The following is a 288,358-nucleotide window of genomic DNA, read 5'->3' as shown; positions in this document are numbered from 1 at the left end:
TTACTATAAACTAAATTATAAATTTAATTAATCTAATTGGAGTTGAAATTAATGGCATCAATTAAATCCTCATATCTTATTCCCCTTGTTCATGTGATTGCCATTCTAGGCATGTATAAAACCTTGATGTGGCATAATTATGTAATTTCTTAAGCAACCCAGCCACAGCGCATTAATAATACCCTGGTTAGGAGAGGCAGGAGCCTAAAACCTTACTGGAAACAAAATCCTGAGCATTGTGAGAGCCTGAACTGTATCTTTTTCCTTCTTGTCTCTCCATATCATATAGCCCAGGCTGAAGCACCCAGAAGGAGTTTAATGAGTGGTTCCTATGGAGACACAATCCTAAAACTGCCTTGTTGCCTCCATGTTCAGTTGTCCAGCCACTACTGTATGATATTACAACTTGGCAGGCAGGTTCAAGTTCATATTCAAGCTTAAAATGCATTGAAGTCATAAAGTATTGTGCAGGAATGAGAGTTCTAAGGTGTATTAGATTAAAAAATTAGCCCTAGCTGTCACGGAGATAAAAATCTTGAAATATCAGGGATTTCACGCAGTAAATGGTTATTTCTTGCTTATTTCCCATTGTATCTTGCAGCTATAGAATCTGGAATGTGCATCCTCTGCAATGATCATGGTACGGGAAGTAAGAGATGGCAGAGGTGCACTGGTTCTCACTCACCTTAGCCTAGAAGTGACACATGTCATTTCCACTCAGAGTCCTTTGACTAGAAGAAGTCATGTGACCTCCAACGTACCTGCAAAAGAGGCTGTGAAATATAGAGAAGTCCACGGAATTTGATGAGCACTGTCTTTGACATGTTAGGATTTCTGCGGCACCTGGGGATTCCACTGCAGCTCTAGGTACTAGGCTATGAATGCCAAATAATATAAACATACAGATGAAACAGCCAGATAGTTCTTTGGGAGATTCTTTTATTAAAAGAAGTTAAACATAGAAGGCAACTTTTTCTCTTTTCTTTCTTACTGGCTTGGAGAGCTAGCTTCTTGGATGTTGCATGGGGTCCCATTTCTGTACAGAATTCCATTTAGTTTGGATTACACTTGTGCATCTTTCAGCCCAGGATCCCAAAAAGGGTCTCATGTATTTCTCTAGTCAGTTTCGGAGTTGTGCCCCTGAGATAACCATGTTGTCATGCCAATAATGGTTACTTGGAAATCTTTATGGGAAGTGTTCAAATATTAGAGAAATTAATAGAGAAATGCTATGTTATTTAACTATTAGAGCAATTTACACTAAAACAATAGAGGAACTTAGCCACAATTCCATATAAAAGCTGAAACAGAACCAGGGAAATATTTGGCCATCTGAAGCACTTCCTTAGGTGGCAGAAGGCTGGATGGCCTTAAGTATTATTAGCTTAGTTTTTTATCCAGTGTCAGGCCGAATAGTTTGCTGAGATTTCAGCCTTTCCTTACATCATATACCACACTATCATAACTGATGGAAGCCTTATTTATTTATTTATTTATTTATTTATTTATTTATTTATTGTGACTAAATCTCACTCTGTCATCCAGGCTGGAGTGTAGTGGTGCAATCATAGCTCATTGCAGTCTCAAACCCCTGGGAAAGCCACATTTTAAAATAGCAGGCTGGATGCGGTGGCTCATGCCTGTAATCCCAGCACTTTAGGAAGCCGAGGTGGGCAGATTGCCTGAGCTCAGGAATTTGAGACCAGCCAGAGAAACATGGCGAGACCCCATCTCTACTAAAAATACAAAAAATTAGCTGGGAGTGGTGGCACATGCCTGTAATCCCAGCTACTCCAGAGGGTGAGGCATGAGAATCACTTGAACCCATGAGGTGGAGGTTGCAGTGAGCTGAGATTGCGCCACTGCACACCAGCCTGGGCGACAGAGCGAGACTCTGTCTCAAAAACAAAAACAAAAAAAGGAAATTGTATGGCCGGGAGAAGGTTTTATCAAAACAATTGTTGTGAACAGCGTGACCAGTAGATGAAAAGATTTCCACAAATTCCCAGCTGTTGTTTTCACTTTACTTTCTGCTCCATCCCCATTGTGCTCAGGAGGCTCCTCTCCACAGGGTGAGAGTCAGGCCCACCCTGTGCTATCAGGCAAGGGTCAGAATTGCTTTACCTTAAGTAAGACACTCTTGCTTCCACAAGTTAAAGGATATTTACTATGACCATATCTTACAACACCAATTAGTTAATACTTGTAAGTTTCTTTGAGAAGGAAGACTACTCACTGTACGAATTTAAAGGGTGATTATCTTTTTGTTATTTATGAAAAACATCACTAAGTACAATTATCATTGTTTTAAAAATATTTTATTTGAATTCAACAGGATGTGGTTATTATCTGCTGAGTTAGTGAGGCTTCTGAGAGCTATAATTAGACTTGAATAACTGAAGGAGGGTGGGATAGACCAGAGTCTTGGCTAAGGGCCAGGGTTTGAGAAAAGGAACATGCAGAAGATGGACTGGATTGGTGACATTGCCTTTTTTCTGTCACTGGCTCTAAATGGCAAGAATATGGCATGGCAAAGAAAAAAGAATTTTCCTCATAAATCAGGTAATTCTATAACTTTGCGAGAGGTACAGAGCTTGCTTGGCCTTAAGTATCATAAGCACAGTGTAGAGGGATTTCTGGCTTTGGCTTCACACAGCTCTGGTTGGCATCTTGACTTTGTTTCTTAGGGGCTACGTGTACTTGGGTGAATCACCTAAATTCATCGGATCTCAGTTTCTTAATCCGTGAAATGGGAGAATAGTATGTTGTAATGTGATATCAGTACTAGAAATAATGTGTGGCAAGTACTAATTACTGGGCCCAATTCATTAACGGTGCTCAGCAAATTGTACAGATAATCATGATCATTTGCATTAATAGTAACATGAGAAAAAGATCAGGAAAGTAAGCACAATCAGCAGTGATCATTATTTGGAGTCAAGCCTTGTATAGTAATGGCTTAATCAGGTAAAACTGTTGATTCTAACCGGTGAATTGGTTATTTTTCTAAGAAAACCACTATTTGTATTTTTTTTTTTTTTTGAGACAGAATCTTGCTCTGCCACCCAGGCTTGAGTGCAATGGCGCGATCTCGGCTTACTGCAACCTCTGCCTTCTGGGTTCAAGTGATTCTTCTGCCTCAGCCTCCTGAGTAGCTGGGATTACAGGCATCCACAACCATTCCTGGGTAATTTTTGTATTTTTAGTAGAGACAGGGCTTCACCATGTTGGCCAGGCTGGTCTCGAACTCCTGACCTCAAGTGATCTGCCTGCCTTCCCCTCCTAAAGTGCTGGGATTACAAGCGTGAGGCACCGTGCCCGGCCCACTATTTGTATTTAAAGGAGGTCTCCTGTAAGCATTATAACTTAACCTAAAGAATGGCTTTGGCAGGAATTTCAAGCACAGACAGACTTTAGGTTAAGTTGGTAAAAAAGAGATGGTTAAAAAGAGGCTGGTAAAAAAGAGATTTAGGGTGCAAAACTAACTTTTGACTTTTAGATCACATTATGTGGCAGACAGTTTACATTATAATCAAGACACTGGCATTTTACATTATTCAGATTTTAAGAGTTTGGTGTTTGATGTAGAGATTTATGCAGTGTTATAGGAAAGGGCATGATGTATTTATAGTGCATTTATAAGTCAATTGTCGTTACATTAAGATAAAGTACAATATTAGTCCTTTGCGTCATGATGTGTGTAACAGCCCTTTCTGTCTTCATTAGGATGCCTTTAGTTTTCTGACTTATGCTATGACTGTTCCACAAATAATGAAAAATATATTAATATGAATATTTTATGTACAATTTAATTTCTCTGCTGATCATATGTTTAAAAAAATACTAAAATAATGCATATTTATTCTTAAAAAGCCCAACATTTCAGAAGTATATAGACTAAAAATGGAATATCCTTTACCCAAAAGAAATTTGATATGGTTTGGCTGTGCCCCTACGCAAATCTCAACTTGAATTTTATCTGCCAGAATTCCCACATGTTGCGGGAGGGACCCAGTGAGAGGTAATTGAATCATGGCGGCTGGTCTTTCCTGTGCTATTCTCATGACAGCAAATGAGTCTCACGAGATCTGATGGGTTTTTCAGGGGTTTCCGCTTTTGCTTCCTCCTCATTGTCTCTTGCCACCGTCATGTAAGAAGTGCCTCTCACCCTCCTGCCATGATTCTGAGGCCTCCCGGCCATGTGGAACTGTAAGTCCAATTAGACCTCTTTTTCTTCCCAGTCTCAGGTACATCTTTATCAGTAGCATGAAAATGGACTAATACAAAATTCATACTATTTTAACTTTGCAAATTTTATGAAAAAAATTAAATCAACATTTCTCTTTTCCATGACCTATGAAAAAAGGTCATATGTCATGGAAAGGGGTCATGGATGAGGGGTCTAATGGAGTTCTGATGATGGTTTGCAAACTCTAAGCTTCCGAAACACTGTCATATCTGTTATCCATGGATTCTTTCAGGATGACCTTTCAGCTTAGGGAGGCCAGACAAGACTATAAGCTTCTGGCCTAGGAATGTCTATGCAGGTGTCAGGGATTTGTCACACATGAATGCATGGCAGAGGAATTAAAAATTTCCTTTTACAAATAACCAACCTCCCAGCCAATTAATACAAATACACTCCTGCCTGTTGCCAAGTTATAATTCATTGTGTTGTTGTGAAAAGAACATTGGGAGAGGTTTATGGTTTCAATGCTCTTTAAAGTCAAAAGCGTGACATGAAAAATGGAGGCTTTAAAAGTGGAGTTTCTCTCTGAGGATCCATTTCTAGACTTCTCAATGTGGAAAAGTAGTAAGACTTATAGGAAATATTGCTGATCATTGCTGAAGGCTTTGACTGAAATTATTTCTAAAAAGCCTTTATAAAATACTTATTGGAGTTTCTGGATCCTAGCCAGCAGGAGCTTACAATTTATGACTTCGTGGATGGCAACAGATATTAAGGACACGCATGCAGCTGAGAAAGTATTGAATGAGTTTTATTGATGTGCCATTGTAAAAGTAAGTGTGTGCTGGATGGTGAAATGACTATAATAATTAGAAACTTTAATTTAAAAATTATTTTATTTGTTATTAATACCTTCTTTATTCAAAGAAAGGAATAGGTCAGCTTTTAGGGATGTGCTGCAGTTATCTATTGCAGAGTAACAAACCATTCTGAAAGGTAGTAGCTTGATAATAACAACTGTCTATGGGCAGAGCTCAGGTGGGTGATTCTTCTGTTGGCCTTGTCTGACTTATTCATGTGGCTGCACTTATCTGGAAGTTTTATAGGGCTGGGGATCCAAAATGGCTTTATCCATATGTTTGGCACCTCAGCTAAGATGCCTGAAACAACAGGAGGCTGGACAGAAATCTTTCTCTCCCTCCTGTTACAGGTCTTTGCAGCAGAGTAATGGAATATCTTTACTTTATGTATTGGCTAAGGCTTCAAAGAGGCTGAAAGCAGAAGCTTCCATGCCTATGAAGGCCTAGGCCAGAGCTGGCAAGGTGTCACTTTCACTACCTTCTATTGATTAATAAATTCATAAGGCCAGCTTGATTCCACATTGGAGATAAAATAGACTAACTTTCTGATGGGAGGAAGAGCAAAGAATTTGAGTCATCTTTAATTCACTGAAGGACATAGAATAGACAAGAAAACGTAATAATAACCTCTAAAAATTGCCATTAAATTTTTGATTGAAGGTCAACTAGCAGATGTGACATGTTTACACCCAGTAGCAACAACACAAATGGTCTAATTTCAAGGACCCCAAAAGGTCAACTTACCAATTAGCTTACTCCAAGCTTTAATTTTTTTTTCTGATTGGAGTTACTCATATAATTTTACAATGTTAGTGTTGGGAGAGAATTTGAAGGTCACCTAGTCCAGTCAAATATCTTTTGATGAAAATAAGCATTTAAAAAAGATTACAGACATATTTTTCTAGATGAGAGGTGTAGCGCATGGGCTAACTAATTTGTTTATATGATTAATTCAGTGTGACTTTGGTTGAGGACAGAATCTAGGGAAATGGAACATAGGACAAGTATATTTTACATAGAAGGGAAAGGTAGGAAAATATGCAAGATATGCAGTGTGTTCACAGCCTAGGGAGGTCCTAGGGATGGAGATGTGCACTTCAGTTAAAGAAAAATCAAAGTGCCTAGATCTGAGGAAGGGGGGAGGCCTGAGGGAAGAATTTCAAAAGTGATTTGCTACAGGCTTCTTCCCATTAGTGAGAGAGAAGACTTCTCGGAAAAACTGTTTCAACAGCATTGGAAATGAGAAGTAGATTTCTCATGAACTGCCCAGTTAGTTTGCAGGAATGTTTAACTTTTTCTCTAGAGATTAGCTTTTTCATATCTTTGTATAAGCTCAAAGTTTATCAAAATATATACAGTTGGCTGATTTTCACCTTTGTCTTTCTGTAGTTCCTCTTCCCTGTCTTCCTAGAAGAAGAGGGTGTTTATTGACTGATCTGAGATTGTGTTGCTCACTGGCCTCCTCTGTTGTTTTCAGAATGTATGTTTTTGGTGTGGATTAGCATTCAGGTGTGTGTTTATAATAATAGAGCTCTTTGAAGCCCAGTGTGCTGGACTTTGGCCCCCTGGCTGGTTGAAACATATTTCCCACTTCGTTTTGCAGTTGTTATTTTTGCAAGCTGGGTTTAACAGCTTTGGTCTTTTCATTTTCTGAAAATTATGGGAATGCTTTGAGGTGCCAACATGTCTCAACATGTTTTAATGGAAGAGGAGCTGAGGTCATTGTGAAGCCAATAAATTTCAGCTGGAGAAGGAAAACTGTAAAAGGGAAAGTGACAGGTATGCCATTTCACCCCTTTTCCCTAACTGGCTGGTGGCATTGCTGTTACTTCTTCCCATGGTTTTTGGCCCACGGTTTCCTTGTTGAACAGCCCAATGTCCACAATAGATACTGTTTCCATCTGCAGTTTCTGAGTGGGATATAACTCCTATTTGTAAAATATGCTACGTTCTTTTTGGACCTGAGTCATTTTTTTTTCTCATATAAATAGATTGACACTGCAATCCCTTCACTTAATAAGAGAGACTTTTGGGAATATAGGGAGTATTTAACACCTGTGATTCAATGAAACATGCATTTTTCTTAGATCTGCAATAATCCTAACTGATCCCAGAGTATTTTAAAAAGTCTTAGTATTTTGGTGTAAAAAAAGCAGGTTCTACCCTATTTCTCAATGTAAAAGATTTATGGGTCTTAGGGCTAGTTCACAACTCTAGGTTCTGCTTCAGTGGGTGCACTTGTTACTGAATTAGCTAAGGTATTAAGTATTTGATGATTTGAAAAGACAAATTTCCTGGTCTCACATGTTACATTTGCAAAGACTCTAGATTTCTATTTCAATAAAGCTTAAATGGAAACACCCCTGCTTTCAATGGTAGGCAATTTATTTGTGGGACTCTTGAGTGACCTTCCCAGAAAGGCTGGCTGCTGTGGATGTGTGCCTCTGCTCAGGTATCATTTTTCTTTTGAAACATCATTAAAGCACAACAGGGGTAAATCAATATCTATTGACTCGCAGTTGTGGTTTCTCATTTGTTCCACTGATCTTGATGAGATGGCTTTTTAACCCATTTAGCACTATCAGAAAGGACACCTCTGGCCAGAAATGTTCCTGGCTGTTTGTGGTATCTGTAAATTGATTTTTGTTTTTTTTTCCTCATTCACCCTCTCTTTTCCTATCTGGTCCCCAAAGGACAGATTTTCTCAGACATGTTCTAATCTGATCAATACCAGAAAATCTAGGCAGTCATCAGAAAAAGCATCAACTTAAGGTTCCGAGCCTGAGAGACATGTCAGTAACTCTAAAACACTGTAGCTGAATGGCCTGAACACATCGAGCAAGGTGAGCCTTTCAGATTCCCTGGGAACCTGAGCTAGCACGTGCCTGCAATGGGTAATTTTGCTGCCTGCTTCACTGACATAGACCTAAGTAGGCTAGGAAGGGAGAGGAGAGAACAGCTGTTGAAAATTCAGAGACCTCCCCACACTTTTTGCTTTGGGAAACTGAGAGAAGTGTTAACTTCTTCCATCTCCAGCTTGGCTTCCAGACCTGGAGTCCCTGCCCCTGGTTACCTTGTTATTGGAGATTGAACTTCAGTGACAGCTGTGGAGACTGGAGGAACAGGCTAGGACAAGAGGCATGAGTTGTCAACCAACTTTGCTTCAACTAGACCTGGTTCAGATGTCCTGGGGAAGGAAAGACAGCAATTTTGCCTGGAGGTATTTCTGGGACTCCCTCCAGGTTGAGGGCAGAAGAGGAACAATTAGCTCTTGACCTAGAATAGCTTGATAGGTTGCTGCTGGTGGTTTGCAGAGGTGTGGGGGTGATGAGGAGATATGTAATCAACCATGTAATCAGAGGGCTTAAACAAAACAAAACAAAACAAAACAAAACAAGAGAGGTGAGGGGAGGTGAGGGAAGAAAGAGAAATAAATTTGGGTATAGAGATTTTTTAAGAGAGTAAAAGTGGAAAAAAGGATTAGGAGACTAAACACAGAGCCCTAAGAAGCTTATCTCTTGATGGCTAATGGACCCAATGTTTGTGTCCCCCCAAATTCATATGTTGAAGCCCTAGTCCTCAGTGTGATAGTATTTGGAGGTGGAGCTTTGAAAGGTAATCAGGTTCAGATGAAACCATGAGGGCAGATGCACCAGGTGAGGACATAATCAGGAAGAGGGGGCCCTCACCATAACCTGACCATGCTGCCACTATTCTTGGACTTCCAGCTTCCAGAACCAGGAGGAATACATGTTTGTTGTTGAAGCTACTCAGCCTCTGGTAGTTTGCTGTAGCAGCTCAAACTGACTAAGACACTATCAATCTGTCTTCCATAGTAAGGTGTCATCTGCATATAGAGCTATCTTGTCTTCTCTCAAAGTATGAGGAACACATGCAGGTTTCTGGCATGCAGAATTGATCTTTGTTAGTATTTTCATTGTAATTGAGATTACTTGAGGAAATTAGGTAACAAGAAGTGTACTTAGAGAAAGTGGAATGAGAAATGAGAGGAAGAAGTTTGATTAGGCTTTTTGGTTAGATACAGTAGTTGAGGCTAGTTTTTGGAGGTGAGTTATGTTTTCGGGCATTGCTTTTTCTATTGAGATTTAGTCTACCAATGATTTGCTGTATTTTGACTTGTGTTTAGGTTTAAGTATGGTGTTAGGTGGTGAATTGTAATTGGGAAGAATTCTAACAGGTTGGACAATTTATGTGCGTGTGAGGAGAATTTTCTTTCCTTCTCCTCTGAAATATATTTTAAAAATAAACTCCTCAAGAGAATGGGCTGTACTGCTGTCTCAGTCCGCTTGCTTTCCAGTCTCTCTTGAACCCGCTCCAGTTAGACTGCTCTCCCCTCCACATTGCTGAAATGCTTCTTATCAAGGTCTCTGTTGTGCTCCATGTGGATAAATGTCACGATCAGTTAGTTCTCATTTCTCCTGACCTCTTCAAAGTATTCCACATCGATTTACTGCCTTCTTGAAACACTTTCCTCACCAGGCTCCTGGACAACCCCCATTTCTGATTTTCCATCTCTCCTGTTCTGAGCCTCTTCAGTCTCAGTACTGGATCTCCCTTTCTTCTCATGACTTCTGCCCAGAGCACCCCAGGGCTTGTTCTCATAGCTCTGCTCCCTTTCTTCTCTCTCCCTCAGATGACCTCATGCACTTCCGTAACTTTAGATACCCTCTCTCTAGTTCCAGTGCTGACTATTCCCCAGAATTCCAGACTGAAACTCAGCTGTCTACGCATCTCCACTTAGAAGTTTAGTAGATTTCCACATTTAATATTTCCAACACACTCCTGATTCCACATTGCCCTTCCCCCAAAAAGAAACTTGTTCTTTCCTTGTACAAGAAAGAACTCAGAAGATGATACCACTGTCTACCCAGCTGGTTATGCAAAACACCGTGGGGACATTCCTGATCCTTTCTTTATCTCATACCTCATATTTACTCCATCAGCAAATCCTGCTGACTTCACCTTCACTGACTGCTCTTCACCATCTCCATCATCACTGACTGAGTCCTCACCACTCCCCCTGTCCTGGACCACTGCAGCAGTTTCATGGCTTGTCTCCCTGCTTCCACTCTTGTGACCCTGGTAGCACATTCTCTGCTCAGCATCCAGAAATTAAACTTTAAAAATGTAAGTCAGATTGTTTCCTGCCATTGCTTCTCCTTACAACTAGAATAAAAGCAAAATCCTTCTCAAGCCCTACAGGGCTCTATATGAACAGGTCCTCGGCTAGCACCCAAACTCATCCCCTACCAGCCTGCAACCCTTCATGGCCTTAACTTTTCCTGCAATAAATGAGGCAATTTCCCACCTCACAGCTTTGTCCATGCTCTTTTCTCCTCTGCAATGCTTCTACCCTGGATATGACTGAGTTCTCCTTTACATCCTACTCTCCATCAAACGAGCCCTTCTCAGAGAGGCTTCTCGGATGACTCTCTTTTTCCTATTGCCATGTCCTGCATTATTTTTCTTCATATCAATGGTCATGATAGGAGGATAACTGCAATATTAGAGTGTAAACTCCATGCAGACAGACACCTTGCTGTTTACTGCTTTATCCTCAGAATCCAGAATGGAGCCCAGCAGATAATTCATGCTGATTTATGGGTGGTAAATGTGGCTCATATCATCATGTGACATTCAAATGGATCTCGGGATGTTGGATGTGTGGCAGTACACTCATATTCATCATTTATTCAGCATGTTGTTTTTGACTAGTCCTATTTATACGGAATTAAGTAGTCTGTTCTGTCCCAGTAGATTGCAAACTTCTAGAAAAAAGGCACTAATGTCTGATAATGTTTCAACTCAACAAGTTTGTGACAATGACTCCCAACATTATCTTGAAGATCATATTTTTTACATTTTAGAGGTAAAAAACTGATAGCCTGTGGCCTATATCCCCTTTAAGTGTGTTTGGTTTAACTTATACAGTCCTGGCTTGCATGATGTTTTATTTTACTTTATATTATTTTTTTGAGACAGGGTCCCGTTCTCTCACCCAGGCTGGATTAGAGTGCCATGATCTCAGCTCACTGCAACCTCTTCCTCCCGGGCTCAAGTGATCCTCCCACCTCAACCTCCTGAATAAGCTGGAACTATAGGCATGCACCACCATGCTCACCTAATTTTTGGTAGAGACGGGGTTTTGCCATGTTTCCCAGGCTGGTCTCGAACTCCTGGGATGAAGCAATCCACCCACCTTGGCCTCCCAAAGTGCTAGGATTACAGGGGTGAGCCACTGCATCTGGCCCTTGAATGATGTTTAAATTTGAATTAGTTGCCAGCATTTAAAAATTTGAGTGATTTTATACAATAATCTAAATTTCTGGCTAAAAAAAGTAAATAACTTGACAATACTAGTTTGCAGTCCTTCAAAAACTAGCTGGAGATGAGTTACTGCTCCTATTTCAGTTGGGGCCTACACTCTCCCTTTTATGCAATTCTTCACTGTTCCTTATTGAGAGCTGTAAAACGGGGCCTGCACTAATTGCCAGCTTATAGCTTGCACTTGGCCTACTTCACTCATCTCTATATTTGCCTGGTCTCTATAGACATTTGAGTTTGTGACCCCTATTCTCATCAAATGAGAGATTTGTCTCTTTTACTGTAGCTACTAAGACTTGAAATTTGTCCATCACCTCTTTCAGGTCACTAAGAGAATCATATAGTTATCATCTTGGCAATTAACGTTGGAGAAGTGCTGCAGGACAGTTGTTTAATTTTGGAAAATGTTCTACTCTTTTCCTTGTGTCGTCCTTATAGAAAATGGCTTTCCCCAATTGTTTGATTCTACAGGGAAATCTACTAATAAAATGGAAAGAATACAGGCATTGGGATCAGACAGAAGAGGTAAAATATTGGATATAGCACTTGCTAGCTGTGTAACATTGGACAAGTTATTAACTTCTGTGAATCACAGTTTACTCGTCTGTAAAATGGCAATACTAAGTGCTAATCTCACAGTGTGCCTTTTCTTAATCAGTATATCTGGTTATCCAGTTATTATCATTTACACTTTGGTTTGAACAATGGTACAACTCTTCCAGGGTTCATTTGCATTTTAAAAGAGGAGCTTGCTAACTACAGAGAATCTGTCAGTGGTAAGATAAAAGTGAGACATTTTAAAATGGAGGCTTTCTAAGGACCATTGCCATTTTTTGCCAGCAGGACAGGGGTTAATAACTTGATGTGAACCTCCTTCATTATGGATTTATGATGTAAGCTAGGACAAAATTTAAGAAGTTAATGATTTTTTTTTAAAGCATTCACTTTAGGCTGGTCATGGTCCCTCATGCCTGTAATCCCAGCACTTTGGGAGGCCAAGGTGAGCAGATCACTTGAGGTCAGGAGTTTGAGACCAGCCTGGCCAAAATGGTGAAACCCCATCTCTACTAAAAATACAAAAATTAGCCGGGCGTGGTAGCATGCACCTGTAGTCCCAGTAACTTGGGAGGCTGAGGCACCAGAATTGCTTGAACCTGGAAAGTGGAGGTTTTAGTGAGCCGAGATCATGCTCCAGCCTGGGTGACAGAGCAAGACTCTGTCTGGGAAAAAAAAAAAAAAAAAGCATTCCCTTTATATGAATAGATAATTCGTCAGTTACACAGACCTGAAAATTAAGATTCATATTTGATTCTTTGTACTCTTTCATTGTCCTATTTTATTAAGCATCAAATCTTAGTAACCATATTTTTCTCTGCAATGTCTCTTATGCTCATCCCTTCCTCTCCATTCCAAGGCTTTGATTCCAGTTTAATTCCTCACTTTCTCCCACTTGGGCTATTGTGGCATCACACCTAGTCTCCTTGCCTCTGGCTTTCTTTCCATAACACATCCTACACGTTGTTACCAAGTTAACTGCCCCAAAACACAGTTCTGATCACACTACTCCCATACTCAGAGAACTTACTGCTTGCCAGCTGGGTTAGATCCAAATATTCCATAGTGTTACTCAAAGCTCTCTGTGCTTTGACCCTAGCCTACTTTCCTAGTCTTTCTCTTCACCTCTTAATCTAGCTAAACTGGGTCATTCTCTCAACACCTCCCAGGGTTTCCTCTTCTTCTACCTGTGCTCCTGCTCATCTCTCTGGCTGACATACATTACCTCCCTCTCCATTGACATGAAGACATTCAGCCATTCCATTTTATTTTGTTGTGTTTCAAATCTTTTCCAACCAACTGCTCCCCATTCAAGCAATGGGGTCCCTCAGTTTGTCCTTTGATTCATTATGAGCACTTGGTGGCTCATGGATCACTGAGAACAGCTTCGTGCCTGAGAAAAGCACAGTGATTGGGAAGCTGTAAGACTTGCTTTTTAGTTTTGACTGCCATTTATTACCTGTGTCTGGCAAATCTGTTACCCTCAATTTTTCCTCACATAAAATACAGCTACTGATGTTTGTTCTGTTTCCTCAAGATTTGCTAAGGAAGATAGAAAATACTAATGATTTTGTATACTGTAAAACAAGCAACAAATGTTAATTATTTTAATAGAGGGTTTTTTTGGTGAGTTCACTCAATGTATGACCAATGGATATTTATTTATTTTTCATTTTTTGAGACGGAGTCTTGCTCTGTTGCCCAGACCAGAGTGCAGTGGCGCGATCTTGGCTCACTGCAACCTCTGCCTCCCAGGTTCAAGCAATTCTCCCTACTTCAGCCTCCTGAATAGCTGGGATTATAGGCACCCACCACCACACCCGGCTAGTTTTTGTATTTTTTAGTAGAAACGGGGGTTTGCCATGTTGGCCAGGCTGGTCTTGAACTCCTGACCTCAGGTGATCCGCCCGCCTTAGCCTCCCAAAGTGCTGGGATTACAGGCATGAGCTACCACGCCTGGCCAACTAATCGATATTTCTAGTAGGGGGTGGCAGATATGTTTTTAAGGTGTTAGTAGGAAGGATTCTGGGTGTTTTTAAAGTCCCTTTAATTGGAGCGATGGTGCATGTTTTGTTTCAAGTTAATTAAAACTAATTTATAATTGTGCAGAGCTCTGGGAGAAGGGATTCAGCTTTGTTTTAGCTTCAGCTGCATTACTCTGCTACATGCAGAAGAAGAGAAACATCCATGCAACCTCCCCTTAGTAGTTAGCATTAGGATTGTCAGAATAACTCACCAGTACATCATCTTCTCATATTCAGAGACAACAGTTGCCTAGAACCCATGAGGGGTATTAGACTCCGGGCAGTTCCAATTGGAAGCTTACAAAGTCTCAGCAAATATACACTGAACTTCCATGTGAATTAGAAAAACTTGTTCTTTCTAGGCAAATAAGTTACAAGAAAGTGCCCCTCCAGATATACCAATTAGGAAAAGCTACAGTGTGGATCCAGCACCTCTTTGGCCCCCATGGGTGCCTTGTGTAGAGTGCATACTCAAAACTGTGCAGGGTGACCTGGGGTACTTCATCACAGGCCAACATTCTGCTGCAGGGCTTTTATCAAGAACCCTAAAGGAAGAAAAGGGGATGAATTCTCCTGTGTCTCCAGTTGCTCTCTGACTGTTTCTGCTGGGATATAGTCTTGTGGAAGTGATATGCCTCCAAGACAACAGTTGCCTACTAAAAAATGCCAGGACGGTATTTGCATTCTCCTGCATGGCACCTCACTCGTAGGGTCAGTAGTAAGCATGACTGCAAGAATAACTAATGGTTATTTATTATTATTATTATTATTATTTTTTGAGACAGAGTCTCCCTCTGTTGCCCAGGCTGGAGTGCAGTGGTGTGATCTCGGCTTACTGCAACCTCTGCCTCCTGGGTTCAAGCCATTCTTGTGCCTTAGCCTCCTGAGTAGCTGGGATTAGAGACATGCACCACCATGCCCGGCTAATTTTTGTATTTTTGGTAGTGACGGTGTTTTGCCGTGTTGACCAGGCTGGTCTCAAACTCCTGGCCTCATGTGATCCTCCCTACTCAGCCTCCCAAAGTGCTGGGATTACAGGTGTGCACCACTGAGCCCAGCTAGTGGTTATATTTTGAACAGTATGATCCATTATAGATCTTCAAAAAACACATACTCATCTATTTTCCAAGTGTTTTATAAACAAGGAGATACCACATCAAAGTAGTATGTGTCAGCAATGGGCTTGGCACATACTAAGTATTCAACAAATATTAGGTCTTCGTGAAAATAAAACTGCTTTCAGATAAATGTCTTATTTAGAGTTATAATTGTTAGTATTCAAGTAACATTCTTCTTGAAAAAATGACATTTTTATTATGTAAGAAAATTGAAATTGAAAATAAAATATGATATTATATAAAATGTATTATTCTGTTAATAATGGTCCTTCCATACTGGGAATGGTGTTCATCATGATTTTGACATTAGCATAACAAACTTCTGTTTTTTCACTGCTTGAATTTTTATATGGAGTGTTGCGAAGTCGTTAAATATTATTCTCTTATATTCTTATCTTGTATTCTTTTTCTTATATCTTATATTCTTCATCTTAAAAACAGTTTTAGGCCAGGCCAGGTGGCTCATGCCTGTAATCCCAGCACTCTAGGAGGCCGAGGTGGGTGGATCACCTGAGGTCAGGAGTTCAAGACCAGCCTGACCAACATGGTGAAACCCCGCCTCTACTAAAAACACAAAAATTAGCTGGGTGCAGTGGTGTGCACCTGTAATCCCAGCTACTCTGGAGGCTGAGGCAGGAGAATCACTTGAACTCAGGAGGCAGAGGTTGCGGTGAGCCGATATCAGGCCACTACACTCCAGCCTGGGCGACAGAGCAAGACTCCGTCTCAAAAAAAAAAAAAAATAGTTTTAATTTGGAGAAAGAACATTCTGCTGAATATGTAGTAAATAGGATCGAGATGAAAAGGAACACATTTAAGAAAAACTTGGCAAGAGAAAGACATAAAATGCATCCAAATAGAAAGAGAGGAAGTGAAACTATCTCTGTTTGCAGATGATATGATACTATACCAAGAAAGCCCCATAGTCTCTGCCCAAAGGGTTCTAAATCTGATAAACAACTTCAGTTGTTTCAGGATGTAAAATCAATGTATAAAAATCCGTAGCATTTCTACATAGCAACAATGTACATACTGACAGCCAAATCAAGAATGCAATTCCATTCACAATAGCCATAAAAAGAATATAATACCTAGGAATACAGCTAACCAGGGAGGTGAAAGGTCTCTACAAAGAGAATTACAAAGCACTGCTGAAAGAAATCAGAGATGACACAAACAAATGGAAAAATATTCCCTTCTCATGGATAGGAAGAATCAATGAAACCATTAAAATGGCCATACTGCCCGAAGTTATTTACAAATTCAATGCTATTCCCATCAAATCAGCAACATTTTTTTTCACATAATTAAAAAAAATTTCTAAATTCATTTGGAACTAAAAAAGAGCCCAAATAACCAAAGAAATCCTAAGCAAAAAGAACAAAGCTGGAGGCATCACACTATCTGACTTCAAACTATACTATAGAGGCTACAGTAACTAAAATAGCATGGTACTGGTAGAAAAATAGACACATAGACCAGTGGAACAATAAGTACCATTCTGAACATTGGCCCAGGCAAAGACTTCATGATGAAGACTCCAAAACAATTGCAACAAAAACAAAACTTGACAAACGGAACCTAATTGAACTAAAGAGCTTCTGCACAGCAAAAGAATCTACCAACAGAGCAAACAGACAATCTACAGAATGGGAGAAGATATTTTCAAACTATACATCTGACAAAGGTCTCATATCCAGAATCTGTAAGAAACTTAAATTAACAAGAGAAAAACAAACAGCCTCATTAAAAAGTGAGCAAAGGACGTAAACAGACACTTCTCAAAAGAAGACATGCACACAGCCAACAAGCTTATGAAAAAATGCTCAATATCACCAATCATTAGGAAATGAAAATCAAAACCACAATGAGATACCATCTCACACTAGTCAGAATGGCCATTATTAAAAGTCAAAGGACCGGTGCGGTGGCTCATGCCTGTAATCCCAGCACTTCGGGAGGCTGAGGCGGGCGGATCACCTGAGGTCAAGAGTTCGAGACCAGCCTGGCTAACATGGTAAAACCCTGTCTCTACTAAAAATACAAAAATTAGCCAAGCATGGTGGCGGGCACCTGTAATCCCAGCTACTTGGGTGGCTGAGGCAGGAGAATCACTTGAACCCGGGAGGCAACAAGAACGAAACTCAATCTCAAAATAAACAAACAAACAAACAAACAATTAAATAACAGATGTTGGTGAGATTGTAGAGAAAAGGGAAGGCTTATACACTGCTGGAGGGAATGTAAATTAGTTCAGCCACTCTGGAAAGCAGTCTGGAGATTTCCCAAAGATCTTAAAATAGAACTACCATTCAACCCAGCAATCCCATTACTGGGTATATACTCAAAGGAATATAAATCATTCTACCATAAAGAAACGTGCACAGGTATGTTTATTGCAGCACTCTTCACAATGGCAAAGATATAGAATCAACCTGGATGCCCATCAACGGGAGACTGTAAAGAAGATATGGTACATATACACCCTGGAATACTATGCAGCTATAAAAAATGAAAGCATGTCCTTTGTAGCAATATGGATGGAGCTGGAGGCAATTATCCTGAGTGAATTAATACAGGAACAGAAAAACCAAATACTGCATGTTCTTTTATAAGTGGGAGCTAAATATTGAGTGCACGTGGACACAAAGAGGGTGAACAATAAACAATGGGGCCTATTTGAGGGTGGAGGTTTGAAGGAGGGTGAGGATTAAAAACCTGTCTATTGGGTATTATGCTGATTACCTGGGTGACGAAATTATCTGTACACAGCCCCCATGACATGCAATTTACCCATGTAACAAACCTGCACATGTACCCCTTGAATCTAAAATAAAAATTGGAAAGGAAAAAAAAAGAAAAACTTGTACTTGATGTTTTCATGTAACAATTATCTCAGCAAATTCCAAAATACTTTATTTACTTTCATGTGGTAATGCTTTTATTCAAAGCAGGAATTTTGTTGCTTACACTTCTGATTGGGCATACACAATGTCTTTTATTCCTTCTTGGTGATTTTTACAGCTGATTTTTTTCCTAAAAATTAATTGGGTTCCAGCAAGAAATTCATAATTGTAACAAAAAGATCTTGAAATATTTTATTTAGTTTGGTAATTACTGTGTCATTTGCAACATAAAAATGATAAATAATATTCTTTTCACTCAAAAAAACTGTGGAAAGTCAAAGAACTATCCAACTACACTTGGCTTAGGCTAGAGCATAAAATGTAAAAAAAAATCCTTAAGATAGTATTAAAAAACAATTTGATACAGATGTTTTGATGCAAGAAGCAAGATAACAGCAATAGTTTTCGTCTAGAATTAACACAATTGGGTTGCCTACTATATGTATATAAATACATATGATTTAAAGTTTATTTTATTTTTCTTCTTGATTTGTTTTGATTTTTTTCTTCAAGTGCGCAGAATGGAGAAAACTTAATGCATGTCTCATGATACAACCTCACCATTGTTTTACGTATGGCCTGCTTTTATCTACTCATCCATCATGATTAATATAATCATTCATAAACTCATCATCAAAAATAAAAGCTAAATTCTTTTTTTTTTTTTTTTCTAGACAGAGTCTCATTCTGTCACCCAGGCTGGAGTGCAGTGGTGTGATCTTGGCTCACTGCAACTTCTGCCTTCCAGGTTTAAGCGGTTCTCTGCCTCAGCCTTCTGAGTAGCTGGAACTACAGGTGGGCGCCACCATGCCTGGCTAATTTTTTGTATTTTCTTTTTAGCAGAGATGGGGGTTTCACCATGTTGGCCAGGCTGGTTCCAAACTCCTGACCTCAAGTGATCTGCCTGTCTCAGCCTCCAAAAGTGTTAGGATTACAGGTGTGAGCCACCACACCTGGCCAAAGACGGGAGCTAAATTCTTGATAATGACTTACATCGAGTTATATGGTTTCCTTCTTCTGTACCACCCCATTCCTAGCTTTCTCTTCCCAGGGAAGCATCACTCTCTTCCCTTGCTTTCTCTTGCTTTTCTTTTAATATAACTTATTGCATCTGTATCTATTCCTAAATAAGATATCCTACTGTGTGTGTAATCTTTTGAGACTTATGTTGAACTTAATAACATACTGCTAAGATTCTTCTATATTGTTGTGTATTGCTATTGTTAATTTATGAGATTTTTGAATAGGACTTTGTTGTATGAATATGTCATTTTTTTTCCATCCTGTTGATGGGCATTTGGGTTATTTCTAGGTTTTGCTTTTGTGTACAGTGCTGCTACAGACATTCTTGAGCATGTTTCTTAGAGTACTGGCACAAGGATTTCTATTGGGTATACCCCTGGGAGTGAAAGAGGGCATGTGAATGTTTAACTCCTTGAGATGAGAAAAATTATTTTCCAAAGTGATCGAGCCAACTTAATCTACTTCCAGCAAGACATAGAAGATTCTGTGGCTCCACATTCTTGAAAATGCCAATTATTGTCAGACTTAGTATTATTTTTTGCCAAATGAATGAGTTTAAAATGATATCACATTGATTAATTCTCTGATTAATAATAATGTTGAACAGCTCCTTATATGTTTATTGACTATATATATTTTTTTTTGTGTAAAATGTCTGCTTAGGTCTTTTGTTTCTTTTTCTATTATGTATTTTAATAGTTTTTCTTTTTGTAAAATAAGACTCATTCAATTTACAAATGTCAATAATTTTAGAAAAGGATCAGTAAAAAGCAAAAGACTCTGTTGTGAACCAACTTTCGTCATGTTAGTCATGCAAAAACTTTTAGGTTCTTTCTTTTTTGTCTTGATAACAATAGCCACAAAAGATTTTTGAAGTAGCAGTGGTTAGCTTCTTCTCCACAACCTTGCTACCAGGCTAAAATGAATATATGTCTCAGACTGAAGTCTGCTATATAGTCAAATACATATTCAACAAATATTCACTAGCAAGCAGGGACAAAACTATTCACAAACTTGATCTGCAGGCTCCTTGAAATCTCAGCCATCTGCTCTTTTAGGTGTCAGAGTAAAGGTTGGCTTATTTCTATGTCATCTAGTCAGTCTAATTTGATTGAAACAATGGTTGGATATAGAATGTATCAGAGATTAGTTTCCATCCCTAAGGAGACATGTTACTCAGTTTGCTTGTACACACACGAGTGAACAGATCTTTAACAACTCTAGACAATTCCTTGAATACCACATTCCTTGAATACCTGTAATTGCACAAATGGAAAATTTCTAGCATGCATCAAGCAAATAAATAGTCATTAGTACCACATAATTAACTGGACTAATTTGACATCTTATGCATCAGCAAAATGTCTATTGACAATCAAGATACAGACAGCAGAAGGGCTTAACAGCAGCCACTCTGAAGAGAGGCCCTTTCTAGTATAATACTAGCCCACACCTTGGTACTGCATTCTTGAAAGAATGTTGCTGAATATCTCTAGAATCAAAGCTTGAGTGAATCAGCACTTTATAATAATTGTAATTACTATTACAATAATGATACTGAAGTATTTTTTAGGAAAACAACAGTCACCGTGACAGATTCTCACAGTTCTAGTTCTTTCCGGTAGACATAAGTACCGTTAGTTTGATATATACTTCTCTAATAAATGTCTTATTTTTTGCATAAAACAAATTTAGTTTAATGATTTATAAAACAAACACCTGTATAAAAAACACACCCTAGTATATAAAAAACAAGCATCAGTATAGATCAACATTAAAGCTGAGAAACATGACATTGCTTACACCTTCCTGAATGACTCCACCTAATTTATCCCTTTTCCTTCCCCCTGTAGGTAAGTATCCTAACAAGGACAGTAAGATGTTTATATTCTTGCTTTCCACTGTAGTTTTATCACCTATTTATGTATTCTTAAACTATATAGTTTTAGTTTACTTTAAGTTTTAATGGTCTAAAAAGGAAGCATTTTAAAAAAGTGATTTGTGAGAGGAGTTTAAATGGGTTATTTTCTTCTAACCCATCAAAGTAACCCTCCAAGTTAGCTTAGACTGTATATGCCTCCATAAATCAGAAATGGTTCCATTTCTCAAGTTTGCAATGTCCCATTATACCATCTATTACTCAAGGAAGGAACTCTGTATTTACTGGCTGTTAATAAGTGACTTTATTTTTATTTTTTATTTTTTCAACAAATCAATTAGTGCAGATTATTAGCACTTTTATACAGGACTTCTCACCTCCCAATACAGACGCTACTCAGAATGTGTTTGCTCACCCACTCAGCAAGCTCCCCAGTCTTTGACAGTCATGTTGGGTCTCTAGATGTTGTTGTGTCATCTTCTAAATCTAAGGCCTCTTATGCTAAGTTAGTGCTATTTTCTTGATGAGTGTTGCTGGCAATTTAGTTTGTAGAAGGCAATTTTTGATTCCCAGTAGAGAGGAAATACTTTTAGGTGAAAAAGGAGTACCTGTCTTCAATGAGGGCCTCTGGTGCTCAGTACCAGGGGCCACCAAGGATGTGTGAGCTGGTTATTTTCTTGTGTCATGGGAACATGTTTTGTGGCCAGCCCCACCTAGCCTCTTCTAATTCATCTGCAAAGAATATAGTTAGAAATGGAGGCAGAAGTAAGGCTATAGCCTTCTAATATAGCTCCACTTCTGTGTCAGTTTTTGACTTTCCAGTATGTAACTTTGCTTTCATTTATCCCAATGACCCTTATATTCTAGGACCTGGAGGTGTTTTAAGATCCTTATAGTTAAGGGTTAAGAGCAAATTCTCATAGGCCTGAGGATAGGTTAACTTCACCCCCTTCCACTCCAACACACATACCTTTTTCCTTTAGTCGGGACTGTGGACACAACAATTGGTTTCTACCCTAGCTGGACAGCCAAGGGATTGCAGAGATTGTGTTGGACTTGACTTCTCCATTAATAAGAATGCTCACTGAGTGCTTACTAAGTATCAAGGGGGTGTTAATTGCTTCACATACAACATCTCATCTAATTCTCATGGTAACTCTGGAAGACAGATATTAAAATATCATCAGCGTATTTTACAGATGGGAAACTAACCTAGAGAGGTTAGGTAATTTCCCCAAAATTACATATTTAGTGGCGGACCCAGAATCTAGGTTTGCCTCAAAGATGTGTACTCTTAATAACCACAAAACTATATTTTCATGTTCCTTGAAGTGGCAGAAATACAGCTCTAAGAAGCTAGTTGTTCTTTTCAGTGGCTCAGAAAATGGGTAACGGTTCCAATGTGAAAATGTAGAAATGTCCTCTCTGGTTTGGAGTCCATTATGATGAACAAACATGTAGTTGAGTCCTTTTCTCTCATTTTGGATAGTTCACCACATGTTTTGTTTAGGTACCATAGAACCCTTAGACCAATATTTTAGATTCATAGAGCAAATGCGTTGGCTATGTTAGTCGCTGGCTTGATGTAAGTCACTTACAAGTTCCTGGAATATCATCTAGTTTTATGTTCAAAATATGTACAAAATATCCCTCCCATGTGCTAAATGTATTACTAAAAAAACCCAACAGGCAAAACCCCCTCAACCCCTCACCCCTAATATTAGTAATTTCAAGTTGTGTCTCTATTCAAAACTCTCAAGGTCTAATGGTATGAAGGAAAGAATGTGGATCAAATAGTCCTCGGTTTGAATCCCTTCTCTGCCTTTTACTGACTCTGTAATCTTGGGCAAGTTTCTTAATCTATTGGGGCCTCAGTTTTGTTTTCTATTAAATGGGAATATATATTAACAATTTCCTTATAGGGTTGTTGTGAGAATTAAATGAGGTCTAGCATAGCGTTTGACATGCTAAAGATTCTCCTCTGAGCCCTGGTAAGTGTTCATAAGTGAACTACTCCTTTAAAAAAGTTATTGTGAATTTTGTTAATAGAATTATAGAATCTAAAGGTTGAAAAGATCTTTGCAGATCACTGAATGCAGGTTTCCAAACATATCTGTGTATCAACATCAATTGAAGAGCTTTAAAGTATGCAAAATTCCAAACTCCAGTGGCTAGAGATACTGATTTAGTAGGTTTGGGTTGGGAAGCAGGAGGCCTGGTCTTTAAAAAGTTTCATTTATAGTGGTGAATACTTTTCGTTATGCATTTGTCAAACCCCATAGAATGTATAACACTAAGAGTGAAGCCCAATGTAAACTACAGACTTTAGGCGATAATGATGTGTCATGTAGATTCACTAGTTGTAACAAATGTACCACTCTGGTGTGGACACTGATGGCTGAGGGAGGCTCATATGTGTCTATAGGGGAGCGAGGAGTATATGATAACTCTTTATACTTTTTTTCTCAGTTTTGCGTGTACCTAAAACTGTTTGAAGAAATAAAGTCTATTAAAATTTTCATTGAGAATTCAGATTAATATTCAAGTTTGGGATCTCTTTAATTCACCCTCTAGAACAGAAGCACCCACAGCTGCAGCACTCTTAGAATTATTGCTCCCTTCCTGTGCTGGTACTGGAAATTCACTACCCTCACGAAGTCAGTCCCATTGTTGGGCGGCACCAGGATTCAAAAGTTCTTCCTTATATAGAATTGACGTCAGCCTTATTGTAACTTCCAATCATTGTGCACAAACATCAGCCTTATTGTAACTTCCAATCATTGTGCACAATTCCTCCCCCTGGAGCCATGTGGTATAAATCTAATTTGTTTCCCATATGGAGCCCGTTCATGTATTTGAAGGCAGTGCTCATAGTCCCCCTGCCTCTTCCCCATCCCAAGTCTTCTCCTTTGAAATCTAAAGATCACTTGAACCTTCAGTGGTCCTTCCTCTGACATAATTTCCAGGCAATTCCCATTCCTGGTTAGTAGTTTTTCTTGGTATTTCATTTTTGACAATATTAACGATACAATCCATCTGGCACAGATAGCAACTGTATCAGAATGGAGACCCTTGCTGTGCCTGGTATTAACCTTTTGGTCGCTAGGCTGGCCATACTGATAGATACTTGCTGAGTATCAGGCTAGTCCACCTCTCTCCTAGAACACAATGCCAGTATTGAACATGATTCCCTAATGGTGGTATGAAGTACGGAGTTGAGTAGGCCTGTGTCAGCTCACAGATATCTGCATCACACAGTAGGCTCTCTCTGGTGATAAAACAAATCTAGGAAATATTTTCAACTGAAGAGCTGTGAAATCATTTTTATTGTACCTTTTTACTGAAATTTGTTATTTGATTTTTGAACCTGAATGCAGGTTCACCTTTATTATTTTAAAATTTTTTTCCTTTTCAATTGAGAAATGAAAATTATGTATTTATCATGTACAATGTGTTTTGAAATATATGTACATTGCGGAAGGGCTAAATTCAGATAATTAACATATGTATTAGCTCACATACCTATTTTTTTGTGGTGAGAACATGTAAAATCTACTGTTAGTAATTTTTAGAATACAAATTCATTGTTATTAACTGTAGTCACCATGTTTTACAATAGAGCTCTTCAACTTATTCCTCCTGTCTAACTGAAATTTTATATCCTTTGACCAATTGCCATTCCCACCTTCCCCATTCTACTCTTTACTTCTGTGAGATCAACTATTTTAGATTCCACATATAAGTGAGATAATGTGGTATTTGTCTTTCTGTGCCTGTCTTATTTTACTTAATGTCCTTCAGATTCATCCATGTTGTTGCAAATGACAGTCTTTTTTTCTTTTTGTAAAGACCAGATAGTATTCCATTGTGTATATATGCCACATTTTCTTTATCCATTCATCCATTGATGAACACTTAGGTTGATTCCATATCTTGGCTATTGTGAATCGTGCTGCAATGAACATGAGAGTGCAAATATCTCTTTGACATACTGTTTTCACTTCCATTGGATATATACCCAGCAGTGGGATTGCTAGATCATGTGGTAATTTTATTTTTAATTTTCTGAGGAATCTCCATACTGTTTTCCATAATGGTTTTACTAATGAACATTTCTACCTACAGTGTTCAATGGTTCCCCTTTCTCCACATCCTTGCCAATACTTGTCATCTTTTGTCTTTTAGCCATTCTAACCGGTGTGAGGTGATTTCTCATTGTGGTTTTGATTTGTATTTCCCTGGTGATTAGTGATTTTGAAGATTTTTAAATATACATGTTGCCCATTTGTATGTCTTCTTTCAAGACATTTCTATTAATATCCTCTGTTCATTTTTAATGGGGTTAATTTGTTTTCCCATTATTGAGTTGTTTGAATTCTTTATATATTTTGGATATTAATGGCTTATCAGATGTTAACATTTGCAAATATTTTCTCTCTTTGCGTATGTTGGTTTTTACTCTGTTGGTTTCTTTGGCTGTGCAGAAGCTTTTTAGTTTGATAAGTCTTGTTTATTATTAATCATGAGATTTATGATTCATTTTTTTGCTGCCTATCTTGGACTCTTGGTTTGATTAGGTAGCAGGTGTCCTATCTCATGACTTCAGGAAGTCCACAGTTGATGGCTTTTGATATTGTTCCTAATAATAAAGTTAAAGGAGATGGGGTGAAGAGGCCTATAGAAATATTCAATAGAGATAATTAACTTATCTTTTTTTATAGTGAGAATCTTAAAAATCTACTTTAGCAATTTTGAAATGTAAAATAAATTATTACTAACTGTAGTCATGATGTAGTGCAGTAAGCCACTAAAACTTATTTCTCCAGTCTAACTAAAACTTTGTACCCTTCGATCAACATCTTCCCTTACCCATCCCTCTCCCTCCTGTCCAGCCTCTGGTAATCACCTTTCTACTCTGTTTCTATGAGATTGACTTTTAAAGATTCTTCATGTAAGTGAGATACAGTATTTATCTTTCTGGACCTGGCCTAATTCATTTAATATAATGTTCCATCCATGTTGTTACAAATGACAAAATTTTTGTATATTCTAAGGGTATATATTATTCAGTTGATGGAAACTTACGTTGATTCCATATATGGCTATTTTCAATAGTACTGAAACGAACATGGGAGTGCAGATATCTCTTTGTCATACTGATGACAATTTCTTTGGATATGTACCTAGTATGAAATTGCTGGGTCATACGGTAATTCTACTTTTAGTTTTTTGTGAAACCTTCATACTATTATCCAAAATAGCTATACTAATTTACATTCCCACCAACAGTGAGCAAGGATTCCATTTTCTCCCATCCTTACCAACACTTCTTATCATTCATTTATTGATAATAGCCATTCTGACAGGTGTGAGGTAATATCACACTGTGATTTCCGTTTGCATTTCCCTGATGATTAGAGATGTTGAGCATTTAAAAAATGTATCTGTTGCCCATTTGTATTTCTTCTTTTGAGAAATGTCTATTCAGATCTTTTTGCTCATTTTAAATGGGGTTATTTGCCTTCTTGCTATTGAGTTGTTAACCAAGGGGATAAAATATTTGTACACTGAAAACTACAGAACATTGATGAAAAAAGTTGAACAAGACCCAAATAAATAAAAAGTTATCCCAGGTTTATAGATTGAAAGAATTAATATTGTTAAAATATTCATGCTACCCAAAGTGATCTACAGATTCAGCGCAGTTTCCATGAAAATTCTAATATCATTATAAACAGAAATAAAAAACTAAATCCTAAAATTAACATAAAACTAGAAAATACCCTAAATGATAAACCAATCTTGAGCAAAAAGAACAAAGCTAGAGGCATAACAGTCTCTTATTTCAAAAGGTAAAGCTATTGTAATCAAGGCAGCATGGTACTGGTATAAAAACAGACAATGGAACAGGATCAACCAATGGAACAGGATAGAAAGCCCAGAAATAATGCAAATGTTTAAGATGAGTTGATTTTCAATAAAGGTGCCAGGAACACACAATTGGGAAAGAACAGTCTGCTCAATAAATGGCATTGAGAAAGCTGGATATCCACATACACAAGAATAAAATTGGACCCTTATCTTACACCAGATACAAAAATCAACTCAAAACTGATAAAAACTTGAACATAAGACCTGAAACTGTAAAGCTACTAAAAGAAAACATAAGGGGCAAAACTCCATGACATTGATCTGGACAATGATTTATTAGATAGGACTCCAAAAAGCACAGGCAAGAAAAGCAAAAACAGACAAATGAGATTACACCAAACTAAAAAGCTTCTGCACAGCAAAGAAACAACTAACAAAATGAAGAGACAACCCACGGATTGGGAGAAAATATTTGCAAAACACATATCTATCTCATAAGGGGCTAATATTCAGAATATGTAAGCAAGTCAAAGGATCCTTTAAGTTTTCTTTCTGTACTTTAAGTTATTTGTAGGATGGTGAAATTATTTAGTCTTAAAGCTATTTTTATCTTTCAGTTTCTGTCTCTTGCTTTTATTGACTCATTCATTTTCTCTTTATTCTGGATTATGTTGAGGGTATGTGTGCCTCTGCACTATGCCTGGTCAGGATACAAATGTGAGACTTTACAACAATCCTTATCATATATTTGGTTCAGCAGCACCAACAAGTATCATGGCACAATACTGTCTTACTCCCTGATGTCAGAGGCTATGGCGTCTGACAAAGCAATTTTTCTTTTTACTTTAAAATTCATTATAGAAATATCATAAAGTGGCTTATGTAAACATTTTGAAAACAATGTCTATTTTTTATCTTATGCTGTTTCAGGTGTGTAACATTTGCAAATCTTTCCAAAGACAACTATATTCTAAATATGCCTTTTTTGAGCTTCATGTTTTAATTATAGTTTTTGGGTATTAAGTGATGAGATTCATATTCATCCTATTCAGGGTTTTATAAATTAGAATAGTGGTTCTCAAAGCTAGTTTGGGCAGATATGGGATGGTGGTTGGTAGTGGTTGCAAAGGAATTGCAATTTCATATGAGTATCCAAACATTTTCTTTGGTGGAATAAAATATAATGACTTATATTCATAAATACACACATACAAAAATATGTAGATGCTATTGAGATTAATAAAATGAAAATTAATTAAAAAGAATTATCTAACTTATGAATGCTTCTTATCCTATTGTATTTTCCCAATCAATAATGACTAAATGCTTAATTACCACATGTTCTCAAATATTTTTGATATTAAAAAAGATTTTCTTAGAAAGACTAGAAGCCACTAACTTAAATCATGTCTTTTAATAGGTTTTGTTATTTCTTCATGAAAATTCCAAATCTGATTTTTCTCTGCTGCTGGAACGTGCTTCCCATTTGCTTGAACATTTTAGTTTCTGTCTTCTATACTTTTTTCAATAATGTTTTTCTTTAGGAGTTGTTATACAAAGTCACAGAATATTTTTTGTTGTTATGCAGGAGTGAGATAGTAATGTGCTGTTCTGTTTCTACCACATTTTGCTGATTATACTAAGTACTTTCTAGGTTGTTCTGGTCATAGCTACTTGCTGGTCCTACCTTATAGGAAATTGAAGTTATGATTCTTTCTATGAATTGGCTTTTTGTAGTTTTTTGAAGCAAGAGGTGATTTCCTGCAATGTTGCCTGGCCTAATTGCTTACACTTTCACTCCTGTCTGGATCTCCCCTTCTGTCCCAAAATAGAAACATTAAGCTATCATCATGTCTGCCCATTCCTTTCTTGTCCTCCTCCTCCTCTTCCTCCTCCTTCTTCTTTTAAATCAACCTCTCCCCCTATATTGGTTCTTTCCCCTATTAGCATCTTTCAGTTCTCCCCACTTCAAAGTGAAACCTTCTCACAACTCTAGTTACCCCTCTCCCTTTTCGCTATTTATCGGCACTTCTTGAATTCCTGTTTACTTTCTTTATTTTTTATTTTACTTTAAGTTCTGGGATACGTGTGCAGAATGTGCAGGTGTGTTACATAGGTATATATGTGCCATAGTGGTTTGCTGCACCCATTAACCCGCCATCTAGATTTTAAGCCCCGCGTGCATTAGGTATTTGTCCTAATGCTCTCGCTCTCCTTGCCCCGCATCCCCTGACAGGCCTCTGTGTGTGATGTTCCCCTCCCTGTGTTTACTTTCATCAACACTTTCTCACCTCCCATTCATTCCTTAGCGTGTGACCATCTGGCTTTTCCCTTTGTTATTTGTCAGAAATGACTCAAGCCTAGGTAAAAACGGAATTTACTAAAAATCTCACAGCACTTTTAGTTCTGATATTAGTTTGCTCTCTGTAGCATGTGAACTACTCACACTGCTTGGATGGGGCTGTGCTGTGCAGGCCTCCACGGCTTTGCATAGGCTGTTTCCTCATCCTGGTGTGCTCATTTCCTTGTCTATCACGGGCTAACTGCTATGTTTCCTTGATGATTCAGTTTAAATAAGTGTCACTAATTTGAGAAGCCATCCCCACACTCCCTCTTAGCTTCAGGCTGTTAAGGGATCCTAGAGAACCCTATATGTATGCTCTCATGTAACACATTCTATTAAAAATGTTCAATGTTAATTTTGACTTTGAATAAACATTCTGTGTTCATTATATATAAATCAGAAAATTCCATGAACATTAAAAAAAAGGCTCCAATAACCTTATAACCCAGAGAAAACCACTACTAGTATTTTGGATTTTATCCATCCAATGCATGCGCATACACACATGTTGATGTAGCCCGTTTTAAAAAAAATCTTAATAATGTATCCCAAATATTATTCCCTCATCTGCATCACCATTTTCAAGGCTTTGGTCTATTCACTTTCGATGCCTTCTAATTTATTTAAACCATTCTCTTTTCATGGATATTTACTTTGCTCCCTCTCTCTTGCTTTATTTAACAAACTACAATAAATGTCTTGTACCACCATCTTTGTACCTTGTCCCATTACATCCTAATAATAAATTTTAAGCAGGGGATTTGTCTGTGCAAGAGATATTTACAGTTTTAGGACTTCTGACATATTTACCCATATTAACTTTTAGAAAAAATGTTACCTTAGTTTACGAGGGTGACTGACCACATATGTTGTAATTGCTGGCTTGTTTGCTTACCCTTCTCCCTAAATTTTTGGTACTTGAGTGTGTTTTCATGGAGATTTCCCCGGAATGTCTGCTATATTAAAGGTACTCAGTAATTATTTGTTAAAGGGATCAATCTATATTTTTTGTGAAGAATTTCTTTCTGTGTTTTTCAAAGATGAGTATTCACACTGGCTTCGAAAAAACTTTTCCAAAAATAAATAGATTAGGATACATCTATGAGTGGATCACATCACAGCCATTGCAAATGTTCATGTAGAAGTATGACAGTTGTTTACAATATGGTGTTGCCCCAAAAGAATAGGCTATAAAACAATATGTATAGTATGATTCCATTTTATGCATAAATTATATGCATAAAATTATATGCTTATAAATTATACCTATATGCATAAATTACATTTACAAAATGGAAATTGGGATGTACCATGTTTTATTATGTGTATTAAAGGAATTCCAAGTAATCACATAGGCTCAAAATAAAAGGATGGAGGAAGATCCACCAAGCAAATGGAAAACAAAAAAAGGCAGGGGTTGCAATCCTAGTCTCTGATAAAACAGACTTTAAACCAACAAAGATCAAAAGAGACAAAGAAGGCCATTACATAATGGTAAAGGGATTAATTCAACAAGAAGAGCTAACTATCCTAAATATATATGCACCCAATACAGGAGCACTCAGATTCATAAAGCAAGTCCTGAGTGACCTACAAGGAGACTTAGACTCCCACACATTAATAATGGGAGACTTTAACACCCCACTGTCAACATTAGACAGATCAACGAGACAGAAAGTCAACAAGGATACCCAGGAATTGAACTTAGCTCTGCACCAAGCGGACCTAATAGACATCCACAGAACTCTCCACCCCAAATCAGCAGAATATACATTTTTTTCAGCACCACACCACACCTATTCCAAAATTGACCACATAATTGGAAGTAAAGCTCTCCTCAATAAATGTAAAAGAACAGAAATTATAACAAACTATCTCTCAGATCACAATGCAATCAAGCTAGAACTCAGGATTAAGAATCTCACTCAAAAACGCTCAACTACGTGGAAACTGAACAACCTGCTCCTGAATGACTACTGGGTACATAATGAAATGAAGGCAGAAATAAAGATGTTCTTTGTAACCAATGAGAACCAAGACACAACATACCAGAATCTCTGGGATGCATTCAAAGCAGTGTGTAGAGGGAAATTTATAGCACTAAATGCCCACAAGAGAAAGCAGGAAAGATCCAAAACTGACACCCTAACATCACAATTAAAAGAACTAGAAAAGCAAGAGCAAACACATTCAAAAGCTAGCAGAAGGCAAGAAATAACTAAAATCAGAGCAGAACTGAAGGAAATAGAGACACAAAAAACCCTTCAAAAAATTAATGAATCCAGGAGCTGGTTTTTTGAAAGGATCAACAAAATTGATAGACTGCTAGCAAGATTAATAAAGAAAAAAAGAGAGAAGAATCAAATAGATGCAATAAAAAATGATAAAGGGGATATCACCACCGATCCCACAGAAATACAAACTACCATCAGAGAATACTACAAACACCTCTACGCAAATAAACTAGAAAATCTAGAAGAAATGGATACATTCCTTGACATATACACCCTCCCAAGACTAAACCAGGAAGAAGTTGAATCTTTGAATAGACCAATAACAGGAGCTGAAATTGTGGCAATAATCAATAGCTTACCAACCAAAAAAAGTCCAGGACCAGATGGGTTCACAGCCAAATTCTACCAGAGGTACAAGGAGGAGCTGGTACCATTCCTTCTGAAACTATTCAAATCAATAGAAAAAGAGGGAATCCTCCCTAACTCATTTTATGAGGCCAGCATCATCCTGATACCAAAGCCTGGCAAAGACACAACCAAAAAAGAGAATTTTAGACCAATATCCTTGATGAACATTGATGCAAAAATCCTCAATAAAATACTGGCAAACAGAATCCAGCAGCACATCAAAAAGCTTATCCACCATGATCAAGTGGGCTTCATCCCTGGGATGCAAGGCTGGTTCAATATATGCAAATCAATAAATGTAATCCAGCATATAAACAGAACCAAAGACAAAAACCACATGATTATCTCAATAGATGCAGAAAAGGCCTTTGACAAAATTCAACAGCCCTTCATGCTAAAAACTCTCAATAAATTAGGTATTGATGGGATGTATCTCAAAACAATAAGAGCTATCTATGACAAACCCACAGCCAATATCATACTGAATGGGCAAAAACTGGAAGCATTCCCTTTGAAAACTGGCACAAGACAGGGATGCCCTCTCTCACCACTTCTATTCAACATAGTGTTGGAAGTTCTGGCCAGGGCAATTAGGCAGGAGAAGGAAATCAAGTGTATTCAATTAGGAAAAGAGGAAGTCAAATTGTCCCTGTTTGCAGGTGACATGATTGTATATCTAGAAAACCCCATTGTCTCAGCCCAAGTAATCATTTATAACACATACACAAACAATTTAAATTGTTGTTTAAATTAGTATTAGATAACAATTAAACTGTTATTTAAATTGGTTATAAAATTGATATTTTCCCCATCGTCTCTTCTTTTCTCTTCACGAAGAGATACAAGAAAGACAAGGGTTATAAACCTAGTTCAGCTAATATGATATAGAATAATTTGTCCAGTTTCCTTGCATAGGTTCTTTAACCATATAATAGGAGTAATAATGCCCATCTGTATCCTCTTGCGAAAGATGTGATGAAATAATAGCGATTACTTGGTGTTCTTGTGGAGAAAATTGGAGTAGAGATCCTGGGAGTTTTTATTTATTATTAATATCACCCCACACCTCCTGCCATGTTTTGAAATGACTCAGGATCTTAATGGTGTGACAAGGGAGTACTTGGGAGAAAGGGAAGGAATCTGATGAAATATAACTCAATATCATAGGTAAAATAGTTATTTTTTTTTATCACTTTGCAAGCCTACAGCATTTTGTTCCTTATCATCCATCATGATGTAATGATACTCCTGTGTCTTCTGTACTTTCCTGTCTTCCTTTTGGGTAATTTTGGCTGTTTAAAATTTTAAAAAACAATCTTCCTTTAGACTGTGTTAAGAGAGAAATTTTGCAAGGTTAAGTCTGTGTATTTTGTTTACCGCCCCTTTATCATCATTAAATCAAAAGGAAAAACTGCCTGAATATTCAAGGTAAAACTTATTTCTGTTTTTCATTTTGTCCATAATAACGTTTTTGCCTTTCCTTAAAAAAGCATCAGAATTGAAAAGATGGAAAATTCTATCATAATTATTAGATATATCACTTTTCAGGCAGGATTCCTAATAATTGTTTCAGATTGCTGGCATAAGGGAATATTTTCTATTTATTAAATGTTAAAGTGATAAATTATAATTTTTATTTTACTGTATACCTTTTAACTTTTAAGGAACAGTCTCATCCATAGCCACAGAAGGGATGAGATAATCCTATTATGCTATATAATGATAATAGTAACAATTAATTATTGAGAGCTTACAGTGTTCCCCAAACTGTTCAATGTCCTTTATATATGTTACCTTGTTTATTATTATTGTTATTGTTTCCTGTCTGGTAGTGTTATTTTATAATTTCATGGGTTTTCTAGCTTTCTCATATAGTCCACGCTTCTTGAAATTGGGAGTCATTTATAGGTCCTCTGCCAAATACTCTATATGGTGACAAAGAGTGAAACAGCAGCAGAAGTTGAAGTGGAAGCTGGCAGTGGCAGATCTAGCCTTGTGAGTAAGGTGACATATACTTTATTGCTCAAATCAGGATAGTTTCAACAATAAAGGGAGCTAACTGTGCAGTATGCTGGGACCAAGTGCATACACTGGGACTTCCTGGTCTGAACTATGACATGTGATCACTTTACTTAAAAAGGGGCAGAGTAGGCAGCTGCAGGCACCATGACTTGAGCATAGGAAGGTCTGCCCTGGAATACGACTATCTCCAATTATAAGTTCGTCCCTAGAGAGATTTATGGTCTAGGTCTCCCAACCCATATGTTAAAACCTTGTATTCATTGGTGTTTTTAGTTGCACGATACTTTGTAATCTCACCACCTTAAGGAAAAAGAGGAATTTTTGAGTCACTGGTAGAACCCAAGGAACATTGCCTTGCTTCAGGAACAGAGCCTTAGATGTTGTCACAGCCTTCTTTCTCCAGGTTCTGTTCTCCTCTATGCTCTTGAGGATGCTGGCTCTTGCTGATTTGTAGATTGCTGCCTCTTCTTCTCCAGTTCAAAGGCGGGAAATAGCTGCTGACAGTTCATGAATCTTACATTTAACAGTTACAGCAGCCAAAGGGAAATGGCCTCAATTCCTGCTGCTTCATGTCCAGAAGTCCTCAAATTGATGAGCTTGGTTAAGTGTACATCCTACATTGCTCAGCTGTGACCAGGGGTAAACTTATGGAAGGACATGGTGTCTTCCTTGGTAACCATATCATTGAATTTGAGGGAAGGGGAAGTTCTGATATTTTGTATTGTGCCCAGAGGCAGAAGTATACTGTGGAGACAAAATAATAATAGATGTCCACTACATAGCCTCTCACCTGTAGCTGAGAAGTGCCACAGCTAAAAAGACGCTATGTGCTAAAGTTTTGACAGAGAATGTCCCACGGGCAGACTGGATAATCTCTGAGGTGATTTCCTACAATATATTCTAAAGTGAATATTTTATTTCTCCATAACAGGTAGAATATGATTCTGAAAAAAAGGATTATAGGAGAGACTTGGTCTGGCAGGAGAGCATGGGATTATTTGGTTTGGCAGGATATGGGGATACACAAGTCAAACTCTATCCATGTCATTAACCAGCCATGGTAACTAGGATACTCCTATGTCTTAGCTCCCTTTTCTGATATTAAAGCAGCTATCTTTCGTTGAACTCTTAAATGTCTCTCCCTCATGATACCTTAATAGACTTCTTTTTAAAAGGAGGAATAGTCTTCTTGGGTATGCTATGTGATCGCTTCTTTATTTTTGGATCAACTAAAAATAATTATTACAACTGTCATTTATGGAACACTTATCAGTTGCTATCCATGACACATTATTTCATATAATCCTCAAATAAGCCTTTTCCCTGTTCCTTATTTCCCTGTTTCATTCTTTTCGGATGAGGAAACGATGAAGGTTAAAATTTCGCTCAAAGTCCCATAGATAGTACACGTGAGAGCTGGGATTAGAACCCAGGTCAGAGTGAGTCCAATAGAGAAAGTCCTCTTTACATTCTGCTACATAGCGACAAGCAGAACATGATCTATGAGTTATGAGGGAAATTAAGAAATAGGAACTAAGTGAGACCTAAGTGGGTATTAATAACAGGAGGCAAAAATCATACAATAAAATTTAGAGGTACCCTAATTTTAAACATTGGTTTGTAATTTTGTTCTATTCCTATTTGCTGAAAAATCAGTAATCTAGGACCTAGAATAATTGCTCTTCTGAAAGTTTTATTAGAACATTGAGCAAACAGGTACTAGTTGAAATTCAATTTACTCAACATTATGAAGCACCTGCTGTGTGCTGTGCAGGTATATGAAGCTAGGTAATCAGTGTCAATTTTTATAAACATCTCCCAGGCATATAGAAGTGAAGGCTGTTATAGGAGGGAGGGGCCTTAGAAACTGCCTGGCTTGTTGGTGGTCACTCTGTGTGCTGTAGAACCTTTGGGTTCTGCCAAGGTGGCCATTTTGGGTACAAGGAAGAAGTGGAGGAAACCAAAGGGGAGACTGAATACCAGAATACTGTTTCTATCTTGCCCTCTTCAACCAAGATGGCTCCAAAGTTTTATTTATTAGCCATGCCGAGATGTCATTATTTTACAGAGGAAGACACTCAGGGGCAGTGTGTGTCTGGGGTCAATGACATGGTGAGCTAAGTAGTCACAAAAATTGTATACTTTCATTTGCCATACTAACGAGACACAGTATTTTTCATGCTCCTCCTACTCTTCTTAGGAGTGAGTTTAGCTTTTATTGTATTTTGGAGATCCTCAGCCATATGAGTCACATTGTCCTCAGATGTCCATGTTACAGATATAAACTAATGGCAAATGTGGTGACTTTGGGACTATTAAAAAAATTGCCATCATCGGGGGTGGTGCAAATTGCTTTCATCTTTATTGATTTTGTTGCCAGGTCTTAACAAACTCCTTTGGGTTTGTATTAACTCAAAGTTTTAACTTTACAGTAAAGAAATTTCATGGTTACACTCTTAGCAATAGGTTAAGAATTATCATGCTCTCTCAACTCTGTGTCCTTTCATCAAACATTCTGACAAAGAGGAAAAGATTCTGGGTTAGGGAAAATCACTCTATTAATTCTAGCTATTTATACTCTAATACTGTAATTTTGTAATCTTTCTTGGACACAAGATCTTTCTTGTATTTAAAGAAAAGATAAATTTCATTCTGTCTTTTTAGCATTCCAACTCATTCTGCTCTTGTCTGTTAAGATGATCGGAAGACATGGAGACTCAAGTAATTCCTAGCAAGTCAAAGACTAGAACTAGTTAGCCATTAATTATAAAAACTATTTTAGATTATTGACTGGAATGACTGAAATTTAATCTAGTTGAACTTTAGAGCCCAAAATATGGACTTTTCTGCCCTTGGACACAGGGACAGAGGCAGAATGGGACTTTAAGATTGGGAGGCCTCTGCTGATGTGGAGGAGAGAAGGGAAGCGACTAAATTCAATTAGGGACTAGTAGGAGCGAATCAAATCTGCAGCTGGAAGAGATCATCCAGCAGCTGCAGCTAGATCATCATAGTGACTGTAACCCAGACAAGAAAAACAGAACGTGGGAGGCCATCTGCTTGCAATTTCCTTATGCCAGTATTAAAACAATGTTGAGGCTTACTGACTTTTTTTTAATGAAGAGAAAAAAGTTAACCAAAGATGAATGATGAATTTTTTTTTGTGAAAACAAAAAAAGTAAAAATGACTTCCATTGATAAAAATCCCAATTTCTAGATATTTAGATCATTTCTTTTTGTAAGAAAGTTTGCTATGAAAAACAATACTGTGACAAGAATTCCTTTTCCTTATTTCTTATTGGGCACATCCCAAATTTTCCCTTAAGATAAAACCCTAGGATTTAAATTTCTAGAGTGAAGGGTGCATGTATAATTAAGGTTTTAAAATATGTAATCAACATATTTTAAAAGCTGTTGCATTTTTCTATGAATTTCCTACCATTTGTTTAGAATTTACAGAAATAAAGGATACACTGTTGTTCCAGAGACTCGTGAAGTTAGACGGAGCTCTCAGGGGCCAAATGGATAACTTCTACTGTGTTAGATTTTCTGAACATTGTCTCTTTGCCAGTTCCATAACCTCTTCTAACGTCAATACTCAGCCTTCGGTTTGCCGCTGTTTCTGCTTTGTTAATACCGGAGGCCACAGCTAAATGAACCATCGGGACAATCACATTCTCTCTTTTAAGAATTTAAACTAAGAAGCATTAAGTCTAAGACACTTAGAGTATGATGCTAGACACACTTCCAGATATGGGAACTCTAATATCTTATAGAGTTGGGGCCAAGAAGGGTCATGTGGCAAACTATAGATAAGTTGAAGTAGAAAACCCTTCTATGGGGGGAGCCGTAAAGAAAGAAGCAGACACTGAAAATCAGGGACTATGTAGCCCTAGGGAAAATGTAAATGGTGCAGTCCCTGTGAGTGCCATCGCTAGATTCTGTAGTTTGTCCTATGGGATCTTCTTGTGCCTTCTGAAGATCTGTGTTGATCTCCATCCAAGACTCTTGACTCCAGGTTAAATTACAAAGCTTTTACTTCAGGAATATCAGTCATTTGTATGGTAGATCTTAGGAAACACAGGGGTCCATAGGCCTTCAAACATAGAGAACCATATTTTCTGAAATATAAATTAGGTCATGTCTGACAAAAGATTACTTTCCATATTGGTGCATTTACATGAAACATTACCACACCAGAATCATTGCCCTCAGGACTGCTTTTAACTGGTTGGACATATGGGCTTTCATTCCCCTCGAGTTTGCTTTGATTTATCTAGTATAACTGTTCTCCAACTTTAGCGTGCATTAGAATTACCTGGGGGCTTGTTACAACAGAGTGCTGGGCCCCATCCTAACAGTTTCTGATTCAGTAGTTCTGGGATATGGTTAGACCATTTCTGTTTTTAACAAGTTCTCAGGTGATGCTGATACTTCTAGCCTTGGGACCACACTTTGAGAACCACCGAACTAGTGAGTATGTGAGAATGTCCCTTAGAGAAGAAAATGATGTAATTTCTAATATTTTTACTATTCATTCTTGGGAAGACTTTTTCAGCATTAACTTTTTCTTGTATCCTCTTCTCCCTTCTGCTTCTCTGCATCCCCCAGCCTCCACCCTTTGTAAATCTTTTCTCTCAGCTGCCATGTTCCACCATGGCACTTCCCACACAGCTTGGCAATTGTTGCCTGCCCAATTAACTGTTAGCATCCTGAAGGCAGGGACTTGTATGTTTTATCTGTGTATCCTCACTGACTAGCACCATACCTGGACATGGCAGGAATAAGATACAAATGTGCTGAGTAAAAGAAGGAATGAATGAAAATTCCTTTCTTTTCTTACTGATTCTTAAGGTCCCTGAAAAAGTCCATCTCGGGTGGACTTGATTCTTTCCGTTCTCCCTTGTAAAACTGGGATGCTGTTGCATATCTTTCTTGACCTTTGTTCTTAGGATATAGGTGGCTCATCGGATGGAATACAGTAGGGTAAGGGAGAGGAGGTGTGTGCATGCACATGCAGATGTGTGTGCCTTGTTTTCCTTTCCTTATATTATCTCCTTGGTGTTCATCATGTGTTACAACAGCTGTGCAAGTAGGTGGAGATGTCAGGAATCTCTGGCACATCACATATCTCCTGAAGAATGTCAAGTTCAGAGTTTTATTTTACTCTGTGGCTTACAGCTCTTGGCTCCGCTTGAGTAGCAATGCATAACCCACAAAAGTAGATTGTCATTCATTTATGTAATTTCTCATGACTTAAAGGCCTCTTGATATAGCACAAATAAGCATTAGACTAGGAATTAGCAATCTAGGATTCTAGTCTTAGCTTAAGCTCTAATTAGCTGTGTGCCCTTAGCCAAGTCTTTTAATTTGATTGTATGAAGAAGGCTTTAATTCAAATGACTTATGTACTGTCCTCAAATCTTAACACTCTCAGCATCTGTGAAGCTAAGAGGAATATGTTCTCAAGAGCGTGACATGGTTTAGGTGTATGTTTGTTTTCATGCTAAGGTCTGACTCATGTCCTTCTAGGAGGTAATGAGGTCATTTGCTGAAGACATTCAAAGGACTGCAAATAATGATGTGTAGCAGCAGCCTGTCCTGTGCCTTTGGATGCTTTAGAAATAAATGAAAAAGAAGATTTAAAGAGAAGGGGCCAGTCAGAAGAGATCTTTTGCATCTATTCCCATGAAGAAGGGAGAGCCCTTGTCCCTGTCTGAGTCCTTAAAAGAGACTTTTTTTTTTTTTTGAGTCAGAGGAACCAGACACATCAAAACATTCTCTTCTTTGAGTATTTATTTGTGGGTTGTTCTATATCTTGTCCTATGGAACTTCCTGAGGAAAGTGATTGTATGGTTGACTCCTGAAGAAGACAACGTGATCTTAGAAACATGCTCTCTAGAATCCAAAGAAAGTCCAGATTTAAAGTATCTGCATGGTCACTTGCTAACATCTTCCAAGTGTCCAGCTGTTATTATTACATTATGTTTGTGTTTGAATCTTGGGAAATATAGTTTACAACAATGTCACAATGGCAGAAGAGTTGATAAAAATGTTTTTTTCTACATATTTGACTTGTTAAAGAAAAACAATTTAGGGGAAGTGGTGGGGAGGGTGGAGAAACATATTTTCATGGTGATGAAGCCACAGCAAATTTCCAGAGGAAGACAAGCTGTCGTGTTCTTGACCTTTTGAAATTCTCCATGAAGTTTAATTCTCCATCAGTTTCTAATTCATAAATATTAGTTCTGATAAAAAAATTGGAGTGGTATATCCTAAGTGCTTCATGTGAGCTGTTTTGAAGTCGATTCTTAAGCAAACTACTTGATGCAGAGTGTAGTCTGAGATACTTACTAACTGTCATTCCCAGTTTTCTGATAGTCTTTACTTGTAAATACCCAACAGAAACAAAAACCAAAATCCTCAACTCAGCTGGATTGAATGTTTGGATGATTTATGTCTTGTTTGAATAATATTTCAATCTGGCACTCACTGGGATACTCAGGGAACCTTAACATTTTTTTTTTGAGACAGGGTCTCACTCTGTCTTTGTCACCCAGGCTGGAACTCTTGGACTCCTGCTATAGCCTCCCAAGTAGCTTGGAAGCTGGGATTAACAAGCATGTGCTACCACACCTGGCTGATATTGTATATATATATATACTTTTTTTTTAATGGAGACAGGGTCTCTCTATATTTCCCAAGCTTGTCTTGAACTCCTGGGCTCAAGTCATCCTCTTGCCTCGGCATCTCAAAACATTGGAATTACAAGCATGAGACACCATGCTCAGTCCTTAACATCTTTCAAGGGATATGATTCTTTGTGGCAGTAGAAAGGTGCTTTTGAATTCCTGGATCCTCTTTTAAACACTTTATCAAATTAGAATACACTTTCAGAAAAGTACAAATACCATCAGTAAAAATCAATAAACTTTTAGCTACTGAACACATCTGTGTCACCAGCGCTTAGATCAAGAAGCAGAACATCACCGGCACCACATAAGCCCCCTCACAATCTATTCTAGCTCCTAATTCCTCTCTCCACTGAGGGTAATCATGACATTGACTTCTAACAGCATAGACTGCTTTGGTACTTTGGCTCATGTTTTGGTCATATAACTTACATCATACATTATGTACTCTTTTGTTTCTAGCTTATTTCACTCAACATTATGTTAATGAGAGCCATCATATTGCACGTGGTTGCTGGTAACATTCATTCTCCTTTGTGTATAATGTGTAAATATACATTATTTATTTATCAATTTTACTCTTGATGGAATTTGGGTATTTCTGGCTATTAGAAATCATGCTTCTATGAGCATGCTAGGACATGTCTAGGTGAATAGATGTATTTATCTGAGTCAAGTGTGCAGATAATAGTGGAATTGTTGGGTCATAAAATATGTATAAGCTCAGTATCAGTAGACACTGCCAGCTTTCCCAAGTGGTTGTACTCATTTTACTGTCTCATCCATGAGTTCTTTTGATTGGTACACAAAAAGTGCAAAGGAGAAAGAATGCTGAACAAAGGGCCCTGACATTGAAGCCAGATTGCTACAAAGGGTTGAATCCTGATGAATGCATCTTTTATCCTCAACACTGATCTTTTCCTAACTCTTTTTTAATGAAATCCTAAATTGCTATGTCTCTCTTATACAACTAAAGGTGACTTAGATTTGCCATTCTGAAATTCCCTTATAAGATCTGAGATGGTTTAAAGTAATTTTTTAAACTTTCTATATTAAAAAAGAATTTCAAAAATTTCTGTCTAAATGAGAATATTCTTCTCTGACTAGTGTCAAGAAAATGTTAAGTGAGTGAAACTCATTTTTTCTTAATGGTCTTTATTTAATTTGTTACAAGCTTTAACTAAACCAAGAAAGACAAAGATGGGAAAATGTTGGAATAGTCCTTATTTATTTATTTATTTTTTACTGGTTTTTTTTTTAAATTTTATTATTATTATACTTTAACTTTTAGCGTACATGTGCACAATGTGCAGGTTAGTTACATATGTATACATGTGCCATGCTGGTGTGCTGCACTCATTAACTCGTCATTTAGCATTAGGTATATCTCCTAATGCTATCCCTCTCCCCTCCCCCTCCCCCCACCCCACAACAGTCCCCAGAGTGTGATGTTCCCCTTCCTGTGTCCATGTATTCTCATTGTTCAATTCCCACCTATGAGTGAGAACATGCGGTGTTTGGTTTTTTGTCCTTGTGGTAGTTTACTGAGAATGATGATTTCCAATTTCCTCCATGTCCCTACAAAGGATATGAACTCATCATTTTTTATGGCTACATAGTATTCCATGGTGTATATGTGCCACATTTTCTTAATTCAGTCTATCATTGTGGGACATTTGGGTTGGTTCCAAGTCTTTGCTATTGTGAATAGTGCCACAATAAACATACGTGTGCATGTGTCTTTATAGCAGCATGATTTATAGTCCTTTGGGTATATACCCAGTAATGAGATGGCTGAGTCAAATGGTATTTCTAGTTCTAGATCCTCGAGGAATCGCCACACTGACTTCCACAATGGTTGAACTAGTTTACAGTCCCACCAACAGTGTAAAAGTGTTCCTATTTCTCCACAGCCTCTCCAGCACCTGCTGTTTCCTGACTTTTTAATGATTGCCATTCTAACTGGTGTGAGATGGTATCTCATTGTGGTTTTGATTTGCATTTCTCTGATGGCCAATCATGATGAGCATTTTTTCATGTGTGTGTTGGCTGCATAAATGTCTTCTTTTGAGAAGTGTCTGTTCATATCCTTCGCCCACTTTTTGATGGGGTTGTTTGTTTTTTTTGTGAACTTGTTTAAGTTCTTTGTAGAATCTGCATATTAGCCCTTTGTCAGATGGGTAGATTGCAAAAATTTTCTCCTATTCTGTAGGTTGCCTGTTCACTCTGATGGTAGTTTCTTTTGCTGTGCAGAAGCTCTTGAGTTTAATTAGATCCCATTTGTCAATTTTGGCTTTTGTTGCCATTGCTTTTGGTGTTTTAGACATGAAGTCCTTGCCCATGCCTATGTCCTGAATGGTAATGCCTAGGTTTTCTTCTAGGGCTTTTATGGCTTTAGGTCTAACATTTAAGTCTTTAATCCATCTTGAATTAATTTTTGTACAAGGTGTAAGGAAGGGATCCAGTTTCAGCTTTCTACATATGGCTAGCCAGTTTTTCCCAGCACCATTTATTAAATAGGGAATCCTTTCCCCATTGCTTGTTTTTCTCAGGTTTGTCAAAGATCAGATAGTTGTAGACAGGCGGCGTTATTTCTGATGGCTCTGTTCTGTTCCATTGATCTATATCTCTGTTTTGGTACCAGTACCACGCTGTTTTGGTTACTGTAGCCTTGTAGTACAGTTTGAAGTCAGGTAGCGTGATGCCTTCAGCTTTGTTCTTTTGGCTTAGGACTGACTTGGTGATGTGGGCTCTTTTTTGGTTCCATATGAACTTTAAAGTAGTTTTTTCCAATTCTGTGAAGAAAGTCATTGGTAGCTTGATGGGGATGGCATTGAATCTATAAATTACCTTGGGCAGTATGGCCATTTTCACGATATTGATTCTTCCTACCCATGAGCATGGAATGTTCTTCCATTTGTTTGTATCCTCTTTTATTTCCTTGAGCAGTGGTTTGTAGTTCTCCTTGAAGAGGTCCTTCACATCCCTTGTAAGTTGGATTCCTAGGTATTTTATTCTCTTTGAAGCAATTGTGAATGGGAGTTCACTCATGATTTGGCTCTCTGTTTGTCTGTTATTGGTGTATAAGAATGCTTGTGATTTTTGTACATTGATTTTGTACCCTGAGACTTTGCTGAAGTTGCTTATCAGCTTGAGGAGATTTTGGGTTGAGACGATGGGGTTTTCTAGATATACAATCATGTCATCTGCAAACAGGGACAATTTCATTTCCTCTTTTCCTAATTGAATACCCTTTATTTCCTTCTGCCTGATTGCCCTGGCCAGAACTTCCAACACTATGTTGAATAGGAGTGGTGAGAGAGGGCATCCCTGTCTTGTGCCAGTTTTCAAAGGGAATGCTTCCAATTTTTGCCCATTCAGTATGATATTGGCTGTGGGTTTGTCATAAATAGCTCTTATTATTTTCAGATACATCCCATCAATACCTAATTTATTGAGAGTTTTTAGCATGAAGGGTTGTTGAATTTTGTCAAAGGCCTTTTCTGCATCTATTGAGATAATCATGTGGTTTTTGTCTTTGGTTCTGTTTATATGCTGGATAACATTTACTGATTTGTGTATATTGAACCAGCCTTGCATCCCAGGGATGAAGCACACTTGATCATGGTGGATAAGCTTTTTGATATGCTGCTGGATTCAGTTTGCCAGTATTTTATTGAGGATTTTTGCATCAATGTTCATCAAGGATATTGGTCTAAAATTCTCTTTTCTGGTTGTGTCTCTGCCCAGCTTTGGTATCAGGATGATGCTGGCCTCATAAAATGAGTTAGGGAGGATTCCCTCTTTTTCTATTGATTGGAATAGTTTCAGAAGGAATGGTACCAGCTCCTCTGTGTACCTCTGGTAGAATTCGGCTGTGAATCCATCTGGTCCTGGACTCTTTTTGGTTGGTAAGCTATTGATTATTGCCAGAATTTCAGAGCCTGTTATTGGTCTATTCAAAGATTCAACTTCTTCCTGGTTTAGTCTTGGGAGGGTGTATGTGTCAAGGAATTTATCCATTTCTTCTAGATTTTCTAGTTTATTTGCGTAGAGGTGTTTGTAGTATTCTCTGATGGTAGTTTGTATTTCTGTGGGATCGGTGGTGATATCCCCTTTATTATTTTTTATTGCATCTATTTGAGTCTTCTCTCTTTTCTTTTTTATTAGTTTTGCTAGCGGTCTATCAATTTTGTTGATCCTTTCAAAAAACCAGCTCCTGGATTCACTAATTTTTTGAAGGTTTTTTTTGTGTCTCTATTTCCTTCAGTTCTGCTCTGATTTTAGTTATTTCTTGCCTTCTGCTAGCTTTTGAATGTGTTTGCTCTTGCTTTTCTAGTTCTTTTAATTGTGATGTTAGGGTGTCAATTTTGGATCTTTCCTGCTTTCTCTTGTGGGCATTTAGTGCTATAAATTTCCATCTACACACTGCTTTGAACCTGTCCCAGAGATTCTGGTATGTTGTGTCTTTGTTCTCGTTGGTTTCAAAGAACATCTTTATTTCTGCCTTCATTTCGTTATGTACCCAGTAGTCATTCAGGAGCAGGTTGTTCAGTTTCCGTGTAGTTGAGCGGTTTTGAGTGAGTTTCTTAATCCTGAGTTCTAGTTTGATTGCACTGTGGTCTGAGAGACAGTTTGTTATAATTTCTGATCTTTTACATTTGCTGAGGAGAGCTTCGCTTCCAAGTATGTGGTCAATTTTGGAATAGGTGTGGTGTGGTGCTGAAAAAAATGTATATTCTGTTGATTTGGGGTGGAGAGTTATGTAGATGTCCATTAGGTCCGCTTGGTGCAGAGCTGAGTTCAATTCCTGGGTATCCTTGTTAACTTTCTGTCTCGTTGATCTGTCTAATGTTGACAGTGGGGTGTTAAAGTCTCCCATTATTATTGTTTGGGAGTCTAAGTCTCTTTGTAGGTCACTCAGGGGAATAGTCCTTATTTTTAAAAAAGTATTTTTCAATGGGTAACAATTATAAAAACATATTGATGTACCTGCCTGAGAATATCCTGAGAAAATATAATGAATTTGAATACTTTCTCACTACAAGTAAATTGATTACAAGAAAAGACACCTATTCGATTTTCTTTGGACAGCTTTCTTTGAAAGACCTAAGCATTCCAAATTACCCAAATAAATATTTCTAAATCCCTAGGATATAAATATGATTGTTGTTAATGAGCAATTTACTGTTGGTTATAGCCTGCATATTAATTTTAGGTAAAATATCATAGTGTAGTCTTATGTGCTATATATGCTTCAGTCCCTTAGGTAGCTACAATTGCAGTATTTGATATTTCTTATTTGTCTTGAAGGATAATTTTATGATATCTAGGAATCCTAGGGTATATATCTACAACTTTATTTTTTCACCTGTTACTGTGGGCATGCCTGTAATTTATTTTGTACAAGTTTCTTACTTAAGAATACAATATGTAATTAAACATGTCTTCTTTGGAAAAATAAATCACATAGATTGCAGAAATGTATTATGAGTGAAAATGGTCTCTGTCTGAGTATGTGTTGTGTAATAGAACTCTGCACACACACACACACACACACACACACAAATGTCAAGCCTTACTGTGTGAAGTAGGTAAAGGTTTTGAAGAAAAATTGCATGTTGATGGTTGCTTCCAAGATGGCCGAATAGGAACAGCTCCAGTCTGCAGCTCCCAGTGAGACTGATGCAAAAGATGGGTGATTTCTGCATTTCCAACTGAGCTACCTGGTTCATCTCATTGGGCTGGTTGGACAGTGGGTGCAGCCCATGGAGGGTGAGCTAAAGCAGGGTGGGGTGTTGCCTCACCTGGGGAATGCAAGGGGTCAGGGGAGTTCCCTTTCCTAGCCAAGGGAAGCCATGACAGACTGTATCTGGGGAAACAGTACACTCCTGACCAAATACTGTGCTATTCCCACAGACTTAGCAAGCGGCAGACTAGGAGATACCCTCCCGTGCCTGGCTCAGTGGGTCCCATGCCCACGGAGCCTTGTTCACCACTAGCACAGCAGTCTGAGATGGACCTGCGATGCTGCAGCTAGTTGCGTGAAGGGGTGTCCATCATTGCTGAGGCTTGAGTAGCTCACAGTGTAAATAAAGAGGCTTGGAAGCATGAACTGGGCAGAGCCTACCGTAGATCAGCCTCTATAGATTCCACCTCTGGGGGCAAGGCATAGTAGAACAAAAGGCAACAGACAGCTTCTCTACACTCTTAAATGTCCGTGTCTGACAGCTCTGAAGAGAGCAGTGTTTCTCTCAGCATAGTGTTCAAGCTCCAAGAACAGACAGTCTGCCTCTTCAAGCAGTTCCCTGATGCCTGTGTAGCCTGACTGGGAAACACCTCCCAGTAGGGGCTGACAGACATCTTACACAGGCGGGTGCCCCTCTGGGATGAAGCTTCCGGAGGAAGGATCAGGCAGCAATATTTGCTGTTCTGCAGCCTCCCCTGGTGATACCCAGGCAAACAGGGTCTGGAGTGGACCTCCAGCAAACTCCAAAAGCCCTGCAGCTGAGGAGTCTGACTGTTAGAAGGAAAACTAACAAACAGGAAAGAATAGCATCAACATCAACAAAAAGGACATCCACACCAAAACTCCATATGTAGGTCACCAACATCAAAGACCAAAGGTAGATAAAACCACAAAGATGGGGAGAAACCAGATCAGAAAAGCTGAGAATTCCAAAAAGCAAATTGGCTCTTCTCCAAGGGATCACTGCTCCTTGCCAGCAAGGGAACAAAACTGGATGGGGAACGACTTTGACGAGTTGACAGAAGTAAGCTTCAGAAGGTCGCTAATAACAAACTTCTCCGAGCTAAAGGAGCATGTTCAAACCCATCACAAGGAAGTTAAAAAACTCAAAAAGGTTAGACGAATGGCTAACTAGAATAAACAGTGTAGAGAACACCTTAAATGACTTGAGGGAGCTGAAAACCATGGCATGAGATCTTTGTGACACGTGCAAAAGCTTCAATAGCCGATTCAATCAAGTGGAAGAAAGGATATCAGTGATTGAAGATCATATTAATGAAATAAAGTGAGAAGACAAGATTAGAGAAAAAAGAGTGAAAATAAATGAACAAAGCCTCCAAGAAATATGAGACTATGTGAAAAGACCAAGTATACATTTGATTGGTGTACTGGAAAGTGATGGGGAGAATGGAACCAAGTTAGAAACACTCTTCAGGATATTATCCAGGAAAACTTCCCTAACCAGCAAGGCACACCAACATTCAAATTCAGGAAATACAGAGAACACCACAAAGAAACTCCTAGAGAAGAGCAACCCCAAGACACATAATTGTCACATTTACCAAGGTTGAAATAAAGGAAAAAATGTTAAGGGCAGCCAGAGAGAAAGGTCGGGTTACCCACAAAGGGAAGCCCATCAGACTAACAGCGGATCTTTCAGCAGAAACCCTACAACCCAGAAGAGAGCAGGGGCCAATATTCAACATTCTTAAAGAAAAGAATTTTTCAACCCAGAATCTCATATCCAGCCAAACTAAGCTTCATAAGTGAAGGAGAAATAAAATCCTTTACAGACAAACAAATGCTGAGAGATTTTGTCACCGCCAGGCCTGCTTTACAAGAGCTCCTGCAGGAAGCACTAAACGTGGAAAGGAATAACTGGTATCAGCCACTGCAAAAACATGCCAAATGGTAAAGACCATCGATGCTATGAAGAAACTGCATCAATTAATGGACAAAATAACCTGCTAGCACCATAATGACAGGATCAAATTCAAACTTAACAATATTAACCTTAAATGTAAATGGGCTAAATGCCCCAATTAAAAGACACAGACTGGCAAATTGGATAAAGAGTCAAGACCCATCAGTGTGCTGTATTCAGGAGACCCATCTCATGTGCAAAGACACACATAGGCTCAAAATAAAGGGATGAAGGAAGAAATCAAGCAAATGAAAAGCAAAAAAAAGCAGGGATTGCAATCCCAGTCTCTGATAAAACAGACTTTAAACCAACAAAGATCAAAAGAGACAAAAAAGGCCACTACATAATGGTAAAGGGATCAATTAAACAAGAAGAACTAACTATCCTAAAAATATATACACCCAATACTGGAGCACCCAGATTCATAAAGCAAGTCCTTAGAGACCTACAAAGAGACTTAGACTCTTTGTACTTAGTACTATTTCCACTACAAAGTTTATTTGAACTTCAACTTTATATTTTGTTTTATGTCCTCTCATTACATATGGACTACAAGTCTGGAAAGCTTCCTTGATCTGCCAGATTGCCATATTTATGCTCTAAAGCAGTTTTGAATGAATTTGCAATACATGTGTACTTAATATGGACCAATGCTTAACAGAGAAGTATGATCTCTTGCTCCCTATTTTGAAAGAGACATTGTGTCCAAAAGATGATTTGACAGAGGTGAGGGGGTGTACGTATTGTCCCCGAGCTCTTTGATCTTGGGATTGGAGCAGTGTTCTGACCTTTTTATTCCAGAGGTCTTATACTTTTCCCAACACAATCTTTGTGGGATGTGAAGTAGATTGCAGAAACTGTTTGGCCAGCGTTTGCTAAAAGTGAGAGCTGGATAGGGCTGATAGGCAATTAATAGAAGAAAATGATATTTGGGGTTCTCTGTGAAACCTCTAGACCTGCTCCTTCACGGTTTTGCAGTTCTCAACAGAGAAGAAAGTTGTTTTCCTCTCTTTGTCCTCTTGCTTTCCCACTCATCTTTGTCAAATCCCAGCTGAGGACAATGAATAGTGGCATTTGTTTCTTTCTATTGACATTAAAGGTGGTGCCTCTCTATGCAGGAAAGGACCTGTTAGTTTGCAGATAAATCCATGGGGACACTCAAGTGCCAGAGCCTGTAATCATATTTTTTCATCAGCTTCAATTGTAGTTTGCAAGACTGAAAGTATGAAAATGAAAGCTTACAGCCGCACATACATTTGTGGACAAGGCACTTGAACTGCAGGGAGGCAATAGTCTTAGGATTGCCTTGGAACTCACATCTTTTGGCATTATCTGGCTTTCTGGCCTCATGGCTCATTAGTCCAGGGGTGGGTGTGTGTGTGTGTGTGTGTGTGTGTGTGTGTTTGTGTGTATGTGTGTGTTACAGAAACTGACAGAAAGACAGAAAGGAAGAGACTAAGAGAGGAATACAAAATGGGGAGAGATATTTAGTTACCACCATTTAGTTGTATAGTAGGATTGCTATTACATGCTTGGCTTTGGAAGGGGCCACACATACCTGTGGTAGACTCTGTTGGTTGCTTATGTTCCATTCCAATGCACTCAGCCCCTGGATATAAGTCACTTTTGGTGTAAAGCAATTATGACAATCTTGTTGCTCCTTGCCAGTGACTTACCTGGGATGGCTATGTGATCCTGTTATGGAAAAGAAAGTGTGAGGAATATGCTGGGGAAGTCCTACTGTTGTGTGAAGACAGGCTCTTTGGAGCATTGTTGTTAGCCATCTTTTTTTTTTTTTTTTGAGATAGAGTCTCACTCTTGTGGCCCAGGCTGGAGTGCAGTGGCGTGATCTTGGCTCACTGCAACCTCCACCTCCTGGGTTCGAGCAATTCTCCTGCCTCAGCCTCCCAAGTAGCTGAAATTACAGGCATGTGACACCATGCCCAGCTAATTTTTTTGTATTTTTTTGTAGAGACAGGGTTTCACCATGTTGGCCAGGCTGGTCTCGAACTCCTGACCTCAGGTGATCTGCCCACCTTGGCCTCCCAAAGTGCTGGAATTACAGGTGTAAGCCACCTTGCCTGGCCATTGTTAGCTATTTTTAACCTTGAGGGAAAACACTGAATACATACCAAAGCTGGTCGAGCAGAAAATTTGAAGGACCTTGTGTCTTTGATGACATAATTGAACCGTTGACTCAATCCGGGGCTGGCTTTTCTCTGGTCTCTTTGTTAGGCAATGTGCATGTGGCTTAAGCCTATCAGTCAAGTTTTCTATTACTTGCAAAAACTATTCCTAATTGATACAATATCATAACAAGAATTATATATTATAATTTGCTTTTTAAATTTCACACTACAGAGCTCTTACACTATAATTAATAGGACAAGTTAGTCACACAGAAAATGACATAAACTAATAACACGAAATCAACAGAGAAGACACTTGAATATTATAAATAACTAAATGAGATATTAATTTAGCAAATATATAACGCATAAATGTGCCTTATTAGTTTGATGCCAATTATCTTTATAAAATTATCCAAGCTTAATTATCATCCTTCTATATCATATTAATATCAGTATCTGTATCAAATTTTGACACATTGGTATTTGCAAGTGAGTTGATGTTGTTGTTGATGCCTCTATAAAGCAAGAACATATTTCAATACATTTAAAACAACATAGCACTGGTGCAGGTCATATATGAGGGTGAATTCTGGAAAAGTAGGCTCTAAAATAACAGATTACCTACAGTATTCAAGATATCTGTGGCCAAAGTGTTGATGACCTAGGGTGTTTGTCCTTTCTCTGCCCTACTTTGCTCTCTGGTGAACAGCAAGAGAATATCCAGAGGCGCTGGAATAATTACCAGGAGGAAAAAATGTGGTAGGTTTGAACATGCTATTAACTAGAACACTGGTATCTTGGTATTTGAACCCCCACTCTATGTGTATTTTCTCAAGCACTGCTTGCACATTACGCAGGAATGCCTGGCATTGGCACAGTAAATAGAACATCTAGCTCCTTGATGCTCAAGTGTTGAGACAACAGTTGTTTTTAGGCCAGCAGATTTTCATCCTGAGTGAAAGCAACCTAAAGTCTTTAAGGGATTATTAGGGAAATAATATTAATTTCTCAGTGGATTCAAAGCCAGCTGTGGAGGCCTTTAGTACAGTTTATGCTTCTTCAGTTCCCCTCTCTTCCACCTTTGGCATGCCTACAATTGGATGAAGTGCTTTTCCTGAAATAGCAATCACTCTTAAATCCATTAGCTGGAAACTGAAATATTTCCCTAATTGTTTAAAGTCTCATTGTGAAAAGGAAGTTACTATTGATTGGAATATGAGAGGAAACAATCTGAAGTTTATGATTCTTTTCCTTTCTATAAACACAGTCAAATGAGACTGACACACTCAGTGTCATCAGATTTACTTCTCAGAAGTTCCATATTCATTACTAGAGGTTTCTTGTCTGTGTTTCTTTGTGCCTGTATTAGTCAGGGTTCTCTAAAGGGACAGAACAATAGGATATATGTATATATGAAAGGGAGTTTATTAGGAGAATTGACTCACCTGATCATAAGGTAAAGTCCCACAATAGGCCGTCTGCAAGGTGAGGAGTGGGGAAACCATTCCGAGTCTCAGAACCTCAAAAGAAGGGAAGCTGACAGTGCAGCTTTCAGTCTGTGGCCCAAGGTCTGAGAGCCCCTGGCAAATCACTGGTGTAAGTCCAAGAGTCCAAAAGCTGAAGAACTTGGAGTCTGATATCCAACGACAGGAAGCATCCAGCATGGGAGAAAGATGAGGGCCGGAAGACTCAGCAAGTGTGCTCTTTCCAACTTCTTCTGCCTGCTTTATTCTAGCAGAACTGGCAGCTGATTAGATGGTACCCAGTCAGATTGAGGGTGGGTCTGCCTCTCCCAGTCCACTGACACAAATGTTAATCTCCTTTGGCCACACTCTCACAGGCACACCCAGGAACAATACTTTGCATCCTTCAATTCAATCAAATTGACGCTCAACAATAACCATCACAGCGCCCAATCATTTCTTGTGTGTGTGTGCGGGGGTGGGTGAGTGTGCGTGTGTTTGGGTTTGTCGACACTTTCTCTCCCTTAGTTTTATTCTTGGGCCTCTCTTATGTGATTTGGATCTTTGTTTTATTTTCAAAATTTTTATTCAGTTTTAATAATTTTTATCACGTTTTAATAATTTTATCACATCTTCAAGCCGTCACTCTGTCTTTTAAAAGTTAGTTGGCTCAGAATATCATACTGAATGGGCAAAAATTGGAAGCATTCCCTTTGAAAACTGGCACAAGAGAGGGATGCCCTCTCTCACCACTTCTATTCAACATAGTGTTGGAAGTTCTGGCCAGGGCAATTAGGCAAGAGAAGGAAATCAAGGGTATTCAATTAGGAAAAGAGGAAGTCAAATTGTCCCTGTTTGCAGATGACATGATAGTATATCTAGAAAACCCCATTGTCTCAGCCCAAAATCTCCTTAAGCTGATAAGCAACTTCAGCAAAGTCTCAGGATACAAAATCAATGTACAAAAATCACAAGCATTCTTATACACCAATAACAGACAGAGAGCCAAATCATGAGTGAAATCCCATTCACAATTGCTTCAAAGAGAATAAAATACCTAGGAATCCAACTTACAAGGGATGTGAAGGACCTCTTCAAGGAGAACTACAAACCACTGCTCAAGGAAATAAAAGAGGATACAAACAAATGGAAGAACATTCCATGCTCATGGGTAGGAAGAATCAATATCGTGAAAATGGCCATCCTTCCCAAGGTAATTTACAGATTCAATGCCATCCCCATCAAGTTACCAATGACTTTCTTCACAGAATTGGAAAAAACTACTTTAAAGTTCATATGGAACCAAAAAAGAGCCCGCATCGCCAAGTCAATCCTAAGCCAAAAGAACAAAGCTGGAGGCATCACACTACCTGACTTCAAACTATACTACAAGGCTACAGTAACCAAAACAGCATGGTACTGGTACCAAAACAGAGATATAGATCAATGGAACAGAACAGAGCCATCAGAAATAATGCCACATATCTACAACTATCTGATCTTTGACAAACCTGACTAAAACAAGAAATGGGGAAAGGATTCCCTATTTAATAAATGGTGCTGGGAAAACTGGCTAGCCATATGTAGAAAGCTGAAACTGGATCCCTTCCTTACACCTTATACAAAAATCAATTCAAGATGGATTAAAGACTTAAATGTTAGACCTAAAACCATAAAAACCCTAGAAGAAAACCTAGGCATTACCATTCAGGACATAGGCATGGGCAAGGACTTCATGTCTAAAACACCAAAAGCAATGGCAACAAAAGCCAAAATTGACAAATGGGATCTCATTAAACTAAAGAGCTTCTGCACAGCAAAGGAAACTACCATCAGAGTGAACAGGCAACCTACAAAATGGGAGAAAATTTTCGCAACCTACTCATCTGACAAAGGGCTAATATCCAGAATCTACAATGAACTCCAACAAATTTACAAGAAAAAAACAAACAACCCCATCAAAAAGTGGGCGAAGGACATGAACAGACACTTCTCAAAAGAAGACATTTATGCAGCCAAAAAACACATGAAAAAATGCTCACCATCACTGGCCATCAGAGAAATGCAAATCAAAACCACAATGAGATACCATGTCACACCAGTTAGAATGGCAATCATTAAAAAGTCAGGAAACAACAGGTGCTGGAGAGGATGTGGAGAAATAGGAACACTTTTACACTGTTGGTGGGACTGTAAACTAGTTCAACCCTTGTGGAAGTCAGTGTGGCGATTCCTCAGGGATCTAGAACTAGAAATTCCATTTGACCCAGCCATCCCATTACTGGGTATATACCCAAAGGACTATAAATCATGCTGCTATAAAGACACATGCACACGTATGTTTATTGCAGCATTATTCACAATAGCAAAGACTTGGAACCAACCCAAATGTCCAACAATGATAGACTGGATTAAGAAAATGTGGCACATATACACCATGGAATACTATGCAGCCATAAAAAATGATGAGTTCATGTCCTTTGTAGGGACATGGATGAAATTGGAAATAATCATTCTCAGTAAACTATCGCAAGAACAAAAAACCAAACACCGCATATTCTCACTCATAGGTGGGAATTGAACAATGAGAACACATGGACACAGGAAGGGGAACATCACACTTCGGGGACTGTTGTGGGTTGGGGGGAGGGGGAGGGATAGCATTGGGAGATATACCTAATGCTATATGACGAGTTGGTGGGTGCAGCGCACCAGCATGGCACATGTATACATATGTAACTTACCTGCACTTTGCGCACATGTACCATAGAGCCTAAAGTATAATAATAATAATAATAATAATAATAATAATAATAAAAAGAAAAAAAAAGTTAGTTGGCTCAGATGCAGAAAATTGAAACTGGATCCCTTCCTTATACAAAAATTAACTCAAGGTGGATTAAAAACTTAAATGTAAGACCCAAGACTATAAAAACCCTAGAAGAAAATCTAGGAAGTACCATTCAGGACGTAAGCATGGGTAAATATTTCATGATGAAAACACCAAAAGCAATTGCAACAAAAGCAAAATTGATAAATGGGATCTAATTAAACTAAAGTTCTGTAGAGCAAAAGAAACTATCATCAGAATGGCTAGACAACTTACAGAATGGGAAAAAATTTTTGCAATCTATCCCACTGACAAAGGTCTAATATCCAGAGTCTACAAGAAACTTAAACAAATTTACAAGAAAAAACAAGCAACCCCATTAAAAAGTGGGCAAATGATATGAACAGACACTTCTCAAAAGGAGACATTCATGTGGCCAACAAACATATGAAAAAACCTCAACATCACTGATTATTAGAGAAAAGCAAATCAAAACTACAATGAGATATCATCTCATGCCAGTCAGAAAAAAAAAAAGTCCAGAAACAGCAGATGCTGGTGAGGTTGCAGAGAAAGAGTAACTCTTTTACACTGCTGGTGGGAGTATAAATTTGTTCAAGCATTGTGGAAGACAGTGTGGCAATTCCTCAAAGATCTAAAGGCAGAAAACCATTTGACCCAGCAATTCCATCACTTGGTATATACCCAAAGGAACATAAATCATTCTGTTATAAAGAAACATGCACATATATGTTCATTGCAGCACTATTCGCAATAGCAAAGACATGGAATCAACCCAAATGCCCATGAATAGCAGACTGGATAAAGAAAATGTGGTACATATACACCATGGAATACAATGCAGCCATAAAAAGGAATGATATTATGTCTTTTGCCGGGAAATGGATAGAGCTGGGAGCTGTTATCCTCAGCAAACTAACGCAGAAGCAGAAAACCAAACACGTTCATGTTCTCACTTATAAGTAGGAGATGAACAATGGGAGCACATAGGCACATGTGGGGGAGCAACACACACTGGGGCCTGTCAGGGGTGGGGGGGGGGTGGGGGAAGACCATCAGGAAGAATAGCTAAGGGATGCTGGGCTTAATACCTAGGTGGTGGATTGATCTGTGCAGCAAACTATGGCCTATGTTTACCTATGTAACAAACCTGAACTTAAAATAAATGTTGAATAAAAAAAAAAAGAAAAAAAGTTAGTTGGTTGAACCCTACTGCTGGAATATGGCACTTCTTTTCCTCTCTTCTCCAACAGCCATTTCAGCTACTCTCAAGCACTAACTTTTAGCCATTGCTCCATATTTGTAATCCCAATGACTCATTTTTTTGGCCGTGGCCTTTAGCTATGTATCTCTAGTACCTAGAACAGTGCCTGGCACTTAGTGGGTGGTGATTAATATTTTTAAACAATTGAAACATTTAGGTGGTTTTTTTTTTTTTTTTGTATTTTATCAAAACTTCTCTGTAACCAAATCTATTGACCCAAATGAAAGCCATTCAAATTGAGGAGTTTTTTGCTTCACTCTTGACTGGACCAGGAGTGTGGGACAATTTTCTGAGCAAAGAGGAAAAAAACATTTTTCACTAAAGAGTGCTTATAATCTGATAAAACATAAATCCTAATAAATATGACAGTAGCCAATGAATGTGCTTCATAACTTTGGTACTTCTAAATGGGAGCTATAGGTAAATACTATTCAACCTTTTGTTTCATAGAGTCTGGCTATATTATTTATACTAAAATAAACTGTATTCTTTCATAAAACACTTAAAGTAGGAGACTGCTAATCCAGGACATTTTCACAGGGGTAATGAAATTTTGGGATTACTGAAGACTGAATTTAATTGTGTTGTAAGAGTATACTTGAGGCTGGGTGCGGTGGCTCACGCCTGTAATCCCAGCACTTTGGGGGGCCAAGGCGGGTGGATCACGAGGTCAGGAGATCGAGACCATCCTGGGTAACACGGTGAAACCCCATCTCTACTAAAAATATAAAACATTAGCCAGGTGTGGTGGCGGGCGCCTGTAGTCCCAGCTACTCAGAAGGCTGAGGCAGGAGAATGGCGTAAGCCTGGGAAGCAGAATTTGTAGTGAGCAGAGATAGAGCCATTGCACTTCAGCCTGGGCGACAGAGCGAGATTCCATCTCAAAAAAAAAAAAAGTATACTTGAATGGCAATATTTAATTGTTTCTTAGTTCATTAATTATACAGCTTACTACATTGAGAGAAATTGCTGTATTTGATAACATAAAATTTAATTTTACTTGATAATCACAATAAAGTACAGAATATCAAGTCTGCACTCCTCTTCCATGGTGTTGACATTCAGGTATTGTCAGTTTTCTAAGTGCTTTGAATTGTATGTCAGAATGGCTGGCAAAATACTTGAAAGCAGAATAAATAGAGATAGATTTACTAATTTCAATTTGGCAGTAATTTCACGGGAAAGAAGTAGCCCTTTACCGATTTAAAATAGTAAAAATCAGAAGGATTTTTTATGTAATTTTCATGTTTTAAGTAATGCTTAGTTGTGGAACTATGTGTGCTCCTGTGATAGTCTTTGAGCTTTGTGCATTGGATAATCCTTTAGCATAATGAATCCAGAGAGATAAATTAGTCATATTTTTAGCTTTTTCCTAGAAACAATCCTAGATGCTAGAGGAAAGATTTACCCAAAGATTAATGAAGTATAGTTTGCTCCAACTGTATGATTACAGTTGTAGAGGAGGTGCCTTGAATGAAGCTTTTGTGTCCAGCTTTTTTGATGTTAGCAATGAGAATTGTTCCTTACAACTTCAAGATTCAGTCCCCTGGGGGCAAACAGGCCAAAATGGGGAGTTGCTCCCTTTGCATTTTAGATCAAAGCTATCTGAGGCTCTGGACATAAATCTTTTTGTTAAATTTGTTTACTTATGTTCCATCTTTGTTTGTTCTGTCTGCTCATTATGTGGCAACTTTCTTGAGGGCAGAGATTACCTTGCCCAATCCATGTAATTCATAGCAGAAAGCCAGTAGGGTTTCCAGGTTCCCAGTATTGAACCAGACATCCTGATATTTAATTTCAGTCTGGTAAAATGGAAAGAAAAAACCCCAGATATACCAAGGTGGATTAAAAAAATGATCTGTTACTATTTTCTCCTAGTGTATCTGAGAACAAAAACTGGATTTTAGTTTCGGGCTGATCATTCCTGCCCTGGGAGAGATTCTTCCGTGAGCTCTTGCTCAGGCAGATATGAATGAAGTCAAACTAAGCAGCATGTATCGAATACTTGTTATGTCTTGGTGCTGTTCTAAGTGCTTAGTAACTCATTTAAGCCTCACAACAACCCTGTGACACAGGTACTACTAACACTGTCTTCATTTTGCGAATGAGGAAACTAAGGTGTAAGTCACACAGTGTAAGTGGTGGAGCTGGCATTTGGAACCAGTGAGTCAGGCTATAGAATATATATTAATAGACTGTCTAAAGTACGTCTTCATATGTCTTGGAATAGCACCTGACAATGCCATAGTAATCCAAAAGCATCAATTTCATATGAGGATTAGGAATATTATGCTTTATAAAATAAAAAATGATTTCATGAGAGAGGCTGCAGCTCTACAGAAACTCTATGTATGTATGTATGTATGTATGTATGTGTGGTCTATCCATCTAATAGATCTTTTACTGCAGTAGACAGAATAATGCCCCAGCCACTCCCACCTCCAAATGTTCATGTCCTAATCCCTAGAGCCTGGGGCTAGATGTCACATGGCAAAGGGAAATTAGGTTGCAGATGGAATGAAAATTTCTAATCAACTGACTTTGAAATTGGGAGAGTTCCAGATATCCTTGATTATCCAGGTGGGCCCAACATGATCACAAGGGTTCTTAAAAGTGGAATCAGAAGTCAGAAGGAGAATTGGCATCAGAATCATGAAATCCAGAAAGGACTCAACCAGCCATTGCAGGCTCTAACAACTGAAGGGCCATAAGCCTAGGGCTTCAGGAAGCTTCTAGAAGATGGAAAAGGTGAGAAAACAATTTTTTTTCCCTAGATCTTCCAGAAAGGAATGCAACCGTGTTGAAATCTTGATTTTAGAAAAGTGGGACTTGTGTCAGACTTCTGACCTAAAGAGTTGTAAGATAATAAATTTGTGTTCTTTTAAGCCACTAAATTTGTGGTAATTTGTTACAGTGGCAATGTGAAACAGATACATTTACTTACTTATTTACTTGAAGCGAGAAGCTGGTAGTTTCTCTGGTGGCCTGGAAGACAGGGCTTGGAAGGTTTTGGTATTGATAAGAGACAAAAAAGAAAAAAAAAATAAAAGAGTATCTGTGTCAAGGAAGAATTGACTCCAGAATTTTTGAATTCAAAATTAATTCCAAATGTATTGAGGTTATTTCAGCATTGTGCAATATTTCTTTATAACTTTTTTGAATGCCTAGCGTAGGAACATGTTTTAAAATTGAAAACACCTAGAAGGACATACAATGAAAAGCACATACATGTTTTGCCAGAGTTGCTTCTTGAGGCTTCAGGAAATAGAATTTTACTTTTGTTTTTGCCTTATCAGCTAGGATTGTACCTTATCACCTAACTACCTTGGCATCATTACCACATTGTGTATGTCCTTCCAGAGGTATTTCACATCTATATGAGCATATGCCTATGTACAGTCTTTTCTTTTGTTCAAACAGTAACACTAGAAATGCTGCACCTTTGCGCTGCACATACTTCACCTTTTCATTGATTTCTACCTTAATTTAGAAAGATTTTCACCAGAATAAAAAATAAGCTAAGCAGGCTATTAATGGAATTGGTGGAAATGGAACTCTGCATGATTTTCTGCATTTAGTCATGTAGACACTCCCTGAATGGGGAACATAAACATTTTCTGCATTTAGTCATGTAGACACTCCCTGAATGGGGAAGGAATAATGAAGGGTGTATGGTTCACACAAAACAGGTACTCAAAATATTTATTTTAAGAACTAATGACAGCTGGGCATGGTGGCTTACACCTGTAATCTGAGCAGAACTAAATGAAATTGAAACAAACAAACAAATACAAAAGATAAATAAAAAAAAATCTGGTTCTTTGGAAAGATAAATAAAATTGATAGACTATTAAGGAAATTAACCAAGAAAAGAAGAGAGAAGATCCAAATAAGCTCAATTAGAAATGAAATGGGAAATACTATAGCTGATACCACAGAAATACAAAAGAATATTCAAGGCTACTATGAACACATTTACATGCACAAACTAGAAAACCTAGAAGAGATGGATAAATTTCTGGAGTTATACAATCCTCCTAGATTAAGCCAGGAAGACATCGAATCTCTAAACAGACTAATAACAAGCAGCAAGATTGAAATGTTAATTTAAAAATTGCCAACAACAAAAAAAGTTCAGGACAAGATGGATTCACAGCTGAATTCTATCAGACATTCAAAGAATTGGTACTAATCCTATTGACACTATTCCAAAAGATAGAGAAAGAGGGAATTCTCCCTAAATCATTCTATGAAGCCAGTATCACCCTAATACCCAAACCAGGGAAGCACATAACAAAAAAAGAAAACTACAGACAAATATCCCTCATGAACATAGATGCAAAAATCCTAAAGAAAATACTAGTGAAACAAATTCAACAGCATATCAAAAAGATAATCCACCATGATCAAGTAGGTTTCATATCAGGGATGCTGGGATGGTTTAACATATGTATCTCAATAAATGTGATACCCATATAAACAGAATGAAAAACAAAAATTACATGATCATCTCAATAGATACAGAAAAAGCATTTGACAAAATCCAGCATCTCTTTATGATTAAAACCCTCAGCAAAATCAGCATAGAAGGGACACACTTTACGGTAATAAAAGCCATCTACGACAAACCTACAGTCAACATTTTACTGGATGGGGAAAAGTTGAAAGCATTCCCCCTGAGTACTGGAACAAAACAAAGATGCTCACTTTCACCACTTTTATTTAGCATAGCATTGGAAGTCCTAGCCAGAGCAATCAGACAAGAGAAAGAAATAAAGGGCATCCAAATTGATAAACAGGAAGTAAAACTGTCATTGCTTGCTGATGATACGATCGTACACCTAGAAAACCCTAAAGACTCATCTGAAAAGCTCCTAGAACTGGTAAATGAATTCAGCAGCATTTCAGGATACAAAATTAATGTACACAAATCAGTAGCTCTCCTATACACCAACAGTGGCCAAGCTGATAATCAAATCAAGAAGTCAACCCCTTTCACAATAGCTGCAAAAACAAACAAACAATCAAACCCAAAAAACAAAAAATCTTAGGAATACACTTAACCAAGGAAGTGAAAGACCTCTATAAGGAAAACTGCAAAACACTGTTGAAAGAAATCATAGATGGCACAAATAAATGAAAACACATCCCATGGTCTTGGATGGGTAGAATCAATATTGTGAAAATGACCATACTTCCAAAAGCAATCTACTAATTCAATGAAATTCTCATCAAAATACCACGCTCATTCTTCACAGAACTAGAAAAACAATCCTAAAATTCATGTGGAACTATAAAAGAATCCACATAGCCAAAGCAAGACTAAGCAAAAAGAACAAACCTGGAGGCATCACATTACCCAACTTCCAACTGTACTATAAGGTCATAGTCACCAGAACAACATGGTACTAGTATACAAATAGGCACATAGACCAATTTAACAGAATAGAGAACCCAGAAGTAAAGCCAAATACTTATAGCCAACTGATCTTTGACAAAGCAAACAAAAAACATAAAGTGGGGAAAGGACACCCTATTCAACAAATGGTGCTGGGATAATTGATAATTGGCAAGCCACATGTAGAAAAATGAAACTGGATTCTCATCTCTCATCTTATACAAAAATCAACTCAAGATGGATCAAAGACTTAAGTCTAAGACCTAAAACCATAAAGATTCTAGAAGATAACATCAGAAAAACACTTCTAGACATTGGCTTAGGCAAAGACTTCATGACCAAGAATCCAGAAGAAAATGCAACAAAAACAAAGATGAATAGATGAGACTTAACTAAATTAAAAGCTTCTGCACAGCAAAAGAAATAATCATCAGAGTTAATAGACAATCCACAGAGTGGGAAAAAATCTTCACAATCTATACATCCAACAAAGGACTAATCCAGAATCTACAAGGAACTCTTAAGAAATCAGCAAGAAAAAAACAATCTCATCAAAGAGTGGGCTAAGGACATGAATAGATAATTCTCAAAAGAAGATACAAATGGCCAAAAAGCATATGGAAAATGCTCAACATCAGTAATTATCAGGGAAATGCAAATCAAAACCACAATGTAATACCACCTTACTCCTGCAAGAATGGCCATAATCATAACAACAAAAAAAAGACGTTGGTGTGGATCTGGTGAAAAGGGAAAACTTCTATACTATTGGTGGGAATGTAAACTAGTACAACCACTATGGAAAACAGTGTGTAGATTCCCTAAAGAAGTAAAAGTAGATCTATCATTTGATCCAGCGATCCCACTACTAGGTATCTATCCAGGGGAAAAGAAGTCATTATATGAAAAAGATACTTGCACACACATGTTTATAGCAGCACAATTTGCAATTGCAAAAATATGGAACCAGCCCAAATGCCCATCAATCAATGAGTGAATAAAGAATGAGTGTGAGATATGTGTGTGTGTGTGTATATATATGTATACATAAATTGTACATAAATTGTGTATATATATGTGTGTATATATACATATATATACACACACACACACACCATGGACTACTACTCAGCCATAAAAAGGAATGAAATAATGGCATTTGTAGCAACCTGGATGGAATTAGAGACTATTATTCTAAGTGAAGTAACTCAGGAATGGAAAAGCAAACATTGTTATGTTCTCACTCATATGTGGGAGCTAAGCTATGAGGATGCAAAGGCATAAGAATAATAAATTGGACTTTGGAGACTTGGGGGAAAAGGTGGGGGTTGGCAAGGGAAAAAGACTACACATTGGGTACAGTGTACACTGCGCGGGTGATGGGTGCACCAAAATCTCAGAAATCACCACTAAAGAACTTATTCATGTAATGAAACATCACCTGTTCCCCAAAAACCTATTGAAATAAAAAAATTAAAAATAGAAAAAAAACTAATGAATAAATTTTAGGTGGCTGGATAGCCAAGCAAAGATCCCAGTGCTAGTCTGTGAGCTTCTTACAGAAATTCCTGGGGAAGAGAACACAAATACCTGTGATCTGAGTTCTGACTAAAACTTGGCTCTTAGATCTTAGATTTTTAGATATTTGAAATCTGCATGGGAATAGCAGAAGGTGGGGATAAAACCCACCTGTTATTTCAAAGTGGCAAGTCTATCTGCACGAGCTGGAGACGTGAATATACCTTTTGGTGAGCCCCATCTGCAGCACTCTGCAATGTCTCTCGACAGAGAATAACTTACCTTTTAGCAGAAAGTGTTCTTTTGTTGGAGACACCACAAGAATGGGCTAGTTGGTTTTGTAATTGTAGATAGAAAAGTGTACATTTAAGAGCTGTGACTCTCAGTAACTAAACTGCTCTATATGACAATGTTGAAAGGTGTTCATGTTCTAGCGAGAGCTGTATCCCTGTAGACACTATGCCCTTTAGATAATTTCCTTTCCCAAATGAGAATTTATTATGCTTGATACAGAAATAGTTGTGCATTCTTGTGGAAATATTTTGTGTTTGCTGTTCTCCCAAAGCAAGGGTAAGTACTGTAGATGATTAATAGCTGAGCCTTGGAGAGGTAGAAGATGGGGAAGATGACTGCCTGTCCAGAGTCTTGGATTGGCTTACATGATGGATTTTATGGAACTTTGGATATAGCAATACTCCTTCAAGGTGCAGGTGACAAAGTATAGAATAAGAGGGTAGAGGCTTTTCATCTCGCCGTGGCACCAGGCCTAGCAGCATCCTGGCATCAGAGGATAGGGGATAGCATCTCTGATGTGGACATTTGAGTTTTCACAATCAACATCATCTGCTGTGGCAGTTGGAGACTCCTTCAAGCAGCTTTGTAAGCATGGTCACACATACATACTTACACAAATCATCATATATCTATATTTATCATTTTTATACAAACTGAGGTGTTCTAGACATACTTTTTTGCTCCTTGTATGTTATTTTATATCTTAAAAGAAGGAATTGTTAGTAAAATAAAAAGGGTTTGAGAGTTGATAATGATAAAAATGTCAATAACTAATATTTATTGAGCAATTACTGTGTGGCAGGTACTATGCCATGTACTTGATATGGTTTGGCTGTGTCTCTACCCAAATCTCATCTTGAACTACCATGTGTTGTGGGAGGGACCCGATGGGAGGTAATGATGGAGGCAAGTCTTTCCAGTGCTGTTCTTATGATAGTGAATAAGTCTCACGAGATCTGATGGTTTTATAAAGAGTTGTTCCCCTGCACAAGCTCTCTCTCTCTTTGCCTGCCACCATCCTCATAAGATGTGACTTGCTCCTCCTTGCCTTCCATGATTGTGAGGCCTCCCCAGCCCTGTGGAACTGTAAGTCCATTAAACCTCTTTCTTTTGTAAGTTGCCCAGTCTTGGGAATGTCTTCATCAGCAGCATGAAAATGGATTAATACAGTACTTTACATGCATTTGAAGTTGATAGATAGATAGACAACTCATAGAGTAAGGAGTGTTTTATCTGTAGACATTCTCAAGTGGAGATAAGTGAGTATCTTCCCCACATATTGTAAAGAACATTCTTATTTTGGGAATAAGTCAGACAGTTTATTGCAAGATCCTTTCCAAGCATAAGCATCAAGGAGTCCACCATTTCAGGACTGAGTGCAGAATTGGGCATTTGGAGTGTTCAAAAATGTTTGAGATTTCATTTCTCTTGCTCTTGTGTAGTAGTTGATACAGGTTAGAGATGATGAAATTTGCTGCTTGCTGTTCTTCCTTAACTGAATCAAGTTCAGAGTGACCTTGCTATGTCTTCTAGACAGAGAGTGTGGCCATGACTCAATCAAATTATAGAGCAAATTGGAGATATGCAGAGGAGAAGCTCTGTCTTATTTTTTTCTAAGAACTCTCAGACTTCCTTGAGTTACAAATTTGCATCCAATCTTTTAACTGTTTCTTCAGTGTCATCTCTGAGCTATAATTATGGCTTAAAATGATAAGTTTAGATCATCCAGATTTATTGTAATGCAGCTGGTTTATCAGCACTAAGCTGATGCTTGCTGAAAACCAGTTTTATTGGAGAAATAGGCTGTTACTTTCTTTACTAATTCATCACTGATTTTTTTTTTTTTTTTTTTTTTTTGGCCAGGAACCATTCTAAGTGCTTGAAAAATAACCATTGATTTTTGGAGAGGTAGTCACATAAGGAAGCAACCCAATTGAATGTGCTATCAATGCTATGATGGAGGTAAGAGTGGCAACGTGGAAGAATGACTTTTAGGGATGGAAGTGTTATAGTGGTAGTCATAGCTCAATGGGAAGGACAAATAGAAATTCACTAAGCAAAGTAGAGAAAAAAGGTGTTCTATTCAGGGCAACGATATGCTCTCTGGCTTGAAGCTGTGAACAAGAATGGCACACTGCGGACCTGAGAGATGTTCACAGCTGCAGCAGCATGGTGTTGGTGTGTGTGTGTGTTTGTGCTGGAGTAGTGTGTAAGTGTGCAAGAAGGTAGAATGGTGAGAGGTGAAGTTGTATAACTAAGCAGATGGTAATTGAGAAAGAGATAATACTACATAGAAGCTAGACTGATAATTTTTTTTTCACTTTTGAGTAAACCTTAATCAGTCATTTCAAATGATGGGTATTAATTTTAGGGGTTATCCAGGAGTAAATGAGGATGGCCTACAGCACTTGGTCAGAAAGTTGACTTTTTTTTAGAACAAAACTAAGGAGGACAACTGGGAGCACCCTCACACCCAGAACAGCAAGCACTTTCTGCAGCTCTAAACCAGAGTCAGTGCTCATATTCAGGCAAAGAAGAGGGGAAGAGAAGTTTTTTTTTTTTTTCCTCCAGAATGGCAGCCACATCTGCATAGATAAGATAGTGATCACCATCTATGTTGTCGTCTTTAAGTCTTTAAATGTAAATGGAGTTTCCTGCTGAGGTCCCAGAGGTGCTCTTTTGGTGAGCCCCATCTGCAGCACTCTGTAACATCTCTTCATAGATAATAGCCCACGCTGTATTAGTGTCCATGAATGGCCTAGCACATCACTTTTTTTTTTTGAGACGGAGTTTCGCTCTTGTTGCCCAGGCTGGTGTAAAGTGGTGTGATCTTGGCTCACTGCAACCTCCGCCTCCCAGGTTCACGCCATTCTTCTGTCTCAGCCTCCCGAATAGCTGGGACTATGGGCTCCCGCCACCACGCCCCGCTAATTTTTTGTATTTTTAGTAGAGATGGAGTTTCACCATGTTAGCCAGGCTGGTCTCGATCTCCTGACCTCGTGATCCACCCGCCTTGGCCTCCCAAAGTGCTGGGATTACAGGCGTGAGCCACTGCGCCTGGCTGGCCTAGCACATCATTTCTACCCAAGGCTGTGAGCAATTTCAGGGCAAGTATCACACCTTAGGATTGTCTATAGCATAAACAGGTTCATCTTAAATGCTGACTGAATGAATTCCCGCTATGACAACTGAGTAAACCTTAATCACAGTGGTAGTCACAGCCCCTGGAAAACCTGTGAATAGTTTCTCTGACTTTGAGTCTCTTTTGGGTTTTGCCACAGACTACAATCGCCCTCATTGTACAGGCTGACATAGATGGGCCCTGATAATGCCTCAGTGACCTGTTAGAAAACACATTCAGCTAAAGACTAATACTCTGAGTTTCCTAATTTCAAGCAGTGGAACAGCAGTCTTTTGATTAAAAAGCTAGTGGTTAATTAAGATGCTGAAGACTGTCTTGGGAAGGGCTCCCCACCTTTGCAGACTTTTCATGGCCCCTCCTGTGCTTCTTGCTCTCCTAAACTGAAAGGAGTCCCTCACCTCACACTTTTCCAGACCAGTCTCCAACCTCTGCGTCCCATCTACTTTACAGGAACTTCGTGGAAACAGGAAATTGACTCAAAGGAGAGAGACCATCATAAGACTTTTGGCCCTTCTCATATCAGGTTCCCAATGGACCTGGATTCAGAATTCCATTAGCAGAGGTAGCACAGAGTGGCTCAGTCACTATTTCTTAACACCTTACATTTTATGTGCTCTTCGAGAGAGAGAGAGGCAGCCAAGTGATGAGCAATTCCCCAGAACCAGATAGATATTGAGGATAGTAAAATGATTCTTTCTCTTCCCACTATTGGCTGGGCTTTTATTTAAAAATATATATACAGCAGGACACTAATTGTGAATGAAATAAAAGACATCAAAAGAATCTTTCTAATTAGCTTAAATTCTGATCATTACTGTCAGAAAATGAGTCAGCCTAAAAACACATGTAATTGCACTCTTCCTGTGTTGTGGGAAACCTAGGGATTGAAAAGCTTCGTTATGAGAGAGCGAGAGGACATGGTGAGATCCATCAGAAAGAAGAAATGGTTTTTGCCACTACTGATTGTTGCAGAGGACATTTGCTTGAGTGAGTGTGAAGCATTTGATACCCAGGAGGCTGGCAGTCTTCACTATACAGCCAATACCTGGGTGAAAAGCGCCATGTTATTATTTGCTGTTTGACAAATGGGAAATCCAGAAATTGGAAGTTGTGATACTAGAATTAAGTGGATCATTGAGATTTAGGGGTGACTCTAAGCAAGAGTGTGAGAGAGACTAGTTTCTCTTGCTGTGTGCTTTCCCCTCCCTCCTTGATACTTCTTTCTAATTGCACTGTCCTCCTGTCAAAACTTTCCTTCAGGAAATGGGCTGTTGTCAGATATTTATACTTCTGTGAATGTAAGTAACTGCTCTTTCTAGGGTGTACTTGAATCTATTAATTCTTATCCCTAATTAAAATGCAAAAACTTTTGAAGGTTTGGTTTCTTAAGGAAGTTACAGGCATCAGTAATTAATATGAAACTAGTAGAGGAGGAAGGAAGATGGGAACAGAATATTTCCTGGTGCCACTAAAATTCTACTTAGGACTTGAACTGCATAGGGTGAAGAAGAAACTTGAGTTTCTTCTGATGATGCATGTATGAAAGGCTGGTCTACAAAGTTAGCTAAAAGAGATCACCTCATGGAGAATATATTGCAAAAAATTTTTTTGAGAAATATGTGATGTCCAGTATGTGGATTATTGATTAGTAGAATTGATATTCTAGTTCAATCAAAATGCAATTCACAAAGTGAATTTGTATCTCACCACATATTAAAAAATTCCTAATTCTTTGTTTGTACCACATACTTTTGGCAGTCTTATGAAGCCTATGGGTCCCTTTGCAAAATAATGTTTTTAATGCATAAAATAAAAAAATGAATACTATTGAAAGATGTTTACAGAAATGTTTTGAAAATTTTGTGCTATATGCTTTATTAAGGCATCAAAAGCAAGGTCTAGTGCACAGGCTAAATGACTATCTCAGTAGTGGGGAACATGAATCTACAAAATTATCCCAGTAGTGAGGAACATAAATAATACTTCAAGATATCTGCAAAAAATAACTGATGATATTAAAATATCTGACATTTCTAATGGAGATAAAGTTACAGGTATCCAAACATCACTGCTACTACTAGTGCATATAATAGAAGAAAATGCTATATTTAATTAGAAGTTAGTGACAGGTTTGCAGCTGACATCCTGGGTTGACAATTTCTACACCTTAAGCTATCCTTGGTATGGTATTTCTTCAATGAGAAACTTTCTCGAATCTTAGCTTCTTAAGCTATCAAGAGGTTGTTGAATTTTTGGATTTTTTTTTTTTTAGTATTAAGCCTTCCAGATGTGTAAACACTAATTGGCAGATATAGAACTCACTAGCACTTATTTGAATTTCTATTTAACATCTTAACTTTAAAATTGTACATAACACACAGCTCAGTGCATAAGGCACAAATATTCAACTTAATAAAACTTGTTTGAATTTCTGTTTTCAGATTTTGGAAGCTACTATCAAGTTTACTTAAGAAGTAGGACCCAGTGTATTTCCATATGAAATTCATAGGCACGGGAGATGCCAGATAACGACAATGCTCTATTTTACTAAGAAGCACGTTTTACTGGATAGAGTAAGCAATCTTTCCAAGGGAGAAATTCATCTGAGATACTTCACAGTTATTAAGAAAAATACCTGCTCAATCATGTGGTATATTTTCCATGGTTTTTGCTTTATTAATTTCAGGTGTATTTTGATTATAAAGACATTTTATGCATTTTATGATCTCTTATGTTTTCCAATAAATACAAACCTAGAGTGCTTTTTTATCTCTTTGCATTCTTTTAGACGTGTGATGAGTATCAAATAAGGCAATAATTTTGAAACGCTTAATAGAAGATGTCACCATTGATTGTTATTATTGTATTATAAACAGGTATTCTTTCTTGAAAAGACGGTTTAATTTATTACATCATGATCTGACTAATACATTCAAATTGACTTTGTCTGAAATGATTTTATAAAATCCTCTACTTTTGAAAAAATAGGTTTTTTTTTAGAGTAATTTTAGACTTACAAAAAAATTGAGGTGATTACATAGAGAATACCTACATACCCCACACCAGTTTCCCCTGTGATTATCATCTTATATTAATATGGTACATTTATTACAATTAATAGACAGTATTAATTGATTCATTATTATTAACTGAAGTCCATAGTTCAGTCAAATTTCCTTGGATTTTACCTGATGTCCTTCTGTTCCAACATCTCATCTAGTTACCACATTACATTTAGTTGCCATGCCTTCTTAAGCTTCTCTCAGTTGTCACGGTCTCAGACGTTTTTTGTTCTCTGACCACCTTGACATTTTCAGGAGTACTGGTCAGGTATTTTGTGGAATGCCCACTGTTAAATTTGTCTGTTTTTTTCATGATTGGATTGAGGTTTTGGAGAGGAAACTTACAAAGATAAAATGATGTTGTTGTCATATGTCAAAGGTGCATACTGCACTGTTGATGTTGATTGTGATCACCTGGTCAAGGTAATGTTTGTTAGGCCTCTCCTCTCTAAAGTTATTCTCCTCTGGCCTCTTTTCTTGCTGTGCTTTTGGTAAGGAAGTCACTATGTGTGGCCCACACTTAGGGAGTGAGGAGTTATGCCCCCACTCCTTGCCGGTAGATTTTCTACATAAATTATTTGGAATTCTTCCTGGCAGATTTGCCTCTTCTCCCTCATATACGTATTTATGCAATCATTTATTTATATCAGTATGAACTCATGAATATTTATTTTATACTTTGTGTTGTAATTGAATTCTACCTTATTTGTTACTTAAATCGTTCCAGCATTGGCCATTGGGAGCTCTTTCTGTGGCTCCTATGTCCCTTTGACATATACTAATCAAAGTGAAGCTTTTTCTGTTTTTTGTTTTTAGCACTTTCTTACTTCTGGCACTATAAGATGTTCTAGGCTTATCATGTATATTTCTTGCCCTCCTCCTAGAATCAGTCATTTTTTCCAAGGAGCCCTGGTTTCTTTTATCAGAAAGTAGGGGTAGAAACCAAAATTCAGGTGCTAAGCGTACTCATCATTACTAGGGCATTATTGCTTTTAGGTATTCTCAGCTGACAGAGCAAGGAAATATATGTGTGCATACTAACCCATGTATATGCTTATATTCAGAAGTATTTCTATATGTAAGCATAGGCATGTATATTAAGCTAAACATGAAATTACACTGATTGCTCCAACTCTAGTCAATTTTCAAAAAGCCTCACTGCGCTAAAAGAGCTTCACTGGCCTAAAAATGCCTACGTGCATCATCTTCTCTCCCCGAGCTCCTGAAGGCCAGTTATCTTTTTACTGTTTACTGTTCAGAATGTCATATAATTAGAATCATACAGTATGACTCTCTCTACTTTTTAAAAAGTAGTAAATAATGACCCTTAAGCTCATACTTTTCTAAATATATTTCCAACTACAATTTTCTGAAGTACATCTTGTCATTTACATGCATTCAGTGTGAAGAAATTTAAAAGGTCTAAAGCACACTTCACTGTAAGTTCTTTTTATTTCAAATATTGCATTTTAACTTTTTTTTATTTTTGTGAATACATAATAGGTGTATATGTTTGTGGAGTATATGAGATAATTGCATCAGGGTAAATGGGGTATCCATTACCTCAAGCATTTATCATTTCTTTGTATTACAAACAATCTAGTTACACTCTTTAAGTTATTCTAAAATGTACTATTTATTTTCATTGACTGTAATCACCTTGTTGTGCTATCAAATGAATAAGATCTTTTGATCTTATATATATATATCTAACTATATTTTTGTACCCATTAATTATCCTCACATCCCCCACCTTTCCCAACTACCTTTCCCAGCCTCTGGTAACCATCATTCTGTTCTTTATCTCCATTAGTTCAATCATTTTCATTTTTAGCTCTTGCAAATGAATGAGAATATGCAAAGTTTGTTTTTCTGTGCTTGGTTTATTCCATTTAGCATAACGACCTCCAGTTTCACCCATGGTGTTGCAAATGATGTAATCTCCTTCTTTTGTTAAGTCTAAATAGTACTCCATTGTGTATAACCATTCATTTTATCCATTTCCTTTATCTATTTATTTGTCCATTCGTCTATTGATGGACACTTAGGTTGCTTCCAAATCTTGGCTATTGTGAATAGTGCTGCAATAAATATGACAGTGCAGATATCTCTTTGATATACTGATTTCTTTTTCTTTTGGGAATATACCTAGCAGTGGGATTATTGGATCATATGGTAGTTCTATTTTTAGTTTTTTTTGAGGAATCCCTATACTGTTCTTTATAGTGGCTGTACTAATTTACATCCTCACCTGCTGTGTATGACAGTTTTCTTTTCTCCACATCCTTGCCAGCATTTGTTATTGCCTGTGTTTTGGAGAAAAGCCATTTTAACTGGGGTTAGATGATAACTCATTGTAGTTTTGATTTGCATTTCCCTGATGATCAGTGATGTAGTGCACCTTTTTATATTCCTGTTGGCCATTTACATTTCTTCTTCTGAGAAATGTCTATTCAGAATTTTTGCCCATTTAAAAATCAGATTATTTGGTTTTCTTCTAAGTTGTTTGAGCTCCTTATGTATTCTGGTTATTAATCCCTTGTCAGATGGAAAGTTTGCAAATATTTTCTCCCATTCTGTCAGTTGTCTCTTCACTTTGTTTATTGTTTGTTATGAAGAAGCTTTTAAACTTGATGTAATTCCATTTGTCCATTTTTGCTTTGGTTGCTGTGCTTTTGGGATATTACTCAATGACTCTTTGCCCAGACCAATGTCCTAGAGATTTTCCTCAATGTTTTCTTGTAGTAGTTTCATAGTTTGAGGTCTTAGATTTAAGTCTTCATTCCATTTTGATTTGATTTTTGTATATGGTGAGAGATAGGGGTCTAGTTTCATTCTTCTGCATGTGGATATTCAGTTTTCCCAGCACCATTTATTGAAGAGACTGTCTTTTCCCAATGTATGTTCTTTGCAGCTTTAACAAAAATGTATGAATTTATTTTGGGGTTCTGTATTCTGTTACATTGGTCTGTGTGTTTGTTTTCATCCCAGCACCATGCTGTTTTGGTTACTATAGTGCTGTAGTATAATTTGAAGTCAGGTAATATGATTCTTCCAGTTTTGTTGTTTTTGCTCAGAAAGGCTTTGGCTTTTCAGCATCTTTTGTGGTTCCATATAAATTTTTGGATTACTTTTTCTATTTCTGTGAAGAATGTCATTGGTATTTTGATAGGAATTGCATTGAATCTGTAGACTGCTTTGGGTAGTACGGACATTTTAATAATATTGATTCTTCCAATCCATGAACATGGAATAGCTTTCTATTTTTTGCATCCTCTTCAATTTCTTTCATCAGTGTTTTATAATTTTCGTTGTATAGATCTTTCACTTCTCTGTTCAAGTTAATTCCTAGGTATTTAATTTTACCTGTAGCTATTGTACAATCAATAGGATTGATTTCCTGATTTCTTTTTCAGATTGTTCACTGTTGGCATGTAGAAATCCTACTGGTTTTTGTATGTTGATTTTGTCTCTTGCAACTTTACTGAATTTGTTTATCAGTTTTAACAGTTTTTTGTGGAGCCTTTAGGTTTTTCTAAATATAAAATCATATCATCTGCAAACCAGGATAATTTGACTTCTTCTTTTCCAAATTGGATGCTCTTTATTTCTTTCTCTTGTCTGATTGCTTTAGCTACAACTTTTGGTACTATGTTGAATAACAGTGGTGACAATGAGCATCCTTGCTGTGTTCCAGATCTTAGAGGAAAGGCTTTCAGGTTTTCCCCATCTAGTATGATACTAGTGGTGAGTCTATTGTATATGACTTTTATTGAGTTGAGATGTTGAATTTCAACATCGCTTCAATGATAAATTTCAGCACCAATTGAAATGATCATATGGTTTTTGTCCCTCATTCTGTTGATATAATGTATCACATTGGTTGATTTGCATATGTTGACCCATCCTTGCATCCCTGGGGTAAATCCCACTTGGCACGATGAATGATATTTTTAATGCATTGTTGAATTTGGTTTGCATGTATTTTGTTGAAGATTTTTGCATTAATATTTATCAGATATTGGCCTGTAGTTTTCTTTTCTTTTTTTTTTTTTCTTGATGTGTCTTTGTCTGGTTTCGGTATTAGGGCAGTATTGGCATCGTAGAGTGAGTTTGGAAGTATTCTCTCCTCCTCTATTTTTTGGAATAGTTTGAGTAAAACTGGTATTAGTTCTTCTTTAAATGTTTGGTAAAATTTAGCAGTGAAGCCATTGGGTCCCAGACTTTTCTTCTCTGGGAAACCAGTGTAAGTTTTTGAGTTAAGAGAGATAACTAGAAATATACTGGTGATATATTTTTCAACATAGGTAAGATAAATGTTAAATATACATATTTCTCTTCTCTAGTTCAGCTTTTCTGATTCTAATTGTGCCCCCAACCCTCTCCAAATAACTGAAGTTTAGCTCTTCTAAAAGGAACTTTAAAATTGTAGGTGTAAAAGTCATCTAAGTTAGGATTTCCAACTTATTTAGCCATCAGACACAGTAGGAGTTATAATTTCTTGGCAGAACACAAATGAGGTATAATAATACATGTACAATACAGTAGACAGCAAAGTGTCACTGGTTACTGTTGACATCCATATTGCCAAATGCAATAGATGGTCCTCTGTCTTCATCCTTCTTGATTTCTCAACAGTGTCTGAACAGATGTTTCCCACATTTGGAAATCTTGGACTCTGTTAACTTCAAGTCCTTATGTCATCCTGTTTTCCTTCTACCTTCTTGCCACTCCTTCTTAAGAGTCTCTTAAGTACTTAAGTTTCAATCTTAGGCACACTTCTCTTTTGTTACTATCCTTTCTAAGTGATGCCCTCAATTTCCAATCTTGAAATGATCTCTATATGCTTGTTATAAGACTCCAGCGTGACCTCTCTCTTGATCTTATTCCTTACATTTCTCAAGGTTTTAGATACCAAATTATTCTGAAAAGCAACGAGGACTTATTGCAAAGTGAAAGTGCAAATTTTAAGCTTTGTTTATTATTATTTTTTTTTTGCAGTGGTCTTTTAAGTGAATTCTTATGCCTCAATTAACTTTGATATTTCCTACAGGAAATATCTATGCAATTATAAGTTTTTATTAGGAAGTTATATCCACTTATCATTGTTTTTCAGCCTCCTTTCTGGGCTATGAATTAGCTGTAAACATGCTGAAAAGAATCATCTGTTGATATGCTTCTGCCAAAAATATTTGTTTTGGCTGTTACAGGAACTCTGTCAATAGAGTCTATGGAAATATCGGTTACTTTGTGTCCTGGACAGGTGGCCTTTTCACTGCTCCCTAATTCACACCATTTCGGTAGCCTTCTGTTAGTTCAGTGTTTTCTACCTTGGCTACACATCATAACTGTATAAAGGGCTTTCTAAAAGTACGGATGTTTGACTCCCTTACAGATTCGAGTTCAATTGATCCTGAGTGGTGCCCAGGCAGAGGTACTTCTTCAGAGATCCCTAGGTGATAGTAACATGAGCTAGGTTTGAGAATCATCTGTAGTAGAACAATCTTTGCATCAGTTGAGCTTGGTGTTTAATTCTGCCTCACTACTCCCAGCTGAGTGATCTTGGGCATGTTGCTTAAACTTTCCGAGCCCAATACCTCCTATCTGTAAAATAGAATAAATGGTATCTACACCACAAAAGCTTGGTTTGAAGAGTAAATATTTAGCCTAATGTGTTCAGCATTTTATAGGACCTAATAGGGATTTAACTTCAAGTCCAGCCCTTTGTTATGACTTTCTCTCTCATTTTTCTTCTGTGTGACTTTTTTTAAACCATCAGTGTCATGTTTTTTTGTTCTCCTTAAATGTAAATATCTTCCCACACTTTTAGCACTTTGTATCCTGTTATTGTTGATAAAAGCCATGAAAAAGCAGTGGTTCAAAAGTCAAGAAACAGGACCATGACCTAGTGTCAGTGCGTCTGTCATTTAACTCTTATTATATCTAACTGGACTCTGGGAACTAACCTCAGCTTTGATCCACTGACAGTTCCTTCCTTCTAGTTTTAAAACTATGTTTGATATTTACACTCTCTTTCTTTAAAATTAACCCCTTGAAAATGCTAAGATTTAATGTCTCTATGCTACCTTGCGGTTGGGTACACAATAGCGGTAAGGGTGATGATAACCATGAGGATGATAATAATGATGTTTTGAGGACCTTTGACTACAATCACATTATGTAAAAGAGTCTGTTCACATGGCCTAAGTGGGAGAACATGAGTTAAGTAAGTACCTTTCTCTATAGGCTAAGTTTTATGAATATTTTCAAGTTCTTTATTTAAATTGTATCAAGACCTAATGCTGCAAGTCAGCCTAAACTCTATTTTCTCAGCTATATGTGTTCATAAGATGAATATTTTTCCAATAAGATTTTTCTGAGTTCATGAAAAAACCACTGTTAAGCCATTGACATCATACAAATTATTTTGAAATGTTACTTTATATTTTGTTTTCAGCCCACTTTTCCTGAAACAAAAAACTTTTTACTTCAAAATTTTAATTGAAAACATTTCTAGGCTATAATCAATGTAGATATAATGGTATCTCATTACAGAAAAATTGAAATACTAGATGTAAGGTTCAAATTAAAGGAGGAAAGGAATATATAATCAATATTTTATTCACATCCTGGTGATTTATTTTGTTGCTATTGATAATGTACTGTTCAGAACTATTTCAATCCATAAAAGGCCATCTTGGATCCATTTGTGAAATGTTCAATTCTAAGAAACATAATAATTCAGCAGCAATATATACCCCTGAACCAAATATTATTTAAAAAAATCAATACCTCATCTCTAACATAGAGAATGCAGCATGCTGCACTTTACTCAGCAAAACAGAATTCTCTTCTACAAAAAGTTGCAGGTCTAACAATTTGGTGTCTTGGTAGACTTTACAACCAAATAATAACAAGGAAATGAAGGAAAAAGTGTTCCTATAAGAAGATAGCCAAAGACCAAAGATGAATTTGTGGCTCCTTTCCTGTTGTGATTTAGAAATACTGATCATGAGAAAATAGCTTGTACATACATATTATCTCCAGGGTTAGGTTTCCATGGAATTAAAAAGAGGAGAAGCAAAGAAGGAGATCTTGGAGCAGATAGCCAAATTTCATGATATTCATAAAGGCAGAGGGCAGTAATACATGATGAAGTGCCATGTATTTTTCTGTGCACAATAAAGAGATCTCGTTAAACTGGGAAGTCATTTATTCCTTTAGGGAAGGATGCAGATGAGTTAGGGAAATGCCAACAAATTGATCCTGAACATAAAGGAAATGTTATCAATGTCTTATTTTGGGACAAAGTTTCAAATTCTTTTTCCTATTAATTCCAGAGATTTCTGGGGCAGCAAAACTGGTTTGCATTTTAGGGCATTTGGATAAGCAAAGTCAATTTTGCTAAGGAAATAATTTAAGGCAGGTAGCCAGAGAAAGGCTGATAAACTAAGTAGCTGCCATGTAAATATACACTTCTGGATGACTTTATAGGAGCCTGTTGTTCTTCCTCAACCAAACTGTCAGGTCCTTGATGTTAGAGAACTTGTTCACACTGAATAGGCCCCTAAGAGGTGCTTTGTACCAGACTCTAAATCATCTTATACAAAGTACTGAATTGTTTGGGTCTACTCAGAAAGAGTTATCACCTCCAAACTCACTCCTACACTTGGCTCTGCTTTGTATCATGAGTATAACTCATGTTAAGAAGACTCAATGTAACAAAATATGGATTTACACAAAAGTTGAATAATTGGGGGAAGTGCTAACTTAGGATATGAGAAAGATGATGAGATAGGTCAAGGGATGATCAGAATCGTAAGTCCAAGCATATCTGCATGAAATGAGCCTGAAGGGAGATCTAAAACTGGGTGCCAGGCCAAGAGGCAGGAAGGACAGATCACAAACATGTACCTTTGGTTCAAATCAAGTCTCAGATCTGGGGTAAGTGACTCATAAAGTTTCAGAGGTCAGGCAATCAACCCAGACCCTGTTGGAAGGCAGCCACTTAGTCTCCAGAAGATGGGGATAAAGGGCAAAAGACTTAGACATTGGGGGAACTAGAATGTAAAGCAGAGACATGAAAAACTAGGCAACAACTAAGACTGAATACTGGGGATATGGAAAACTGTAACCCAGTAGCTTGAGACCTATGGTACTATGAGCCATCAGTGAGAATGGCTCAACACTGACTCAGAGCGCTGTGGGTAACCAGGACACCTTAGAGCACCAGGCCTCAGGGCAGGGTGATGTCTACGTCAGAGCAGTTTAATCTCTTGATAGCAGATGTTTGAGTTCCATGCAGGTAGAAAGTCAGATATATGATTACAGGTGTGATCCGTCTACCCTAAAGTAGAAATTCAAATATGTGGGATTTGGTTTTATCAAAAGCTCTTCTTTTTATTTTTATTTATTATTTTTAATTTTTATCTATTTATTTATTTTGAGACCCTGTTATGAGACTGGCCAATTTTTGTATTTTTGGTAGAGGTGTGGTTTCACCATCTTGTCAAGGTTGGTCTTGAACCCCTAGGCTCAAGCTATCCACCCACCTCAGCCTCCCAAAGTGCTGGGATTACAGGCATGAGCCACCATGCCCGGCCAGATCTTGGTTTTAAATTTTTTGGTACACATTTGTTGAGTACAGTGTCTTAAATATTCTTTTCTCCTTTAATCTGTTTACTAAAAAAATTATTAATTGCATATTATGACTCAGGTAATAAGCTTTGCACTGGGGTTATTGGAATGCAAATGATTATGATGCTTGTCTTTAGGAGCAAACAGACAGGGGAGCTGATATTTAAAATATCAAGTGTTTGCTACAACCAGGGAGATAGGCACAGGGTACTATGGGGCATGGCTTGGAAAACGGAGGCTAAGGAGGATTCCTGGAGTAAAAGAGCTATAATCTTAGGTGTAAAGGATGAGTAAAATTATCTAGGTAGATAGGCAGGGGTGAGGGATATTGTAAAAAGAGGAGGGTCTTGAGTACCAGGATAAGGAACCCTAGTTCCTTTAGGCAATCAGGAGCCACTGAAGAATTGTAAGCAGAAGAGTGACAAAGTCAGAGTTTTCATTTAGAAAGCTTTCTCTGGTGACAGTGAAGGACTGATTTAAGGAAGTTAAAACACTAAAGGGAGCTTGGTAGAAAGTTGTTACAGTGAGAGAGAGAGTGAAGGCCTGAGCTAGAGCAGTCGTATTTTATTTATAGAAAGAGGAGAGTAAATCGACATGCAATAAAACACCTGTTATTTGACTTTAAGTTATTTTGTGGGGATATAATTCATCTTTAAAATTTGCTGTCAAGAAGGATATACAAATGTAAAAATTCATTAAGCTGTACACTTAAGATACACACGCTTTATTGCAAGTTATACCTTTATATATATATGTGCGTGTGTGTATATATATATATACACATATATATTTTAAAAAGAAGGAGACTTTGACAAGACTTCCACTGCTCTGTTGGGTCAGCTACTTCTGAGCAATCGGGTACATGATTAGGCCAATGGTTATGTGCTCATTGTCACAGCTTCTTTGCAATAAAATGGGCTCCTTGATCTAAGACAATGTTGTGTGAAATACTATGTGATAGCTCAGGCATTCTGTAAGCCCTTAGATGGCAGTGCTGCAGGAAGCACTTGGGACAAGGACGACAATCTCTTATGAGAGTAGATGTAAATTCTGGAAAGGACACATTGTGGTACTCTTCAGGGTGAAAGAGTCCAATGTAATCAGCTTGCCACTAAATGGCTAGCTGTTCTCCTGATGCATTGTTCCATATTGGATTGTTCCTTATTGAATATTCAACATTGATTTCTGCCGCTGGCAGATTGGGCACTCAGCAGTGAGAGTAGCTAGATCAGACTTTGTAAAAGTTGGTGTTATGCTTAATCATCTTTGCCACCATGCATACTATGTTCACGGGTTTAGCTGGTTAGCACTGGACTGGCCGAGGAGTGAGACTTATTGACATTCACTGAACAAATCATTCTGTGCACCTAGAATTTGATTGCTTCCAGGGTGGTCTTAGATGGGTATTAGCATAAAAAAATTCTGCATGCCTTGGACCATCTTCCACTGGTCACCCACATACCTCATCACAGTCACGTTTTGGTCTTCAATCTAATTCCTTTCAGACCTCTAACAACCACCCAAGTCATTCAACATAGCTCAGGAATTCATATCCATATCTTGGACCACTTCTCTGTCCACACTAGGTAAATAATCAAATAAACAACTTGCAGATATGCCTATTGGAATGATTTTCTTTCATGACTGCCCTTTAGGACCACTCCTGAATGGGAATATAAATACAACAGAAGTCCATTTTTTGACAGCACAGACATTGCTCTGACACATCTGCACACCAAGCCTGTGTTTCCTCCTCCATCAGTTGGTAGGAAGAACTACCCCTCCACTCCCCATGAGACCTTACACACAAGCCGAGAGATTGGTGACAGCATGACAAAGATATGTGACCTGGTAGTCTGGGCTGCCTCTTCATTATAATTTACCCGTGCCTTGTGGACCTGATCCTGAATGTATATTTCCCCCTTTCCCCACTTTTCAACTAATTCAAGGTGGACCGAATATATTATTTCTATTGTTTAATAAATTCTTGCTATGCCCTCCTGACCTTATGACTTGGTAACTACATACACCTTGCTTTTAACAATTAAATGCCAACCCCAAATTTCTCCTTTTCTGGAATCCTATCACCTCATTTGGCACTAGGGAGCAGAGCTTCATTACACTCTCTTTTACTGTCAGCAACATATTTCAGATTACTTTCCCTCACCAAGTTTCTTAAAGCTGTTTCTTAAAGATCCCCCTGCCCCTCCCATCCTGAGATGTTTCTCCCATGCACTCTTGTGGCTTTAGTGAAGGAAGTATCCTCTGGGCCCTCCCAGGAAACAGAAATGTGTGTTGGGTTTTCCGGTCTTTTAAAAAACATTTTAATTTAATTTAATTTAAAGTTCCAGGGTACATGTGCAGGATGTGCAGGTTTGTTCCATAGGTAAATGTGTGCCATGGTGGTTTGCTGCACCTATCAAGGTTTTCTGTTCTTACTAAGAAACCCACTTTAACATTTCAATCTTTCTGACTCTTCTGGCTCCTTTCTTGGTACTTTCTTACTACTTAGCCAAGGAGGTGCTGGCATGTCCTCCTAATTTACCATGGACCCATCATGTCTAATTTCAAGAAAGCATTCCCACAGTGTAGCAGGGCTAGTTGTCCTTTCTACTAAATTCTCCTCTATCTGGTTTTATATTTCTCCTCCTGGACCACTAACCCTCAAAAGCCTCTCTTACGTGTGTTCTCTCAGTCCCTGTAGTACATGTCAGCCAGTTATTACAATTCCTTCAAGTGTAAGCTACTTCCTCCCTGAGTATGGGCTTTACATTCTTCTGTCAGCTGTGCCAACACCTGACCCTGTTATAGGCCTGGGGACAATGAGGGATGGTGGAGATAGCTCTGAAGGAGGACATCTGTCAGCTTGTAAGTCACCCACACCTGGGGAGACCTTGAAGGGTATACAGGTTGCTCTCCTCTGCTTGTGCATTTATGGAGAATTTAAGGGAATTGGAGAGTTCAGGATTCTCAAGCTCATCCACCAAACATCTCCATCACAGGTCTCAGAGTTCCCTTTGTTTCTTATGAAGGCCTCAGTTTGTTATGAAGGCCTCAGTTTGGCATGGGTGACTATCAAGTCTATATTATATTCACTTTTCTTGGCAATCTTACCACTCTTGCCATTAAATTTCATGCCTGATATTCAGTAGTTTGTCCTGATGTTGCAAGAGATGAGTCTCCTTTAGGCTCCAAAATTTCCATGTTGGCCTTCCGGTTTTCACAGCTACTTTAAGTTCACAGTTGAATAAGCTTACTATTTTCTTTTTTCAAGAAAAACCAATACAAATAAGTATTATTAAATTGGCTACCACTGGGGTAGAGAGTTTACAAAAGCCAGCCTACTCTACTGATCTTTGTAAATATCACTGCCTCTGTACCATTTAAGCAATACAGCCATAGCAAAACCCACTACCTGACCAGCCTATATCTTATCCCAATAAATCAAAAGTTTAAAAAATGAGTAATTATGATACTATCTAATGCCATGGATTATTACTACCCCATTACTACAAGTACTGGGTCCTTATTGCCATCTTATCCTTAAATGATCCAGTTTTAAAATCTGCTGCTGAGTGTATGCTTTTTAGGACCCTTTCTGGTATCTACAGTCATAGATTTGGTTCTCCAGAAAGCAGAACATCTGGCAAACATTCATATGCAAGTATTTCATTGGGAGAATGTGTTTTCCAGAGAGCAGACTTGTGGGGCGACAAAGCAAGGAGGGCAATAAAAGAGAATCTTATCAAGTCAGCTATCACTTCAAAAGGCTGTCCTAGAAACCCTATAAAATGCCTTGCAGGACCATCTCTCTTGGGGAAGAAAGGGAGAAATACTTACCCATTGGCTTCCAACATCTATTTGTCAAAGGTTTACATCAAGGGACAAATAGAGATTTGTGCTTCTGGGTTGTGTATCGTTTAGTATGAAACAGATTTCTGTAGCATCCTACTCCATTGCATCAACAGAGAAGCTGCCGGGTGGAAGATGTGTTATGCATGGCACAGGACTGGCACAAAGGACAGTCAGATTGCACCTGCACGAAGTGGGTCAGAGTCTGCACAGCACTGTTCATCATAGCAGTGGCTGGAATGAAAGACAGGTGAAGCTGATGAGATCCGAAATGGTTTATGAGTATTATCTAATACAGTCCTTCAACATGAATATACTATATACACCCATTCATTGTTTTTAGAAAAAATATAAAGCCAATTAAATCTGAATTCATAAGTTGAAAACTAGAATATTAAATATTCTGTTAATGTAAATTGAATGTACCTTTATTAAAACTGTATCATTGTGAAGTTAGAGAAATCGGGAATTAGACGAAACTGGTTCTGTGTGTATCTGCATGTCTTATTTTTTATCAATATGTTCTTTTCAGGAGACCTTAAGATTGAAAAACTGCCAGGAGGTACCTATAGGTCTGCTTTCTTCACTCATGTTTGGAGAACACATCTCCAAAGAAATTCGTCTGAGCTTGATGCAGAGATTCCTGGACTAGATTCCTGAGAAATCTAATGTCAGCTACAGAAATGCCCCAACTGATGAATTTCGGCATGAAGCAGAGCCTCAGAGCAAAAGCATGTCAGCTAAGCGTGCCCCAGTATGAGTGGCTGAGTATGCCCATATTAGTCTTTCATGGTCTACCATAGAAGACTTCCAACTTTTTGCTTCATACTACTTAAAATAATGTGGAAAAATCTATGTAGTTCTTTCACATTAAGTTAACAGCTAAAATTTTTTACTCTAATTTGTTGAAAATGATGCAATATCAGTCTAATTGTAAATATTAACATTAAAACAAACTATTGAATCACTTTAGTACTTTTTCAATGGAATCTTAATACAATAACAATTCAATGGCCACAATATTTAATTGAAAAATATGTGGACAAGGTCATTTTAATAGTCAGAAATTTTCTACCATCTATATTTTTCTTCCTGAGTCCATTTCCATTCAACTTCCCCGTAAAGATTTTTAATTGAATATAATATTTTTTGTTCCTGAATATCTTATATTGGTCAGATATATTTTACTATAAAAATTATGTATATGAATTGAAATTTTAAATTAATTTTTTTCTGTGATAAGTTTCTAAGTAATAAAAATTTATTCTGAATAGATTTAACTTTATTATCATGACACTAAGCAATTATTTTACACATTTTTATAGTTATATAATTACACAAAGTTATATTTATAAACATAAAAATAAACTATATAAAAAGGCTCATAATGAGGAACTTTAGCTCATTATCTGCATTTCAATATTACTGATTATTGGAATGAATTAGGGTTCAATGAAATTCAATAGCCAAAATAATTCGGAGTAGACAGTATACAAAAAATATATTAATTCCTAGCATATTATTTTTAATCCAAATCTGCCAAATTTATGATAAGAATGAATAAGGAAGCAGAGAAATGATTGATGAGTGACAGCTGTCAGAAAACTTGGCACTTAAGTAAAAATCCCTATGGATTTTCTTGTGTATAGTTGTGATGGTGAAGGACCAGCAAGGTGTCTCTACTACAATTGTATTCTCACAATGAACCTGAGGAACTGGAAATTTCCTTGTTTTAAATTACCCGTTTGCTTTTATACTTAAAACATTTTTATATAATCCAAGAATACTTGCACTTCAATTTGAAGGCCACTAATTATTTGCCATATTTCACAAATATAATTAATTTCCTCATCATCCAGTAGAGCAAAAGCTTGTACATAGGGGTATGCATTTACACTAGAAATTAAAGCGGAAGTCAAGGTAGAGCTATTTTTTTTTTAAATGAGAAAGTAAAATTTATGTCTATATGCAATGTAGGAGTGATTCTGAAAGAAGGGCAAATCAAACAAATGTAAGAAGTGTTGTTTGGATTCTCTCAGAAATATCGAAAAAGGGACAATTAAAATGTATTAACCAAAATGAAAAAGGAAAACCAATCTGTTATGTGTGTGGCAACAGCATTCCCATCACCACAGCAGGTTGTTTAACCTTCCTGTGAATTTAGAAGACATACATGTGTTAGGCAACTTAAAGCCTAAGCTTGGTGAGAATGCTTTGTGAACTCTTTCTCAATAGATTCCTGGGGACCACTGGGAAAGGTGATGCTGGCCTCCAGAGACTTTCAAGGCAGCCATGTGTGGTCCTCTCTACTAACAGCGTAGATGGCCATTGAGGTTGTACTCATGATACCCCTAAATTCACTGAAGATTTAGTACTCTTTGCAGCCTTGTCTTCTATACTGTGGAGAAATGAAAGAATAGAACTGTATTTCTATTTCAGCAAATTGGTAGGGGGAAGAAACAGCAGCCAAGAGGAGACAATTGGTGAATAGCAGTTTCCAAGTGGTGGGCTCCAGAGCACAGTGGTAGCTTGTAATGAACACATTCAGTAGACATTTTAAGCTTTTACATTTGGGTGTATTTGATTTGGTCTTAATATTTATAGATGATATTAACAGTAGTAATTAGTCTTTTCCCACTACTCAAGTCCTTAGAGCTCTCTCCATTCTGTGTGCTCATTCACACTAAGCCCAATTCAGAAAAAAACTGAACTTTTAAAAATGCTTCTTACATGTCACTCACGTATCCATTTATTCATCTATCCAGGACATATTTCTTATGCAGCCACTATGAAGCTGGCATTGGAAGTAAAGTGGTGGATGAGGTATGGATTATATTTGATTGAGCTCATGGAATTTAGAGCACCATGGAGCAATAGATTAAAAAATAGTTGAATAATTACTTATAATTATATTTAGAACTTTGAAAAATAACTTTAGGTACTATGGGAGCACATGACTTATCATCTAGACTGTAATTACCTTGAAGTCAAAGACCACATCTTACACTTCTTTTGGATATCTCTGTAGCTCCTAATATAGATTGGAATACAGAGTATAAGATGCTCAATAAATATTTGATTGATTTTATATTTGAGGCTGAAATGATTGATGTCAAATCAAGTATTTTTATTTTCTTCCACACTGAGCACATGTCAAGACTGCACTGTAATTTTAATCTGTACTTTGTGCCTGAAGTCTTCATTTGCAAAGCTCACTGAAGTTGTGGCCCTTTCCTTACACTTGTGCTCTGGCCAGAGCCTAGGTTTAAATAAGAACAGCAGAATTTTTTTTTCAGTGTGTATCTTTATTTTATCTCTTTTTTCTTTTTTTTCTCTTTTTTTATTATTATACTTTAAGTTCTAGGGTACATGTGCACAATGTGAGGGTTTGTTACACATGTATACATGTGCTATGTTGGTGTGCTTCACCCATTAACTCGTCATTTACGTTAGATATATCTCCTAATGCTATCCCTCCCCCCTCCCTCCACCCCACGACAGGCCCTGGTGTGTGATGTTCCCCTTCCTGTGTCCAAGTGATCTCATTGTTCAATTCCCACCTGTGAGTGAGAACATGCGATGTTTGGTTTTCTGTTCTTGTGATAGTTTGCTCAGAATGATGGTTTCCAGCTTTATCCATGTCCCTACAAAGGACATGAACTCATCCTTTTTTATGGCAAGCAGCTGCATTTTTGATATCTGAATCTTGGTTTATTGGTTACTGGGACTCAATTCATAGCCCTGTTGTTCACTGGGCCTCTGTAGAGTCTGAAAGGATTTCTTTGACTTGTCCTTGATCTGGTTGCCGCATTTCTTCCAGCAGATGGTCCTGCTCAAGCATCCTGTCACAAATCTCACACAGTGGCCCAGGGTGCTCAAGGCTGGCCTCACAGTGTGGCCATGATTGACATTTCAATGGATTAGTAGGTAATGCCATTGGAATTCAAGGAGTTTGTGTATTATGCCCCAGCAGTATGCTTGCTGATCAGGCAGCAGCTTCAATCCAGTTGGTCCCTGTACTTCAACAACAGCACATAGCAAATCAAATCAAGGCCAAAGTTTTTTTTCAAAGGATAGTCTAGCAAACTTTATTTTTAAAGCAAATAGCTGCCCACATACTATAATTTGATAATAAATTTGAACACTAAAATGTCACTTGGTTTCACTGGAGTAGTTGATATATTAACTTAGTAATTTACAAAACTATCCTTAGTCCATACATAGTAGTGGTCTGTTGTCATATATGAGGACCCTTGAGTGCATATTTCAAAGGGCCGTAAGTGTAAAGACTGGTTTTTTTATGGCCTCATAGCACATGCTTTTATTATATGAGATTGTCCCCTTAAATTTTTAGGCCTATGTCTTTTTCTGCTACTAGATAACAAGCCGAGTGAGATAAAATTAATCTGTGTGTCTTTAGTGCATATTTCTATGTTCTAGGACTTAGAATATGTTCTGTTGAATGAATAAATGAATATATGACAACTGCTGAATATATAATGCAATTTAAGACGGGATTTTCTCAGCAGACTCAAAGAAAACTTTGATAATGGATCCTGAGTTCTTCCACTGAGTATGAAAAAGAAGAAGAAGAAGAAAAAAGAATTAGAGCTATAGCCTTACCAAGTACAACTTCATTCCATGGGTAGAAAAAAATAGGTCATATGTTTTACTTACTACATTGGCAGAGAAAACCTTACCCTCCAAAGTAGAATGTACAGTCTTAGAAAATGCTTCCAGGCAGCCAAACTGGATCAATGGTTAAAAGATTATTAGATAACAATATATTTTAACCTGTGGATTTTCAGATAACTAGCTTATTTAAAATGTCTTTGGTTGATTCTCTCATGTTTTGTAGGTAAAGAATCATACTAAATAAAAATAATAATAATTCTGTCTCCCCCTCTTTTAAACTTATAATTTATTTTACCTTATTGATTTTGTTCAGACTTTCAGAACAGTGATAAATAATTGTGCCTTCAGGCACATTTGTCAATAGAAACACTTCTGGTTTTTTGATGGTAAGTATGAAATTGATTGTTGGTCATGGCTTTTTTCTTTCATTAAAAAAGAAAGTAAAAAGACACCATGACCATGACTTAATACTTATTAGTTAGATAAGTTTGTAGATTTCTTCTATCTGTCTTATCAGATTTCTATACAAAGATTATTGTAAATTGGTAAGATTAAATGGCATAAGTGGCATTTCATCTTTTTTGTATACTTTTTGTTTGTTTGTTTGTTTGAGACGTAGTCTAGCTCTGTCGCCCAGGCTGGAGTACAGTGGTTGGAGTGCAGTGGCCTGATCTTGGCTCACTGCAAGCTCCGCCTCCCAGGTTCACGCCATTCTCCAGCCTCAGCCTCCTGAGTAGCTGGGACTACAGGCACCCGCCACCATACCTGGCTAATTTTTTGTGTTTTTAGTAGAGACGGGGTTTCACTGTGTTAGCCAGGATGTTCTCAATCTCCTGACCTCGTGATCCGCCTGCCTCAGCCTCCCAAAGTGCTAGGATTACAGGAGTGAGCCACTGCGCCCGGCCCTTTTTTCTATACTTTTTAAGAACGTAAATAACAAAGTAATTATCTGTTACTTGAAAGACCAGAAATTATTTTTCTATCAATTGTGCAGGTCATGCATTATTCTTTGAAAAATTTCCCCCAATTTATTCCATGGTTATAGGTCTTCTACTTTTTTTCAAATTAAAAAAATTATCTTCATTGTTGTAGTTTGATCTTTTTTTCTAATTTCAGATGGGTCTGTGTTTTTTCTCTTATATCTTTCTTAAGTTGTATTTGTCTAAATTGTTTATTCTATTGTTCTTTTTAAATAAACAGCTTTTGAATTTATTTATAAACTCTATTTTACCTCTATTTCAGTATTTCCTAATTTATTGATTTCTACTTTATTAACAATTTCTGCTTGTTTTCCTGAAGTTTGTTCTGTTTTACTCTAATTTATAGAGCAAAATGCTTTGTGAATTTATTTTAATTTCTAGAAATTAATAATAAAATCACTTAATTTTCTTTGATTATACAGCTTGGCCATATTTACTAAGTTTTTACATGTTGTATCCTTATTTTTGGTGTTTTCTAAATGATCTGTAATTATAGTTTTGTGTTCTTATTCTAACCAAGTTTATTTAAAGGTAATTTTCCTCTTCTAATTTCCGAACAGTACTTAAAAAAAAAAGTATTGTAATTCTGCTTTGTGGTGAGAAAAATGTACCTTGTATAATTCTGACTCTTTGAATTAAATGAGTTTTTTTTTCTTTTTTGTAGATGATTATACTATCTGGTGGTGGAAATGGTAAATGGGCATAGTTACTACTTTCTTCACAGAGTAGAATACAGAAGGTAGAAAGGAAACCCTGCCTTGTTCTTCAGTTGTAACTTCTTGGATCTTTGAATCTGAGAACATATGGAGAGAAACGGCAAAGATCTTATCTTTTTGTTTTCGGTGATTTCTGTTTCATGATATAAGCTGGAATGTGCTGTGAGTAGCCTATGTAGGTTTATCTTAAACTGATTGATTCTTCCTTGTGATCATCTATTTTTAATTGGTGTAGATTTGCTGGGTTTTTATCTTTTTTATTGTTAAAAAATTTTTGTTCTAATTTTGGTGTCATATTTGTGCTGATTTGTTGGGGATTACCATCTAGAGGTCAGTATGAATCAAAACGATCTGTTTTTTAAATGATTTTGGTCTTTTCAAAATTAGTATTAATATACTGTTTGATTAATCTCGAAATATTAGAAAAGCAAAGATAAATAAATTAACATCGCCTGTAATGGAAACACCATTAGATAACCAAAGTGCTAAAGTTTTGGTCAATAGTGTTCCAATTTTTTTCTGTTAAGTTTTTAAAAAGTTGAGCATACATTAAGCTTTCCACTTCTTGTTTAAATCATTAAAGGAAGTTCACGTAAAGTGAAAATACTTACAATTTAGAAAGGGTGGATCTGAATCTTTATCTATTTTTCATAGGAAGGCAAAATTACTTCCCATAGCAAATCCTGAGCCATTCACAGGGAACAGTGAGCCCATGGGAGGAAAGCAGAAACAGTGAGTAGGTGAAGGCACATAATCTATCTCTAATAGTCTGATCTGTTCCAGAGGAACAGAACCAATAGGATGGACACACACACAAACACACATACCTCATTTTATATATATATATATATATATATATATATATATATATGTATGTATCTCACACACACACACACACGATTTATTATAAGGCATAGGCTAAGAAGTCCCATGATATCTGCCATCTGCAAATTGGAGACCCAAGAGAGCTGGTAGTGTAGTTCCAGTCCAAATCCTGAGAACCAGAAGAATTGATGGCATAAGTTCCAGTCTGAGTATAGGAGAGGTTCAATGTTCAGCTCTAAAACAGTCAGAGACAGTGAATTCTCATTTATTCTTTTTTTTGGTCTATTCAGCCTTTCAAAGGCTTGGATAACTCCCGACCACATTGGGGAGGGGAATCTACTGATTCAAATGTTAATCTCATCTGGAAACATGCTCACAGACACAACCAGAATACTGTTTAAAATATCAGGGCATCTTGTGGCCCAGTTAAGTTGATACATGTAGTTAACTATCACAGCATCAAAATTAAAACTCAGTAATAAGGCTAAAGGCAAGCTGGTATATGTATATAGAATAAAGCATAGAAGATGAAGTCAGGGATCATGCCTATCAGATTTCTATTGCTGATTACATAGTAAAGATGAATAAAATGCCTAATATGAATCAATTCCTGGCTATTCTCAACAAGTAAAGAAAATACTTTTTGGGAGAAATGCATTTTGAGCGGTTTGAAGAAAGAATGAAGTAGTCTGCTGAAGGAGTGATCTGAATATACTTTGCATAATTATCTTGGAACACTGTAGAGAAAGAGGAGAAATGGATGGTAAAGAGTAGGTGCCTAAGAGGCAAAACGACTATTAGAATGCACGTGGCAGGCAAAAAAGTAAAATTTGGCTGGACTAACCGAAAGACAAACATTTATAAGATGGGGACTCTTGAGGGCGCGGAAAAATATGCAGTAATTTAGAGAAGACTAAAACATTGTTACTTAAAAAATTTCCTATGAAGATGGATAGAATGATAAGAATTAATGTTGGATAGAAAGAAGGATTGCTGGGAGAGTTTACACTATTGCCCAAAGTTTACAATATTATACAACATCAATTTTGCACCAATGTTCTGGCCAAATGCTAAGGAAATACCCATGAGAAAATCTACTATAGAGCCAGTAAACAGCTGATTTCTGAAAAAACACATTATGAAGATATTTTATATTCATAGACATCACAAGTAGCCTCTGTGGTCGGCAGAGAGCTTTAAACAGTAATGTGAAACCATTTGGATCTGTGAATTGCTTACTTATCCAATTGTCTTTTTTGACCTGTGCAGTGGCAGGGAATGAAGAGAAGTCAGTAATAATTGCATGATTGCAGACCTAGCTACCAAGACCCAAGTTTAAGTCCTTCCTATGCCCCTAATTTGCTGGCTGACTTTCATCACATTAACTTCATATCTCTTTTAGCACAAATTTCCACAGAAATGAAAGAAAAGATTTGAATTCTTAGATCTTACTGTTCCGTTTAAGTGTTGATGTTCTATAATTCTGCAATTCGAATTCCTGTCAATGCTAAGTGTTTGGTGATAATTTCAGCTTTTTAAATTTTAGTTTGAAATAAATAAATAAATAGTTTTACTTCTGGGTAGAAATATGTACAAACTATTCCTAAAATATTACAATGATGGACAATCTTTATTACTTATAATATGCTAGGCACTTTACATTAATTTTCTAATGCAAAGAGGCATATACAGTACAGTGTAGAGTGAGACCTGTAAGGCTTGAAATCCCCTTCCACCACTTTTAGGAAGATGGTTTTAGCCAGGTGCTTCTGATACTTTAATATTCGTAGGAATCTGCTAATTTTATTAAAAAGCAGATTCCAATTTAGCAATCTGAGGTGGGCCTTAAGATTATGCATTTCTCACAAACTCCCAAGTGATTTAGATGCCTCTGGTCCTTGAACCACACTTCTGTGCCTCACTTTCCTCTCCTACAAAACAAGGATAACAATCGTATCTCGCTCTTACAGTTGCTCTAGGGATTAAGTGAATTAAACAGTTGACCCTTGAACAACATGGGTTTGAACTGCGTGGGTCTAGTTATACGTGGATTTTTTTCAATAAGTACAGCTGGCCTTTCATATCTGCGGGTTCTTTATTCACAAATAACTTGTTCAAGGACAAATAATTAGTTATTAGTGCAGGGCTTTGACTTTAAATGGCATTTTTCATGATTTCTGCAGGAAGCAGCTCCATGAACTTTTTTGTTCATTATTTTTTTTCTTTTTGGAAATGGCTCCCAAGTCCCAAATTTTTAACCACTATGCCCCACTGCCCAGCAAAACAGTCACCACAAGTTTTACTTAATAATGTTTTTCTGTGTCCATTGATTGTCAGGAATTTCTTCCTGAGTGTTCAAAAGCGTGCTTCATGTGCCACTTTAGTGATGTCTTCAGGGCATAAAGTGGTCCTCTGTCCTCTGCAGTTTCCATCTTCTTATGTATTCTTCTATTTAAGACATTTCCTTCTTTATCCTTTCTCAGCATATAATTAGCATTTTGTATCCAAAAGTTCCACCTCCACAGTCGAAAAACTGTTGATAAAAATGAATAACATAACAATAAAAATAATATAAATTGAAAGCAATACAGTATTACAGTATTTACAGTATTACAATAAACAATACAGTATTTACATAGCATTTACATTGACTTCCTGCAAAGAGTGCATGTGCTATAAAATTTTCCATGAGTGGCGTTAGGCTGTGCTTTCCGCTTTCCTGTTGCCCTTTATAACCACTGAGTGTGTCGTGGTGGGGCCTTGTCAGGATTGACTGTCTCATGACTGATTGACTTCTCAGCGTGAGGAATAAACTTACAATGTAGGTTTTCGACAAAATTTTATTAAAGTGAGTGATTTGTATACTTATTGTCTGGTGAGTACTCTCTGAATTCAAAAGCACTTGAAAGGAATGGGATGACAGTCAATAAACCTAAGATGCTAATGGATATGTGAGTCAACCCTGGCTCAAATTTTTGCTCTTTTATTGAAAAAGCAATGACCCAAGTCATTTTTATAGGCACTAATGTTCTTTGTGTACCAGAAAATAAGTGAATTAATGTTTCCCATTCCTAAAAACATTAACTATTTACATTTCAAATTGAATTTGGGGTTGAAAAGCAAATAGAAAATATTGGATTAAAATATTAAGTTGTAAAAAACACAACTCTCAGAGGTTGTTCCCACAGATAATTTGATATGGCTAATTATTTTTCATCTCTAATACACCAGAACTATTGCTCCTTTCATCTAGAAAGTTGGTTTAATTAGTTTTGTTCTCCAAATTTTTACCTGAGTAGTTATCAATTGCTGGCAATTAATATATTATAGAAGTTTAGAAATTATATTTGGAGAGCAATAACTTAAACATGCATAATTTTAGGACTTATTTAAATTGGTTAGCAGAAGAGAAATCGGATCTCCCAAAATAGCAACACTGGGCAGGCTGTGCCAGTAAATTAAGGGGAAGTGATCAAATTTGAGAAGTGAGACTCTTGCTATGAATCTTGGCATCTGACTTTATTATGGGTTTCATTTTCTCCTAAGTTATTAAAAAGCCATGTTAAGAACGAATGCTGTTATTTGAATCTTTGGACTGTAAGGGATAGTTTTTCTAGTTTCTGCTCCTGGCACAGGACAGTTGTATACACTTGCTTATTTATTCATGTATTCATCTATTCCATATGTATGTATTGAGATAGTACTGTGAATCAGTCTTGCTGATGGATTGGATGTGGAGAGTCTGAGAAAGGGAAAACATCGAACACTAACCTTAGGTGTCTGGCTGGATTAATAGGTTAGAAATGGGATAGTTGCTCACTTACTGAGAGACAAAGGAAGGAGACATTTTAGAGGCTGCAGAATAGGGATCAAGAGTTGGGTTTGGAGCCTACTAAGAGGTGTCCTGTAAGTGATTGGACGTGCATATTTAATGTTTAAGTGAGTGATCAGGGTTGCTAATTCAGGAGTCATCATCATACAGACAGAGTATTAAGCTATTGGACTAGATTAGGGCACCTGGGGAATAGGTGCCCTAACCTTAACACAACTTTGTGTTAAGAAGAGAAGGAGCATCCTGCAAAGAGATTGGAAAAGGAGCAGCCTGCAACGTAGGATGTAAAACAATAAGGTGCAATGCCGTCAGAACCAAGGGAAAAAACGTTTTAAGGATATGATTAACTCTACTCAGTACTGCTGAGAGTTGGAATAGTGTGGGGACCAAGCATTGACGACTGGAGCTGATGATGTGAGTGAGCTTAGTGAAATCTTGAATCAACATCCTGACTAGAAGGGTTGAGAATAGGAACCCAGCTATCACAGGCATCCTCTCTGAGGAGTTTTGCTACAAAGAATAGAAAAATGGGCCACGTGCTAGAAGGAAATCAAGCAGGGTATTTTAAACATGGGAGCAATTTGTATATCAATGTGAAAACCTGTGTTGCAATTAAGAGAGGGGATAATTGCAGGAGCAAAGTCTGAGTGAAGGTAATGGGATGGAATCTAGATAATAAAAGGAGGGGTTGGCTTTAGATAGGAGCAGAGACAGTTCATCCATTGCAACAGGAGAGAAGGTACAGATGTAGGTAGGTTGATAAACTTATAGTAGGTAGGATATGGGAATTATCTCCTAAATACTTCGATTGGATTAGGAAAATAAGAGGCAAATATTTCAGCTGAGAGTAAGAATAGAGCTAATGCAGAGGTTTAGGGACAGGAAAAAAAAAGATGTAAAAGAGATGTCTGAAGAGTGGAAAAGCCAGAAGAATATAGAGTATTGCTGGGCAATATTAACCTTTTCGAAGCTTGAGGTCATATTTGAAAGAAGAGTCAGCATGGTTGTGTTTTTGTCTAGCCACATTTGGCTGCTCAGCTGCAGATATAGGGAGAGATTTAGGTTTTAGCAGGTTGGCATTTTGTCAGAGAAGAAAAGGAGGGATTGGAGAAAAGTAGGTGGTAGGATTAATAGACTGAATATCCCACCAGGGCCCAAAGAGTTTTGGAGTAAGTATGTGGGAGAAAGTGAACTGGGAAGATTGGAAGTTAAAGATTAGAGAATGGCTTCAAATTGAGATTGCAGATCTCAATCAATAATAAGATCTAGGATATAGTCACTTACGTGGGTACTAGAGGTAGAGATGAAGACAAAGTCAACAAAAATGAGATAATCAAGAAACTGACATGCTACACTATTAAATGGATTAGTTATTTGAATATTACAATCACCAATACCTCATAGGAAAAGTGATGGAAAGAAAGACACAATCCAGTGTTATAACTTTTCAGGGAATGAGAGGTTATTACTAGAAGTGTGAAGTGATGACAGCTGGTAAATATACTTTTGTAGTCATGACTTTAAAGGGAAATCTGAAGGCATAGTTGTATATTTTAGTCTAGCAAGTTTAATTTCTTAGGTAGAAACCCAGCATAGGCAGATTGGTGGGTACTACCTGGGTTGGAGCATTGCCAAGTAGATGTGCTAGAACAAAAATGGAGAGAAAGTGAAAGGTGTTTCCAAGGAAGTAATTCTAATTAAGGATGAGTGGATTTCAAACTAGGTAAGAAGATAAGACATGAGAAAAGTGTTCAAGAGGAAATGTTAGGTGTCAGTTACCTGTCAGTGGGTTGGAAGTCTCCATAATTGAAAGTGGAGAATTTTGAGAGTTTATGTACAGAGTAAATGAGCTCAAAGATTAGAACATGGTGTTCAGAGAGGGGGAAGCTGGAGGCTGAGATTCTGAAGTTAGTACAGTTGATGGTGATGACAACAAGGAATAGGAGATAGAACTGGAATGGAAGAAACAACTTTTGGACATGAGAATGTAGAGGAACCGAGACACCAGAGAGTTGATGTCATTAAACGTTTTGCCAGGAGTGGGGGTAGAAAGGAAGTTATAGAACAGGTGACAAAGTCATCAATGAGTGATGAGGAGTGACCAAGATTTGTAGATGACAGTAGCAAGTAGAAAGAGTATGATGGCTTAAACTTCAAAGGATCTGGGCTTTTGAGCACAGGGAGAAGAAATGGTTTAGAAGGAGCAATGGGATCTAACTCCAGGCTTTGAGGTACCAAGGGGAAGGAGAAGAAATCTTCCCACGGTAAGACTGCAAGAGAAGCTGTGCCACTAGCGGGCAGCCAGGTGAAGGGAGTGCTCAAAGACGGGTTGTATTCTTTTTCCGGGAAGGTATAACAAAGTATTACAAACTGGGTGGCTTAAAACAACAGAAATTTATTGTCTTCCAGTTCTGAAGGCCAGAAGTCCAAAGTCAGCTTCTGCAGCTCTCAGCAGGGTGGTGGCCAAGGGGAAAGTAAAAGAGCCTCAGTGTGCTGGTCTCAGGAACAAAAGGAAATCTAAGGACTTCTTTTCTCTAGTTCTGAGGTGGTGTAGTGGCTTTGGGGAGCATCTTTCTCACCTGGAGCATGAAACTGGGAATGCATCTCCTTTGAAGGGTTTGTGTTGTGGCAGCTGAGACATGAGAGAGCCTTTACCATCTGATGGTTTGGTGTTGTGCTTATTCATCAGGCAACCCGTGGAAGCTACAAGTGTCATGTCAGCTACAGAGCAGAGTAAAATGTTTGGTATTATAAGAAACAGTTTTTAACATGTTTCAGCAATAGTGAAACCAAAATTGCAAAGAAGCATGTCATTTTAACAGGGAACAATTTTATTGGGTATGAGTACATGGGATTCTTTGACATATTCATTACAATATGCTGCTGCTGCTAAGTGAGTTTTTAAAAATCTTTAAGACCAGCATGGAGAGACCTCTATCTGTCAGAAAAGTCTTCACAAAACTTGTCAAATGGAAGAAGTTTGGTTTGGGTGCCCATCTATTTTTCCCTTCTTTATTCTTGTTCCACCTGCTGACACCCTTTTCCCTCCACTCTCCAGAGACTCCTTACTTGCCTGATATTTTGCTCTTATTCTCCTTCTTCTTCTTCTTTATGCCATTTACTCCCTAGTTTAACAAACATGTTGCTTTCTTCAGCCTATTTGCATTGAAAGAAGATGCTGCCTAGTGCAATTAAGACAGCTTCCTCGTCTGGGGGTGGAGATCCTGACATTGTATCTGCTTTTATTTTGTACCCACCTGATCCCCTATCTTCAAATATAAATAGGACTAATAACATCTACCCCCGCAGTTATGATGATGAATAAATGAAAAAGGGCTAAGGAAATGAGTGGCTGGCATTTTGTGTCTTTAAATTATTTCTTTCTCTGTGCCATAAGTTATTCAGTTTTGGAACTGGAATTCTTGTTAAACCAGAGTGAACAAATTTCATAACAATTGATAATGACGGACCAGGGGATAAGTGAGGTGGTGGGAACATTTTTCAGTACATATCAATCCACATCAAAGCCAAAAGCTCAGATTTAAAATTTTGGCATTGGTTTGTAAGCCAGAATACATTACTATTATGCCACAGGAAAAAAAATCTCAAATGTCCACAGATTCTTTTTTTTTTGAGACGGAGTCTTGCTCTGTCACCCAGGCTGGAGTGCAGTGGTGCGATCTCAGCTTACTGCAACCTCCGCTTCCCGGGCTCAAGTGATTCTACAGTCTCAGCCTCCTGAGTATCTGGGACTACAGGCATGCACTACCACGCCCGGCTAAATTTTTTTTTGTATTTTTAGTAGAGACGGGGTTTCACCATGTTGGCCAGGCTGGTGCGAGCCTCTGTGCCAGGCCAAATATCCACTGATTCTGACCACTTCCAAGCTATGTGACCTCTCCTTTAACAGGTCCAAATTATTCAAGTTTTTACTACATTCAGGTCTTCGAGTGTGGCTGAACTATTAGTAAAGTTAATTCAGGAATATACAGCAATTTCTTTTCAACTGTAAGAGCCAAAGTAATTCCGTTGGAATGTGAGCTTCAGTATAAGACAGGAAATGGAAAATCAGATTCTTAGTAAATTTTAATCCAAGGTAATTAGTCATTCTCTCATCTAGGCCTGCACTCAAATCTCCTGAATGATGTAGACTTGTGATTGTTCCTATGGCAGCAATCTCAAACTTTACTGTACTTAAGAGTCTCTAGGGAACCCTCTAAAGAGGCCCTCCTCTCAGAGATTCTAAATGACTACGTGTTAGGTGGGGCCCAGCCCCTGTATTTCTGCAGAGCTCTTATGGTGACTCTGATCAGAAGATCCATAGATGACACTTTGAGAAACACTAACCAATTGATATAAGCTTATCATTGGAAAAATGCAGTTGGTTTAAGTCAGGGATCAATTTCTTTCCCCTGTCCTTTGTTTTTGACTTTCTGTGTTTAACACTGTGTGATGAGCATGGAAGGGAGCTTAATATATTTTAGCGGGCAAAATAACTGCAGGGAATTTATCTGTAAAATATTGAATTATCATGTCAAGGAAAGGGTTAGCTCAAGTTATTTCTAATATTGACCTTTATTAGAAGATGTTGACTACCTTTTTTCCATTTTGTTTCCCTCAGCTTCTTGAATCACAATTATCCATTTTCTTTGTAATAGAATGGTCAGTAAAGGAAATTAAGTGCATCACTCCTACAGCTGTACTTTCCACAAAATTCAATTTTGCTGACCCAACTTCTTCTCTTTAATTTCAGATCTCTTGGGGGCATGAAATCAAGAATTAGGTTTATAAGGCTAGAAAATTTATCACATGCCACCTAGTATGTTCCTTGCCTTTAGCAAGATGGCATCTAAGTCAATCTATTGCAATTGTACTTCTGAGGTGACCAGAGGTACCTGTGCCTCTGCTGTGGGGGTTGGGGGGGGGCCACCTGCACCCATGCTCCCTTGCTTTTGCATCCTAGATTATAAAGGTAATTTCTCTAGGTGTTTGCTACTGATTTGTGAAGGATTGTTAAGGCAAAAAGAGGTATCAGGTTTTCTAACTAATGTTGGAAATTTTGACATGCTTGACAGACACAGTCCTCAGGAATAATAAAATAATCCTTGGGAGAAAGAAACATGAATGCTTGTTCTTTAAGTAGAAAAACTGAGACTCAAAGTATGGATTAGAAGCTGCACAAGTAATGCTCTCTTTACCTGCGCAGTGCCGTTACACTGCCACAGGCAATGTTCTATAACCCCTATGCTACCACCAAATCAAACCAATGGCAGTAATAAAGGATTCAAATAGCAAGGGTTAATGATATTCAGATATAATCTTCAACTTTCATATTAACAAAGACTTTCTTTAAACTGTCTTGCTTAATTTAAATTCTTTCATATTACCTTCTCAAAGAGGTGTTAATAAGAACAATAGGCACAATGGGGTCAAGACAAAGGCCAAGAGCCCAGCTAACTAACCTGAATGAACATCTGCAAAATTTGGTTACAGCAGTTTTACGTTAGGATGTAATTATCATTCACTCTCTCTGTCAGGCCAGTGCAGGCCCCTCATAGGGTGTCGTGTATGTGGTGGGTGTTCAATAAGTGCTTATAACCCATTCATCTCCATTCAGTTAGATGAGACTCATTTGACTTGGATTTTTCCAGTTCTGTGATTAGAATCACAGGGTTTTCGGTGTGTTTGTAAGGGATGAAAAGAGTTCGTTTGGATTAGAAATGATACAAAGACCATATATTTCTTGTCGCTGAGCTTAAGCATACAAAAAAAAAAAAAGGAAAAAAATGACCATACTTGCATTGGAGAGTAGAGTTCGTGTGTCATATTCCATCTTCTGGGAAGAAAATATTAAGAAAAGAGGGCATTCATCATTCTAGAGTTTATTGGCTCTTACTGTTTATTTATTCTTGAAAGGAAAACAATCCCCACATCAGGAAGTGGTGATGTGACAGAGCCAAGCCTGCAGATGTATGGTGGAGAAAACTCAAGGTGACAAAGACTTGGGCTGTTTCAATGGCATAAATTTTCAGAAAATGACTTTGCTCTCATGTTGTTGGTACTGACACTTTGCTCCTTCCTTGTTCTAGTTTATGGCTGGCTGGGTTGTGAAACCCTGGGGAAGTCACCTCAGCTTTGAGCCTCAATTTCTCCATTGTAAAATGGGGAATTGGAGATGGGATCCTAGATGTGACTTTCATTTATAATGACTGTAATGATTATCTTGTAAAAACTGGAGGCTTTTTTGGTATATTATATTAACAAAGTGAAAATCCCATGAAACCCAGAAATTCTTAAAGTATAAGCTAAAATGTCAGCATTTCTCATGCTGTGTGTGAGCAAATGAGAGGAATGCTGAGCATTGGGATGAACACTTCTCTCCTGGCAGGGACGGAGGGGCAGGGCTCTTGGCTGGGAGGTCTGATTCTCACTAACATGAACCTTTGGAATGTAGATCAGAGCTTTGCTCTTGGATGGGTGTGGAGAGAACCTAAAGTACATCACATTAATGCTTCTCTGCTAGAATCCCATATCTTTCTGCTGTCCCTCCCACCCTCTTCTCACCACTTTCCTTCTCTCTCTCTCTCTCTCTCTCTCTATTTTCATACTGCTATAAAGATACTACCTGAGACTGGGTAATTTAGAAAGAAAAGCGGTTTAACTGACTCAGTTCTGCATGGCTGGGGAGGCCTCAGGAAACTTACAGTCATGGCGGAAGGTGAAGAAGAAGCAAGTACCTTCTTCGCAAGGTGGTAGGAAAGAAAAACCCAGGGGAAGCTACGATTTATAAAATCATCAGTTACTTCATTCCTGAGTTACTTCACTTAGAATAATGGTCTCCAATCCATCCAGCATGGATAGAATGGCATGGTGCAAATGCCATTATTTGTTCCTTATTATGCCTTAGTAGTATCCCATGGTATATATTAGGTTGGTGCAAAATGGATTGCAGTTTCTGCAATTACTTTTTAAAAAAAATAGCAAAGACTGAAATTAGTTTTGCACCAACCTAATATATACCACATTTTATTTATTTTATTTTTGTTTTTTTCTTAATTTGTATTTTTTAAATTTAATCTAATTTACTTTTAAGTACTGGGATACATGTGCAGGATGTGTAGGTTTGTTTCATAGGTAAACATGTGCCATGGTGGTTTGCTGCACCTATCAACCCACCACCTAGGTATTAAGCCCGGCATGCATTAGCTATTTATCCTGATGCTCTCCCTACTCCACCCTGACAGGCTCCAGTGTGTGTTGTTCCCCTCCCTGTGTCCATGTGTTCTCATTGTTCAGCTCCCACTTATAAGTGAGAACATGCTATACCACATTTTCTTTATCTACTTGTTGATTGATGGGCATTTGGGTTGATTCCATAGTTTTGCAATTACAAATTGTGCTGCTATAAACATGCATGTGCAAGTGTCTTTTTTGTATAATGACCTTTTTTCCCTCTGAGTAGATACCCAGTAGTGGGATTGCTGGATGAAATGTTAGATCTACTTTTAGTTCTTTTAGAATCTCCGCACTGAAATGGAAAATCAAATATTGTATTTTCTCACTCATAAGTAGGAGCTAAGCTATGACGATGCAAAGACATAAGAATAATACAATGGACTTTGGGGACTCGGGGGAAAGGGTGGGAAGAGGGTGAGGGATAAAAGACTATATATTTGGTACAGTGTACACTGCTTGGGTGAGTGGTGCACCCAAATCTCATAAATCACCACTAAAGAACCCATTCATGTAATCAAACACCACCTGTTCCCCAAAAACCTATTGGAATAAAAAATAAAAATTAAAAAAAAGAAAAGGAAGAGAAATCATGTATGCACACACCCAAAGAAAGGGCTACATGAAGACATAGCAAGAAGGTAGCTGCGTGAAAGTTGAGGATAGAGACCTCAGGAGAAGTCTACCTTGCCAGCACCTTGACTTTGGACTTCCACCCTCCAGAACTGGAAAAATAAATTTATGTCATTAAAAAAAAAGACCTTATGAGAACTCACTCACTATCATGAGAACAGTATAGGGGAAACAGCCCCCATGATCCAATAGCCTAATGCTAAGTCCCTCCTTTGAAACCTGGGGATTATGGAGATTACAGTTCAAGGTGAGATTTGGGTGGGGACACAGCCAAACCATATCACTCTCTCTCCTTTCTTTCTCTCCCTCTTTCCCTTTCCTTTCTGTGTGTCCTGTGTTGGAAGTTTTTCTATCTCTGCCTTTTAATTTTCCTTCTTTGTTTCATCCTTTTCTCTCATGTTTCCCCCTTTCTGTTTGTCCCTTGTTCTTTAGACCAAACATAAACATATTGTAGATCTTATTTTACTCAACCATTTTTAGCATTTGAGTTTTAGTTATCTGCCCTGGCCCCAAACTTTCTTCTTAATTCTTAATGAACAGGGTCATGTTCTTTCTAAACCAGAGACAGAATTAAATTGATTTTACGTGGCCCCTGTTTCAAAATTTTCTGGTGGGAAAGTGGTTTCCAAAGTCAACAAGAAAGCAACCAAAACCAAAAAGCAAACAAAGAAACAACAACAAAAAAAACCTCTCTCTTCACATAGAGGAAGATAGGAGTGGACATTTAGGTGTTAGTGTAATACCCAACACCTAATTGTCCACTCCTAGAAGAAGGGAATATAAATTATTTTACCAGCTGTAGCTTTTTAGAGGCAAGTAACACTCAGAGTTAGAAAGTTTTTTTTTATTCTCCAGAGGACCATGAGGCTGGGGCTGGACATTCAGAACAAGAATCTTAGGCTCTGTTGAACGTTTGAGAAGCCTGAAGGCGGAGATTGTGGTGAGGGGAGCTTTCCAACCTGTTTTTTTTTTTTTTTTTTCTGGAGTGCAGTGGTATGATCTCAGCTCATTGCAAACTCTGCCTCCTGGGTTCAAGTGATTATCATGTCTCAGCCTCCTGAGTAGCTAGGACTACAGGTGTGCACCACCACACCCAGCTAATTTTTGTATTTTTAGTAGAGATGGGGGTTTTGCCATGTTGGCCAGGCTGGCCTTGAACTCCTGGCCTCAAGTGGTCCACCCACCTTGGCCTCCCAAAGTTCTGGGATTACAGGTGAGAGCCACCGTGCCTGGCCCCAGCCTGCTTTTAACTAGGCAACTCCCTGCTTGGCTTTTTAGAATACTGGTCATCATATGGGCTTTCAGCTGATGAAATAACTCATCTGCTGATCTCATGTATCAGTTACATTTTACAGAGAAGGACATTTCCTAATTGACAGAAATCTCACGTTAAGAAATATTGTGGTAAATAATAGCAGGACCATCAATACCATAGCAATAGTAGTATATTGTTCATTTTGAGCTAGGGACTCTGGGCCAATTGAAAATACTGGAGTAACTGTATTCTGGTCTAGGTACACAGTATTTAGAGGCCATTGGGAACCTAAAGTGATTTGTTTATAGGAGGGCAGGCAGGATGCAAAGAGGCTGAAAAATCAAGTCACATGAGGGCTAGTTAAGGGGGAAGTTGATGTCTAATGTGAAAAAGAGAAAACCAAGGAGGAGACATCATTGCTATTTTTATAGCCATAGGGCAAACGTGAACAAGAGAGATAACATCTTTGGTATCCTTGAGGACAGAGACAAGTCCTGGGATGCAAGCTTTGGGAAACAGATCTAGTCTAAGTGATCAGAAGGAGCGTCAAGTGACTGGAGTTATGTCACATTGATCTTGTGCAGAGTAGGTAGCACTGAGCAGTCTGGTAGAGCAAGTGTTCCAGAAAAAGGAATACAGTGGGATTTCTGTATCAGCTCAGAGGTTGTACCTGATGATGGCTGAGGTTTTTAAGCTCTGAGATTCTAAGAGATAATGGCCTGGGGAATCATATTTTGCTTAGTTCAAAACATGCTTTGCATTTTGATTACAACTTTAAAGCACAATAGCTTCAAGAAGCAATGGCTTCCAAGGTTCATTTCTGCTGTAAAATTCAAATTGTCTATTACAAGATACTTTTACTGCAGAAAAATTCAGTATACTGAATTAACCCAATACAGCACATGAAGAGGCTTTTATGAGACTACAATTCAGTGACTTAATGTGAAATTAAATTAAGATCATGTGACATTCAGTTGAGGTCTTTTTAAATACTCAAATGCTTTTAAATATTAAGTGTTGAGAGAATCAGAGCACCATATATAAAATTTAATACTCTATTCAGTGTTTACTTACAATTTGGAGTAAATCTATGACATCAAAATTTTTAAATAATAAAAGAAAATTTTCAAGAGATTGTATTTTCCACGCTTCCCATTATTTAATCATCTTTGAAATTCTTTCCTGGTGCCAGCAAGATACTTGTATGTTAGGGTTTTCTAAAGTCCTTTGTAAGGTGAACTTTCTGTCCTCCATCCATTCCACAGGAATTTCTCAATTAGAAGTGAAAATAAAAATTTTAAGGGACATTCCAGTGTAACTGACACAGCAACGTTTTCTGTTCTGGAATTTCAGTATGAAGCTATGAGACTGCTTTCAGGTTGAATACACACTCACTTGAGTAACTTCAAATCTCTTTATGCAGCATAAAAAAAGTCCCGTCTTTCTTATCACCCTCCCTAACATGCAGTAGCAAAACCAAAATGATAAATCTTAGTTTCAGGCAGAAAGAGTCGTGATTTTGTTTCCCTTTCCCTTTAATTTGTAATTCTTATTTTGAGCAAGAAGGGGAAAAGGTGATTTAAAAATTTGAATAAGTTTTCTACTGGGTCCCATGTGCGGTTTAATGCCTAGGAAAGTTTATTAAGTTTGAGGTTTGCCTTTTAAAAAAAATTTCTCTGGTAGAAAAGACTTTTGCCCTTACTTCTCCTTTGAGAGTATCTTTAATTAGGAAATACCCTCATTTGATGTCTGCCCAATCCAACTGCCACCGTTAGCTAATTTTAGTCTTCGCTAAAGTTAAGACAAACAACTTGGGGAATTCCATATGATGCAAGATTACAGCCTCTTAGAATTTAAAGCTGGGTCAGACATTCTTTAAATTAGCTCGTGACTCTCATTTTATTGATTAGAACACTGAAGACTGAAATGCAGCAACTTGCCAAAGTTTAGGCATCAAGTTAAAAGGAATTGGGTCAAGAACTCAGATTTGCTTATTCCTTGTACAGAAAATGCTCATCTATGTCCTATGCCATAGATGCATGTGTGAATAAACATTTTCTTTAAAGGAATATTCTTCATAAATGAATTTTATTTTAAAATTTATCACAGAAAGTGACTTTTTTCCTTTTGGTATAAAATCCTATGGATTTTATTTCATGTACAGATTTGTGTAATCCCTACCAGGATTGAGAACAGTTCTATCACTTTGAAAAAATTTCTCATGTCATTCTTTATGAATGTAAATTCATAAAAATACCTATTTGTAAAACATAATATAAAATATAATGTAAATTCATACAAATATATATTTGTAATTTATTTAGGAATATAAATTCAAACCCTTTTCCCAACCCCTGGCAACCATTGACCTATATCACTATAGTTTTTTTTGTCTTTTTTTAGGATGTCTTTTAAATGTATTCCTACATAGCATGCAATCTTTTGAGACTGACTTATTTCATGAGCATAACGCCTTTAAGATTCATCTGAGTTGTTGCATGTATCAACAATTCGTTCCTTTTTATCGCTACTAGTATTCCATTGTTTGCATCTACCATGGTTTGTTTATCTACTGACCTAGTAAGGGATTGTTGAATTGGCTTCAGAGAACTGATAATTGAAAAGTTTTCCTGAGAACTAGGCAGATGGAAAAATGTGAATCAGTGACAGGATGACCAACCATCCCAGTTTGACTGGGACTATACTGGTTTTAGTACCGAAAATTCTGTGTTCCCAGGGCAGGCAGAATTTGTGCCCAAAGACCAACAAGAAGGAGTCCTGTGCAAAAGGGCTGTTGGTTCCTATCCATGTTCCTAGAAAAACAGCATGTTTTTCTATGGCCAGGTCATGTGAGGCATATCTCAAACTCTGTTTCTGCTGCTTCTCCATGTTAGAGAGTTGTCTCGCTACACAGATAGCACTCTTGTGGGCTAAAGCCTATGTGACCCACTACAAAGACCTGTTCATTCTGTGATATCCAGAATTATCTAGTTTTCATAACTAAATTCATAATCAAAAGAGTCACCAAATGTTAAGAAGAAATACCTTAAGCATTTGCTCAAATGGATTCATATATGTGTGAAGGATTGACAGTTCTAACCTCCTTATCAATATGGTTATATTCAAAAGCATGACTTCAGCTTACACATTCTAGTAAGTGGAGGGAGAGAAGAGATAAGAGAGCAGATCTGAGGGTGTCAGGACCAAAGCCTCTTGGCTTGTAACGCAGCTGAAGACTAAATCTGAAGGAAGACTTTCTGTCTCCATTGTTCCTCCACACTACACTACCTAATCCTCAGACTCTTTCATCAGCCTTCCAATTTCCCTCTACATCACCCTTCAATTGGAATAGAATTTAGTCCTAGATTAAATGAGATATAATATATCAAGTAGTCCAAATCCTTCATTTTACAGATGAGTAAAATGAAGCCCAGACTGGTTCATTTACACTCCCAGGATATGTAACTTCATGGCAGAAGAAAGAATAAGGATCTTTTGAACCTAGTTGCTTTAAATAAATGTGACCTGAATTTCCTAACATCTCTGAATCACTGTCCATGTGACCACGCATTCAGTTAGGCTCAAATAATACCAGGCAGGTAAAATAGCAGTGTGGTTTGACCACTTCTCCATTTCCCTGGAGATAAGCTCACTATCACTATTCTACTTTTGACAGCAGTGCTGTGGTTTTATATTCACTATTTTATCAGACTTCAGGTTCTAATGTAATTATGACTTGGGGCTACTTTAGAGAAAATTATGATAAAAGCATACATAAATGAGATCAGGGTGAGTCCAGAGAATGAGGAGAGAAGAGTGAGAGGCAGGAAATCCCCTGGAACTTTGCAGAGGTGCCAGGGAAGAAGTGAGAGCCATGTGGGATGTGATGCATTGGTGATGCCACGTCAAAGCCCTGGATTAGGACTCAGAAGACCTGATATACTTTGGGTGGTTTCATTTTTATGAACCTTGGTGAGTCTTTCCATATGGTTGGACTAGATGATTTTAACTGTTACTTGTGGCTTTTCTGACTAAAGGGCTTTGAGAAAGAAGCACTTTTGAAGTGAGCTTTGTCACGTGAAGCTGTGGCAAAGATGATGTCATACAACTTTAGTTCCGGTTACACTGATCATTCACCCCAATCAGCTGACAGGCTGCACAATGATTTTTGAACCTGCCATATAGCTCTCACCAGAATGTAGCAATCACAGGCACTGTGGACTGGGAGCAGTCCTTTTAGATGTGAATGAGAAGATGCTGGAGGGTCCCCAAAGACAGAATAGAAAAATTCTTTGCTGAATTCAACCTACACCAGCTATAGGGGTTGAAAAATACAATTTAAAAATTAGTACATTCTAAATTTGGACTCAGTTAAGGGCAGATGGCTCATAATGAGCACAAATGTCCAAGTTTTCCCATCAGATGGTCATCAGAAGGACACCATGGGCTACTCAATAGGTATTTAGTGACTGTGCAGAAAGGGCAGTCATTTTAGAGAAAACAAAGAAGTTAGGGCTCCAAGGTAGTTAAGGCGATGGGAAAAAGGCCAGCTCCCATAAATCACTTTTCAGAAATATCTCTCCAGTGGGGAATGGGGGTGGGGTCAAAATAAGATACAGTGATAGAAATGGTTGGTAGATTAAATTTTGTAACCTGATTTTTAAAGATAGTAGGCATTTAAAATATTTCATCTCATTGTCAGCACAAGTTTCCAGAATTTTTGGCCAGAAAATACAATTGCTAAAAACATAAGATTATTTGTCCATGAGATTGATCATGTACTTAATAAATAGGCCTACGAGATATCAGAATGAGCCTACAATGGTTTGCCTTTTTGTTTTCCTTTGCTTGGCATTATGGTGAACTATATTTAGGAAGGCCAAACACATTCTTCCTCAAACTTGGTTTCTCTTTGGCCAGACCCTATGTTCCCTTGTTCCTTCCGTTTCACTGGGGTGTGCTCAGTGAAAAGTATTTCAATTTTAATTTCTATTAACCTCACAAATTATTTGCTGGTAAGATTAAAAAAGAAGACACATGAGCTGTGACATAGAAGAAATAGTGTTATTGGTGCTCAGTGGCTGAGGGTCAGATTTCAGTTCCTTATACTGGCTGTGTGACTTTGTACAAGTTCCTGAGTCTCTCTGGGTTTCAAATCCTCACAGAAAACGAGAATTGGAATGGGTGAACTTTAAGCCTCCGCAAACTCCAACATTTTGTGTGTCTATGCATTCCAAAGTCCAATGTTAGTTTTATTTAAACTAACCCCTGGTACAGATTAGTCACACAAATGCAGCCTCCATTAGTGTTATCAATACTCATAGCTGACACTGATTGATTGCTTCCTTGGTGCCAGCTCTTTCTGAAATCCCTGTCTGAAATCTTACTTATTTCTAAAATAGCTGTGTGTGACAGGTGTTATTATTGCTACTTTATAGATGATGAAACCGAGGCTAAGTGGGGCTAAGAAACAGTTACGTAAGTTGTGAGGCTGATTTTGAAATTCAGGCTGTCTGACTCCAAAGCTTATGCTTAATCTAGATACCCTGAACAGTACAAAGTTGATGAATTTATGAATCAATGAGGAATATCTCTCAGAAACACAACGTTAAGGTGCAGAATATAACTCTGCACTAAACTTATTTCAACCAGGTATTTTTGTTCACTTAGATTATTTGTTTCTGGTTGAGAGAGCAGATGATTTATTTGGTCGTTCGAGGGGTCTGTATGAAAAAAATCATTTGTATCGACTTTGATAGTTGGTAAAGCCAGAGCATCTCAGTTTGGATGTCTACTCCCCGAGGAAACTGCAATCTCTCACAACCCAGTTTGAGAAATACTAGTTCACAAGAGGTTTCTAGTGCCTCTTCAGAGAGATTCACACAGTTTTGGTGAATGTTGGGAGATAAAAAAATGATGTAAGGAACCACCACCATCCACACACACATGTCTAATTCTGTAGGGCAGGGTAGATGAAACCTGAGTTGGCATGAAGGTTTATGATGTCAGTTCTCTGATCTGGGATGGTGGTTACTGCTTCATTTTTGAGGAGTAGGGTGAACTCAAGAAAAGTGTTTTCATTTTATTGTTTCATTTTTCAATTAGGTGAACTTTAAAAATGGAAGTTATTAGTTTTCTCCTCACTTTAAAGTCCCCTGCCATAATCTGTCTTTTTTTCCTGTTTTGGTAAGCATTGCAGTTTGTGGTATATATATTTTTTGATCTGTAGGATTTCTTCACTATATCTGAGGGGCTGCTCTATCAAGCAAAGCTTCTATATATCCATGTATTGCCATGTAAAATTGGACCTCAGATATTCTTTCATAACATTGCAAAGACTTTACAAAAATTAAGCACAAATTACCAATCACAGCCTCCTGGTTTATACATAATTACTGTCCAGTATTTTATCACTAGCCTGATTTTTATCATTCCCTCCCATTACTATTATTATTTTATATAGTCATTGTTTAAAGTTTGGCACATATTTTTGTTCACTTAGATTATTTGCTCACCATTCTCTGCTCACCAATCTTTCTTGTATTTCAGATTTTTCTTTGGATCATTTTCACTTGTTCCTGGAATATACTCTTTAATCAGTGACTGTTAGGTGAAAATATTCAGCTTGGTATTGAAAATTCTCAGTTTTTCTTGAAAATATCTTTTTTCCGCTGTCATTCTTGAAGGATGGCATGGCTGGCTATGTAATACCAGGCTGAGTTATCTTCTCTCAGAAGATTGAAAATATTCTTTCACAGTCTTCTGCTTTTCATTATTGCTGTTGAGAAGTCAACTCTCAATTTAGTTCTTATTTATTTATAGGTAATTTGTCTTTGCTTTCTAGCTACTTTAAACATCTTTCATTTCCCTTTCTTGTTCTGCAGCATCTAGATATTGGTTTCTTTTTATTTATTCTGGTTGGCATTGTAGTAGTTTTTTATTGCTGTGTATAAACTATCACAAACTTGCATCTTGAAACAGCATCTCTTTATTGGTTCACAGTTCTATAAGTTTGGCAGGGTGGCATGACGGGATTCTCTGCTTGGGATACTACAAAGCTGCATTCAATATGTCAAACAGGTTGAGTTTTCATTTAGAGGCTCTGGGGAAAATTTGCTTCCAAACTCAGTCAGTTTGTTGGCAGAATTAAATTCCTTGTGGTTGTAGGAATGAGGTCTTCATTTATTTGCTGGCTGTCAGCCAGAGATGTTTGCAACTCCTAGAGGCCACCCACATTCCTTGCCCTGTGGCTCTCTAAGTTTTCCAGCCAGTAACAATCTGTCAACTTTCTTAAAGTTGATTGTGCCACATGATATAACCTAATCCTGAGAGTAAAATTGATCATATTAACAATCCTAGAGATTTGGCAAAACATGTACACCAGGTGGCAGGGAACTGTGAAGGATGTCTTGGAATTATGCCTACCAAAGGCATTAATTGAGATTCTTTAATTCAGAGACATCTTTCCATGATCACTTGTTAACTATTGCTTTATTTTAAATACTTCATGGTATTATAATGTGTGGATATGAGATATACACAGATTGATATCTCTCAATATGTCTCTCAATATATCTCTCCAAATTATATGACATATAATTTGTCTATAATTAAAGACACTAATTCACTCTTGATAGAAAATCAGATTTTTTTTTGCTATTATCTAAACAATAAGCAATAAACATCCTTGTTTAGTTGCTTAAGTATTATCTCAATTTCTTATGATAAATTTCCAGAGTTGTTTCAAGTATATGCCCTTATTTTAAAACATACTGCTTATCTCCAAAAACATATTGCCTATCTCCAAAAACATACTTTAATTAATTAATTAATTTATCTAATTATTTATTTATTTATTTTGGAGACAGAGTCTCATTCTGTCACCCAAGCTGGAGTACAATGGCATGATCTTGGCTCACTCCCACCTCCACCTCACAGGTTCTAGCTATTCTCCTGCCTCAGCTTCCTAAGCAGCTGGAATTACAGGCACCTGCCATCACGCCCAGCTAATTTTTGTATTTTTAGTAGAGACGGGGTATCACCATGTTGGCCAGGCTGGTCTCGAACACCTAACCTCAGGTGATCCACCTGCCTCGGCCTTCCGAAGTGCTGGGATTACAGGCGTGAGCCACCACGCCCGGCCTCAAAAATATACTTTAAAATTGCCCCCAACTTCATAGGTCCATTTTCCAATGTGCTTTGTGATTTCTATAAAATCAGTGAGAAATATGACACTGATGTTTAAATTTATACTTTAATCCAATTAGTGATGTGACACTTTCATGTTGTATTGGTCATTTGCATTTCTTCATTTGAAAATTTCCTGTTTGTGTAATTTTTGTTTGTTTGTTTTTTCTCTGATTTGAACGTGCTCTGTATGTATCAAAAATGCTAACATTTTTGTGGCCATTGTCATATATGTGAATATATTTTCTTCATTTTGCTGTGTGTAAACTTGGTGCATAGAGTTTTTTTTTTTTTTTTCCTTCAGAAGTTTTTACATTTTTGTGTAGTAAGAGTCTTTTCTCTTTTGTCTATTGAGATTTGTGTCATGGCTAGTAAGTCCTTTCCTATTCTCATATGTATATATGCATGTATACATGTATATGTTACCTTACATTTTATTTGTAGTACTTTTTTTATACATTAACATTTTAAACCCATTAGAAGTCCATTTTACATGGTGTCTAATTGTCATATAGTATTGTTCTTGATTCAAATAGAGGTAGTGTTGTTAGAGGGTCATTCAGCCATTATTGAATCATGGGCAAATAGGTTCCAAGGATTATAAAAGAAAGACAAGAGAGGCTTCTGTACCGAGGAATTCCCAGTGGAGGAGAAGGGTTACACTTGGATAAGCACATGAGGTTAAGTTAACTGAGCCTTTAAGATAGTCCTGGAAGTTAATTAATCAGTTTATTCACTTTTGTGATCATTCATTTGCTCAAATATTTATTGAGTAAATGAGTATCTACTCATACAGTACTATGCTAAGCCTGAGAATAAAAATTAAATAAAGTCTTTTTCCCCCTCAAGTTGGTGTATGCCTACCGAGGGAGATAAAAATAAATTATAAACTGTAGTTAAATGTAATTAATAAGTGATTACATAGAAATTTGTCCAGGCTGCTATGGGGAGTCCAACAAAGCAGAAGTTATATTAGCTTGAGGAATATCACAGATGACCTTCTTGGAGAATGTGGTTTGAGCTGAGTGTTGAAGAGCAACTGGATATAACTGCATAAAGAAGGAAGAATAAAACTCCAGGCAGAAGGGATTTCATGGGGGAAGGCAAAGAGGTGAGGCCTCTGCAAGGTATTCTGTAGTGAGGACTACATGTGGTGGATGTGGAATATAGCAGGCCCACAGGCTACAAACAGATTGGGTCTTCAAGGCCCCTTTGGGTCAAGTGAAGAAGTCTGAATCTGGTCTTGCAAACTAGAGAGGTTTGCAGTCTGCAATCTGGAGTCAAATCCTGAATTTGACACATACTAGCTTTGGGACACTAGACTAGTAAACTCTTCCAGTCTCTGTTGCCTTGTCTGTAAAATTAATGTGATAATATCTAACTTGCAAGGTAGTCATTGGGATCAGAGATAATGCACCTCTCTGGCCCACAGTAAGCTCTCAGCACATGGTAATTATTCATCCTGAGCTTAATCAGGCTGAAGCCTAATAAAAGTGGGCTTTTGTCAGTTGGCAGAAACAGGTCAGGTTAGTCATAGAAGTTTTTTAACTTTAACTTTTTCTTCTGTCGATTTCCCTTAAACATTTTAACACCTGATCCATTTGTCAATAAAACAAATGATGAGAAATCAGGATGGATGAGGAAGGACTTACACATTTTATCAGATGTTCCTTCTAGGAGCTCTCAGTCTCGAACAGGGGGAATACACATATTAGCATGATTTGCAATGAAGCCTCTTCCTTGGGTGATGGCACTATTTTGATATTCCTGTGTCTTCCGTCTTGCAATCTGCGCTTGAGGCTGACATAACTCTCTCCTCATCTACTAATCAGTGGCAGAAAAGAGCAAAAAATAGTGTGTAGTATCAGTAACACTAGCTTCTGTGCCAAGGTACTCGTTAACCTCAAACCTCTGGTGATCTCTGAGTGGTGCCTGGGTGGCAAAACTGAGTCATTTATAGAATCACTGATAACGGTCACAGCATCTATTTGGCAGCTCATCTCCTGGGCTTGCTGCTGCCCAACCACTGCAGATTATTTCTTTATGATTATCATCATGCCTACAGAAGTTCAAAGGAAGGGGGAGCTCAGGGAAATTTCCAAGGGGTTTGGATCCCCATTTATATGATCAGCCTTCCTCTCAACATCATGAATTGTAACGGCAGGTAAAGCCAGTAATACCAGACTGTGAGTGGGAGCTTCTGGTCTAAAAGATTATTATGTTTACTACATCTTCACAGTCCTGGACTTACGGACATATATGATCTCATGAAAACCTCATATTGACGGCTTGTCTAATCACTAGCGTCATGACCCAGGTAGTAAATGGCACAGCTAGAGTTCATAAGTAAGTCCTCCTACTCCACTTGTAGTCATCTTTCCACTTCAACACAAGCTGGGTGGGCTTTTCTCCCTGATTTTTGGTGATGCTGCAGTTACTGGAGGAGAGAGTTGTGAATATTGACACAGCCATTGATTTGAGTCATCTTCTGTTCCATTTGGTGTCACTGTGCATGTCCCCTCTCAAATGCTGCTGCCCCAGTTTCTTCAGTTCTCCAGTGGTTACTTTACTAATCTATGTTAATTTTAATGGGTTTTTATCAAGTCCATCTGGTTGACAAGTGCATTTTGATTCTGTAGAAAAGAGTCTGGAAACCTGGGGCTTTAGAAGCCATGGCCAAGGACTTCTTGTTCCTGGAATCTGGAAAAGTTTCTTTATCTTTTGGGATCAGTTTTCTCATCTACATGATAAAAGGGTCCTAGATCAATGATTTCTAGAATCTCATTTTTAATCACAAGATTTTTTTTTCTCAAATGAAATGTGACATGTACCAAACAGACAAAATCAGTTTTCTTTGATTGAAACAGGGGTGAAGGCTAGGGTTTGCCTTTTGGCTTCCCTAGTACCCTCACCCTGGCTCCTGAGACTGATCTAGATGATGTAGGTGATTGTTAAGTGTCTTAGACCTTTCTGTTCCTATAACAGAATGCCTGAGACTAGATAATTTATAAAGAACAGAGATTTGTTTCTTACATTTCTGGAGGCTGGGGAGTCTAAAGTCAAGGGGCCCACATCTGGTGAAGGCCTTCTTGCTGCATCATTTCATGGCAGAAGGGTTGGGTGAGAGAGCACACAAAGGGTGGCAGAGTGGGTGGACACATCCTCTTTATCAGGAACCCACTCCAGCAATAACTAACCCACTCTTGTGATAATGGCATTAATCTATTCATGAGGGCAGAGTCACCACGACTTAGTCATCTCTTAGAGTCCCACTTCTCAACGCTGTTATATTGGGCATTACATTTCCAACACATCAACTTTGGGGGACATATTCAAACTATAACCTTAAGGTACTGTTATTAGTTATTAGAGGGCTTTTCTTATTGTCCACCAAGTGCCTGATGCTGATGAGTTCTGAGCTGTTCAGCATCTGCAGGAAGGCTGAAGCTTGGCAGGGCAGAGCAGTTGAGAGGCTAGGCTCTATAACTGGGGTGCCTTGGCTTGAATCCCAATCCTACCTCCTTAGCGGCCAAGTCATCTTTGAAAAATCACTTAATCTCTATGCATCTGTTTCTGTGTCTTATAATAGGGATAATAATAGTATCTGGTTCAGAAGGTTGTTGTGAAGATTAAAATAGTTCATATATGCAAAGCCTTTAAAATAGTGACTAGTACTACATAAATGTTAGCTATGATTCCTATCATTTTTAGGATCTAGCAGAGCTTTGTAGGGAGTAGAAGCTTAATCGTGACCATTAATTAACTCGATTCTGCAGAACTGCAGATCTGGAAAAGCTTTGTGATATCATGTGGCCCGTGTTTCCTAAACTTGCTTATATGAAGCCTTTCCTGGGTCACTTGTTAAAATGCAAACTCCTGAATACTAACTAAAGTTAGTATTCAGCAAGTGCTAAACTCACTGATCCAGCATCTGCAGGGAGCAGTCTGAAAATCTGTATTTAAAATAAATGTCCTACAAGATACTGATGATTAGGCAAGTTCAAGTTGGAAACTGTAGTATCTAACTATTACCTTTCACAGAGAAAGCTAAGCACTTGGGAGAAGTGGCTCACTCAGTGTTAAAGTTAGTGGTGGAACTGGGACTAGAACCCGGGTCCCTGTCCTTGGTCCTGTGTTATTCCCATTGCATCTCTTTTCTCTGTTATGGCTCTGGTGCATCTGTCCAAGTGCCCAAGGTTGGCCGGATAGAAGAAAGAGTTTCAGGATGACTTTACCAAAGTATTATTTGGCTGTGGGCAGAAATTACCTGCCAGAGGGGTACAAGAGTTCTCTCTTCTTTAGGTGGATTTTGAGCTCCCATATTTATTCTTGAATTTGTGCTTCTAGGATAATGATCTCTGGAAACCTGCATGCCCTGAGTGATCTCAAAGTCTGGTAACTGTTCTTGCTGTCCAGTTTGCACAGGAACAGCAATTCATTTCAAAGTGCAGCCAGTGCCAACAGGGGAGAGTGGGCAGAGAAATCAAATGAAAATGCCAAAACGCTGACTACACGGCCAGTTTGCATCATGTGAACTACTTTGGAGCCTGAGGACAGAAACCAAAAATATGCTTCTGTTCAGAGGCGGCTAACCAGCACTAGTGTTATTATTGTTATCATCATCATCACCACCATCATTTGTCTCATAAATTTAAAGGTGGGTAGCTGGACTGTGTTTTTTTCTGGGAGTTCTGCATGAAGTTCAGAGCTATGATGAATTTTAGAGAAATAAGTGTGGAGGCACGCATGGTCCCATAACTTAGCCCCCTCAGCTGGAACCACAGCTCTCTTGCCCCCAGTTGTTCAGTTCAGCCTTGTTATCATGGTGAGAACAGTTTTCCACACTCAGGGCTTGTTCTAACAGTAAAGAAGCCAAAAAAGAAATGTGTAAAGTAAACTGATGTTTAAGAGTTCTGGTGGGGAATTAGGATTCTTTGCTGCAGAAGAGAGGACTGAAGGCTGAGGCAAGGACAACATGACGGGGAGGGAGGTGACTGGGAAGTACAGCCCTTTATTCCTGGAGAGGAGGTGAAGTCCTTGAACTTGGAGAGATTTAGAGATCAAAAGATAAGATGTAATTGGAGTCCAGGTCCTCAGGGGAAGTGCCAATTTAAACTCTGTGGGTGGGATTGGACCTTACAGGCAGAAGAAGAAATTCAACTGAGTACCTTAAGAACAACAACAAAAAGCACCACCTGTGTATATGTCCATTTCTTTATTCACTCAGCCTAGTTCTGCTGCTCTGTATAACAAATCCAGCTCCTCCTTTTACGGGAGAAGGTGGTGAACCTCAGGTGGAAATTCGTAGTTTTCTTTTGAAGGCAAAGTCTTTGTTTCTAATCTGAGTCTTACAGAGCCAGAAGCTCCTTTTCCAAGGCAGAGCTGAGGAGCATACGGGTGACTCCCAAAGTGTGGCAAAGGGGAGATTTCACCTGTTCTAGCCATACTCTTGTTGTTATCCAGCCAAAAATTTGTTTTAAACTTCTTTAACAATTTACTTACATTCAACATGGCCTAAGTTATAAGGGAAATCAAATGCAGGATATACAATTCTATGTTTTTTTGCTAAACAATCCTGGACTAAGCAACATTTTCTCACATCTACAATGCAGTTATTACTGATGTTCATGTTGATGACATTTAGGCACTGAAAGGTTCCAGAAAGTTTTCTTATTTATTAAGCAGTATCAAACTATATTGATTCTAATGTTATTGTGGATTAGCAGATATTCAGAAATAAAATGAAAATTGGAGCTTCCATGATAGTCACCTTTAAATTCAGATAAAGAATTGGAAATGTAGAGTAATTTAATGACTTGCCCAAAGTCACACTATCTGTTGAGTAGCAGAGCTGGGATTTGATTTATCTTTATATTCCTGTTACTGAATTTGGCCAGTTCATAGAGGTATTTCTTCTCTAGTAGCTTGAATTTGTGATCTACTGTGTGCTCAGCACTAACCTATATTCTAAGCTTGGGGGTGTGTGTGTAAGAGCAGAACAAATATAGAAAATGGTACCAGTTCTCCAAATACTCACAAGCCTAGTCAAGGATATGGGACTTACACAGGTGAAACAATAGAGAACGGTACAATTCAGTGGTGCTTCCCATGCCTTCATGGGCATGAAAATCACCTGCATGTCTTGTTAAGACACAGATTCTGGTTTAGGAGACTGAGATTCTGTGTTTCTTACAAACTCTCAGTTGAAACATATGCGGTTAAGAGAGACATACTTTGAGTAACAAGGCAAAGCAGGAGATAATTAAGGGGTAAATTATGTAGTATAATTATAAAACATGAAGGAGTTCAGAGGAATAAAGTATAATCGGGGCAAGTGTCATGGAATACATGGAATTTGAGCTCATCTTGAATGACAGTCTGACTTCAGATCGGTAAAGGAGAGAGGCCCAGGAATAAAGTGAGTTAAGAGTTACGACAGCGTCAAGAAATGTGCTTGTGAGATGGAGAGGGAACCAGACTGGTTGGATCAGATGGTGTGCAGTGTGGTGATAAGCAGCTTCTGTGATGGCCCCCATCTGTCTCCCTCCTCATGGTATTTATGCTCTCGTGCAATGGCCTGTTCCTGTGTGTGGTCCAGATCTAATGACTAGCTTCTAAGGAAAAGAACACAGAAAATGCCATAAGATGCCATTTCCAAGGTTAGCTTACAAAAGACTGTGACTTCCATCTTGCTCATTCTGTTTCACCATTGCTTTCTCTGAGGGAAGCTAGCTGATGTGTGATGAGCTGCTGTGTATCAAGGAACTGATGTCTTCAGCCAACAAGCAGCTAGAATCTGAGTGGTTGAAACAGCCACATGAGTGAGCTTGGAAGTTGGTACTTATTGCCTGAGTCAAGCCTTGAGATGACTACAGCCTTGGCAGACATCGACAGCCTGAGCCAGAGGACCCAGCTAAGCCACTCCCAGATTTCTGACCTATAGAATTCGTGTGATAATACTAATACATGTTTATTGTTTTAAGCTGCTGAATTTGGGGGTGGGTTGTCACACAGTCATAGAAAACTGATACAGTTAGAAATAATTTTGAAAAGAGAAAGGCATAGTATGAAATCTGATTCTGTGGTATGGAGGGGTTTGAAAGACTGGCAAAACAATTTGGACATGGCACAGAAGCCATTGAAAGCTCTTTCTCTCATAGCTTTATGGAGATATAATTCACATACAATATAATTGTCATTTAAAATGTACAACTCACTGGTTTTTAGTAAGTTAGCAGAGTTGTGAAATCATCACCCACGCTATTTTCATACACTTGGATCTTCTTCCAAACAAATCCCATACAAATTAGCAGTCATACCCCATTTTGTCCCAAGTCCTAAGCAACTTCTCTACTTTTTGTGTCCAACAAATTTTCCTATTCTGGACATTTCAGACAGAGTAATAAAATACGTGGCTTTTTGTGTCTGCTTCTTTTACTTAGCATAATATTTTAAGGTTGATTGGTGTTGTAGCATGTGTCAGTATATTTGTTGCTTTTTATTGCCAAGTAATATCCCATTTTACTAACAGACCACACTTTGTTTATTCGTTGGTCACTTCATGGATGTTCGTGTTGTTTCCAACTTTTGGCTATTAGAAATTATGCTGATGAATTTTAGAATTCCCATTCCAAGATAGCAGAATAGGAATAGCTCTGGTCTGCAGCTCCCAGTGTGATCGACAAAGAAGATGGGTGATTTCTGCATTTCCAACAGAGGTACCTGGTTCATCTCACTGAGACTGGTTGGACAGTGGGTGCAGCCCACAAAGGGTGAGCTGAAGTAGGGTGGGGTGTTGCCTCACCTGGGAAGTGCAAGGGGTTTGGAGATTTCCCTTTCCTAGCCAAGGGAATCTGTGACAGACTGTACCTGAAAAACTGGTACACTTCTGCCCAAACACTGCACTTTTCCCACAGTCTTAGCAACTGGCAGACCAGGAGATTCTCTCCCATGCCTGGCTTGGTGGTTCCCAAGCCCATGGAGCCTTGCTCACTGCTAGCGGAGCAGTCTGAGGTCAGCCTGCGAGGTGGCAGCCTTGTTGGGGGAGGGGCATTCACTCAAGCTGGGCTGGAGTAGGTAAATAAAATGGCCAGGAAGCTCAAACTGGGCGAAGCCCACCTCAGCTCAGCAATGCGGGCTGCCTCTATAGACTCCACCTCTGGGGGCAGGGCATAGCTGAACCAAAGGGAGCAGAAACTTCTGCAGACTTAAATATCCCTGTCTGACAGCTCTGAAGAGAGCAGTGGTTCTCACAGCATGGTGTTTGAGCTCTGAGAATGGACAGACTGCCTCCTCAAGTGGGTTCCTGACCTCCGTGTAGCCTAACTGGGAGACACCTCCCAGTAGTAACTGACAGACACATCATACAGGCAGGTGCTCCTCTGGGACAAAACTTCCAGAGGAAGGATCAGGCAGCAATATTTGCTGTTCTGCAATATTTGCTGCTTTGCAGCCTCCGCTGGTGATACCCAGGCAAACAGGGTCTGAAGTGGACCTCCAGCAAACTCCAACAGACCTGCAGTTGAGGGACCTGACTGTTAGAAGGAAAACTAACAAACAGAAAGGAATAGCATCAACATCAACAAAAAGGAAATCCACACCAAAACTTCAACTCTAGGTCACCAACATCAAAGATAGTAGATAAAACCACAAAGATGGGGAGAAAAGCTGAAAATTCTAAAAGCCAGAAAGCCTCTTCTCCTCCAAAGGATCACAGCTCCTTGCCAGCGATGGAACAAAGATGGACAGAGAATGACTTTGACAAGTTGACAGAAGTAGGTTTCAGAAGATTGGTAATAACAAACTTCTCTGAGCTAAATAAGCATGTTTGAACCCATCATAAGGAAGCTAAAAACCTTGAAAAAAGATTAAATGAATGACTAACTAGAATAAACTGTGTAGAGAAGACCTTAAATGACCTGATGGAGCTGAAAACCATGGCAAAAGAACTTCGTGACACGTGCACAAGCTTCAATAGCTGATTTGATCAAGTGGAAGAAAGGATATCAGTGACTGAAGATCAAATTAATAAAAAAAGCGAGAAGACAAGATTAGAGAAAAAAGAGTGAAAAGAAACAAACAAAGCCTCCAAGAAATATGGGACTATGTGAAAAGACCAAATTTACGTCTGATTGGTATACCTGAAAGTGGCGAGGAGAATGGAACCAAGTTGGAAAACACTCATCAGGATATTATCCAGGAGAATGTCCCCAATATAGCAAGGCAGGCCAATGTTCAAATTCGGGAAATACAGAGAACACCACAAAGATACTCCTAGAGAAGAGCAACCCGAAGACACATAATTGTCAGATTCACCAAGGTTGAAATGAAGGAAAAAATGTTAAGGCAGCCAGAAAGAAAGGTCAGATTACCCACAAAGGGAAGCCCATCAAACTAACAGCGGATCTCTTGGCAGAAGCCCTATAAGCCAGAAGAGAGTGGGGGCCAATATTCAACCTTCATAAAGAAAATAATTTTCAACCCAGAATTTCATATCTAACCAAACTAAGTTTCATAAGTGAAGGAGAAGTAAAATCCTTTACACCACAAGAAATGCTGAGAGATTTTGCCACCACCAGGCCTGTCTTACAGGAGCTCCTGTAGGAAGCACTAAACATGGAAAGGAGCAACTGGTAGCAGCCACTGCAAAAACATGCCAAATGGTAAAGACCATTGATGCTATGAAGAAACTGCATCAGTTAATGGGCAAAATAGCCAGCTAACATCATAATGACAGGATCAAATTCACACAATATTAACCTTAAATGTAAATGGGCTAAATGCCCCAATTAAAAGACACAGACTGGCAAATTGGATAAACAGTCAAGACCCATCAGTGTGCTGTATTCAGGAGACACATCTCATGTTCAGAGATGCATATAAGGCTCAAAATAAAGGGATGGAGGAAGACCTACAAAGCAAATGAAAAGCAAAACCAAGCAGTGGTTGCAATCCTAGTCTCTGATAAAACAGACTTTAAACCAACAAAGATCAAACGACACAAAGAAGGCCACTACCTAATGGTAAAGGGATCAATTCAACAAGAAGAGCTAACTGTCCTAAATATATATGCAACCAATACAGGAGCACCCAGATACATAAAGCAAGTCCTTAGAGACTTACAAAGAGATTTAGATACCCACACAATAATAATGGGAGACTTTAATGCCCCACTGTCAATATTAGACAGATCAATAAGACAGAAGGTTAACAAGGATATGCAGGACTTGAACTCAGCTCTGCACCAAGTGGACCTAATAGACATCTACAAAACTCTACACCCCAAATCAACAGAATATACATTCTTCTCAGCACCACATCACAGTTATTCTAAAATTGACCACATAATTGGAAGTGAAGCACTCCTCAGAAAACGTAAAAGAACAGAAATCAGAACTAACTGTCTCTCAGACCACAGGGCAAACAAATTAGAACTCAGGGTTAAGAAACTCACTCAAAACTGCTCAACTACATGGAAACTGAACAACCTGCTCCTGAATGACTACTGGGTAAATAACGAAATGAAGGTAGAAATAAAGATGTTCTTTGAAACCAATGAGAACAAAGACACAACGTACCAGAATCTCTGGAACACATTTAAAGCAGTGTGTAGAGGGAAATTTATAGCACTAAATGCCCACAAGAGAGAGCAGGAAAGATCTAAAATCGACACCCTAACATCACAATTAAAAGAACTAGAGAAGCAAGAGCAAACACATTGAAAAGCTAGCAGAAGGCAAGAAATAACTAAGATCAGAGCAGAACTGAAGGAGATAGAGACACAGAAAACCCTTCAAAAAATCAATGAATCCAGGAACTGGTTTTTTGAAAAGATCAACAAAATAGACCACTAGCAAGACAAATAAAGAAGAAAAGAGAGAAAAATCAAATAGACACAATAAAAAAATGATAAAGGGAATATCACCACTGATTCCACAGAAATACAAACTACCATTAGAGAATATTACAAACACCTCTACGCAAATAAACAAGAAAACCTAGAAGAAATGGATAAATTCCTGTACACGTACACCCTCCCAAGACTAAACCGGGAAGAAGTTGACTCTCTGAGTAGATCAATAACAGGCTCTGAAATTGAGGCAATAATTAATAGCCTAACAACCAAAAAAAGTCCAGGATCAGATGCATTCACCGCTGAATTCTACCAGAGGTACATGGAGGAGCTGGTACCATTCCTTCTGAAACTATTCAAATCAATAGAAAAAGAGGGAATCCTCCCTAACTCATTTTATGAGGTCAGCATCATCCTGATACCAAAACCTGGCAGAGACACAATAAAAAAAGAGAATTTTAGACCGATATCCCTGATGAACATCAATGCGAAAATCCTCAATAAAATACTGGCAAACTGAATCCAGCAGCACATCAAAAAGCTTATCCACCATGATCAAGTCGGCCTCATCCCTAGGATGCAAGGCTGATTCAACATATGCAAATCAATAAATGTTAACCACCACATAAACAGAACCAATGACAAAAACCACATGATATCTCAATAGATGCAAAAAAGGCCTTTGACAAAATTCAACAGCCCTTCATGCTAAAAAGTCTCAATAAACTAAGTATTGATGGAACGTATCTCAAAATAATAAGAGCTATTTATGACAATCCCTCAGCCAATACCATATTGAATGGGCAAAAACTGGAAGCATTCCCTTTGAAAACCAGGACAGGACAAGGATGCCCTCTCTCACCACTCCTATTCAACATAGTGTTGGAAGTTCTGGCCAAGGCAATCAGGCAAGAGAAAGAAATAAAGGGTATTCAACTAGGAAAAGAGGAAGTCAAATTGTCCCTGTTTGCAGATGACATGATTGTATATTTAGAAAACCCCACTGTTTCAGCCCCAAATCTCCTTAAGCTGATAAGCACTTCAGCAAAGGTCTCAGGATAGAAAATCAATGTGCAAAAATCACAAGCATTCCTATACACCAATAACAGACAAACAGCTAAATCATGAGTAATCTCTCATTTACAATTGCTGCAAAGGGAATAAAATACCTAGGAATCCAACTTACAAGGGATGTGAGGGACCTCTTCAAGGAGAACTACAAACCACTGCTCAATGAAATAAAAGAGGACACAAAGAAGTGGATGAACATTCCGTGATCTTGAATAGGAAGAATTAGTAACATGAAAATGGCCATACTGCCCAAGGTAATTTATAGATTCAGTGCCATTCCCATCAAGCTACCATTCACTTTCTTCACAGAATTGGAAAAAACTGCTTTAAAGTTCATATGGAACCAAAAAAGAGCCCACATTGCCAACACAATCCTAAGCAAAAAGAACAAAGCTGGAGGCATCACACTACCTGACTTGAAACTTTACTACAAGACTATAGTAACCAAAACATCATAGTACTGGCACTAAAACAGATATATACACCAATGGACAGAATAGAGGCCTCCGAAATAACACCACACATCTACAACTATCTGATCTTTGACAAACCTGACAAAAACAAGAAATGAGGAAAGGATTTTCTACTTAATAAATGGTGTTGGGGAAACTGGCTAGCCATATGTAGAAAGCTGAAACTGGATCCTTTCCTTACACCTTATACAAAAATTAATTCAAGAGGGATTAAAGACTGAAATGTTAGACCTAAAACCATAAAAACCCTAGAAGAAAACCTAGGCAATACCATTCAGGACACAGGCATGTGCAAAGACTTCATGACTAAAACACCAAAAGCAATGGCAACAAAAGCCAAAATTGACAAATGGGATCTCATTAAACTAAAGAGCTTCTGCACAGCAAAAGAAACTACCATCAGAGTGAACAGGCAACCTACAGAATGGGAGAACATTTTTGCAACCTACTCATCTGACAAAGGGCCAATATCTAGAATCTACAATGAACTCAAACAAATTTACAAGAAAAATCAAACAACCCATCAAAAAGTGGGCAAAGGATATGAACAGACACTTCTCAAAAGAAGACATTTATGCAGCCAAAAGACATGTGAAAAAATGCTCATCATCACTGGCCATCAGAGAAATGCAAATCAAAACCACAATGAGATACCATCTCACACCAGTTAGAATGGCAATCATTCAAAAGTCAGGAAACAACAGGTGCTGGAGAGGATGTGGAGAAATAGGAACACTTTTACACTGTTGGTGGGAGCGTAAATTAGTTCAACCATTGTGGAAGACAGTGTGGCAATTCCTCAAGGAGCTAGAACCAGAAACACCATTTGACCCAGCAATCCTATTACTGGGTATAAACCCAAAGGATTATAAATTATGCTACTATAAAGACACATGCACATGTATGTTTATTGTGGCACTATTCACAATAGCAAAGACTTGGAACCAACCCAAATGTCCAACAATGATAGACTGGATTAAGAAAATGTGGCACATATACACCACGGAATACTATACAGCCATAAAAAAGGATGAATTCATGTCCTTTGCAGGGACATGGATGAAGCTGGACACCATTATTCTCAGCAAACTATCACAAGGACAGAAAACCAAACACCACATGTTCTCACTCATAGATGGGAATTGAACAATTAGAATACTTGTACACAGGGTGGGGAATATCACACACCGGGGCCTGTGGTGGGGGTAGGGGGCTGGGGGAGGGATAGCATTAGGAGAAATACCTAATATAAATGATGAGTTGGTGGGTGCAACAAACTACCATGACTCATGTATACTTATGTAACAAACCTGCATATTGAGTACATGTACCCTAGAACTTAAAGTATATATTAAAAAAACAATAATTTTAAAGAAAAAAATTCAAAAACCAAACAGTAAAAAAAAAAAAAAGGAAATTAGGCAGCTGTGAGCATCCATCCATAATGTTTTGTGTGAACTGTGTTTTCATGCCTAAAAGTATAATTGTGGCGTCATATCATAACTCTATAATTAATATTTTAGAAGTTGTGAAACTATTCAAAAGTGGCTGCACCATCTTCTATTCCCACCAACAATGAATGAGGGTTCCAATTTATCTATATTTTCACTAATACTTGCTATTATCTGCTTTTAAATTATAGCCATCTTAGTGGGTGTGAAGTAGTATGTTTTTATAATTTTGATTTGCATTTCCCTAATAACTAATGTTAAGCATCTCTTTATGAGCTTATTTACTATTAGTATAATTTCCTTGAAGAAATGTCTATTCAAATCCTTTGTCAATTTTTAAATTGCATCATTTGTCTTTTTATTTTTGAGTAGTAAGAGTTCTTTATATATTGTAGATATGTTCCATATTAGATACATGATTTGCAAATTTTCCCCCCATTTTTTGGATTGTCTTTTCATTTTCTTGAAGGTATCCTTCAAAGTGCAAACATATTTAGTTGCTTTTTTAGGTGAGAAAATTAATATTTATTTAGAATAAGGAAATAACAGCAAAGTATAAACTTTGAAAAGCTGACACACACATCCCTTAAATAATATAAAATCCAGAAGACATAATTTTTTGGTTAGTTGCCAGGAAGACCTCTGTAATACATTTTCCTCTGTAATTTTACAGGAAAAATTGAAGAACTCTCAGCAAGTTTGTTTTAAGTTTGAAGTTAATTAATCTCTTCTTTAGTCGCTTATGCTTTTTGGTGCTGTTATCTAAGTAAGCTTTGCCTAACTCAAGGTCACTAAGATTTATTCTTATGCTTTCTTCTAAGATTTTTATTGTTTTAGCTCTTACATTTAGGTCTTATATCCATTTGGAGTTCATTTTTGTGTATGATGTAAGGAAAGGGTTAAACTTCATTACTTTACATGTAGATATACAGTTGTTCCAAAACCATTTATTGAAATGACTGTTTTTCCTCATTAAATTGTCTTGGCACCTTGTTGAAAATCAATTTACCATAAATATGAGGATTTATTTTTAATAATTTTGCTAAAATTATTAAGTTTAATAATTCATTGTATTATTAATTATTTTATTTTATTTTTTCTAATTTCATTTCATTGATCTATGTGTCTATTCTCATGCCAGTACCATGCTGCCCTGATTATTCCAGCTTGTGGTATGTTTTGAAATTGGGAAGTGTCAGTCCTCCTATTTTGTTCTTCAAAATTGTCTTGGCTTTACTGGATTCCTTGAATTTCCATATGAATTTGATTACATGCTTATACATTTCTGCAAAATATCAGCTGAGATTTTGACTGAGATTGCATTTATTTTGTAGATCATTTTGGGAAGCATTACCATCTCAAAGATTGTTAAGCCTTCCATTCATTTATTTAGATCTTTCGCATTTATTTAGATCTTTAAAATTTTTCTTTCAATAGCGTTTTGGGATTTTCAGAGTATAAGTTTTAAACTTTTTTAAAGTTTATCCTAAATATTGTATTATGTTTATTATTATTGTAATTGGAATGGTTAACTTCATATTTGATTGTTCATTGTTAATGTATAGAAATACATTGATTTTTGTATCTTGATCTCATACCATGGAGAATTATCAGCTTATGCATTAGCCGTAATAGTTCTTTAATGGATTTCTTAGGATTTTCTACACGTAAGATCATTCCATCTGCAGAGATTTACTTCTTCCTTTCCAATTTAAATGCCTTTTATTTCTTTTGCTTGCCTATTTTCCCTAGTTAAAACCTCCAGTAGTGTGTGTGTGTGTGTGTGTGTGTGTGTGTGTGTTTTCTTCATAGATGCCTTTTATGAGGTTGAGTTTTCTTCTATTCAGTATGTTGAGTTTTTTAAAAGGGAAAGTAGGTTAAATTTTGTCAAATGCTTTTTCTGCATTTACTAAGATGGTCATATGCTGTTACCCAAGTTTTCAATATTTGATCCTCAAAGTCTTACAGGTAAATGATTCTGGACTACCTACTCTATAGTTGAGTATTGGTACTAAGGTATCTGATTTCCTGTCACCAAATTTCCATAGAACTATATAGATAAGGGAGCCTAATGATGAGAACACATGGACACATAGAGGACACATAGAGGGTAAGTTTGTTGTTTATTTTATTGATAAGAAGTATGTTAAACCAATCTTTCATTCTGGGGATAAATTATCTTGATCATGGCGTAGAATCCTTTTTATATATTGCTGGATTTGATATGACAGCATTTTGTTGAAGATTTCTGAGTTTATATACATAGGATATATTGATCTGTGTTTTTCTTTTCTTGTAATGTTTTTGTGTGGTTTTGTTATTAGGATAACACTGGACTTATAGTATTAGTTGGGAAATATTTCCTTTCTCTTTTTGTAACAATTTGTAAAAAATTGATATTAATTCTTCTTTAAATGGTAGAATTCAACTGTGAATCCATATGTGTTTAGGTTTTCATTATGGAAGTTTTCAAATTATTAATGCAATTTCCTTACTTTTTATAGGTCCATTCAGAATTTCTTTTTTCCTGAGACAGTTTTACTTCTAAAATTGTGTCCATTTGACTTAAATTATTTAATTTGTTGTCATTAGTCGAGAGTATTTCTTTATAATTCTTTTAAATTTTGTGAGGTTGACAATGATGTTTCCTCTTTCATTTCTTATTTTAGTAGTTTGAGTTTTCTCTTATTTTTTCTTAGTCAGTATAGCTAAAAGTTTGTCAATATTTTCTAATCTTTTCAGAGGACAAATTTTCGGTTTTATTTATTTTCTCTTTTGCTTTTCTGTTCCCCTTAATTTCCAGTCAAAATTTATTGTTTTCTTCCTTCTGCTTAAATGGGCTTGACTTGTTCTGTTTTCAGTGCTTTAAGGTGAAGGTTTGGTTACTGATTTTGAGATTGTCCCACTTTTTAAATACAGGCATTTCCATCTATAAATTTTTCTCTAAGTCCTGTGTTAGCTGCATCCCATAAATTTTGATGTCATGCTTTTATTTTCATTCATCTCAAAGATTTTAAAATTTCTATTGTGATTTTTATCTTTGAGCCACTGACTATTCAGAAAGATGTTAATTTCCTCATATTCACAAGTTTTCCAAATTTCTTTTTGCTATTGTTTTCTAATCACATGCTATTATGGTTGGTGTGTGCATTTTGCATAATTTCAGTCACTTTAAGTTTATCAAGCCTTGCTTTATCATCTAACATATGGCGAATTCTGAAGAAATTTCTGTGTGTGCTTAGAAAAAATGTGTATTCTCCTGCTGTTCTTTAGAGCATTCTATAGATGTTTGTTACGTCTAGTTTCTTATAATGTTCAAATTTTCCATTTATTTTAAAATCTTCTCTCTAGTTTTCCTACTTTTTTAGAAAGAAATAGCTATTATTGTTGAATCACCTAATTTCTCCTTGATTTTGTCAGCTTTTGCTTTATATAATTTGAAGCTCTGTTGTTAAATGTCTGTATGTTTATCAATTCTATAACTTTCTTCTGGATGGACCATTTTATCATTATAAAATGTCTATCTTTATTTTGAGTAATTAATTTTTGTTCTAAAGTCTGTTTGGAATAATATTAGTGTAACTACTCCAGCTTTCTTGTGTTTGCTCTTTGCACAATATATATTTTTACATCCTTTTACTTCTAACATTTTGTCTTTGAACCTAGACAAAGTTCTTTTGTAGATAGCATATAGTTGGATCTTGTTTTTTATATAGTCTAATAATCTCTGATTTTGAGTTCTTTAATTCATTCACATTTAATTCAATTGTTCATATAACTGGGTTTACATTTGCTATTTTATGCTTCATTTTCTTTGTCTCGTCTTTTATGTTCCGGTTTTTCTGCTTTACTACTTTCTTTTGCATTAAGTGGTTTCTAGTGTAACATCTTAGTCCCTTTCATAATTTTTTCACTATTTTTTGAGTTATTTTGTGATAAAATAGAGAAAAAATCTCCTATATTTATTAGGGAAATAGTACTATTGATTGAGTCTATCAATATTTGTTAATCATCAAGTGTGAGAAGGCATGAATGTGTGTGTGTGAGAGAGAGAGAAAGAGAGAGAGAGAGAGATACATTTGAGATAGAGCAGGCAGACTTTTTTACTTCTGTAGACACTTTTTTTTCCCCAAATTTGAAGTTTATTTTACCACAGTTATATACATGCCCATAACACAGCCTCAGGAGGCCCTGAGAACAAGTGCCCAAGGTGGTTGGGTCACAGCTTGGTTTTATACATTTTAGAGGGGGCAGAAGTTACAAGCAGACATCATCAATTCATGTAAGGTGAACATTGGTTCAGTCTGGAAAGGTGGGACATCCTAAAGTGGGGCCTTTCAGGTCACAGATGGATTCAAAGATTTCTTGACTGGCAATTGGTTGAAAGAGTTAAGTTTTGCCTAAAGAGTTGAAATCAGCAGAAAGAAGTGCTTGGGGTTAAGATAAGGGGAGTTGTGGAAGCCAAGATTCTTGTTATGCAGAGGAAGGCTCCAGCAATATTATTTCAAGGAGCGTTTCCTCTGGTTGATGAGGGAAGTACTACTGGAAGACCATAAAACTGCTTCAAACAATAAACTGTAATTTTATATCATATCATATTATCAGGTAGGGACTCTCCTGGGAAGCTGACATCTATCCAGTAGGGTAGTTTAGCAATTCCAGGTAAGTTATGCTAACTAGACCAAATGTACTTCTTGAAACACTGGTAATTAAGAAGAAAGAGCATTTATGTGTGCTGTGAGCTTTCGAATTTTTCCCTTCACATCAAATAGGGTTGATTTTTGTCAAGGTTACTTCCACTTGAATTCAGAAGTGTTTCCATGATTGAATCTGATATTGATCTACTGATAGCTACTCCATTTACAATTAGAGCTTTTTCCCTTTATGAAGACAACCCAATCATGATTGTTCTCCACATTTTTCCTCAGGGAAAGAATATTTATTTATGTTAATGGCTTCAATGTAATCACAAAGTAACTGCCCATTGTTTGTAGCTATTTGCCCTTCACTCAGAGTTTCTCAAAAACAATTCTTGGAACATTCTTAAAGATGAAAGCCTTGTTTTTCAGATCTAGGCAGCTACTAAGCTTTGAATCTGTGAACTCTGCCATCACTGAAATTCCAGGTGCACTGTGAGGGGTAGTTAAGAAGTTTTATATTTGAAGGGAAACTTATTGCTTGAAGTAGCTCATGGTTGACAATAGATTATTTATTTGAGCTTACAAATCTGGCTTCTGCAGCTATGTTCTTTACTTCATACTCTATTCTTCTTTCCCATCTTCGCAAATTTAGTTGTCTCTGATTAAGCTATTAAACACAAGATCATTATGCTTTTGTAGAAGCAAGAGCTTAAAGAAAATTATGCTATTTTGATTTTGAAATATGCTTTAAGAGTAGCAGTGAAAAACCTTTGAAAATATTACTCATCTCTGGTTAAAACATCCCTGGGAAGTGAGTCAGTATTTTCTTATTCTCTTTTGGATGTTATTAGCTGGGGACAGTCAAAAGAATTCAAGGAAAGATTAAGTCACTTATATAAACCCAGGCGAAGAAGCCAGGGTTAAAACCCAAATCCTTCCATCGTGACACTTTCTTTTTCTCTCTGAATTATGCTCCTTCTTTAAAACAGCATTCTGTTTCCTAGTGTAATACCAGCAGTTGACCTGAAATTTGCTTCTGTGAATTTCTATCTTTACTGAAACAAGAGGGAAAATGTTTTACATTGTTTGCCATAAGGTAGGTTGATAATTGAGTACACAAATGGGAGGTAGGGGTGGAAAAGGTAATTACTGTAAGATGGAGTCAGAACACTACGTTGTACTTCTGGCTTTTCAATTCTTGGCATTGCTCACATCATTTTATATTTTTATGCACCATCCTTCACATGTGTGATGGATCTCATCATAAACATATGGCTGTGTGGAGGTATTGTCAGGAATTCCTTATTTGAAGGCTTGAATTTAAAGGGTAGAGGTGGGAATGAAGCCACAGTGTATGCTCATCAATCTTACCATGAACTGTCCTGTGTATTCACAAATCACCACAAATATTCCCATATCATTTTTCATACTATTATACTCAATTATAAGGTACAATAAATTTTAAGATGTATTATCTATTTAATAATATCCTCAGAAGAAAAGTTTCTGTATCAAACGTACATGCCCAATGAAAGAGGCATCCTGATTTTAGAAACATTAAAATTGACAGATTGTATTTTAGAATCAAGGAAATGTGGTTCAAAACTCCATTATTTTCTCTTTTTAAATAAAATCTGACTCTCCAGGCCACCTAAAAAATAAGTATGAAGAAAGCTCTTGTCTAAGTTTGTGTCTTGAGCAACTGATTTCTGTTGCTCGTAGCAGAATACCTGAAACTGGGTAATTTAGTAAAACAATAAGAACAACAACAACAACAAAACACATTTCTTACAGTTCTGGAGGCTGAGAGATACAGGGGTGAGAGATTGCTTCTTGTGTGAGTCTTCTCATCAGTGAGGACACCGCAGTCCTGAGGTGCTGCAGGGGATCACAGAGCAATGGGCTGAGCTTGCTATCTCAGACTCCTCTTCTTCTTATAAAGCCCCCAGTTCCACTCCCATGCCTACCCATTAATCTTTTAACCCATCAGTCAGTTAAGCTATGAGTAGATTAATCCATTCATCAGAGAAGAGCCCTGTCAATCCAATCACCTCTTAAAGGTCCCACCTCCCTAAACTGCCACACTGGGGATTACATTTCAACATGGGTTTCAGAAGGAACATATATTAAAACTATGTAATTCTTCCCCTGGCTCTCCAAAATATATGTTCTTCTCACAAATACATTAATTCTCTTCTCATAGCCCCAAGGTTTTAAAAAATGACACATAATAATTGTACATATTTATGGGGTACATGTGATAATTTTGATACATGCAATGTGTAGTAATCAAGTAAAGATAATTAAGATATTTATAACCTCAAGCATTTATCATTTGTTTGTATTGGGAACATTGCAAATATTCTGTTCTAGCTACTTTGAAATATACAGTAAATTATTATTACCTATAGTCACCTTGCTGTGCTATTGATCACTAGAACTTCTTTTTTCTAACTGTGTTTTTGAACCCATTAACCAGCCTCTCTTTATCCCTTCCATGAGCCTTCCCAGCCTCTAGTAACTATCATTCTACTCTCTACCTCCATGAGATCAATTTTTTTACCTCCCATATATGAATGAGAACGTGCAATATTTTTCTTTCTTTCCTTGGCACATTTCACTTAAAATAATAATTTCCAGTTCCATTCATTTTGCTGTGATAGAATTTCATTCTTTTTATCATTTAAAAATATTTCATCATGTATGTATTCCACATTCATAGATTGATAGACACTGAGGTGATTTTATGTCTTGGCTATTGTGAATAGTGCTGCAATAAATATGGACATGCAGATACCTCTTCAACATACCAATGTTCTTTATTTTGGATATATTCCAGCAGTGGGATTGCTGGATCATATAGTAGATATATTTTTAGTTTTTTGAGAAACCTCTATGTTGTTTTCCATAGTGGCTGTATCAATTTACATTTCTACCAGCAGTGCATAAGAGTTCCCCTCTCTCTAAATCCTTGCTAGCTTTTTTTTTTTTTTTTGGCTTTTTGATAATAGTCATTCTAACTGGAGTGAAGTGATATCTCATTGTGGTTTTGATTTGCATTTCTCTGATGGTTAGTGATGTTGAGCATTTTTTCCATATGTTTATTGGTGGCTTTATGTCTGCTTTTGAAAAATCTCTAAGTCTTTTGCCAATTTTTAAATTGGATTATTTGTTCTTTTGATATTGAGTTATTTGAATTGCTAATATATTCTAGTTATGAATCTCTTGTTGGAAGGATAGTTTGCAAATGCTTTCTTCCATTTTGTATGTTGTCTCTTCACTCTGTTGATTGCACCCCTTGCTGTACAGAAACTTTTTAGCTTGATGTAATCCCATTTGTCTATGTTTGATTTTGTTACCTGTGCATTTTAGCTCTTACACAAGAAATCTTTTCGAAGATTAATGTTCTGAATTGTTTTCCCATGTTTTCTTCTGGTACTTTTATAGCTTCAGGTCTTGAATTTAAGTATTAATCCATTTTGATTTGAGTTTTGTATATGGTGAAGGATAGAGGTCCAGTTTCATTTTTCTGCATAAGGATATCCAGTTTTTCCAGTATCATTTATTGAATAGACTGTTCTTTCTGCACTGAATGTTCTTTGTGCCTCTGTCAAAATTGAGTTGGCTGTAACTATGTGGATTGATTTCTAGGTTGTCTATTTTGTTCCTTTGGTCTATGTGTCTGTTTCTATGCTGGTACCATGCTGTTTTGGTTACTAAAGATTTGTAGTATATTTTGAAGTTGGGTAGTGCCATGCTTCCACCTTTGTTCTTTTTGCTCACAATCCTTTGATTATTTGGGGTCTTCTGTGGTTCTCTACAAATTTTGGGATTTTTTTTTCTATTCCTGTGAAGAATATTATTGGTATTTTGATAGGCACTACATTGAATCTATAGATTATTTGAATGGTATGAACTTTTTAAAATTTCTTCTTTGTTTATCTGCCCTATCAATGAGTTATATATTTTTGCATGTTTTCATGATTGTGATTATCACCTTTTTGTCTCCAGATGCAGGACTCTTTTCAGCATTTTTTGTAAAATCAGTCTAGTGATAAATTTCCTTATTTTTTTGCTTGTCTGGGAATGGCTTTATTTCTCCCTCAGTCTAAGGAATAGCTTTGTTGAGTATAGTATTCTTGATGTCAATTTCTTCTTTCAGTACTTTGAATATATCATTTTATTCTCTCATGATCTGTAAGGTTTCTGAGGAGAAACCTAATATGAGTCTAATGAATATTCCTTTATATGTGACTTGATGCTTTTCTCTTGTTTTTAGAATTCTTTTTGTCTTTGACTTTTGACATTTTGACTATTTTTTATCTTGGACAGTACCTTTCTGATTGAAATATAGTTTGGGATCTTTGGACTTCCTGGATCTGGATGTTTACATCTGTCCCCAGATTTGGGAAATTTTCAGCTATTATTTTATTAAATAGGTTTTCTACGCATTTTTTCCATTTGTTTTTCATTCTGGAACTTCTATAATGAATATTTGTCTACTTAATGGTGTCTCATAGTTTTACAATCTTTTAAGAGCTCTTTTCCATTCTTATTTTTTCTAACCAAATAATTTCAAATGACCTGCCTTCAAGTTCAGAGATTCTTCTGTTTGATCAAATCTGCTGTTAAAGCTCTGTGTTGTTTTTTTATTTCATTCATTGAATTCTTTAGTTGTATGATTTGTTTTTTTTCTTTTTTATAGCTGTCTTTTTGTTGAATTTCTCATGCATATGTTTTTTCCTGATTTTGTTGAATTGTCTAACTGTATTTTTTATACCTCTTTGAGTTTCCTTAAGATCATAATTTTGAATTCCTTTTCTGGCTCTCCATTAATTTTCTTTGTATTGGGGTTTGTTACTAAAAAGTTTTCCTTTAGTAGAGTCACATTTCCTTGCTTTTTCCTATTTCTTATGTCCTTCCATTGAAGTCCGTACATTTGGTGGAACAATCACCCCTTCCAAACTTTCTAAAGTTAACCCCAAAGTCTTAATAATACTAGCCCCAACTCAAAAGTCCAAAGTTCAGAATCCCATCTGTGAGCCTGTGAAATCAAGACTAGTGTTTTTGTTTTTTGTTTTGTTTTTTTTTTTGAGACGGAGTCTCACTCTGTCACCAGGCTGGAGTGCAGTGGCGCGATCTCAGCTCACTGCAAACTCCGCCCTCTGAGTTCAAGTGATTCTCCTGCCTCAGCCTCCTGAATAGCTGGAATTACAGGCACCTGCCACTGCACCTGGCTAATTAAGACTAGTTATTAACTTCCAACATACAGTAGTGGTTCAGGCATAAGACAGACACTTCTATTTCAACAGGGAGGAACAGGCCAAAAGAAATGAGTAACAAACTCAAGCATGTTAGAAACTGAGTAGGACAGACATTAAATCTTTAAGCTGGGGAATGATTTCTTTTGACTCCATGTGCCACCTTCTGGACACACTGGGGTAGGGTTTGGGCCCCCAAGACCTTAGGCAGTCCTATGGGCTTTGCTTGGTGCAGCCCACTTGACTGCTTATACAGAATAAAGTCCTTTGCCTAAGGCTTTCTTTGGTAGATGTTTCATGCTGCTGGTGGTTCCATAATTCTGACATCTCAGTGGTAGTCCTGAGTTCCTTAGGCATTACTCTAATAGGGACTCTTGGTGGCAGCTCTAACTTCACATTTCTCCTCTGCATGATCATAGCAGGGATCTTTACAGTAGCTCTGCCTGGGTCTCTAGGCTTTCAACAACATCTTTTGAAATTTGAGTGGAAGTTGTCAATCTTCTATAGCTCTTGCTTTCTGCAAGCCTGCAGAATTAGTGCCATATCGATGTTGTCAAAATTTATAACTTGTACCTTCTGGAGCTGCAGCATGAGCTGCACCTGAGGCTTCTTGAGCCATGGCTAAGGCAGCTGCTGGGGTGTGGATAGCAGAGTCCCAAGATGGCCCTGACCAGCGAATCTGTGTACTCTGGGGCTGTTCCTTGACACCATTCTGCTCTCCTAAGCCTGTGATGGGAGTGGCATCTTCAGATATCAGGGCAATATCTTTGGGGGTATTTCTTCCATTGTCTTGACAAATAGCCCATGGCTGCCTTTTGTCTCTGCTAATCTCCTTAGAAAGTGGTCCATCAGCTACACTCGGTTTCTCTCCTGAAAATATTTTTTCATTCTTTTTGTGGTCAAATGGTTTTCTAACTTTTTCTGCTCTGCTTCCTTTTTAACTATTAATTCTGTCTTTAAATTATTACTTTGCTCTTGTATCTCAGTGTAAATGGCCAAAGGTAACTATGAGTGCCTTCCATACCTTACTTAATTTTTTTTTTTTGGTGCCAGATATTCTAGTACATCTTTCTCAAGTTTGGACTTCCACAAAGACCTCAGTCACAGACAGAGTCCATCTAAGTGCTTTGACAATTTATAACAAGAATGGCTTTTACTTGAGTTTCCAACATCTTTTTCCTCAGTTTCTCCTAAAACTTCATCACAATGTTTCCTGCTGACCATATTTCTATCAACATTCTGATCATGACCACTTAACCACTCTCTAAAGTGTTTAAAACTTTCTCTGGTCTTGTCTTCCAAGCCCTCACCAGAATCTGAGCGTTTACTAACCAGCTGCTTCAAATTGTTCCAACCTCTACCCATTATCCAGTTGCAAAGTGACATCCCCATTTTCACATGTTCATTATTAGCAATGTCCTACTCCCAGTGTCAATTTTCTGTCTTAGACCATTTTTGGTTGCTTATAACAGAATACTTGAAACTGGGTAATTTACTAAAAAAAATTTTATTTAAATAATTTATTTAAAAAACATTTCTGGAGGCTGGAAAGTTCAAGGTCAGGGGCCCACTTCTGGTGAGGTCCTTCTTATAGTTGGGTACTCTCTGTAGAGTTTCTTTCTCTTATAAAGTCACCAGTCTCAGTCCCATGATAATCCATTAATCTATTAACCCATTAGTCTATTAATCCATAAGTGTATTAATCCATTCGTAAGGACAGAGCCCTAGCATCCTGATCACCTCTTAAAGGCCTCACCTCTCAATACTGCCACATTGGGCATTATTTTTTAACATAAGTTTCAGAGGGGCAAACATTCAAACCATTGTAGTTTATTTTCTACTGCTATGCTAGAATACCATAGGCTGGGTAATTTATTTAAAAAGAGATATATTTGGCTCACAGTTCTGAAAGCTGGGAAGTCCAAGAGCATGGTACTGGCATCTGATCAGCATATGGTGAGGACGTTTTTGCTGCAGTGAAACATGGTGAAGGGCAAGAAAGTGCATGTGAGTGGGAGCTCAATTTTAGAACAAAGCCACTCCCATGATAACTCACCCACTCCCATGATAATGGCATTAATCTATTCATGAAAGTGGACCTCCCCCCAAGACCTAATTACTTCTTGAAAGCCCCACCTCATAATACTGTTCCAATGACAAATTTCATCATGAGTTTTGGAGGGGACATTCAAACTGTAGCAGTCCTGTTTCTTTGGTCTCTAATATCTACCAGGACCATTTGTTGGCTCTGCTGTTGGTCACCAAATCAAGATGTGGTGCTTTCTGGGTATCCACAGTATGTGCCATGTTGTAAATTTGTATTTCCCTGCATTAGTAAATATACTTCAACCTAGAATGTTCTAAGCTCATAACAATAAACAAAGATAAAAACAAAAGCCACGAATGCTTTACTAAAATGTAAAATTAATAAAATATCCATTCATTAAATAATAAGATGAGCTTATCTGTCTATTACTATTTGATGACCTTTCAATCTAAAGATCAATTTTTCTTTCCACTTACAAAATCTTTAAAGGAATATAGTAGTACCAGAAGATAATGCCAGAATCTATGCCACAGAATGTTAACATAGGCTATAAACCTATGACGTTTCTGTATTTTTTTGACACCTGTTTTATTATGTTTCCATGTGTCACAATAATTAACTTCAGTTGCTTGCTTCTGGTTGAGATATTTTGTTTCTTTGCAGCAAGTTAAAATGAAACTCAAGTCATATGTTTTGTGAGAATAGCAGGATGTGAGGGAAGAGACCTACTCTGTGCATTTAAATGTCAGGCACATTGGGCTAGGAAAATATGTTGGTCCTGCAGTGTGTTGTTGATTAAAGATCACATTATGTGGTCTTCCAAAGCCCTTCTGCTATGATTCTCTTCTGAAGCAGGGTGCGTGTAGAGCCTTTTCCAATTAGGCATATTATGTTCCTTTCCAAAGATTCTGGCACATGGTCTGAGAAGGATGTTTTAGACACCAAAGACAGGCCCAAGTTATAGGAAAAAGCTCATGAGCAATTTTTTTACCCTTCAATTAGTCTTAATTGAAAACTAACAGTGTGTTATAAAATGGTATTTCCACAACGAATTTTCTTGGCATTAAACAAAAAGGTGTTTTGTGACATTTTACATGCTGAGAATTAGAGTCCATTTCGAGTCATATTTATTTGTTTTTATCTCATAATCCTCACAGTCATTCCCATTATAGTCCTTTGTTACCTATTGACCCTGTAACTTGGTACTTTCTTTTGCTGAAATAAAGCCTGTTTCTTCCAGTCAATTTCGTCACCCTCCCTTATGCATGAGATCCATGCCTGTCTGGTTTTACTAATTCCATTTCTTTCTTTGGATTATGTTCTAAGATTTCTAAATTTCTCTTTTTATTATTTTTTAAAGGCTGGCTCTTGTCTGACCTCTTCCCTGAAACCTATCTCAATTTATTTTACTCATGGAGATGTATCTTTGTTCTGAATTCTCAGGAATTTATTGTTTTTATCTCACATTTAACATTTAATTATACTAGTTTGTGTTGTTTTCCAACTGGTCTCTGTGTTTGTTCTGTATTTTCAACTATCTATTAGGCTCCTAGAGACCAGATAAAATATTGTATCTTGCTTTCGTAAGCTCAATAGCACTTAACATATTACTCAACATATAGAAATATCCCAATATTAGATAAGTTGAATTGAGCTTTTCTTTCAGGTTTTGAATTTACAAAAATGTTCTCATTGAAATTGTCTAACAAGTAGCTGAAAAAGCATTGGTGTAAAAAATAGATGAATATCAATAAGATGGCATTATTATATTATTATATTATTATGTCTCATTGAATAATGTTAAGTGCCTGGATACGCGTGGGATTAGAGTAGGCACAAATTCAAAAGACAGAATTTCTGCTCTCTAGAAACTTATATTTACATAAACATCGCACCTAATGAGCATAACCCACTTTTAGAAGGGCCAGGATTTATAATAAATTATGTTATTTTCCTATATAACATTTGTAGAAAGCCATGAAATGATCTGGCTGGGCAAATATAGTAAACATATTCACGCAATCATTTTTGATATATTGTCTATACATATGTTTTAGGAAATGCATGCTGGAAAACTCTTAATTGAAACCACTGATTTATGAGAGTAAGTACAAAATGAAGAAATAGAACAGAGGAAAGGCCTTGGAACAAAAATTAAGTCTGGTTTGTAATATATTCAGAAATTTATCATTACAAGATCAAATGTATTGATTTGAAAACCAGTGTTTTTCTTTCTTTTACTGCAAGAATGACAAGTTTGGTGTCAAATTTATAACAATATTGCTTCGTTCAAATATCAATTGCTTGCATATGATTAATATTCACATTGCCTTTTCTGGGTTGTACCTCAAATATTCAATCTGTATTTAGATGTTTGAGAACACAAGGGATGATGAAAATACAGTTGAGTTATTCTTTTTAATACAGTCCCTCAGAAAATTAAAGTGTAAAAGACAACTTCATCTTCTTCTATCTCTGCATTTGTATCTGGGCACAATCATACAAAGATTGGTTTTGGAAAAAAAGGTTATTGTCTGCTTCAGTGGTTTATGATGTTGCAAGCTTTCCAGTATGTCTCCTCAGTATTTTCAGGGAAGGGAGGCTGTTTTATCTCAATATTGAAATGTGTTTTTCAATAGTGAGAAGTAAAAAAGGTGCAAGCAATGAAGTGGAATAACTTACCATGACTTCCTTGAGAAAACTTGTTGAGTGTTTACATTTTTCTCACTGTACTGTGAGACATTCATGTTTTCCCTAATTAGATTTCAGGATGATCCCAGCTGCCTCAATCACTTAAGGTAGCTAAATTCCTTAACTGTAATGGCATCTTTCCCCTTCATGTTCATTTTCTTCCTTATGCATCAGAAATGATTTTAAGCTTCTGTTTTGTTCCCTTTCTCCTCTCAGTACTTTTATTCCAAATTTATTTTCTTACTTAGTGTACTAATGTCTCTTTAGTCTTTGGAGAGCTAATCAAGGATTAATCAATCTTCTCCACTGAGTCAGACTTAGCTACTTTACATTTTTTTGTGTCTTGTGCAAAGAATATGAATAATATTGTTTTAGGGAAGACTTAAGGCTAAATTTCTTAACTATTTTGGGTTGAAGGACTTCTTTGAGAATATAAAAATTGCTATAGCTTCTCTGTAATTCCAAGGTGTACAGAAAAATGTTGACATACATTTCACATGCTGCATAGACTCCTCACACTTCCCAGGTCTGTCATAGACACCAGATTAGGAAGGCCCAAGTGATATGATCCCACTACTGGGAATGTATCCAAAGAAAATGAAATCAGTGTGTTAAAGAGGTGTCTGCACTCCCATATTCATTGCAGTGCTATTCACAACAGTCAAGACACAGAGTCAACCTAAGTGTCCAGTGGATGAATGGATAAAGAAAACATGGTATATATCCACAACGGAATACTACTCATCATTTAAACAGAAAAAAATCCTGCCATTTGGAACAACAAGGATGAAACTGGAGAATGTAATATATAAACATTATGTTAAGTGAAATAAGCCAGCCACAGAAAGGCAAATATTGCATGATCTCACTTACATGTGGAATGTAAAATAGTTGAAGTAATGGAACTGGAGAGAAAAATGGCTATCGGGGGTGGATGGGGAGGGGTCAGTGAGATGTTGGTCACAAGATACAAAATTTCAGTTAGACAGGAGAAGTAAGTTCAAGAGATCTATTGTACAACATGGTGACTATAATAAGAACGTATTATATTCTTAAAAATTGCTAAAAGTATATTTTAAGGTTCTCATCACAAAAAATAAGTATGACATTGGGGCAGGGCAAAGATGGCTGACTAGAAGCAGTGGTGATTGGAGGCTCCCATCAAAAAGAACCATAATAGCATATGAATCCTGCAGAAGCAGCTGAGGTATCCAGGCTCTCTCACCAGAACTGGCTAGGTGGCTGGTGTAACCCATGGAAAAGAAGGAAGAAAGGTGTGGTGCAGCAGCTGACCTGAGAGACACACAAGGGAGGGGAGCCTCCAAATCCCAGCCAAGGGAGGTGGTGAGTGAGTGTGCTACCTAGCCAGGGAAACTGTGCTTTTTCCATGGAACTGTGCAACCCATGGATTGGAAGATCCCACTCGTGAACCCATGCCACTGGGGGTAGGGTCCCAACCCCAGAGGCACACATATTCTCAACAGCATCTCAGCTAGAATCTGCTTAAGCCTGCCAAGTTCTGAGGGGGAGGGGCAATGAGCACAATAGCTGTGGCTGCCTGTTGTCTAAGCCCTTTGAGCTCCTTGCGGGAGGGAAAGCACCCAGCACTGGGACTGATAGCTGCCTAACACATTAACCTCCCTGGGTGGAAGAAGGGGGGCAGCCATCTCTACAGCTCCAGGCCTCCCTTTTCCCCTGCTGGAGCCAGGGAGAATGGATGGCTTGATCCCATGAGGTGTCCCCCACAGGCCAATACACTGGCTGTGGCAGACTGTGGCCAGAGTGCCTCTTCAGGCCTGACCCTGACCCATCCCTCCTCACTGGGTGGGGCCTCCCTGAAGAAACTCCAACAACTCCAGCCAGGGGCTCAGGGACAGATTTCTCATCTCCCGGGGCTTGAGCCTCTAGGGAGAAGGGTGGCCTCAGTCTCTGCAGGTCGGCAGATTTAGCCTTTCCTCCTGGTAGTTCTGAGGAGTCCAGACAGCCCAGATAAGTGGGTTTCCCTCCAGTGAAGCACACTCCCTCCACCAAATCACAGTCAAAGTGCTTCGTTAACTGGGTCCTGTTCCCTGTGCCACCCAACAGGGTGAAACCCTCCAACAAGGGTTGTCAGACACCTTAACCAGGAATGATCATACTGGCTTCAGTTTGAAGCCCCTTGCAGCCAGAGGTCCCAGAGGAAGGAGTAGGCACCCATCTTTGTTGTTCTCCAGCCCCCTTGAGTGACATCTCCAGTTGTGAGAGTGAACCAGATAAATAGGGCCTGAAGTGAACCCCCAGCAAACTGCAGCAGCCCTACAGAAGAGGGACCTGACCATTGAAAGAAAAACAGAAAGCAACAGCAACAGCATCAATAACATAAAAAGTCCCCACAAAAACTCCATCCAAGGGCTAACAGCCTCAAAGATTGAAATTAGACAAACTCATGAAGATGAGAAAGAATCAACCAAAAAAGCCACTGAAAACCCAAAAGGCCAGAGTGCCTCTTCTCCTCCAAATGATCACAACACCTTTCTAACAAGGGCGCAGAATTGGATGGAGGATAAGATGCATGAATTGGCAGAAGTAGGCTTCAGAAGATGGGTAATAACAAACTCCGCTGAGCTAAAGGTGTATGTTCTAACCCGATGCAAAGAAGCCAAAAACCTTGATAAAAGGTTAGAGGAGCTGCTAGCTAGAATAACCAATTTAGAGAGGAACGTAAATGACCTGATGGAGCGAAAAACACAGCATGAGAACTTTGTGAAGCATACACAAGTATCAATAGCTGAATTGACCAAGCAGAAAAAAGGGTATCAGAGTTTGAAAACCACCTTGCTGAAATAAGGCACGCAGACAAGATTAGAGAAAAAAGAATGAAAAGGAACAAACAAAGCCTCCGAGAAATATGGGACTATGTAAAAAGACCAAACTACCGTTGATTAGAATACCTGAAAGAGATTGGGAGAATGGAAATAAGCTGGAAAACACACTTCAGGATATTATCCAGGAGAACTTCCCCAACCTAGCAAGACAGGTCAACATTCAAATTCAGGAAATACAGAGAACACCACTAAGATACTTCATGAGAAGATCAACCCCAAGACACATAATCATCACATTCTCCAAGGTCGAAATGAAGGAAAAAATGTTAAGGGCAACCAGAGAGAAAGGCAAGGTCACCTACAAAGGGAAGCCCCTGAGACTAACAGTGGACTCTCAGCAGAAACCTTACAAGCCAGAAAAGGGTGGGGGCCAATATTCAACATTCTTAAAGAAAAGAATTTTCAATCCAGAATTTCATATCCAGCCAAACTAAGCTTCATAAGTAAAGGAGAAATAAAATTTCCAGACAAGCAAATGCTGAGGAATTTCGTCACCATGAGGCCTGCTTTGCAAGAGCTCCTAAAGGAAGCACTAAATATGGAAAGAAAAAACTGGTACCATCCACTGCAAAAACACACCAAATATAAAGACCAATGACACTATGAAGATATTGCATCAACTAGTGTGCAAAATAACCAGATAGCATCATGATGACAGGATCAAATTCACACATAACAATATGAAACTTAAATGTAAATGCGCCAAATGCCCCAATTAAAAGACACAGATTGGCAAATTGGATAAAAAGTCAAGACCCATTGGTATGCTGTATTCAGGGGACCCATCTCACATGCAAAGACATACATAGGCTCAAAATAAAGAGATGGAGGAAAACTTACCAAGCAAATGGAAAGCAAAAAAAGGCAGGGGTTGCAATCCTAGTCTCTGGCAAAATACTTTAAACCAACAAAGATCAAAAAAGACAAGTACATTACATAATGGTAAAGGGATAAATTCAACAAGAAGAGCTAATTATCCTAAATATATATGCACCCAATACAGGAGCACCCAGATTCATAAAACAGATTATTAGAGGTGTACAAAGAGACTTAGACTCCCACACAATAATAGTGGGAGGCTTTAACACCTCACTGTCAATATTGGATCAACAAGACAGAAAATTAACAAGGATATTCAGGACTTGAACTCAGCTTCAGATCAAGTGGTCATAATAGACATCTACAGAACTCTCCACCCCAAATCAACAAAATATACTTTCTTCTCAGTGCCACATGGCACATATTCTAAAATTAACCACATAATTGGAAGTAAAACACTCCTCAGCAAATGCAAAAGAACAGAAATTATAACGCACAGTCTCTCAGACCACAGTGCAATCAAATTAGAACTCAGGATGAAGAAACTCACTTAAAACCACAAAATTACATGGAAATTGAACAACCTGCTCCTGAATGACTCCTGGGTAAATAATGAAATTAAGGCAGAAATCAAGAAGCTCTTTGAAACCAATGAGAACAAAGAGACAATGTACCCGAATCTCTGGGACATCACTAAAGCAGTGTTATGAGGGAAATTTATAATACTAAATGTCCACATCGAAAAGGTAGAAAGTTCTCAAATTCACATTCTAACATCACAACTAAAAGAACTAGAGAACCAACCACAAACAAATCCAAAAGCTAGCAGAAGACAAGAAATAACTAAGATCAGTGCAGAATTGAAGGAGATAGAGACAAAACACCCCACCACCCCTGGCCAAACAAATTAATCCAGAAGCTGGTTTTTGAAAAAATTAACAAAATAGATAGACCACTTGCTAGACTAATAAAGAAGAAAAGAGAGAAGAATCAAAAAGAGACAATAAAAAAATGACAAAGGAGATATCACCATGGACCCCACGGAAATAAAAACTACCATCAGAGAATACTATAAACACCTCTATGCAAATAAACTAGAAAATCTAGAAGAACTTGATAAATGCCTGGACACATACACCCTCCCAAGACTAAACTAGGAAGAAGTCAAATCCCTGAATAGACCAATAGCAAGTTCTGAAATGAAGCAGTAATTAACAGCCTAACAAACAAAAAAAGCCCAGGACCAGATGGATTCATAGCCAAATTCTACAAGAGGTACAAAAAGGAGCTGGTACCATTCCTTCTGAAACTATTCCAAACAATTGAAAAGGAAGGACTCCTACCCAACTCATTTTATAAGGCCAGCATCATCCTGACCAAAACGTGGCAGAGACACAACAAAAATAGAAAACTTCAGGCCAACATTGATGCGAAAATCCTCAATAAAATACTGGCAAACTGAATCCAGCAGCACATCCAAAAACTTATCCACCATGATCAAGTTGGCTTCATCCCTGGGATGCAAGGCTGGGTCAACTTATGCAGATCAATAAGTGTAATCCATCACATAAACAGAACCAAATACAAAAACCATATGATTATCTCAATAGATGCAATAAAGCTCCTTGATAAAATTCAACATCCCTTCATGTTAAAAACTCTCAATAAACAGTTTGGTATTTGTGGAACATATCTCAAAATAATAAGAGCCATTTATGACAAATTCACAGCCAATATCATATTGAATGGGCAAAAGCTGGAAACATTCCCTTCGAAAGCTGATACAAGACAAGGATGCCTTCTCTCATTACTCCTATTCAACATAGTATTGGAAGTTCTGGCCAGGGCAATCAGGCAAGATAAAGTAATAAAGGGTATTCAAATAGAAAGAAAGGATGTCAAATTGTCTCTGTTTGCAGACAACATGATTATTTAGAAAACCCCATCATCTCAGCCCAGAAACTCCTTAAACTGATATGCAACTTCAGCAAAGTCTCAGGATACAAAGTCATTGTGCAAAAATCACAAGCATTCCTATATAGCAACAATAGACAAGCAGAGAGCCAAATCATAAATGAACTCCCATTCACAATTCCTACAAAGAGAATAAAATACCTAGGAAAACACCTAACAAGGGATGTGAAGGACTTCTTCAAGGAGAACTACAAACCTCTGCTCAAGGAAATAAGAGAGGACACAAACAAATTGAAAAACATTTCATCCTTATGGATAGGAAGAAACAATATCATGAAAATGGCCATACTGCCCAAAGTAATTTACAGATTCAATGCTATTCCCATCAAACTACCATTGACATTCTTCACAGAATTAGAAAAAACTACTTTAAATTTCTTATGGAACCAAAGAAGAGCCCCTATAGCCAAGACAATTCTAAGCAAAAAGAACAAAGCCAGAGGCATCACGTGAGCTGACTGCAAACTAAACAACAAGGCTACAGTAACAAAAACAGCATGGTTCTGGTACCAAAACAGACATATAGATGTACGGAACAGAACAGAGATGCCAGAAATAACAAGTCATGTCTAAAACCATGTGATCTTCAACAAACCTGACAAAAATAAGCAGTGTCGAAAGGATTTCCTATTCAATAAATGGTTCTGGGAAAACTGGCTAGCCATATGCAGAAAATAGAAACTGGACCCCTCCCTTACATTTTATACAAAAATTAGCTCAAGATGGATTAAAGACTTCAATGGAAAACCCAAAACCATAAAACCCCTAGAAGAAAACCTAGGCAATACCATTCAGGACATAGGCATGGGCAAGGATTTCATGACTAAAATGCCAAAAACAATTGCAACAAAAGCCGAAATTGACAAATGGAATCTACTGAAACTAAAGAGCTTCTGCACAGCAAAAGAAACTATCATCAGACTGAACAGGCAACTTACAGAATGGGAGAAAATTTTTGCAATCTACCCATCTGACAAAGGACTCATATCCAGAATCTGCAAGGAACTTAAACAAATTTACAAGAAAAAAACAACGCCATCAAAAAGTGAGCAAAGGATATGAAAAGACACTTTTCAAAACAAGACATTGTGCAGCCAACAAACATGAAAAAAAGCTCAACATCACTGATCATTAGAGAAATCCAAACCAAAACCACAATGAGATACCATCTCACGCCAGTCGGAGTGGCGATTATTAGAAAGTCAGGAAACAATAGATGCTGGTGAGGCTGTGGAGAAATGGGAACAGTTTTACACTGTTGGTAGGAGTGTAAATTGGTTCTACTATTGTGGAAGACAGTGTGGTGATTCCTCAAGGATCTAGAACCAGAAATACCATTTGAGCCAGCAATCCCATTACTGAGTATATACCCAAAATAATATAAATCATTCTAGTATAAAGACACATGCACACATATGTTTAGTGCAGCACTATTCATAATAGCAAAGACATGAAACCAACCCAAATGCCCATCAATGATAGACTGGATAAAGAAAATGTGGTATATATACACCATAGAATACTATGCAGCCATAAAAAGGAATAAGATCATGTCCTTTGCAAGGACATGGATGAAGCTGGAAGCCATCATCCTCAGCAAAGTAACACTGGAACAAAAAGCCAAACATCATATGTCCTCCCTCATAAGTGGGAGTTAAACAATGAGAACATATGGACACAGGGAGGGGAACAAGACATGCTGGGGCCTGTTTGGGGGGGTGCAGGGCAAGGGGAGGAAACCTAGCTGATGGGTCAATAGGTACAGCAAACTACCATGGCACACATAGACCTACATAACAAACCTGCACATTCTGCACGTGTATCCCAGAACTTAAAAAACAAAATAAAATAAGATCATGTACATTAAAAAAATGATAAGTATGTCAGGTAATACATATGCTAATTAGCTCAATTGAGTCATTCCACAATGTATACATATTTCTAAAACAAAATGCTATGCATAATAAATATATATAATTTTATTTGTTAATTAAAAAATAGATCAATGTTAAAAACAAAACAAAACACAAAGAAACCCCACATGGCCTTAGGCCATGAAGGGCTCTATTTCTTTCTCGTGGTAGATTTTAACTCTAAAATGGCCATGTGGCTAGGTAAGTAGTTGGTTAAGGTAAGCAGGGAGAAAAGAATTCCATATCAATAGCTTTGTGTTTGTGATGAAATGAGAATAGCAGCCTCTAGGGAATGTGGTGGATTAGTCACATAAAACAGTTTTCATGTTTTTGTGTTTCTAGTGTGGATTATTTCAGTGATAACAAAGACTCTGAAGACCACATACCTATTCCATAGCAGCATGCTGTAGCAAACGTGTGTTCAATATATTTAAAAACTTAAGTCTCACTGGAATTAATTTGATAAATGAGAAGAAAAGTGATAAGATGTTAGGTTTATGTTAAATATCATGGTAAAATTATTGACTCATAGGAAAAAACCAATGTAAGGTCTTGAAATATAAGTATTTATTCATATAATAAAATTAACTCACAAGGTAATTTGCATTTTGGAAAATTCTCATCCAGAGAGCAGTCATTGGAAAGTGGGCTTATAAGATCTCTCAGAGTAGAGAGCCGTCTGTCTGAGAGAACATGCCCTTGAAGAAAGAGCACCAGACTGCATGAGGAGTCAGGAGGTATGTTGACTCTGACTGGTGCTATCAACATAGGATGACTCATGCTGGCTCACCCAGGATTTTCCCAGTATTTGCACTGAGAACTGTCTTCTTCCCTCCCATTGGTTATCCTTTTCCCCATCCTACTACCTCTAAGTCCTGGGTCAACCAGTGTAGTGGGTCAGCAGTTAGGTGCATGATCTTGAATCAGACACTCAATTTACCAGAGTTTTGGGTTCCTCATGTGTAAAGCAAAGAGGATGGATTAGATGTTGATATAGTTTGGCTGTGTCCCCACCTAAATCTTATCTTGAATTGTAGTTCCCATAATCCCTGCATGTTGTGGGAGGGACCAGGTGGAGGTAATTTAATCATGGGGGTGGTTTCCCCCATGCTGTTCTCGTGATAATTGAGTTTCATAAGATTTGATGGTTTTATGAGCCTCTGGCATTTCCTCTGCTTGTGCTCATTCTCTCTCCTGCCGCCCTGTGAATAGGTGCCTTCTGCCATGATTGTAAGTATCCTGAGGTTTCCCCAGTCATGGGGAACTGTGAGTCAATTAAGCCTCTTTTCTTTTCTTTTTTTTTTTTTTTGAGACGGAGTCTCGCTCTGTTACCCAGGCTCTGTAGTGCAGTGGTGTGATCTCTGCTCACTGCAAGCTTCACCTCCTGGGTTCATGTCATTGTCCTGCCTCAGCCTCCCAGGTAGCTGGGACTACAGGCGCCCGCCACTACGCCTGGCTAATTTTGTTTTTGTATTTTTAGTAGAGACAGGGTTTCACCGTGTTAGCCAGGATGGTCTGGATCTCCTGACCTCGTGATCCACCCGCCTCAGCCTTCCAAAGTGCTGGGATTACAGGCGTGAGCCACCGCACCCGGCCTAAACCTCTTTTCTTTATAAATTACCCAATCTTGGTTATTTCTTCATAGCAACATGAGAATGGACTAATAGAGATGTCTGAAGCTCCTTGCAGGTCTAACATAAGATTTTATCTCAAAGTCATGATCTTTCTTGTTCTTATTTAATTTTTATTTTTTTGAGATAAAGTCTCACTCTATTGCCCAGGCTGGAATGCATTGGTGCAATCTCAGCTCACTACAACCTCCGCCTCCCAGGATCAGGCAATTCTCCCACCTCAGCCTCCCAAGTAGGTGGGACTACAGGCACACGCCACCATACTCGGCTAATTTTTGTATATATATATATATTTTTAGTAGAGATGGGGTTTCACCATGTTGGCCAGGCTGGTTTTGAACTCCTGACCTCAAGTAATCTGCTTGTCTTGGCCTCTGAATGTGCTGGGATTATAGGTGTGAGCCACCATGCCTGGCCCATTATCTTTCTTTTCCATTAATCTATCTGCTTTCTCCTTCAGATAACCATGAAAATCTTAGAGATTAAGCCCTCCTTTGTCTTTGTATTCTATTTTTTAATTTATACCAAATCAATTCAGCACCAGGATTTCCTTCAGAGAATCAAGCATTACTCTCACAGATTGGCAATTGAGATAAGATAAAGAATTAAGTTAGCATGTTTGTAGAAAATGCAACAAAATCTATTGTTCACTATAACTTAGGCAATCTGCTAGTACAAACTCCAAAATTGCCCACATACTCTGAATTGAGAGAATAGGAAGAGGAGTTGCAAAGAGAAGCTTTCACAGACAGCAGAGAACTGGGTAGGTTTCTAAAGTTTTAGTGTTAAGCTTTTTTTTAAAGCTTTGTTGAGATGTAATTCAAGTTATCATGTAATTTACCAATTGAATGTGTACAAGTCAATGTTTCCCTGTGTATTGAAAGACGTATGCAACCATCAACACAATTTAAAAAAATTTTCATCACTTCCAAAAAAAAAAAACCCTTTATCTTTTCGCTATCACTTCCCAATCCTCCTATCCTTCCACACAGTCAGCTTTAAGTAACCATGGTTAGTAAAGTACTAACCATGTATTAATGCTTTACGTTCTTATTGCTGAATAATATTCCAATGTATGGACTTACCACATTCATTTATCCTTTCATTAGTTGATGAACATGTGCATTGTTTCCACTTTTTGGCGCTTAAGAATAATGCTTACATAAACGTCCATGTCCAAGTTTTTGTGTGGACACATGCTTTCATTTCTTTTGGGTATATATCTGGAAGTGAAATTCTGGGTTATGTGGTAATTCTGTTTAACTACTTGAGGAACTTTCGAACTGTTTTCCAAAGTGGTCACACCAATTTACATTCCCATATTCTCATACGTGTATGAAGGTTCTTATTTCTCCACAACTCTGCCAACACTTGTTTTTAACCAAACTTTGTAATTCTAGCCATCCTGGTAGGTGTGAAGTGGTATCTCATTGTGATTTTTATTTATATTTCCATGATAACCAATAATTTTGATAATTTTTCATGTGCTTATGGGCCATTTATATATCTTCTTTGCTAAAACACCTATTCATAGCCTACGTCCATTTTAAATTGGTTAATTTGTCTTTTATTCTCAAGTTGTAAGAATTCTTTATATATTGTAGATATAAATCTCTTATGTGTAATTTTTGAAAATTTTCTTCCATACTGTGGGTTATCTTTTTACTTTCTTGATAGTGTCCTGATCTTGTTCCTGATCTTAGGGGAAAAGCATCCAGTCTTTCACCATTAAGTATGATGCTAGCTGTGGGTATTTCTAGACACCTTTTATTTGGTTGAGGAAGTTCCCTTATTTGCCTAGTTTGTTGGGTGTTTTTATCATTAAAGGGTATTAGATTTTGTCAAATACTTTTTACTCATCTATTGAAAAAATATTGCAGTTTTAATTTTTTATTCTATTTGTATTTTATTGATATGGTATATTACATTACTTGATTTTCAGATGTTAATTCAATCTTGGATTCCTGGGATAAATCCCACTGGGTCATGATATAATTTGTATTATATGTTGCTGGGTTTAGTTTATGATTTTGTTGAGAATTTTTGCATCCAAATTTATAAGAAATATTGGCCTATAGTTTTCTTTTCTTATCTGGCTTTGGCATCAGGATTATACTTTCCTAAAAAAAAGAGTTATGAAGTGTATTCTTCTCAACTATTTTTTGAAGAGTTCGTGAAGAATTGGTATTAATGCATGGTTAAACGTTTGGCAGAATTTATCGGTAAAGCCATCTGGACCTGGAGTTTTGTTGTGTGAATAGCTTTTTATTATAAATTCAATCTGTTTACTTGTTATAGATGTATTCAGAATGTGTATTTCTTCTTGAGTCAGTTTTGGTAGTCTGTGCTTTTCTAGGAACTTGTCCCTTTTATTGGTATACAATTGTTCACGGTATTTGTTTATTATTCTTTCTACTTCTGCAAAGTTATTATTAATTTCTCCTCTTTCATTTCTGATTCTAGTAATTTGAAATATTAGTATTATGTAATTTTTTGTTGGTCAATCTAGTTAAAAGTTTCTCAATTTTGTTGATTTTCATTATTTGTTTTATTATTTTTCTCTATTTTCTCTATGTTATTTATTTCCATGCTTATCTTTAGTTTTCCCTTCCTTCTTCTTGGTTTAGGTTTAGATTTCTCTTCTTTTTCTAATATCTTAAGGTTGTTTGAAGATTAGGTTATTTATTCGAGATCTTTATTCTTTTTTAATGTAGGTATTTACAACTGTAGGTGTTTCTGTAAGAACTTATTCAGCTAAATTCTATGGGTTTTGGTATGTTGTATTTTCATTTTATTCATCTCAAAATATTTTCTAATTTCCTCTTTGATTTTTTCTTTAACCCATTATTTGTTGAGAAGCAAATTTCTGTGTTATTGATTCCTAATTTCATTCCATTGTGGTCAGAGAATATGCTTTGATTTCAGCCCTTTAAAATGTAGCAAGATTCATTTTATGGCCTAGTGTATGTTCTCTCCTGAGGAATTTTCCATGTGTACGTTAGAGGAATACATATTCTCCCTGATTGGTGGAGTATTTTGTACAGAGATGTCTGTTATGTCTTGTTAGTTTGTAGTGTTATTGAAGTCTTCTATTTCCTTGTTGATCCTCTGCCTATTTGTTCTATCCATTGAAAGTGGAATATGGAAATCTCCAACTATTCTTGTTGTGGTATTTAATTTTTAATTTGGAAGACAAGTTCATTCTACTTCATTCATTAGACCTGAGTCTGAAGAATTTTGGATATTTCCAAAACAAAATACATGTCCCATGCCCACATTGTATTAAAGACGTGTTAGTTATCCTTTATCATAGTTTATACTGAATTAACATACTGAGCCTGAATGAATGAAGGTTCATTTCAATATTCCAAGGAGCAATTGCAAGCAGGGGCATATGCGGAGCTGAATCATTTCACAGAATTTTTAAAACAATACTCTTTCCAACTACATTTATTATGAAAGTTTAGTATGGCAGCTACACTGGACATCATGCTGGATCTGGAACCTAACCACCATTCACAGTAATGTTTCTGTTGCAATTTGTATCCAAGTTCAAAACACTAATCTACATACTTTTAAAACACAATTAGCTCAAACACTTGAGTCTGCCTGGACTTTGAGTTCCTGCCAGATTAAATGTTTAACTTTTGTGGCCCCAAATCTCATAAAACAACAAGGCTTTCTTGAAGCCCTTTCATACTTGCTATTGCTATGCATACAATGTATTTCAAAACAGTTCAGATGTTAGAGAGGAAGTGAGCAGCACCACGGGGAAGGAGAATTCGTGTCGTGATAGCAAACAAATAGTACATTTTAATCATATGATGTCGTGGGCTTCTCAGACTACAGCTAGTATTTGATGTCTTATTACTTTATGTTGTTCCTTGGGGATACCAAAGATTGAGGCAGTTTCTCTCCCAAGGATTAAAGCTGGGTGAACTTATTTTGGGAACTAATACTTTGATTAAAAAAAATAGATGTCATACTGACCAGTTAGTGATTATTGCATTCAGTGTAGACTATAGATTTAAAGATTATGACAGTTGATATTTTATCAACAATAAAACTCATTTATATTTTATGTCCAATTTATGGTGCTTTTATAATCATAGCAACCCTCAGACAGACAGGGCTGGGCATGAAGTACCTGAAAGGGGGTGTGGGAGGAGGCAGTAGTAACATGTACAGTACTATTGTACTAGCATAGACTTCCGTGTCTGGCTCTGCCTCCCAGTCTGTCCTTGTTATATTACCTTTATGTTTCCAGGATGTCCTTGGTGATAGCAAGCATGGCTGGATGTGAACTGAGGGGGCAGCAGGATTTTTTTTTTTTTTTTTTTGCTCTAACCTTTGTGAGATCTAGCTGAGTGCCAGAGGCAGAGGACATTTGTTCTCTGGAAGGAGGTGGTGTGGTTGGAAATATGTGGGATGGGTGTTAACAACATCTAGTTTCTTTCCTGCCAGTTGCCCCGCCTCTTTCTCATAAGCTTTTCTAAGACATCTCTGTGCTTCTATTAATAAATTTTCCATTGTTGAGCATTAAGGGAACTTAAAAATCAGTTAAACTGTGCAAACAAAAGTTAGCTCTATGATCAAGTCCTATAATACCCTAAAGACAGAGCTGCGAGGAGAACGCAGGTATCCACAATCCAACCTGTCCTTCCAGTAGCCCCTGGTAGACCAATTCATCCCTCTTTTCTGGCATCCACCCTCTGTTTTGTAAGGCTAGGAGGTTCCATGATGATTAAAAATATGTTCTGAGACATTCTTCTTTTTTATTTTGAACACACACACCCTTTCATTAGCCACCGAAATGTTTTATGTTTTTTTCTCTGAGACACATGTCTGGCCTTCTTCTGATTTTTTGAAAGTCTTCCCTCAAATTCTCCTTTTCTTGATGTCATGGACTTTCCGCCTTTCAGCTGGAATCCAACCTCTTATCCGTAACACATATTAGATAGTGGTGTGTAAGTGGGATGATGAATTCATGTGGCATGGAATCTAATTTTGTAGACTTCATAGTTTTGCTTAGGAGCTACTTAAGTTACATTCTGTTGTTTGTCCACAAAAAAAGTCAATGCCAAGAGAAATGTGATGTACAGCCCTGTTGCACATTGAATAGCTTACTGGGGTCATTGTAGTCCTCACACCTTTCTGCAGTGAAGCTGGCAGTCCCAGGAATGTGGTTTCTCTTGGAAAGTCAGAAAAAAGTAGTGTGCTCCCCAGATCTTGTCCACTCACCCTTTAACTTTCTGTGGACATCTAAGTTTGTTGTAATCCTACTCACTTGAAATATTCATCTCTGGAAATTCCTAACTTGAAGTCATGCATTACTCTGTTTAAGGATCCAAGGAAACATCATTTTAAGACACATTATTGTTGAGAATGAACCCTATGTTGACAAAGTTAGAGCAACCTCCTGAGAGGGTTTATAATCACAATGATCTTTTTGGTTCTCCCCATGAGTTCACCAACTGATGGAAAAACAAAAAAACTAGTTTCTTTGACTAGTTTCTGTTTGGAATGCTTTCAGACAAGGCAGAAAAAGGGAAATTTAGGAATTAAACATAATTTACAAGCAATAAGAAAATTCCTACTGATAATTTCCCTAGGCATACTCAGGGAGCCCAGGTAAACAGAAAAGGGATTTTTTAAAAGCAAATTTCAAAAGGATTTAATCAGAGTGAAGTCCCAGAATGGAATAGGGAGGGAGAATGATGTTATACAGAAGAACGATATTCTTTTTTTAAAAGGGTCATAGAGAATACAAGAAGAGGTAGCAGTAGGGCTCTGATAAGCTTAAAGAAGTTATGTGGCTTTTAGTTTTATCCTGTTAGTTGATGCTGATCTCTGCTAGGAGACTGAATCACTGGAGTTAGGTTAGGCCTATGTTGTCCAATACGGTAGCCACTAGTCACATGTGGCTACTGGAACATTTGATATGTGGCTAGTCTAAATTGAGATGTACTGTAAGTGTGAAGTAGTCACTGTATTTTAGTATGAAAATTTAGTGTGAAAAAAGACAGTATAAAAAAGAGTGCAACAAACTAATTGATAATTCTAAAAAATTGACTACATGTTGGAACAAGAATATTTTGAACGTATTAGGTTAAGTAAAATATATTATTGAAGTTAATGTCACTTATTTCTTTTTTACCTTTTTTACTAGAAAATTAAAAATTATACACATGGTGGCCGGGCGTGGTGGCTCACGCCTGTAATCCCAGCACTTTGGGAGGCCGAGACGGGCGGATCACAAGGTCAGGAGATCGAGACTGTCCTGGCTAACACAGTGAAACCCCGTCTCTACTAAAAATACAAAAAATTAGCCAGGCGTGGTGGCATGTGCCTGTATTCCCAGCTACTTGGGAGGCTGAGGCAGGAGAATCACTTGAACCTGGGAGGCAGAAGTTGCAGTCAGCCAAGATTGCGCCGCTGCACTCCAGCCTGGGTGACAAAGCGAGACTCTGTCTCTCTCTATATATATATATATACACACACACACACACACACACGATTTGCACTTGTGGCCCATATTAGCAAGACTCTGTCTCAAAAAAAAACTATACACACACACACACATACGCACACACAGTTTGCACTTGTGGCCCACATTATATTTTTATTGGATGGTGCTGATTTGGGCACTGCAGAGCTGGGCCTTTTGGGGAAGATTTGTTAGCTGTCTGGGCTTCAGTATGCATGTCTCTCAAAGGCAGGAGATAAAGGTGATGACCTGGACCTGCTTTTTGTAGACTTGGATTTTGTTTTCTTAATTTCTAAACTTGAGTCCTTTCTCCAATAGATGTTTAAGCCTTGGAAAACTATTTATTACGAACAGCTATTTAGGTTTCCACAACAATAGCCAATTTTCAAATAATCTCTAAGTATAGCTCCTTCCTTATGACAATTAAATAGAAAAATGTAACTGATATGTTGGGGAACCTATGGGTGGAGAGTACAGGACAGCGGCCAAAGAGTGAGTCAGGGCCAGGGCTAGCATTAGCATCTCTGTGACTCACAGTTGCACTCTAACCACTAGATGATTTTCATCTTGAGAAATACTGAGTGTGATGGCCCTTTCACACCAGGAAATACTGAAAATTGCTGAATCGGTGTTTGTCAAGCTGATAATTTGACTGATAAAAGCTAGGTGGGTGCAGTGAAATGGGTGGGTTCTAGCCTGCAGCATTGTGCTATCTGTGTATGAGCTACCGTAGGGTTACATCACTGGTTTGACTCAAGAAAGAGTATAAGGGGAACCCACTGATATTACCTGTTTAGTGAAACATGAAGGAAATCCCACTGCAGAAGTGAAAATGTTACTTCCTACTTTTACCAGTAATTTCAAATGTAAACATTTAGTTTAGAGAAATACTAAGAATAAGCTTATGATAACTTCTACAAGACTGAAGCCTAGCACAATTGGGTGAAAGTTAGAAGAATTTACATAGATTCACTGGCATGTCAAAAGGTATTTGTGCAGGTGTGTTGTCACCTGACCAAGGTGTCCACACCTGTGCTGTAGGTACAGTTAAGATTTTGAAGATTATATTCGAAAAATATTTAGCTTTGTTCTCATAATCCTTTATACATGATTTTCTTGTGGTGATGACCACAAGGTTTTACCGTTGTGTGTCAACATTTATGTCTCCACAGATGTTGACTCTGAACTTCTCAAGGTAAGGGACTGCATGTTTTTCCCTCAGTTTCTCCCATACTGAGCAGCATCTGCTACGTCGACAGTGGTTAATAAAGGTTGGATGAATTGAGTAGGGGTATGAGGCAGAAAGAAGAAAAGAGAATTTGTGATGTACAGGAGCTTCTTCTTAAAGGGACAGTGGGTAGGGAATCTAACTCCATAATCTGTCATTTCCAAATACCTGCCTGTTCTTTGAGCTCACAAAAGTGGAAAGGAGAAGGCCTTTAAACTTTTGGATATAGAAACCTCAATGTGGAATTAAGCTTGATGTAGATGGTTGAGAACAAAAATGTTATGCGTAAGACATTAACAGGATTGACGTGTGACAGGCTGCATATAGGAACCAGAGGAAAGGAACCAGAGAGGCGGAAGAGGTGTTATGGGGCTGAGTGGGGAACAAACCAGCGAGAAGTTATTCATGGCAGGAAATGGCTAGTACTTTTTCAAACAGTGAGTCTGAGGTTTCGTTTTAAGTTTTTGTATTGCTTCTATTATAATTTCAGAAAAAATCCATTGCCTTCAAAGTGCTTAAATTTCCAGTTGGGAAAGGAGCCTGCGTGTGTGTGTGTGTGTGTGTGTGTATGTATGTGTGTGTGTGTGTGTATGTATGTGTGTGTGTGTGTATGTGTGTGTATGTATGCATGTATGTGTGTGTGTGTGTATGTATGTGTGTGTGTGTGTATGTGTGTATGTGTGTGTATGTGTGTATGTGTATGTGTGTGTATGTGTGTATGTACGTGTGTGTGTATGTGTGTGTGTGTGTGTATATATGTATGTGTGTATGTATGTGTGTGTATGTATGTATGTGTATGTGTGTGTGTATGTATGTGTGTGTGTGTGTATGTATGTGTGTGTGTATGTATGTGTGTGTGTATGTATGTGTGTGTGTGTGTGTGTGTATGTATGTGTGTGTGTGTGTGTGTGCATGCCCATGTCTGTTGTGGGGTATCAGGTAAGGGTGGAAAACAAAACATGATTTTTATCCCCGAAATTACTCTTTCTTATTAGGGAAAAGGAATAAAGAATGAAAGTTTTCCTTTGGGTTATATCAAAGAACTGGATAAAGCTCTGAGGATTTCCTAAGGAATAATTTCTTACGTAATTTTTCAAAAAAAGTCACTTTTTCATTTTAACTGGTCTGCTGATTTTTGGGGAAACAACAGTACAATTTGCAATTTGATGCCTACATATTTATAGGGGAGTCCTGTCCTGTCTATCTCAATGTTGAACCCAAATTCACATTGTGCTCCACGTAAGCTTGCTCTCCACTCAGGGCCACTACCCCACTGACCAGTCACGGAGGACAAAGGTTCTGCTGGTATCAGAAACTCTTATCTCCAGAGAATGACCTACTGGATATTATGGATGTGGACCTAATTGGAATGAACAAAAGCAAACTAGTTGTCATTGAAATAAGAAGTGGTGCCAGACGATACAAAATTATTCACAGGTTTCAAAAGTTAGGGTGCTTCAAAAATGCCACACTCTCAGCAAACTATCGCAAAGAAAAAAAAAACCAAACACCGCATGTTCTCACTCATAGGTGGGAATTGAACAGTGAGAACACTTGGACACAGGAAGGGGAACATCACACACCAGGGCCTGTTGTGGGGTAGGGGTAGGGGAGAGGGATATCATTAGGTGATATACCTAATGTAAATGACAAGTTAATGGGTGCAGCACAACAAAATGGCACATGTATACATATGTAACAAACCTGCATGTTGTGCACATGTACCCTAGAACTTAAAGTATAATAAAAAAAAAAGCCTCACTCTTGCAGCTGCATGTTTCTTTATAAATCATGGTAGGATTTTTTAAAATTCATGTTTTCTTATCTAATCTCTTTCCAAAGAAAACTAAGTCATTTCAGACAAAGATAATTATGTTTTATTTTAAATATTATATAATGATGACAATTATATGGGTGTGTTTCTATCTTCACTCTCTGTTTTATTTAGAATTAGGTTTACATTAGGAATTACATAAAACTCAACTAGCAGTGGCTTACATAAATAGGAATTTATTTGTGTTATAAACACACGCGCACACACACACACACACACACAATCTGGGGGTAGGTAATTCAGGGATGCCATTAAGGACTCAGGCTGATTCTTTCTATTCCTGTCCTCAAAATGTAAAATTGGACCTCTCGTTTGCCACCTCGTGGTCACAGCTAGCTGCGGAATCCCCAGACTCCTGTACATTATTGGGGCATTTGAAAATGGATAAAGAGTAAAGGGCCAAAGAGGAATGCCAGTTAAATCTCTATCCTAAAAGACTTTCCCTAAAGCTCCACTCAACAAAGTCTGTTTATATCTCATTATTAGATCTTATATGCCAACCTCTATCGCATGCATATTGCTGTCCCAGATAAAACTGGGCTTCTCTTACCAAGGAATAGGAGACTTTGCCTTGGTCACCAGGAGCATTTGCTACTCTTCCACACTTCCTCCTCAAACATGAAATATTTGTAGACATGTAGGATATTTACAGTTATAAAAACCTTAGAGATGACACAAACCAACATTGCCTTGTCATTTTACAGATGAGGGTACTGAGGACCAGAAATATTAGCTGAATTTTCCACTTGAAGAAGAGAGGAATGGAAAGCTCAATTCTTACATCATTCATAATGGGTATTAAATTTAGTGCTTTATTGTGTATGCTAGAGTGTAAATTACTTGAATTACTTAAATGTGTGTTGCATTTATTTCTTGAATGTATTACATTTTGCATTTTAAAGTTTTGTATCTTGTATTTCTTACTTGAATTTATTGTATATTGTATTTGTGTATTCACTTATGCTTATTGTTTTGCATTTCTTTATTATATGTATTATATTATTTATTATAATTGTATTTACTACTTTAAATTGGTTGCATTTATATGAATTATATTTTTCATTTATTGTATATTATACTTTTTACTTAAATTTACTGTATAATGTTTTATTTTATATGTGAGAGTGTAAAGAACTGCCAAATTTATTTTTGTTTCTCCCTCAGGAAATACCAAAAAAATCCACTGTAGAGACCTCTTTAAATATTATTTGAATTCATTATGTCATGAATATCATCAATGAAAAGGGAGGAGGAAGAAAACTTATAGATAAAAGGAATCAATTTGAAAAGTAGAAAAAGTACTGTAATGCCAAAAACAGTAATCAATCAGAAAACACACTTTGATATATAGGAGTATATCAATGATGGAACTGAACTTTCACTTATACCACAAAGTGCTTCACAAAAACCCTGATGAATGGAGGGCAGAATGAAGAGGAGTGATGTGAATTCCTCTGTGACATCTTTGCTGCTTGAGACTGCTGGTTGGGTGCCATTGTGGTAGATGTGTATGTTGAACCAACTTCTTCCAGGCTTTACATGTTGTTTACTCTCCAAATTTCTTAATTCTATTAGTGGACCATTGCTATAGAGTGTCCCAGTTTCCTTTCTTTTCTCTATAACTTTCAGCAGTAAGGGGAATGACTAGAAATTCCCCACACAGCAAGAGCTGTTCTAGCTTTCCTTTCAGAAAATGAGTTTAGTTTGAAAAGGTCTCATTAGGCTGAGTTTGTCCTAGTCTTCACTTTTTGTGTCTATTTTCCTAGGGGTACTTTCTGACATACATCATGGGAATTAAGGTTCATAGCTTAGAACCTCCAAGAAGACCTCTTTCTTTGACTTTCCAATTTTCCTACAACCCATTTTGCACAGGCTCAGGGGTCACATATTCTATATATTTCTTAGAACACAGTTTTTGAATACATATTTTAGATTTTTAGCATTGATTTCATGCTACCTGTACTTAAAGCTTCTTATCTAGACAAAGGCTGTGCTTTTTAATCACTTAATTATGTCACATTGAAAGGCACCTTTAAGTGAAATAATGAAATGTCTTTCTTCTTTTAGGGGAAGAGAATGTGTCTCTCACTTAACACATTACCAAGTATTTTACTATCCCAATACTATAGAAATAAGAGTTTGGTAAACTACCACCTTGAAAATTGCCAAAAGTTGAGTTACCTAAAGAGAACCTGGAGAAGTTGACAGTTACCACCCTGGGTCAAGCTGGGCTTAATTGACTTGGTTTAAGTGATGTCAATTACCTCCAATTCTTGAGTGAGCTGTGTTGGAAGTAACCACTAGTGGAAAAAAGAGACAGCCCAAAAGGGAAGGTAGCCTTCAAAATAGGAAGAGACTTGGTGAGTAGACAGACTTTGAGAATTGTGGCATCTGCTGTCAAGGGTAAATGTCAGTGGACAGAATAGTTTAATTTTCCTAAAAGATATCAGTCAACACCTGCCCTAGTACTTGTCTCAGGAAATAAGCATGACAAGGTACTCCAGGGGTCCAGTAATAGTGATCTTCAAGGGAGAATAAAGGGGTAATTCTATGGTATTCACAATTCAGAGAGAGAATTTTGGGGGTAAAAGTAAGAACAGGATTTGCAGAGGGCAAAGTGGATTGGAGTCAGAAATGATGGTCTTGGTGGTTCAATTAGGAAACAGAATTAAGGAGGCTTTGAGGCCCCAACTGGACCCTGAAAAATGACTTTCTTCAGTTTACAGACCAATTATGTTTCACAACTGGGTCTCTTTTTGTATCCCTGTGCTTTATTCTCTCCCTCTTCTTCTGCTACACACTTCATTTATTATTAAAATTTCCTTTAGAATCTTAACTCAGAAGAAATCAAGATGTATATATATTTGGGATGATACATAGAGAGGGTTGCATGGGTTTGTGTTTATGGATTTATGTTTGGAAATGGAGGTGGAGAAATGTCAGTGGACCAGGAAGAAAAGTAATGCAGGAGCATAAAGCAACTGGAAATAGAGGAAAAAGAGAGAATTTTGTGTTTCAAAAAATTACACTCCACTGTTGGACAGCTCTGATGGTGAGAAAGATTCTCAGGTTGTTTTTACTCATTAAGTTTTGCCTCCAGGAGCAATAAAAATCAATCAAATTTATCTCCAGCAGAACAACTTCTCCAAATTGAAGCTAAGATTATATTTGTCAGAATTCTAAGGGAACAAATAATGTGTTCCCAATACAAATAAATGTATAGTAAAAATTATTGATGATAGTAAGTAAGCATACCCTTAATAGTTTTGTTAATCAAATCACATACTGTAAACACTTCCAAGTAATGCCTTTTAAATAATTTTAGCATTAAGTAGTTAGCTTAACAGTACATTCATGAACAGTTGTTAGTCCTACTGAATGTCTTTTTTCTGGCTTTGAAACTTAAAAGGATGAAGCAGCTTTAAATGGAAGCTTCTGCAATTCTAAGTGCTAGAGTCTCTTGGACCTGTATTTAACTTCAATAATTTTGCCTTATTTCAGGCATCCTTTTCCAAGAAGAATTCTTCTACTGTGGGGTGGAGTGGAGGTTGGAAGTTAAACTCAACCAATACAGGGAACAAACCACAATAAAAATCAAAAGAAAATATTTACCTCTGGGCAAAGGACACACACACACACAGCATGCATGCATGCACACACCCATGCTATTTCATTGCTCTGACCTCACTCCCTAGTAGCAAGAAGACCTTATATATGTATTTTTGTAGGCTCTGCTCCTTGGGCCAAAGGCAGAAATCTCTGAACTTTCACCTTACTTTCTTTCATGTTTGCCAACTGAATGAGGAGAAAAGTTGAGTTACTTTAAAAATAATTCTTGCTAACAATTGATGATTAAAACTCTATTCTTCCAGATCTAGCTATGATGCAGGTTATTTAATTTTAAATATTGCATCCTGGAACAATGTGATATTATATAATTTCTAGTTAGCTAGCACTTTGACTCTTAAAATTGTCAAGTGCCCTAATGGAGAATTTACACCACATAGGTGGATCGCAAACATTATATCAGAAAAGCCATCTTCCCAAGTTGGCTACCAAAAGCATTTCAGCTATCCATACGAGGATCAACACCAGACGGTTGGTTAGCATAATGAATATCAGATATATTTCTTTAATTTGTGACATTTGTGGCTAGTTAACATGATGGATACTAGAAACAGGCTCACACTGATAACATTAAAGTTATTCAGGACATGTAGATTGGCTAAAATATTTTTAAAGACACTTCCCACTTTTGCATAAAGAAATTCTAACAAATAATAAATTCTATAACCTGTTCTTTAAGAATGTTGCTTAAAGCTTAATTCCTAAGTAATACTGAGTTTAGCCATTAAGTAGGAAGATTTCAAGTAGGCTAACACTAATGTCAGAGAACCCGGACGCTACCTTCTGAAAATTGTGTCCACCTCACAAAAACCTTTCATGGAAGGTGATGGTTTGACATCAAAAGGAGAGCTAGGACTTCAATGAATTCACAGAAAAAGATCGCATTGACTATTTTGTTCTTCCTTGCTAATGAAGCTAGTCAGTCAACATGTATGGCAGAGTAGGGCATGGGACTTTTTGTACACAAGCTGTGAAAGAGTAGCTAATATATGCGCACTCCAAACCTTTTCAGCATTTAATGTCATCCACCAAATAGAAGCTTAGAGTTGTGTGTGATCAGAATGGTTTGGGTCAATGTGTCATCCACCCCAAAGAATTTTTTTCAACTCTGTATTCACTATAGCTCCTTATTTTAAACATCTTCAGCAGATTGAGACAGCACAAACAGCTTGTCATCATCAATTTGAAATTCCCTGAAAACTCAGGTTGTCATGAACAACCAAAGGAAGAAGGGTTGAGAGGCTAAAGAGAAAGTACATTGGGTCAGCTGGGGCTGTTCTCTGCCTGGCTGATGTGATGATCTTTCCCGAAGGGCAAGTGGGGACGGGAGACCAGTGTTCCTACTTATCTCCAGGGAGGGCTACACTATGTCATAAAAGTCTGAAATGAGGGATTTTTATGTCCCTTTGGAATAGCTGCAAGGGTCAACGGCAGCAGTAAAGCCTGCATCATTTCCCTGCCCCTTTCCCTAGGCAAGGCAATGTGTGTGGTCGTCTGGGCAGAGCAGAGATGGTAGAAGAAGCTGTCCCAGCTGGAGATGCTCTGGGACAAATCAGTGACTATGCTTTTTGTTACCCCTTGTGGCAGACTGCTTTGTCAGGAGAACTTTGAGATAATCATATTAGTGATATAAACTGAGTAAATACAAAAGATTTTGTCCTAATTTGAGTCTACTTTACGTTCAGTTATTGGTGATGTCATCTGACAAGTCATTTCCCATTTGCCTTTTGGGCTTTTGTCTCAGAAAGAAGGATTAGTAACTCAGAGTGATGAGATGAGCAGCTGTTGCTTCAGGAGAATCCAGGTGAAAGATGATGGTAACAGGTCTTTGTGTGTCCTGATTTCACCTCTCATCCTCCATCAGCTGGGGTTTTCTTGGCAGCCACAGCTGGAGCCACTGGGTGGAAATAGGAAGACAGTCAGAGCCAACACCATCAGGAAGCAGATACATCACCCTGGGAACAGGAAGTGCTAGTCATTTAATCGTCTGCACCAGAGGACCTGCAAGAGAGAGAGAGGCACTAAGTTTTCTAGACGAAGCCCATGTTGCCTGGGAAAGTGGAAATTAAGACACTTTAAGAACTTTATCTTTACAATTATCTATATTTTACGGTTTCCAGCTCAATTTATGTGGGTAATACAAGTTTCTTTGAAGATAAAATCAGGGTTTGGAATACACAGTTATCACTGACTGTTAGAACATGTTCAGGCAAGGCTTGGGTATGTAAGTTCTTGAAACTACCACATTCCCTTTACTTGCCAGTTTGGTCATGAGTGGTTCTATTGATTGCATCTGTGGCTTTTTCTGGAGTTGCACTAGATTTGAAGACAGATAGGTGCAGCTTGGTAAAAATTATTTCTCTAATGGCAGTGACATTTTCATTTTATCTGTTGTGGAATCACAGTTCTTATTTTTCAGTTGTAAGACAGCATATGGGATTGTGATATATTTTCTGATGTCTCCTTCTACTTAACCCTGGTGCCCTGGGTAGGTGTTTTCTAGCAGGTTTTCACTGCATGTGTAACCATGTGTATGTGTGTGTACATGTGTGTGTGAAATGTTCTTTCAGCATTTCAACTCCATAGTGCTTTTGTTGTGAAAAAAAAGTCAAGATGTGAGGTTATTATAACCTGGCTGGGCCTAAAGGAATAAAGTCATTTTCCAAGTGCTGACAACTACAGAAAAAGAAAGGAGCCAAATAACCAAGAGTGGAAGGCAACGGTTTGATTTTTACCTTCTAGCCCCTTGGCGGGGAATTAGAGTGTAATTGACCACTGATGTATTGAGATGTGCAAGGGGATACAAGGGTAAAGTGAATTTTTTCTCCCGATGATCAGCTAAGGTGTATTCTATATATTTCTGGGTCCTGAATGAGTCAAACATTCCACATATATTTATTTTGTGTCAACAGATATTTATTAGGGCCTAGGGTTACTGTAGTAAAAGGATCAAGGGTTAGACCTCATGAAGTATGCTGGAGGGAGAGAAAAACAGGGAAACAGGTGAACATAAAATACAATTTCAGGTAAAGTGAGAGATATGAGAAAAAGCGATTAAGTAGAAACTTGCATTAAGTTCGAGAGGTAACCTAAGGAAGACTTGGGGCAGGAGCAGAGTGTGGAGGAAATGAAATAAAACAGTGTCTGGGGCTGGATAGTGGTGGGGGCTTCAATCTCTGCTGGCTGGGAAGCCTTGTGAATTTCCAACATGGACCTGAGGCTCTCTGATTTATGGCTTTAAAACCTCACTCTAGTGCATCAACTCTTTTGTACTTTGCTGGCTATGTATCAGTGTTAGTAGAAGATCATTGTATTCTCAAAACAATTATTGAGTGGCCTCATGATACCTTTCATAAAGCTCTAGGAGTTTGTAATACTTTTTGATTGGGACCTGGAAAAGAAATAATTGGGGCATTCTTTGAAGTTGTATATTAATTCATTCGTTTATAACTCAAAGGGGGAAAATGTATAATTTAAAGAAAATGCCAGGAAAATAATCATTTTCAGTTGATTTGCTTACTATGTACTGCTTTCTGTGGTCAGGCCTTGCAGTGGTGTCAGAAATTTGTTGGTTATTCAGCTGTCTATCGGTTATCCAAGGCAGTCTAATGTGGTGAATCAGAGGCGGGTCCCCAGAGGACAGCTGACTGCATTTGAAATTCATCTTTGCCAGTCCTAACAGCCACTTAACTACTCTAGGCCTATGAATAATTGCAAAGTATGACATAATATGAGTGTCACCCTTATGGAGTTTTGTAAGGATAAAATGAGATATTATTATGCATAGGAACTGCTTCTGAAACCACTTAAGTACTCAGTGAAAGGTAGCTAGCTACTATTACCATTTTTGCTAAGGAAATTCCAACCATAGAAGATTTTTAAATTTCACACATGATAAATCAGACAATAAGTTAATTTTACGTAATTTGGAAGCCTGAATGGGCAGAATTATGAGTCTGGAATATAGTATTTTGGGAATAACACTCAATATTAGGATGATATTATGTTAGACAATATGCTTGATGGGGCTGGAATTGTTAAAGTAGGAAAGGCCCAAGCCTAGGGCAGATTTATGATTTGGGGCTGCCAACAAGGATTTATAGCAACAGATGAGGGTTAGAGGTGTGAGGTATGCAAAAATCAGCTGAATTGAGAAAAGTTGCTCATGAAATGAATAGGTTGAGATGGGTTGGGGGAAAGCTATGGCTGCCAGTAGGGTAGGTATGTTTCGTTTTGGTCTTTGATTTTTAGATGCTATCACCTCAGACTTTCTTTAGCATTATTTTCAGTTGAATTCTCTGAAGGACATTTTTAAATATGAAATTCTACATGTGAGCTTTAAAAATATGGCCAGGTAAGGTGGCGCAGGCCTATAATCCTAGCACTTTGGGAGGCCAAGACAGGAGGATCACTTGAGCCTAGGAGTTTGAGACCAGACTGAGCAACATAGTGGGATCCTGTCTTTACAAAACATTTTTAAAAACTAAAAAAAATAGCCAGGTGTGGTGGCACACACCTGTAGTCCTAGCTACTTGGGAGGCTGAGGTGGGAGGATCGCTTGAGCCCAGAAGTTTGAGCTACAGTGAGCCATGATGGCACCACTGCACTCCAGCCTGGGTGATAGAGTGAGACCTTGCTCTCTCTCTCTCTCTCTCTCTCTCTCTATATATATATATATATATATATTAGAATCTGTGGGTTCAATCAACTGTAGCTTCAACCAACTGAGGATTGAAAATATTAGAAATAAAAATTGTATTTGTATTAAACATGTGCAGACTATTTTTTGTCAGGATGTCCTAAACAATACAGTATAACAACTATTGACATAGCATTTACATTGTTTTAGATATTGTAAGTAATCTAGAGATGATTTAAAGTGGGAGGATGTACATAGGTTATATGCAAATACTACACCACTTTATATCAGGGACTTGAGCATTCTCAGATTTTGGTATTTGTTGGATGGGGTGGGAGTGAGGGTGTCCTAAAACCAATCCCTTGTGGAAACCGAAGGACAAATGTATGTGTATTTCAATGTAGTGCTTGACTTTGAAAATGACTGTGATTTAAATAGCTGCTTTAAAATAGATTTTAGTTTACATTCACCTTTGGCCTCAGCCAGTAGCACAATACTATCATTTTGTCCAGTGGCTGTCATTTCTATTCTTTATCCAAGTTATTTAACATTTGAAATAATCCAATTTATGAATAGAAACAATAACCCTGAATGCATCCCTCATGGAAAGTAATAAAACCATTTTTGTGGGTTCCTGCTTGACTTCCCCAGCATGTCCTATCTCTCTGAAGTCATGGTGATAACAGAAGATACCAGAAAATCAAATCTGTTTACCATTTGCCAATCTTTTAATCCCTTGGTCAGGGAAAAGCTCCATTTGGAGACAGAATTCAAAAAAATCCCATTTTATTTTATTATATTTCTCTTTCCTTTTACTCTCCTTTTTAATAATCTTTTCTTTTTGCCACTCCTTGCTTCCTTCCTTCCTTCCTTCTTTCCTTCCTTCCTTTTTTTGTGACTGCAGAAGGAGGAACTCGTTGTGCCGAGGGAGTCATGTTGTGGTGTAATGATGTGAGCTCAAGTCACTTTGTGACCTTCTAAATCACATGGGCCCTTCTTAGACTCCTGCATTGCTTCTTATTTTTGAGGAGCAAATGACCCTAACTGACAGAGTTTCAATGTCAAACAATATTTTACGCAGAAACTGAACTGAATACGAAAAGAAAAATGTTACAGGAGGACAGGGAAACAGTCAGTCCAAAATGGACTCAGCTTCCTGTCTATGCTTTAGCTGCTTTTTACAAAAACTAAGCAGTTAAGAATTCCACTCTGCATCAAGTGGAGGAAGGAGATGGTGGGTAGGAAAAATATCAGAAACGTAAAGCAGGGAATATGGGAGAATTTTCCATTGAAAAACTGTAAGATTAAGAGTTAATCATTGCATAGTTTAAAATGGGCAAATGATGATTCTGTATCATTTTTGAGATTTAGTGAAAGATCCCTTAAGCCTAATTACAACAATAAATTACTCTACTGGTCAGCATTTATCCATTACTCACTCTGTGCTTAGTACTATAACAAGGACTGTCAGGAATATAGACATATTCATCATAATCTCTGACCTGATTCTAAGACAGGTGCTGAGACCAGCTCGGTCAGGGAGACCCTAACCTAGCGGTGCTAGAGGAATTACACACACACAGAAATATAGAGGTGTGAAGTGGGAAATCAGGGGTCTCACAGCCTTCAGAGCCGAGAGCCCTGAACAGAGATTTACCCACATATTTATTAACAGCAAGCCAGTGATTAGCATTTTTTCTATAGATATTAAATTAACTAAAAGTATCCCTTATGGGAAATGAAGGGATGGGCTGAATTAAAGGAATAGGTTGGGCTAGTTAACTGCAGCAGGGGCAGGTCCTTAAGGCACAGATCACTCATGCCATTGTTTGTGGCTTAAGAATGCCTTTAAGCAGTTTTCTGCCCTGGGTGGGCCAGGTGTTCTTTGTCCTCATTCCAGTAAACCCACAACCTTCCAGCGTGGGCTTTATGGCCATTATGAACATGTTACAGTGCTGCAGAGATTTTGTTTATGGCCAGTTTCGGGGCCAGTTTATGGCCAGATTTTGGGGGGCCTGCTACCAACAGACAGGAGACTAAAAACATTAATAAAGTTAGAAATATCAAAATAATTCTGAAAATCCCCATGAGTCTATTGCAGTAGGACCAGAAAGCAAATCAAACATAGATGGACATATATCAAAACTCACATCCTGTGACTTAGTGAGTATTTAAGAAAGGCAGATTTCGACATATTAGGCTCTCAATAAATATATGTTTTGCAAGTGAAGAAATTAGAGAAGGAGAAAGAGTTTGGCATTTCCTTTTGAACTTTCTTTTGCCAGCTGTAGTCTTAGGCTGGTTAGGATGATATAGTTATCATTAAGGAATATGTATTATATTTCAGATTTAAGTGATAGGGCAGGTAAAATATAATTTGTGTGATAAATATTTTAGAAGCTCTTAATTGCATCTGAAGCACCTATTTACGGGGCCAGGATATCAGATAAATTGCTCACCACCTCCACATTTTCTTTGAGATGAAGATCTGTGGGTGGAGAAGGGAAGGAGAGAGGGCCACCATCAGCCTTGAGTGAGCCCATAAATGGCAAGTCTTTCAGATTGCATTGTTGGCACTTCCCTCTGACATCTATAACTTAACTTCAATAAAGGAAAACAAATGTAAGCACACCTCCAGGCAAATGAATATATTGCCAGAGACAGTATGGGGTGGGGAAGATAAAATGGAATTTGGAATTCTGACAGCCCTAGGTTCGAATCTGGCCTCATCGCTAATGAGCTCTATGAGACTAAGTAAGTTATGTTCATAAGTTGGCTACCTCATTATATTGCAAGTCCCTTGAAGGTGAAGCTGTTGCCTTGTAAAAAATTATTTTCTTTTATGATTACAGAGGTAATCAATATTCATGTAGAAAAATGGAAGAACAAGAGAGAAAATAAAAGTTATCCGTAGCTCGTAACATTTTGTGATACAGTGTTCCAGATTCTTCTCTCTGTGGGTATATATTTAATCAAAATTGTTATTATTTAGTGACTATGTCTTGTTTGTTCTTTTTATCCGTAATGCCTGGTACATAGAGATATTTAATAAATGTATGTTAAATGAATAAGTAGCTTTGAACTTCTTGGTTCTCAAATAGTTTCCAGAAAAAAAATGAGAATAATAGCAACAACTATAGTGCCCAGAGTTCTGAGGCTTGAATGAGATTAGTATGTATAGTGCTTATTTATCACCTGGTGCATGACAAGCACTGTGTAATTGGAAGCTATTATTGCCATTATTTTATTTCTCATTGAAAATACAGAGAAGTTATTAATGGTTTATTCAGAGGAAGTAAAATTTTTCATGCTGGCCTTTACTTACAATTTAGAAAGGCATAGTAAGACCAGTATGAGGTGTTTATAACCACCAGAGCCTGAAGACATACTGTGAATCTTGGTGTAGGAATGGCATTATATTGGCAAAACCAGTTACTGAAGTCAGGTATAGGGGAAAAAGTTGGTTGCAGGGTATTCCACTCTGAGCATGGTGACTTTTATCTTAAGTTATTTCTTTAATACAATATGACCTAGCCTTGATAACAGCAGATTTATACACCATGATAATAAGGATCTCAAGCCTTATTTCTTTCTTCTGTGTCTTTTTCCACAGACCTATTGTGGACCTGAATTATGTAGGTGCAGGTAAGGCATTGAAAATGCCTTGAATGGAGCTACCAGCAAAGATTCTCCAGGGTTCTTGTGCATCCCTCTTTAGCAGTTCTCCCAGGATTGCCTGCAGAATGTCATAGAGGAAGAAGGACCTCAGAAATCACCTTATCAAGTAATTTTGTTTTACACACAGGGAACTAAGGTCAAAAAGAGATTACATGAATTTCTCAAGGTCACACAGAGAATTGGTGGCAAAATCAGGCTTAGAACCAAAGCTGAATCCATATTCACAGAGTTAAGAATTTCTGGACAGAAATATAGTTACAATTAAGGATGAGGGGGTCTGTTCCAAGTTGACCAAATAGGAACAGCTCTGGTCTGCAGCTCCCAGTGTGATCAAAGAAGAAGATGGGTGATTTCTGCATTTCCAACTGAGGTACCTGGTTCATCTCATTGGGACTGGTTTGACAGTGGGTGCAGCCCATGGAGGATGAGCTGAAGCAGGGTGGGACACCGCCTTTGCTAGGAAGCTCAAGGGGTTGGGGGATTTCCCTTTCCTAGCCAAGGGAAGCCATGACAGACTGTACCTGGAAAAATGAGACATTCCTGCCTAAATACTGCACTTTTCCAATGGTTTTAGCAAACGGCACACCAGGAGATTATATCCTGCACCTGGCTCAGCAGGTCCCACAGCCACAGAGCCTTGCTCACTACTAGTGCAGCAGTCTGAGATCAACTTGCAAGGCAGCAGCCTGGCAAGGGGAGGGGCATCTGCCATTGCTGAGGCTTGAGTAGGTAAACAAAGCAGTCTGGGAAGCTCAAACTGGGTGGAGCCCACTGCAGCTCAGCAAGACCTGCTACCTCTGTTGACTCCACCTGTGGATGCAGGGCATAGCTGAACAAAAGGCAGTAGAAACTTCTGCAGACTTAAACGTACCTGTCTGACAGCTCTGAAGAGAGCAGTGGTTCTCCCAGGATGGTGTTTGAGTTTTAAGAATGGACAGACTTCCTCCTCAAGTGGGTCCGAGACACCTGTGTCACCTAACTGGGAGACATCTCCCAGTAGGGGCCGACTGACACCTCATACAGGTGGGTGCCTCTCTGGGACAAAGCTTCCAGAGGAAGGATCAGGCAGCAATATTTGCTGTTCTGCAATATTTGTTGTTCTGCAGCCTCTGCTGGTGATACCCAGGCAAACAGGGTCTGGAATGGACCTCCAGCAAACTCCAACAGACCTGCAGCTGAGGGACCTGACTCTTAGAAGGAAAACTAACAAACAGAAAGGAATAGCATCAACATCAACAAAAAGGATATCCACACCAAAACCCCATCTGTAGGTCACCAACATCAAAGACCAAAGGTAGATAAAACCACAAAGATGGGGAGAAACCAGAGCAGAAAAGCTGAGGATTCCAAAAAAACAGAGCAGCTCTTCTCCTCCAAAGGACTGCTGCTCCTTGCCAGCAAGGGAACAAAACTGGATGGAGAATGACTTTGACAAGTTGACAGAAGTAGGCTTCAGAAGGTCGGTAATAACAAACTTCTCCGAGCTTAAGGAGAATGTTCAAACCCATCGCAAGGAAGCTAAAAACCTTGAAAAAAAGATTAGATAAAAAGCTAACTAGAATAAACAGCGTAGAGAAGACCTTAAATGACCTGATAGAGCTGAAAACCATGGCACGAGAACTACATGACACATGCAGAAGCTTCAGTAGCTGATTTGATCAAGTGGAAGAAAGGGTATCAGTGATTGAAGATCAAATTAATGAAATAAAGTGAGAAGAGAAGATTAGAGAAAAAAGAGTAAAGAGAAACAAACAAAGCCTCCAAGCAATACGGGACTATGTGAAAGGACCAAATCTACGTTTGATTGGTGTACCTGAGTGACAGGAAAATGGAATTAAGTTGGAAAACACTCTTCAGGATATTATCCAGGAGAACTTCCCCAACCTAGCAAGACAGGCCAACATTCAAATTCAAGAAATACAGAGAACACCCCAAAGATACTCCTTGAGAAGAGCAACCGGAAGATGCATAATTGTCAGATTCACCAAGGTTGAAAAGAAGGAAAAAATGTTAAGGGCAGCCAGAGAGAAAGGTTGGGTTACCCAAAAAGGGAAGCCCATCAGACTAACAGCGGATCTGTCAGCAGAAACTCTACAAGCCATTAGAGAGTGGGGGCCAATATTCAACATTCTTAAAGACAAGAATTTTCAACCCAGAATTTCATATCCAACAAATCTAAGCTTCATAAGTGAAGGAGAAATAAAATCCTTTATAGATAAGCAAATGCTGAGAGATTTTGTCACCATCAGGCCTGCCTTATAAGAGTTCCTGAAGGAAGTACTAAACATAGAAAGGAACAACTGGTACCAGCCACTGCAAAAACATTCCAAATTGTAAAGACCATAGATGCTAGGAAGAAGCTGCATCAACTAATGGGCAAAATAATCAGGTAACATCATAATGTCAGTATCAAATTCACACATAAAATATTAACCTTAAATGTAAATGGGCTAAGTGCCCCAATTAAAAGACACAGACTGGTAAATTGGATAAGGAGTCAAGAACCATCAGTGTGCTGTATGCAGGAGACCCATCTCACATGCAGAGACACACATAGGCTCAAAATAAAGGGATGGAGGAAGATCTACCAAGCAAATGGAAAGCAAAAACAAGCAGGGGTTGCAATTCTAGTCTCTGATAAAGCAGACTTCAAACCAACAAAGATCAAAAGAGACAAAGAAGGCCATTACATAATGGTAAAGGGATCAATTCGACAAGAAGAGCTAACTATCCTAAATATATATGCACCCAATACAGGAGAACCCAGATTGATAAAGCAAGTCCCTAGAGACCTAGAAAGAGACTTAGACTCCCACACAATAATAATGGGAGATTTTAATATCCCACTGTCAATATTGGACAGATCAACGAGGCAAAAGGTTAACGAGGATATCCAGGACCAAGTGGACCTAACAGACATCTAAAGAACTCTCCACCCCAAATCAACAGAATATACATTCTTCTCAGCACCACATCACACTTATTCCAAAATCGACCTCATAGTTGGAAGTAAAGCACTCCTCAGCAAATGTAAAACAACAAGAGAAATCACAACACACAGTCTCTCAGACCACAGTGCAATCAAATTAGAACTCAGGATTAAGAAACTCACTCAAAACCACACAACTACATGAAAACTGAACAACCTGCTCCTGAATGACTACTGGGTAAATAACGAAATGAAGGTAGAAATAAAGATGTTCTTTGAAATCAATGAGAACAAAGACACAACATACCAGAATCTCTGGGACACATTTAAAGCAGTGTGTAGAGGGAAATTTATAGCACTAAATGCCCACAAGAGAAAGTAGGAAAGATCTAAAGTTGACACCCTAACATCACAATTAAAAGAACTAGAGAAGGAAGAGCAAACACATTCAAAAGCTAGCAGAAGGCAAGAAATAACTAAGATCAGAGCAGAACTGAAGGAGATAGAGACACAAAAACCCTTCAAAAGATCAATGAATCCAGAACCTGTTTTTTTGAAAAGATCAACCCAATTGATAGACTGCTAGCAAGACTAATAGAGAAGAAAAGAGAGAGAAATCGAACAGATGCTATAAAAAATGATAAAGGGGCTATCACCACAGATCCCACAGAAATACAAACTACCATCAGAGAGTGCTATAAACACCTCTAGCAAATAAACTAGAAAATCTAGAAGAAATGGATAAATTCCTGGACATGTACACCCTCCCAAGACTAAACCAGGAAGAAGTTGAATCTCTGAATAGACCAATACCGGGCTCTGAAATTGAGGCAATAATCAATAGCCTACCAACCAAAAAAGTCCAGGACAAGATGGATTCACAGCCGAATTCTACCAGAGGTACAAAGTGGAGCTGGTATCATTCCTTCTGATATTATTCCAATGAATAGAAAAAGAGGGAATCCTCCCTAACTCATTTTATGAGGCCAGCATCATCCTGATACCAAAACCTGGCAGAGACACAACAAAAAAAGAGAATTTTAGACCAATATCCCTGATGAACATTGACAAGAAATCCTCAGCAAAAGACTGACAAACCAAATCCAGCAGCACATGAAAAAGCTTATCCACCATGAGCAAGTTGGCTTCATCCCTGGGGTGCAAGGCTGGTTCAACATAAGCAAATCAATAAACGTAATCCATCATATAAACAGAACCAAGACAAAAACCACATGATTATCTCAATAGATGCAGAAAAGGCCTTCAACAAAATTCAATAGCCTTTATGCTAAAATCTCTCAAGAAACTAGGTATTGATGGAACGTATCTCAAAATAATAAGAGCTATTTATGACAAACCCACAGCCAATATCATAATGAATGGGCAAAAACTGGAAGCACTCCCTTTGAAAACTGCCACAAGACAGGGATGCCTTCTCTCACCACTCCTATTCAACATACTGTTGGAAGTTCTGGCCAGGGCAGTCAGGCAGGAGAAAGAAATAAAGAGTATTCTATTAAGAAAAGAAGAAGTCAAATTGTCCCTGTTTGCAGATGACATAATTGTATATTTAGAAAACCCCATCATCTCAGCCCAAAATCTCCTTAAGCTTATAAGCAACTTCAGCAAAGTCACAGGATACAAAATCATGTTCAAAAAACACAAGCATTCATATATACAAATAACAGACAAACAGAGAGCCAAATCATGAGTGAACTCCCATTCACAATTGCTACAAAGAGAATAAAATACCTAGGAATCCAACTTAAAAGGAATGTGAAGGACCTCTTCGAGGAGGACTACAAACCACTGCTCATAGAAATAAAGGAGGACACAAACAAATGGAAGATCATTCCATGCTAATGGATAGGAAGAATCAGTATCATGAAAATAGCCATACCTCCCAAGGTAATTTATAGATTCAATGCCGTCCCCATCAAGCTACTGATGACTTTCTTCATAGAATTGGAAAAAGCTACTTTAAAGTTCATATGGAACGAAAAAAGAGCCTGCATTGCCAAGACAATCCTAAGCAAAAAGAACAAAGCTGGAGGCTTCACACTACCTGACTTCAAACTATACTACAAGGCTACAGTAACCAAAACAGCATGGTACTGGTACCAAAGCAGATATACAGACAATGGAAGAGAACAGAGGCCTCAGAAATAATACCACGCATCTACAACCATCTGACCTTTGACAAACCTGACAAAAACAAGAAATGGGAAAAGGATTTTCTATTTAATAAATGGTGCTGGGAAAACTTGCTAGTCATATGTAGAAAGCTGAAACTAGATCCCTTCTTTATACCTTATCAAAAATTAATTCAAGATGGATTAAAGACTTAAATTTAGACCTAAAATCATAAAAACCCTAGAAGAAAACCTAGGTAATACCAGTCAGGACATAGGCATGGGCAAGGACTTCATGACTAAAACACCAAAAGCAATGGCAACAAAAGCCAAAATAGGAACCTAATTAAACTAAAGAGCTTCTGCCAGAAAAAGAAACTACCATTAGAGTGAACAGGCAACCTACAGAATGGGAGAAAGTTTTTGCAATCTACCTATCTGACAAAGGGCTAATATTCAGAATCTACAAATAACTTAAACCAATTTACAAGTAAGAACAAACAACATCATCAAAAAGTAGGCAAAGGATATAAACAGACACTTCTCAAAAGAAGACATTTATGCAGCCAACAGACACATGAAAAAATGCTCACCATCACTGGCCATCAGAGAAATGTAAATCAAAACCACAACGAGATACCATCTCACATCAGTTAGAATGGCAATCATTAAAAAGTCAGGAAACAACAGATGCTGGAGAGGTTGTGGAGAAATAGGAATGCTCTTACACTGTTGGTTGGAGTGTAAACTAATTCAACCATTGTGGAAGACAGTGTGGCGATTCCTCAAGGATCTAGAACAAGAAATACAATTTGACCCAGCCATCCCATTACTGGGTATATACCCAAAGGATTATAAATCATGCTACTATAAAGACACATGCACACGTATGTTTATTGTGGCACTGTTCACAATAGAAAAGGGTTGGAACCAACCCAAATGTCCATCAATGGTAGACTGGATTAAGAAAATGTGGCACATATACACTATGGAATACTATGCAGCCATAAAAAAGGATGAGTTCATGTCCTTTGCAGGGACATAGATGAAGCTGGAAACTATCATTCTCAGCAGACTATCACAAGGACAGAAAACCAAACACCGCATGTTCTCACTCATAAGTGGGAATTGAACAATGAGAACACCTGGACACAGAGCAGGGAATATCACACACCGGGGCCAGTCGGGGGGTGAGGGGCTGTGGGAGGGATAGCATTAGGAGAAACGCACAATGTAAATGACGAGTTAATGGGTGCAGCAAACCAACTTGGCGCATGTGTACCTATATAACAAACCTGCATGTTGTGCACATGTACCCTAGAACTTAAAGTATAATTAAAAATAAATTAAGGATGAATCAGGCTGCACTTTGGTCCACTTCCTTGTAACTAAAAGTCACATATTGACCATTCACATCCCCATTGTTCCTACAGGATGGATTTCTGAGGTTAAAATTATAAGGCATTTGTTTAAGAATTAAGATGTTTTTCTGGTCACAAATTCCAGCAGAACAGTAAATGCTAACCAGTGAAGACCCCCACAGAGGAACTGATGCTGGTGGTCTCCATCATCAGGAGAATGCAATTTCTTCATCTCTCTGTCCCTTGACTTCACCCTGCATTCTGATTAATCAATGATTGCCACCCTTTGGTTCACTCCAAAACCTTTAAAATCCTTGGCCCTAAACTCCCTGGGGAGACATGTTTGAAGTTTCCTCCTCTCTCCTTGTTTGGTGGCCCTATGATTAAACCTCTTTCTCTGCTCTACCTGGTGTCTCAGTGTATTGACTTGCTGTGCACATTGGCAGTAAATGCTTTATGGTTACAAAGGTTCCTGTGAAACAGCAAAATGTGAAAGAAAGAACACAGTTGGAGTCAGGCTGCTTTAGTTTGAATCCTGGTTCTGCCACTTACATATCCTTAGAGGTTATTGAGTCTCTCTGAAGTGTATTTTCATTTGAAGACCATGACTAAATACTTAGTTGTATTAGTTTCCTAAGGATGCCATCACACATTATCACCAACTGGGTGGCTTAAAATGACAGAAATGTATTCTTTCATAGTTCTGGGGGCTAGAAGTCTAAAATCAAACAGTCAGCAGGACCCTGCTCCTTTTGAAGCCTCTAGAGAAAAATCCTTTCCTGCCTCTTTCTAGTTTCTGGTAGTTGCCAGCAGTTCTTGAGGTTCCTAGGTTTATAACTGCACCAGTCCACTCTCTAACTCTATTATCACACGATCTTCTTTGTGTGTGTCTTCACATGGCCTTTTATAAGGACATTAGTCATTGGATTTATGGTCCACTCTAATCTAATGTGGTCACATCTTAACTAAGTACATCCACAAAGACTCTATTTCCAAACAAGTTCACATTCTGAGGTTCTGGATAGACATGTAATCTTAAGAGGATACTATTTAACCCAGTATACTAGCATACAGGACTATTGCAAGGATTAAATAATATAATGCGAATTATCTAGCACAGTTGCTGGCACACAGTAGGTGCTCAACAAATGTGAGTTCTCATTCTTATTCTCCAGTCCCAGCCCTGTGACCTCCCCTGTAGAGCTCTTCCCTACCCTGAACCCATTCTGTTTTCACTCAGTTGGCCTTTTCCTTTTTCTGCGTTATGTCCCAGTCTCAGGTGTTCTTCCCTGGCTGGTTGCAATTGTTTTGTGCATCAGTTCTTCCAAACTACCAAGCAGTTTCTGCTTGGTTCCACTTCCCTGGTTCCAGCTTTCAAGAAGCTTTACAATAAATGTGCTTTGGGAACAAAATAACAAAGTACTGAAGATTACTGTAGCAGCAAAGGGACTTCACTTAATTGCAAAAACAACAAAATATTTCCAATTTTGACAAGGAAGATGAAAAAAAAGTGAATGTTATTACCTTTGTTAGGGTTCTACAAACTGGTGTAAGCTTTTCCAAAAAAATCAACAAAAGTATTCTACTTTTGCCTTATTAATCCCAGAACTGGGAATCTGTGCTAAGATAATAACCCCAAATACAGAAAACACCACAAATACTCATCAAAATATAATTAGTAATTATCAAAACATAATTTATAATAGTAAAACATTGGAAGCAAAATAAGTGCCTAACAATAGGGGAAATTTAGGTAAACTATACTTTGCTTATTTGAAGGAACATTATACTGTTATTTTAAAAACGTAGCTATGAAAAATAGCTATATATATTGTTAAGTGAAAAGGGAGAATAATAACTAAAAATGTATTTGTAATTGTAAAAAGCACATGAAGTAATGTCAAAATGTTTAAAAACTTTTCCATGTTATGAATTTTCTACCATTTAAAAATATTTCTTTATAGTTTTAAATAGGAAACTCATAATGTAAAAGAGATAATTCACAGACTCAGGCATCTTAATATGAATGAGAAGTGCTATAGATAGTCCTGCTCACCTGTTTGGCGGTGGATAGAGGCTGAGATGCTTGCAGCAATGCTGTTGGCATTGAGTGGAAGCAAGCATCATTTCTCAAACAGACTTGAACAAACACGTATCATAGGAGGCGTAGCAAGTCAGATGATTCCTACCTGCATTGCCAGTGAACTAGACTCTTGAGTTATGGGGCCAAAAACAAACCCCTGAGCATACACAGACTGTGCCCTTCACGAAGAAGAACTCATGCAGATGAAAACTAATTTTTGAGTGATACTACCTGTGTCAGGAAAAATCCATAAAATCAAAACAAAGATAATACCACCATCACCACCACCACCACCACCACCATCACCACCACCACCACCACCACCACCACCACCACCACCACCACCACCACCACAAGAAATTGCAAACTTTGTTGATTTATTTTACATTCTATTTATTTCTGTTTTTGGAGAATAAATAATATGCTTCCCGCCCCCTCCCCCCACCCACCTTGACAAGTAAGAGAAAATGAAGGGTGTCAGTGGGATACATAGTTTTAAGATAAACCTGTGTTGCTTAGGCCTATGAGTACAAGTTTAATAGACATGATACAGCCTTAATGATTTATTTTTCTATCAAGTCAAATAATTCATAGCTCATCGTCTGAATTTTATTTCCTCATGTGTTGATTTATTAGTTTACTCATTTATTTGGCAAATATTAATTGATTCTTATAAAGTTTTAGTCATGATTTTTTGTGACATGGGATATCTCATGAATGAATTTGCTAGATTTCTGTTTATTGAGTTTAGGTAAAGAGAAATTTTTGTTGAGTTTAGATAAATCATTAAGATAATTAAAAAATACTTCAAAAATAAGAAAAAAATACATCATTAAATTTAAATTCCATTATATAGTCTCAAAGAAGTGGTTCTCAAAATTAAATGTGAACAAGGATCACCTGACAAGCTTGCTAAAAATGTGGGTTTCTAGGCCCTAACATGAGAGGCTTAGGGTAAGGTTGGAGATACTTGTTTGAAAGAAAGAGAAAAGAAGATTCTGATGTAGATACTCTACTATTCACACTTTGGGGGAAAAAAGCCACATGAACACATATGTGCCATAAAACATTTTCATTAAATATTTGGAGTTGAACACTAATTTATCACTATGAAAATAAAACAACCAATAAAATTAAGAAAGTACTAAGAAATATTTGATGTTGCCTCCCAAAACATAGTTTTGCTTTTCCTTTTTTGGAGATCTGTAAGGAAAACTCATCACCAAGCTGTAGATGATGTCAACCCTTCTATTCCTGGCACATTTTTGACACGTAATCCCTTTATTTCACAATATACATGCTGAGGCAATGTTCTTTTTGTTTTATGAGCTGATAATTGTATGTCAATTATATCACAAGTTAAAGGAAAGTTAATAAGGATTGCATTCAGTTACAAGTAGCATTTTCAATATTATCATCATATGTGGGTTCTTTTCAAACACTCCAATATTAGAATCTAGATTTTGATAACGGAAGGTCCATTGTGAAAACCACATATAATTGTGTTGCAAAGACTGCATTATAAAACTCACTTGTTCTATATCCATATGTGTATATATTTTATATGTATATACACAGACACACACACAGTTGTATCTGTGCTATGAGAAGATAATAAGTGCACTTCTATTTAGTGAATCACTTTTTTTACTATGCCAGGCTTTCCTATTTCTCTTTCTTGAGAAAGTAAATGGCTGATTTGCTTTAAACATCTTATGAGAGAATGATGTACAAATCCGCTAAACCTGGCCTTTTTTTGTAGTTGTTTTTACCTGCCAAACTATCTAGCATAATAAAATTAGGGTAGGCTTTAAACTAAAGATATGTTAAGGCAATGATTCCTAACCTTTGTATGGATAACAATCACATGCTATATGTAATATGTTTGTTAATATTCAGACTTGTGGGCCTCCATTAAATCTTCAGTAAAGCCCAATAATTTACATTTTAATGAATGATCCAGGTACTTTTGAAGCTAATATTCTGCCTTTTACATTTTGAGGAATTACTTCTCAAAAGGAAGTTTGTAAAATAGCTTATGGGAGTTAATTTTGAGTGACCTATGCTTGAAAACCATTGGAGGAACTTACTTTAACCTTAATCAAGGGGCACTTAGAAGTATAAAAGAAGCATCACAAAGTTTTCCAAACATGGATTTTACATTTGGATGGCCACTGGAAGCAAGTACATCATTTCATTTCCTTTTGGAAAGTGTGTGTTGGAAAGTCAGGCCTTTGGCAAGAACAGATGCTATCAGGATATGCAAAATCATGATGATGGGAGTACCAAAGACATGACAAAGTATGACGGTGATCAATGGGACTTGCTCTATGCCAGGTACAGCTCTAAGCTTCTTACATGTATTAACTTATTTCATTTTACAACTACCCTATGTAGTAGATATTATTACCTTGCCCATTTTACACATGGGAAAATAGAGAAGTAAGATGTTAAATAACTTGTCTCCTCCTATAGCTCGTGAGAAATAGCCAGGATTGTCTGGACCTGAGAAGTCTGACCTGCTCAGAGCAGAAGGCCTTGGGGTCTAGACCTTCATCCTGCACTATATCACTAGTAAAGGGCTGGTTTTCTGGAAAACTCATTTGTACTTTCGCTAAACAAAGAGATTTTCATATTAAGACAAGTTCTTATGGAGGCAAAGCCATGAACTTCATGCCACTTAGAGCTTGTTTTTGTTTGTTTGTTTGTTTGTTTTTGTTTTTGTTTTAATTATGTTTTAGAGATCAGGTCTTGCCATGTTGCCTAGGCTGGACTCAAATTCTTGGGCTCAAACAATCCTCCCACCTCAGCCTCCCAAGTCCCAAGTAGCTGGGACTGCAGGTGCGCAACACTGCATCCGGCTTTTCTTGATCTGTAATTCTTTAAATTTCTAGAGAAGACCAACATGAGAGAAAAATGTAAGCAATGGCAGTGCAGATGTGGTCTGGTGTCAGTCTCCAGGGTACAATGGAGAGACTTGGAACCACATGCCCAGATGGAATGAGCTGTGCACCTGGGCCTCAATGGAGAGTCTTTAATAAATGGAAGGTGGCTTCCCAAGCAGTATGGACTTGCCTTGAACCAATGGTTTTTCTATTAGTTTTTAATTGCTACTGTAACAATTACCACAAACTTAGTAGCTAAAGCAACACAAATTTATAGTCTTACAGTTCTGCAGGTAGGAAGTCTGATGCAGGTCTCACTGGGCTAAACTCAAAGTGTCAGCAGGGCTGTGTACATTTCTGGAAGCTCTAGGGGAGAATCCTCTTCTTTGCTTTTTCCAACTTTTAGAGGCTGCCCACATTCCTTTCCTCATGGCCCCCTTTCTCCATCTTCAAAGCCAGCAATGGCTGGTTGAGTTCTGTTCACATGGTATCACTTTGATCTTCTCTTCTGTCTTCCTCTTCCACTTTTAAGAACCCTTGTGATTATGTTGTGCCCACTCAGATAATGGAGAATGATCTCTCTGTTCTGAAGTCAGCTTATTAGAAACCTCAATTCCATCTTGGTTCCCTTTTTCCAGGTAACCCAACATATTCATAGGTTCCAGGGAGTAGGATATGAATATAAATATTTTGGGGAGTCTTTACTTGCCTACCACAGCTTCCTAAAGAGTAAGGTGACTGGGGAAAAGGGGCATGTTTCAGCACATGGGGCTTATTCATTGAAGACTGGACGTTTGACTTGGAAGGAAAGCTTCCTTCCACTTGGCCAGTGAGGTGCCTTTGGCAGTCACACACACTGGTAGAGCACTAGTGGTGGAAGAGCTGTTAGCTGGCTAGCAGATAGGAGAGGAAGAGGCTGTGTCATACCTGGAAAGCCTGAAGTATCCTTGTTGCCTGAGGACAACTTGATCAAGTTGTTTCTAATGTTTGTAGAGAAGGAAGGTACTAAAGGTTTTTCCCTTAGCAAGAGAAAAGCCAAGCTGTTCCCCAGGTCAGGCATGGAGGGATGAGTGGAGAGGACCTCCTGTAGAGTTGGAATCTCAGTTAAAAGAGGTGGAAATATGAGCCAAATATGTCTTTGATTGAAACAGAAACTCCCTTTCTTTCCTTTTCCCTTCCCCACCCTCACTTCCTTCCTTCTAGCTGCCAAATTTGTGCTGTTGCTGTGGTTTGGGAAGCTATGATTACATAAGTACTGCTCTTGTCTAAACAGGCTGTGTCCACAGTGTGAAAGCTAGGCTCATTCATATAGAAAACACTAAAGATAACAGCAAAACTTGACATCCACATTCGAAATTTTAAACTTATATTCTTTTAATGAAAGCGAAAGCAGTAATTGAAAAGGGCATGATTGGGGAGTGGGGGAGGTGTACAAAATTTACTTTAAAAATTGTACCGTTGACTGTTGGAGGCTTCTGATTTTTTTAAGTTAAGCAAAATGGAAATAGTTGATTGAGACCCTAGAGAAGAATCATGTGATCTGAGTGAAAAGAAATCCACAGCGATTAGTCATCTAGTTGATGTCAAATAAATCACACAAAATGTTGCCTGTATATCGTGAAATGACTTTCTATTTTTTCCCCAGAGCAGACTACTCTTATCTTAGGTTGGTTTACATGCCTACCTAATTCCTGTTGTTTGGTGTCTGTGTGGACAGAATGATTGAAACAGCTGTGGACTTGCCTGACACTAAGTCATCAGCTATTGGAAAGAGTGCTTTGAACAAAGACATCATGGGCTGCCTGAAGGGAAGAGGAAGCCACAAACAGCATCAGAATGTGAAGAAAATGTAGGTCACAGCTGCTACCCTGGTGATAGGGAGTACACTTTTATACCTTCATGATGTTGAAAGCATGAGAAGGATGCAGGGGGAATATACACCAGGAGACACATCATCTCTGAATACAAAGGGTAGAAATGTGTGTGTCTCAGACTTCCTTTTTCTTCTGAGTTAGCTCAGTTAAGCAATCGTATAATCGTACTTGGCGGATGGTGTGGGGCAGGGTGCATGTTTGGGCACTGTTACTATGGAGATCTATTGCATATATTTTTAATTTTTACAATAGTTTTTGAAGACTCTTTATATAAAAACAAAGCAAATACAAAACATTAATATACAAAGCATCAAGTCTTTAGCAAGTCTTTTGCCAAAATGAGCTTATTTCAGCATCAAGTGGAATAGCAAAATTTAAAGGAAGGATAGGTGGCAACCTGATGAACTCCTTTCAATAAGAAGGATGTCCTAAATTTTCTTCTGTATTCATTTCTGTGCTTCCAATTTACTTGGCTCTAGATGTCTTAAATATGCTCCATGAACAGCTTTACTCGAAGGCACTAGGAGTTTACAAAGGGGGAAAATTTAAAAAAAATATTGTCACACTGTTCTTTCTCCATGAAGTTCCACTTTCGCCCTTTGAGTGCTTCTTGCTGAATGTTTGTACAACATCCGGCTGCCTTTGCAGACGTGCCCTCCCACTCGTCTCTGTGGTTCCTTCTCTCCTTCCTTGGGCTGAGTCCTCCCCTCCTCTGGGGTCTTGATGCTTCCCAGAGCTCCTCCCTGGTAAAACTCTAAGCTGCTCTTGCAGGCTATAAGTTCATGCCCTTCCTTATGCATGGAGAATACCGGAAATAGAAGGCAGGTTATTTGTATTCATGACAATCCAGAACATTAAATTCGTCTGATAATGCTCTTTAACTTTTTGCAAGTTCTACCTGCTTTAGGCCCATCTGATAAGAATTTTAAAAAGAGGTTGGCAAACTATACCTGAGGATCAAATCCAGCCCACTGCCTCTTGTACAGCCTGTGTATTAAAGACCAATTTGATATTTTCAAATTGTTGAAAACAATTAAACGAAGATTAATATTTTAAGACATATGAAAATCATGTGAAATTCCAATTTTGGCATCCACAAATAAAGTTTTATTGGGATTCCATTGCTCTCATTTGTTTATGTATTGTCTAAAATGCTGTTTTTGCACTACACTGGCAGAGTTGGCCTACAAAGCTGAAACATTCACTCTCTGGCTTTTTACAGAAAAAGTTTGTCAACCTCTGATTTAAACCAATTTTAAAATTTACATATTAATTTGCTAATGGTCTGCAAGAGAGCAAAATTTCCCAGGGCAGAAATTATATTTTTATCATTATTAAAACCTTAGTGGTTAATACAGTGATGGACATGTAGCAGTTACTCAGTAGATATTTGTTGGAAAGATTTACAATGATCCAGCTTCTATGCAGCCTTTAGAAGAATATCTGTTTGGGGAAGCTTTGCCAGCAGGCAAGAGATTCATGTCTTTTCTCCTTAGCTTTTCTCTTCTCTGTATACATGTTGCGGAACATACACACCTAGAATGTAATCTTCTTTTTAACTGACCAAAAAATTTGGAATTTATCACACTTTCCACAATTGGAGATTTTATTCTAAAAATTATATACTCTTCTCAGAGGCTGTGCACTGGTTATCTATTACTGCATGCAAATTACCTGAAACCCAGTGATTTAAAATAATAACCATTTTAATAAATAAATAATTTATTTATATGACATACTTTTGTGGATTAGGAATTCAGGCAGGGCTTAGTTGGGGATTCTTCTGCTCCACACGGTTTCACTGGCATTACTGGAGAGGTATTCAGCCGGTGCCCAGGCTGCTCTGGAGGGTTCTGTGCCTGCTGCCTTGATGGGGATGGTGGGAAAGGGGGCTCAGCTGGCCCCTTCTCTATATAGTCTCAGGGCCTCTCCGTATGATCTCTGCAGCAAGGCAGTCAGAGCTGTGGCGGCTCAGAGCTCCCAGAGACCAAGGTGGAGACTGCCAGTTCTCTTAGAGTTAAGGCCCACAGGGCAGAGTGTCATTTCGGTCACACTGTATGCATCAAAGCAGTTACCAGCAAGCTCAGATTCAAAAGGAGGGGAAATAGATCCCATCTCTCAAAAGGAAGAGTGTTAAAGAATTTGTTGCCATCTTTAATCTGCCATAGGGTGCTTCTAGTTTGATTTTTAACTTCACTTATTTTGGTTATGTAGGACAGCCTCCCTTGTCCTTCTAACATATTATCTTTCTTAAACTGTCTTTCATGTTCTCATTTCTGAGCCCTGGAATTGTCAGGTGTCTAGACAAAGAGAGGACCAGCTCAGACTGGGCAGGGTTATGAGGGAATAGTCAAAAGACACTGGGTACCTTTTCAGAAGTGATTCTTCCCCAAAACAGTCTACTTCACCTCCTAAAATACTTAAAAGAGAAGCTAGGAGGCCTGCAGGCCCACTCTGAACACTAGCTCTCTGGGAGGGAAGTTCTAAACTACATTCCTATATACTATACTTAAGGACAACTTACATAATATCATTTGGAAGATATACTTTTTTTTTCTTTGAGGCAGGGTCTCACTCTGTCACCTAGGCCAGAGTACAGTGGTACAATCATGGCTCAATGCAGCCTTGGCCTCCTGGGCTCAAGTGATCCTCCCACCTCAGCCTCCCGAGTAGCTGGGACTACAGGTACCTGCCACCATGCTCAACTAATTTTTCTATTTTTTGTAGAGTGGGGTTCCACCCTGTTGCCCAGGCTGGTTTTGAACTCCTGGGCTCAAGCAGTCTGCCCTCCTTAGCCTCCCAAAGTGCTGGGATTACAGATGTGAGCCACCACACCTGGCCTAATTTATTTTTTTCATTCATTGAAAGAAGAATCAGCCCTGTCTTTCACTGTGTAGAAATAGCTAAAGAAAACACAAGCTAAGATAATGTCAGTTTAGGGCCTGGTTTATAGAATTTTTTGGAGAAAATCTAGTCACTTGTAACACAAAAGAAGAACACAAATGATAAGCACACAGGATATAGATATTTAAATACATCAACATTTTATGGACAGGTAAGGTGTTCCAAACACTATAATATTTCTTCATCAACTGGGGCACTCCTGCTGTGGTTTGATGACCAGAGAGGTCAGCAAGGTTGTAGCCATATGTAGATTCACCAGCTGAAAGAGAAATCCAGACCCTTCTGCTGCCTTGCATCTGGTTTTGTAATTGTATTTCCTTTTCTTGCAGCTCTAGGCCTTGACCTGCCATAACAGTTGCTTTCTCTTTGTGCCCTGTGGGGAACTTGTTTTCTTCTCCCACAGCCAATGCCTGATAGCCTCCTTGTACATTTCCCCTGTTGGTCAGAGTTTTTAGTAACTGAAGCTGTTGTGGCCAACACTGAGCGGCCACAGCACATTGTCACTGTTGCATATAGGCTCCAGTACTTCCTTCTTCTATAAAAAGTCACATGAGGTTGTGGGGCTGGATTGTAAATTTTCTCCAGTCAACCAGAAACTCTTGATGTTTTCACACGGAGAAAGGAAAGGGCCTGTCTTAGTGATGAAAATAGGATTGTAGGTTTTTCTTTTCTTCCTTTTCTCTCTGATGCAGAGATGGATCAGAGCAAGGTCTCTACATGGTGAAGCAGTTACTCAAAAAATTGAGGCTGGGACTGGAGAACTGGTCCGCGGTTCCTGTCTTTGTTGTTCGTGGTGTTATGCATGGGTGTTTCGAGAACTTTGAACACGCAGAAGAGTTTGTACTGTTTGTGGCTTGCCTGGGTTCAAACAAATGTACAGCCTTGTGAAGAGTCATTTTCATTGGCTAAAAACGAACTCTGCTTTATTATTATCAGATAGTGTAAACAGAGATAGAACAAACCTTTGAAAAATGCTTTATAATATAGTGGAGAGCTAAACCATTAATAAGCCGTCTTTAAAGATCTGAAAAACATCTGTGGTAAGATCTTGCCAGGAGGAGAGTTTTTCTATGAAACAGCTTTTCCTTTATTTTTCTTCATGGCAGAATTGATATTTAAGGGGGACCTTCTTGTTGAAAACAATTAAAAGAGGAATAATATTTCTTGACATGTGTTTTCATAGTCCTTAAACTCTCTTTTTCTTCAAAAATATTATATAGTTTCTGAAATTGGTGAATCCTCTTCGTTAACTCACTGTGAATTATTCATAGTCACTACCATTGTCCCTCAGTTAGGAGACTTTGGAAATCCCCCTGACATCCTTTCTTGCCAAATTTGTCTCTGGTTGCCTGCCTACAATATTTTTTTCCTAATCTGACTAGCCATCTCTGACTTACTTTAGCACATGCAGCATTTCAGAGTCTGATATAGTAGCACGCTACACAATTTGAAAAGAAGCTTTCCACTGGGACAGTGGCCTCAAATTGCCTCAAAGAACAATTCAAGTTCTTTTGATATGGAAAGAGAGCTCTGAAGTTTGATATGGAAAGGGAGCTCTGAAGAGCTATCATTTCTTACCTGGTGTAAGCAGTTGGGGAACTAATCACTAGGAGTTTTATCCAAACTTCTCTTGGTTTTTCAGGAGTCATTGACAGGGTGGTTTTTAAATCTCAGCCCTCTGAAAAGACCAGTTTTGTTCTTCATTCTCTTGAAATTCCAAAGAGGTTATATTACCCTGAATTCCCTTTCAGCTTCTTGTGGTGTCTACTTGCCATCATCCCAACCTACCACCTTGGTACTAAACATGCGCCCCAGTCCCTCCGAGCTTTGCTGTCTGCTGGTGGCCAAGAAAGTCCTGATGAGACCTAAAAGAACAGAGCTGACAAGGGTGTTTGTAGTCTAATCAGTGACTCCTAAAGACTCCAAGCACAAAATTCAAAGGTTGACTTTTTACCAATGTACTTTCCTCTCATATTTTAGGATGGCATCTTCATGAATCACAGGACGGTAACCCTGACAGGATCTGAACTCAGAACTGTTCAGAAAGATGAAAAAAATACACTTTTTTATTTGCTTGTGGAAATGCTTGTCCCAGCTCTGACAAGTGGCCACATGTGACCAGTTGTGATGAAATGCAGGAAATAACTTATGATAACCCTGACTTAAGAATGTGAACATCCTCCAGCATGCCTAAGTCCAGCCTACTGGGTTCTTTTTGGAGTCTAAGGTCAGCTACGGCTTTTTGGTCCATAGAACTTGATGTCCATTTCTGGGGAAGGACAATATGGTTTAGAAATTCCATTAAATGGCTAGAATGGTTACTGGTCTTTTTCAAGTCCAGGTATAAAGACAGAATTAAATACTTTTCCTTGTCATTATCCATGCTTAAATTTCACAGTTCCATATTATTAAAAATAAATTGTGATTTACCTCTACCAACTTCCAAAAAGAATTCAAAGCAGAATACAAAAGTATTGTCAATGCAGTGTCTCATGTTGATGCCACTGTCCTAACATCTTCCTTGCAAAGAAAGGATGAATTTTTTTCTCAGCAAATTTCTTCTTCTAGCAACACCTTACACAAGGAATACTGAATACTTTATTTTTTTAAGTGGAATTGTGCCAAATTCTACCAGTTCTATCCAAGTAGAAAAAATAGATTTCCCCATTTTACACTACCTCATGAACTATATGTATGTATACATGTGTTTTCTAGTCTTCATAAATGTGAAGTTTTCTATTTTGCTTTCTCTTTCACGTGACAGAACCATGTGATCAGTGGAGGTTTCTGTGGCATTTCCTAGTTCTCTGATTCTTTCTAGCTCTTTGCATCTGAAAAGATAGAATGAGTATTAGTGGTTTAATGCCTTGTGCCAGTATCTTTCTGTTTATATTCTTTAGTTGGGCATAGTTCATTGCATTTATTAATTTTTGTTGGCTAATTTCAAACTGGTAATTTTAAGCCTGAAAGGCCTAAATGCCTTGCCTCTGATTGAAAGACACTCTGATGGCTTCAGATATGCTGAATGAGTTACCCCCAATGTATTGTTAAAAGCAGTTATCTTCAGAGGCCACCTATTCAGGGTCCTTTGAAACATTGGGCTGTGCATTAGTCTATTCTCACACTGCTATTTAGGTTGGTGGAAAAGTAATTGAAAGTAATGGCAAAGATTGCAATATAAATAACTACCTAAGACTGGGTAATTTATAAAGAAAAGAGGTTTAATTGAAGCATGGCTGGGGAGGCCTCAGTAAAATTACAGTCATGGTAGAAGGTGAAGAGGAAGGAGGCATATCCTATATGGCCAGAGTAGGAGGAAGAGAGTGAAGTGGGAGGTGCAACACACTATTAAACAAGCAGATGTTGTGGCTGGGCGCGGTGGCTCATGCCTGTAATCCCAGCACTTTGGGAGGCAGAGGTGGGCGGATCACGAGGTCAGGAGTTCAAGACCAGCCTGGCCAACATAGTGAAACCCAATCTTTACTAAAAATACAAAAAATTAGCCAGGCATGGTGGCAGGCACTTGTAATCCCAGCTATTCAGGAGACTGAGGCAGGAGAATCATCTGAACCCAGGAGGCAGAGGTTGCAGTGAGCCAAGATCACACCATTGCACTCCAGCCCACGGGAAAGTGCGAGCCTCCATCTCAAAAACAACAACAATAACAACAACAACAACAACAACAACAAAAAACAAAAAACCGGCAGATCTTGTAAGAATGAACTCACTGTCATGAGAACAGTAAGGGGGAAGTCTGTTCCCATGATCCAATCACATCCCACCAGGCCCTTCTTCCAGCACTGGAGAATTCGACATGAGATTTGGGTGAGGACACAGATCCAAACCATATGAGGCTCTTACTGTTAATCTTTCCTCAATGCATTAAAAGACTTGGGTTACAAATCCAAGCTAAGATTTTCACTCAGGAAATTTGTGCATAATCAGACATGCGAACTTTGTTTTTTCTCATTGTACCAGTCTATCAAGGGGCAGATTAACCCCCTCGGTTTGTATAAGTCTTAGTTTTGGGTATTTACAGTATCTTGTCAGCTTAGCAATATATTCTTTTTTCCTAATATGGTTTCTCCTTTGCCTACAAAATTCCCAACTGCTCTAAGGCAATTGCAACCTGTCTTAGTCTGGTAGGAATGAAAAACCATTGCTTACCTTTAAACACCCAGAAAATTAAAAAACAAAAACAAAAAAAAACCTGCTTTCTTCTTTTGTTTAGCTAAGATGCCTTCTCATTTTTTGTAATCTATTACCCATTAAATCCTATTTCTTAACCCTTTCTCCACCACTCACTTTAAAGATCTCCACATATACCTTAAGGCAGAGATGTAGGCTGAATTTCAAACTCCTAACATCTTACTTACCAAAACAGTGGCAAGATTACACATGTAAGTTGCCTTTTCCTGGCCTTATTGTTCATTGACCCACAGAAGTGGTCTCCTGTGGCTGATACTCCTTTGACCATCACCCATAAACCAGGAAATCACCTTTGGGATTCATCAGTTGCCTAATGTTGCAGAATTTGACTTTAGGTCCAGGATCTTTGCCATCTCTGGGGAAGTATGCTGAAAAAGACATTTTACATCAGGGGTCTACTAAAATTGTCAGCTTTCTAAACCTAAATTCATCTCTTCAGGTTTGTAATTCAGTTGCTCTAACAAACAGCAACACAAAAACAAAAGCAAGACAAAAAAAGAAACAAGTTCCCTACCTTCTTACAAATAGACACCCTTGTGAAATCCGGTCTAGTCTCTGAACAGGCAGCACTATGTTGGTAAGCCATTATCTCTTACCATTCTTTCAATTCCAATATGATTAATTTTATTGTTAAGAGTAGAAAACTACAGCTATATGTATATGTGTGCATGTATACTACGTATTATATATGTATATTATATATGTGTGTATATTTTTTCCACAACACAATTTTAAAAATTGATTCTTCCCATGACATTGTTATCATTATCATTCTCATTAAATACTTGTGAAATATCTACCATATGAATTGTGATAAGCATTTTGGCACGATGGTGAGTGCAAGGAATTATATAAATATATATGCACTCAGGGGCCTTGAATTTAGGTTGTTCAGGCAGATGCATTATTCACAAAGAGGTGAATGACTATCCAGATAGGGCACTGTGAGTGCCCAAGTATCTGGAGAAGACTGGAGTTCATGCCATGCCTGTGGCCATGCTGATGCTCTGAAGGGGTCTTAGCTTCTCTGAAGTGAAGTGATTGAAGGGTAGAGTAGAGTAGTGGTAGAGAACAGAACTGAAGCACAGGGGTCTGAGGCAGGTGGGGAGATGGGGAGATGACTGCTTGACAGATTCTGTTTTTTTCAGAGAAGCATAGAGAAGATGAATCACCCCGACATAACACAAGCAGCCTAGGAGGAAGAGTTCTGTCTGTGGCCATGAGTTGTGTAGCCTCAGGCAAGTCATTTAATGTCTTGGAATCTTAGTTGTTATCTTTGTAAAATGAGGGTTGGTTTACTCTTTGAAATGGGGACAAGTTCTGAGGTGGAAGCTTAGCAGGAAAAGTCTAAGCAATTAATTTGTGAGACAGAAACTATACAGATTGCTTCCTGCTCAGTAATAAAACTATCAGAAGATCATCATTCTAAGGTACTGCCAGTTTGTAATCATGATTGGAGGATAGACTTAGTGGGAGGCTGTAACATATGTGCTAAGAAACACAGTGAAATGGAATTAATAAAATAGGTAAGATTAATAATGACAGGTCTTAGGTAGTTGGGGAAATGTCTGAGAGCTTAATCAATGAAGTGATAGAATCTGAAGTTTAAATTTATGATTTAGTTATATTCTGAATGTTCTCATTATGATACAGTGAGTCTCCTAGACTGTGGCTTTTAGGCTAAGCACTATTATGCGTATTAAGGGACACAAGGGATTTGACTGTGTCAGGTTTCAGTAATGATGATTCTGAGAGCTCCATTAAACATCTCTGCTTTCCTCTGAGCTAGAAGGCAAATTAGGCAGCAGTAAGTGAGGCTTGAAGGAAATAGAAATGAGCAGCAATGGTCACAGTGAAAGTGAGATGAGGCCATGCACACACAGGCATACAGGGAATAAGAAGTCATTTGAAAACGTGACTGGGAGGAAATGCATTGTGAGAAGAGCCTTGGAGGAGAGATATGTGTGAATCATGGCCAAAAATCAGCTCAGTGGGAACCTAAAAAAACATGACGTACAAAACTCAAGGAGCTCAATTCTGCTTCAGCACTGTAGGGTGACTACAGTTAACAGTAATTTATTGTATATTTCAAAATACCTGGAGGAGAAGACTTGAAATATTCCCAACACAAAGAAATGATGTGTTTGAGGTGATGGATATACTAACTACCCTGACTTGATCACTATACATTGTACCCCATACATATGTACATTTTAAAAAAACTGTGCATAAAACTGTACAATATATAATGATATGTATATATATACACTATATGATAATATGTATATGATAAATATGTATAATGACACATATGTATATACTTACCCCATACATATGTACAGTTTTTTAAAAATAAGGTAAAGGAAAGCCCAACAAGGATTGTGGCCATGAAAATACTATAATTAAATCATTAATTCTCACCTTTAATTCACCTGGAAGAGTTTACTCTGCTCTCCCATACCATCACATTCCATCCCAATACACACATATTTTAGGTAAACTGATTGAAATTTTTTTTCTATTATGGAAGTTGGTTGTCCCAGGCCAAGAAAATAACCTACCCTAAAACTGTACTTAAATGCTTGAAAACTTGAGTCTCAAAAAGGGATGCAAATATGAAGTTAGGTCCAAAATTCCCACTCATTAGAGAATGTAAATGAAAACAATATTGAGATAACATCGTTTTGCTGATCAGACTGGGGACAAATAATCATGTATAGATGGTATTGGCACCCCCACCCCCATATCCTTTTGGCCGATCCCAGCGTTTGTCCGCAGACATTTCTCAGACATGACAACAAATTCCTGCACCTTTCCTCCAGTGGGCTATCTTTGTACACAGGACCATGCTTTGTCCCTGCACAGGTCAGATGGGAAGTAACTGAGCCAGAATGCCTTGGAGTACCTCCAAACCACTAAGAGCTGGTGAATAAATACTTCACATCTTTGCCTTTTGTTGGAACAATCCTAAGTTGTGTTCCATATGGCCTCTCCAAGGGTCTCCAGAATAATTGAGCCCAATTGCCCATACAGTAGGGTAACCAACTTATCTCTGCTTTTCTAGAACTGTCCCAGTTTTAGCATTGGAAATTCTGTGTCCTGGGACACCCCATTGATTCCATGCAAACTGCGATAGTTGACCACACTACAGATAGAGGTAACTGGCTAGTCAATGTTCTGTCTATTTGTTCCCCACTTCTTGTCTTACTCTTTACAACCTCATAATGATTCCTGGACTTCTCTTCAAAATAAACTACAGATGCTTCCCCATTTACAATGGGGTTATTTCCCGATTAACCATTGTAAGTTGAAAATATGTTTAAGTCAAAAATGCATTTAATATACCTAACCTACCAAACATCATAGCTTAGCTTAGCCCACCTTAAACGTGCTTAGAACACTTACATTGGCCTATAGTTGGGCAAAATCATCTGGCAACACAATGTACTGTACAGTACTGGTGTTTTTACCCTTGTGTGGCTGAGTGAGAGCTGCAGCTCACTGCCATGGCCCAGCATCATGTGAGAGAATCACAGTGTTTTCTACTGAATGTCTATAGTTTGTGCACCACCGTAAAGTTGAAAAAGTATAGGTGGAATCATTGGAAGTCAGTGACCATCTGTATTGCATTCACATTTTTGTCTCAGGACCTGCTTTCAGGGGAATTCAAGTGAAGCCAGTTGATGATATCCACACTGTGAGGGTGTAGAGAAATAAGGCGACTCATACATCGTGTGGAAAGCAGAAATTTTCATAGCCCTTTGGAGGGTAATTGAACAGGCTTATGAAGTAAGAAAGTAATATGAACTTCTGTCAGTGTGACTCCAAAGCCCATGACTTGCATTTTAAAAATGCATACACTTTGAATCAGGAATTCTTTGTCTAAGACTTTCTTTAGTAGTAATGCCCAAATGAGCACAAAGATGTAAACATAAAGATGTCCTCTGTGGATTGTCACACAATAAAAAAAATTAAAAATATCTGTCAATGTCTGTCAAAATATCACTGATAGGGGAATGATTTAGCAAATTTGTAGTATAAGCATTCCATAAAACACTATGAAGCTATTAAAAAGCATGAGGTCAATTTGTATTATACTGGTAAGAGAGACGTTTATGATATACTAGTAAGCAAAGAAAATCAAATTAAAAATGTGTATCATGCTTTCTATATATCTGCATTTTTTCTCTCTCTTCCTGGAAACACATGTATACACACACACACACAAACACACAAACACACAAACACACAAACACACAAATTATTAACATAATACCACTGGAGTGAGAGTTGGCTTGGAGGTGAAGGTGGAACAGAAGAGATTATGAAGGAAATTGCCCTATTTATTTAATGTTGATAATGATGAAGTTTTTTTTTTTATAATGGGTGCATATTATTTTTAAAATGGAAAAAATAAAAAGAAATGCATTGCATTTGGAAATGAACGCCTGAAGCATTCTTCATCATTTTAATTTTTCATAAACTCCATCAATATTGGCAGCAAGGGAAGTCGAGATTTGGGCTGCATGTTCTTCTGTCTTACATATACCAGTGTAAAAGTGTGTTGTAACCAAATTTAAGCATATAGGTAACCTAAAAGATAATTCATTAGATAAATTGTCCTATTGGATAATTGGTAGATAGCCAATGGCTGTTGACACCGTTGTTTTATAATCAATTGCTTGCTCTTTTAAAGATGAGAAAGACCACATAGAACATATATTAGGCTGGTGCAAAAGTAATTGCAGTTTTTGCAATCAAAAGTAATTGTAATACTTCAAACACTCATTATAGTTTTCAAAAGCAAAGAAGAAAAACCATAATTACAAGGGCAAACAGGAAATTAAAATCAACTCTAGACATATACCTAAACCTCTTCCATTTTTTTTGTTTCTTTATTCAGGAAATTAAATGATGTTGAATGACAAAGATCTGCAATCTCTCAAGTGGTTGAGAGGAAGTATGACATTGACTTAGGAGAAGACTATGGCAAATGATGCTGTAGTCAGGAAGAATGAATAGATTTGAAAAAAATACAGAGAAAAACTAACCGCAGAAAGAGTCAACTCATTGTTGCCTTTGGGTGTTTTTGTCTCCAGTTTGTTTTCCATAGACTTCAATGAGTGTGGATGGGTTTGAGAGATTACGTACTCTCTAGTTACAGTGAATCTAACAATGAAGTAAGAAAGACATGCGGTTGGCATTGAGAAACATGGTCTCTGCTTGGCCATGTGATTATGAGCAAAGCATCCTCAGCTTAACCTGCTGTAGACTGGGAATAATTATGTTACCTACAAGTTGCTCTGAAGATTAAATGAGAAAATGTACACCAAATCACTTGGTTTAGATAGCATTACTCATGTTGATTTTTATTATTATTCTATTTCAATTTTTTAAAATTCTTGTGCTGGGGTGAATAATAGTAAGAAAACCAAAAAATTTTTAAAAACTTTAGTAATACATGATTTTTGTAAAACTACTCCTCATGACCTTTAACATGATCAATGTGCTGGTGGATATCCATGGATACTCAAGAGGAACAATTAAGCTGACATTGATAAGCAGCAGCAAATAGTATCTATTAAACCTGCTTGGTTAATAATATAGGGTTCATTCATTCAACTGGTATTTATTAAGTATGAACTATGGTTCATGCACTGTTTTAGATGCTATGGACAGACAATATTGAGTACAACAGGGATTCCATCCCAACAACTTAGAATCTAGTGCAATTTAAAGACATTAAAAATAACAATCATAATTCCAAGTAGAATACCAACAGCTGGAATCAGTCAGTCCTTTTTCCTACTAAAATCTCTTTAATCATACCTCCAAAACACAGACTAACTATAAAAATATAGAGATTTTGTCCAGTTCTAAAGTTCTGTGAGTGATTACCCTCAACTTGGGTTTAGCAGGGAAGGCTTCACAGAAAACTACTTTTGAATTGATCTTTGAAGAATGGGGAAGATTTCCCTAGGGAGGGAAAAGGAACATGGCTTTTCAAGCTGTGGGAAGTATGCAACTTCTCTGGCAAGTAGTCAAGTGTGGAAGGTTGAAAGGGGGGTTGAAAGTGGAAATTTGTAATCACATGTTGTCACTAGCCAAATTCTCTGTCTCAATTGTCTTTATCCTCTCTTCACCCAGCACTAAGATGCTAGAAGAACTGATTCTTCTTACTCTTAGGTGACATCTTACAAGCTAATGTGAATGGAGGACCACTGAAAGATCCTCCTAACCTCCAAATTCTGGGACCTCAAATCTGCTGAAATGCCAAAATTTCCATCATGAGGATTAGGGCTTCAAGTTAATTCATGGAGGGCATTCTTTTAAAGATATTCATAAAATTGGTGGTGGTGACTTGGTTAGTGACCAAGATGATAACATTTTTCTATGAAATCACTCATCAAAGTTAGAAGGATGTAGGGATTTCCTAGATATGAAAGAGAAAAAGAGGAATAGGCTGGGGCAGTGGTCCTTGCCTTGAAATTCCTGAACTCACTGGGGTTTAAGAAACTTAACATCAATTGGTATAATGATAATAATGCCAATGATTACCATAGCAGCAAAAGCAACAGCAAAAACAATGAAAAATTTGTTTTCATTGGGTGCTTATGTTATGCCTGTGTTTTACATACTTTCTTTATTGTCACCATACCTTATGGGCTTGATTTATTATTCTCACCTTCTAGATAAAGGAACTGAGACTTGAAGAGGTTAAATAACTTATTAAAGATCGCAGAACCAGTTAGTGGCATAACTAGAATATGAACTTCTGTCAGTGTGACTCCAAAGCCCATGACTTGAGAACATCAAGTCACCAAGGGGACAATCAAAACAAACACTGTTTACACCACATCTTTATGTACATTCAGACCTGGGTGCATAAGAGGATCATGCCAAATAAGGGATAGGTAGTGGTAGAGCCATGGCTCCAGTCCCTTTCTTTGGTCACCCTTGGTTATGGATAAGTTATGGACACTAGGAAGCACTTTGAATCAATCCCAGTGTGTTTTCACTCTGAGGTTTCTGTGGTAGATTGTGATGTAGTAGTCTTCTCCTGCTTGTGTGTACCCTCCTTATGACAGCTACTAATAGCTTGCCTTGGTTTGTCTGAGTATTGCTATGTTTAAACAACAGTATAGGGAAAGCAATATGGTACTAACTAGGACATTCCAGGAATGGGTAAATTCCAGTCTATACTGGGCTACTTCAGTCAGGTAAAAGCAGGTTATGTGATTACCACCATGGACTATTATTCTAACCAGTGGTCATTTTGCCCTCATGGACAATGTATGGAGGCATTTTTGATCATCACGATGAGGATGGGGATGCTTTTGTCATGTAGTTTGTAGAGGCTAAAGATGCTGCTAAACATCTGAAAATGCACTGAACAGCCCCCAAAGCAATTATCTGGCCTAGAATGTCAGTGGTGTCAAGGTTGAGAAACCCTCTACTAATCAGATACACTGGAAATTAATGTCATTTTTACAAAAATTTCTGTATGGCAGTTAGAGGAAAATGAGCATATTTTTATTCCTCCTTCCAAAGTTATTGTTATTCTTTCACAACAGTCATGCTATTGTATGTAAAATGGGTTTTTTTTTTTTTTGTAACTTACTTGGGCTGCATGTGTTTCCTGGAAGCAGAGACATAAGATTGTGTATCTTCCTTATCCTGGGTTTAAGAACATCAAGAATATACTTAAAAGCCAACTTTTCCCCACCACATAGCATCAAGGCAAAAGAAACACAGTTTCTTCAGGACTAATTTGACACTGACTCTTTTGCACCTTATTCAACTCTTCACAGGCATAAATAATGATTGGCAAGAGCAGGATGAACAGCTGCAAGCAGTGTTGCGGTCATGTGTCCAACATGTGAGAGCAGTTTTAGAATAACATCAGGAGTCCTTGGAAAAATGCCTTTTTCTTTCATAAAATAATAATAGCAGAGTCAGATTCCACCACTGTCCAGGTAAATTCCTTGTCTCCCGTTTTCTAGAGAGCCCTGCTCTTAAAAAACACAGAAGGAACTCCTGATACTTCATTCTTGTCATCCTTCCAGATGAAAATCTGTAACTCCCATTCCCTATTATAATTAGCCAAATAACATAGTGTTATTATGTAAAGAGTGCCTTATGTAAATGTTGCAATTCAAAGTTGTCATGTCTGGTGGAAATATAGAATTGTTTCTTTATTATCTATATATCTTCATCTGTAATCTATATATACAGTACTTTAAGAAAATGAAATCCAATCTCTCTTCTGTCTAAATAACTCACTTTTTTTGGCTTTTGCCTGAAGGCTTTATTTCCAACCCTTTAATCATATATGAATCGTATTCCTGCAATGCTTGTCATAAGTGCACATTTCTGTGCCTTATTCCTCAGGCTCCTAAATCGGAATCTCAAGAAAGTGGGGTCCTGGGAATCTGTAGTTTTTACAAGATTCCTAGGTGATTTTATGCGCTGCAGGTTTTGACAACCACCAGCATAGTGAGTTGGCCTTCTCTCAGATTATTTTAATGAACTTTTCCAGCTGCATTGGAGAGTAGCTTTGCTTTCCACATTATCTGGTTGTCTTACCCAAACAGCTATCTGTTCTCCTTGGTCTTCGGTTATTTACAGACAAAATGCAAATGGTAATCTTACCAACACATAATGAGAATGTCTGGAAAATTGAATTCATACTGCTGTTAATGAAAGAGCACATAAATGTTTGAAATATGCATTTTTTTTAAAAAAAGAAATGGCTGAAGGAAAACACATCTGTCTCCATTTGGAACTGATATACTTCAATCAGTCTTTGCCTCATAAGAGTAGTTGTCTTATTATAATAGCAAATATACACTAGTAATACAAATGTATGCTTTATTATGTTTTAGGAGACACATACGTGCTTTATTTTAATTCTTACTGTGGCAACTCTTAAAAGATACACATTTGTAAAGTGTTTGCTTCAAGTCAATCCTCTTTTAGGTGTGATGTCCTTACAGCAATTTCCAGCATCATTAGGCCTAGAAATATAAAGTACAGTTGCTTGGTGTGTGTGGAAGAAATAGGATAGATTCATAAACCACCAGATTGTCCTTCAGTTCTCTGCATAAGAGGAATTGAAGAGAGTGCCTCAGGATAGAGAGACAATTGGGACAATTTCACCATGTTTTTATAATGCTACACAGTCTTGATTCATAGGGACCCGGACTTTGACATTTTCTAATTCTACATTCTAAGCATCAGTAATTCAAGCTTCAATAATGGCTCTGGAATTTGTATCTAAACTTGGTATAAGATTTCAAGATCGTGGTGTATTGAGATTAAGGGCTGAACAGATGAAACGTTCTGATAAAAAAAGGACCCAAGGACAGGAAAGATGTTTCTGCTTCTCATTAATGTTTTGCTCTTACCTGAAGTACCTTTTTGGTTGCTTTTACTTTTTCAAAGTAAATTCTCAAATTATCAAGCTACCTTTATTTTGATAATTTGAAGATCTAATTAATTATTGTACATTGAACATAATGTGTACATTGTGAGCACACAAAGGAATGTTAAGGAGAATAGTATGTTGTCTAGGTACTGATATGTATAGAAGGAAACTATGCAACGATGGCCCCCAGGATCCCTTGGGTCTAGAAGCCATCACTGTTCCTGGAACTTTGCCCCTAGCCTGGCTGAACAGGGTAATGCCCTGAGGACACACACTGTCCAATCCCTACTGAATGATGTTGAAATTGAGGATTCAGTCACGGAATCTGCCTTCCTTGGATATCAAATGAAGTCTGAAATGGGAACTAACTTACTGAGAGCCTAACTCATGGAGAATACAGAGGAACAATCCTTCTAGGTATTAGTTCAGGGGGGATAAGGATATATGGAGAGACCCTGAAGGACCACTCGGGGCCGTCTGGTGTGGATGAGCTAAATAGTACATATTAGTCAATATATGAATGCATTTAGCAAGCAGACCAGTAAGAATGACAACAAAATATTAAAAATGCCACACTGCATCCTGATGGCCACTGGCACCACACTCATCATTGTCGAGGACACTGTACACTAATCATGACGAAGGTAACTGAACTTTTAACGTGATAACTTTTTTGTAAAGCCTCACGGTAATCTCTGTTAGTTTTCTACTAACTTCCCCCTTTAAAACATGAAGAAATTGAGGCTTAGCTATGTTAACTCTTCTAAGATCACACAACCAGTAGGGTTGGGCCCGATTCTGACCCAGGCTGTCCAATTTCAGTTTGTGCTCCTACTGCAATGTTTGATGTTGTCTTAGGGAGATGATCTGCAGAAACTTGCAAGCAGATAAATGGGAGTGAGCTGGTCTAATTGTGTTTGTGGGATTAAGAAATAGTTGACTATCATTATTTAGGAACTGGCAACTGGGAGTTCAGGACCCTAAAATCCTCCCCAAAACTTCTAGAATCTTTTATTTGCAGCTAGAGAAGGTAAGTTGCATTGTCAAACAATCTCTATTCCTTCACTATTCCAGAGCTAAACACATAGGTAATGTTTACTCATTTGATTCTCAGATGGCTAGAATGACCCCAATAACTTTCTGTTATTCTATTATTTGGCATTTTGCCATGTCCTGCCTGATCTGTTGCATATTTCTGTGTTAGGTCTCTCTGGGTACTGTCTACTGGGGTAAGAAATGTGATGGGAATAAACCTATCTTATATCAGAGATGTCCTGATCCCTATGCAGGAGAGTGCTCATCTGTGTTAATGCCATGGCTGGCTTCCTCAGTGGAAACTCTAATACACTTCAGACTCAGGCTGGCATTTATCTATTTCCTCACATTCTACCTACTTGTCATTTGTTCTAGGCAGAAGCTTGACTTTCCTTGATTATATATTTCCTGCTTAGCCACAAGGAAATTACTGCTTGTATTTCCTATTCAATCCCTGAAACTTAGATTTAGTCTTTTAAAACAATGCTTACATTTCCTGTTTGTTTATTTTCCTCCCAAATCAGCCCTGTGTAATTATATATTTAGCCTTTGCCTGACAGTGAGGGCTGTGGGACATCTGCCCCAGCTAAACATGGATGTTTTTATTTTCATTTCCTAATCTACCCATCGCTTTGAGAACAAACTCTGTCTAGACTTTCTTCCCTAAGTTCTAAACTGGGTTTGGAATATATAAAAACATTATTTATCTTTGAATTCCTGATGTTTCAAACCCTACGTGGGAGATGCTTAATAAATATTTATGAAAAAAAGAATGAGCTTAAAATGGATTAGAAGATTAGATTCTTCAGGTAAAGAATTTCATAATCAACTACCCATGGGGACTTTCATATTATTCATTGTTTTGCTATGTCTTGGAGGTCTACTATGGTACTGCATACCATGTATTGTTTTATGATGTTGATTTGCACAGGCTTGTACTGTGCAGTGGAGTCTGAGTGGTAATGTTTGGCAAATAGGAGGGATCTTTAATTTGCTTTCCGTGATTCAAACATATTTCCATAACAACTGTTTTGTTTGCTTCCTTGTTTTGTTTTATTTTTAGTAACTTAGGTTTGCTTAATCACAGACTGGTCTGTTATATCTTGCATATTTGAATTTTTATACAGCTTCTCTTTTAGTGTATGTTATTTGGTCATTTGGCTGTACAAGTGGAAGAACCAACTTTATAATTACTTACATATATCTAAATCCCATAGATTTTACTTTTCTGACACTTTTAAACAATATTCTGGGAAAAAAAGTCAGCCAAAATAGTTTACTACATGGGTTAATAAATCTCAATCCAAATATGCGATTATAGGTATAGCCTAAGGTATTTAAAATTACTATCCTAGGGTTGAAAAATCTCTGCAGCAATTCCTTGATGGACTTATCTTTGCTTGATTAGGATCTTCTATATGACTGTATAAAGGACTTTAGTGTTCTTGCAGGTTATAGGCAGGGTTTGTCTAATGTTTATTCATGTGCAGATCATTAATTATGAATTACAACAATGATGGGCATGTTTTGGCAGGGGCTACTGAGTGCTAGAGAGGCACCCTGGGTAACTCCCAGACGTGATCTCAATTGTCTTCTACTTCTCTGTGCTAAACTTGTATAGGGTGAAAACTTTAGAACTTTTTACAACAGTTTCCATGCTGAATGAAGTGGAAAGAATGTTGGCCTAGGAATCTAAAAGCCTGGATTTCAGATTCTACTCTACACTAACAAGTGATGGGACTTTTAATCTCTTTGCCTCAGGCCTTCCTTACCTGTTACAGTAATATAAAGATTCAACTAAAGGACCTCTCACAATGCTTTTAGCACAGACGTGCTGTGAAGTCAATGTGTTTTATTCATATCCCTGAGTTTGGGACAATATTTTCTTCTTGAGTGATGGAAAATTGAGCTGGCCTGGGAATCTAAAAGCCTGGATTTCAGGTTGTACTCTACACTAACAAGCGATGTGACTTTTAGAAAATCTCTCTGCCTCAGGCCTTCCTTACCTGTGAAAGTAATATAAAGTTTCAACTAAATGACCTCTCACAATGTTTTTGGCACAGACCTGCTGTGAGGTAAATGTGTTTTATTCCTATCCTTGAGTTTGGAACAATATTATCTTCTTGAGCAATGGAAAATTGAGCTAGTCTTTATGTAGCCAAAGAGAACCTGGGGCTGCCTGTTGCCTTTAATCCAATCAGGAAGCAGTTGGACACCAACTCCTGGGAGCATAAAAGATAAAGTAGCTAATAATGATGTGACAACTATAGTGAATGACCAATTACTAAGTGCCAGGTGATACGCGGTGTTCAGATATTATCTTATTTATTCTTACCACAACCCTGTGAAGCAGATTTTTACATGTGAGAAAATTGAGGTCTAGAGAGCTTAATAACTTGCCAATGATCATGAACCTGGTAATTGCCTGAACCAGCATTCAAATTCAGGTTCGGCCTGAGTCTAACAGCCGACTTTGATCTCTTAAGCTCCACTGCCTCTATCTGCAAAACTCTCTTCTTCAATTAAAAAATATTTATTGTGGATGTACAATGTATCAGGCATTGCTCTGGAGTAGATGCTTGGGATAGATCAGAGAACAAATAAAAAGCCTTTCCTCATGGAGCTTCTATTTTAGCCAGGAGAGAGTAGAGTATCCATAGACATAATAAATAAATAAGTTATATGGAAGTTTAGCAGGTTGTGAGTAATATAGAAAAAGAAAAGCAAAGCTAGGTGAAGGGAGTTGGGAATGTGGTGAATGCAGTGAGGTGGATTATAATTTTCAGTTGAGTGTTCAGGTAGGCATCATTGGGATGGTAAATCTCGGTAAAAGTCTTGAAGGAGGAAAGGGAATTAATTATATGGCTACCTGGTGGAAGAGCATTTGGGGCAGAGAGAACAGCAGGGCCCTAAGTGGGGGAGTGTGCCTGGTTTTAGCAAGTCAGTTATGTATGACAAAGAAAAAGTCACAATGAAGAGGACATTGAGATCCAAATTTAGACCCTGACATTCCTTCTCTTGGTGTGTTTATTTGTTTTAGAAGCAGGTTGACTCTTCTTTCTTCTTGTCATTTCTTTCTTCTCATCAGTACATTCCATCCTGCTTACCCAAAAGCCTACTCAAAAAGTTTCTTGCTTCCCACAAGAGGCTTTATTTTACTTTGATCTAATGTAGTAGTTCTCAAGCTTTCTGATCCGTGGACACTTTTATGTTCTTAGCCAAGGATAGAAGTCACTGCCATAGGCAGCAGGTCAACATGTAGCCCAGAGTCTGGAAAGAAAGAATTCTCTCATCCAACCCTCCCCAGTATTGTCCTTACATAGCTAGAAGTGAGGGGCTCAATCAATATTCTATGCCTTAAGACAGTGCTGCTTCATCTCTAGTGTGCCTCCAAATCACCTGGAGATCTTATTAAAATGCAGATTCCAGTTTGGTAGGTCTGGCATGGGGCCTGGGATTCTGCATGTTTTATGAACCCACAGACCACACTTTAGTTAGTGAGGATCCAGGGGTGAAATTGAGCACCTCAAAGATGGTTTGACCCTACACTTCTAGCTAGTGCTCTACTAACCCAGCACAACCAAGCTTGCTAAATTATGCATCATCAGAAGATGAGGGACATTGAATTAAAAAAAATGGACAATGCCACCCTCAGAGCAATCCAGTGGGCCTTATCAACCATATTCTATGATGCTCAGTGTCTTCGTCTACCTCCTGCCTAAAACCTCCAGTAGCTTCCTGATTACCTGAAAACACAATTCAGACTCCTTGCCCTGGCTCACAAGACCCACAGTAGCCCGGCCTCTGTGTATTTCTTTGACCTTCACTATAATAATTTCCCCTTACTCGCCACAATGCAGCTACTGGGACATCATTTGAGTTCTAGAAGCTGCTTGAATTCTCAGTGTATTTGGCTATGGCTGTCAAATAGGCATTCTAATCACTTGCTCAGTGTGTAGCAAAGATACTTTAAAAGAACTCCAAAAATAATTTTGCAAAGAATTTATTTAACAAATGCAATAAAGTTGTGAGAAAAAGGAAAGATTTTTAGATTTTTAGAAACACCTATTCAATCATAAATTTTTTATTACAGACCTACTGAGTGCCAGGTGTCCTGTTAGACATTTGAGAAATGTAAATGAACAAAAAGATTGCTAGGATTCCAGCATGGGAGAAAGACAGTAAACAATAAACAGAATAATTAAATTAGGTGGTACTTTAAAAATATAATAAGTACTATGAAAAAACCAGTCAGGCAGAGAGAAGAAGGTTGAGAAAGAAGAACCCAGATGGGAGGGAGCAGATAACATCTGGGCAAAGACCAGGGGAGACAAGAGTGGGGAAGTTATGCATTCAGATGATGTTGGGGAAAGACACTTAGTGCGAAGGGCCTAAGGCTGTCAGCTGGACTGGAGCAAAGTAGGTGATGTGTTCATGAAGATAATAGAGTGTGTGTGTGTGTGCGCGCGCGCGTGCGTGTGTGTGTGTGTGAGAGATCATGTAGGGCCAACTATTTTAGATTTATATGTATATATATATTTTTTCAAAAGTTAATTATGAAGGAGGAAGGACCATAAAATATTTAAAGTCCAAATTTCTCTAGTTCCTACTTTCTGAGGGGATTAGTTTTAGGGAGAACTTTTTTTTTTTTTTTTTTTTTGAAATAGAGTCTAGCCCTGTTGCCCAGGCTGGAGTGCAATGGCGCCATCTCACTGCAACCTCTGCCTCCCAGGTTCAAATGATTCTCCTGCCTCAGCCTCCCGAGTAGCTGGGATTACAGGTGCCCACCACCATGCCCAGCTAATTTTTGTATTTTTAGTAGAGACGGGGTTTCACCATGTTGGCCAGGCTGGTCTCGAACTCCTGATCTTGTGATCTGCCTGCCTCAGCCTCCCAAAGTGCTGGGATTACAAGTGTGAGCCACCGCGCCTGGCTGAGAAGTTGTTTTAATCTATGTCATTTTATAATCTGTACAAATTTATTTTAAAGTGATTTAAGTTATATATTGGTAAAAATTAAATAGTTGAATGAAACAGGTTTCCCTAAGATGACCCAGTAACAGAAAAATTTGTTTCCTGCTTGGAGTGCAAACAGAAAGGACTTAGTGTGTGACTCATTTAACCATGCCCCAATGCCCTTGATAAAAGAGCTGCTTCTACCTCAGCTAAATGGGAAGTCATTTTGATTGAGTCTGGAAGGGGAATCATTGGTGGTGAGACTGTCTTCTCCTGAGTGGGAAACAACTGCCCAGGTCTGATGAGGCTCCCTGGGCCATCTGGAGAGTTGAAGTGTGTAGCATTATGTTGAATGGGACATAAAATTCTCCAGAGGAAACCAGAACAGCAGCTTCAGCATCACCTGGACACTTGTTGGAAACGCCAATTACCAGGTCTGGAGGTAATGAGTGTTGGCAGTACAGAGACGAATGAATGAGGGGCCTCTGTCCTTTCCTCTAGAAGAAGAGGTTCTTGACCCTGGCAGCACCTTATAATCCACAGGGAACTTAAAACAAAACAAAATGAACAACCGATGCCACGGCTTCTGTACCAGAGATTCCAATTTAATTAATCTGGGGATAAACCAAGGACATCAGTATTTTTAACTCTTCTGAAGTGTTTCTAATGAGCAGAATCAGTGTAATAGAACAGATTTCTTAACTTCCACACTATTGACACTTTGGACTGGAGAATCTTTTGTTGGAGCAAGCAGTCCTGTGCATTATAGGATGTTTAGCAGCATCCTGGCCTTTATTTACAGAACCCCTGACCCCCTCTGTAAAAATCAAAAATGTCTTCAAATATTGCCAAATGTCTGCTAGGGGGCAAAATTGCCTCACTTGAAAACCATTGCTCTACAGCAATAATTCTCAAAGGTTAGTGCAACATTGCCCGGTAGAAATATAATGCTAACCATTAGAAGCATATGTAATTAAAAAATTTTTAGTAGCCACATTAAAATAAGCAAAATGAAACAGGTGAAACTAATCTTAATAATATAATTTAATTCCTATATCCAAGATAGTATTTCAACATGCATTTAATATAAAAAATATTAATAAGGGATTTTTATATTCTTTTTTCAACTCCTTGAAATCTAGCATGTAATTTATCCTAACAGCATATTTCAATTCAAACTAGCCACATTTTGCTCAATTGTCACATGTGTCTCATGACTACTATTTGATGAATGGGATTTAGCAGACATCATAATCACCTTGAGAGTTTGTTAAAATATAGATTGTTGGCATCCTTGCCACCCTGTCCCCCTCTCCAGCTTTTGATTCGGTAGGTCTGGGGTGAGGCTTGAGATTTGCATTTCTAAGAAGTTTCCCAGTAACACTGTAGCTGCTGGTCTGGTGACCACACTTAAAGAACTGGAACCGCAGATGTAGAGAAACCCTAGAGGCTTGTTATTAAAAAATGTGGTTTGTGGAGCAGCAGCAGCAGCAGCAGCTGGGAGCCTGTAAAAAATGCATAATCCCAGACTCTCCCCAAGACATATCAAATATGCATTTAGTACTGGAATCTATTTTTTTTTTAAACAGGATCCCCAAGTGATCACATTAAAATTAGAACATAAGACCATCTTGAGTAAAACTTTCCCTGTTAGTATATATCACAGTGTTTTCTTCTTAGGACTTTTCTCAGTTCTTCTCTATTTTTCCCATAAGAATCAGGTATGTAGAATCTTGGTTGCTTTTTAATTTTTCTGCTAACCATTCTCTATCAAGGGCCTAGTACAGTGCATTCACATAAAAGGCACTTACATAACTATAGAATTAGTGATACTATAAAAGAAGAGAAGGCTGGGACAATGGTTAGATGCCTTCTTTGGCTTTAAAGATTTAAATAAAAATGTGTTTCGACATGAGTTGAATACGGGAGTTCAGGAGCTGATTGTGCGGCTCCTGCAGCCTGGAAGTTTGAATGGTCCTTTCCTTGAGCTTCACCTGTACCCAGGGGGTATGGGTGACTCACCTGGCAAGAATTGCCTTGTATGGCACTTGTTCTCAGCCTGCTTGTCAGATTCCTCTTCCTGGCAAGGTAGGGCCCCATTCTCTTTCCTTTTGAGGAGTGGAAATAGTCTGGTGTTTGTGGATCACCAGCATCCAGGAAGTGCTCCTGGGATGGCCCTACTTCAGAACTGTGAGTGATGTTTAAAGTGTTGGTGACCACACAGGTTTCTTCACACTTCTGCAGCCAGCTGGCATTCCAAACTCATCATGCTCAAATTGACTCAGTCCTAAATAACCAAACACTGTGAGAGGGTGGAAATTTGGTTTCCAAAGGGAGTTACTGAAGTTACAAATCCTGGCTAAAGTATATATTTTTCACATGTAAAAATAGTCTCTGGGCTCTTGGATCAGTTTCATTTTTTTCTTATGCTTTTAATCATAGAAAATAGTCTCTCCATACTTCTTTTGGGAAACATAGTACTTTTTTTTTCTCCTCTGTTGATATTTAGTGCTAAGAGTGAATTTACCAAAGGGTTTGTGAATTCTGTCTGTATATCTTAATGTGCACCCACAACTTCTTTGTAGACAGATGGAAAGATGAAGTAATTCAAAGGTTCAAAAGAAAAAAAAAAGCAGAAATGAGCAACATTTCATAATCTTCTTTGCAATTGACTTCATTGACCTTTCTCTTACTTAGCTTCCTTCCCTTCATGACAAGCTTTTGAAAAAAATGGGGACAATGTAAGAGTGAAGTGACTATTCTATGTTTTACAGGAAGATTTAAATGAGAAACAATGGCATTGACCAAATTAATGAGCTAGATTGTAGTAGGGCAAAGGTTGCCTTGGGTGTATGCAAGGGGAGGGCAGGAGGGACTCAGCTGAATGAAGTGACAGCCGTCTTTGTTAACTTCAGACCTGGAGGTGTGCTACAGTGTTTTGTCATTGAAGGGTGTATCATCTTAAGGGCATGTAATTTGCTATTTGTTCTCAATTTCAAGCTATTTCCCTCTTAAATCTGAAAAAGTACAAATCTGGGGAGATTATGCCAGGTATATACTGAGTGAATGCTTCACAGGTGAGGCTCATCCAACATTATGGTGAACATTACTATTTAGTCTATATAAAATTATATCAGAAAGTGAGAAGTATAGATGAGATTTGCTCCAATTCACTCAATGAATCTGACAGGTTGGAAATAGGCTATTACACTAGACTTCCTGATGGTTTAGTGGGAATTCCTTTGCTTATGAAGCATCCATTATTGCCTGATGCATTGCTAGTGATTAGAAGGGAAATATTTCTGCTCCATTGCCTTTTGCTTCAGCAACCATAGTTTAGCCACTCACGGGGGAATCAACTTTGCTCTGGTTTCTTGTCTTAGTGTGAAAAGTCCCTGACTAGCAGCCTACCTCTCCCTTCTCCTCATATTTAATCAGTGAACACTGATGGGGTAGCTTCAAGAGTAGGTACTGTACTAAAGCAAAGGCTGGTGGTTATGTTGGCAAAATAGAAAATGAAAATAAAGGAAACCCTATACAGTAAGTCCTCACTTAATGTTGTTGATAGGTTCTTGGAAACTGTGACTTGAAACAAAACAACATAGAATGAAACCAACGTTTTATTCTTATCGAGGATGTTGAAAGAAATGATATTATTCAAAGACCTGTTGTATGTCATTTCACTTTAAGTCACAGTTTCCAAGAACCTATCGACAGCATTAAGTGGACTTACTGTATATCATAAAGTGGAAAGTTTGGCACAGTAGTTACAAAGGGCAAGAGATGAGAAATATGAGGCTAAATTAAACAAGGGCTAAAATTTTAGATGTTATTTAGCAGAAAAGTTATGGTAAAGGAAATATTATTTGGGATTGCGCTTCTTCTATACATTACCTCATTCATCTTTATGGTAACCCTAAAGACACATTGCACAGGCATTCTTCCCAATGAATGCGTGAGGAATCTGAGGCATGAGACATTTAGTTACATAACTGACTCTCCAGCTCATTTAAGGCTGGAGATAAAGTGAGAGCCAGAACTTTGATTCTGAATTTTCTTTGAAAGCTTTTCTGGGATCTCTTCTAGCTGTGTGATTGTTATGCGTAGTTTTAAGCATTTATGAGCATCTCACCACCATTCCCAAGAAAATGATCTATGAAGAAAATTGTCTTAATCATCTCAGGCTGCTAAAACAAAATACCATAGACTATAACAAAATACTATGCAATTTGAAGGCTGGGAAGTCTAAGATCAGAGCACTGGTAGATCTGGTATCTGGTGAGCGTACTCTTCCTAGTTTGCAGACAGCTGTTTTTTTCTTATATCTTAACATGGCAGAGAGAGATGATCTCTTGTTTGCCTCTTACTATAGAGGCACTAATCTCATTCATGGTGGAGGATGAATGAGATTAGGGAATTGCTCCACCATCATGACCTAGTAACTTCCCAAAAGTCCGACCTCCCAATACCATCACATTGGGGATATAGGCTTTAATATGAATTTTGGGAGGACACAAATATTCAGTCCATAGCAGTTGTGATGTACAACATCTCTTCATATCATTTAAAAAAGGAACAACGGATAGGCTTTTAAATTTGTGTCTTAGCTGTCTTTCATCTAAAATTACCAGTTCTCAAGTACTCTGCAATTTAACTGCTTTGAGAATTTCACTGCCTATCTATTGACGGCATTTTAACTTTTTGGAGTCTGGCAGCCACAGTCACTTAATTAAAAACATATTTGTTTTATTAATAAAGTAGTTACCATTATTTATTATTCAATTTTCAAAATATGGTTGATAATGAATACTCCTGGTTTCTTGTTGAAGTAGGTAAATTGGGAAGAAGATCAAGTGTCTCTCTGAGTTGAATTTACCTTATAATCAGCCTGAAAGCAAAATAAACAATATAGTGTTAAAGTGTTTGAAGGAAATGCCATCATTTGCTAAGAAAACATTTAGGTTTTTGAAGATTTTGTAAAACAGTTTGATCTCTATCTTGCATATTTTGTTACACACATTTTTTTTTTGCTCTCGTCACTAGTAGTGGGGGAGGTGTTTATTGGGCTAAACCTAAGGAACTTCAATCACATTGGAAAAATGAGAAGAACAAATAGCAACAAATCCTCCACACATACTGATTGGCTTAGACACAGTCTCTTCAGTTTACCTGTGACAGTGTCACCATGGATCATCCTGCAGGCATCTGTTTATCCTCCTTCTGTCAACCTTCAAGTAAAGGCTGTATCTGGAATGTCCTACATTTCCCCATTTATGATCTTTCAGCCCAGATTTATCTTAAATCAACTGAGATTTTCAGCCTATATAACCTTTGGGGATAATAAGATCTGGAAGTTTGTCACTTTGTAACCAAAGTAGTACTTTATAATGGAATCAATAGACTTGATTGCATTCTCTAAGCGATTCAGTCTGAAATTTTATCTAGTTAGAGTCATAGGTCTGTTTCTCTGAAGGAGGTAAAAGAGGATTCATCCAGCCAGTTGTGACTCTCAGGTAAGAAATTTACTTAAGTAATCCACATGTACTCTCCACCTGTGAGTCTTTAGGTGGCAGTTATAATTTGGTACATAGATGACCTTGTAAGTTTGTTTTAGTCATAGATACTTTACATAAACTTAAGTGTAACAGAGGATATTTATTCATCATAAAGTAATGTTCTTCTGGTGGCCACACCTTTAAGGAACATAATATAGCACAGCTTTAGAATGAAATAGTTACCAGATGACATCTTTAAGTGACTCATTGTTTTTTGAAGATCTTGGGGATAAAAGTTCAAATGATATAACTTCCAGGCAAGGGCAATTTCTTGATTATAAAATGATTAAGAAAAAAAAGTTATTGTATTGGAAGTCTCAAATTTTATCTTCGCACATATTTTTGTCGGTTGTATTACGCATACTGTCAACTTAGTCTCTAACGTTTTACACAAATTCTCAGGAAGAAAGGAGCTAAGTGAGTGGGAAGGATTTGCCATGAGTCATTTGTAGTAATGGTAATGGTATAGACATACTACCTGGCATAATTAAACTGGTGATGGGAGGTCACGTTCTCTTGTGTACACCAAATTCCATTGTTCAATGCAGAATTTCTTAACTTCTCACTATTTCATTCACTCTGATTGCGCCTGTTTTTGGTCAAAACCCGAGGAATTTTTGGTGGAATTAGATCGGTTAACAACATCATATCTGTAAAATGCAGGTGACACAATTAAAAGGATCATTTAGAGGTGCTTATTACATATATTGTACATATGTATATAGTTCCCCCGGACTACTAAACCAAAATTTCCAATGATAGGACCCAAGAATATGTATTTTTTAATGGGAACCTTAGATGATTCTTATAATCACAAATTCAGAAACTTTTATCTTAACTAGATACTGTAGGAAAAACATCTACGTTCTTTTAATTACAGCTAGTACTTTCATCATATTTCAAGTTTTCAAAGCACATCTCATCTCAATTTGTTGTATAAAGTAGGCAGAGCAAGCATTTTTACCTTGATTTTACAGATATGATATTGTTAACTGACCAAACTTAGCCAACAACTCTTCAGGTTTTAGTTGAAAACAGGAGCAATCAAAGAGTGAGTCATTGAGGATTAGCCACTCCCCATAACTGCAAGGCCAGGTTGTAATGACAGCATATTTCAGATAATGGTCTATTATACATATGGACATTTATTAGAGGAGCAGGCACCAAGTGAGTGTGTAAGTCTGATGAAGTTCAAGTGAACTATCATTGGAGGTTCTTTAACAACACAGAAGAAATATTCACCCAAAGCACACATGGCGACATTCAGAGGTTGGCTCTTGTGCCATCCTAAACTATTGGCTGGACACCAACTGATTAGTGACTAAAGTCAGTGCTTTCCCTAAGGAACTCAGGGTATAGGTCTCAGTGGTTTCTTATGAAGACAAAGGTGGAGACTGTTTCTAAAATATTTAGTTATTCCAAATGTCTCAAACACTATTAATTTCACCAGAGAGGGAGCCCAATTCTAACATTCTTCATGCTAATTTTCAAGTCACTAGAATTTGTTACAAGACTGGTCCACGGATCAGCACCATTGACGTAACCTGGGAGCTTGTTAGAAATGCAGGTTCTCAGCCCTGCTCAAGACCAGTGTCTTCATTTTAACAAGATTTTTTGTGATTCAGAAGCATGATAAAATTTGAGGAACACTGTTCTATAAGTCAGGTGCCCCTTGTTTATGCCTTCTAATATACCATAAAGCTGTGATCTGCCTCTATTAGAGGATTTACCATGTTGAATTACAGAATTCATACATTTGGCCAGTTCTACTAGGTCAATTATTATGTCTTACTCATTTCTGCATTTCTATCACATGGCATATATTAGATGCTCAATTCATGTTGAATGAATGAATACGAAAACTTTCACATGATAAAATTAGGTTTTCAGATCCAATTGTAGTTTTCTCGGATTTATAACTGGCTATGCATCCTCACACACTTGAAGTCAAAATGTGATTAGAAGACATTAGAAGACAGGGTAGTGGCCAGCTTTCCAGGGCTACCAGTGAGAAAGAAGTAGGTATTGGACTTAGGAACCAGAAAATAATGGCATGATAGGAAACTCATGAGGGATGGCTTTGGTCCATAGGTAAGTGGATACTGGGAGAGGGTAGAGTTACTTAAGGGGACTGCTGTGGAGTGTTTGTGTCCCTCCAAGATTCATGTTAGACCTTAAATCTCAAGGTAATGGTATTAAGAGGTAGAATCTTTGGGATGTGATTAGGCCATGAGCACTCCACCCTGATGAATGAGATTAATATCCTTATAAAAGAGGCTTCAAAGAGCAGTCTGGCCCTTCCATCCCATCTGCCAGGTGAGAACACAGCAATTGTCCCTTTGGTTTTCTCTACCGTTTGAGAACGCCATGAGAAAATGCCATCTACGGAAAAGGCCCTCACCAGACACAAAATCTGCTGGTGCTGTGATCTTGGACTTCCCACCCTCCAGAACTGTGAGAAATAAATTTCTACTGTTCATAAATTACTCAGTCTGTGGTATTTTGTTATAGCAGCAAGAATGGACTAAAACAAGAATCATATACGCCAGTGATTCTGAATATGTTTTCTGTCTCAAGCCACCCAAGAGATTAGGCAGATTTCCAGCAGTAAGAAGAACTAACTATAACACAGTTTTTCACCGGAAGTTCTCCCTCAATCATATATAATTCTGCCACACCTCACACCCATCTTTTCTGCTAGACTCACTGAGATATGCTGTAGGCTTAATGTCCAGTGTTTTGAATGGGGCAGGAGGGCACTGAGAGGTAACAGTTACCAAGAGCAAATACTGTGTTTGGAATCAAGTGTTTGTTATGGATGGATGGATTCAGGTGTCTAACCTGGCAGATTAGGCCTGGGTATCTAGGAATTCAACATCAGGAAACAGCAGGTTATAAGAGGACTCATCAGATGAGGTTTAGCCCAAATCCAGAGACCCCAGGCATGTAACACCTGAGCTGTACCCATTTTATATTTTCTTTCTTTACTAAGTCTCCTTTGGGGTAAACGGTGTTAACTAAAGGCCTAATACTGGCTACAGGTGGAGAGACAATTTGGGGCCACCACGGAAGTGTGAAACAGTATTGGCACCTACCCAGAATCCAGTGGTTAGAGAAAAAATAATGTCCACCCTGTAATTAAGAAGAAAATATTTCTCCTCCTCTACTTTGGATGGTCCTTAGGGGTAATCACAAACCTGGGCTAGGGGTGGGGCTGGGGGATAACATTTAAAGAGTGGCGAAGGGGTTATGAAGCTGATTGTGGCTTTTGGCCTAAGGCCGGATATTTAAAATAGAATGCCTAGGGAAGACAGGCAGGCACTATTCAAAAACGAAACTGAATGGAGGAGGCAGTGGTAAAACAAAGGGCAGATACCCTGTGTGAAGGGCCAGCTCCTACTGATAATGCCTGGTGGGAATCTGTGCTTATTTCTCAAACATAGAAAATAAAAATCTATATTTTAAAATAAAACGTCTCTACTTTTAAACCTTGGCAAATAATTTCAAAGGTATATGAAAGGTATTGAAGCTGTGAAGGCTAGAGTCAGTCTGATGGTTGCCAGTTGGTGATATCTGGCCTTAGGAAACATTTTGGATGTAGGAACTTCTGGACTTCTGTCTTGTGAGTGCTTTGGGGTCTCTCTTTGTGCTCCTTAGAGAACCACAAAGTGTTGACTAGAAACCAAAGAAAAGGAAATGAGAAGTTGGTTAGTTAGTGCTTGTTGTAGTTGAAATGAAGTCAGTCATCTCACTCTAACCACCTTCTATTAGGTTGGTACGAATGTAATTGTGGTTTTTGCCATTACCTTTAATGCACTCACTTTTGCACCAACATAATAACTCACCAAAATAAAAAGCAACCTAACATAAGTGAAACCAAATGAAAGCCAAAATCAACAGCCAAAAACCTCAGCTTCTTTCTCAGTGCCTCCATAGATGGCACCAATTATCTCCTTCATTACCTTACTGGGAAATCTGGTAGTCTTTTTTTTTTTTTTTTTTTGACTTTTTGTTTCTTTTCCTCACTCAGGCTTCTTATCCTATCATTATTCAGGTCCAATAGATTTCACCCCTGAAACATCCACAATTCATCCTCTTCCTTCTTCCTCCCTGTTGCCATTGTCCTATATTCGATTCTACCATACTTCACCTAGAATACTCCAAAGGTCTTCTTATTACTATGTCTAACATATTTCAGGAGGAAATGAGATAAACAAATTCAATAAATTTTCTTCCAGGACACTATGGACACTATGCTTGTGGCCAGGGTCTGTGGTTGAAGCCACAGGTAGGACTAAGCAGGTTCTTCTCACCTGGAATGGGTGAGACACAAGACCAGAATGTTTTTAGCAATGGATGGGTCTGGTAGAGTAATTCTTAACTTCAGAATTAGAACAGAATAACACACAGGTCAATTCTGTCTGGGAAGTCCCCTGTTCCCTTGTAATTACCATGGCTTAACACTGGCTATATATTCATATATTTATGAAAATAAGTCATAAAATAGATGAGTTTATGCAAAATATACAATAATGAGATGAACTAGGTCAAGTGATGATTGTTTTATACCATCTGTCTTACCAATCCCAGTGGCCTGTTAGAAACTTAAATGTTATTGGTTAGGTGGCTTTGAGGTCTGTAGATCAAATAATTTTAGGAAAACATGAAACACAAAACACGGGGAAAGAGACTGTCCCTCAGCATTAGTCCATCCTTTGGCCTAAGGGTTAACCTGGCGAGCATCCCGTGGAGGCCTACTTTCTTCAGGTCTGATCTAGACCCATCCAAGCAGGATGACAGTCACAGAGGTAAATTTTCCTAACGCTAATTTGAAGGGCAATGAATGATTACCAAACCATTAACTTGCACCTATCAATGAATGTTACAGAAAAGGAGGGCTCAGATTGGGAGATGTCTACTAACTTGGTTATAGCTTCAAGGTCCTATAGTTAGACTGTCTGGGTGACAGCAACATTTTATACCAGTTATTTACTAGCTATGAAATCTCAGATAAGCTGCTTATCCATAATAAACATTAATTCCCTTATTTGTACAATGGGGAAAATATAATCACATACCCCATATTTTGTGGTGAGGATTAAATAAGAAAGTACCTAAATCTCTTAGCAAAATAGCTATCATGTAATAAGCAACTGATGAATTATGATATCATTATACTTATTCCTCAATAAAAGTTTATTCTAACCTCTACCTATGTCAATATAAACCATTTTAAGCATGCTCCCCCAACCCAAAATTCAGATATTTGGGGGAGTTTCAAAAGGACAAAACACTCTTAATAATTATTGAATATATAATATATTCTCATGCTTTAAAATTCAAAAAGCAGGCTGGGTGCAGTGGCTCAGACCTGTAATCCCAGAACTTTGAGAGGCCGAAGCAGGTGGATCACTTTGAACTTATGAGTTCAAGATCAGCATGGGCAACATGGTGAAACACCATCTCTACTAAAATAAATAAATATATAATAAAATTCAAAAAGCAAAAAAAGGAAGTAAAACCTGAAAGTCTTTGTATCGCTCACTTTTCTCAGCTACAAAGTTTGCCTCTCACAGGCAACTAAGTTACCAGTTCCCCAAATATCTTAGAGAAAATTAATGCACCCACCAGCAACAAGCAAAAAGACATTTCCCCCAAATTGCACTTAAAAGTGTTTTTAAATCTGAATCTCTCTCATCTATACTGCTAAGAAGAATTATTATTTTTCACCAGGACCTGAGGTTCTGCCACTTTGATACATATATGTCTGCTGTTAGTTTCCTAAGACCATAGCTAAAATTTGTCCTCCACCTAGTCTTAGTACTGTGAGACATATTTTATGGCTCTAGTGTTTGTGCCAAACATTACCTTGTTGCATATTAAATTTATATGGCAGTTCAATATGGTTAAACCCAGATGATAAAGAACTTGCTGTACTTAATGGAATTTATTGGGTATGTGCGTATCCTGATACAAATATATTTTCCTTATAAAGTCTATTCTGCCCTTTGAAAGGCATAAAAAGTCTGAAATTAGCTCTGGCTTTTTCTATGAGTTTCAAAATATGATCTTTAAAATAAGACAGCAAAATACTGTGGTGGAACTGCAGTTTTGGGAGGAGTCTTTAGAAACATCTTCCTCTTTTCTCTATCCACTCCCTCTAGACTAAATATATGTTTCCATACTACGAAGAGGGTATCGACTATTGAAAAGTTGACAGTAAACTCTAGGGCAAATGTGAGAGTTGGAAAGCCTAATTGTTCCTTTTAATATCATTCACAGGGCCACATTCACCATGTAGGCAGGGTTAATGTGCAGAGTTTGCAACAGGAATATGAAATGTGGAAACCATAGTGAATTCTGTATGTCCCCATCTAGGTCCTCATTACTAGCTATTACATTTCCACACTTTCACTCTAGGTATGGTGAGTACTTCATAAAAGCTTGCAGCTACCCTCTTCTCTCGGTAAGTGCCTCAACCAGCAGCCACATCATGGGAGGTTATAGCCCCTGCCCCTAGGAGCAGTTTTCAGCCAACAACTGACTGACACAGGGTTTCTTAAAGCCAATCCCCGCACCTCAAGGTGGAATAACTCTGTGAACAACTCAGGCTCCAGTGCTCCCTATGGGATCAATATGGAGCTGAGACCACGTCATTGTTTATATGTGAGGGGGAAACAACGGGAGAGTAGGAGGGCAGTTATTAAGGACATAATTTAGAATAGGATGGGGCCACAATAATTAAGACAAAGCTCTTCTGAGCAAGAGTGAAAGGGATGCTTCCTGGCCATTCTGCTTCTGCCTCAACCTTTTAAATTAAAATGTGAAGAACCAACTTCCAGGTTGATTCTAGTGGGGCCCACCTTGCCAACAATGTTCTGGCACTGTCCATAGAATTGCTAAAGGTGCTCTTGTCACCATTAGAATCTGATATTTCCTGTTCATAAATAACTCACAGTCAAGGATAGAGCTAAAATGCTATGCTTTCTCTTTTTCCCTTTACTTTCATCTAAAATTCAACAAGAGAAATTGAAAGAAGGGGCTGCCAGCAATAATAGGAAGATAGGGACTCCTGTTTTCTTCCTAATTTCTTTCCTTTTAAAGTCCTCACTTCCTTTTCACAAGTGGATTAGATTGCCAAGATTTAGTCCTGTGCTATTTATGTGCATTTTTAAAGCAATAACTTCTACAACAGAGGAAAGGAAGTAAAGGTGAACAGGCTTTAAGTAACTTGGTCAAATTCACATAACTTGGCACAGCTTTAGGAACAGACTGTTTCCTGACTCCCCAAATATGCAGTCACCTCTAGACCCTAAAAGAGAGTGAGTGATTATTTTTAGCATTTAATAAAACCTTGGAAAACAAAACAAAGAAGACATTCAGTGTGGTACTGCAGAGTGATCTATTGACTCACACCTGTAATCCCAGCACTTTGGGAGGCCGTGGCAGGCGGATCACGAGGTCAGGAGATCGAGACCATCCTGGCCAACATGGTGAAATCCCATTTCTACTAAAAATACAAAAATTAGCTGGGTGTGATGACGCATGCCTGTAATCCCAGCTATTCGGGAGGCTGAGGTAGGAGAATTACTTGAACCAGGGAGTCGAACATTGCGGTGAGCGGAGATCGCGCCACTGCTCTCCAGCCTGGAGACAGAGCGAGATTCCATCTCAAAAAAAAAAAGAAGTTAAGTCATCTGATCATATGTTTAAAAAGCTCAGAGCTGCACCAAGTTGCCTTCCTCAGCTTGATAACCTTGAAGATGAGCAAGCTAAGAGAGGCTAAGTGACTTGACTATAATTCCATAGCTCTATAGGGAAGAAACTGAGACTGGAGTGTAGTTCTTTTGATAATGCAACTTGCAGCCTGGGAAGACGGCAAACTATTCCTGGAAACCTCCCCACTTCAAACGCCTAGAAATATTGGATAAAATACAACAAACAGTCTTGTAAATGCATGGCTGAGCTTGCAAGAAGATAGGATCTGGTGGAATTATGAAAAACACATCACTAGAAGACAAAGAATTTAACAATATTGTGCCTTCTCCAATCTATTCTGAAAGGGAAGTTCAGGAACATGGAGAAAACTAAAAGATCTAACATACATATATCAGGAAACTATAAGAGGGAATTGGAGGAATTGTAATATTTGAAGAGAAAGGCAGGGGATAAATGGGAAAAAGCTAAAAATTAAAATACAGAATAAAATTGTAGAAATAATTTCAATCACATCAGTGATTGTAATAAATGCAAATGTTCTAATTTCAACAGTTAACAATGATTGGCAGGCTGGATTTTAGGATGCAAAATATATGATGGAGAAATATTAAATAAAAAAAGCTGGTATCAGTTATAAATCAATAGTATTTTCAGACAAAATAAACTTTAAGGCAAAGTGTGTTTAGAGATTAAAGGGGTTACTTCATAATACTGAAATATGTATTTCAACAGAAATATCTAACAATTCTAAATTCTAGACATCTAATAGCATAGCATTAAAATATATAAAGTAAAAGTTGGCAAAATTGAAAGGAAAAGTTGACAAGATTTTCATAAGTGTCTCTCAGATCTGAGAAACAATGTACAAAAATTACAGAGTATATGAAGATTGAAACATTAAATTTTTATGAGTTCAATAAGATTTTGGTATAAAAAACAGACAAAATATGGGACAGGAAAATTTATAAATCAGTCTCACTCATGAACATAGATTTTTAAATCCTGAAAAAATAATAAATTAAATGCAGGAGTGTTTATTCTATGTACATATGCATATATTCATATACATACATATTATATCAAATTATATGAAATTAATAGATGTATGCATAAACAAATGCATCTTGACCAAGTTGGATTTATCCCATTTTTCCAAATTATTTGTGTAGATTTCTAAGTTGAAATACTAAAATGATTTATGTTAATTAGCACAATAATAGATTAAAGGAAAAAAACTCATGATTGCTTCAATAGATTCAGGAGAAGAAGTATTAGCATTCAATCATCACTCATGACAATAGACAAAACTCATAGCAGACCAAGAATAGCAAGAAACTTCCTTATTCTATTAAAGGCAATCCACTGAAAACCTATTATAAACATTGTTCTTCTTGGTAACGTATTAAAAATCTTCCCTTGAAAATTAGGAATAAAGTAATAATGTTTGCTATCAGTGTATGAGTTCATCTGTAGGTACATCTATATAGATTTGTATGGTAGTAGGTATTATAGGGATAGTTGTGCATCAGAAACAAAGAAGATACATAAGAACTGAAAAGAAACAAAACAACAATTTGCATACCACATGATTCTCCACATAGAAAACTAGAGAGTTTTTTTTTTTTTTAAATATCATTGTTGGATTAATATAAGAATGTCAGGGCTGAGTGTGGTTGTGCACAACTGTAATCCCAGCACTTTGGGAGGCTGAGGCAGAGGATCGCTTGAGCTTAGGAGTTTGAGACCACCCTGGGCAGCATAGTGAGACCTCATCTTTACAAATAATAATAACAATAATAATTAGCCAAGCATGGTGGTGCGTACCTGTAGTCCCAGTGACTGGGGAGGCTGAGGCAGGAGGATCACTTCAGCCCAGGACTTTGAGGCTACAGCGAGCTATGATTGTGCCACTGCACTCCAGGCTGGGTGACAGAGCAAGACTGTGTCTGAAATAAAGAAAAAGAAAAGAAAAAAAATAATGGGCATACCTATACACCAACAATGTGTAGGTATAAAATAACTAGTTGGAGCTGATCATTAGTCACTCTCTGGAGTTGGGGAGAGGCATCCCTTGCTACAGACCAAGGAAACTCTTTTTATCTCCTGAACAAAAAAACCAGGCTCATCTAATAAGGAATTGAGACAGACACTGCATTGGGCAGGCAAGAGGCAGTGCTTGCCATACTTTTCCAAAATAATCTATGTGAATGGTCAGATTTTATAAGTATTCTTTGTGTGCTTGGAAAAAAAATGCTTAATGTCTAATTGTTGGATGCAAGTTTTCAAAAGAATGAACCGTATTAACCATTAGATCAAATTTCTAAATTGTAGGGTCTATATTAATTTTTTGAGTGCCATTCTCTCTAATTTCTAAGAGAGTTTCTAATGTTAAAATGTACTAATAGGTTTGTGGGTTTGTCAGTTAAAACTGTTTGTGTTTATTATGAAATGTGTTTACTGATATGCTTGGATATATTCCTACCATCACGTTTTCTTCTTATGATCACCTTTTTGTTGCTTTATAGCTTCCTCCTTTCTTGTTTCATGTTGAATAAAGTTTTCTTTTCTCATCCTCTACACTTTGGGAAATTGCACAGTCTACTATGTCAATGATTCTCTGAAATTTTTGGCATATGCACTTAATCAAAGTTTCAAGTTAATAAGTATATTTACCTTCCTCCCAAATGATAGAAAAATATTAGAGTAATTATTTCTATTTATTCTCCTACAATCCATATAATATTTTTCTAGTACTTTACTTCCAACTTGTTTTTTTAAATCTTCTTTCACATTAATCATTTGTACCATTAGTTTTAATTTAGACTTACCTAGTCTGTATTCCTTTATTTTCCCACTGCTATTTTTTGGTAGCTTACTCCCTTATTAGAGGTTTAATTTATTTTTAAACAGAAGTATATCTTCCTCTGATTCTTTTAGTAAGAGTCTCAAAGTATAAGCTCTATCTTTCCTTGTATCAACATGTTTTGTTTCTCAACTTTTAAATGATTTTTCATCTGGGAATAGAGTTCTAGATTGACAGTTATTTTCTCTTAGCGCACTTTAGCAGATATCTCCTTTGTCTCTTTTTTTGAAAATTTTAACTTTTACTTTAGATACAGGAGTACATGCCCAGATTTGTTATTAATACATGGGAATATTGTGTCATGCTGAGATTTGCCGTATGGATCCTGTCACCCTGGAAGTGAGCATAGTTCCAGATAGGTAGTTTTTTAACCCACCCTACCTTCATCCTCTGGTAGTCTGCAGTGTCTACTGTTCTAATATTTATGTCCATGTGTGCTCAATGCTTAGCTCCAACTTATAAGTGAGAACATGTGGTATTTGGTTTTCTTTTCACGTGTTAATTTGCTTAGGATTATGGCTTCCAATTCCATCCATATTGCTAAAGATGACATGATTTCATTCTTTTCATGGCTGTGTAGTATTCTATGTACCACATTTTCTTTATCCAGTCTATTATTGTTAGATACCAGGGCTAATTCCATGTCTGTGCTATTGTGAATAGCACAGTGATAAACATACAAGTGCATGTGCCTTTTTGGTAGAATTATTTATTTTCTATTGGGTATATACCCAGTAATGGGATTGCTGGGTCAAATGATAGCTCTGTTTTAAATTCTTTGAGAAATCTCTAGACTGCTTTCCACAGTGGTTGAACTAATTTACATTCCCACCAGCAGTGTATAAGCATTCCCCTTTTCTTCATAGCCTTACCAATATCTGTTGTTTTTTGACTTTTTAATAATGGCCATTCTGACTGGTATGAGACGTTATCTCATTGAGGTTTTCATTTGTGTTTCTCTGACAATTAGTGATGCTGGCATTTCTTTGTTTGTTGGTCACTTGTATGCCTTCTTTTGAGAAGTGTCTGTTCATGTACTTTGCCCATTTTTAAATGGTATTATTTGGTTTTTGCTCATTGATTTAAGTTCTCTGTAGATTCTGGATATGAGGACTCTGTTAGATGCATAGTTTGTGAAAATCTTCTTCCATTCTGTAGGTTGTCTGTTTACTCTGACGATAGTTTCTTTTGCTGTACAGAAGCTCTTTAGTTAAGTCCCACTTGTCTATTTTTATTTTTGTTGCAATTACTTTTGGGGACTCAGCCAAAAATTCCTTGCCAAGGCCAATGTTGAGAAGAGTATTTCCTAGGTTTTCTTCTATTATTTTTATAGTTTGAGGTCATACATTTAAAGCTTTAATCCATTTTGAGTTAATTTTTGTATATGGTGAAAGGAAATTGTCTAGCTTCAGTCTTCTGCATATGGTTAGCCAGTTGAAAATTTTAACTTTTACTTTAGATACAGGAGTACATGCGTAGATTTGTTATTAATACATGGGAATATTGTGTCATGCTGAGGTTTGCCGTATGGATCCTGTCACCCTGGAAGTGAGCATAGTTCCAGATAGGTAGTTTTTTAACCCACCCTACCTTCATCCTCTGGTAGTCATTTATTGAAAAAGGAGTCCTTTTTCCACATAGCTTGTTTTTGTTGGCCTTGTTGAAGATTAGATGGTTGTAGGTGTGTGACTATTTCTGAGTTTTGTATTCTGTTCCATCAGTCTATTTGTCTGTTTTTGTACCAGTACTAACCTGTTTTGGTTACTGTGGCTTTAAACCATAGTTTGAAGTCAGGTAGTATGATGTCTTTGTTCTCTTTGTTTAGGATTGCTTTGGCTATTCAGGGTCTTTTTTGGTTGCATATGAATTTTAGATTTTTTTTTTCTAATTCTGTGGTGAGTGACCTTCATAGTTTGATAGGAATAGCACTGAGTCTGTAAATTGCTTTGGGCAGTATGGCCATTTTTACAATATTGATTCTTCTAATCCATGAGCATAGAATGTTTTTCCATTTATTTGTGTGGTCTCTGATTTCTTTCAGCAATGTTTTGCAGTTCTCCTTATAGAGATATTTTACCTCCTTGGTAAATACCGGGCTGTATTTCTCGGTATTTCATTTTCTTTGTGGCTATTGTAAGTGGAATTTTATTCTTGATTTCACTCTCAGCCTGGATGTGGTTTGTGTATAGAAATGCTACTAGTTTTTTTACATAGATTTTGTACCTTGAAACTTTACTAAAGTTGTTAATAAATTCTAGGAGCTTTTTGGCAGTCTTTAGGATTTTCTAGGTATAGAATCTCTTTCTGATGTAAAATCTCTTGTACATCTAATTGTTTTCTTTTTGTTTCCTTTAAGACTTCATCTACTATAGTTTCTTTCAGTATTTGATATTTGGTCTGATTGTGTCTTCCAGATCATGTATTGGAAACTTGATCCCCAACACAGCAGTGTCGAGAGGCAGGGCCTTTTGGAAGGTGTTGTGACGAGGGCTTCACCCTGATGAATGGATTAATACTGCTATAGAAAGGGCTTGTGGGAATGGGTTCATTCTCTTTTGGCCTTCCACCTTCTTTCATGTGAGGGCACCACAAGAAGGCACTCACCAGATGCTGGTGCCATGATCCTCACCTTCCCAGCCTCAAGAACTGTGAGAAATGAATTTTTGTTCTTTATAGATTACCCAGTCTCAAGTATTCTGTTGTAGCAACACCAAACTAAGACAAAAATTGGAATCAGAATAGTGAGGCTTTGTTACAACCAATATCTAAAAATGTGGAAGCAGCATTTAAACTATGTAGTGAGTAGAGGCTGAGACAGTTTTGAACTGAGTGCTGAAAAAGCCTGTGTTTCCATAAATGGAGCATTAAGGGCAATTCTGGTGAAATCTTAAAAGAAGAGAAGAGCTGTAAGCCAAAAGCTCTATCTTCTTAGAGATTACTTAAGTGATTATGAAGAGAATGTAGAAATATGGACAATAAAGTCCATTTCAATGAGGTCTCCGATTGAAAGGAGGAAAAAGGTAGTACAAAATAGAGAAAAGGTGATCCTTGCTGTTGAAGGGGTGGGTTGCCCCTCCACACCTGTGGGTGTTTCTTGTTAGGTGGAACGACAGACTTGGAAAAGAAAGAGACATGGAGACAAAGTATAGAGAAAGAAATAAGGGGGCCCAGGGGACCAGTGTTCAGCATACGGAGGATCCCGCTGGCCTCTGAGTTCCCTCAGTGTAGTATTTATTCATCATTCTTGGGTGTTTCTCGGAGAGAGGGATGTGGCAGGGTCATAGGATAATAGTGGAGAGAAGGTCAGCAGATAAACACGTGAACAAAGGTCTCTGCATCCTGAACAAGGTAAAGAATTAAGTGCTGTGCTTTAGATATGCATACACATAAACATCTCAATGCCTTAAAGAGCAGTATTGCTGCCCCCACCCCGTCCCACCTCCAGGCCTAAGGCGGTTTTCCCATATCTCAGTAGATGGAACGTACAATCGGGTTTTATACCCAGATATTCCATTGCCCAGGGACGGGCAGGAGACAGATGCCTTCCTCTTGTCTCAACTACAAAGAGGCGTTCCTTCCTCTTTTACTAATCCTCCTCAGCACAGACCCTTTACGGGTGTCAGGCTGGGGGACGGTTGGGTCTTTCCCTTCCCACGAGGCCATATTTTAGACTATCACATGGGGAGAAACCTTGGACAATACCTGGCTTTCCTAGGCAGAGGTCCCTGTGGCCTTCAGCAGTGTTTGTGTCGCTGGGTACTTGAGATTAGGGAGTGGTGATGACTCTTAAGGAGCATGCTGCCTTCAAGCATTTGTTTAACAAAGCACGTCTTACACTGCCCTTAATCCATTTAACCCTGAGTTGACACAGCACATGTTTCAGGGAGCACAGGGTTGGGGGTAAGGTTACAGATTAACAGCATCTCAAGGCAGAAGAATTTCTCTTAGTACAGAATAAAATGGAGTCTCCTATGTCTACTTTCTACACAGACACAGTAACAATCTGATCTCTCTTTCTTTTCCCCACAGCTATGAAGAGGCAAAGAACTTGACTGTATTGTGTTTTTGTCCTAAGACCTTGTGAAAGACAGAACTTAACAATGAACGAGGATATCTGGCAGGAGAAATCTCCAGGTAGCAAAAAATGTAGGGTGCTGTGTGGCATCTCTTAATTGCTTATAGTAAAATGTGAAAAGAGAGAAAGTATTTAAAGATAGAATTTCTAATCAAAAGGGAAGCAGCATGTAAAGATTTGGAAAATTCTTAGCCTGGCCATGTCAAGAACAAAAAAGCATCTTTAGGAAAAACAGCCAAGGGTGTGGCCAAGTAATTGTTTGGTAAGGAAATTAGTGTGACTAGAAGGAAGTCAGGTGCTATTCATCAAGACAATGGGAGAGTAGTCCCAAAGTCATTTTGGAGATCTTTGAGCCTGCTTCTCTCATCACTGACCCAGAAAGCAAGAGCTATGGAGGCATAGCTACCTCCACCTAGATTTCAATGGATGTCTCAGGCAGTCTCAGAGCCTAGGCAGAGACCTGCTGCAGAATTGGAGTGACCACAGGGAGCCTCCATTAGAGCAATATCCAGCAGAAATGCGGGGTGGGGGCTGCCACAGAGAGTCCTCACTAGGATAATGCCTAGCGCAGCCAAGGGAGCAAGGCTCCTCCCAAGACCCCAGAACTGCTGAGCTACCAGTATGCAGCACAAGCCTGAGAAAACCATAAGCTGCCTGAGGTCTTGAAACCCAACCCCAGCCTTCTAGTGCACTAGAAGGCAGAACATGGAGTCCAAGAAGACTATTCTCAAGCCTTGAGATTCAATGTTATTTGCCCTATTGGGATTTTTACTTACTTGAAACTTGTTATTCTTTTCCTTTGTATTTCTCTTTTTTGAAATGAGAATGTCTATCATATGTCTGAGACCCCATTATATTTTAAAAGTACATAACTTGTTTGATTTTATAGGCTCACAGCTGGAGAGCATTTTGCCTCAGTATGAAGTACGACTTGAGTCTCACACATATTTGATGTAGATGAGACTCTGGACTTAAACTTTAAAGTTGGCGCTGGAGTGAGTTAAGACTTAGGGCTACTGGGTTGGAATAAAGGTATTTTGCATGTGAGAAGGAAATGAAATTTGAGGGCCCAGGGTGGAATGATATAGTCTGAATATGTCCCCCAAATTTATGTGTTGGCAACTTGATCCCCGTGCAATGGTATTGAGAGGTAGGGCCTTGAGGGAAGTGTTTAAGTCATGAGGGATCTGCCCTCATGAAAGGATTAATGCTGCTCTAAAAAGGGCTTATGGAAGTGAGTGCGTTTTTTATATGGTTTGGCTGTGTCCTGACCCAAATCTCATCTTGAACTATAGTTCCCGTAATCCACACGTGTCATAGGAGGGACCCAGTGGGAGGTAATTGAATCATGGCGACACTTACCTTTATGCTGTTCTCATGATTGTGAGTGAATTCTCATGAGATCTGATGGTTTTGTAAGGGGTTTTTCACCCTTCTGCTCAGCACTTCTCTTTGCTGCCACCATGTGAAGGACATGTTTGCTTCCCCTTCCACCATGATTGTAAGTTTCTTGAAGCCTCTTCAGCCATGTTAAACTGTGAGTCAATTAAACCTCTTTCCTTTATAAATTACCTAGTGTTAGGTATGTCTTTATTTGCAGCATAAGAACGGACTGATACAATTCTCTTATGCCTTTCTGCCTTCTGCCATGTGGGAACAAGCAAGAGGGCCCACCAGATGCTAGTGCCATAATCATCACCTTCTCAGGCTCCAGAACTGTGAGATATACATTTCTGTTTTTTATAAATTATTCAGTCTTAAGGATTCTGTCATTGCAGCACCAAATGGAATAAGATGTTATTCTACACATATGTTTATTTGTATTTATTTTATTAATCCTACTGCTTCTGCTTATTTTATATGACCATCTATCAGCCATGATCTTCTTAAATATTTCCCCTTGGCCACTAATTATATGTTATCCTTTCATAATTCTTATTTGAGCTTGACTTTCTCATTATCTTGTTTCTGTTTCTTAATCTCTCATATTTTACATTTCTTTATCTTCTGATATATTTTGGATAATTTTTTACATGTATGTTTTAGTTTGCTATTTTCATCTTCAGGTGATAGTCTGCTATTTTATACTTTCTGAGTTAAATTTGTATGTGTGTACAGGTGTGATATTCAGTATTCATAGAGAAAAATGTGTGAAACATATATAGTGGTAATATAAAATGCATGAACCTCTACTTAGGTAACAAAATAGAATATTACCAATACCTTAGACTCCTCCTGTGTGTCACTCTCAATCATACTTTCCTCCACTGGTAACCATTGTCCTGACTTTTTGTTAACCATTTGCATTAGCCAGCATTCTCCAGAGAAACATAGCCAATAGGATATGTGTAGGGGTAGCTAGATAGAGATACAGATAGATAAATAGATAGATAGATAGATAGATAGACAGATAGTCCTTTGTTCTATGTAAGCCTTCAACTTATTGGATGAGGCCTACCCACATTATGGAGGGCAATATACTTTACTAAAAATCCACTGATTTAAATATTAATTTCATCTGGAAGACCCCCACCAAAACCTCCAGAATAATGTTTGACCAGACATCTGAGCACTATAGCCCAGCCAAATTGACACATAAAATTAGCTCTCACAGTTCTACTCCTTATCAATCTGACACACATATGCATCTCTTTAAACTACCCTTAATCTCCAAATAAAGACAATAAAAAAGTCATAATTCAACCTAATATGATACAACTGTCTTGAGTACAAGCAAAAACACACTAACCCTCTCCTCAGAAGAGGATACAAAGTCCTTGGGTTGTGTTTACCCTTTTCCTTGGTATTCCATAAGGTAAATACTATGATATAAAGTTACCAATACTTAAATACTTAAATAAACGTACCTTAAATACAAAGTCAATACTTCTTATATTACATTGTAATGGGCTAACAAAGTGAAGAAAACAAAGACATTTGCTATGTATACACACACACAAACATATTCATAACAAAATAAGGAAGAAATACTCATGACAATTACAGTCCTTCTTTCATAACTGATCCTCTGAGCATAGTTGGTATTTATAACAAGCTTCTTTCACTACTCCTTTTGTATTGCCTTTGTCTTCAGCAGGCACCTAAGCTGGCATGGTTTTTTACCTGGTGGGGTAACCCAAACTTTCATTCTTGAAGAATCTGGGTCATTAGTAGTCCTGTCTGAACTGAGATGTAGTTTTTTATTGACCTTAATCACAGGGTATGGTAAGAGGCATCTAAGGGATCTCTTTTTTTCAGACATGCTCTTCTCTATATCCATTGTAGAATAGCAGTCCATTTTCACCTTGGTAGCCGGGATGAATCACCCCAGCGAGCACAGTAATTCTTTTCTTTGCCCATTGATTTAGAGATATGAGGAGCCTAAAGTAGTTGTGTTAGTATAAACTTCCAGTTCAATGAAATCGTTGTTGTGTTTCTTCCCTCTAGAACACTCTGGAACTAAGACTTATAGGCAAGCAGAGCACAAGGTCATGAGAACAGGAAGCAAACATTATGCTAGTGGGCCACCAGGAATTATAGTGAGAGGTGCTGCTCCTATTTCTATTTCTTGATTCCTGGATCCATGAATCCTGACTATAGGAGAAACAGCACCATATACTAGGTGCTGACTCAGAACCTCCTAGAGAACCTTGCCTCAGCTTTGCAAGGTGTTGCCACCTAGCTAGCAATGCAGCTGAGTCTTCAAAAGGCCATTCCATTGTTTCACCAGGCTAGCTGTTTTAGCATAGTAGGAAACATGGCTAAGTCCATGGAATTCCATAAGCATGGGCCAATTGATACACTTTATTTACTGTTAAGTGAGTTCCTTGATCAGAAGCAATACTGTGTAAAATACTGGGACAGTAGGTAAGGCATTCTTTAACTCCATGGATGATAGTTTTGGAAGAAACATTGTGTGCAGGAATTGAAAATTTATATGCAGGGTAAGTGTCTATTCCAATAAGAATAAAATTGTGCCTGAGTTTTCTCTTTCTGTCAACTGATGGTAGGAAGCTTTCTACGAGGCAATAGGTGCAAGCTGGGAGAGTCGAGGTATGGTAGTAGGGGATCATGGGCATTTGAGCCACTTCTTCATGTAACTTACTTATGCCTTCCAGGCCGGCTCAGGCCTGATCATATCTATAATACTTCCATTTGATAATGGAGTGCTGCTGTGCATGCCCAACTTTATGGGTTGGTTTGTCAGATAACACCCATTTCACAATGGGAAGCCCAGGTTACATGCTGAGTTAGTGAGCTGTGGTTAAATGTTCAGTTTCTGCTAAGACACAGTAGCAGGCTAAGAGTTGTTTCTCAAAAGGAGAGTAGTTACCTGCAGAGGATGGCAAGACTGCTCCAAAATCCCAAGGGCCTCCTCTTTGATTCACCTGTAGCAGTATGCCAAAGGCCACAAACAGCATCCCTGTTTGCCACTTACACTTCAAGCACTATTGGATATGCTGGATCATATGGCCCAAGTGGCAGAGCAGCTTACATGGATCTGCTGCAGAGTCTTCTCTTGTTCTGGGCCTCACTCAAAACTAGAAGTTTTTGAGTCGTTTAGTAAATAGGGATGGAGTATCACACCGAAATGTGGAATGTGTTGCCTCCAAAATCTCAAGAAGCCCACTAGGCTTGGTGCTGCTTTTTTTTTGGTTGTAGTATTAGATCATTCTTGCATTGCTATAAAGAAATACCTGAGACTGGGTAATTTATAAAGAAAAGAGGTTTAATTGGCTCATTGTTCTGCAGGCTACACAGGAAGCATGATACTGTCATCTGCTCTGCTTCTGAGGAGGCCTCAGGAAACTTACAATCATGGCAGAAGGTAAAGGGAAAGCAGACATATCACATGGTCAGCACAGGAGTAAGAGAGAGAGGCAAGAGTTGCTACACACTTTTAAATGGTCACAAGAACTCACTATTGTGAGGACAGGGATGGTATGAAACCATTCATGAGAAACTGCATTCATGATCCAATCACCTCCTATCAGGCCCCACCTCTAACATTGGGGATTACATTTCAACATGAGATTTGGGTAAGACATCCAAACTGTATCACTCGTAAAGGGGTCAAGGCAACAATTTGTTCTTCATCTTAGAAGGCATACCTTGACATGGCCGACACCAGTGGTCCTCAGGAAATTTCACTGATAGAAGACCCCTCAATATTTATCAAATTTATTTTCCACATTCTGATGGGCAAATGTCTTACCAATAAGTCTAGAATAGTTGCTAATTCTTACTCACTAGGTTCAATCAGCATAATTTCATCAAGAAATAGACCAGCGTGATATCTTATGAAAGAGAAAGGTGATCAAGATCCCTGCAAACTAAATTATGAACATAGGGCTAGAGAGTTGATATACCCCTAATGTAGGGCAGTGGAGGTGTATTGGTGGCCTTGTTAGCTAAAAGTGAACTGCTTCTGATGGGTTTTATTTTATTTATTAAAGGAGATGGAGAATAAAGCATCTGCCTGATCATTAACTGTATGTCTAGTATGAGGGGATGTATTAATTTGGTCAAGCAATAAAACCACATCAGATGTGGCAGCTGCAATTGGAGCCACCACCTTGTTAGGCTTGTGATAATGCACTGTCATTCTCCAAGATCAACCTGTCTTCAGTACAGGATAAATAGGAGAGTTGAATAGGTTTCATCACTCCAACATATTTCAAGTTCTTGATGATGGGACTAATCTCTTCAATCCCTCCAGGAATGTGGTATCACTTTTGGCTTACTTTTTTTAGGTAGAGGCAGTTATCATGGCTTTTGCTTGGCCTTTCCCATCATCATAGTACCACTCCATAGGTCAGCACTATTCACAATAGCAAAAACATGAAGTCAACCTAAATTCCCATAAATAGTAGACTGGATAAATAAAATGTGGTGTGCATACATTGTGGAATACTACACAGTCATAAAAAAGAACAAGACTGTATCTTTGCAGCAGCATGGATGGAGCTGGAAGTCATTATCCTAAGCAAACTAAGGCAGGAACATAAAACCAAATGCCACAGGTTCTCACTCATAAGTGGAGCTAAACTTTGAGTACACATGAACACAAAAAAGGAAACAGCAGACATCAAGGGCCTACTGGAGGGTGGAGGGTGGGAAGAGGGTAAGGATTGAAAAAGTACCTATTGACTATTATGCTTATTACCTGAGTGATGAAATAATCTGCACATGAAACCCCTATTACATGTAATTTACCTATATAACAAGCTTGCACATGTATCTCTGAATCTAAAATAAGAAGTGGAATTTTCTTTTTCTTTTTTTTTTTTTTTTTGAGATGTAGTCTCACTCTATCACCCAGGCTGTAGTGCAGTGGCATGATCTCAGCCCACTGCAACCTCTGCTTCCCAGATTCAAGCAATTCTCCTGCCTCAGCCTCCCGAGTAGGTGGGACTACACGTGTGCACCACCATGCCGGGCTAATTTTTGTATTTTGAGTAGAGACGGGGTTTCACCTTGTTGGCCAGGCTGGTCTCGAACTCCTGTCCTCAAGTGATCTGCCCGCCTCGGCCTCCCAAAATACTGGGATTACAGAAAGTGGAATTTTCTAAATGAACAACAACTACAACAGATCAGAGATAGTGCTCAGCACATAGTAAATGTTCAATAAAATGTTTACTGAGAAAATAATTACAAATTAAGATTCTTTGAATGAAAATATTTGAGCTGAAATAGTCATATAATTCCATTAGAAAAAATTAAAATTGATCTGATGTTATCAACTTCTTCACCATCTATAGGGAAAGTAGTCTTTCAATGAAAAATATGGTCTACAGAGAAGAGCCAACCAAGAGTGCAAACATTTTCTAATTTATTAACTATTAAATGTAGAAGATTGATGAAAATTTCATATAAATGATGAAAACCATATGACCACAATAAAAAGAAGCATTCTGGAGAAAAATACAAATGACATCTTAGTATTAATAGATAGCTAAAAATGTATATAGAAACAGTTAAAAATGATTACTATCAATGAATATTGCCAAAACAATTATTCTGTTTGTTATTTTTTAATGTTCAGAAAATTTATATAAAGTTTTTTTTTTGCTTCAATGCAACAGATAAGTGCTATTTTTTAGAAGCAATTTTATTTTTAAAACAAGTTTTCGAATAGAACTATTTCATAAGTCTGCCAATGACATAAACCAATTTGTCAGTCAAAAAATTTAAAAACATTATCTAATTTTAAAGTGTTCTGGTTAGGACAATAGATTATGTGGTTACTTTACTCACATCATAAGTTGTTCATTTTTTTCTCTTTAGATGTTTGTGGCATCTTCTTTTTATTTCCTGCGTTCTGACTTGTTGCTGTGATGTTGATGTGTTGATGTAGATGAGAGTCTAATTTCTTTCATTATGCTGAGCACTCATGGAGCCCCTTTCAATCTGGAAATTTATAATTCTCATTTTGGGGTAACATTGCTTGCAATATTTCATCTTTAATTCTTTCAATTGTTATGTTTTCTCTCTTCCTGTATTTCCTAATCCTTGATCTTAGACTTTCTGGGATAGTCTTCTAATTTTCTTTTTTTTCCATCTCTTTTTGCTCTACTTTCAGAAAGATTTCCTTAATTTTATTTACCAACTCTTTTATTGAGAGTTTCATTTTTACAATAATTAAAAAAAAACAGATTTCCACAAACTTTTTTTCCCCTGTTATCTGAATGTTCATGTTGTTTCTATAGAATCTATTCTTTTTATGAATCCAAATATAGTCTTCTTTCTCTGGGGATATTAATAATGGGTTTACTTACTAATACTTATTAATTTAAAGTTTTCTTCTTTGGTAATGTTTTTGTGTGGATCTTTTGTCCTCTATTGACTGGTTATTCATGATTAAGGGCTGGGGCCTTAAAAACTGATTGGAAGATCTGAGTGCATAAGTGAGACTGGTCAAATTTGAATATCTCAATGGGATTATCCGTATCTGTGCGTTTTCTTATGGGTGGATTACATACTCCGAAGTCTGCTCTATGAGTCTACTGGATAGTAAAGGTCTGATGTGTTTTGTCTGGGAGCCAAACCATTCAGCATTCAGTATTCATATTATCACTTCACTTTCCTTTTCTTGGTATCATTTCCCATACAGACCTTCAACTCTGACTGGCAATTAGCAGTCCCTAAAACTTTTTGTTTTTACCCTTTCCAGGAAAAAGTCCTTCAAATTTCTTGGGCAGAGTTAATAGTTCTGAAGAATAAACTGGGAAAGGGAAAGGAGAAGGAATCTAGTAGAAATCTAGCTGCTTCAGAAACAGCTTTTCTCACTCTTTTTCATGGAGTCACTTTTCCCTAAATTACAAGTCTAGAGTTAATTGGATGTTGGTAGTTCCAGAATCTTTGGAAGATTCTGTGGTGGAATGAATTTTGTTATTAGTTTTTCAGCTAATTTTTATTCATCTTTCACAGGTCTCATAAGTCACTGACACTGGTCATCTGCTTTTCAGGTTTCAAAGACCTGTCACTGTTGTCTCCCCTGCTGCTCTCTTCATCTTTCTGGATTAAAAGGTATTTTTGGGCTTGTAATTTTGGCAGGGTTTCTGGAGTGAGTAAATTCCGGGCATGTGTTTAATCTGCCATCATAATCTTTATAGATGTTATACTACAGTCTTCTTTAAGTGTCTGTTACTTTTATGATGAATTTTCTTTTATTATGATTTGCATTCTCTATTACTTTCTTCAATCATTTTAAACACACTGATTATATAGTTTTTTTTTCTTTTTTCAGATCATAGATCATCCAGTTGTTGAAATGAGACTTTATCGATGTGAAACCATTTCTTTGTGTGGTCTGTAATTTTTTGGACTGTGAGCTTCTGTCATTATCCACCGCATCCTCTCCCTACCCTCGCTCCTATGGGAGTTGCTTGTCTTGTTCATGGCAGAAATTTTGTAGGGTAGTTTTGAATTTCCATCTGCATCTTACCCACTCAAGACAAGTTTTTTAGTGTTAATTTCTTAGCTTGAGGATTCTTGTTCTCAACAAGCATGTAAATTCTGATTTCATATGTGCATGTTTTGGAGGCATGGGTTTCACTTTCTCATGGTAGCATTTTCTTTTTCTTATTTCCATTCAGAGAACTTCTTTCTGTTTCCCTAGGCTAGTGGGGCTTCTTCCACTGAAAAGACCATTATTTCAGGCTCCTACTTTTGGCAGAGTAGCCAGTGCAGCCCTTACTTGGCAGAGACTCAACACGATGTTGATTTCTTCAGAAGCAGACACTGACATGAAAATTTATATGAAAAGAACATAGTGTTCACTGGAAAAATTGGGGTGTGAAGAAATGGGAGTGGAAAGAAAATTTGGCCAAGCAAGGGCATAGTATCAAAGTTCTGCTAAGAAAACTTTGGTTCAGTTTTGAAGTGCAGATTCAAAGGTCACACCTTAGATCCCTCCTCCATAGAGGGAAGGGAGTAGGGGTAGCTACAGATTAATCTGTAGTTAAAGTCTTCCCCAGGAGTGATGTAAATATCCAGGAGATCCCAGCTTTACATCAATTCTCAAAGGGGATCTAGCAGTCTGAGGCCACCTCGCAAATTAAGAGATACAGGTGCTGACTGTTGTAGGGGATAGTACACAGGGAGGGTGAGTGCAAGAGTTGGTAAAGAATCCAAAGAAATGTGGGTAAAGCAATGGCATTGCCTGTTGCCTCCTATCACCACTGTCTGAAGCTACGCTCCAACTCTGCTGCCTCACTACCACTGCTGGCATGGGGGAATATGTCCCCTTCTCCCCTTCTCTCTTTACAGTCCTTCTTTGGAAGAATTTTGGCATTGTCTTTCTTTTTTAAATTAAAAAGTTACAACAAGAGTGGCATCTTCCCCACTTGTATGAACATGAAAAGTGTGTCCACTTTAGCACATTCTGTCATAAGATCTGTAATATGTACCACTTAAGCAGAAAAAATGACCACATTTCGCTGTGTGTAAAATGATGATGTAGGTGGAGCAAACAAATAGTTTGGATACTCTAAAATTACATGCTAAGAAAGTCCTACAAAGAATTGTAGAATACAGTGATTTGGACTTCAGGTAATGCATGTATTATCTCCAGGTTCACATAGTTGAAGGCTGATTTTAAATTAGGTGATAGTTTTATAAAATTGCAGACTGGGAATTTTTACGAAAATGGACTTGCCAAACTTTACATTATATTCTATTAGCAACATTTTGAGGAACTCAAAAAGATGATTTGCCAAGTACAGTTTGCTCTAAAGAGTATAGTATACCTTCATAAGAGTAACAAGAATACATCTTAGGTTATAGCAGATTTACATTCTCTCCTATTATCTATTATGTTACTTGCTGAAGTGTAATAGTAATCTAAGAGACACAGGTGAGATAGATAAGTAAAATAACACAGACATGAAATCCAGATTCTTATTATTATGTATGACTCTTCTTTTGCAGGGTTTGATGTGATTTTTAAGGATGTACAGGAAGAGACATGCTGCGTGTGTGTGTGTGTGTGTGTGTGTATGTGAATGCTTGCTATATTCACAAATATATTTGAATAAATTATATGGTCCCTTAGAAGTTTGTCTCGGGGCCGGGCACGGTGGCTCACGCCTGTAATCCCAGCACTTTGGGAGGCCGAGTCAGGTGGATCAGGAGGTCAGGAGTTTGAGACCAGCCTGACCAACATGGTGAAACCCCATCTCTACTAAAAATACAAAAATTAGCCACGCGTAGTGGCACATGCCTGTAATCCCAGCTACTTAGGAGGCTGAGGCACGAGAATCACTTGAACCCAGGAGGTGGAGGTTGCCATGAGCCGAGATTGTGCCACTGCATTCCACAGCCTGGGTGACAGAGCAAGACTCCTTCTCAAAAAAAAAAAAAAAAAAAAAAAAATTGGCGAGGCCTAGGGTTTAAAACAAAAGATTATTTTCTTCAGTAAGCACTTTTAAATGTGTACCTTCTCCCCAAAAAGAATAACAAATGAAAACTGAAAAGCATAAAACAAATAAAATAAATGGATGAACATGTAATGAGTGTTAAACTCTGGAGTCGGACCTGAGAGGGCTTTTGCTTTGCACTTCTAGTTCTGGCACCTTCCTCAAGCTCCATAGCTCTCTTAAGCTGCAGGCTCTTTGTCTTTAAAATGTGTGTATAATTCATATCCACTTCTTGGGGTATGGTGAGGACCAGCTGGCATAACGAATGATGCCTACCACAGCGCCCACCTCCTCGTCAGAACTCAATAAATGGTAGTGACTATAATTATTATTGCATCGTTGGCATCAGACTAAAAATAATGTCCTACAGAATATATATTTCTGCTAGCTACTTTAAATCCTTAACTTCGCATTCACATAGTATTGTAACAACAAATTTAAATAATATATCCTATTTTCCCTTCCTTTCTCTCCCTCTCTCCTTTTTTTCCTTCCTTCCCTCCCTCTTGTTTCTCTCTCATAAGACTGTGTGTTGCACTCAGATTCAGAGTCATATTAAAATGCTCCTTCACTGCAGTCATATGTATTATTAAATCAGGAAATACAATCTTTCTAAAACTCCATTAGAAATTCATGGAAGCCTCTCCAGGTTAAACATCAGTTTCAGCTTGACCTCTTTTAGAAAACACTGCACTGGTACTTTAAAGCAAAACTATTTCCTCTATTTCAAGAAAAACAAAGGCAAATTATTTTCTAATTCGAGACACCATGGCGCTCTGTGAATTTAGCCTATTATTTTGTTGTAAACCTAAGCTAAAGCACATACTTAGTTTGGCATCATTAAGTGAATCATAAATTTAAAGCAAGCAAGCCAACAAACACACAAACAAATATAACCAGAAGATTTGCATTACCAAGTAAAATTGCTAATTTTCTGATATAAACTGGGCTAACAACATTCTCTTCATTTAAATCATGGACAAATTCTGCATGGGTTGAGTTATTATTCCTAATTAATTTTATTATGTAAAGGTTAACAACAGACAGGCCAGTGCTGTTCTATTGTTAAGCTTATGAAGTGTTTAAAATCATATTTCTAAAGAATACTTGAAAACCAGCCACTAGCCATTTTTCCTTGCAAATGGACATTTGTTCATGACTTTATTGTGAAAAATGATTCCTAGAATCTTCTTTTTTTGGGTGATGAGGAGGAGGAAGGAGTCTCACTTTGTTCCTCAGGCTGGAGTGCAGTGGTATGATCACAAAAATGTGCCTTATAATAGAATTTTCCTAAAAAACCAAGTATTAAAATTTCTCTACTTTTCTTAAACCCTGCAGATTTGAAAAAAAAAAAAAACTGATTAACAAAGGCAAACTGCCTTTTGGATCAGGCTATACTAAATAAGAAGTAGACCTAGTCTTTTAAGAATTGGGAGAAGACGTACCAGTGATATATGCAGTGTTTGAACACTTCTGCAATTTCTGATCTTATTGCAAAAGCACCCAGACTCTCAGTTTACTAGAGGTCAGTAAGCTTGGACTGTTGTTGATTGGGGATTGTTCTTGAGTTGACCTCTTTTGTCATATTGTCAGAAGCATTTAAACCAGAACAACTCCATCTTGAATAGGGGCTGGGTAAAATTAGGCTGAGACCTACTGGGTTGTATTACCAGGAGGTTAGGCACAAGTTACAGATCATTCTAAGTCACAGGATAAGATAGGAGGTCAGCACAAGATGTTGCTGATAAAACAGGTTACAGTAAAGAAGCTGGCCAAAACCCACCAAAACCAAAATGGTGACAAGAGTAACCTCTAGTTGTCCTCACTGCTCATTATATGCTAATTATAATGCATTAGCATGGTAGAAGACACTCCCACCAGCGCCATGACAGTTCACAAATGCCATGGGAACGTCAGGAAGTAAGTTATCCTATATGGTCTAAAAAGGGAAGGAACCCTCAGTTCTCAGAATTGCCCATCCCTTTCCCTGAAAGTTCATGAATAATCCACCCCTTGTTTAGCATATAACCAAGAAATAACCATAAAATGGGCAACCAGCAGCCGTTGGGGCTGCTCTGCCTATGGAGTAACCATTTTTTATTCCTTTATTTTCTTAATAAACTTGGTTTCACTTTACTCTATGGATTCTCCCCGAATTCTTTCTTGCACAAGATCCAAGAACCTTCTCTTGGGGTCTAAATTGGGACCACTTTCTGGTAACAATATGGAGACATTGATCTCATGGGCTTTTGTGAAGATTAAATAAGATGATATATTCAAAGTTACTACACAATGCTTTGAATTGAATAGGTACTCAATAAATGAGGTTCCCTTTCCCCTTGACTCTTAGTCCATGTCAATGTTGGAAATTTAAATGAAAACCTCACAGCAGTCTTGGGGCATTGCTTTTCCAGCCAGAAACCTCTGTGGGTGGTGACACCTTTGCCCATGTTTTGCTCATGCCTGCTGGGCTTGTTCCACCCACTTGGCCTGGCAGGCTGCACTTGGCTTGTGCTACCAGCCAGGGTCCCCCGGCCTGCCAAGGGCAAGCCAGACGCGAAGTGGTGAGGGATGTGTGGGGTGTGTGAGTGAGTGAGCATGGGGTCCAGACACGGTGCACAGCCAGGCACACCAGCTGTGGTAGGGTGGGCAGCTCCAGGCACTGGCATGGGCGCCAACTCCCTGAGAGGCTGCGGCTTGACCAAGTGTACTGCAAGCAGCTTCCAGGGCTGGCACCGGGGAATGCAGTGTTGCCCCTAAGCTTGGAGATGCCAGGAACCACCGATCCCGAAGAGGGTGTCACAGCCTTCAGGGAGCCCATTGGTCTGGGCTCTCTGAAGGGCCATAGGTCTTCTCTCCTTCTCCCTCCTTTCCTTCTTGTCACCCCCAACATGGCAAGTAAGGGACATGTTTCAGCCCTGTTGGTGTTACAGCTCTTTTAGCCCTACCATTTGGTGGGTCCTGAGTTCTTGTATTGCATCCAGGAAGAATGAAGCATATGGACAAATGGAGGGAGAGCAAGGTGAAAAGATGCTTTATTGAGTGACAGAACAGCTCAGAGGAGACCGGCAGTAGGTAGCTCCTGTCCACAGGCAGATCATCTTGACGAGTGTCCACCTCTCAGCAGAGAGGAGACCCACAGTCAGTAGCTCCTCTCCACAGGCAGGTTGTCCTGTCATCTGCCCAAGTCTGCCTGAATCTGGGGTTTTTATTGGCTTCAGAAGGTAGGAAATACGTACTGATTGGTCCGTGGGTGGCCATGGGCAGGCTCGGAAAAAGCACTCTTAAGTTCTAACTCGGGTCTGTGGAACCGGCAAACCAGCCCCCAGGCCTCAGGCCATCCCTGGCCTAAAAGTGGGGTATTACTGAGGACCTGACTGTTTCTGCCCAGGAACCTGTCTGCCTCCTGCTGCCATTTACCTGCCATCCATGATGCCCATGGCACCCAGGCTGTTCATGCCGAGGGGTGCCTGAAGGACCATGTTAAGTCACCCTTAGCACACCCTTGGCCTCCCTCTTGTGCTTGTTGGCACCCAAAGTCCGGAGTGGGCCAAGGTGGCAGGGGGTTGACATGTCAGTTTGTCCTGAGTGCACACACACCCGGCCAACTTATCATAGTGCCTGGGCTCAGCCACAACTTTGCTTCAAAATCGGAGTGGGCACTGGGAGTGGGGAGAAGGCAGGTAGCAAGAGCAGACACTTTCAAGCCTTCCTGGGGAGGGGGGCTTCCTGAGTCCCCAGGAGTGCAGAGATGGCTGGGTTTGCAGCCAGGGCTGGGCAGTTGCAGCTGTGCCCAGGAAGATGGGGCTCCCACCTCTCCAACTTGGAATGGGGTGGGGATTTCACCTGTTCCTATCTCCCACTGGCTCCATGGAGTGAGCAGCCCTGGCTGCAACTTCCCCACTGCAGCTGACATCATGGCAGTGGCCACTCCAGATGGGCTGCTGCTGCCATCAAAATGATATAAACTCGTGAATAATACAAGGTAGAAATTGATTACATGACTGATTCCTGATGCAGACAATAAAAACCGTGGAAGTGCTGAGAAGGCAGAGGTCACTGATGATGCCATAGTTATTTGATAATGAGACATGACCTGTCACTTTAGTGGAGCTACACTGCTTTTAGAACAAAAGCCAAATCCTACTATGACCTATTATGCACGACTTCACCTGCCTCTACTCGTCCATTAGTCTCACTTCACAACATTCTGTCCTTACCCTCTGTGTATCCTAGCCATACAAGTGAGAACATGAGATATTTGTCTTTTTGTGCCTGGTTTATTTCACTTAAGATAATGACGTCCAGTTCCATCCATATTATTGCAAATGACATTTTTTTATGACTGAATATTATGTCATTGTCAATATTATGTCAATTAACACTTAGGTTAATTCTATATCTTTGCTATTGTGAATAGTGCTTCAATAGACATAGGAGTGCAGGTATCTCTGATATGTTGATTTATTTTCCTTTGGGCAAATACCCAAAGAGAACCCTGTATCCTGGCCAATATTAGTTATTTTTGTATTTTTAATAATAGGCTTTCTAACTGGGGTAAAATATTATCTAATTGTGGTTTTTATTTGCATTTCTCCAGTGATTAGTAAAGTTGAGTTTTTTTTATATACCTATTAGTTATTTGTACGTCTTCTTTTGAGAAATGTCTCTTCATGTCCATTGCATCCTTTTAATGGGATTTATTTTTTCCTGTTGACTTGTTTGAATTTCTTGTATATTCTTGATATTAGTCCGTTCTTGGATACTTTGTAAATATTTTCTCCCATTCAACAGGTCCTCTCTTCATTACTGATTATGTCTTTGTACAAAAGCTTTTCAGTTTAATTAATTTCCATTGTTCTATTGTTTTGTTTTTGTTGCCTGTGCTTTGGAGATATTAGTCATAAATTCTTTGCCTAGACCAATGTCCAGGAGAGTTTTCTTTAGATTTTCTTCTAGTACTTTTGTAGTTTCAGGTCTTACATTTAAGTCTTTAATCTATCTTGGTTGATTTTTGTGTATGGTGAAAGATAAATATCCAGTTTCATTCTTCTGCATGTGGCTATTTAATTTTCCCAACACCATTTATTGAAGAGAGTGTCTTTTGTCCAATGTAAGTTCTTGTCAGTTTTATCAAATATCGGTTAGCTGTAAATATGTGGCTTTATTTTTGGGTGCTTTATTCTCTTCCATTGATCTATGTGTCTATTTTTATACTAATGACATATTGCTTCGGTTACTATAGCCTTTTAATGTGATACCTCTAGCTTTGTTCTTTTTGCTCAGGATTACATTATTTATTTGGGCTTTTTTGTTTCATATATTAATACATTTTAGAATTGTTTTTACTAAGTCTGTGAATGACATTGGTATTTTCATAGGAATTGTATTGAATATGTAGATTGCTTTGGGCAACATAGTCATATTAACAATATAAACTCTTCCAATCCAAAAACATGGGATGTTTTTCCATTTGTTTGTGTCATTTTCAATTATTTTCATCACTATTTTGTAGTTTTCCTTGTAGAGATCTTTTATCTCATTGGTTAAATTTATTCCTAGGTATTTGTTTTGTATCTATTGCAAATGAGATCGCTTTTATTTATTGATTTTTCTCTGACAGACTGACAGAGTCTCAGTCTGTCACCCAGGCTGGAGTAAAGTGGTGATTATAGCTCGTTGCAGCCTTGAATTCCTAGATTCAAGTGATCCTCCTGCCTCAGTCTCTTGAGTAGCTGGGACTACAGACGCACATCACTCTACCCAGCTTATTTTTTTAAATTTTAGTGTATATTTTTTGTAAAGACAGGGTCTTGATATGCTGTCCAGGCTGGACTTGAACTGGCTTCAAGTAATCCTCCCATCTCGTTCTCCCAAATTGTTGAGGTTACAGATGTGAGCCACTGCACTCAGCCCAAGGATTGTTTTCTTGATTTTTTTTCTCAGCTCAATCAATGTTGTTATATGGAAATGCTAATTTTTGTATATTGATTTTGTGGTCTGCAACTTTCCTGAATTTATTTATCAGATATAAGAGTATTTTAGTGGATTCTTTAGGTTTTTCTAGATATAAGATCCTTTCATTAACAAAGAGAGTGAGTTTGACTTCCTTTTTTCCAATTTGGTGCCTTTTCTTTTCTTTTTCTTTTGCCTGATTAGTCTGGCCTGAACTTTCAGTAATATGTTTATTAGGAGTGGTAAAAGTGGGCATCCTTGTCTTGTCCCAGTCTTAGAGAAAATGCTTTCAACTTTTCCCCATTCAGTAGGATGTCAGCTGTGGGCTTGTCATATATGGCTTTTATTATAATGATTTTTATTAAATTTTTTTTTGAGTCTATTGAGATGATCATATGGTTTTGTCCTTCATTCTGTTAATGTGACGTATTATGTTTATTGAAAATTCTACCTTATTATAGTGTATTATCTTATTTATGTGCTGTTGGATTCAGTTTGCTAGTATTTTGTTGAGGATTTTTGTGTTTATGTTCTTCAGGGATATTGACCTGCATGTTTTTCTTTTGGCATGTCCTAGTTTGGTTTTAGTATCAGGGTAATACTGGGCAAGTAAATGGAGTTAGGAAGAATTATCTCTTTGCAGTTTTGGAATAGTTTCAGGAGGATTGACATTAGTTCTTCTTTGTACATTTGGTAAAATTTGGTTATGAATCCATTGGTCCTGGACTTTTCTTTGCTGGGAGACATTTTTTATTACTGATTCAATTTCACTTTTCATTATTGGTATACTCTGGTTTTCTCTTTCTTCTTGATTCATCTTAGTAGGTTGTATGTTTCCAGGAGTTTATTTCCTCTAGGTTTTCCAGTCTGTCAGTGTGTAGTTGTTTATAGTAGTCTTTGATGATCTTTCGTATTTCTGTGGTATCAGTTGTAATGTCTCTTTTTTTTCATTTCTGATTTTGTTTGTTCGGGTTTTCTCTCTTCTTTTCTTGATTAGTCTAACTACTGGTTTACTAATTGTGTTTCTTTTCAAAGAACCAACTGTTAATTTCATTGATTCTTTGTATTTTTATTTTTAATTTCTATTTAATTTAGCTCAGCTCTGGTCTTTATTATTTCTTTTCTTCTGCTAATTTTGCATTTGGTTTGTTCTTGCTTTTCTAGTCCCTTGAAATGCACTCTTAGATTGTTAGTTTCTCATCTTTCTAGTTTTTTTGAAATTGGTGTTTATTGCTATAAACTTAGCACTGCTTTTGCTATGTCCCACAGGTTTTGGTATACTGTGTTTCCATTTTTATTTGTTTCAAGAAATTTTTTGATTTCCATCTTGAAATATTTTTGTTGACCCACTGTTCATTCAGGAACATGTTGTTTAATTCCCTGTATTTGTATAGTTTCAAGCTCCCCTTTGTATTGATTTCTGGTTTTATTACATTGTAGTGAGAGGATACTTCATATGATTTTGACTTTTAAAAAGTAATTATGCCTTGTTTTGTGGCCTAACATATGGTCTATCCTGGAGAAAGTGTTGATGAAAAGAATGTATATTTTGCAGCTGTTGGATAGAATGCTCTGTAAATGTCTGTTAGGTCCATTTGGTCTAAAGCCCTGTTTAAATCCAGGGGATTTAAAACCCCGTCTGCCGGGGTTTTCTCTATAGGTTATTAGATAGCTTTATCTTGGTGTTTTTAGGATTTTCTCTTTAACTTTGACTTTAGACATTCTGATTTTAATGTGTCCTGGGAAGATCTTTTTGTATTTATCTGTCTGGGGATTGAGCCTCCTGAATATAAATGTCTAAACCTCTTGCTAGACTTGGGATGTTTTCATCCATTATTTTGTTAAGTATGTTTTCTGATCCTTTCCTTGTTTCTTCATTCCCAGGGACAAAATAATTTGTATATTCAGTCACTTTATGTTGTCTCAAATGTCACAATGGCTTTGCTCATTCTTGTTTTTCCTTTTTTCTTTTTTTTTCAGTTTGGATTATTTTAAAAGATGTCTTCAAGTTATGAGGTTCTGTCTTCTGTGTAACCTAGTCTATTGTTGAAGCTTTCAAATGTATTTTGGATTTTCTTCAATAAATTCTTCAGTTCAAGAATTTCTATTTGATTCTTTTAAAAACATCCATCTCTTCAGTATAATTCTCACTCATAACCTGAATTATATTTCTGATTTTTTGTATTGTTTTTCAGAATTCCCTTGGATCTCACTGAGTTTCTTTAAAATCAATGTTTTAAATTCTTTATCTGGGGTTTTGAAAATTTCATTTTGATTAAGATCTATTCCTGGAGAATGATTGTGTTCCTTTGGAGGTGTTATATTTCCTTGCTTTTTCATGCTTCATTTGTTCTTACATACATTGACATTTACACATTTGTTTTAACAGTCAGTTCTTACAATTTTGAATATACTTTCATTGAGGGAGGATCTTTTTCCAAAGATGTATCTATGGTGTTGGTTGGATAAGTTACTCTGGCTCTGATTCTGGACATGTTCAGTAGTGTAGTCTCCCTGTATGATTTCATTGATATTAGTGGTGTCTGTGATTCACTTGGTGGGTTAGGGTGTGGCTATTACGGAGGCTATGGTAAAGTTGTTCTGGAGACTAGGATACCAGGTGGGCTGGTCCTCAGGCCCCAGTAGTGGCAGCCATAGGCTGAGTGTGCCTACCTTTGTGCCCCAGTGGCTCCTGTGTTGGCAGTTACTGGTGGGTCTATTCTTGGGTCTCTAGGTGGCATGCTCGAATGCTGATAATGACAGCAGTGGACTGGGCAGGCTGGTAAGTACTCACGTCCCTGGCAGCTGGTGTGGATTGGGTGATAATAGTGGCACTGGTAGGAAAATTCTCTGGGTCTCAAGTGGTATGTGTTGCTGTTGGCTATGGCTGTGAGGGGTTGGGTGAGCGAGTCTCCAGCCCCACAGGTGGAACTTGCAGGTAGGTGCCAGCTGAGGTGGTAGCAGCTGGGAGATTAGGTCTGACCTTAGGCCCCCAGGAGGACTGCTCAGGTACTCAAGGTGGTAGATTAGTGATCCCCAGAACCCCAGGCTATGTGCACTGTCCTGAGGGGGCCAAAGCTGGGCTGCATGAGCTTGTGCTTAGGTGTGCCCCCAACCCCCTGCCATGGTGAAAGTGGGCACCAGATGTGGAGGGCCAGGGTGGGGTGATCCACAGGTCCCAGGAGCAGTGCTTAGAATAAAGGGCAATAGCAGAAAAGCTGAGGCACTGCCATGGCAGAGACTGGGGCCTCCCTCAGTGGTCTCAGCTGATATGTGGGCGACATGGATCTCATTCACACCCCAGTCCCTTCAGGGCTTGTCTCTTGCTCTGGCTACAGGAGCCTACGCCCAGTTTATGACCAAGTCCCAGTGGTAATTCACACCATGCTCACATCCCCATCTTAGATCCCAGCAGCTAAGCACTTGCTTCCCATGACTGGAAACTGCTGCCTACTCCTTGCTTGCTTTCTAGCCCTGGCAGTGGGAGTGCTCCAGGCTTGCTCTGCTGTCCCAGCAATGACAGCTTGGGTTTCAGTAATGCCTCATTCCCAGTGCCCCTGGGTCCCAGAACAGTGTGCAGTGCCAGAGCTAGTTTTGAAAATGACAACTTGCTGTAGCTGCATAGGTCTTAGAAAGGGTGTGAGACACAGTATGAGCTCCCTCCCTGGAGGAGTTCCATCCCACAGTCTCCCAGCAGCTTCCTACGTTGTTTCAGGGGTTGAGAGAAATGAGGGTATCTCCGTAGGCCAGAATTGTGTGATTGCATGGTGGGGATGTGGGCTGCTGGAAGTCTTTTACTCATCCCTCCCCTGTGTTGAGAAGTCACTCCAGGCTTGCAGCCAGTCCCAGCCAGGGAGGTTGCTTCTTCTCCCATCCGCCCCCCCGACTCCCACTTTTGGTGCCTCCTGTCACTTCTCTGTTGAATTCAGTGTTCTCTCTTGGAAAATAAACTCAAAGTGTAACTATCTATGCACTACACTACTCTAGTTCTTCTAAGTTTAGCAGCAGGCTTAAAATGCTTCTAGTCAGCCATCTTCAACCCCTGCCCTCCTTGTCTCTAGTTTGTTGCTTCCTTTCCTTCCTTCCTTCTTTCTTTCTTTCCTTCTTTCCTTCCTTCCTTCCTTTCCTTTCTTTCTTTCTTTGCTTTCTTTCTTTCCTTTTTTTTCTTTCTGCCTCAGACCCTATGCACATGCTTTTTTCTCATCCGAAATGCGCTTTGTTGCCTTTTTCCTGTCTCCTTATTTGCAGCTTGACCTTGCCTAGGTTTGTCTGTCCTTCATATTACAGAATATGTGCTATTTTTTCCCCAGAGGAATCTTTCAAAACCACCTGAGTTACATGCTATCAAAAATCTGTAGTTCTTCTTCATAGCGTGTATTTAAATAAGCAATTCTGTAATTGGTTCTTCAATGTCCGTACTCACCTCTATGAAGACAGAAGCGATCTTCTTTCGGTTTAGCAATATGTTCCTAGTGCCTAGCAGAGTGTTTTAACCCATAGTCAGCACTCAACAAATAGTGATTGAATGAATGAATGAATTAGTAAATAATTAAATACGAATGTGAGGTACATAGATGAAACGTCAATTTTCCCTGATACTTCTATGATTGAATTTAGAAAATTGGGGGCACTGCACTAGTTTTAAAAAATCTACTCATAGTAAACTGCTGTCTACTTCTTGTGAAAAAGAAAATCTATTTTAACATGGTTTGGGTTTTTAGGTTTAGGTATGATACACAATATCTCCTCCTTTTTTGTGTGTGTCAGCCTCTAGAGGGGAACTCTATCCTGGATGAGGAAGAATAAACTTGGCTCGTGATATAAAAAATTTGGTACAGTGAACTATGAGATAGTTGCAGGGGCTTGCCCACAAATATCTGCAAATTCCATGTGTTCATATATTGCAATAAAACTACCTCCCCTCTGGGAGCTGGCTAAGAAAAAATTTAGTATTTAATGAAAAGTTGGCTCAATAAGTAATACTTTCCAAATCAGAAAATAAAACTTTAAGAGGAAGAAATGTGGATAACCATTCCATGTGACTGTAGACATTAGGACTTGGCTTGAAGGCAACTTTTATTACATAAGCCTGTTTGGGAGTACAATTAGTGAAAAGGGATATAATATGAAATTTTAATAATTTTCTGTATTAACATGTTTCTAGTTATTAGTATAATGATCAACACTTATCCATCTACTAAACTGTTTAGGCAAGATATAAACATATTATTATTATTATTTTTTTCAATGAAAGTAGAGGGAGGGACATAGATAAAATGAAAGCAGATGTTTAAATTTTTGTAAAAAAAACCAGCAATAATCTGGGGTTGGTTAGCTTCATGACTATCCATCTTAAGGACATGTTTTGCCAGTAAAGTGTGAATGCTCTTGGAGCTGTTTGGAGAACTCTATGGAATATCATGTCATAACCTTATAATGCCTGGTTGCTATATGCGTCTGTGTTAATCATAATCTAGGTGCTACTGGGTCAACCACACTATCAGTACAGATGTGCAGTTGAGTATAGAAGCAATGCTTCCTCAGTAATTAATCTTCTAATTTTTCTGCATAATGTGGAAAACAGAATACTTTGATGTGATACCTCAGAAATAAATGCCAATGTATGTTCTTTTATTTTTTCCATCGTAAAAATATCACAACATTAAAGATTGCCTCCGAAATAATACCCATAGTCTCACTATCCTAATAAAACTAATTTCCTGTTTACATTTTAAAATTATGCTGCATATGTCTATACTTAGTTGAACATTATGTAATGATTTCATCCTACTTCATCAAATCATTGTGTAATAATTTAATTATTTCCCATTTATTTAGTGTACAGGTGTTTTTTTCTACTTTTTCCTGGTATAGATATAATGCCCAGCTTCTGTTGATTACTTTCTTAAATTAATTTCTCAGATTATGATTTGAATAAAGGAGTATAACATTAGTAATAAATGCAGGTAAGAATAAGACAGCCTTTCTACCAGTTACCTTAAGGCAGTAGAATGATTCCCTGAGAGAGAAATATCTATAGCAGCTTATCTGTACTTACGTTTTGCTGTTTGGCACATTGTACTTTCAAGTACAGTGATAGTTTTTGTTCACGTCCTATCTCTGGTTCTATATTATAAACTCTAGAGGGCAGGATCTTATCTTATTCATCTTCATATCTTACACAGTTCTTGACCTACTACCTTCCATATCGTACCCACTCAATAAATATTTGTGAAATAATTGAAGAGAGTTAGTAGTAATTACACTAATTTAGTGTTTAAAGTTAGTTTAGAAAAATTTCCAATAGTATACTTTGATTTAATTGTACCTATCTATTTTTTCTAATGGCATCCATTAATATTTTTAAGGTCAATATTAAGTTTGGTGAATCATCTCTATATAAATGCCTCTAAATTACATATGTTTTATTCACTTAACCATGGTTAGCATGTAATTTTTATATTATCAGATTCTGTGTGACACTAAGAAAAGAAAAATATTTAGGGCACCACTAAAATAACAACTGGTGAGTCAGGCGATAGGATTTTGGCATATTTCTTAGAAAAGAAATAATGCCCACATATTTCATATGAGCTAGTAGATAATGTGCTATATCAGGGAATAATGTAGAGTTCATGAACTTGGCATGGCCATAGAAAATTATTTATCATATCACATAATGTAATATGAACAGATTTCTAGTGCAAATTCAGTTAACAAATAGAATCAGCTAGAAGACACACTGAATATCCATGATACAATTTAAAATAGAAACATAGATCGTTTGGAGAAAATTACAAGCTGTTAAGTGTTATCTTCCTTGTATTTTACTAATAGAACCCTTTTTCCCATTAATAGTTACGTTCTGTGTAACAAATTGTATGTTCTTCTCTAACAGCCTGACCTCCTGAGATTAAATCCTTCCCTCTTGTAAGAATTACGGCATCTCAAATATTAAAATTATTGAGAAATTAGAAAAACAAAACCTGTTAGCTATAATGAAAAAAGATGAGAGAAAAGGGGCATAACTTTTCACTTGAGGATGTAACTCGTTGTACATCATAGAAAAATACACATAAAAATTCAGGACATAATACTAATTCCCACCCCACCCCCCGCCTCCAATAGTAAGCTATTCTATGGAAAATAGAAAAGCAAAACAAGAGAAACGAAAAACATTTTACACAAATGGGATTATACGATATGTGTTTTATTGTGCCTGGCTTTTATCACTTAACAGAATATTTTCAAGTTTCACTCATATTGTAGCACATATCAGTACTTCATTTATATTTATTGTCAAACAATATTTCGTGGTATGGATATATTTATTATATGGATATATATATATATTTTCATTGTATGTATATATATATATTGATTGTATGGATATATATATTTATTGTGTATTTTTTTGTTTATCCATTTATAAGTTGATAGATATCTTGTTGCTTCCAATTTTGAGCTATTATGAATAATGCTGCTATGAAAATTTATGTGCAGGTTTTTATATGCACTTTTTTTGCCTATTTTCTCTGGATAGATATTTTAGCACAATTTTCATTAGGAGTAGTGAGAGTGGACATCTTTATCTTTTTCTTATTCTTGGCAGAAAATTATTTAGTTTTCCTACATTAAGTATGATATTAGCTGTGGATTTTTCACAAATTTTCTTTTTCAAGTTGAAGAAGTTTTCCTTTATTTGAGGTTTGTCATGACAACTGGATTTTTTTAAATGCCTTTTCTTCATCTATTGAGATATTTTTCTCTTCATTTATTAATATAGTGTATTACATTGACTAATTTTAGAATGTTAAACTAAGCCTTACGCTTCTGGGATAAAATTTCTTCTTGGTCATGGTGTATGGTTTATAATTTCTTAAATATGCTACTGGATTTGATTTGCTAGTATTTTGTTAAGGATTTTTGCATCTGTATTGATAAAGAATATTGATCTGTAGTTTTTTAAATGTCAGTCTGATTTTGATATCAGGATAATACTAACCCTATAAAATAAATTAAGAAGTGTTTATATCTATGCTATTTTTAAAAAGAGTTTGAGAAGGATTGGTGTTAATTCCTCTTTAAATGTTTAGTAGAATTCACTAAGAAGCCATATGGCCCTGGGCTTTTCTTTTTTGTAAGTTTTTTGATTACTGATTCAATCCCTTTAATTGTTATAGGTCTGCTCAGATTTTTTGTTTCTTATTGAGTCAGTTTTGGTAATTTGTGTTTTTGTAGTAATATTTCCATTGCATATTAGTTATCTAATTTGTTGGCATATATTTATTTATGGCATTATCTTATACATTCTTTTTACTTCTGTAAGATTGGTGGTGATGTTCCACCTTTCATTCTTGATTTTAATAATTTGAATTATTTCTATTTTTTTCTTGGTAATTGTAAATAAAGGTTTGTCAATTTTGTTGATATTTTCAAAGAAAGAACTTTTGGTTTTATTGGCTTTCTCTTATTTCTCTACTCCTGATTTTTAAAAACTCCACTTTAATTTTTACTGTTTCCTTTCTTTCTTTAGCTTTGGGTTTAGTTTGCTTTTCTTTTGCTAAGATCTTAAGATGAGAGGTTATGGACGCTAGTCTTTTACTGCATGTATGATATGCAATAATTTTTCCCCAGTCTGTAACTGGCATTTTTATTGTCTTATAAGGCCTTACACACAAAAAGTTTTTAATTTTGGTGAAATAAAATGTATTACATTTTCCTTATGAATCACGCTTTTTATGTCATACCTAAGGCATCTTAGTTGAGGATCTTTTTTTCCCTTACGTATGTATGTCTAAATTTTCCAACCTATTTTGTGAAAAAGATTATCCTTTTTCTATTGAGTTACCTTTTTACTTTTGTCAAAGCCCAGTTGATCATATTTATGTGGGTCTTTTTCTGGACTCTCTGTTCTGTCCCATTGACGTATGTGTCTATCCTTTAATTAATACTACCACACCTTTTTAATTACTGTAGCTCTTGTTAAAATCAGGTAGTATGAGTCTTCCAATTCTGTTATTCTTTTTCTTTTTTATATTTCAATAGGTTCTTGGGGAACAGGTAGTGTTTGGTTACATGGATAAGTTCTTTAGTGGTGATTTCTGAGAGTTTGGTGCACCCATCACCTGAGCAGTGTACAATGTACCCAATATGTAGTCTTTTGTCCCTCACTCCCTTCTGCATTCCCTCCCCTCAAGTCCCCAAAGTGCATTTTATCATTCTTATGCCTTTGTGTCCTTATAGCTTAGCTCCCACTTATAACTGAGAACATACGATGTTTGGTTTTCCATTCCTGAGTTACTTCACTTTGAATAATGGTCTTCAATTCCATCCAGGTTGATGTGAATGCCATTATTTCATTCCTTTTTAAGACTCAGTAGTAATTAATGTGATGGATAGATAGATAAGAGAGATAGATCACATTTTCTTTACCCACTCATTGATTGATGGGCATTTGGGCTGGTTCCATATTTTTGCAATTGTGAATCGTGCTGCTATAAACATGTGTCTCCACACTGTTTTTCATAGCAGTTGTATTAGTTTACATTCCCATCAACAGTGTAAAAGTGATCCCTTTTCACCCAATCCACACCAAAATCTATTTTTTTTTTATTTTTAAATTATCGCCGTTCTTTGAGGAGTAAGGTGGCATTGTATTGTGGTTTTGATTTGCTTTTTCCTGATTAGTGATGTCGAGCATTTTTCCATATACTTGTTGGCCATTTATATATCTTCTTTTGAGAATTGTCTATTTATGTCTTTAGGCCACTTTTTGATGGAATTGTTTGTTTTATTCTTGATGATTTGTTTGAGATTCTTGTAGGTTCTACAAGTCCTTTGTTTTATGCACAGTTTGCAAAGATTTTAGCCCACTCTGTGTGTTGTCTGTTTACTCTGCTGATTATTTCTTTTGCTGTGCAGAAGCTTTTTAGTTTAATTAAGTTCATGAAGGTTTGTTTGTTTTGTTGTTGTTGATGTTTTCCCTGTTTTTTTTTTTTTATTATACTTTAAGTTCTATCATACATGTGCACAATGTGCAGGTTTGTTACACATGTATACATGTGCCATGTTGGTTTGATGCACCCATCAACTCATCATTTACATTAGGTATTTTTCCTAATGCTATCCCTCCCCCAAACCCCCACCCACTGACAGGCCCCAGTGTGTGATGTTCCCTAACCTGTGTCGATGTGTTCTCATTGTTCAACTACCACCTGTAAGTGAGAACATGCGATGTTTGGTTTTCTGTCTTTGTGATAGTTTGCTGAGAATGATGGTTTCCAGCTTCATCCGTGTCCCTGCAAAGGACATGAACTCATCTTTTTTATGGCTGTATAGTATTCCATGGCATATATGTGCCACATTTTCTTAATCCAGTCTATCATTCATAGACATTTGGGTTGGTTCCATGTCTTTGCTATTGTGAATAGTGCCACAATAAACATATATGTGCATGTGTCTTTATAGTAGCATGATTTATAATCCTTTGGGTAATACCCAGTAATGGGATGGCTGGGTCAAATTGTGTTTCTTGTTCTAGATCCTTGAGGAATCGCCACACTGTCTTCCACAATGGTTGAACTAATTTACACTCCCACCAACGGTGTAAGAGCATTCCTATTTCTCCACATCCTCTCCAGCATCTGTTGTTTCCTGACATTTTAATGATCGTCATTCTAACTGGCGTGAGATGGTATCTCATTGTGGTTTTGATTTGCATTTCTCTGATGACCAGTGATGATGAGCATTTTTTCATATGTCTGTGCGCTGCATAAATGTCTTCTTTTGAGAAGTGTCTGTTCATATCCTTCGCCCACTTTTTAATGGGTTTGTTTGTTTTTTTCTTGTAAATTTGTTTAAGTTCTTTGTAGATTCTGGATATTAGCCCTTTGCCAGACAGGTAGATTGCAAAAATGTTCTCCCATTCTGTAGGTAGCCTGTTCACTCTGATGATAGTTTCTTTTGCTGTGCAGAAGCTCTTTAGTTTAATTAGATCCCATGTTTGTATTTTGGCTTTTGTTGCCATTGCTTTTGGTGTTTTAGTCATGAAGTCTTTGCCCATGCCTATATGCTGAATGGTATTGCCTAGGTTTTCTTCTAGGGTTTTTATGGTGTTAGGTCTTACATTGAAGTCTTTAATCCATCTTGAGTTAATTTTTGTATAAGGTGTAAGGAAGGAATCCAGTTTCAGCTTTCCTACATATGGCTAGCCAGTTTTCCCAGCACCATTTATTTGATAGGGAATCCTTTCCCCATTTCTTGTTTTTGTCAGGTTTGTCAAAGATCAGATGGTTGTAGATGTGCGGTGTTATTTCTGAGGCCTCTGTTCTGTTCCATTGGTCTACATATTTGTTTTGGTACTAGTACCTTGCTGTTTTGGTTACTGTAGCCTTGTAGTATAGTTTGAAGATAGGTAGTGTGATGCCTCCAGCTTTGTTCTTTTTATTTAGGATTGTCTTGGCTAGGCGAGCTCTTTTTTGATTCCATATGAACTTTAAAGTAGTTTTTTTCCAATTCTGTGAAGAAAGTCCGTGGTAGCTTGATAGGGATAGCATTGAATCTGTAAATTACCTTGGGCAAAATGGCCATTTTCATAATATTGATTCTTCCTATCCATGAGCATGGCATATTCTTCCATTTGTTTGTGTCCTCTTTTATTTTGTTGAGCAGTGGTTTGCAGTTCTCCTTGAAGAGGTCCTTCACATCTCTTGTAAGTTGGATTCCTAGGTGTTTTATTCTCTTTGTAGTAATTGTGAATGGGAGTTCACTCATGATTTGGCTCTCTGTTTGTCTGTTATTGGTGTATAGGAATGCTTGTGATTTTTGCATGTTGATTTTGTATCCTGAGACTTTGCTGAAGTTGCTTATCAGCTTAAGGAGATTTTGGGCTGAGATGATGGGGTTTTCTAAATATACAATCATGTCATTTGCAAACAGAGACAACTTGATTTCCTCTTTTCCTAATTGAATACCATTTATTTCTTTCTCTTTCCTGATAGCCCTGACCAGAACTTCCAATACTATGTTGAATCAGAGTGGTGAGAGAGGGCATCCTTGTCTTGTTCTGGTTTTCAAAGGGAATGATTCTAGTTTTTGCCCATTCAGTATGATATTGGCTGTGGGTTTGTCACAAATAGCTCTTATTATTTTGAGATATGTTCCATCAATATCTAGTTTAGTTTATTGAGAGTTTTCAGCATGAAGGGCTGTTGAATTTTGTCAAAGGCCTTTTCTGCATCTATTGAGATAATCATGTGGTTTTTGTCATTGATTCTGTTTATGAAATGTTTATTGATTTGCGTATGTTGAACCAGCCTTGCATCCCAGGGATGAAACCAATTTGATCATGGTGGATAAGCTTTTTGATGTGCTGCTGGATTCAGTTTGCCAGTATTTTATTGAAGATTTTTGCATGAATGTTCATCAGGGATATTGGCCTAAAATTCTTCTTTTGTTGTGTCTCTGCCAGGCTTTGGTATCAGGATGATGCTGGCCTCATAGAATGAGTTAGGGAGGAGTCCCTCTTTTTCTATCAATTGGAATAGTTTCAGAAGGAATTGTACCAGCTCCTCTTTGTACTTCTGGTAGAATTCACTGTCAATCTGTCTGGTCCTGGACTTTTTTTGGTTGGTAGTCTATTAATTAGTGCCTAAATTTCAGAACTTGTTGTTGGTCTATTCAGAGATTTGACTTTTTCCTGGATTAGTCTTGGGACTAATCCAATGTGTCCAGGAATTTATCTTTTTCTTCTAGATTTTCTAGTTTATTTGTGTAGAGGTGTTTGTACTATTCTCTGATGGTAGCTTGTATTTTTGTGGGATTGGTGGTGATATCCCCTTAATTAGTTTTTATTGCATCTATTTGTTTCTTCTCTAGTTTTTTCTTTATTAGTCTTGCTAGTGGTCTGTCTATTTTGTTGATCTTTTCAAAAAACCAGCTCTTGGATTCATTGATTTTTTGAAGGGTTTTTTGTGTGTCTATCTCCTTCAGTTCTGCTCTGATCTTAGTTATTTCTTGCCTTCTGCTAGCTTTTGAATGTGTTTGCTCTTGCTTCTCTAGTTCTTTTAATTGTGATGTTAGGGTGTCGATTTTAGATCTTTCTTCCTTTCTCTTGTGGGCATTTAGTGCTGTAAATTTCCCTCTACACACTGCTTTAAATGTGTCCCAGAGATTCTGGTATGTTGTGTCTTTGTTCTCATTGGTTTCAAAGAACACCTTTATTTCTGCCTTCATTTCGTTATGTACCCAGTAGTCATTCAGGAGCAGTTTGTTCAGTTTCCATGTAGTTGTGTGGTTTTAAGTGAGTTTCTTAATCCTGAGTTCTAATTTGATTGCACTGTGGTTTGAGAGACAGTTTGTTGTGATTTCTGTTACATTTGCTGAGGAGTGTTTTACTACCAATTATGTGGTCAATTTTAGAATAAGTGCGATGTGTTGCTGAGAAGAATGTATAGTCTGTTGATTTGGGGTGGAGAGTTCTTTAGATGTCTGTTAGGTCTTCTTGGTGCAGAGCTGAGTTCATGTACTGAATATCTTTGTTAACTTTCCGTCTCATTGATCTGTGCAATATTGACAGTGGGGAGTTAAAGTCTCCCACTATTATTGTGTGGGAGTCTAAGTCTCCTTGTAGGTCTCTAAGGACTTGCTTTATGAATCTGGGTGCTCCTGTATTGGGTGCATATATATTTAGGATAGTTAGCTCTTCTTGTTGAATTGATCCCTTTACCATTATATAATGGCCTTCTTTGTCTCTTTTGATCTTTGTCGGTTTAAAGTCTGTTTTATCAGAGACTAGGATTGCAACCACTGCTTTTTTGTTGCTTTCCATTTGCTTGGTAGATCTTCCTCCATCCCTTTATTTTAAGCCTATGTGTGTCTCTGCACGTGAGATGTGTCTGCTGAATAGAGCACACTGATGGATCTTGACTCTTTATCTAATTTGCCAGTCTGTGTCTTTTAATTGGGGCATTTAGCCCATTACATTTAAGGTTAATATTGTTATGTGTGAATTTGATCCCAACATTATGATGTTAGCTGGTTATTTTGCCCATTGATTGGTGCAGTTTCTTCATAGCATCGATAGTCTTTACCATTTGGCATGTTTTTGCAGTGGCTGGTACCAGTTGTTCCTTTCCATGTTTAGTGCTTCTTTCAGGAGCTCTTGTAAGGCAGGCCTGGTGGTGACAAAATCTCTATACATTTGCTTGTCTGCAAAGGATGTTATTTCCCCTTCACTTATGAAGCTTAGTTTGGCTGGATATCAGATTCTGGATTGAACATTCTTTTCTTTAAGAATGTTAAATATTGGCCCCCAATCTCTTCTGGATTGTAGGGTTTCCGCCGAGAGATCTGCTGTTAGTCTGATGGGCTTCCCTTTGTGGGTAACCTGACCTTTCTCTCTGGCTGCCCTTAACATTTTTTCCTTCATTTCAACCTGGGTGAATCTGAAAATTATGTGTCGTGGGGTTGCTCTTCTTGAGGGGTATCTTTGTGGTGTTCTCTGTATTTCCTGAATTTGAATGTTAGTTTGCCTTGCTAGGTTGGGGAAGTTCCCCTGGACAATATCCTGAAGAGTGTTTTCTAACTCCCTGTCACTTTCAGGTACACTAATGAAACATGTATTTGGTCTTTTCACATAGTCCCATATTTCTTGGAGGCTTTGTTCATTTTTTTCACTCTTTTTTCTCTAATCTTGTCTTCTTGGTTTATTTCATTAATTTGATCTTCAATCACTGATAACCTTTCTTCAACTTGATTGAATTGGCTACTGAAGCTTGTGCATGCATCATGAAGTTCTTGTGCTTTGGTTTTCAGCTCCATCAGGACATTTAAGGTGTTTTCTACACTGTTTATTCTCGTTAACCATTTGTCTAACCTTTTATCAAGGATTTTAGCTTCCTTGCGATTGGTTAGAACATGCTCCTTTAGCTCAGAGAAGTTTGTTATTACCGACCTTCTGAAGCCTACTTCTGTCAACTCGTCAAAGTCATTCCTCTGTCCAGTTTTGTTCCCTTGTTGGTGAGCAGCTGTGATCCTTTGGAGGAGAAGAGGCGCTCTGGTTTTTGGAATTTTCAGCTTTTCTGCTCTGTTTTCTACCCATCTTTGTGGTTTTATCTACCTTTGGTCTTTGATGTTGTTGACCTACAGATGAGGTTTTGGTGTGAATGTCCTTTTTGTTGATGTTGATGCTATTCCTTTCTGTTTGTTAGTTTTCCTTCTAATATTCAGGCCCTTCAGTTGAAGGTCTGTTGGAGTTTGCTGGAGGTCCACTCCAGACCCTGTTTTCCTGGGTATCACCAGTGGAGGCTGCAGTATAGCAAATATTGCTGCCTGATCCTTCCCCTGGAAGCTTCATCCCAGAGGGGTACCCACCTGTATAAGGTGTCTGTTGGCCCCTACTGGGAGTTGTCTCCCAGTCAGGCTACACCGGGGTTAGGGACCCACTTGAGGAGGCAGTCTGTCTGTTCTCAGAGCTCGAACACCATGCTAAGAGAACCATTGCTCTCTTCAGAGCTGTCAGAGAGGGAAGTTTAAGCCTGCAGAGGCTGTCTTTCTTTTGTTTAGGTATGCTCTGCCCACAGAGATCGAATCCAGATAGGCAGTAGGCCTTGCTGAGCTGCAGTGGACTCTGCCCAGTTTGAGATTCCTGGCCCCTTTGTGAGCATAAAACCACCAACTGAAGCCTCAGCAATGGCAGACACCCCTTCCCTTGCCAATCTGCAGCATTGCAGGTTGATCTCAGACTGCTGTGCTAGCAGTGAGAAAGGCTTCGTGAGCATGGGACCTGCTGATCCAGGCACAGGAGGGGATCTCCTGGTCTGTCGGTTGCTGAGACTGTGAGAAAAGTGCAGTATTTGGGCAGGAGTGTGTCGTTCCTCCAGGTATAGTCTGTCATGTCTTCCCTTGGCTAGGAAAGGGAAATCCCCCAACTCCTTGTGCTTCCTGTATGAGGAGACACCCTGCCCTGCTTCAGTTTGCCCTCCATGGGCTGCACCCACTGTCCAACTAGCCACAGTGAGATGAACCAGGTACCTCAGTTGGAAATGCAGAAATCACCCATCTGTGTCGATCTCTCTGGGAGCTGCAGACCAGAGCTGGTCCTATTTGGCCATCTTGGAAGCCTCCCTGTTGTTCTTTTGTTTTTTTAGAGATGGGGTCTTATTATTTTGCCCAAGCTGAATTTTTACCCCTGGGTTCAGACAATCTTCCTGCCTCAGCCTCCTGAATAGCTGGGACTATAGTCATTCACTACCACACCCAACTGAATTTTGGAAGTTTTTAAAATGCATTATCACTTTAAATATTTTTCTGCATCAAACTTTCTTTCCTTTTGGGATTCTGATGATATGAATAGTAGGTATTTTAATATTTTGCCACAGGTCTCTAAGATTCTGTTTATTGTATTTTTCTAGAATAAAACTTTGTTGTTCAGATAATTTCAAGTTTACTGATTCTTTCCTCTGTGATGGCCATCCTCTATTGAGTCCATCCAGTGAGTTGCTATTTTGATTGTTGTATTTTTTTTTAGTTCTAAAATTTTCACTTCATTCTTTTTTAATGTTTAAGATTTTTGCAAACATAAGGTATAATAAATTACATGTCCAAACCTATTCAAATCCTGCCCTGTTTGTGTCTACAAGTTCTACTACTGCTGCTTTGGAAATCCAACTACCACCACCACTGGGCTTGCCAGCAGAATTATCTGAAGCAGCAGAAGGGTGGCCTCTTTCTCATTCTGTTGCCCAAGTCTTAATCCCATCTGGATCTAAATCATATTTTAAAATTCAGCTGCAAGCAGTCTGAGAAATGTCATTTTGTTTTAGTTTCCTGTTTCTGCATTATAGAAAACGGCTGTACGGTTGTTGACGTAGTTGCTCTGTAATGTCTGCCTTAGACATATAGGTGGTAGAAATATGAATGGAAATGCCAGAATTCTTCATCCTGTGAATAATCATATTGTAATTGTCATCAATTTCACATTTTATTTACTGTTTTTTTGATGATGTGTCTTTTTTGCATTACTGATTTAAACTCCTATCTTGAAATTGTTTCCAGGGCTTATGTTTTCTCCTTTGAATAGTATTGATTATAATAATATTGTGATGATGAATGATCTGTTGTGCTGGAATAGTGGAAACAGTATTAAATACAGTCATGTATTGCATTACACCATTTTGGTTAACAATGAACTGCATACACTAAAGTGGTTGAATAAGGTTGTAACAGAGCTGAATAACTTCTATCACCTAGTGACACTGTAGCCATCCAAATGTAGTAGGGCAAGGCACTACTCACACGTTTATAGTGATGCTGGTGTAAACAAACCTACTGTGCTGCCAGGAATATATAAGTGTAGCACGTACAGTTATTCATAGTACATAATACTTGGTAATGATAATAAACAACTATGTTACTGGTTTATGTTTTATTATATTATATTTTTTATTGTAATCTTAGAGTGTATTTCTTCTACTTATTAAAACCAAAAAAGCTAACTGTAAAACAGCCTCAGGCAGCTCCTTCAGGAGGTATTCCAGAAGAAGGCATTGTTATCATAGGTGATGACAGCTCCATGCATGTTACTACCTGTGAAGACCTTCCAGTTGGACAAGATTTGGAAGTGGAAGACAGTGATATTAATGATCCTGATCTGCTGTGAGCTCAGGCTAATGTGTGTGTTTGTGTCTTAGTTTTTAGCAAAAAAGTCTAAAAAGTAAAAAAAAAATTCCTAATAATAGGAAAACCTTATAGAATAAGTATATAAAGAAAAAAAGTGTTCGTGTTTTAAGCTAAGTGTAGTTATGAGAGAGTTAAAAAGTTAAAAAATTACAAAGTCTATAATGAAAAAATTACAGTAAGCTAAGTTTAATTTATTATTGAAGAAAACTAAAAAGAATAAATTTAGTGTAGCCTAAGTGTGCACAGTTTAAACACTACTGACACTACTGTAGTGTACAGTATTGTCCTAAGCCTTCATTCATTACTCACTCACAAACTCACCCAAGCCAATACTAGTTCTGTAACCTCCATTCATGGTAAGTGCTCTATTCAGGTATATCATTTTTAATATTTTATAACCTATATTTACTGTACTTTTTCTATATTGAGTTATGTGTAGATACACACAAATATCATTTTGTTACAACTACCTACAAAATTCAGTTCAGTCGCATGCTGTAAAGATTTGCAGCCTATGAGCAATACCCTAGGAGCATAGTAGGCTACACAATCTAGGTTTATGTAGGTACACTCTGCGATGTTCACATGACAAAATACCCTAACAACACATTTCTCAGAATATGTCCCTGTGGTTAAATGACTCATGACTGTAATAGTGAATCCAGTTGGTTGTTAAGCTGAGTAAAACAGTTTAGATTAAAAACATTCACTCTCAGCTAGATCATTGTCATAGTGAAGAAAATAGTCCTGTGTGGCAGTTCCTGCCAAATGCCTCACCCCAGACTTCCTGCAATGCCTCAATCATTAACTCAGCTATGTTTTGAACATTTAACATGCACAATGGCAATGTACAATGTTATAACATTTAGAATTTATATTTATGTATTGCCTTATTGCTCTTTTACAATGTGCCTTTCTGTTTATTTTATCTCATGTAATATTCACAACCAGTTTATTTTTCAAAAGAAACTGAGACCTAAAGACTTTACTAAGAATACTCACCAAAACGAATACGCTCCATTGGTTATTTGATTTTGTCAAATGTATTCACTATGATCAATGCAATTCATATTCTAAAACTTAATCAATTTTGTCTTTATTTGTTATTTTTTGATATACATGGTATTTGAATTATGTGGAAATTAGAACATTCTGATAAAGATCTTGTTACTTTCCTATGAATCAGAGGGGAAATGCTGTATTTTATAAGTAACGGCTATTATCCTCCAATGTTGAAGAGCTTCCTCTAAAATATTTCTATAAAAAAGGTACCTTACATTTCATCTTGCTCAAAAAGCATTGGATAATATATTTCTCCCATTCAACAATGAGTCTACTTTATAAGTCACACACAAAACAGTTCATTATTTAGTGTTACACTCATAAACTTAATCATGACAAAGTTGCCAATGCTATATAATTTTGTTTGGCTTAGATTATAAAGATTTTATATGTCATTGAATCCATCTATATTCTTTTGTCTTTTTGCATTTCTTTTACTCACATAATCTATCAAAAGGGACAAAATATGATTGAGTGTTTATGTACTTCATAATTTTATATTTTGAAAAATTCTAACTTTTCCAAAGCAAATATTTAAAAATGAAATTTATCTGCATACCAATCATCATATCTCTGAAACATTCTAACAGATTTTTCACAAAATAATTTTTTAAACCTAAAAGTTGATATAGTTCTGATTAAACAGTTTGTTAGCTTTCTTTTCTTGGTGTAAATCACCAAAATAAAAAAAGAGTCAAGGACAAATATTTCTCTCTCTCTTCCCATCCATCCATCCATGCATCCATCCCTCCCTCCCTCCCTCCCTCCCTCCCTCCCTCTCATTTAATCCATCACCCAGTTTTTACGTTTGTGGTGATTTGTGTCATTCTAGATGTTATTGAGGAACCAATGGTTAAAAAATAGAAGATAGCATTAAAGCAAGATAAATATGGCCTGAGAAAGACTCCATACTTCTATATTTGAGTCCTTGTGGATGAACTGTAACCTATCTTAATAGTCAGACACAATTGAAAACCTAACTTAATAATAGGCACCTGTAACAATGGCTGAGTGTTGGCCAATCCCAGTGGCTATACCACTCATAGACTGCTGAATGTTCAAACTGCATTCAAAGAAGGCAAACACCAAGCTGTAACCAATGTCACTGTTTCTGTACCTCATTTCCAAGTCCTGTTTGTCAAATTTTTTGCCTATAAATTTGTTCTGACGGGAGCAGAGCCAAGATGGCCGAATAGGAACAGCTCTGGTCTACAGCTCCCAGCGTGAGTGACGCAGAAGATGGGTGATTTCTGCATTTCCATCTGAGGTACTAGGTTCATCTCACTAGTGAGTGCCAGACAGTGGGCACAGGACAGTGGGTGCAGCATACCGTGTGTGAGCCGAAGCAGGGCGAGGCATTGCCTCACTCAGGAAGTGCAAGGGGTCAGGGAGTTCCCTTTCCTAGTCAAAGAAAGGGGTGACAGACAGCACCTGGAAAATCAGGTCACTTCCACCCTAATACTGCGCTTCTCCGATGGGCTTAAAAAATGGCGCACCAGGAGATTATATCCCGCACCTGGATTGGAGGGTCCTACGTCCACAGAGTCTCGCTGATTGCTAGCACAGCAGTCTGAGATCAAACTCCAAGGCGGCAGCAAGGCTGGGGGAGGGGTGCCCACCATTGCCCAGGCTTGCTTAGGTAAACAAAGCAGCTGGGAAGCTCGAACTGGGTGGAGCCCACCACAGCTCAAGAAGGCCTGCCTGCCTCTGTAGGCTCCACCTCTGGGGGCAGGGCACAGACAAACAAAAAGACAGCAGTAACCTCTGCAGACTTAAATGTCCCTGTCTGACAGCTTTGAAGAGAGCAGTGTTTCTCCCAGCATGCAGCTGGAGATCTGAGAATGGGCAGACTGCCTCCCCAAGTGGGTCCCTGACCCCTGACCCCTGAGCAGCCTAACTGGGAGGCACCCCCCAGTAGGAATAGACTGACACCTCACATGGCCGGGTAATCCTCTGAGACAAAAATTCCAGAGGAAGGATCAGACAGCAGCATTCACAGTTCACGAAAATCCTCTGTTCTGCAGCCACTGCTGCTGTTTCCCAGGCAAACAGGGTCTGGATTGGACCTCTAGCAAACTCCAACAGATCTGCAGCTGAGGGTCCTGTCTGTTAGAAGGAAAACTAACAAACAGAAAGGACATCCACACCAAAAACTCATCTGTACAACACCATCATCAAAGACCAAAAGTAGATAAAACCACAAAGATGGGGAAAAAACAGAGCAGAAAAACTGGAAACTCTAGAAAGCAGAGTGCCTCTCCTCCTCCAAAGGAATGCAGTTCCTCACCAGCAACGGAACAAAGCTGGACGGAGAATGACTTTGATGAGTTGAGAGAAGAAGGCTTCAGACGATCAAACTACTCCGAGCTACAGGAGGAAATTCAAACCAAAGGCAAAGAAGTTAAAAATTTTGAAAAAAATTTAAATGAAAGTATAACTAGAATAACCAATACAGAGAAGTGCTTAAAGGAGATGATGGAGCTGAAAGCCAAGGCTCGAGAACTACGTGAAGAATGCAGAAGCCTCAGGAGCTGATGTGATCAACTGGAAGAAAAGGTATCGGTGATGGAAGATGAAATGAATGAAATGAAGTGAGAAGGGAAGTTTAGAGAAAAAAGAATAAAAAGAAATGAATAAAGCCTCCAAGAAATATGGGACTATGTGAAAAGACCAAATCTACGTCTGATTGGTGTACCTGAAAGTGATGGGGAGAATGGAACCAAGTTGGAAAACACTCTGCAGGATATTATCCAGGAGAATCTCCCCAATCTAGCAAGGCAGGCCAACATTCAGATTCAGGAAATACAGAGAATGCCACAAAGATACTCTTCAAGAAGAGCAACTCCAAGACACATAATTGTCAGATTCACCAAAGTTGAAATGAAGGAAAAAATGTTAAGGGCAACCAGAAGAAAGGTTGGGTTACCCACAAAGGGAAGCCCATCAGACTAATAGTGGATCTCTCAGTGGATCTCTAGAAGCCAGAAGAGAGTGGGGGCCAATATTCAACATTCTTAAAGAAAAGAATTTTCAACCCAGAATTTCACATCCAGCCAAACTAAGCTTCATAAGTGAAGGAGAAATAAAATATTTTACAGACAAGCAAATGCTGAGAGATTTTGTCACCACCAGGCCTGCCCTAAAAGAGCTCCTGAAGGAAGCACTAAACATGGAAGGGAACAATTGGTACCAGCCACTGCAAAATCATGACAAATTGTAAAGACCATCGAGGCTAGGAAGAAACTGCATCAACTAATGAGCAAAATAACCAGCTAACATCATAATGACAGGATCAAATTCACACATAACAATATTAACTTTAAATGTAAATGGACTAAATGCTCAAATTAAAAGACACAGACTGGCAAATTGGATAAAGAGTCAAGGTCCATCAGTGTGCTGTATTCAGCAGACACATCTCACGTGCAGAGACACACATAGGCTTAAAATAAAGGAATGGAGGAAGATCTACCAAGCAAATGGAAAGCAACAAAAAAGCAGTGGTTGCAATCCTAGTCTCTGATAAAACAGACTTTAAACCAACAAAGATCAAAAGAGACAAAGAAGACCATTACATAATGGTAAAGGGATCAATTCAACAAGAAGAGCTAACTATCCTAAATATATATGCACACAATACAGGAGCACCCAGATTCATAAAGCAAGTCCTGAGTGACCTACAAAGGGACTTAGACTCCCACACAATAATAATGGGACACTTTAACACCCTACTGTCACCATTAGACAGATCAACAAGACAGACAGTTAACAACGATACCCAGGAATTGAGCTCAGCTCTGCACCAAGCAGACCTAATAGACATCTCCTGAACTCTCCACCCCAAATCAACAGAATATACATTTTTTTCAGCACCACACCACACCTATTCCAAAATTGACCACATACTTGGAAGTAAAGCTCTCCTCAGCAAATGAAAAAGAACAGAAATTATAACAAACTGTCTCTCAGACCACAGTGCAATCAAACTAGAACTCAGGATTAAGAAACTCACACAAAACCGCTCAACTACATGAAAACTGAACAACCTGCTCCCGAATGACTACTGGGTATATAACGAAATGAAGGCAGAAATAAAGATGTTCTTTGAAACCAACGAGAACAAAGACACAACATACCAGAATCTCTGGGACACATTCAAAGCAGTGTGTAGAGGGAAATTTATGCACTAAATGCCCACAAGAGAAAGCAGGAAAGATCCAAAATTGACACCCTAACATCACAATTAAAAGAACTAGAAAAGCAAGAGCAAACACATTCAAAAGCTAGCAGAAGGCAAGAAATAACTAAAATCAGAGCAGAACTGAAGGAAATAGAGACACAAAAAACCCTTAAAAAAATTAATGAATCCAGGAGCTGGTTTTTTGAAAGGATCAACAAAATTGATAGACCACTAGCAAGACTAATAAAGAAGAAAAGAGAGAAGAATCAAATAGATGCAATAAAAAATGATAAAGGAGATATCACCACCGATCCCACAGAAATACAAACTACCATCAGAGAATACTACAAACACCTCTACACAAATAAACTAGAAAATCTAGAAGAAATGGACAAATTCCTCGACACATACACCCTCCCAAGACTAAATCAGTAAGAAGTTGAATCTCTGTATAGACCAATAACAAGCTCTGAAATTGAGGCAATAATCAATAGCTTACCAACCAAAAAGAGTCCAGGACCAGATGGATTCACAGCTGAATTCTACCAGAGGTACAAGGAGGAACTGGTACCATTCCTTCTGAAAGTATTCCAATCAATAGAAAAAGAGGGAATCCTCCCTAACTCATTTTATGAGGCCAGCATCATCCTGATACCAAAGCCTGGCAGAGACACAACAAAAAAAGAGAATTTTAGACCAATATCCTTGATGAACATTGATGCAAAAATCCTCAATAAAATACTGGCAAACTGAATCCAGCAGCACATCAAAAGGCTTATCCACCATGATCAAGTGGGCTTCACCCCTGGGATGCAAGGCTGGTTCAATATACACAAATCAATAAATGTAATCCAGCATATAAGCAGAACCAAAGACAAAAACCACATGATTATCTCAATAGATGCAGAAAAGGCCTTTGACAAAATTCAAAAACCCTTCTTGCTAAAAGCTCTCAATAAATTAGGTACTGATGGGATGTATCTCAAAATAATAGGAACTATCTATGACAAACCCACAGCCAATATCATACTGAATGGGCAAAAACTGGAAGCATTCCCTTTGAAATCTGGCACAAGACAGGGATGCCCTCTCTCCCCACTCCTATTCAACATAGTGTTGGAAGTTCTGGCCAGGGCAATTAGGCAGGAGAAGGAGATAAAGGGTATTCAATTAGGAAAAGAGGAAGTCAAATTGTCCTTGTTTGCAGATAACATGATTGTATATCTAGAAAACCCCACTGTCTCAGCCCAAAATCTCCTTAAGCTGATAAGCAACTTCAGAAAAGTCTCAGGATACAAAATCAATGTACAAAAATCACAAACATTCTTTTACACCAATAACAAACAGAGAGCCAAATCATGAGTGAAATCCCATTCACAATTGCTTCAAAGAGAATAAAATACCTAGGAATCCAACTTACAAGGGATGTGAAGGACCTCTTCAAGGAGAACTACAAACCACTGCTCAATGAAATAAAAGAGGATACAAACAAATGGAAGAACATTCCATGCTCATGGGTAGGAAGAATCAATATCATGAAAATGGCCATACTGCCCAAGGTAATTTATAGATTCAATGCCATCCCCATCAAGCTACCACTGACTTTCTTCACAGAATTGGAAAAAACCACTTTAAAGTTCATATGGAACCAAAAAAGAGTTGGCATAGCCAAGACAATCTGAAGCAAAAAGAACAAAGCTGGGGACATCAGGCTACCTGACTTCAAACTATACTGCAAGGCTACAGCAACCAAAACAGCATGGTACTGGTACCAAAACAGAGATCTAAATGAATGGAACAGAACAGAGCCCTCAGAAATAATGCCACATATCTACAACTATCTGATCTTTGACAAATCTGAGAAAAACAAGCAATGAGGAAAGGATTCCCTATTTAATAAATGGTGCTGGGAAAACTGGCTAGCCATATGTAGAAAGCTGAAACTGGATCCCTTCCTTACACATTATACAAAAATTAATTCAAGATGGATTAAAGACTTAAACGTTAGACCTAAAACCATAAAAACCCTAGAAGAAAACCTAGGCATTACCATTCAGGACATAGGCATGGGCAAGGACTTCATGTCTAAAACACCAAAAGCAATGGCAACAAAAGCCAAAATTGACAAATGGGATCTAATTAAACTAAAGAGCTTCTGTACAGCAAAAGGAACTACCATCAGAGTGAACAGGCAACCTCCAAAATGGGAGAGAATTTTCGCAACCTACTCATCTGACAAAGGGCTAATATCCAGAATCTACAATGAACTCCAACAAATTTACAAGAAAAAAACAAACAACCCCATCAAAAAGTGGGCAAAGGACATGAACAGACACTTCTCAAAAGAAGACATTTATGCAGCCAAAAAACACATGAAAAAATGCTCATCATCACTGGCCATCAGAGAAATGCAAATCAAAACCACAGTGAGATACCATCTCACACCAGTTAGAATGGCAATCATTAAAAAGTCAGGAAACAACAGGTGCTGGAGAGGATGTGGAGAAATAGGAACACTTTTACACTGTTGGTGGGACTGTAAACTAGTTCAACCACTGTGGAAGTCAGTGTGGTGATTCCTCAGGGATCTGGAACTAGAAATAGCATTTGACCTAGCCATCCCATTACTGGGTATATACCCAAAGGATTATAAATCATGCTGCTATAAAGACACATGCACACATATGTTTATTGCGGTACTATTCACAATAGCAAAGACTTGGAACCAACCCAAATGTCCAACAATGATAGACTTGATTAAGAAAATGTGGCACATATACACCATGGAATACTATGCAGCCATAAAAATGATGAGTTCATGTCTTTTGTAGGGACATGGATGAAATTGGAAGTCATCATTCTCAGTAAACTATCGCAAGGACAAAAAACCAAACACCCCATGTTCTCACTCATAGGTGGGAATTGAGCAATGAGAACGCATGGACACAGGAAGGGGAACAACACACTCTGGGGACTGTTGTGGGGTGGGGGGAGGGGAGAGGGATAACATTAGGAGATATACCTAATGCTAAATGATGAGTTAATGGGTGCAGCACATAAGCATGGCGCATGTATACATATGTAACTAACCTGCACGTTGTGCACATGTACCCTAAAACTTAAAGTATAATAATAATAATAATAAAACAAAAAAAAACCAAAACAAACAAACAACAAAAAAAGCTACAAAAATTAGCTGGGTATGGTGATGCATGCCTGTAGTCCCAGCTACTCGGGAGGCTGAGGCAGGAGAATCACTTGAACCCAGGAAACAGAGGTTGCACTGAGCTGAGATTGCACTACTGCACTCCAGCCTGGGTGACTGAGCAAGACCCTATCTCCAAAATAATAATAATAATAATTTAAAAATAAAAAATAAAAAGCAAAAAAAAAATTTGTTCTGATGACAAGGACCACGTGGCACCCCTGAAGTCTCTGTGAATCTGTTGTGATTCTGGCGGCTGCCTGATTTGCAAATCTTTCATTGCTTAATTAAACTCCTTTAAATTAATTTGGCTGAAGTTTTTCTTTTATCAGATGTTGTCAGTAGTAGGATCCGAAGTGGAGCATCTAGTGATCCCCAGAAGTGCTGAGTGAACACTCAAGATACCTGCAGGACTCACTTGTGTCCATTGATCTCTCAGAGCAGCTGGGGATCATGGGTAAACTCCCTCTCAGATTTTGGAGCTCCACGGATTTGCGTTTTGAGCTCTCCGAGTTTCTTTGAGCAAACTTCTGATCCAAACTGGGTTTAGAGTCATGACAAACTGGACTGGGTCCAAGAATGGATTTGATCTGGGAATTAACTGGTTTGAATCCAGTTAGAGGCCTCTTACATCTGACTAGGTCAGAAAGGAACTGGTAGTAAGCAGTATATTGCAGGGGTTATAAAATTTGTCTTTTGAAAATTCACAGGGATTTTTCTGTTCTACCCCTTTGTTTCACTTTTCTTGTGTGCTTAGGTAGGAAAAAAAACAATCATTGGCTAAGTTAATCAAAAAACCTGAGAGTAAAGTCAATATTTTAGGTAAAAATGGGATCCTTAATTTCTGGAAAACTGAGTTCCTTCTGGCTTATACATTAGGTCTGGGAGGTAGCGAAGTCTTACAGAAACACCAAAATATTACTAAAGATAACTCACCGTGGAACATCAGAATGAACAACAATGCATTGAAGTACATTTAAAAATGAGGGCTTTCAGTAAAGTTCCTTTTGGCTAAGAATGGGTTTTAGCAGCATGTCAACTGCTATTTTCTTTGGAATAATCTGCCTTGTGCTCTTTCCTGACGGCTGCAGGTGACAGGTTTAGGAATGTACAGGATTGTGGGACACAGGGAGCTTTTTCCTCCCTAAACGGGGAAACATGAGAGATGATGACACTGCTGGAAAAGATCCCTTTGCTGTAAAAAAGCAGATGCTTGAACTTTTCAGTGTCGCTGGAATGGAGAGTGGTCTTCTCTGGCCTTTTTGCCTTCCCTACCCTGCCACAGGCAATGCTTTTCTCTCTCTCCTTTCCCTTTCTTATCTTGCCTATTACTCAGGGCAACCATCTTGCCCAGAGACCACATGTTGAAACTCATGGTCAGAGGTTGGATTAAAGATGATGGGGCCCAACCAGGGGCAAACTTAAGCCTTGCCAGTTTGATATTAGGTGCTAAGCAGAGTGGCTAATGTCTATGTTTTATCACACATATTTTACTCTGGCCAGAACAAAAAAATATAATTTTCCTCTATCATGCAGCTTGGCTCCAGTGCAATGATACAGCAAGCCGAGTCACTGGGGCCACTCAGGGAAAGGGAACCCAGAAGCCTGGCATGCTGGCAAAAGGGTAAGAATTTCTTACCAGTCTGATTTTTGGCTTCTCTCTCTCTGTACAGTTGAATGAATGGTAAAATCACTGTTTTTTCTCTTCCGTAAAGTTTTGATTAATGTTGAAAAGAATTCTGAGGCTAGTCTTAAACTGATGTATTTGTGCTATGAATTTGTTTTTCTGGGTTGAGGGGCACCTTAGGATAAAACATAGGCTTAGGCCCTCATAAGCTTGCTGCTCCAGACGGCCCAGCAAGCTGGTCAATAACCAACTTTCCTGCAAGTCCCTGAAACAAACAAAAAACTGTATAGGGTCTCTGTCTTGTTTTAGGTCCTTGGGAACTAGACCTTGTGACCACATGACAGGATTTTCTCTTGGATTCCATCTTCCAGGGAACAGGAATTTTGGGGTTTATGTCATAGTTAGCTCTAAAAATTATCTTGAGTAGTTAAAAGCCTTTGCAATTTCAAAATGAACTACTCTATAGACTCCTGGGAAGGACGGTCGAGACTGCCCTGTGCTGTAGCTCAGTATCTAAGATTTTGGCCTTTCACACTGGTGGTCTGGGTTTGATTTCCTGCTTAGGAAGTAAGTCCTTTTTTGGTTTAATGTCTGCATAACCTTGTCTTGTCTCTTCTCCACTATAAACTATCTTAAACTGTCTTTTCTCTGATCACCTGGGAGGTTACATTTGAAATTTTCTTTTGAAAATTCACTGGTCTGGTTAAAATTGGCTGGTAAGAAATTTTAAAAGGGCTTTATTAAAGAGTGCTATGGTTAAAAGTCAGCTTAATAAAAAGTGGATATTCAAGCTCTAACAGCCTGGACTCCTTGGGAAAAACAGGAGGAATCTGAAACCCCTTTCCTGGCCCTGTTCTTCCAAGGGCTCCACCTAAAGCCAATAATCAATTAAGAAACTTAAAAACTGGCAAATGAAACATTTTACAACTACCGAAGTAATCTTCTTCTGTCTGTCTGTGTAATTATATATGTGCTGTGTGTAATGTTTATATAAAAGAGCACTAATTAATTAATTGGCTTAAACAAAAATAAGCACTTAAATCAAATATTTTGAAAGCAAAATAAAAACTGTAATTCCTTTTAGTTTGTGTAACTTTAGTAATCTTTGGGAAATAGAAACAGCTTTAAAGATTATTGATGAAATGAATACATTTTTGTCTAAATTATGCAGGTCGGATATTAGGTTTGTTAAATGCTTTTAGGTCTTAAACTGCTTTGACTTTTGAAATTGTTCAATTTATTTTGGTGGCACTAAGTTCTAAATAAGACCAGGAGATATATGGAATTAGCCATGCCCCCTAGCTATGCAAAGAATGTTATAAAGAAAAGAGATTTTATATAAGAAAATATATTATACGGTAAATTCTTGTCCTAAAGTAAAATGACTAGTTGTTTAAAAAGGGGAATGTTTAAGGCAAGTCAGAATATATAAACATGTTGTACATGGTCTATGTAAGTTGTGAAAGAATTTATGAAAAGAAGATCATGCCAGAAATGTTGTACAATTTAAAGGTGATTAGGCCTCCCAAATGCTTCGTAAAATGCCACTATGATTCTTAACTGTACAGCTTGCCTGTTTTACAGCTAGGCAAGGCATGGGACACATAGCGTTAGATGCTGGAAAGAGTCAGACCTTAACTACATTTCTATCTGGGTCCTGGACTCCATACCTGGTACATAACTAAAATCCCTTACTTACCAAGGTTTTTACCAAAAGTAAAAGTTTCTAAGAGTCAACATTGTAATATGTAATTGAGATTACTGAAAAAATAGGTTTACATGCAAGGTCCATAAGGAGAATGAAATGTGTTTTTTTGTAAGAGATTATAAGAAAGTGTGGGAATGTAAATTTTTGCCTAGGTTAGAGGGTTAAAGGACTGTTTTAAATTAAATGAAGTTTGAAAAATTTGTGGAAGGTTTATAACAGCTAATTATAAGAGATTCTATGTGTGGACATACTGGCTAAAGTTAAAATGGCATTATTCAGGTTTTTTTTTTCATAAATTGGACATTGGAATAGCACAACAGAGTTTTCATAGAACATTGTGCTGCTCTGAGAAAAAATTGTAAAGGGCTATAAAAGATTTATAAAAATCTTTCCTTATGGTTAAACTAATTAAAACTGAATAGGTTTATAAAATGTTATTAAAAAACTAGCTTTAACATTAAAAATACACTAATGGAAACATAAAATTTGATCTTTTAAAAATGATTTTTATGTAATATTAAAAGATAACAAAAGGTTTTTGTTTACCTTTTAAGTAAACTACAAAAGAAAAAGGGGAGCAGGGAAAGAAAAGAGACAGTCAGTTGGCTTTATGCTATCTTCATTGGGTCTTGTTTGGAAAGCTGAGTCTCCTCTCTATCAGAATAATGTTTTTTACTTGAAAAAATTTTGAGTTATCATTTTGCCTAATGAATGACTTATGGTCCTACGATTCTATTTTGTAATATCCAATGTTTTTAACCCTTTGGTATTTAACAAACCTTTCAAAATCAAGCTCAAGATTATCATGCTAAATTAGCCAATATTAAAATTGTTTAAATATACAATTTGAATGAACTCCATGGTCTAAGTCAAATTACCTATGATAACCCATTAGTTATCAGTGCTATGCACCTAAATTGGAGAAACAACTGCTATTCAAGAGGACATAAGTTCAATGTTAAGCATGGACTCTTGAAGAACCAGGACAGCCACCCTTGTCCTTTCTGAGTCCTTAAAGCTTTTGTTATTAAAGGTTCTGCATTCCATGACTCATCATGGAAAAGATAAAATAATCCAAACTGAATATATTGATGTGGTGACTTATAAATTGCAGAAATAGTTTAAAACCAATATTCAGTTCCATATTCCTGGGAAGACAATCAAAGCTTCAGGTACATTTCGCTACCGGATGGGCCATTTAAACATTTATAAAGGGATTTCATTCAATTGTCATTTTCAATGCATGCTTTCTGGTTGTATAAAAGCTTTCCCATGCAAGAAAGCTGATGTTATAACAGTAGATTATTATGCTACAGTGTATTTTTGCCAGTTAAAGTTCACTGAGGACAATCCCTTCACAATCTAGAACTGGAAGATTGGATTTTCTGAAAACATCGGAGAGAGACTGTCCTTGCCATCCACACTACAGCAAATCTTTGGAGACTTGAACTTTGGGTTCATAATCTGACAACTGAGAAGGGTCCCGCCACACTCCTTGAACTGTACACCCATTGGAAACCTTAAGGTAAAACTAACCAGGAATGTTTCTCCCCAGAAAAAGATGGCATCCTCGATGTCAACAGCTTTTCCCAAGATCACAGATCAAGACTTCTATTATCATCAGACTCTTCTCTTTGAATATTTTTTCTTTGTTTATACCTCTATAAAAAGGTGGTCTATTATTTGAACTTATAGGGCATACTTTTATTTGTGAAGGAATTTGCAGCCAGTCTTATACATGAATAACCTATGCTTTAATAGATAAAAGATGAAGGCCCAATGTAGGTGAGAAACTTTGGGGGTCAAAACTCCTCTTAACCCACATCATGGATTAAAGAGAACACTGCCAGGAGGTCTTCACTCATCTAGAAGGACATCATTTGTTAGGTCCTTTTTCCATGATTTAGAATAAAAGAGGCAATAATTAGAAATGTCACCCTCACAATAGGCTCTACAGCAAATTCTACTTTAAAGGCTATCATTATGCAACAGACTTTAAATCCTCTTGTGAAAGTTATGCTAAATAATACAATTGGCTAAACAGAAAAGTACCTGTGCAGATGCTGACACTTGTGGCCTATGGAGAAATACATCAAATGTAGATTATAAAAATTCATTTGTAGGGTTTCAATGAAAAGGACACTTAGTCAAGTGAGTAGACTCTTCATCTAGCTCATTCTTTAATCTATTTAATTTTATGTGGTTTGGTTTATGGGGACTCTGGGTAAGGCGCATACTCCAAACTCTTGGTATTATCCTCCTGATAGTCATAGTAATAGTCTCCCTGGTTCGCTGTATTCTCTTAAGAGTTTTAAGTGTTTGCATGCATCCATCTCCAGAACGTCAAATGGTCTCTCTTCAACCAGAATGACAAAAGCTGAAAGAAATGTGTAACCATTAGGACACCATAACCTATGAATGACATACTGAGACCAGAAACCCAAAATGATGGTAACTGAGAGTAGTGCTGAGGCCTTAAGTTTTGGTCACACTCTTACCTAAGTGAGAACCTGGCTAAAAAGGGGGAGTATTTTTTTTTTAAACAAAATTATGGGAGGCCATTATTTTGGACTGAGCTTATGCACTAGGCCCCAACAAACCAAACCAAACTAAAATGGAGTCACGTGTGCTAAATGTGACATAACCAAACTAAGGCTTTAAGAAACACATAGATCCTAGAACAGATCAGGTTTTGTTTTTCTCCTGTGAACAGGATGTTCCAGCATAAGGAGGTATCCTCTACTCAGTCCTTATTCTCTCCTTGCAAAACACACTATTCTACTGTTTCCCAGTGAGTTTCAAAACCATGTAAGTAGATTTACGATAGTGATAGTAACATAAATGACTAAGATTTTGGTCAGTTTCTCAAAATTGAGAAAATGACCGAAAGTGGGGAATTGTTAAAGCAAACTAAATATGGCCTGAGAAGGACTGCATACTTCTCTATTTGAGTCCTTGTGGATGAACTGTAACCTAGCTTAATAGTCAGACAAAATTGAAAACCTAACTTAATACTATGCACCTGTAACAATGGCTGAGTGTTGACCAATCCCAGTGGCCATACTTCAACCACTCATAGACTGCTGAATGTTCAAACTGCATTCAAATAAGGCAAATGTCAAGCTTAACCAATCTCACTGTTTCTGTACCTCACTTACAATTCCTGTAAGTCACTTCGCCTCTTAGTCTATAAATTTGTTCTGACCATGAGGACCACGAGGCACCTCTGGAGTCTCTGTGAATCTGCTGTGATTTTGGAGGCTGCCCAATTCAAGAATCTTTCATTGCTCAATTAAACTTCTTTAAATTAATTCAGCTGAAGTTTTTCTTTTATCAATAGAAATATGTTAGATTAATGGAAGCCAGTAAACCTAAAACAAAACAAAAAAACCAAGGGCCTTGTACAACTGGTATACAATGTATAAGAAAAATGTATACCTTTACTTTGATACCAAATGTGAAAATAAGTAAAACAAGATTAGTGGAGATGATAAAACTGATTCTACATAGTTTTTTCACTTGGTCAATAGAGACAATGACCAGGGTCTATCTAGTTTCCTAAACAAATTAATTTGCTTTCTTATGCACAAATATATGATTAGAATGTAGTAAGGGGGTGGAAAAGTAACTTTTTCTGTCCATTTCTCACATGAATTAAAATCTGAGCTGTGGTCAATGTGGAGTAGCTTTCTGATGCAATGACCTGCTGAGATGCCTGCATGGGGTACCTTTAATTCTTCATATCTGGAGTCATAAACTCAATCCTAGAGTTTGTGATCAGTCCAGTTTCCAATGAGGAGAGAGTTAAACAACTTAGTGTTGCCAGCATTGTAATACTAGCAAAACACTTGTATAATATATACTATGTGCCAGGTACCATGTTGAACTCTAATATGTACATATACTCAAACTCATGAAGTTAATGCTATTATCTGAATTTTATAGATTTGGAAACTGAAGCACAGATAGCATAAGTAACTTGCCCACAGTCATATATCTACTACATTGCAGAGCCAGGATTCAAATCTAGACAGGCTGGTTTCAAAGTCTAGGCTCTCAATTGCTGTACCATTTGCCTCTTCTATATTACAGTGCTTCTGTATTATGTCAGCTCCCTTGTTCTTGCTCTTAACTTTTGGCCTATGATATACTGCTCTTTCCTAGTTACTGCTACCAGTATTGATAATAGTATGCTACTATTTTATTATTAAAATGAAAAATTTATACATGAAAAATCTTTTTAATTTAAATATATAGAATAATTGATCATTATAACATTCATATGGAGAGGTCAAAGTGAGCATTGTTATCTCTTGCTACACAGATGAGAAACTGCAATTCAGTGCTTTACCCAAAGTCATCCAAATAGGAACATGCAAAGCCAAGACTTGAACACAAATCTTCTGATTGCAAGCACACAGCTCATGACCACACTGTACCTCTTTCTTACAATATGGCTTTCCTAGTGTCGGTTTTCTCTCTGAGGACCTGTCTCTTCCTTTAGCTAGCTACACAGAGACTGCTCACTCCTTCATGTGTTATCTGCCCTCACCTATGGCAGGCATATCAAAGATAATCACCTCAGAGTTAAATACAACGTTTGTGCAAGAGATGTGCCCAGATAGCAGTAGGGGGTCATTTGGTTTTATTTCCTGTTCATCTTTGCATTCTTAGCCACGCTGTGCTCTTCCTGTTTATTCTGCTGTTTCATGGTTTGTAAGGAATTTGATTGATTAGTTTTAATTAGTGTTCTTGTTACTTAGAAAAGGCCCCAACCTTCTTTCATTGCAAAATTAATAAATACTAGGAAGGAGAGGCTTCTAATAGCATTTGAGCCCTGCAAAGTTGTTACTGGGTCTCATAATCCATTAGCCTTTTCCTAACAGGAACCTCCTTCATCATAAGTTGCTAATAAAACTGATTTATTTTGTTGTTTCTAAAAATCCAAGTCTTAGCAATTAACTTTTATTTCAAAGCAAAATATAACTATGATGAACATTATCAGATTTTAAAATTTGGTTTAACGTCTACAAGACAGTCAGCTTATAGTTGATATGTTTCTTGAGTTTTATTAAAATCACCCAACTGCTTATTCTGGCTAAATACTTTGGTGGCAATGCAAAAGAAGATAAATGGCTATTAAATGTTGCATAAAACAAGGAAGTCAGGCAAAGAATGGGCAGAAAAGTGTGATTGGTCAGTGGTTGCAAAAAAAAAAAATCCAGTTGCAATTACTACAGGCATTTGGCTCTGAAGACCTCAGCATGTCTCGAGTACTTAAAGGACCCTGACCTTTGCTGGCCAGCTTTGTGAGTTACCTCTTTCCACTACAGATTTAATGTAATTTAGTATCTCCTTAACAATGTCTTTGTCAGACCATATATGGTATGGTTTGGCTCAGTGTCCCACCCAAATCTCATGTCGAACTGTAATTCCCATGCATCGGGGAGGAACTTGGTGGGAGGTGATTGGATCACAGGGGTGGATTTCCCCCATGTTGTTCTCATGATAGTGAGTTCTTAGAAGATCTGAAGGTTTAAAAGTGTGGCACTTCCCCCTTTGCTCTCTTTCTCCTGCTGCCATGTAAGACATGCCTTGCTTCCCCTTCTCCTTCAGCCATGATTGTAAGTCTCCTGAGGCCTCCCCGGCCATGCAGAACTGTGAGTCAATTAAACTTCTTTGCTTTGTAAATTACCCAGTCTTGGGTATTTCTTTATAGCAGTGTGAAAATGGACTAATACAATATGTAACAAGTTTTAATAATTTGTTAGGAGCCTAGAAAGAACCACAAAAGTTTAAGAACTCTGAGAAAGAAGAAAACTAAACAATAAGTAAAAGTAATTCCTAGAGTGCACAGAGGTATAAATTAATAACAACAAATATAGATCAGATAGTATTCTTTTGACAACTTAACTGTCTTCACATCACTTCAGAGAAGCTAGCCTGATATCTAAAATTATTTAACTTATGCCTGTAATCCCAGTGCATTTGAAGGCCAAGGTAGGAGGATGCCTGGAGGCCAGGAGCTTAAAATTGGATTGGGCAACACAGTAAGACCTTATCTCTACAAAAAATAAAGTTAGCCAGGTGTGGTGGGGCACATCAGTGGTCCCAACTATTTGGGAGGCTGAGGCAGGAGGATCACTTGAGCTCAGGAGTTTGAGGCTGCAGTGAACTATGGCCATACCACTGTACTCCAGCCTGGGCAGTAGAGTGAGATTCTGTCTCAAAAAAACCCCACAATTATTTAACAGATTATAATTGTTGCCTCCAGGGTGTACTCTGAAGCTGATAATAAAATGCCATGCCTTTCACTCAGTATGTCATAATCAGAAAGCTCTGTAAAAATACAGATCTTAAAATATTATGTTTATGACCACTGGGGTATAGAAGCCAGGGCATAGGCATGTAGATAGATATTGTACTGGTCCCTTGAAAGACTACTGTAGTTCTTCTCATACATTCACATCTTGCACAAGTGGAGTCAGTTTTTATTCCGTTTTAGATTATGTGATTTATGTTCCATTGTGTAATGTTATTTCCTTATATCATTTGTAAATCCAGTATTTTGACTGACCTGTCTTTTTGTCTTTTTAAAGTTGGTTGTCTACCTATCTATAAAGCTATTCTTCCATCTTTAGTTCTTATCAAATCAGTCTTTTCTATTTGATGTTGTTTTTAATGATTCTTTCCTAATTTTCTCTAGTTTTTCTCTGTGCCAATAGGTATCTGACCTAAAACTCAGTGAATGTTCCAATATAAATTGGTGATATTCTTAAATACACTTAATTTTCTGGAAGTTAATCCAATAGTTAACTCTTTATTTACATATATTATCTCAGACAAGTGGTTTCCCCCTCTAGTCTCTCTAGGTGGTGCCAACAAATTTTTCCTCACTCAAAATCCTGTAGAGTGATTGTCTTCTTTTCAGGTTGCTGACTTTCTTTGCAGCTGAGATTCTCTGAGATGTCTAACCATTAGTAGAAAACTAGTGATTTTTGTTACTTAATGTAATTAACAATTGTTCAGAGACTTCAATTTACTTCAATTGATGAAAGATGACCATTCCATAGCCCCTGTGGGATAGCACTCAGAATGTGAGTATGACCATTCTATAACTATTGTAGGATAGCGCTGAGAGTGTGAGTTTACCAATTCCGGTTTTATTCTAAACTGAGTCTCTGTATGATTTCATGTCTTCAAACAATCAGTTGCTAAGATACTCTTTGTCAAACAATTCAATAATTCAATAGGGAAAAAATTGTCTTGTTTTTGCCAAGTCACTCCAGTCAAAACAGGTGAACTGTTCCAAATAAAAATATAAAAGATTATGGATCCATGAACTCTTAACCCCTAAAATAATGTAGAAAATTGTGATCTGTGAATGTATGCATTTTCCAGGGAGAGGATTTTTTTTTACTCTTATTAGATTGTCAGCTCCTTGCACAGTGCTTGACACATTGTTAAATCTGAATAAATATGAGTTGACTGAAGTATGACTAAGTAATTCTAAAAATGATTCCTTCATTACTAAAAAGGAGTCTAGGAATGACTAGGATTACTTTTTTTTTCTGTCAATTTTCCTCTCTAAAAATCTTGGTTTCTCCTTCTTGATTTTCCGAGGAGGTGACTACTGGACATTCTGAATTTTTCATGTTTCTTGACTTTTCTTTCATACTTTCTAATTCTTTATCTCTTTATGATATATTCTGGAAAATTCCTTTAAAATATTTGCTGGGAAATTCATCAATTCAGACTCCTAGCTCACCAATCCACCTTCAGCTGTGTTTTTTCCCCTGCTGTTCATATTATTTAAATGTTTTAATTTTGATTTCAATACTATTTTCTCATGGTATTTTTTTTCCCACTAGCTTGATTTTATTCCTTAGATTTGATGACCTCTTTTTGCTTATCACTCATCCAGGGATTCCTAATGGTTTCTGGTCCATGGAGGTTCCTTTTCTTGATTTTGAATGTAGTTGTGGATTGAAAAGATAATTTGATGTCATTTTTAGAAATCCAAGATTATCAGGCCTGAGGGAAATGATACATGTGTGCCTACCGTCTTTAGGTAGAAGTCCTTACTTTTTCTCCAAGTGCCTTTTGAAGCCAGTTACCACTCACTTAAAAAAAAATAGTATTTCTTAATTATATTGTAAAAATCTTATAGAAACGTTGTTAGGTCTAAAAAAAATAAATGAAACTCATAAAAACCGAATCACACTATTAAATATTACTATTAGTGTTTTTGATAAATATCTTTTTATTGAATGAGGCTTTCTTTTTTCTTATATGTTCAACTCATGGGATGGAAGCAGGAGATATCCATGAACTGAGAAAAACACACTTAAGGTTAAATTCATGGAGGAGGACAATGTAATGTAATTTGAAAGGAAACAATTAGCCAATTGATATCTGAAACTTATGCTCTTAGAGCTGGGAACAGGACGCATACCACTGGAGACAGCTGTTAGAAGGTAATTGACTTTCTCAGTGTGTAGTGTTTGTGATTATTGTTATGTTTGTTGCTGTTTTTATTATTGAGACAAGGTCCGGCTCTATTACCCAGGCTGGTGTGCAGTGGCGTAATCTCGGCTCACTGCAACCTCCACCTCCCAGGCTGAAGCCATCCTCCCACCTCAGCCTCCTGAGCAGCTGGGACTGGAGGCATGTGCCACCACAGCCAGCTAATATTTGTATTTTTAGTAGAGACAGCATTTTGCCATGTTGCCCAGGATAGTCTCAAACTCCTGACCTCATGTGATCCGCCTGCCTCAGTCTCCCAAAGTGCTGGGATTACAGGCATGAGCCACTGCACCAGGTCTGCTATTATTATTATATTTTTCAGTCAGCCAAAGAAAAGACTATCAGGAAACTGGCACAAGACCACCCCAATGCCCTTTCTTCCCTTTCCACTTAAACTTTCTGTTTCTCTATCCTATACCAGAATGAGAGTTAGAAAGAATAGCTGTGACCCACAGCTCAGGAAGCTGGAAAAATTTCTAAGGAACAGGAAAACTTGGAGCTTGCTACCCACTAGGTAAATAATCCAACTCTGTTTAAAAAAGGGAAGGTATAAGGATTTTGATCTAGAATAGGATGCTAAAAGAAGTGGGGCATTGGGGAAAGGAGTTAGTAGGATGAAATATGGGTGTGTGTGTGTGTGGAATATTCTCAACTAACTAGAAAGAATTCCCATGGGGTGCCATACAAGGGCTGGGCAGTGGGTCTCCATCCAGTGGGAGGAATTAGACTGTTATGAAAAGTCCTTCTTGATTTCACCCCTTTCCCGAGCTCTCTATAGTTGAAATGTACACTGTAAACCACTGTCAATAGTTGATTGACGCTTATTTGGGTATGTGTTAACATGGCAAAAAGAAGGAAATAAACCACATCTTCCTCCTACACCTGGGCAACAGCACACAACTAAGACATTTTCAGTGTGTTCATTGATGAGGGTGGAACCAGCAGGAGAACTGTTTTATGTTATTATTGAGCTAAAAAAAACCAGACTCTTCTCTCTCCCTGTGGCACTTTCATCCTCAATTGTTTGCTTAGTTAACTTCTGCCCTTACTTCATGTCCCAGCTGAGGAGTCTCTCCCTTCAAAAAGGCTTCTTTCAGCTTAGGTTATGTTTCCTCCCTTTTCTCACTTTTCCTTTCCCACATTTAGCATGGCATTCTGTACTACCTCCATCCCAGCACTGATTACTTTACCTTGCAACTGTCTGTTTATGGTACTTATCCCCAGAGTGAAGCAAGAGGGCAAGAACTATGCATTTCCACTCTATGTACAATTGCACTTGAGACATCTAGCTGTGTGCCTGCCATATAGCAAGCACTCAGTTTGCATTGCTGGTTGTATCTGCCATTAATGTGCTAAATAATAATAATAATAGATAATACTTGTATAGTGACTACCATGTGCCAGGCCGAGTTCTAGAAACTTCACATATATTAACTCATTTAATCCACATGACAAATGAGTATTATTTAACACATTTTTAATAGACAGTTTGGTGTAATTTAGTCCACATCATAAGTAGTTAGGTACTATTGTAAAAGGTTTTGGTTTTAAAAATGAACAGATTGAGGTGCAGAAAAATTAAATAACTTGTCCAAGGTCATACAGCTAGAAAATGATAAAGCTGAGATTTTAAGCCAGTAGGTCTAGTCCCTGAGTGTGCATTTTTAGCTGTAATATTAGACAGTTTCAACTTAATGCATTTTCTACCTCCAATGATTTAAAAAACATCTATATATATATGTATTCATTTAAAGCAGACCTAAGGCTCTGAAACAATTCTGATATAAGCATAAATAAACATCCTCCCAAGAATGACTTCAGAGGTCAGAAAGGAGCCAGGCTTATAAGAACTATACTTGCATGTCAAAGGACAATTGTTTTCCTGTAATGAGGTCAAAAGAAATCATTTGCCAAATAAGATGCAAGAAGTGAAACAGGCTTAGGTTTTCCAAAATGTTCTTGACAAAGAGGGTGGATGTTGTAGTTTAATTGTTCTCCTGACAGAGAGATACAACCAAGAGGTCAATAGATCTGTAGAATCATATTTCTAAATGGTAGTTTCTTTCTGCATTACTAGAATAATCATTGGCAGGCAAAATATTTATCTTCCAGGTATAATTGAATTCTGTTAAATCTTTGAACTTTTTTCTGCCCTTCTTTACCAGTTACACAATGCATCTGGGAGTATGAATACAGCTAGGTTTGACCTGGGCGTGGGCAATGCCTTGCAACAGAAGGTGAGGAATTTGTCTTATAGTCTCAGTTTGCCATCAACTAACATGGTGAGCTTGGCCAAATCACTTAACTTCTTTGTGCCTCAATGCATCACTTTATATGTCACTGAATACAGCTAGGTTTAACCTGGGCATGGGCAATGTCTTGTAACAGAAGGTGAGGAACTTGTCTTGTGGTCTCAGTTTGCCTATCAACTAACATGGTGAGCTTGGCCAAATCACTTAACTTCTTTATGCCTCAATGCACCACTTTATATGTCACCCTCCATGACAAAACTAGAGCTTGATTTTTGACCTGAACTCTTCCACCCTTACTTTCAACTGGTCTGTGAGAAAAATCAAAAGTTCCCCCTTAAGTTATTTTAGTGGCAGATCTGTAACCAATCCAGTCTCAGAAACTATGAGCTTCAAATTTTTGTCAATGTTCAAATAGTAGAGATAAAGATACATCCATTTAAGTGATTTTTGGAGGTTGGGCTACTTCTCAGGTGAAAACAGGGTGATGTATTATTAGGATGTTTTCAGTTAGAGCTACAGAAAATCAACTCAACTTTTCTTATATCATCCATACACTTTTAATAAGTTTCACATAACTTTCATGGGTAATGTAGGTATTAAGCTTGGTATACAATGTCTCTAACTTCCCTGAGATTTTATTGGTTCTGTTCTCTTCCACGTGTTAGTTTCATCTTTGGGTTGGTTGAAAGATGGTGGTAGTAGTTCAGGCATCTTATTTAAATATGAACATGTCTGGAGGAAGGAGAGTCCATTCCTCCTGTTTTTCCTTCACTCAGGAGTGGAGAACTGTTCTCAGAAGTACTCCAGGTAACTCATGTCTGATTGGCTGGAATTGTATCAAATGTCTATTCCTAAGCCAATCACTGGCAAGGAGAATGGATTGCCATGATTGGCTCAGATTCTGACAGTCTTTGCCAGTGTATTAGTTGGTTTCTCGATATGACAAAGTCTTAAAAGTTCCCTATTCTGCTAGTTTTGATGATGTCACCTTAGCGTTCTGATTTGCTTAAATAAATCAAGATTTACCCTTGGAGCTGGGGATGCCCAGATTTATCTTTAGAAGAGAGAGGTATCCAGATAAATAAGGTTTAGTGAGGAGGAATGGCAACAGTGTTCGCTAGAGTCACTGTGGAAGATGATTGTAAAAACAAGAGGCAGCATGGAGCAGAGATGGTGGTTATGGAGGGTTCTAGTGCCAGAGAAGCAAGCAGATCAATACACCAGTGGAGAGGGCAGCAGAGTCTCTAGAAGTGAACAGTCTGAGGTTCCAAATGTTCTCTACCATTCTCTGGGTATATGAATCTGGGGAAATTAATTTTGCCATATCTCAGTCTCATAATCACAATAAGATGGAGATAATTTCCCCACTTTGGAATTGATACTAAAGTAAAATAAGAAATATTGCAGATGGTTGCCATTATTAAAATAATGTGACTGACTCTTCTGGAGTAGAGTGATTAGCAGAACAGTCTAAGTAGGGAATTATTGGTAATTGAAAGGGTGTGGCTAAATTGCAATACCTAACCTTTATTAACGTGTAGAGCTTTATCACAGCACTGACCTTTATTGAGTGCTTCTCATATGCCAGGGGTCATTTACGTATTCTATCAATAATTAGGTACAGGGTACCTACAAAGTGTCAGGCAGTGGAAGTACAAAAGTAAATACAAACAAAACACTTCTGTTCTCAGGGGTTTAAAGCCCAGTGTGGGGAGACAGACATAAGTAAATGTATGAAGCATATAGTATGTGAGATAACACTTAGATCTAAGGGGAAGAGTAATGCAGGGAAGAAGGATGGTGGGGAGGGGCTGGAGATGCAAGTTTAAACAGGTGGTTGGGGAGGCTCCTCTGAGGAAGATGACATGTGAGCAAAGAATTGAAACAGGTGAGTGAGTAAGGCACATGGCATTCTGGAGGAGGAGAGTTCCAGACAGAGGGAACAGCCAATGTGAAATTTCTGGTACTGGGGCACGCCTGGAAAGTTCGGAGAAAAGAAATGAGGACAGTGTGACTGGAAACAGAGAGCAAAGCAAAAATCAGGAGAAGGTGAGGTCAGAAAGCTGGCAGGTGAGTGGATGTGGGAGCTCACAGGCTTTGCACAGCATTTTCAGGACAATAGATGTCACTCTGAGTAATATAGAAAGTTGTGAAGGATTTTGAGCAGAAGCAAAATGATTTTCACTACTTTTCCTTTGTGGTTCTTCTTTCTGCATCCCTTCAGACAGACATTGGGGTCTCTTATTTCACACCCTGTGTCCTAGCTGCTCTGTCAAAATTTTCATCTTTGTCGCTCTGGGCTGCATCTTGAGAAATTTCTCAGTGCTATCTTCTTATTCATTAATTCCTTCTTTGTCAAATCCTGGGTTCATCTAAATTTTGTTTGTGTGTTTCATTATTTTTAAGAAGTTTCAATTGTTTTTTATGTACTCATTCTTATTTTCCTATTTTTCTATCATAATTTATTATTCCCTTTAAAGAAATTTTCTTCTTTTTTAATCTCTCTGAATATTCCAAATTATTTTTATGAATTTTTAGACAGAATATTATTTGAATATTATTCACTCAAAGGGGATTATTATCCCCATTGTGATTTTTTTGGCCGCCTTACTTAGCACTCATTTTCCTCCCATGGTATGCAGTCTCCCTCCAGAGTGGGATGATTTTATCTTCTGTCTTTTCTCCTTTGTGCTCATCTCCTCTTCGTCCAGTGGTATTCTTTGTTGCCTTCATCTAGCCCTCTGGATCTCTAGTCTGGAAACAGGTGTTTTGATGTGTTGTGGCCCCTCCTTTGTTGTGAGGCTGGAAATAATAACAGTCTGAGAGTCAGTTCCTAAGTGTGGGGTGATGCTTTGTAAACCAGCTTTGCTGATTCCACAGTGTATAAGGTCTTGGGTCTAGGATGAAAGCAGTTTTATTAGCCTTTTCCTAAGAGCAATGGGGAGGGGAAACTACCTGCATCCCAGCATCTGGCTTCAAGCAGTGAGACTGGATCCTGTCCCTTGTCTAGCATAGAATTTTCAATCTTCCTTACTTGCCGTCACTCCTGCCTGTTTCCTAATCATAGATCCTGCAGGCTGTGGGATTTAGCCATGTTCCCTGCTTTGTGTTTCTGTTCCAATTACAGTCCATAATGATGTTTTTGTTTTTAACCCTACGTATATTGTTGAATTTTATTTTTTAGAGTTCTCAATAATTATTTTGGAGGAAAAATAAGATATCAGAGTATGAAGTTAATTCACCATCTTGACTGGACTTTTCAAATCGATTTTCAGGTAGAAATTTAGAATGCTATTTGTGTCAGTAGTTTTTGTAACCGTGGCCAAATCAATTCACTAGTCATAATTTTCTTACCTGGATATCGTAGCCTGCTTGGACTGCCATAGCAATATACTATAAACTGGATGGCTTGAAGCACAGATGTTTATTTCTAACAGTTCTGGGCACTGGGAAGTCCAAGTTTCAGGTGCTGGATTTGGCTCTTGGTGAGGGACCTCTTCCTGGCTTGCAGATGGCCACTTGCAGAAGGCACTGTGGTTCATATGACCTCCTCTTTGTGCCAGTGCAGAGAGAGAGAAAGAGAGAGAGAGAGAAAAAACTCTCTAATGCCTGTTCTTCCTCTTATAAGGACATTAATCCCATCATCAGGGCACCACCCTCATGATGTCATTCCAACCTAATTACTTCCCAAAGGCTCCACCTCAAATACCATCATACTGAAAATTAAGGCTTCAGTCAATACATGAATTTTGGGGTGACACAAATATGCAGTCCATCACACCGGACAAATACTACATTATTGTTTTCCAGTTTGCTTCATAACCATGGTTCGTGCAATTTCAATAGAATGTTGATAAAGAATGCTTCACTTAGGTAAGTTTGGGAACTCTAAGTTAAACCAGATCAAATAGATTTTTTCCATTGAAGTTCTTCTCAACGAGATGCCTTAAACATGCCATGTATATTCTGAATTACCTACAGGGAGATTAAATATGCATAATCTCTTAAACTCATTTGAATATGGCATTTTTTTCATGCCATGCTCACTAATATATCCTAGAAAAGTATTTCAAGGAAGACAATATAGAGAATGTTAACACTAACCAATATATACTTAAATATGTATGAAATTACAAATTGTGTATATATACACAAATTTGCACATATATGTAATTATATATATATGTATTCTGAGTACTTAGAAAAATATTGTTTTATACAGACTGTCCTTGACTTTTGAATAGTTTGACTTGTGATTTTTTGACTTTGCGGTGGTGCAAAAGTGATACACACTTAGTAGAAACAGTACTTCAGGTACCCAAACAACCCTTCTATTTTTCACTTTCTGTAGAGTATTCAATAAATTACATGAGATTTTCAACACTTTATTACAAAATTGGCATTGCATTACATGATTTTGCTCAACTGTAGGCTAATTAAGCATTCTGAGCACATTTGAGGTAGGCTAGGCTAAGCTACGATGTTTGATAGACTGGGTGTATTAAATGCATTTTCCACTTACAGCATTTTTAACTTATGATGGGCTTATCAGAATGTAACCCATTGTAAGTCAAGGAACATCTGTATATACATACATACATACATACATATATGTGTGTGTGTTATATTATTGTGTCATCCAGGTCATCAGCACCAACAAATAGCATAATACTATGAATAAGAAAGTCACTAAAAAGTATTTTGTTTTTTTTTTTAACCAGTGGAAAGTAGGAATTATGGAGCAATTGACTATTAGAATGAAAGAGTTTTTTCATCTAGAATTGAGTACTTTTCAATTTTTTAAAGCTTTTCTCAAACTAAATTTTATATAAAATTTCTCTCTATGTATCTATATAATAGAGTTGTGCTGTTCGCAGTGGTTGAGGAAATGGAGCCTCCAACCTTCCTTTTCAGAGTAAACCCTAAGGACCTCTCAGGAACCTCTAAAACACTGTATGGCCTGGCTTGAGTTCCCCCATTTGATGCCTCATTTTAACAGAGGAGGAGTCAGACACTACAAAGTTGAAGTTATTTCTCAATGTCTACTAGGTAACTGGGGCTAGTAGCGGGACTAGAATCCAGATTTTCTATGTTCAATGTTCATTCCCCCTCATGCTGGTTTTCCATCTTTTCCAAACCTCCAAATCATTTTGTCAAATGACTTTTTTTGCAGAAATTCAGCATATGAAACAGAAGTAAAGTAGAGCTTCTCTGGCTGAAGGAGGAGGATTAAAGGTATCAAGAGGAAGGGTTGAGGGCCATCTGCCAGCCCCCACTCATTGGTCCTTAGTGGCTCAGGTACATATTGTTTAAAAATGATACATTAAACCAGACAGAAACTATCCACTCAGGCCTTTACAGAGGGAGGACACCATTAACACCCTTCGTGAAAGGGAATATTCTGATCCTCTTACCCCTTAGCAGAGATCATGGCTGAACAGCTAGAAGAAGAATTACATTTTTTTTTTCATTCAGCAAAGAGATTGTTCTTTGTGAAAGAACAAAATGGCAAAGTTGGCTTTTATTTTAAAAGAGGAGACTCAAGAGTTCCTCTAATCCTTACCAAATGAGCGGGCATCAGTTGCCAAATCAGAAGCAGAAAGAATCCAGTCTCAGGGCCCCAGAGCACAAACTTCTAGAACTTTGGTCATCAAGTGAGTGATTCAGGTTGGTGAATCAGCCCCTTTCTCTGATTTCAGTTAATGACAACAGGCTTTCAGGAGAAAGGCAGTGGCATTGTTCAGAACAATGCCTCTCATTTGGGTGCTCAGCTGTGTGATGAAAGCATACATAAATATTTCTCATCAGTAGCAAAATCATGCTTTTGCCGTTATCAACTTCTGCCAAATTATTCACACTAAGTTGAAAATGAGTAACATATAACATTCTGTTGGTTTTCTGCCTTTTGTTACTTCTATTTGGAGAGAGAATATGAGCTTAGAAATCTAATAACTCTGTGTTGACCAAGTGAGATGAGAGAGGTACCCCAGAGCAGGGACTTTTC

Source organism: Pongo pygmaeus, chromosome 4 (genome assembly GCF_028885625.2).
Source record: "Pongo pygmaeus isolate AG05252 chromosome 4, NHGRI_mPonPyg2-v2.0_pri, whole genome shotgun sequence".
Taxonomy (NCBI): Eukaryota; Metazoa; Chordata; class Mammalia; order Primates; family Hominidae; genus Pongo; species Pongo pygmaeus.
The sequence above is the reverse complement of the archived record's forward strand: the minus strand, read 5'-3'. Positions refer to the sequence as shown.